The sequence below is a fragment of the Tamandua tetradactyla genome, chromosome 18 (assembly GCF_023851605.1).
Source record: "Tamandua tetradactyla isolate mTamTet1 chromosome 18, mTamTet1.pri, whole genome shotgun sequence".
Classification (NCBI taxonomy): domain Eukaryota; kingdom Metazoa; phylum Chordata; class Mammalia; order Pilosa; family Myrmecophagidae; genus Tamandua; species Tamandua tetradactyla.
In genome coordinates this window covers 66370755-66656819 of record NC_135344.1, presented here as the reverse complement: position 1 = coordinate 66656819, position 286065 = coordinate 66370755, and the positions used below count along the sequence as shown (strand labels likewise).

The 286065-nt window shown below is 38.7% G+C and overlaps 3 protein-coding genes and 2 pseudogenes across 7 annotated transcripts; 2 read left to right on the top strand and 3 right to left on the bottom strand.

Moving 5' to 3' along the window:
- Positions 1–46857: 46857 nt before the first annotated feature.
- On the bottom strand, positions 46858–70522 carry LOC143662292 (myosin regulatory light chain 12B). Of its 2 annotated transcripts, none has more exons than XM_077135891.1 (4): positions 70224–70522; positions 58454–58652; positions 52961–53122; positions 46858–48083 (listed from the first exon to the last, which is right to left on the bottom strand). In XM_077135891.1, the coding sequence occupies exons 2-4, from the start codon at positions 58635–58637 to the stop codon at positions 47911–47913; spliced, it is 519 nt and encodes a 172-aa protein (XP_076992006.1). In that variant the 5' UTR covers positions 58638–58652; positions 70224–70522; the 3' UTR covers positions 46858–47910. The 2 variants fall into 2 exon arrangements, with proteins under 2 accessions (XP_076992006.1, XP_076992007.1); XM_077135892.1 differs by lacking the exon at positions 70224–70522 and adding an exon at positions 70070–70185.
- A 4699-nt stretch (positions 70523–75221) lies between these two features.
- On the bottom strand, positions 75222–83178 carry LOC143662291 (myosin regulatory light polypeptide 9). 2 transcript variants are annotated; one of them, XM_077135889.1, is made up of 4 exons: positions 83046–83178; positions 78040–78238; positions 77436–77597; positions 75222–75883 (listed from the first exon to the last, which is right to left on the bottom strand). In XM_077135889.1, the coding sequence occupies exons 2-4, from the start codon at positions 78221–78223 to the stop codon at positions 75711–75713; spliced, it is 519 nt and encodes a 172-aa protein (XP_076992004.1). In that variant the 5' UTR covers positions 78224–78238; positions 83046–83178; the 3' UTR covers positions 75222–75710. The 2 variants fall into 2 exon arrangements, with proteins under 2 accessions (XP_076992004.1, XP_076992005.1); XM_077135890.1 differs by lacking the exon at positions 83046–83178 and adding an exon at positions 79290–79418.
- A 304-nt stretch (positions 83179–83482) lies between these two features.
- LOC143662441 (eukaryotic translation initiation factor 2A pseudogene) lies at positions 83483–88971 on the top strand (annotated as a pseudogene).
- MYOM1 (myomesin 1) lies at positions 83539–273941 on the top strand. Of its 3 annotated transcripts, XM_077135886.1 has the most exons (39): positions 83539–83627; positions 95307–95402; positions 115140–115468; positions 148924–149064; positions 152513–152780; positions 153216–153373; positions 162241–162333; positions 165047–165135; positions 165248–165310; positions 170852–171016; positions 174548–174709; positions 193593–193734; positions 196341–196540; positions 198295–198351; positions 214284–214408; positions 217410–217593; positions 218160–218334; positions 220121–220242; positions 221452–221739; positions 223644–223840; positions 230969–231095; positions 233541–233725; positions 237312–237426; positions 245066–245222; positions 246808–246914; positions 247032–247076; positions 253193–253329; positions 255682–255826; positions 256544–256603; positions 256905–256972; positions 259657–259770; positions 260497–260584; positions 261999–262037; positions 262131–262236; positions 265429–265592; positions 268101–268137; positions 268360–268382; positions 270170–270225; positions 273160–273941. In XM_077135886.1, the coding sequence occupies exons 2-39, from the start codon at positions 95367–95369 to the stop codon at positions 273451–273453; spliced, it is 5061 nt and encodes a 1686-aa protein (XP_076992001.1). In that variant the 5' UTR covers positions 83539–83627; positions 95307–95366; the 3' UTR covers positions 273454–273941. The 3 variants fall into 3 exon arrangements, with proteins under 3 accessions (XP_076992001.1, XP_076992003.1, XP_076992002.1); XM_077135888.1 differs by lacking the exon at positions 221452–221739; XM_077135887.1 differs by lacking the exons at positions 83539–83627; positions 95307–95402 and adding an exon at positions 111654–111802.
- Positions 133667–135727, bottom strand: LOC143662769 (DDB1- and CUL4-associated factor 5 pseudogene; annotated as a pseudogene).
- Positions 273942–286065: the final 12124 nt, after the last annotated feature.

The following is a 286065-nucleotide window of genomic DNA, read 5'->3' as shown; positions in this document are numbered from 1 at the left end:
TTGCACTGCAGGCTGGAATGTGGAGTAGAAGCTGGAATTGACTCAGAAGTGGGGGTGGGGTGGGGCAGGGGCTTCCGCAGAGGAGGCCCTGCTCCAAAGGTGTGGTTTTCAACTCTCCCTGCTTGGTAGAATCACCTGGTGGGTTTTTACGAAATACTTACGCTAACCCCAGAGCAGTTAAGTTAGAATCTCTTTAGAAATGGTACGGTTTAGAAAAAAAAAACAACGTACGTGATTCTCATTTGCAACCAAGATTGAGAACCTCTGATCTAAAACCTGAAGGTTCCAAAAAGGGGGCGGGGTATGGTGCCAAGAGGGGGGAGGATTACCTTGAGAAAACCGGCAGGTGTCAGGTCATGGACAATGATAAAACACGTGCAAGTAGGTTGGGCTCTGCTCAGAGGACCACGCGCTCCTGACCAAGAAGGGGTTGCCTTCACGGAAATCGGAGGACCAGCAGCTATGGGTAGGCACTTAGTCTTTATTTATTGAACGAAGGAAATATCCAACAGCCTAGAATTTGTAAGTTAGGTGATTCTTTTTTTTTTTTAGAATCCTTGCCAGTTTCTCCGTTCTTCCAATCTCCTAATCCAAAATCTGCCGAGTTCTGTGCTAATAGCGCTCATTCAACAATACCCACCATTTTTCTTACTCTACAAAGACTCGAACCTCTATCCTTGCATGAGGCTAGCTACTTCCCGTTTAATTTCAGCAGTTCAGATTTCAAACTGAGTATCTAAGCAACTAATTTTCTCATTACGTTAACATTCCCCAAAGCGTGTAAGTCTTGTGGGTAATTTGAGGAAGCAGTTGGGCTATTGAAGTTCTTGGCAGACCTCTTGTCTGATGAATATTTTAGCTCCTTCAGCAGCCCTTCAAAATTGGCAGTTCCTCCTCTTAAGATTCATTTAAGCCCATGTGACAACTCGAAATCAAAATGTTGCCAGATACTGCTTTTGAAAAAATAACTTTGGTAGTACAGTACCAACAAATGGATTTTATCAACCATGAATGGAAACACAGCTGTTTTCTTCACTCATGGGAAAAATAAGAAACTAAAATTATAGGGTAACCTATTGACATGTGATTTAAATTCTTACCCTGGCTCTTCTAACGTCTAAATAAGTAATTATGTTTTATTGGGTGAAATTAAAGTATGTTGCGCTCCATGGTATAAAAATCAAAGGTTTTCGAATAGGGACCTCGTAATAACTTCCTGGAATAGTCAATACTGACAGATAAAAGAAGTGCCTGAAACTATTTAATTTAAAATTCCTTACTGGGTAAAGAGAAAAATCCATAAATCTCTGTAATTTACAGAATCTTTAGGCATTCTGTTTTTTTGTTTTTGTAACTTTACTAACTACTCCAATTCATACAAAAAAAGGAATATGTTCAAAATATAGTCTGTAAACCTACTGGAAAAAGCTCTCCTAATTTTCAATACTAGGTAGAAGATAAATTTGTGTAATTAGAAATAGTGTCTGGAAGGGAATAAACATAGATAAAAAATCATTCTTTTCTATGTATATGACATACTGAGCTATCTCCTAATTTTAGTTCAGTAAAAAAATTAGCTGTATAGTAAGAAACATTTTTTACATTTCCTAATTTATAAAATATTTATTTAAGATAGTCATCCATTCATTCATTCATTCATCTATTGAGGGCTTACTTGCTTTCAGGGACTATAAAACATGATTAAGTTACAATTCCATCTTGGATCACCTCAAAATTTAGTGGGAAGACAGACATGTAAATAATTGTAGGGCAGTACATTAGGACCATAAAAAAGATATTTACGAAGATCTACAAAATTAGTGGGGAGAGGGTAGTTAGTAATTGGATGGAAGTCGGCTTCAGTGGGCTTTTCAGAAAGGGGGTGATAGTTGAAGAATGGGAAGCCCCTATTTCTTGAGGGGTATCATGCACTTTTTTATGGCCATGTGCTGGTATCTTCCGAAATCCCTATCTTCAACCTTGACCTTTTCATTGGACTTCGGATTTGTAAATATAAATGCCTATTGAATAAATACATTTAGATGTCTCAAAGAAATCTGAGCATCTAAAATGAAACTAATTTTCCCCATCCGAAACCCATTTTTTCTCCATATTGCCTATCTTAGCATCACCATCCATTCAGTCACCCAAACTGCACACTGAAGAGTTATCTCTGTGGATAGTAACAAGCCTATGCACAATTTAGTGGCTTGACAATTTATTAATCTCTCCCACAATTCTCTAGGTTGACTAGGCTTAGGTGGGTGGTTCTTAGTGGTTTTGCTCAGGTAGTTAAAAGCAGATATTGGCTTGAGTCATCTGTACTCATCTCGCTCAGCTGAGCTGGACTCACAGGTTAGCGCACTCACATATTGGTAGGAGATGCTGGCTTTTAGCTGGAAGCTCGGCTGGGTTTGTCCGCCAGACCACCTCCATGTGGCTTGGAATTCGCACACTGTAGCAGTGGGTTCTCATTCCAAGTGACCCATCCTTAACTCCTGGCAACTGCCAATACGTTTTACATTTCTGTCTTTTTTTTTTTTTTTTTTTCCATTTCAGTAATGTTATATAAATGGTATATAATACATAACTCTTTGGGATTAGCTTTTTTCACTCACCTTAATTCTCTGGAAATTCATCAGGTTACTGTGTGTATGTCAGTAGTTCATTCCTTTTTATTGCTGAATAGTAGTCTGTGATATAGATATACCACAGTTTAACCATTTACCCATTGAAGGGCATCTGGGTTGTTTCCCAGATGTTTGGCTGTCACAGATAAAGCTGCTAGAAACATTCAAATACAGGTTTTTGATTAAACAAAATTTTTCATTTCTCTGGGATAAATATCCCAAGGTGCAATTGCAGGGTTGTACAGAAGATGCTTTTTTTTTTTTTTTAACTTTCCTAGTAGCTGTACCATTGCATTTTTTACTTCCTGAATAGCTGTACCATTTTACATACCTGTCAGCAAGGTATGAGTGATCCAGTTTCTCCACATCCTCTCTGACTTTGGTGTTGTCACAGTCTCTTAATTTTATCCATTTTATTAGGTATGTAGTGACATCTCATTTGTGATTTTAATTTGTGTTTCCCTAATAGCTAATGATGTTAAACATATTTTTGTGTGCTTATTTGCCATAAGTATTTCTTCTTTGGTGAAATGGCTCGATACCTTTCAAATTAGGTGGTGTTGCTATTTTTTTGGGTGTGTGGCTGAGTATTAAGTTCTTTATATGATCTAGATACTAGTCCTTTGCTGGATAGGTGGTTTATAAATATTTCCCCCCACTCTATAACTTGTCTTTTAATCCTCTTAAAAGCGTCTTGTACAAAGCAAAATTTTGATTTTGGTGAAGTTCAATTGATCAGATTTTCCTTTTATGGGTCGTGCTTTGGTTGCAAGTTTGAGAACTCTTTGCCTGAACCTGAAGAATTTCTCCTAGTTTTCTATTTATTATGTTAAAATCTGTGATGATTCATTTTGAGTTAATTTTTGTATAACTTTAAAAAGTATTCTGTATCGAGTTTAGCTCAAAGTTCATTTCCTTGGTCTATGGATTTCCCATTGTTCTATGTTATTTTTTTAAAACCTCTATCCACCCTTCCTCTATTGAATTGCTTTTTTACCTGTGTCAAAAATCACATGACTGTAATTGTGCAGATTTGTTTCTGGGTTCTCTGTTGTATTCCACTGATCTATGTCTCTTTTCCTGCACCAATACCACACGTTTCATAATTTCAGCTATGAAGCAAATCATGAAATGAAGTATATTGATTCCTCCCAATTTATTCTTCTTTTTCAGAATTATTTTAGTCATTCTATTTCCTTTGCCTTTCTATATGAGTTTTAGACTACTCTCTTCTATGGCTATAAAAATCTTGCTGGGATTTTGATAGGAACTATGTTTAACCTATATGTATATATTGGGGGAGAATTGACTATTGAGAATTCTAATCTATGAGCATGCTGTATATTTTCATTTATTTAGATCTTCTTTGATTTCTATCATCAGTATGATATAGCTTTCAGCATGAGTCCTATACATGTTTTCCTAGATTTATACAAATAGATTTTGTATATTTTGAGTGAATATAATGATATTATATTTTTATTTCAATGTCCATGTGTTTATTCACAGCATATAAAATACAATTGATTTTTGTGTATTTGTGTTCACACTGAACTCACTCAATACTCTAGGAGTTTTTTTTATTTTTGGTAGATTCTTTGGATTTTCTATGTAAACAATATATGCTCTTTACAAACAGGGACTATTTTAATTACTTAATTTCCCAATATAAATTCCTTTTATTTCTTTTCTTGCCCTATTGCACTTGCTAGGGCTTCTAACACAATGTTGAATAGGAAGAGTGAGAGTCAACATCCTTGCTTGTTCCCAGTCTTAATAGGGAAGCAATTCACAATTAAGTATGATGTTAAGTATAGCTTTTTTGTAGATGCCTTTTGTCAGGTTAAGGAAGTTTCCTTCTATTCCTAATTTTCTGAGGATATTTATCATCACTAGATTAGATTATTGTCAAATGCTTTTCTGTTTCCATTTACATATAATGTGTTTTTTTCTTCTTTGGACTATGAATATGATAGATTACATTGATATTTTCAAATATTGAATAAGCCTTGTTTCACTGGCCCACTTGGGCGTGATATATAATATTTGTATATATTGCTGGATTCTACAAGCTAATATTTTAAGGATTTTTGCATCAATATTCATGAGGGATAGCAATCTGCAGTTCTTCTTTTTTTTTCTATGGTCTTTGATTTTGGTATTAGGATAATGTTGGCTTGTAAAATGAACTGGAAAGGTATCCCTCTTTTTATATTTTCTGGAACAGATGGTTTAGAATTGGTGTTCATTCTTCTTTATCTGTTTGGCAGAATTCTCAGTGAAAATATCAGGACCTGGAGATCTCCCATTATTTTTTTTTGAGGAGTTTTAAAATTATGAATTCAATATCTGTAAGAGTTATACTATGTCATGGTCAGGTTCACGTGTCAACTTGGCCAGGTGGTGGTGCCTGGTTGTCTGGTCGGGCAAGCACTGGCCTATCTGTTGCTATGAGGACATTTCATGGACTTAAATCCTGACCACACTGACAGCATTGGCAACGCAAATGCAATCAGTTACGGGAAGAGTTCTGCAATGAATATGCTTAATCTAATCACCAGAAGGCTTTTAAAGAGGATTCAGAAGAGAAAATCTCTCTTTCTACTTTAGCCAGCCAGCCTCTCCTGAGAGTTTGTTGAGGACCTTCATTGGAGCTGCCAGCTTGTGGCCTGCCCTACAGACCTTGGACTGTACGTCCCCACAGTTACGTGAGACACTTTTATAAATTTTATATTTCCAGATATCTCCTGCTGATTCTGTTTCTCTAGAGAACCCTAGCTAATGCATAAGGCTACCCAAATTATTTTATTATGAGTGTATTGTGGTACTTTGTATTTTTCAGGGAGTCGATACATTTAATCTAATTTATCAAGTTTACATGAGCAGAGTTGTTTGTAGTATCTCTTATTATCCTTTAGATGTCTGAAATATCCCTCTTACCTTCCTAAAAATGGATAATTTGTGTCTTCTCTTTTTTTCTCTGTTAGTCAGCCTTGATAGAGGTTTTTCAATTTTATTGTTCTTTTCAAAGCACCGTATCTTAATTTCATTAATTTTCTGTTTTAAATTAATTTTCTCTTATTTTTTTTTGCTCTTACTCTTGGTATTTCTTTCCTTCTGCTTGCTTTTGAATTATTTTAGTCTTTTTCTAGTTTCTCTTCTTTTCTTTTCATCATGGGCAGGCTCCAGGAATCAAACCCGGGTCTGCAGCATAGCAGGCAGGAATTCTACCACTGAGCCACCATAGGGACTGTCCTTTTTCTAGGTTCTTAATCTTGGAAATTTAGATAATTGACTTGAGACTTTTCTCCTTTTGCATGTTCTTAGTATGACAAATTTCCATCTTAGCACTGCCTTACCTGTGTCCCACAAATTTTCATAGATTGTATTTTAATTTTCATTCAGCTCAATGTATTTTTGATGTTCCTTGAGTCTTTCTCTTGACCTGTCAATTATTTAAAAGTGTGTAGTTGAATTTCCAAGTGTTTTTGAGATTTTCCTTTTATCTTTTAATTATTGATTTCTAGTTTGACTCCACTGTGTCCAGAGAATACCTGCTGTACAATTACAGTTCTTTTAAATTTGTTGAGGTTATTTTTTTATGGTCCATTTTGGTATATTTCTTTTGGGCACTTGATTAGGTATTCTGCTGTTGTTGGGTGCAGTGGCTTGTAAATGTCGACTGGATTCTGTAGGCTGAACTGTTTTTCTGGAGTTGTTGAGTTCTTCAATGTCCTTGCTGATTCTTCGTCTAGTTGTTCTAGGAATTGTTGGAAAGTGGTGTTGAAGTCTCCAACTATAACTATCATTTTGTCTATTTAACATTTCAATTCTCTCAACCTCTGCTTCAGCTCATTTTGCTGCTCTGTTACTTGGTTCATGGGCATTTTAGGCTTGTTATAGCTTCTTCATGGATTGACCCTGTTAGCATATGTAATGTCCTCTCTATCTCTGATAATTTTATTTCTTCTGAAGTCAATTTTATCTGAAATTCATATAGCCACTACAGCTTTCATTTGATTAATATTTGCATGATATGTCTTTCTCCTTTTACTTTCAACTTACCTATATAATTTTATTTAAAGCAAGTTTCCCATGCACAGCAGAAAGTTTTCAATTCATTCTTCCAATCTCTGTCTTTTAACTGGTGTATTTAGAATATTTAGATTTAATGTAATTATTAAATCTGTCATTTTATTTTTTGTTCTCCTTGTTTTTTATTTCTTGAATTGTTTAGAAGTTGGGCTAATGATAAGGATATCATCTTTTATTTTTTAAATATTTTAAGTGAATTTTCTCTGTAATCCATGTTGCTTAATTCTTTGGATGGGGTAATAGAGAACCTCAGATTTTTTTAAATTTGAAATGAAGGTATTTAAAAAATAAAGTTTTACTTATCTAAAAGAAAACTTACAGGTTATCAGTTGATTCACATTGTCTGTCATGTAACTTCATATCATGTAGGTGAAAAAATTTGCTGAAAGGCTATAAGGGATGACCCCAGAATTAATGAAATTCTCCACATAGCTTTTTCCTTATCTCAGTGTCACTGGTGGATACAATAAGAGGATCTATTTGGTTAGCCATAAAAGTTGCCGTAGTCAGTGGTCCTGAGGTGAATTTTTAGATATTCTAAGGTCATACACTGGACCAATTCAATGTAATCCTGCTCAATCATGGGGCTGGCTTTCACACTCAGCTTGAATCTATAGATTTATGTCTTTTGTTGATTTTTGAAAGTTTTCAACCTTTTTCGAGTATTTTTTCAGTTCCGCCTTTTCTCTCCTTCCAGGACTCTGCCACAAATGTTAGAACTTTTGATAAAGCCCCACAGGTCCCTAAGGTTCTATATATTTTCCATTCAGTCTGTTTTCTTTCTGTTTTCAGTTTGGGTAATTTCAGTTGTTCTTCAGTATCTTCACATTCACTGATTCTTTGCTCTTTCCCCTCTGTTTTGATTTTCTTATGCTACAGGAATGTAATATACCAGAAATGGATTGGCTTTTACAAAGGAGATTTATTAGATTACAAATTTACAGTTCTAAGGCCATTTACCTATCCACATTAAGGCATGAATAAGAGGATACCTTCACTCAAGAAAGGCCGATTGTGTTCTGGGTCTATGGAGATGTGACCCACCCAATTGTTGGTGGTAACTTTTGATTAGGTGGTTTCCCTGGAGATGTGTCTCCATCCATTCAAGGTGGGGTCACTTACTGGTGCCCTCTAAGAGGGAACCATTTTGGAAAGAACTTTAGAGCCACTAGAACTAACAGAGCCAATAGAAAGGACAGCACCCCAGGAAGCCATTGCAGAAGGCTGGAGAGAATGCTATCAGATGTTGCCATGTGCCTTTCCAGCTGAGAGAGAAATCCCAAACATCATCGGCCTTCTTGAGCCAAGGTATCTTTTCCTGGATGCCTTAATTTGAATATTTTTTATATCTCCACCTTAATTGGGACATTTTCATGGTCTGAGAACTGTAAACTTGCAACTTAATAAATTCCCCTTTTAAAAGCAGTTATTTTTCTGGTATAACACATTCTAGCAGCTTATAAACTAGAACACCCTCTCAAAAAACTCCAGTAAGATGGTTAAGACCCACCTTGAATGGGTGGGGTCACATCTCCATGGAAACAACCTGTGCTGGTTTGGAAGGATGCATGTCCTCTAGAAAAGCCATGTTTTAATCTAAATCCCATTTCAAAAAGGCAGAATAGTCCTTATTCAATACTGTATATTTGAAACTGTAATCAGATCATCTCCATGGAGGTGTGATTTAATCAAGAGTGGTTGTTAAGCTGGATTAGGTGATGACATGTCTCTACCCAGTTGGGTGGGTTTTGATAAGTTTCTGGAGTTCTGTAAAAGAGGAAACATTTTGGAGAATGAAAGCAATTTAGAGAGAGCTGAACAGAACGACATAGCCACGAGAAGCAGAGTCCACCAGCCAGCAACCCTTGGAGATGAAGAAGGAAAATGTCTCCCAGAGAGCTTCATGAAACAGGAAGCCAGGAGAAGAAGCTAGTAGATGATGCAGTATTCATCACGTGCCCTTCCAGATGAGAGAGGAACCCTGACCGTGTTCACCATGTGCCTTTCCAGATGAGAGAGGAACCCTGACCGTGTTCACCACGTGCCTTTCCAGATGAGAGAGGAACCCTGACCGTGTTCACCACGTGCCTTTCCAGATGAGAGAGGAACCCTGACCGTGTTCACCACGTGCCTTTCCAGATGAGAGAGGAACCCTGACCGTGTTCACCACGTGCCTTTCCAGATGAGAGAGGAACCCTGACCGTGTTCACCAAGTGCCTTTCCAGATGAGAGAGAAACTCTGAGTGTGTTCACCACGTGCCTTCTCAATTGAAAGAGAAACCCTGAACTTCATCGGCCTTCTTGAACCAAGATATCTTTCCCTGGATGCCTTTGATTGGGCATTTGTATAGAATTGTTGTAACTGGGACATTTGCTTGGCCTTAGAACTGTAAACTAGCAACTTATTAAATTCCCCTCTTTAAAAGCCATTCCGTTTCTGGTATATTGCATTCTAGCAGCTAGCAAACTAGAACACAACCTAATTAAAAGGTCCCACCCAACAATAGGTGTGCCCCCACAAGACTGGATTAGAAGAACATGGCTCTTTTGGGATACATAATAGTTTCAAACCAGCATATCTTCCATTCTGATTTTGAGCCCATCCGTTGAGTTTTTTGCTTTGGTTATTTTATTTTCTGGTTTAAAATTTCCATTTGGTTCTTCTTTATCTCTTTTATTTCTTTACTGATACTTTCTAGTTCTTTGCTGAGACTTCCTGTTTTTCCTTTAAGTGTGTTCATAGTTGCCTACTGAAGCATTTTTTTGATAGTTGTTTAAAAATCTTTTTAGATAATTCTAACATATTTATCTTCTTAGGACTGGCATCTATTGGGGTTGTCTTTTTTTCATTCAAGTTGAGATTTTCTATCTTTTGTTATAATGAGTTATTTTTTCAATTGAAACTTGTACATTTGGGTGTTATGCTAAGAGACTCTGGGTCTTACTTAAACCTCCGTTTTGGCCTCCTGACCACTAGGTCGCCACTGATATCATTGTTGGGGAGGGGCAGAAGTGCCTTATTCCTCCTCTCTACTTGGCCTCTACTGATCCCATGGAGGACGGTGACTTGGCTACTGTTGGGCAAGTGGTGGAAGTCCTCCCTCTCCCCTCAGCCCTCTCTCACACCAGCCCTTGGAGTTGAGCTGTCTCATCGCAGTCTGGCAAGGATGGGAGTCTAAGCTCCCCATTCAGTCTTTTTTCCATGGTACTTGGGTGGAGTAGGCTGTTAGTGACTTAAAACTTTCCATTTTACTAGGCTGCCCCTTTCCTAGTCCTTTTGCTAGAGAAAGCAGGCTTTTGTTGAGACTTTTTTGGTCCATGCCTGTTGGTATTTCTGAATTGCCATCATCTTCAGCTCCAATTCTTGGCTGAAAGCAATTCTGAGGCACCTTGCTCCTTGAAGCTCAAAGTCCCTGCTCTGCCACTTCCTTTCCACTTTTCGGTCTCCTTACGTTTGGCTTTTATACAATGTCCAGAGTTTGTGGTTGCACTTAGTGGGAGAAGGAATGGGGGAAAGACTGTCTACTCCACAGTTCCTGAAATCACTATCCATCTCCCATGTTTTTCACATCCTTTTTAAGTGTTCTCTACATATTACATAGTTATGTAATTTCCATTTTGATTCTATTAGGTATCCTAAGAAGACCTTTTAAATTGACACATATGACCTTGCTCAACTTGTGGAATGATTTAGTCTTGAAACAAATTTTAAAATAATTCTGCTCTCCCCATCAACCCTTGGCTAACCCTGAACTTTTTACCTTTACTCTTAGCATCTCCCTCTTGTTCCTTTCTAGTTTTCCTCTCCTTCCTTCTTCTTTGCCTCCTCTTTCTTCTCTTTTACCTCTTCTTTTCTAAGTTTCATTGTGGTTGTTTTTAAAACCTTGTCTCTGCTCTCAGATACTCTTTAGAGTGCTTAAATGTCAAAGTACTTTCGTGAGTGAATTCTGGAGATTTGTCCATGGCAGATAGGTGCCTATTTTTATAGCTCAAAGAAAAGTTGAAAAATCTAGAGATTACTAGAATTCTCTTGTAGGAGCAGTGAAAGTTACTTATGTGAGATGATTTTTTTTTTTTTTTTTTTTTTTTTTTTTTTTTTAAAGGAAAGACAGAGAGAAGGAAGGAAGGATAGAAGGAAGGAAGGAAGAAAGGGAAACATTTTTCTTGTTTTATTGTATTTTTTGTTTTTCCGTTTTTTGTTACATGGGCTGGGGCCGGGAATCGAACCGAGGTCCTCCGGCATAGCAGGCAAGCACTTTGCCCGCTGAGCCACCGCGGCCCGCCCATTATGTGAGATGATTTTTAAAGCACCAAAGATTTTATTTCAGATGAACCCCAACCTAATGACTTTGAATTTATCACTTATTGTTGCTGTCATTTTTCCTTTTTGTAAATAGGCATGTTACTACCAACTGTGCCCATAGAAATTGAGAAGAAGCCAGATGTAAAATAGAACATTGTTGAGATTCACAATTACATTTCTGCCCGAATGAATACCAAGATAGATTATTACACTCTGCCCTCCTTGAAGAGTTAGCAGCTAGCTATTTGGACGAGCCCTTCTGGATCAGAGAGGACATCTACCATGAGTTAATGTGAGAAAACTATGCATGTTCTGCAAAGCATGAGCTGTTCTTTCTTTCAACATAGTTGATTTGGAAGCTGCCATATCACTCACTGTTCAAGTGAGAGGAGGACACACAGCCGGTGAGGTGGACACTTCGTGTTCACCTAAGTCAGTTAAATTATAGAAGCTGTGCCCATTAGAGAAAATTTTCATAAACTCAGTGAGGGACTGAAATATGATGCAAGTATAAGACATGTCTTGATATGCCTTCATAGTAGAAGCAAATGTGGTTAATCATTAAACTTCCAGAGTTATCAGAGAATAAACTGAACAGGCAGATAAATGCAAAACACCAAACAGTTAAAGATGAAAAGGACCGACTGCTCTGTTTGGCCAAGAACAAGGAAATACATTAAGATTGTGAATCTTACATCTTATTTCTGATTATAAAATCTAACCCCCTTGCCATATTTTTGTCTATACTTGACAAGAAAAATATAAAAGATTGATAATGCCCTGTGTTGGCAAGGATGGGAGGATAAATTGGCAAACTTTTTGAAGGATAACGTTATATTCTTCCAAAATTTAAAATACACTTATCATTTGATCCAGTAATTTTACTATTAAAAATTTATCTTATGGACTGTATTTGCAAAAGAATGCATACTTGTAGAGAGATATTCATTATGGCATTATTTATAATACAAGATTCTAGAAATAATCCCAACTTCTACTTATAGGAAACAGATTAATTAAATTATCGTGTATAATTAAATAACATGCTAATTTTTAAAAATGAGGTAAATTTGTGTATATTTACCTGAAGAGACTACAAGATATGTATTAAGTGTGTTGGGGTGGGGGTCAGGTGGGAGAAGCAAAATATAGAAGTGTTTAGTATGATGTCATTTGTGTAATAAACTTCTGAAAGGGTATATATACTTATAAGCTGATAAATGCATAAAGGTTATTGGGAGATCAGTTAATATTGACAAAAATTGTATTTGAGGAAGGGGTTTAGAAGTTAGTGGAGAAGGAGACTTTATTTTACTCTTTTCTGTACTGTTTGAATTTTTTTCTTACCAGGTACCTTTCTTTAGGCACCTCTCCTATGGGGACAAGTGACTGTCTAATATAACCATTCAAACTCTGTAAAATTCAAATTTTATAGTCTCATAATTTTAGAGGTGATACCTATTATCTCATCAGATAATCGAGGGCCAGAACGTTCTGGTAACTTGGGTAAGGTGACTCAGTGCTGGTGACAAGGCCAGGGTGAGAAGCCATATCCTCCGAACCCTGGGCAAGCACTGACCATTTTCCCACACTGCCTTGATTTTGTCATCTCTGGAAGATGGCTCTTAAGGTACCTGTAACTGCCGTTAATTTAGATTCCATTGTTTAAGTAGCCATTTCCTGAAAAACATCCTACATCACATGTATTAAACAATGATCTTGTAGGTTATCATATTGATTTCCTTTAATAATTCTGAAGTGGACTAAATGCACCAAAACAAATAGTTCCCTCCAAACCAGAGTCACTGTTGCTGGCCAGAGACCCATCTGGCTCATCTGCAACTGGACATACCCAGCTTGCTGGTCTACCATTGCGCTTACCGGACATAGCGTGTGAGCGGTCAGATGGCACATGTTACAGCAAAGGAACTAGAAATGCTATTTAGATCTCTTGATACTGTTTGAGGTCAAACCTTCACTAATTTTAAAATTACTTTTTGTTGGGGTATAACTTAAATTCAGCAATGCACACATGCCATAAATGTTCAGCTCCATGATTGCCCCCTCTCCCGTTGTAACTACCACCCTGAACAGGCACCCAAAAGAGTCCCTCCTGCCACCTCCCAGTCAACAGCCCACAAAGATTACCACTGTTTCTGCTTCTAGCCCTAAAGATTAGTTTTCAAGCCTTCACTATTTCAAAAAATGTAGCTAACGCTATGGGGTCGTGGAACGAATAAGGGAAAGGGGGTAATAGTATTTTAATTTATCCTGTTAAAAAAAAATCTCTTATCTTTTGACATACCTTGCTTGTTCACTGTGTACTTTGAAAAAAATTTATTGTGCAAAAGATCTTACATTTAATACATAGTTTTAACGGAGAATATTTCTATTTCTCCTTTTATGGTTTATTTGTGCTTGAGCTTTTGGCATGCTCTAGAGATCAGAGCAAATTTAATGAGGAAATAGGAAAAGTTTACAAAAGGACCCTGGTGTTTTTTTTTTTTTAAGTCTGAAATTCTATTTTTCGTACCTGTGATATTTCTCACTGGTTTTACTCAGGATCAATGCCTAGTTCTACAGAAGCTGAAAGTATGGATCATCATCAAGGAAAAATGTTTACCCTTAGAGCAGATGTTCTCAGAAATGTGTATAACATTTAAGAATATACATATTGACATTTTTTTTTTTTTTTTTTTTTTAAAGAAAGAAAGACAGAGAAGGAAGGAAGGATGGAAGGAAGGAAGGGAGGAAGAAAGGGAAACATCTTTTAAACATTTTCTTATTTTATTATATTTTGTTTGTTTGTTTGTTTTTTACATGGGCTGGGGCCGGGAATCGAACCGGGGTCCTCCGGCATGGCAGGCAAGCACTCTTGCCCGCTGAGCCACCGCGGCCCGCCCATATTGACATTTTATTGCTTCTTTTTAACAATGAAGGAAAATGCAATAAGGCTGTAGAGTTTGAGGAATGGAGACTTTTTGGGGAAAGCAGGTTCTGAAATGGATATTGTTTATAAAATTTGGGATAATTATTTTGGAGCCTCAAAGCACCAACTTAAAGGATGCTGAAATTGGGTCCTCTTCCAAAGGGATCTTCTGGTTTCTAATGTTCATGGAAGAGGTGGTGTAGAGGAGGGAACAGGAACAGCTCGATAATGGTTAGGTTCTGGTGTCAACTTGGCCAGATGATGGTGCCCAGTTGGCTGGTGGGGCAAGTACTGGGATAATCATTACAGCAAGGATATTTTGTGGCTGGTTGGTAAACCAGAAGGCTGCTTTCTTAAATCATAGTCAGTTGATTGCAGCTGTGGCTGATTATATCTATGATCAATTAAGGGTGTGTCTCCCACAAATGAGAAAATCCAACCAGTTGGATTTGCACCAATGGGCTGGAGATTTTTAAGGGGAAAGAGAGAATTTTCCCTGCTGCTACTGCCAGCCTGCCTCTTCTGTGAAGTTGGTGAAGACCCTTCATCAGAACTGCGAGACCCACAGCCTGCCCTTCTCAAATGGGATTCTTGCATCCCTACTGTTGCATGAGACACTTATAAATCTTATATTTACAGATATCTCCTGTTGGTTCTGTTTTCTTCAGAGAACCCTGACTAATACAAGGTCCTAATGGAATAGATAGCCCCACCCAGAGGTTCAGCATCCTGCCAATGGCTGATGTCACGTGACCTGTCCACCACATATCCCTTTATAGGCATAGGGAGTGAGAAAACTCCTACTCTCAACTCCCTTTCAGCTGTGCTGAACTAAGCTAAGAAATCACATTCTGGAGGTTGGAGATGCATTTGGCAGAGACAGCCATGCCCCCTGCAGACAGTTGCATTTAAAATCAGACAGGTGGGACTCAGTAGAACAGCTTCCAAAGCTAGCAAAACAATTTGATATAAACTTAATACAGAGCTGAAGCAAGTGGTAAAGATCAAATTGACTAATGGGTGGGTATACATCTATAAAGTCAATCTCAGGTAGAAGTCTAAAATGTGTTTATGCAAAAATGATCATTGATATTTATTGCAAAATTTGATCCCCCAGCATTCAATACTCTTTAGAATACTCTTTTCAGATCCTTTCTGATGTTGTTTAACGACAAATACCAACATTCCCATAGTGGTAAAAGAAAATCAGAACAGTTAAAGATAAAATCTAGGGCTGATGCACACTAGTATTTTGTTCTAGAAATGAGAATTAGGGTACAAGAGAGGCTGACACTGCCATGCTGCAGTCCTTTTCATCCCAGCACCGTGGGCTGACTTGGAGTCCATGTGGCAGAGCTCTCCCCCTCCCACTTCTGTTCTCACAGATGGTTGACCTCTCCCCCAACTCAAGATTTGCCGACTGCTCAGATTAGTCATTGCTTTTCATGCAAAGATTTCTGTCCTATCCAATTTCATGTAAGTTGGGATTTCTGTGCTTGGGATAAAACAAAGACTCCAAGTCATCTCTCAAGGCCATGACAGACATTTAAATGAAGACCAGAATCACCAGTATGTTTCCTTGAAATGTACCTTTGCTGGAAAAAGAAGAAAAAAGGAAAGAGAAAAATCTCTGCTCACGTGTACACATCCAAAGGATAGATATAAAGTGGACGTTTTTCATCATCCAAGAAAAAGCAGCTACCAAAAAAGAGGTCATATTCTGATAAATTTGCTGGCCTAATTGACAATGGCATATTTTGTCTCCATCTAGGGATCTATGAAGACAGCTTTGGCATAAGATGAAAATCTGGTGAAACTAGCTCCCAGAATCTCCCCTAAAATTAAATGAGGTAAAGCAAAAGTAAGTAAGAAACACAGAAGAAGCTGTATTTGAAGCCCTTCTTTCCTGCTGTACACTTCACTTATCTTTTCTTTCCTCCAGCTGAAGAGGAGGGCCTGGCTGCCGGGGAGGGGATCGGCAGGGGAAAAGGTAAAGAGGGGAAAAAGGCCCACATTTTTCTTGGTCAGAAACAAAGGCTCCCTAGTTCTGCCCTAAATTGGAGAACAACAGAATCTAAGAGTCAATATCCTCACCAATCAAGTTTAATGAATTTTGGTGTGAGACTTTTAACCCAATTATAGCAGAAAAAGCAATGCCCAGGTCTATAGGTCGGGAAAACCTCCCTCTCCACCCCCCATCTCTGTAGAGAGTGATAGCCGTGTCCATGGGCTATTCTTCCTTCTTCCTCGGTTAGAAAAGAAAAATCCTCAAATTTTTATTGGGCATAAGGCCACCCAGAATAAAATTATATCTCCAAGTCACTCTTGCAGCCAGGATACCACATATGTCTTAAGATCTGGACAATGAGATGTGAGATGAGGCAATGTGTAACACTTGTAGGAAGGTCCTTCGAGAGTGACCATTCCCATCTCCTCTTCTTTTCTCTTTTCTCCTGGCTAGAGCTAGAGGGACCATGATTACCATATAGTGAACTTGAATTTGTGCAGAGCAGGGCCTCTGTGGTCTACTGGAGCTTCTATGAGAGAAAGAAATACACTTCCTCCTGATTTAGGCCACTTTGACTTTGAATCTTCCATGTCTATATTAGTTCCCCAGGGCTGCCATCACAAATTTCCACAAACTGGGTGGCATCCTATTCACAAGCACCAAGACTTGGGACTTTAACATGTGTTTCCCAGGATACAATTCAAACCATACCAATCTCTTACAGATGAGTCTGATCCAAACAGATGCTCCCTTCTGCTTGTCCTGGGAGGGAGCTAGAACACAGAAAACAGTCTCAAACCGAATTTCCAAGAGAACAAGTCTCAGCTGGATGTGATAAAGATAATAAAATACACACTATATCTGTGAAAATAAAATCCAGATAGAACTCCACTATTCAATAATAAGGTGGAAAGAAAGATTGCATGGAAATGATGCATAACTACTGTGACATTTGATTGATGCAGAAAAGGCATTTGACAAAATTCAACATCCTTTCTTGTTGAAAACACTTCAAAGGATAGGAATACAAGGGAACTTCCTCAACATAATAAAGGGAGTATATGAAAAACCCACAGTTAACATCATCCTCAATGGGGAAAAAGTGAAAACTTTCTCCCTAAGATCAGGAACAAGACAAGGATGTCCACTATCACCATTGTTATTCAACATTGTGTTGGAAGTTCTAGCCAGAGCAATTAGACAAGAAAAAGAAATACAAGGCATCCAAACTGGAAAGCAAGAAGTAAAACTCTCACAGTTTGCAGATGATATGATACTATGTGTTGAAAACCCTGAAAGATCCACAGCAAAACTAGTGGGGCTAATAAGTGAGTACAGCAAAGTGGCAGGTTACGAGATCAACACTCAAAAATCTGTGGTGTTTCTATACACTAGTAATGAACAATTTGAAGGGGAAATCAAGAAAAAAATTCCATTTACGATTGCAAGCAAAAGAATAAAATATTTAGAAATAAATTTAACTGAAGATACAAAAGACCTATACAAAGAAAACTACAAGAAATTGTCAAAAGAAATCACAGAAGACCTACATAAATGGAAGGGCAAATGGTGTTCATGGATTGGAAGACTAAATATAGTTAAGATGTCAGTTCTACCTATGTCTATGAAATGACATTAGCAGATGAACTTGGAGAATTTCAGTTGGTAACAGAGACCTTCAGGAGATAGAAATAGGGAAGATATTGGATAATTGGAGCTGAAGAGATACAGATTGTGCAACAGGACTGATTGTAAAAATTCAGAAATGGATAGCACAATACTACCTAACTGTTAATACAATAATGTTAGAGCAATGAATGAAGCTGAATGTGAGAATGATAGAGGGAGGAGGCCTGGGGGTACAAATGAAATCAAAAGGAAAGATAGATAATAAAGACCAATATGGTATAATCTAGGAATGCCTAGAGTGTGTAATGATAGTGACTAAATATGCAAATTTAAAAATATTTCTGCATGAGGAAGAACAAAGGAATGTCAATAATGCAGGGTGTTGAAAATAGGTGGTAATTAATATTTTAAAACTTTACTGTATGTGTGAGACCAGCAAAAGATGTTTATTTGGTATGAAGTTTATATTTTGACTAGTGCATTTCCTAATATAATTTATGTGGACAGCTTAATCGAACACCACAGTACTTGGAACCTTGCATAGGGCTGAGATTTTGTAGGTTTGTCCAGAGTGATGCCCAAATAAATCCCAGAGCAATTTGAACAGTGAATAGGGAAGTATTTGCAGAGTCCCCTAGGGGGAATGATAAGAAAGGGGGAAAATTCAACTTCCCCAAGTGGAGGATTCTTGATATTCTCACAGGCAGTGGGGACAGCCAGAGCAATAGGCCGAGTCTCCAATCTTGGGGTTTGTTCGTATGAAACTTAATCCCGCAAAGGATAGGCTAAGCCTACTTAAAATTAGGCCTAAGAGTCATCTCCAAGAGAAGCTCTTCTGTTGCTCAGATGTGGCCTCTCTCTCTCGGCCGACACAGCAAGCAAACTCACTGCCTTCCCCCTCTCTATGTGGTACATGACTCCCAGGGGTATGGACCTTCCTGGCAACGTCGGACAGAAATCCTAGAATGAGCTGGAACTCAGCATCAAGGAATTGAGAAAATCTTCTCCACCAAAAGGGGGAAGACTGAAATGAGACAAAATAAAGTGTCAATGGCTGAGAGATTCCAGAGTCGAGAGGTTATCCTGGAAATTATTCTTAGGCATTAAATAGATATCACCTATTTAGTTAAGGTGTAATGGAGAGGCTGGAGGGAACCGCCTGAAAATGTGGAGCTGTGCTCGGGTAGCCATGTTTCTTGAAGATAATTCTATGATGATATGGCTGTCACAGTGTAACTGTGTGGTTGTGAGAGCCTTGTGGCTGATGCTCCTTTTGTCTACCTTATCGATGGACAAGTAAAACATACAGATTAAAAATAAAGAAATAATAGGGGAAACAAATGTTAAAATAAATTTAGTAGATTGAAATGCTGGTGATCAGTGAAGGAGAGGGGTAAGGGCCATGGCATGTATGAATTTTTTTTTGTTTTCTGAATTGTTGCAGATGTTCTAAGAAATGATCATGATGATGAATATACAACTATGTGATGGTAGTGTATTATTGATTATATAACAAGAATGGAATGATCATATGATAAGAATGTTTGTGTTTGTATGTGGTTATGTATCATAAATAAAAAATAAATTAACTAAAAAAAATATATATATATTTTAATAATAAAGACAATCGTAATATTTGATACTAAAAAAACCCTGCTATGACAGGAAAAGATTAAAAATATATCTGGAGGGTGGGTCATGGTGGCTCAGCAGGCAGAGTTCTTGTCTGCCATGTCAGAGACCCAGGTTCAATTCCAAGTGCCTGCATGCAAAAAATATATATATATTTAATATGTAAATATATATATATACTAAAATATATATATAAATACATATATATATATTTTTTGCATGCAGGCACATATATATATATATGGAAAGAAACACCTTAAAAACTCAAAGAAAAATGCATACAACAAATGCTTTGTAATATATAGAGGAAAAATTTAGAAGTATATAAAAATCAGTGAAATAGGAAATCAAAGGTGAGATAATACAGCAGAAGGCTAAGATTGCAGTGCTAAGTAAAAAATATTAAATGGCACAATGCATTATTAGAAAAATTAGTTAGAAACAGCAAAGAATGGAACATACATGACTGAAAGCTAAATAACATGAAGAAAAGGACTACAAAAGTTATGAAGAATGCAAAAGGAAGCAAAAGCTATTTAAACAGTCTTAAGAAAGATATAGAAGGTAAATCTGACATCAGGGTGACTGGTTTTCTGCCTCCAGATAACACAATAAATAGAAACAATCTTCAGAGTTGTCAAGAAGAAAATTTTATTGAAATGATTAAAGAAATACTTGTATATTTTGCAAGGGCTGCTGTGTTCTAAGACAAACTGCTTAAGAATGACCAACACTGGTAAATTTCCTAAATTTTAAAATGAAGAAAGAATTCTCAAAGCTTCTAGATCCACTCCCTCAAAAAAGAAATGACCTACAAAAGGGAAAAATGGAACCAGCATCCGATTATTCCACCTCAGCAACCAATGCCAAATGACAGCAGAAGTCTACAAAATTCTGAAGTTAGAAAGAATTATATTAGGTAATGGTAAACCTAATGAATTGGCTTTAAGTATAAAGATAACGAACATTTTGCACATGTATGAAATCAAGGAATATAAAACTCATGAACTGTTGATTTAAAAAAAGAACTCTTTGATGATGAAATGAAGCTAACACAGAAATGAATCAAAGCGCAGAAGTTACGTAAGCAGAAACATGGAGTTAAAATCTAGAGTATAGATTACCAGGAGATAGAATGAGGGTGGTGAATGCTCAATTTGTGGAGAATTTTTAGTAGAATTGATTGTAAATGTTTGGAAATGGATAGATGGTGGTAGCACATTATTATAAGTGTAATTAACACCCTGAATTAAGGGGGTGATTAGAGTTGTGTATGTCATTAGAAGAAAAGCAATAGGGTAAAGCATGGGACTGTATAACACAATGAACCTTGTTATGACTGCTTAATAATACAGATATAAGAATGTTCTTTCATGGTATATAACAAATGCAAATAACTATTACGTGGTGTTAATAATGGGGTGGTATATGGGGAAAAAATACACCTAATGCAAACTATGGACTGTAGTTAACAGTAACATTGTAATATTCTTTCATCAGTTGTAATGGTAGCACAGCAATGCTAAGTGTCTATAGTAGGAATATAAGGGTTATGGGATTTTTCTTTTTGGAGCAGTGAAAATGTTCTCAGATTGATTGTGGTGATGAAAGCATGACTGTGTGATTATACCAACAGCCTTTGATTATACACTTTGCATGGATTGTAGGGTGTGTGAATAAAACTTTAAATATATATATATATGTGTATATATGTGTATATATATATATACATATGTAATGAAAAAAAATACAGGAGTGTGGAATAGGGTTCTCAAGGGGTGGTCCCTGGACTAGCAGCATCAGTAGCACCTGGGAACTTGTCAGAAATGCACTTAGGTGGGCAAACACCTCAGAACTCCTGAGTCAGAAACTCTGGGGGCAGGGGCCAGCAATCTGGGTTAACAAGCTCTTCAGGTATTTTTGATGCTCGCCAAATTTTGAGAATGGCTGGAATGGAGAATCTGCATTAAAAGACCTGGTAGTAGACACTGAAATAAGTCTAAGCAATGGGGGTGAAATTATGTTAAAGAAGATGAAACTTATTAAAAGAGATGCTATAAAAAGATATGTAACTCACAAAAATTATGAGATAGATGTGTAAGGAAGTCTCAGTGTGATAATTCTTTATCCTTCATAATGCAGTATCAACAGACATTGTCTAAATTTTATCACTAAAGAAATAGCCTGTTATATAAATCCATTAAAGGTAACTACTGGAAGACCTTAAAGTGGACAGGATAGCCCCCCCCACCCCCCGCTGCCCAAAAAAAAGTACACACTTAAAGCAAAGGGAACAGACATCAAGTATCCTTGTTCTTAGAAATCTACATGGAAGTCTTACATGTTCACGGAGCATGACGTACACAACCTACTCTGTGTGATTAAAACATAGGCAATTTCATGATGGATGACAGATGGGTAGATAGATAGAATGAGATGGCAAATGTGGGACCGTGTTAAAAGTTGGTGGATCTGGATATCTGGGGGAGGGAGTATGTTGGCATTCTTTGTATGCGTTTTCCATTATTTTTGCAAATGTCCTGTAAGTTGGAAGTTATTTCAAAATAAAGGGTTAAAAGTCAATGACAACAGGATGGGCCACGGTGGCTCAGCAGGTAAGAATGCTTGCCTGCCATGCCCGAGGACCTGGGTTCGATTCCCGGTGCCTGCCCATATTAAAAAAAAAAAAAAAAAAGTCAATGACAACAAAAATAGGTGGCAAGGTAGATAGCAATACAACAGGGATAGAGGATTGGAGGGATGTGTACAAAGAGAAGCCAATTCCCAGAAACAGGCAGGATGGGAGAAGGCCTCCAGGATAGCTTCAGGTCTACAGAAAAGATGCCCACAGCAGGACAGGACCAGGGTGAGTCAGGGGTGTGTGTGGCACTGTAGTCAGGACACTTGAGTCCTAGCACCACCTGGGTGATCTTGGGCGAATCATTTGCTCTAACTAAACCTGGGCCTCACCTACAGCTGGAGAAGGCAGGACCTGCATGTTCGACATAGTGGGCTTCACAGGGAAATTTGAAATAGTATGACCAGTTTTGAATATATAAAAACTTAAAATTTGGATATAATTTAAGATAGTATCAACAAAGTTAAAGGACAAATGAAGAGCAAAAAATGAGAAACCATGGATATGTCCATCAAAAGGGAAATGGTTAAGAAAGAAAAAAACAAGAATGGTATGGTCACCTTTAGAAAATGCTTATAAGAAAACGGGCCTAGATTGTAAGGTTTTAGAGCAGACACATTAAGTCTGGAGTGGTGATTATTATTTCTGGATTTTGAGAGACTGTTTTATACATGTAACCTGGTATTTAGAGGTAAGAACGAAGCCAAACAAGTTGGGATTAAAGTAATTCGGAAAGTAGGGGTAAGAAAGACAGTGTCTGTATTTTAGAAACACACATACTCTTTGATACATTGACAGAAAGCTTTATTTGGTCTTGAACTGAAATTTTCTGTACTATATAGCTCATTTGAACAATTGAAACACAGGGAGCACAGAATAAGAAAGAAATCTTTTAATCCTGTATAGATTATTGTAATGCCTGGATACATCCTAGAGTATATTAAGTAGGTAATCAAAAAGTATTGGCAAAGTCCTCTGAGAATGGGAGAAAGAATATGGAACTATTAAGCCTTACTATCAGGAGATCCCTGATACTGTGTCAAACTTTAGGGACACCCAAATCAATAGGTTATGCCCTTGATCATGAGGCTTACTCTTGTGAAGCTTGTGTAGGTAGCAGAGAAGCTTAGACTACCTATAGGCATGCCTAAGAGTTACTTCTGGAGGACCACTTTTGTTGCTCAGATGTAGCCTCACTCTCTCTAAGGCCAGCTCTGCAAGTGAAACCATTGCCCTCCCTCTACGTGGGTCATGACATCCAGGGGTGAAAGTCTCCCTGGTGACATGGGAAATGACTCCCAGGGATGAGTCCAGATCTGACCGTGGGATCAACAATTCCATCCGGGCTAAAAGGGGGAAAATAAGTGTAATTAATAAAGTTTCAGTGGCAGAGAGAGTTCAAATACAGTTGAGAGGCTATTCTGGAGGTTGCTCTTATGCAAGCTTTAGGTAGACCTTGCTACCTATCAACCTGCCAACCCTCAACCAGGACCATTTCAGCCAATCCTAAAGAACACCTAGGGCAATATATAAGATTCCACAAGGGTTCCAGGCACTAGAGTAACTTTCCAGAAACCTACAACCTCCAGATGGGTCCCTGGACCAGAGAAGTCCTGAAACCTAGCCCGGCCTCTCCAGAACATCAGATAGTTCCATCTCCCTACCCCATATTAGTGACAGATCCTTCCAATATCAAAAATTTCAAATGGCCATAGCCCAAACACCCCTAAAGAGAGGGATGTAAAGATCAAAGGTGATCGTGGATTTACACAGAGAAGATAGGATTTAACAAATGAATATGAATGCTGAATCATTAAATTGATATCTCTTTTAGTCTCCAGTATTTTAGAGCAGCTAGAAGTGACCCATGTCAAAGTCTGAAATATGTTCTACAACTAATTGTGGTGCTGTGCTTTGAAATTTATAGCTTTTTTGTATATATGTTATTTTTCACACACAAAAAAGGAGGAAAAAGTCGATTGTGATGATAAAAAAAAATATTTAAGCCCTCTAGTCTCTTAATCCTGGAGCCTCTAGAAGGAAAAATCTGAGAGGATGGTGTAGTAGCCCATGACAAACTCTGGGATCTGTCCTGTAACTACTTGTTGAAGAGTGCTTTGAAAACTGTTGCTTTTTTCTTTCTTTGTTTTGTATATATGTTATACTATACAATGAAAAGAGTTAAAAATGAAAAACAAAATGAGGGAGATGAAATGTAGAAGGACCAGCCCTTCCAGAATATCAACTAGTTCCATCCCCCTATCCCATATTATTGACAGCCCCTTCCAACATGAAAAAGTTAGAATGGGCATAGCCCAAATACCCCTAAAGAGTGGGAGAAAGATCAAAGGTGATGGTGGAGTTATACAGAGAAGGTGGGTTTAACAAATGAATATGATTGCTGAATCATTATACTGATTTTTTTTAGCCTCCAGTAGTATCTTAGAGCAGCTAGAAATAAAAACTTAAAATTGTGGAGCTATAATCCATAACAAACTCTGAAACCTGTTCTATAGCTAATTGTTACCATGTACTGTGAAATTTATTGCTTTTATGTATATATGTTTGAAGGGAAGGAGGAGTATAACAAAGAAGACAGGATTTAGCAAATGAGTGTGATTGCTGAATCATTATATTGATATTTCTGTTGGTCTCCAGTGTCTTGGAGTAGCTAGAAGAAAAAATGAAAAATCGTGAAACTGTAACTCATACCAAACCTAGAAATCTGTTTTATAACTACTTGTTAAAACGTACCTGGGAATTTATTGCTTTTTTGTATATATGTTATATTTCACATTTTAAAAATAGCGGGGGGCGGGGAATGGTTAAACAAATTATGGTATGGGACAGACACTGGAGTCCTGCAGCAGCCAAAAGATTGCTGAGATGGAACTATCATCAATATGCAGATGAATTAGATAGAAAGATGCACAGCAGTGTGTGTAACGTTAAAAAAAGAAAAAGAAAAACTGTATATTTGTTTATATCAGTTTAGAACACTTCTGGATCAAAAAACAAGAAGCTGGTAGCATGGGTTGTCTTCAGAGAGGGGAACTGGTTGGCTGGAGGACACAAGGCGGAAGGAAGACTTGTTACAGGATACTCTTTTGAACCTTTTGAATTTCAGATGCTATGAATGTATTACCTCTGAAATCAATGATTGAAAAAAAAAGTCAAACCAAAGTTATACTCTGGGGGTGGCTCTTAGGCATAATTATAAGTAGGCTTAGGTAGTTCAGTGGTGGAATTCTCACCTTCCATGCAGGAGACCCAGGTTCAATTCTTGGACTGTGTACCCGAAAAAATAAAACAAGGTCAAATGATAGACTGGAAAATAAACAAGCAAAGCAGGTGACGAACCAGATTTGGCCTGAGGGTGGTAAACTGGGGATCCCTGTCCTGGGATTATTGATCATTCGCAAGACTGAGAATGCCAGAACTGGTGTTGAAATTGGCCTTTGACTATCCAGTCTTCCACTGGCAAACATGAAGCCAACTAGCAGATTTTGGCAGAATACCGAGACTGCACTAAATGGCAGAGCTTCCATAATCTGTGTCAGTGTAAGCACTGCAAAGTTTTTGGAAGGATATACCAATGATTATCTTGTTTACTTCAGGAGAGAGGAGGGGGCTTGGGTGGGGAGGCTTTTACTCTTCGTTTTATCCCTCTGGCATTCTGAATTCTTTTACCATGCTCATTTATTCTTTTTAGACGAAATCAAAGAACGTTTCCCCACTGCATAGCTTGGGATCTGTAGAATCAGAAAGTTTGCTCTTTTGTATCAAATTATATTTGCCGTTGTGGTATTCTGATTAACAGACCTTCTGAAATTCCCTTAGGATGATAAAATGTACCCCCTCTTTTTTGTTGTTTTTGTTTTTCACTCAAGAAAATGACCTTTATTTTTTTTAATTTATTTTTTGTTATCAAACCAAAACAACATACAAACATGAATATTCTTAACATACAAATGTTCCATGCATAGTGTATAATCAATAACTCACAAAATGCACCCCCTTTTTTTAAAAAAATATTTTACTTGAGATATCTTCACACATCATACAGTCCATCCAAAGTGTACGATCAGTGGCTCACAGTATCATCTCATAGTTGTGTATTCATCACCATGATCATTTTAGAACATTTGCATCATTCCAGAAAAAGAAATAAAAAAAAAACCCATATATCTCATACCACTTATCCCTCCCTCTCACTGACCACTAATATTGCAATCTACCCAATTTTTATACCACTTATACTCCACCCATTTATTTATATATTTATTTATTGTCCTTAATATTATAATTTTTTTTTACTCATCTACCATACCCTGGATAAAGGGAGCATCACAATCACACCCTCACATTGTAAAAGTTATATAGTTATACAATTGTCTTCAAGAATCAAGGCTACTGGAATACAGCTCAGCGGTTTCAAGTACTTCCCTCTAGCCACTCTAATACACCATAAACTCAAAAGGGATATCTGTATAATGCATAAGAATAACCCCCAGGATAACTTCTTGAATCGGTTTGAAATCTCTCGGTCATTAAAACTTTATTTTGTCTCATTTCTCTTTTCCCCCTTTTGCTCAAGATGACTTTCTCAATCCCATGATGCTGGGTCCCTGTTCATACCTGGGAGTCATATCCCACAGAGGGGGAAGGGCAGTGAGTTTACCTGCAAAGTTGGCTTCAAGAGAGAGGCCATATCTGAGCAACCAAAGTGTTCTCTGGGGGTTACTCTTAGGCATAATTACAAGTAGGCTTAGCTTCTCCTTTGTAGGAATATGTCCATAGGGGCAAGCCCCAAGACTGAGGGCTTGGCCTATTAAATTGCTTGTCCCCACTGCTTGTGAGACTATCAGGAATTCCCCAGGTGGGAAAGTTTATTATTTCCTCCTTTCTCCCCATCCCTTCCTAGCTTTGCAATAATTCTTTATTCTCTGCCCAAATTTCTCTGGGATGTATCAGGACACCACACTGACCTGTAAAAACCAACAAGGTCTCATTTCCTTTTCAAGATGCCATGTAATTAAGGCATCTGAATAAACTGACCATACAAGTTAAATTAGATAGTGTACTAGCAGAAATATAAATTTTGCACTGTTCTAGTTTGCTAGCTTTCAGAATGCAATATACTAAAAACAGGACAGCTTTTTTAAAGGGGAATTTAATAAGTTGCTAGTGTACAGTTCTAAGGCTGAGAAAATGTCCCAATTAAACATGTCTGTAGAAATGTCCAATCACAGATATCCAGGGCAAGGTACCTTCTCTGTTCTTTCTGAATCTCCTTCATTCTCCAAAATGTTTCCTCTTTTTAGGAACTCAGAAACTAATCAAGACCCAACCAAATGGGTGGAAACACATTTCTCCCAATCCAGATTAACAACTACTCTTGATTGGGTTACATCTCCAGGGAGATGATCTAATTACAGATTCAAACATACAGTTTTGAATAGGGATTATTCTGCCTTTAGGAAATGGGATTTAGATTGAAACATGACTTTTCTAGGGGACATGCATCCTTTCAAACTAGCATATTCTACCCTCTGGACCCTAAAAAAGACATGTGTTCCCCATATACAGAATACATTAATTTCATAACAATATCAGAAATCCTTAAACCATTCCAGTAGCAATACACATGAAATACAAAGTTAGAAACATACAAACTCCTATCAAAATTAGTTACAGTTATATTCTGTTCTAAGGCAAAAATATCCTCTGTTTCTGGACCTCTAAAAACTCAAAACGAGTTATTTGCTGCCAACATACAAAGGAGGAACAGTCGCGGGATGCATATACCCATTTCCATAGGGAGGAAGGAACACAGGGGTCACTGGATGCACGCAGTTTTGAAAACCCGCAGGGCAAAGTCCATCAGATTTTGGAGTCTGAGAGTCATTTATCCTCCGGGATTTAGAAAGTGGCAGTCCCACCCTTTCCAAGGGCCTACACAGAGGTCTGCCTCTCTCCAAATGCAACCTTGGGAGACTTTGGGGAGACTACCTTTTTTCTCGGCTCCACCCTCTCCAAGCATCGGGGCCACACCGGGCTCTCTGCCATCTCTGGGGCACACACTCAACCCCTCCATGTGGTGGCAGCCAGGCTCTCCCCAAACCCCAAGGAATGTGCTTCACTCTCTCCAACATCTGAGGCGGCATGACTCTTCCACTGCAACAAGGTGGGAGGCCCATCCTCTGCCTTCGGGGCAAACTCACCCTCTCCATGGGCTTGGGTGGGTCCGCTCTCCTGGCCCAAGGCTTCTTGACTTCAGACCGCAGCCTCCATGGTTTTGCCTCTGAAATTATTTTCCCTCCAATGTGTCCCTTCTCTGAACCCCTCAGTCCAGACCAGCAGCAGCTCTGTTTATACAGGTCCCACAGCACTCTCATTGGCTTTCTATGCAGTAGCCTTGGATCATGCCCATCAGACATAAGGAGTTTCCACAAATCCTCCCTGGATAACTCCATGTCCAAGTCTGGCTTTCTCTGAAGTGGCTGGCTGGTTCCACATTTGGTTAAATCCTCACTTTTCTCTGGGGTCTCCCTTCCTGGAAGCCCAGAATTTTCCAGAATATCAATTTCTAGTTTCTTTGTACCCAAGAGTTCAGTTCTCAGCTTATCTCTTTCCTATCACATTTTACTATAAGCTGCAAGGAGAAACCAGGCTGCACGTTCCACATTTAATTTGGAGATCGCTTCTGCTAAATATCCAAGTTCATGGCTTTTAAAATCTGCCTTCCAGCCAAACCACTAGTCAACATTGCGAAATTATCTGCCATTTTAAAACAATGATCGCCTTCCTTCCAGTCTGTAATGACACTCGTCTCATTTCTGTCTAGAGCCTAGTCAGAGATATCTTTAGAGTCCACATTTCTACCTAGATTCTCTTCAAAATATTCTAGGCCTTCTCTATCAAGCTCCTCACAACTCCTCCAGATTCTTCCCCTTATCCATTTAAAAAGCTGTTTCAACATGTTTGGTATTTGCAAACCGCAGCAGCGGCACCCCACTGTCTGGTACCAAAATCTGTTCTTGTTTGCTAGCTGCCGGAATGCAATATACCAGAAATGGAATGGCTTTTAAAACAGGGAATTTAATAAGTTGCTAGTGCACAGTTCTAAGGCCGAAAAAAATGTCCCAATTAAACAAGTCTATAGAAATGTCCAATCACAGACATCCAGGGAAAGATACTTTGATTCACGAAAGCCTATGAAGTTCAGGGTTTCTCTCTCAAGTGAGAAGGCACATGGCAAACCATGTCAGAGTTTCTCTCTTGGCTGGAAGGGCACATGGTGAGCACTGTATCATCTGCTAGCTTTCTCTCCTGGCTTCTGGTTTCATGAAGCAACCCGGGAGGTGTTTTCCTTCTTCATCTCCAAAGTGCTGGCTAGCGGACTCTCTGCTTCGTGGTGCTGCAGCATTCTCTGCTCTTTCTGAATCTCCTTCATTCTCCAAAATGTTTCCTCTTTTATAGGACTTCAGAAACTAATCAAGACCCACCCAAATGGGTGGAGACACATTTCCCCCAATTCAGTTTAACAACCACTCTTGATTGAGTTACATCTCCAGGGAGAGGATCTAATTACAGATTCAAACATACAGTATTGCATAGGGATTATTCTGCCTTTAGGAAATGGGATTTAGATTAAAATTTGGCTTTTCTAGGGGACATACATCTTTTCAAACCAGCACTTGCACTAACTGAACATCTCTCCCTTTGGTCTCACACAGAAGTTGAAGTTTTAAAAAATAGGCCATGTCATCCTTTACCCTGTATTCTGATTTGCCTTAGTCCTATCCAGATCAATTTCATACATATCTCTGGTTGAAATCTGATCATTTTTTCAACTTTTTTTTTTTTTTTTTAACATGGGCAGGCACTGGGAATTGAACCCGGGTCCTCTGGCATGGCAGGCAACCCTTCTTACCTGCTGAGCCACTGTGGCCCACCCACTTTTTCAACTTTTTAAGCAGTTGCTGTATGGAGTAATGCTGACTTTCACAGCCTCAGGGCTCTAACTCTGAGTCTCAGGTGTCACACAAATATCCGAAATTCCAGGGAATGACCAGATTATACACAAATAGCTCAGCGTCGCCGAATTTAGAAATAACAGTTACAACTCCAGAATAGAGGTGACTGCTGGAAGAGCTTACAATCTAGGACCCTTTACAATAGGCCCCGATCTGATAACCCATGCTCTCAACTTCAGTTCTCTGAGTTTATACATTATAGTTAGTCCATATGAGCGAGGCAAGATAATATTTGTCTTTTTGTTTCTGACATTTCATTCAGCATGCAGTCCTTAAGGTTCGTTCACCTAGTTGCATGCCTCACCACTTCCTTGCTCCTCGCAGTGGCTCAGAAGTCCACTGTATGTAAACCTCACAGTTTCCCCTTCCATTCCTCAGTTGATGTACCCTTAGGCCACCTCCATCTGTTGCAAATCGCAAACTCTGCCACAGTAAACACCAGTTGCACTTGCTCTTTTTTTTTTGCTCCCATTCTTATGTCAGGATAATTGGACTTAGTTGTCCCTGAACCAACTTTAGATGCAAATCCATGTGTTCACAAGGCTCTCATAGCCATAAATGATAATGATCATGTTGTTGCCGCAACACATTTTTACCAAAAATGACTCTGCCATTAGTGATAATATTGGGCTATCAGGGCAGAACATTTTTAAAACCATGGAGAGAGATTATTGATTAATAGATGTTGAGTATTTATAATGAGCCGGAGAATATGCTAAGTGATCTTCGTGGATTGTAGGAGTCAGAACCCACAGACATTCTCTGAGGTGGGTGTTCATGTGACCCCCATTTTGCAGATGATGACAATTGAGTATAATGGAGATGTTGATGCAACTTTGGGGATGTAAGGAATGCCGCTGAATTCTAAATCTGAACGTGGTTAAAAGGGAAATTTTTAGATTATTTATATGTCACTGAAATTCAAAAGAAATTTTAAAAAGAGGCTTAAAAAGGTTGAAAATGTTGCCCAAAGTGGCACAATAGTAATTCTGGGATTCAAGCTAAGCTGTCTTATTTGACTCAGTGATGGGGAGGATGGAGTAGATAATTCAGAAAACACTTCAAAAGGGCTTTGGAATGCATTCTATGACTTCTCAGCGTATAAGGAGGCAGGGCTGGGTGGGGAGGGGGATGGCAACGTCACTACCCCAAATCTTACAGGCTTAGGACATTGAAGAAAATGGGCATTCCATTTCCGACAAACTGTCCTTTGGGCTCAAGGGGAAAACAGCGCTTTTCAGAGCATCAGTACGATTTGTTCAGGTTTTAAAATGTATTGGTCTTAGCCTACATGCAAATCGAATAGTAACTGTAACTTAAAAAAATCAATCCAATTCTTCCTGTAACGTAAGTGTTCTACTGTAGTGGGTATATTACAGGGTTTCTCACCATGTCTAAGAATGCCAGTGACCACACACTCAGCAGCAGGTTGAACTTGGGCGAGGGCCAGATGTGAGAAAAGAAGCCACACACAAGCAGAATCAGAAGGAAGTGAGGAGTGCTGGAGCTGAGGACAGGGTGAACTGCAATCTTATCTGCACAGCAACGAAGCCACGTGTGCAGTTGGCCTGTGCAGCTGCAAAGGGGGAATAATGTCAACATTTGAATAAGGCGGTTCCCTCAAATCTTTGAAAGCCTGGGTTTGCCCTCTAAATGACCGAAGCCTAAAGTGAAGATAATATTCCCAACCACGCCAGCCATCAGCTGCAATGTTAGGGCTGTGTGAGAAAACCAGGCTAAATAGAGAGCCCAAGCTCAGGGGGCCCAGCAAGCTGTCACATTCTGTTTTTACTTTTTCTCTCTTTTTTGGTGACGTCTGACTTCATGGCTGAAAACAGAGTACTGAAACATATCATAAGTTATAAATTTTACTCCCATTTTTCTTGTTCCTGATCTAATTCCTTCATAGCCTGACTACTCTAAGTTTATCTAATTAATCCAAACATCCAACATAATTGGTGTGTGAATGGTGATTTGTATTTAAGTGTAATCATCATATTGTTCCCCAGTACTTAAATTGATTGGAGTTCTTATCCTCTGGACTTTAAATCCTCATCCTTTAAATTGGACTAACACATACCCAAGTGCCTAATGAGTGTGAAAATGCATCATAAGCCCCAGGCACTGTTAAACATGGGGCATCGGATGTAGTTCAGTGGCTTCTAGCCTGGCTCTGTATCAGAATCTCTGGTGGGTACCTGCTAAATACCACTCTTTCTCCAGAGATTCTGATTTGATGGGCCAGAAGAGGGGACTATTTTTAAGAAGCCCCCCATGTGCTTCTGGTAAGCAGGATTTTGGACTGGCTTTTGAGAATCCTATGTGCAGTTGACCTCTTGTGCTGATTTGAAATGATGTATGGACCCTAGAAAAGCCGGGTTTTAATCCTAATCCCATTCTGTAAAGGCAGCCATTTCTTCTAATCCCTATTCCATATCATATCTTTGAAACTGTAATTAGATCATCTCCCTGGAGATGTGATTTAATCAACAGTGGTTGTTAAGCTGGATTAGGTAGAGGCATGTCTCCACTCATTTGGGTGGGTCTTGATAAGTTTCTGAAGTCCTATAAAAGAGGAAACATTTTGGAGAATGGAGAGTCAGAGAGAGCAGAGAAGAACGACATAGCCATGAGAAGCAGAGAGCCCACAGGCCAGTGACCTTTGGAGATGAAGAAGGAAAACACCTCCTGGGAAGCTTCATGAAACAGGAAGCCAGAAGAAGCTAGAAGATGATGCTGTGTTTGCCATGTGCCCTTCCAGCCAAGACAGAAACTGACTGTGTTAGCCATGTGCCTTCTCACTTGATAGAGAAACCCTGAACTTCATCAGCCTTCTTGAACCAAGGTATCTTTCCCTGGGTGCCTTAAATTGGACATTTCTATAGACTTGTTTAATTGGGACATTTTCTCGGCCTTAGAACCGTAAACTAGCAAATTATTAAATTCCCCTTTTAAAGGCCATTCCGTTTCTTGTATATTGCATCCTGGCAGCTAGCAAACTAGAACATTCTCCATCCTCTGCCCACATTTACATCATCCTGCCCTTACTTTTCCTTCCCCTGCCCAAAGGGACTTCCTTTTACTCAAGTAAATCTTGTAGTAGCTTCTGTTCTTGTCTTCTAACCAATCTCAGCCTTCTTCCATGTTGTAACTTCCTCCCACTTCACAAATAATTCTCTCCTTTCCCTAAAAACTAGTCTTACTGAGTGCCAAATAAATTGGGCCCAAACTTTAAGTTAGAGGGATTAGGGAAAAGAGTTGGGAGGGCTACAAAGGTAAGAGTAGAAAACTTTCAAATTGTTTAAATACACATTTTTGAAGGGATGGTAAAAGTTATACAAGAGAAGATTGTTTTGCATATAATAGACTTTCACTCAATCCTGAACTAACCACCAACAGAGAAACATGGTGATGATGTTATGAGGATGTAATAATCAAAATCTAGAATATAGGAAACTAAAGTTTGTTACTCAAAGTGCGGTCCAGGGACTAGCAGCATCAGCTGCACCTGGAAACTTGTTAGAAATGCAGAATCTTGTACTGCATTCCAGATCTACACTTTAACAGATTTCCAGTGATTTGTGTACAGCATAAGGTTCACAAAGTACTACTCTCCTGGACAAGAAATTTAACTTCATCACATAAATTGCAAGGAATAAAAGAGAGAAGGGAATATATGGATTAAAAGCGATGGTAATATGTCGATGGAATGGAATGTGTGGGCCTTGGATCCCGATTTGAACAAATCATCTGCAAATTTAAAAAAAAATTTGAGACAATAGGGGAAATTTGAGCATATTCAATTTGATTGAATAGTAATATGTAATGATATTAAGGAGTCACTGTCAATTTTTTAAGATAGATTAATGTATTAGGATTATTAAAAATAAGGGCCCTTGTACTTAAGAGATATCTGCTTTAATATTTATGGACCAATATCAGGAATTTGCAAATTGAGAGGGTAAGAAGGGCAAGAGGTGAGGATGGAAAGGAAAATGGGAGGGGGTTATAGATGAAATGAGAATGATCATGAGTTGATTGTTGAAGCAGGTGATACCTACATGGGAGTTGATTATACTACTTTCTTTTCATTTGTATATATTTGAAAAATTTTCATAATATACCAGAAAAGCAGAACCACAAGGAGATATGTATAGATCTATATCTATCTACCTGGCACAGGGATTTCGGTTTACTGAGATGGCTGGAACTGTGTCTGTAGGACTGTTGTCTTCTCATCTGGCACGGGACCTTGAAATCCAGGGGGCATCGGGAAGGGAGGATGGGTGTAGAGTTCGGAAGACGAAGACCAGGTTGGAATCCAGGGGGACAGACTGAAACATGTGGCAGTTCACACTGCTTCTGGTTTCAGTTATGGAAGTAGACATACACCCGGCCCAGGAGTCAGAGAAGCTGGGGGAGGGTCCAGGGAAAGGTAGAGCGGGGGCACACCTGGCGGCTGCTAGCTCAGCAATGACGTGTGTGAGTTACAAAACAGCCTTTGTTTCCCATCTGCCTTCTACATCTCCCAGGAATCTCTCTCTCGTGCATCGTCATAACCAGAAACATGTAAGAAATGAAATTCTGGGAAATGTAGTTCAGCATAGTAAAGTTGGCAGTTACAAAGCCATCACAAAGCTACGAAGCCAAAAGTAAAAACATTCATAAATAAATAACTGGATAAATTGAAGCAGTGCCTGAAAGTGATTACAAGTCCAGTCACTTCACAAAGAAAACGGAGACATTTATGGTAAATGTTCATCTGCTACTAGAAACCTATTTGCATTGTCACCCACCATTCTTTCTCGTCTTTCTCTTTTCTGGTATAAGAGGATACAATCTCCCATCTCTTCACCCTGGGATTGGGACTCTATCCTTTCTTGCTCTCCCAAGGATTGTACTCCATTAATTAACTTCTCATGTCTATGGCTTAACATTCTTTTGTTCTGACTCTGTATCTTCAGATGATTAAAAAAAACAACAGCTCCTGATTCTATAATTCCCTCGAGCAGTAGTACTCTTTCCTTCTCCTTTCTATTGCAGCCAAGGTTTGAGATGGAAAGTCTGGTACTATTATCACTTCTGCAATGTGATTTTGCTGTATTAATTGAGACTATTGAGGTCTTCTATTAATAACCAGAGAAACAAACAAGTAGTACAATAGGTAAAACACAGAAAAAAATTGTTGAGGGATGATAGTAAATGTGTTAAGTTAGATACCTGCAAGACAGCTTAAACATAAACAGCATACACGGGGCATATGTTTGATAAACATAGATGACAAGGATGGAAAAACATAGGAGTGCTACTTGGAGATAGGAAGAGATGGAAGGACCAAAAGCAAACCGAAGATATTAATAAAGCACAGTTCATGTATCCTCAGAAGGACAGCTATGCCATCTTTAAATCAGCTCCCCACTGGTGACACCTTTCCTGGCCCCATGTGTCCTCTGCCTGAGACATGCAGCTAAATCCATAGCTCCTCTGTGGGTGTTTGGTGGGTGCCAGTTTTGCCAGGCACTCTTGTCCGTCCAGCTCTTTGGAAGATCAAGCGTGTGCTGGCACCAGGCTCCTTCCATCTGCTGAGTTCCCTTGCTCACCCTCAACTGTTTTGGTCCTTGAAACCACACCATTAGCCGGGAATGCTGATGTGGCAGAGAAAGAGGGAGGGCAGGAGGAGAGGGGTGGGGTGTGAAAATTGTACTTCATGGGATGTGGTGAGTGTGACTTTCCTCCCCGCCGCTCCCCCGACTCTCACCCTGTCGTCCATGTGACAACCTACCTCATTTCTTAAATCTCAAATCATCATACAATTTAAATGTATTCAATAAACCTTGAGTTTCAAGCATCTTAATTTGATCTCAGACTATTTTGTGACATCTCGGATAGACTGCCTGGGAGTGTACTTGGAGGTGGGTGACCCCCTTGCCCTCTTTTGCCCAGGATTTTCCCAGTTTTTCACAAAAAGTCCCGCATCCTGGGAGCCCTCTCAGCCCAGGCAAACAGGGACAGTTGGTCACCCTACTTGGAAGTTTCATGGCATCAAGTTCATTTCTCACTGCAGCAATCTCCTCACCTCGCCTTTACTTCTTTAGTGGTTATAATCTGACTTCAATGAACAGCACTTTAGCAAAAATGTTCTCACTAAGACCACCAGTTACTTCTAAATCATCAGATCACATGGACGCTTACATGGTTTTGCAGAAGTATTGGACATATTTATCACTTTTTCTTTCTTGAGGCTCTTTCCTTAGCTTCTACCAGACCTCTTATATAAATGTGGACCTCATGCAAGGCTTGAAAATGATCTAACTTTGCCAAAGTTGTCATCCAGGGCCAGTTTCACCTCTGCTTTCTCTGGGGTAGCTTCATCTATGGCTGGCTTTCCTCATGGTTGCAAGATGATTGGATCAGGTAGGGTCCAGCTAGGTAAACTGGAACTGTGCTAGGGATTTATCTTGGAGCATATAACACAAGGAATTGGTTCAACAGATATTGAATGGCTTGTGTAGGTCAGAATCCAGTGAGGAGGTGGAAAACTATAACAGTGGTTTTAATAGGGAGAGTTTAATATGCATAATCAGTAATAGAGGATTACCTATGGAGGGAAAGAGAACTCCAAAGAATTCAGGAGAAATACATGAGTAGCAGATACAGGGAGCTGTCGCTATCTCTAGAGCAGAGATGGTGCAGCCAAGGAGGGACATGCTTGGGATGGCCTCTCCCCCGACACTGAGGCTGAGGTCCAGACCCACTTGTTGGCACAGTTTGCTGAGGGGCTGCAGTGTGGGGATGGTGAGTGGGAAACCATCTGCTAGAGTACCAGTGACACCAGCTAGGAAGTCACTCACTAGGGTGCTGGTAAAACTGGCCAGGAAGCCGCCTGGGAGGTGCCAGTGAAATGTGCTAGAAGGTAAACCTCTCTGGGTGTCCTGCGTATTGCTAACTGCCACGTGCCACTGGAGCACAGAGGAAAAGGCATATAGGAACCAGGAGAACAAACACTTTCCTTCTAACCTGTCCCCCCAGAAACTTCTACCCACAAGGCATAACGTTATGCCAGCAGGCGCAGGAGAAGCGTTTACAGGGTTTGGTTCCAGCATCACAATACGGGACCAAGAAGGATGGATTGGGAACCTGAGGCAATGAATTGATTGTTGTCACAAGGATTCAAAAGGAACTTTGAGTTCCAAAAAAGGAACTCTGAGGTGGCACAGAGAATTGAACTAAGCCAGCAGACTAAAGGGAAGAGGGAGTGGGAGAGATCCCACGAGGCTCTGACCAGACTCTGACAAGGGGGGTGCTTCCTCCTGGTGTCTCTGCAGAGCTGGGACTTGTACTTCTGCTGCCCATTCGGTACCGGTGCCTGTTGGGGAGCAGGGGGCGCACAGTGAGGCTGGTTCTGGGCACGTGGACAGAAACTGGAAGCTGGAATCACTTGCCTCCAGTAGGGTGTTGAAACACTGTTGGGTGGCATGGATAGAAACAGCAAAGAGGTAGGAGCAATTCTCTTCTCTCTGTCCCAGCAGCTTGTGCTCCCTACTGCCCCAAATTGTCAGAACCTAACAGGGAACAGCTGAGAAAGGAGAAGTGTGGTTTGCGGAATCTTGGCCTGAGACCACAAAGCAGACTGGAGGGTGGGTTTGGACCTGAGAGACAATAGCTTGTTAACTAGCACAATAGTTGCCAGCCAGGTTTATGAGCTTCTCCATAGTTATTCAGAAAGAGAGAGAGAGAGGGTCTCTTCCCGACCCAACCAACACTAGCTTTGAACTGACATGTGTGATTTTCCTACGCTTGAACTAATCACTGAGACAGCAGGAATGAGTTTGCAAATTTAGGCCAAGTGAATTTACTCTGGAGCTGGGAATGAGGTCATTTTTCACCAAAACCACATGGCTGCTACCCACTGAGGAAGGGATGACATGGATGCTGGAGCAGGAACTAGTAATATCCGTTGAACCAGTTTTCCTGTTTATTCATTAATTCCTCAGCTATCCCTTCTTACATTTCCCAATGGTTCCTACTGCTTCTCACACCTTAAAATTTGGGTTTTTTTCAGGACACTTTTCACAGCTTGTTTCTTTTTGTACCTACACTATCATTTGGGATTCTCCAACTTCTTTTCTAAATCAACTCTCTCTTCTGAACTCTAGGTATTTATTTTTAGATGCCTAACAGACACTTTGACCCAGATGCTTGCCGAAGCACCTAAAATTTTAAAAGTCCCAAACTGCACTCTTCCTCCCCAAATCTTTCCTTCTGAACTCCCCATCTCCCGCCTCTGAACCTCCACCCACCCAGTTCCTCAAGCCAGGGGCCGGAGGGTCCCAGTCTCCTCCACACCCCCACATGTGTGCTCGTGGTGGTTCCTTTGGGGTTCCTGGAGCACTCACCAGCAGGGCAGTGTCCCACCACGTCAGGGCCTGAGGGCATCTGGGAAGGATATTATCTTTCCATCTGGGTGCACTGTCGCCCTTCACTCTCCATTCCACCTGGCTTCATCTCTCAGGTCCTTACTCCTGGCTAGGTTTAAATGCTTTGAACCAGTTACCTTGGTCTTGATCTGACATATGCTTGGATGTTGCCTTGTCATTGCTCCTGAGCAGCTTTTAGGTAGACCTGCCATGACATCCCAATTCCTATTTACCAGAAGGGGAAAATCATAGTCACCCATTCTCATCTTTTCTGGCAACCACTGCCTTACTTTGAGATCTCATCTTTTCTTGGCTATATGCTACAAGAGCTGCTTAGCTGGTCTCCTACAGAATATTCAAATATTACCCAGTACCCATTTCCCATCCCCAGGACATTCTCTCTCCTGTCCTCCATGTGCTTCATAAAGCACAGATCTTCGGTTGTGTCATTGTCCTTTCAGGTTCTTTAACGTCTAAAGCCTTTCATGCTCTGACTTCTCTGTCTTCTCATCCCACTTCCTATCTTGTCTCATATTTTATGCTTCAGCCATACTGAATAGCTTGCAGTTCCTAAATGTGTGATGTCATTTCGCATTTTGCATATGGCAAACTCTTTCTGAAATGCTCTGCCCTCTTCTCAGCACCCACCCTGTCCCCGTCAATCAGCAACAATGCACATTTCCTTCCTTCCAACCAACCCTACCTGGAAGATTCCTCTAGGCCCTTCGTCTCTCAGCCTGCTGGTCTCTTTGATCAGTGCCACCTCCTGTCTGGGTTGATGCCCTTCATAGATGCTCATATTACCCCATGCTTATGTCATGTTAATACCTATCAGACTATCACAATCATACATTTAAAAAAAAATAACGTATCCTTTCCCACTGGATTGTGAACTCCTTGAGATCATGCATCTGCAGAGCCCAACCCAGCCCTCGGTGTATAGTAGGCATCTCAGATTTGTTTGTTAAAAGAATAAATTAACAACCTGAGTAAGGTAAACAAAATTACAGTGTTGGCATTCTCTCCTGAAACCTGTCTATTTGTCCTGCGCTTTGTGCAAACAGGGAGGAAGGATGGTGCTTAAGAATCTGGATGGAATTGGAAAAAGATGTAGATTCAGGTTCCAGAAAACCAGGCACCCCTCTATTGACGGTGGCAAGGAATGTGCGGATGGCATAACCCCGGGGTGGGAATGGCCGGAAAGTTGCGCCTGCCCTGGCTGCCTGCAGAGGGAGTGGAGGGAGGGTCCTGCACAGTCTGGAGAATGGGCATTGATCCTGCTCCTTCGGGATCTTCCTGCAATCCATTCTTTTTATTCACTCCCCACTGTTGTAGCCTGGTTCCTTCTGGGACCAGGAGCCCCCCAGCAACGGGGAGGTAGCATCCAGGCCCAGCTACACAAAGGCCAAAGCCCTGCCCCAGCACTGCTCCCAGGAGCCGTTCGCTTACATGGGAACATGTGCTTGGCACTTAAAAGAGCTCTGGAGGAAAACCATAGTGTACAGACATGCCACATTAATCTCCCTGCAAACTGCGGTGACAAGTAGGATTTTATTTCTCTTAACCAAAGGGAGAAATTGCATTAGGGAACTGCTTCTAGACTTGCCCAGTCTCGTGGAATATGTTCTTTTGTTCTATGGGTCTCAACTGCTTAAATTGTTCATGGGAAGGGCAAGCACAAGTTCCAAAATATTAAAAAAAAAAAAAAAAAGGTTTGCAGTGGAATTAAGCCTCCCTCACACCCATGCCCTCCAGCTACCAAATTCCCAACTCAACAGCAGCCAGCTTCCTGTATGTCTTTGCAGAGATGTTTTGTACATTTTTGCCTGCGCAAGTGCACACACATGGAGAACACATGCATTATATAGGAATAGATTTCAAATATGAACTATAACTGGACTCTATTTTAAATTGCAGCCACATATTTCTATCTCCTGTCATCACTCCCAGCCTCTCAGACACGACAAAGCACAAAAGCTGGGGAGATGCCCTGGGTCTCGCCCGTTGACCAGCATCTCTTTGGCTGGTCAGGTGGTAGCCCATTTTGCCACCTATTGCCTACTTCTGATTTAGCCCGCATGCAAAGAAGGTAGAGCAATTCCTTTGTATTTCCTAAATCAAACACCTCTTTCTGAATAGAAGAAACATGTGCCGCAGAAGCATTTTCAAAATTGAGGTCTGTCTTGAACTATTCAGGCAGGGTGGCAGGGCGGTGAAGTGGCGGGAGAGGCAGCCATCTGGGGCCCAGGTGGTAAAAAAGAAAAATATCACCACAAAAACCTTATGCATAGGAAATCGGAGCTGCACCAAACAGAAGAGATAAGCAAGAATACTAACATTTTCAATCCTCATGGTTGTTGAGGGTATAGAAAAGGTTATTTTTCATCTCTTTAAAATGACTTTGTGTGCTTCCTCTTTGGAATAATTTGATTGCATTCATTTGTCTTCCGTTTTGCTGTAGTCACTCAGTTCTCAGAGGGTCCCGCCAACTTGAAGGGCCAACCTCGATCTGTACATCTTTCCAAGGGGCCCATCTGGGATGAGTGGTGGTTTTTCTTCAATCTTTCTCCCAGGAGTATTTGATGGACTTGCTTTTTTTGGTTTGTTTGTTTGATCTTGGGAATTTTTAATTTGCCTATTCTTTTTTTTAATAATTTTTTTATTGTATCATATAATATATATATACAAAGCAAAGAAAGGAAAAAGCAATAGTTTTTGAAGCAATCTTCAACAAGTAGTTACAGGACAGATCCCAGAGTTTGTCATGGGCTACCATGTCATCATCTCAGATTTTTGCTTCTAGCTGCTCCAGAACATAGAAGGCTAGAAGGAATACGTACCTTTTTATTATTGTAATCGCCTTTTTCTTCTTTTATGTGAAAAATAACATATACACAAAAGAGCAACGGATTTCAAAGCACAGTACAACAATTAGTTGTAGAATAGAGTTTGGATGGGCTACAATTCCACAATTATAGGATTTTACTTCTAGCTGCTCTAAGATACTGGAGACTAAGAGAAATATCAACTTAGTGATTCAGTAATCATGTTCGTTTGGTAAACCCTACCTTCTCTGTGTATCTCCACCATCACCTTTGATCTTTCTATCCCACTCTTTAGAGGTATTTGGGCTATGGCCATTCTAACTTTTTCATGTTGGAAGGGTCTGTCTCTAATATGGGGTAGGGAGATGGAACTATCTGATGTTCTGGAGAGGCTGGGCCCTCTAGATTTCAGGACTTTTCTGGTCCAGTGACCCATCTGGAAGTTGTAGGCTTCCTAGTTCATGGAACCTTTGTAGAATCATATATATTACCCTAGGTGTTCCTTAGCATTGGCTGGAATAGTTTTGGTTGGGGGTTGGCAAGTTATGGCAAGTAGCAATATTGATGGACTTGCTTTTTTTTTTTTTTTTTTTTTGCATGGGCAGGCACCGGGAATTGAACCTGAGTCTCCAGCATGGCAGGCACGAACTCTGCCACTGAGCCACTGTCGCACTGCTCAGTTTTCCCTATTATTAACACTTTGCATTTGTGTAATATCTTTGTTACAATCGATGAAACATTATTATGATTATACTATTTACTGTTCTCCACAACTTAGATTAGGATTTGCTGTGTTGTACAATCCTATGGTTTAAAAAAATTATTTTTTTCTACTAATGTCTATACAACTGAAAATTTCCTCTTTTAATCACATTCAAATATGTAATTCAGAGTATTAATTACATTCACAGCATTATGCTACCATCACCACCATCCATTACCAAAGCTTTTCCATTACCCTAGACAGAAACTCTACCAATTTAAGCAGTAACTGCCCATAACCTACCCCCACCCCACCCCCTGGTAACTTGTATTCTAGATTCTGACCCTATGAGTTTGCTTATTCTAATTGTTTCTTGTCAATGAGGACATACAATATGTGTCCTTTTGTGTCTGCCTTAATTCATGCAACATGATGTCTTCAAGTTTCATCCATGGTGTTACATGTATCATAACTTCCTTTTTTTTTTTTTTTTTTTTTACTTTTTAGTAACAGCTTTATTGAGATATAACTTGCACACAAACGATTCACCATTTTAAAGTGAACAGTTCGGTGGCTTTTAGTATAGTATATTCATGGCTAAACTTCATTCATTTTTACGACTCAATAATATTCCATTGGATGTATATACCACATCTTGTTTATCCAGTAATCTGTTGATGGACGGCTTGGGTTGCTTCCATCTTTTGACAATTGTGAATAATGCTGCTTTGAAACTTAGTGTGAAAATACTTGTTCGAGTCCCTGGAGTAAGGATTTTTTAAAAATCATTTAAGTATCTTGAGTGAGCTGTTAAGAATCAGCTGCAGTTCCAGCACAGCTCTGGTTAGAATTCTGGTAACAGGAGGGGAACTTAACATTTCCTAAGTGCATCCAGCATGCTGGACATTACATGTCCAGAGAGCAGAATCAGTGTTTTTTAAGCACCCCTAACACTCAGATATGACATATACTTCAATAAATTGGACCTAAATAAGTAGAACATTTACAAAAAGATGACATGAGAACATACAGGAAGCATAACCTAATATTAGCTAGTTATTTTCCCCTCAGATGATTAAAAAAATATGAGTAGACTCAAGTCTTTGGCTTCACTTTGCTTTGCTAGTTACCAGTTTCCGCAAGGAAATATGCATCACCATAACATTCATTCAGAATGAGTGTCTGAAAGGAAGCATTGTCCTCTGGGAAAAAAATCATCTGTGGTAGAAGTGACAAGGTTAAGTCAGCTTCCTGCAAGATGTGTTGAAACAGTATTTTATGTTTTAACACCCACTCACACACCACGAGATACTGCTAGTTCCCTTCTGCCCGAGTACTTCAGATCAACTTGGTTTTTGATTCCGATGGTATTTCCAAGAGCCAGGTAGAAACAGGCAACAGCACAATGAAGCAGTTGTCTTCCAGGTCATTTGTGTCGGGGCTGATCTTACTAAAGTTAGATTGTGGGACTTAAAAGAGGATATCACAGAAACAGTTCTCACCATTTTGGGGGTGGTAATATCTAACAGTCCGTATTTAGAGCATGATTTTATGAAGTATTTTCATACAGATTCACTGGCCAAGTGCCACAGTCTTCTCATCAGTAAATAGCAATGCAAATAATAATAAAGTCTTGCTCAAAATGACCCTAGAAGGTGGAGGACTATGATGGAGCTTACTTTCAACAAAGTCATGACTTCAGTGTGAAGGCAACCACACCTAGCTGAGATGCTGGCACTTCCCAGACATTCATTCATCTGTCAGAGAATGAATGAATGAATGAATGAATATAGCATTTGCCATTGCTATTTTTTAAAAAGACCTCTTGGAGTTTGCTCCCTACATTTTGGGTTTTGTGGAATAGTATCCATTTCACTGTTACAGGCTTCATCATCAATTGTCTGTTATTTAAGAAACAATGTTGACAAAGTTATAGTGGTATTGGGTAACTGCATACCAAGTTCTCATGTTCATTAAGAAACTGGTGACTGTAGTACTAAGAATAATAGTGCCACCTAGTGACATTTTTATTTTAGTTGTCTCTCAAATTGCATGTACGACATTCCCTGTTGTTACAAAGAGTCACCTCCTAGAGAGTATCGCAGAGAGTAACTGTGCATGTATTCTGTGCTTACCACTTTTCTGTCCAAGAAATCTTGACTCAAAATTTCAGTATGCGATAAACCTCACACACCCCCATTCAGATTTCCCAGCTAAAAGCATGATGTGTCTACAGTACTATTCACAACAGAATTTTCAACATGGCTTATGTTTCTATTTCAAGGACCATGTTTCTTATCTTTTGAAGACACATCAGTTTTGAGATGCAACATTGATCTAATAACTACTATTCAGGATAAACAAGCAATATTAGATAGACACATTGATTGTAAGACATCCTGATTTCAAATACATTAAAACGTAAAAAAACAAACAAAAAAAAGCATCTTAAATCAAGAAAATCATTGAAATATTTATATTTCTGTATTTTAAAATTGATTTTGTGCAAGTCTTTTATCGGAAAATATAATTAGATATATAAGTAAGTATAATTTCATTTTTTTGAGTGCTAATGACTTTCGTATATATTATATACAGTATATATAAATTCAAAGACCAGAAAAAAAATCCTGATTATTTAATTAGAAAATTAAAGTTTAATGAGAAACATCCTATCTTGGTCAAAAAGCTTGGAAGCTACACTGTCTTGTCATGTAAAGTTGAGCAAGTCAGGAAATTGCTGTAACTTGGTATTCTTACTTGTAAGCTGGGACAGTGATGTTCACCTTTCCCAGCTCCTGAAGTTTTTTTTTTTATTAATTAAAAAAAATTAACAAACAAACAAAACATTAAGATATCATTCCATTCTACATATATAATCAGTAATTCTTAATATCGTCACATAGTTGCATATTCATCATTTCTTAGAACATTTGCTTCAATTTAGAAAAAGAAATAAAAAGACAACAGAAAAAGAAATAAAATAACCCTTACCCCTCGCTTTCATTTATCACTAGCATTTCAAACTAAATTTATTTTAACATTTGTTCTCCCTATTATTTATTTTTATTCCATATGTTCTACTCTTCTGTTGATATGGTAGATAAAAGGAGCATCAGACACAAGGTTTTCACAATCACAGAGTCACATTGTGAAACCAGCTCCTGAAGTTTTGAGGATCAGACATGATAACCAATGCTTTTTGACACTGCTCTACAGTGGTAAGAAATTAGTGGTGTTATTTCCAATACCCAAATCTCTTGAAGTATACGTTCTGGAGCTAAACTGCCTCGGCTCAAATTTCAGCCCCACTGCTTACTGGTGGTGTGACTTTGGGAAGTAACTTCTCTACTCCTCTGTGCTTCATCCTTAGAAGAGGGAGAATAAAAATACCAGACTCAAAGGGCAGTAGGATAACATGCTTAGCACAAGTCAATGCACAGTGCATTTTAAACTTTGTAGACACACACACACACACACACACACACACACCCTCCTCCTGGGTATGGACAGCAGATCAACCGTCTCATTAGAAGAGCAACACGGTGCAGTTCTCAAAGAGAAAGATGTTAAGTGGACAAATTTTTCATCTTCACTACAATATTTATTGGGTACTGGAGAGGAACAAGGCCTCAGGTGCTTTACAGTCCTGAATTCCACAATGCTCATTATATGATAGATAATGTAAATGAAGAACAGAATGTGTCAGGTCAGCATAAAGCATTCAAGAAACAAATAAGTTATTTTCTTTATCTCAAAATCTTTCTTTTCAACTTTCAACTCTAGCTTTACGTAGACAATAACATTAAAATGGTTAAAATTATGCCAGAGAGACTGTCACAGTAGAGTGGGAGGGGAAGTAGGTGTGACAAGAAGAGGGATTTTGTTGGCCACTCCCATTGCTGGAGTCCAGGGCGCCCTCAGCTCTTGCCTGGATGACAGCAATAGCCTCCTAACTAGTCTGCTTGCCCCTCCATTCTACACACAGCAACAAGATTAACGAGTCGTTAAAAACATAAATCTCATTTTTCCCCTGTTCAACCCACTCAGGCCAGGCAACAAATCACATCCCTTTGATCATTCTCTTTGCTCTCACAGTGCTCCTGCCATACATGCCTTTGGAGAAACTCTTCCCTCTGACTGGAAAGCCTTACCACAATCTTCATAGGGTGACTTCCTGCTGTCATTCAGACCTCAGCAGAATACCACCTCTTCCAGGAAGCCTTCACAACTCTTCTCTCTGCCCAGTACTTCTCTGACATTCCTCATTGACTGTGTGTCTCATCACCTGGAATGCGAGACCTAGTAGGGCAGTGTCCTTGTCTGTCACACTCTCCGCTTATCCCCAACTCTAGAATGGTGTCTAGTGCATAATAAGAGATTGACAAAATATGGATTTAATGATGATCATGATTATCCTACTCTGTTTCTCCTTTTCTGTAAATGTACAATGATTCTCAAACTGGCTTTGTGACACTTTGTGATGACATTAATCTTATAAGTGGAAAAGGGAGGCAGCTTTGGAGTCTTGCACTTGTGGGACCTTGGCCAGGGGCTTCAGCTTTTTAAACTTCAGTAGGAATGACATCTGCCCTGTTTACCTCGTGGGCCATGGGAACTAATTAGATAATAAACGTAAAAGCTCTGATGAACTGTAAAGTACCTTAATAGACTAAGATCATTTTAAAGATGAAGGAAGCCCAGAAAAATTAAGTGATAGCAAATGAATATAGTGTTTGCCTACTGTACCAAGCTGTAAATGCATTGGTTTGAAGCTGATAAGATACAAAATACAGTTTAAGAGGAGGGATATGTATTGGACAGTATTTGAAAATCTTGCTTTTTTATGGGTCTTTTCCTTTTGTAGATTCTCTCTCCCACTTCCCATAATACTTGGCTTTGAGGATTTTAATGAGCTTATAGCAGCCTTGTCTAAACAGTTTTTCTGTCCTTCCCTACAGTCGACACTCCATGGAATGCCTTCAAACATCCAACCACTATAACAACAGTAGAAGCTATAATCTTTTATTTTCTCTTTTTCACCTGGAAAGAATTTTCTAAAATTCTGTTCAAATAATCAATTACACCAAGATTACTTAAAAGTTCAATTATGGCTACAGAATTATTTCATAATGTAGTAGAAATGCATGACACTTTTAAGAATTTGGGGCTTTTCAGAGACAGCATAGTGGTTACAGCATGATAAGCTCTGGAGTTACACAACTTCGGTTGAAATTCTGACTCTTTCATTCACTGACGTGACCAGTTAGTTACTCAAGCACTCTTAACTCAGTTTCCCCATTGGAAATATAGAACGAATAAAAATCTATTTCATAAGGTTGATAGGAGGATTCAATGCAAATAATATATATGCAATGCTTTACACAGTAAATTTCAATAGTTAACTACTCTTTTCTTCAGATTTTGCCTCTATTCCTTGAAATCTTGTATCAATAAAATGTTTAATGTTTTCTCTGATATATTCTATATTTATCATTCAGTAGTTCAAATATTTGACTTACTAGCAGTGTGGAAAAAAATAAAGGCATAACTAGTTTTTACTGCATAATATTAAATTGTACTTAAAAGTTCTGAAGAATACTGTCCATATATATGAAAAAATAAATTTTACCATGAAATTTGAATAGTATGAAGTTGAAACCCTGAAAAAAGAACTACTCTAAACTACCACTCATTGGTTTAACTTGCCATTATATTTCATTTGAGCCAGCATTATCTTTATTTTAAAATAGCATTTTTATTATATAAAAATGTAAAAATCCAGCAAAACCAGAAATATGGATATATTTTCCTGGGCTTTCACATTTGTTGATTTTTATTCACAATCTTTTTCAACACAATCTCTTTTTCATCCCCATTTCCAGTCTGATTATACAATTGCTAAGTGGTAGAAAGGTCTGGAATAAATACCTCAAAAGAAAAAAAGAAGACAGAGCTGTGAAGCTAAGTGCATGCAAAAGGTCCTATGAAGGTGGGGGGAAGTGTCTTGGAGATAAAACAGAGTAAGACAAATTAACTGGAAGGTTTTAGCTAAAGTTCTTTCAGTCATCCTTGTCCTTTGCTCCGTGTTTAAGGATGCGAGTGAACTCGATGTAGTTGAAGTTCCCCTTTTTGTCGATAGGTGCTTCTCTGTACAGCTCGTCCACTTCCTCATCTGTAAACCGATCCCCCATGGTGGTGAGCAGCTCTCTCAGGTAATCCTCCTGGATGGTGCCTGGAAAGCAACAGAAAGAAGGGAGTAGTGCATCCTCGCCCAGGACTTGAATAGTTCTTTTTTTTTGTATGCTTTATGGTGGGGTCATGATTCATTATTTTTCCACGTGAGTATCCCATTATTGCAGCACCATTTGTTGAATTTTTGTTAGTTTGTTTTTGTTGGTTTCTTTGTTTGGGAAGCGGATGGGCTGGGAATCTGAACCCTGGTCTCCTGCATGGCAGGCGAGAATTCTACTACTGAACTACTCTTGCACCCCCAATACTTCAAACTAAGTTAATCTTACAAAATATTTTAGAGTATTCATTTCTACATGAACAAAATAAATAAGCAAATTAAGGCAATATATAAATATATCGTTGTTTTCCAATTGCTTTTAGGGTCTTTTATTAATATTAGATTAAATCATTTTTAAAAGCTCAGTAATTAAGTGTTTACAAAATTAATCGGAAGCATATTTTCTAAAGGAGAAAAAGAAAAGCATGTATTTCATAGACATAAAGTTAAAAAAACAGCTAAATTATCATATAATGGGGCAAAATGATTCCACTTTAAATCCTTTACTTCTGACTAAAAAAAAAAAGTGTTGTATTTTAATAATTAGAAAATCCAAAACATCTATGATCCTTGGATCTTAAAATTCACTATTCATCATCGAACATTTATAGATAGCTTATTATATGCCAGGCTCTAAGAATATAATGTTGAACAAAACAGACATGGCACTTGATCTCATGAAGTTGATACACTACTACTTTCATTTCTGAGTATTTTCTTCCAGTCCTCATCCACATAGGTTTTTTGGTTGTATGCTGTATGCAGGGGTCAGATTTCATTCCTTTTCCACGTGAGTATCCTCTTATTGCAGCATCATTTGTTGAATTTTTGTTTGTTTTGTTTTTTGTTTGTTTGTTGTTTGGGAAGTGCATGGGCTGGGAATCGAACCTGCGTCTCCCACATGGCAGGTGAGAAAACTGTCACTGAACATACCGCCCCCCCATAGTTCTCTTTTTTACATAACTGAGTCATATCATACAAGTTTATATTCTGTCATTTTCATTTGAAATATCAGCCTTAAAAAAGTCCACAGCATTTTTAATAAAAAAAAACACCTTCTTATGATGAATATAAACAAAATATACAAGTATATAAAGTAAAAAGTGATAATTCCTCCAATTCTATTCTTGAATATAACTGACATTCATGGTGTGATATGTATCCTTTCAGATAAAGGCACTTTCCTAATTACAAAATGGATTTCCTAATTATGAAAGGCATGGTTTGTGCCCTGCTCATCTTCATACCCCTTCTGTTCAGCCCAGAGAAATGATCAATAAACACCCAGGGAACTCAACCATACGGTCTTCTATGGTGCAGAGGAACCGTAATTGTTAACATTTAGATTCTCTGAAAATCTTTCACATTTTTGTATACTTGGATTTTTCCATATTCTTTTATTTCCTTAGGAGGATTATCATTTAATTTAAAGCTTCTGTAGTGTCATATATGTGAGTGTGAGTGTGTGTGTGTGTGTGTGTAAACTATGTCTTTAAAAATCTTAAACGTATTATAGAAAACAAATAATTTTTTAAAAAATTACATAGATTTAAAAATTCTTTATTCCATATCTGAGTGATCTAAACTATACTCACTTCTTTATTATTTGAAGGAATTTGGAAATGTAATGTTTTTTTTCTGAAAAATTTTGTGTAAAGAAGGTGTCAGTTGATTTTTCAAGATGGTTTTTAAAGACTTCTTAAAAATTGAAAACTCATAGTGGATGGTAAATAGTGATTCTTGTTTTACCTGATATACAAATAAGTTAATGTTTTAAATAGATTTTATTTTATGAGCGTGAAGATACTTAGACTAAAACAAAAGTGTTTCCCCTCACTCCAAAATCACCGGGAGAGAGGATAATTTTAAGTATTTAGAAAGATTTCTCTATAAAATGAAAGATTAAGTTGAGTCAGCAAACAAAAGTCATTAGTTGGAGTAGGGCCAGGGGTAACAGCCTGTGTGCCAGGTGGACAGCTGATGAAATGGCCTCAACTGTCAGACTACAAGGCAGAATTGTTCAAAACTAGACCTGAAAATTTTGAAGACAAGGTGAAGACTTTATGTAACCCAGAGTTTACAAACAAGTCTGAAAGGCTATGATAGTTACAGCACACTTTAGTTAGCAATGCCATGTATACACACTCTTAGTGTATCATTTCTAATGCAATTTCTGTTTCACCAGATAAGCAATGGAAGTAAGCAACACAAATTGTACACAAATTTATTCTATTGGAATGTGACCTTTTCTTAATTATATTCCTAACATTTATTGATTACTAAAGAGGAGAAACAAACTCAGAAATGCTGAGTAACTTGTTCAAAGTGAAACAAGCATGAAAGGGTTAAGGGAAATGTACAGTCCTAGGCCTAACTTAAAACTCTAAGCCATCTTTCTAATATATTACTCTGCCTCTTGTAACAATTTAGAAGTCTAACAACCACCTGATGGGAACATAAAAGGATCTGGGTTCTAGATTCTGCTTAGCTACTAAAAACTAGCTACATGACTGTGGGCAAGTCATTCATATTCTCTGGGTCTACATGAACTCGATGGTTCCTTCTAGCTCCAAACGAGGACGGTGTTTTCTAAATGTGTTCCAAGAATTATTAGACTAAAGAGCTACTCCTCTAAAACCTCTTTCCTTGGTAAAAGAGTTTGGAAAATGCTCCCTCTTATATGCCCACTGGGGATTAATAGTGAAGTATTTTTCACAATTTAAATGCCTTAAGGGCTTAAGGAATTTCTGTTGAACTGTAGAAACCTTTTAAACCTTGCTAAACCCAGTGTCTCTCAAACTTATTTATCACAGAACTCTCTTTTCTAGCAAGGCCTATTACTACATACTGCCTTTGGTGGAAATATCTACAGGTAGAAATGTGGCTCCCAGCAAGTTTACAAGTACCTATCAATTACTGTTTATTACATAATAATTTAAAGGCCCAGAGAAAATGGAGGCACTGTTAACACTTCTATGGGCTGTCATTTTCCCTTTTATGAGAGAAAACCTGTTAAAATTTAGCTTCAGTGGAGAATAATGAATATTCAGAACAGCTATACCTAGAGACTGAATGAAGCAGATCACTCACGAATCATGAGGTTAAAAAAAGGAAATATTTTCAACTTTAAGTAACGGGTTCTCAGCTCTTTCTAGAGGCTGGAGACAGATGACTCTCCGGGTTCTCAGCTTCGTCATCAGTGAGTGAAGGAAGCCTAAATGATCTCTAAAGTTCCTTCTACCTTTAAGGTATTTTTTGAGGTTTTATATACAAGCACTTAAAAAAAAAAACAACCCAACTATTAGTCTATAAAATACCATAGGAAAAACAAGTATATACAAACATAAATTTTATTTATATTTTTATTAGAATTTTATTCCAAATGTCATTTGAAAAATACACAGCAAATTTAAATATGATTACTTGAATACTTTGGTATAGCTATCTTTTAAGTATGTTTTTGAGGATATTCATTCATCTAATAAATATTTCTTGGAGGTACACTATGTATCTTGCGCTTGGCATTCAGGTACTGTATGACGATTATGAGCTGCGCAGTGTGTCATTCCTGCATTCTTACTCGGGCCCTGTCACTTAGAAGTTACAGGAGTTGAGGGAATATGCTAGGCATTATGGGGTATAAATATTGTTCAACAAGAAGCCTCTGCTCTTTAGAAATGCCTAGAAAGGGAGATGAGATGTGCCTGAACATCAGCAAGGATAACATGAGTGGTATACGGGTAGGGGCTGAAGGTGTCCTCATCAGAGGAAAACTCACACAGGGAAGGGGTGGAGGAAGGCGGTGTTTATGAGGAGTGGTTGAAGAATTAATTGAGCACTCACAATATACCAGGCACTGTTCTCAGAGGCAGGAAAGCTTAGTGTTTGAGGACAGGCTCTGCCTGGAAATGCATCCTTGTTCCACCACTTATTAACCAGGTCTCTCTGTGCAACTAACTCAACATTTCCCCGCCCCTGTTTCCCTATTTGTAAAATGGAAACAATGGAGCCTGCTTTCCAGGTTTGCTTGAAGATGATATGAGATAATCCATGAAAAGTACTCTGCACACTGCTTGGCACAGATTAAGCACTCAGGGCATCTGAAGGAAGATAAGCAACACTGGGCACATTTCCTCAGGTCCTGCAACTTGTAAGTGGCAGGGCCCGAATAAGAACGCAGGAATGACACGCTGCATAGCTTGTAATCTTCATACAGCACCAGAATGCCAGAAGCATACGTGCACCGCAGGTGGGGGCAGTTCTGGTAGAGGTGATGGGAGAGCAGGAAGGAAGGGGCAAGGGCAGCTGAGGAGGGAATGCATGTGGCTGAGGAGAGGGATGATGGAGAAGAAGAAAGGAAATAAGGCTGAAGGAACAGAAGAAAATGAGAGGAATAAAAAAAGTGAATATTTAGGGTTTGCATACTTTTACAAAAGCAATTTCAAATGGATGCATTAAAATGAAAAAGTTTAAGGTTTTAATTTTTCATATTAGTTAACAATACTTTTTAGTGAGATTAAACAGTATCTTAAAGTAATTTTCATTGTTTAAGAAATACTATTAACAGATAATAATTCTCCCTTTGGCTTTCAGGAAGCTCAGAACCAAATTCAAAGAAGAATAATACAAATTGTGTAGCTTTCTGGCTTAATATTGGTGTTCTAGCTGTTCCCAGGTCATAATGTCCTACTGTAAATAAGTTTCTTTTTACTCATTTAGAAAATAACTAGATCTTACTAATTTTTTTTTCTCATTACTTAAAAAGTCCTTCATGTATTCTGTGGAATGAGGCTGGGCATATACCAACAAAAAGCACTCACCTGTTGCCTCTTCATCAAAGCAAGCAAAAGCGTTTCTGATGACATCCTCTGGGTCTGTGCCATTTAATTTCTCACCAAACATAGTGAGGAACATGGTAAAATTTATGGGACCTGGAGCCTCATTCATCATCGCTTCAAGGTATGCATCCGTTGGATTCTTCCCTATTCAGATGTTAACAACAAACAAATTTGAATAAGGAATTAGTTTGCTATTTTTATGTTTCCCAACATATTTTTACAAGTAACATACCATTTGAAACTTTCAATCGACTTGCATTAAGAACATTTTAAAAAGACAATTTTTAAAACTTAAAATATCTTTGATATATCACTGATACATTCTGTCACCTTTCACTTTGCTAATTCTCATTAAAAACGAAACAGAACAAATACATGAAACTATGAACCAGGCAATAACCTAGCATTACATCTTGAATGTTGTAACAAAACTGAAGTTCCACTACAGGGGAAGTCATTCAATAAAAGCTATAAAAAATATTCATATTTTTAATTGTGAAACATTTACCCATAGATTGGTTGTGCTTCAAAAATTTTATTTATAAGTTGGCCATTTAAGTTATAACTGTTAGGTTGGTTTAGAATTGGCTGCTTATTTCAGACAGGTTATATGATATTAGATTGCCAGACATATCCCAAAATTGTTTCCTCATGTCATCGAACTGTAATCTTATTTAGTAATGTTTGTAATGGGAAATTTTAATCTCAGTCCCAAATGAGAAACTTCTCATTCCCTCAGGTGAAGGAACGCCCCTGGCCCTTTCCTGGAGGGTGGGGGAAACCCTCTTGGACAGCAGGATGTGGTGGTAACCCTAAGGGCCTTCTCTTTGTCCAGGACACTGCAGGACCCTGGGGGGTGGGAATAGCAGTTCTGACTAAGAATCTGCAAACTGGGTTGGAATCCCAATTTTGACACTGGCTATGTCACCTGTAGTAGGTGGTAACTCTGTACGGTTTACTCTTTTATTTGCAAAGGGACTGGTTGAACCTGGTATCTGAGGTCCCTTCCAGCACTAAGCTTGTACAATTCCACATGAAAAGAACATCAATCAGTTAGACACTTATATCTAAGTAAGCATCTCAATATTTCATCCAACTAAGTAGTAGTGATAACCAGATTCAGATTATGGTTATGTAAATTTTAATCCTGGGAATTTGGGTGGAATTTGAAAACTCATGTTGGCATCTATTTTACTGCATTACAATCCTACCTCATCATATCTATTTAAGATATCAACAAAACATAAGCCCAAAACAAATCCCAAGATTGACTGAATAAGTGAAAGTAGCTAAATATATATACTTTCCTACCTTTGGATTTAACCTCACCCTTTGACAGCAGTTTTTTTGGGGGGGAGGGTAGGATGGCGGAGTATAACCCAAAAGTGTCATGAGAATCCTGGGATACGAAAAAGACACTGGGATTTAAAGTGATTTGGATGGGACCACAAACCTGTGCAGGTTTTGATTAGATTGTTTCCATGGAAATGTGACCCACCAATTCAAGGTGGGTTTTAATCCTTTACTGGAATCCTTTAAGAGAGCTCATGGAGAGAGAGAGAATTTAGAAAGAAAAACACCCCAGGAGAAGCCAGAAGGACCTACAGGGGCTGAGAGAGCCATTTTGAAACCAACCCAGGAGAGAAGAGCCAGCAGATATTGCCATGTGCCAGAGGAACCCTGGACACCCATCAGCCTGTCTTCACTGAATGTATCCTCTTGTTGATACCTTAGTCTGGACATTTTTATGGCCTTAACTATAAATTTATAACCTAATAAATCTTCTTTGAAAATGCCAGTCCATTTCTGGTATATCGCATTCCAGCAGCTTTAGCAAATCAAACAGAGTTGGGTACCAGAAGTGAGGTGCTGAGTTTATAAATACCAAACATGTTGGAATAGCTTTATAATGGATAAGGGAAGATTCTGGAAGAATTGTGAGGAGTTTGATTACAAAAGCCTATGCTTTAAAGAGACTGTTGGAAATAAGGAAGCTAAAGGTTCTTCCAATGAGGCCTTAAATAAAAATGATTAACGTGTGACTGCAAACTGGAAGAAAGCTGATTCTTGTTTTTAGTGGCAAAAAAAATGGTAAAACTGAATAACTTTTACCAGTTATCAAATAAATAATCAAATAAAGATTGAACACTCAAATATTTGTTGAATGGACAAGTGCTTGTAGAGTAAGAGGGCAACTTTGGGGTCTTCTGTTTTGGGGAACCCCTATACCTTTAAAGATATGTATTTACCTTTCATATCACCAAGTCAAATTGGATAACTTGAATGGTGTAGGATGCAAGGGAGAATTTAAAAGTGACAAACTGGGATACTTAGCTGAAGAGATTTTCAAGTTAGATGTGGAAAGTACGGCTAATTTCTTCATGCAGCTTATAGTGCAATACAAGAGGAAAGGGAGAAGCTGAGAACTGAACTCTTCGGTACAAAGAAACCAGAAACTGATAGTTTGGAAAATTCTGAGCTTTGGAAAGTGAGACCCCAGAAGACAGTACCACACGTGAAGATTTAATCAAACAGAATAGTCAGCCATTTCAGAAACAGCCAGGATTGGATATGCACTTATCCAGGAAGAATTTGTGGAAAGTCCTATTTCTTATGGTTGTGATTCCGGTATGAATGGAACCATGGCCAGTCTAGATGAAAAAGGACAGCAAAGGGACAGTTTCAAGGTAAAATTACTTCAAAGACAGAACTATGGAAGCTAAAGTCTGGAGCTAATAAATCTCGGGCTAGGAAAGCAGACTGACCATGCATGTAGAGAAGGTGAGTTTGCCCCAGAGGCAGAGGGTGAGCCTTCCGCCTCGATGTTCAGGAAGAGTTTTGTGCCCCAGGCCTCAGAGAGGGTGGAACACATTTCCTGGGGGTTGAAGAGAGCCTGGCCACCATCCCACTGTTCTGAAGAGGTTGAGTGAGTGCCCCAGAGGCGGCAGAGAGTCCAGGTGCTGCCACAATGCTTGGAGAGGGTGGACCCCAGAACAAGGTAGTCTCTCCAATGTTTGGATATGTTAAAACCCTCACCCCACTGTTTGGAGAAAGCAGGGCTGCTGTATAAACCCTTGGAGAGGGTGGGACTACTGCTCTCTCAAGCCCTGAGGAGAAAACATTCTATAAATGACTCTCAAACTTTTAAATCTTATAGAGTTTGCCTGGCAGGTTTTTGGAACTGTTTGGGAACTCTGATCCCTGTTTTTCTTCCAATTTCTCCCCATGGCAATGGGATGTTTAGCCTGTAACTGTCCCTCCATTGTATACTGGAAGCAGATAACTTGTTCTGAGTTTCACAGGTCTACAGCTAGAGGAGAATTTTATCTAAGGACAGACCATGCCTATAGCTGATTTTGATGAGACTTGGTACTGTTTTTGACTTTGCAGTATATTTGTACTGTTACTGAAATGGTTTAAGGTTTTTGTAATATTGTGATGGAATGAATGTATTTTGTATATGGAAAGAACAGGTCTTTTGGGGGTCCAGAGGATGGAATGCGCTGGTGTGAAACTGTTATGAACTCAGAAAACCCATGTTCTTTTATTCTAATCTTGTGGGGGCCGACCTTCTGTTGGGTGAGATCTTTTGGTTAGGTTGTTTCCATGGAGATGTAACCCACCCAGTTCAAGATGGGTCTTAATCATTTACTGGAATCCTTTAAGAGAACCTATGGAGAGAGAGAGTTTACAAAGAAAAATGCCCCAGAAGCCAGAAGAACCCACAGAAGCTGAGAGATTTTGAAACTAATCCAGGAGAGAAGAGCCAGCAGACATCCCCCTGTGCCTTCCCATGTGACAGAGGAACCCTGGACGCTGTTGGACTTTCTTCAGTGAAGGTATCCTCTGTTGATGCCTTAGTTTGTAAATTTTTATGGCCTTAGAACTATAAATTTGTATCTTAATAAAACCCCCTTGTAAAAGCCAACCTATTTCTGGTATATCATATTCCGGCAGCTTTAGCAAACTGAAATAATACCTATGGACCCATTCAAGGTATCCAATTTGACTTGGTGATATGAAAGGTAAATACATATCTTTAAAGGTATAGGGATTCCTCAAAACAGAAGACCCCAAAGTTGCCCTCTTAATCTACAAGCACTTGTCCGTTCAACAAATATTTGAGTGTCTACTATGATAGGATATGGGTTTGAGTGTTCAATCTTTAGAACAGAGCTAACTCCCTCAATTTTCTTCAGTAGCCTTCTTTGGTGATAACTTGTGCTAAAGAGTATACCTGGCCAGCAATTATTAATGTGAAAAACACCGGGAAAAAAATACATACAAATCAACAAATTAAATCAACATCTTGATTCTGTCTTCACAATGACTAAAGTAAATGCTACAAACTGCTAACAATAGGTGAATCTAGGTAAAGGATGTACTGGTGTTCATCACACCATGAGTTGCCCCTTCTTGCAAATTATCCAAGCAGGAATATAACCTGAGTACAGAGCCTAACTGTGGGCCATCTCTGAGCCACATCTCTGATCTGTCACAGCCATTATCATGGCCTATCAAGAACTAATCTGCATGTGATGATATTGTGAGCCATTTATTGTACATCATGTATGGAATGCTTGCATGTCAAGAATGTTTGTATGTTTATATGCTAAGTTTCTACAATAAAAATATTAAAAAACAAAAACAACTAATCTGCTTGCTACTTCTTTATTCCCAACTGTAAAATCAGTGCTGATTCTGAGTAGAAGATGCAGGGCCTTCTGAGTTACTCTCTCCCTCCCTTCTTTCTTTTTAAAATCAAAACAAACAACAACAAAAAAATCATACAAGGAATGCATATAATAATAAATTAACACCTGTGTACCAAAATAACAAATGGTAATTTGTGTGCTTTAAAAATCTCGTATCTTCATATTTTATTTTCTTTAATTATAAATGAAATTGTGGAATTTCCTTTATAAATGAATTCCTTGTATTCCCTTTTCCAGTAGTACTGTCATCCCTCCCCAGAGATCAGCATTATTACTCATTACTGTCACTTTTTTTTTTTCCCCGACACAGGCAGGCACCAGGAATCAAACCCAGGTTTTGGGCACAGCAGGAGAGAATTCTGCCACTGAGCCACCATCATATCATCCTACTGTCACTTCTTATCTATAATCTGTCCTCAAATTTTATCATTAACTTATACAATATTACTAACTATCCTTTTTGTTTAAAAATCTGTCATTTTGCTTCTTAGACATCTTCTTGCTCTCTACCTAAAATACCCATAGTATTTAGCTGATAGGAATGTAAGCCAACCTGTCTGTGGCATCAGGCAGCCCCATTTTCACAGGCTTATCCTATCTGATGATGGTCAAGCCCAAATATGGCACCTTTCACACCCAGAAATCTCTCAATAGGTCATTTGAGTCAACGAGAAGAATATCTGTACAGCATAAAAAAACATGATTCATAAAGAACTGAATTATTTTTGGGAAGTGGGCATATAAAGATATAAAAACCTACCCAGAGAAGCAAGCATATCGTGCAAATCTTCCTTGTCGATGAAACCATCTCTGTTCTGATCGATCATGTTGAAGGCCTCTTTGAACTCCTGAATCTGTGACTGGTCAAACATGGCAAACACATTGGATGTTGCGCGCTGAGGGCGCTTCTTGGTGGTCTTGGTCTTTGCCTTTTTGCTCGACATGGTGGCTGCTCAGTTCTTGTGTAAATTAGAAAGAACCATAAAGAAAAAAAAAACACATAACACTAAAGTTAGTAAAAATACCTTAATGTGGAATTATTTCAATTGGATAGGAATAAATACACATCTAAACTCTACTTTCAACATGACAATAAAACAGCTAAAAACACAGTTTCAAAAGAATTAAAAAAGAGAACAGAAATTAATGATGCACTTCCCCCCCCCAGATTTCATGGGACCAATTTTTATTAAGTGGGAGGTAATGTAAACACTTATAACAATATCTAGCATTTACTGAGTGCTTACTATGTGCCAAGCACTGATATGAAGAAACAGGGATCTCCATGGTCTGAAGTTGGCCCCTTACTCTTACAAGGATTGTTCCATTTAATCCTCACAACAATTCTATTCAGCAGGTATCTGTAGTATCTCCATTGACCATCAATGTAATGTAACTTCTTTGAGCCTCGGTCTTTTCATCAGTAAAACATGTTATATATTCAGTGCCAGGTAGGGGGTAAATGAGATAACTTATGCAAAGAGACTAGTATATAGTCATTGCATGGCACATATTCGAAAGGCTCTCATCGTCATAAAAACTTGTTCCTCAGTCTTACACCCCCTTCTAGTGATTTCCCATTTCCCTTGACAAAATTTTTAGAACAGCAGTCTGATACCCAACTGTCTCTACTTCCTCATCTTCCCAATCACTCCATGATTCTATATAATATGGAACTGGAGTGCCTCCAACATTCTACCAAAAGTCACCAATTTTAATGTCACATGGAATGGACACTTTTCATCTTTTTATTTGCAGTTTTAAATAATGCAAAAATATAACACAAAAATGCTATTGGCTTTGAAGTTAGGAAGTACTGAGTTAGAATTTCAGCCCCATCATTATAGCTATATAACCTCTGAAACCACAGACTCTGGAGTAATTTTCTAACAGCTTATTCAATCTTCTCAATTGCCCTAAGAAATAGGTACTACCTAGGTTTTTTTAAAAAAATCAATGGCCCTTGTATAGGAAAGAATTTAACCTTGCCCAAAGAGAGGTCTGGCTTTTGCCCTCCTCTTCAGGGAGGTCAACTCAAAACCCTCGGAATGTCCTGCCTGATAAGTGTCTTTGTTTCCCTGGGGGCCTTGGGCTATGCCAGAGTCTAACCCTGTGATTTAGGGTGGGAGCTTTGGGTTAGTTTCAGCTTGACCTGGAGACTGACCACATGGGCAGTCAACTATGTATGTGTGACAGGGCCCCCTAAAAAACCCTGGTCACCAAAACTCCAGAGAGCTCTCTGGTGGCAATACTGTGCACAGTACCAGACACCTTTATGGCGGGGAGTTAATGCTGCCCATGACTCCACAGGGAGAGGACAATGAAAAGCTCCACCTTAGGAACATTCTTGGACTCTGCCCCACACATCCCTTCTCTTGGCTGATTTTAATCTATAGCCCTTCACTGTAATAGGCTGTAATCACTAGTAAGCTTTCAGTGACTTCTGTGAGTTCTTTTTTTGTTAAACTTTTTTATTATATAGTATGACATATATAGAGAGCAAAGAAATAAAAAAGCAACAGTTTTCAAAGCACTCTTAAACATGTAGTTACAGGACAGATCCCAGTGTCTGTCATGGGCTAACATACGATCCTCTCAGATTTTTCCTTCTAGCTGCTCCAGGATATAGGAGGCCAGAAAGCTTAAATATTTATCACCACAATCGACTCTTTCTTTCTTTTTTGTGAAAAAATAACATATATATACAAAAAAGCAATAAATTTCAAAACACAGCACAATTAGTTGTAGAACAGATTTCAGAGTTTGACATGGGTTACAATTCCACAATTTTAGGTTTTTACCTCTAGCTGCTCTAAGATACTGAAGACTAAAACAGATATCTATTTAATGATTCGGCATTCATATTCATTTGTTAAATCCTATCTTCTCTGTACAACTCTACCATCACATTTGATCTTTCTATCTCTCTCTTTAGGGGTGTTTGGCCTATGGCCATTCTAAATTTTTCATGTTGGAAGGGTCTGCCACTAATATGGGGTAGGGAGATGGAATTATCTAATGTTCTGGAGAGGCTGGGTGCTCTAGGTTTCAGGACTTATCTGGACCAGAGACCCATCTAGAGGTTGTAGATTTCTGGAAAGTTAGTGCATGGAACCCTTGTGGAATCTTCTATATTACCCTAGGTGTTCTTTAGGATTGGCTGGAATGGTCCTGGTTGAGGTTTGATAGGTAGTAATGTCTAACTGAAGCTTGTGGAAGAGTAACCTCCAGAGTAGCCTCTCAACTATTTGAACTCTCTCTGCCACTGATACTTTCTCAGTTATACTTCTTTTCCCCTTTTTTGTTCAGGATGGAATTGCTGATCCCATGGAGCCAGGGAGACTTTCAACCCTGGATGTCATGTCCCACGTAGAGGGAAGACAATGATTTCACTTGCAGAGTTGGGCTTAGAGAGAGTGAGGCCACATCTGAGCAACAAAAGAGGTGACTTCTGTGAGTGCTTATGCTGAATTACTGAACTTGGGGTAGTCACAGGTACCTCTGTAGTTAGTGTCTGAGGTGAGGACAGTCTTACTGACTGGACCCTTATGCTGCAGCCCTAGAATATGAAACAGGTAATTGGCCAGGTCAGTAGCTGAGCAAGGAGATTTTGGACCTGGGTCTCTAGGATTTCTGGTCTTGGACATTTTAAAACCTACACTGGCTACTTCTTTCTTTTCAATCTAAAAACAAACAAACAAACAAAAAACCACCCTCACAGTGACTCAGCTTGTGTAGTGGTGTTATTTTGAAGTACACTGGTCTTAGGGTCATTACTATAACATTCATGAGTCCCTATCCAGGAGGGAACTCCTACCCCTCCTCAAATGCCTGTCCTCAATAAATGTTAATTTTCTTCTCTTTCCTGTTGCTTGTTATCTGACCTTAGTTATACTGAAGGTTTTTCACAGTGACAGAATGTGGCCCACTAACAAAGCCTCTATGTTTTAGTTTTTCTTCACATAACAAAACTGCTGGAGTAAGGCTTTTTCTTGAATAGAATTCTATGATTCTATTTCTTCAAGACATTATAGGTACGAAAGACAACTTAAGTCTGAGGGCAAGAATTACTTCTATCCCTCTGTATCAGCAAATTATGTTTGCAATAGAGTTATTTAGAAAAAATCCATAAAGAGTAAATCCTTATTAAAAAAAAAAATCAGTCAATTGTCTCAGGCTAATTCTATGCCCAAAAAAGATAATAGATTTAAAGTTTTTTGAAGCTTAGTCTGAGTGCTCCAAGAACACAATGCCAAACTGGGATTAAACAGGCAAGAATTTTATCAGGGGAAATGTCTGAGAGACAACATGGGAATTGCCATTGTCTGGATGTGCCAGACAATGAAGCACATATGAGCCCCAATGGAAGGAAGCAGGGAAGGAAGGTTGATGAACAAGAATCCAGAGCAATTCACTAGTTGCCCCTATGAAAGCATGTTATGGAACAGAGAGCTACTCCATGCAGTAACACAGTTATTTCTAAAAAAAGAAAGAAAAAAGGCAAAGCATTTTTTTTCTGTGTACTTAACTTAAAAAGTACACACTTGGCTTGTATATGTATATGGTACCTTTATATAAACTCCACATACATAACATATAAGCTGAAAAGTGAGGCAAACTTGTATCAAAACAATCAATCTGAAGGGAACTCTGGACCTAAAAGAAACTATCACCCTCTCTTTCTCACCTTTTGCGCTAAGTATCTTGGCTTTCTCCACTTGCTCACTTTTCCAACCCACCATAATTTGGCTTTCACTTCTTTACTGCAATTGCTTTCAAATCTCCAAACCCAGTCTAAATCTTCTTGGATTTTCTGCTGTATTTGACATATTTTGTCCTTCTTTCCTTCAGAAACTCAACAACTCTTGGCCTTTGTGCTCGGTAATAGAAGTGAACTGTTCCTGATAGAAAAGAGCACATGGTTTTCATCAGTGGCAGAGAAAGTTCAAATAGAGTCGAGAGGCTACTCTGGAGGTTGCTTTTCACAAGCTTCTGGCAGACCTTGCTACCTGTCATAACCTGCCAACCCCCAACCAGGACCATTCCAGCCAATCCTAAAGAACACCTAAGGCAAAATATAAGATTTCCACAAAGGGTTCCATGTACTAGTGTAACTTTTCAGAAACCTACAACCTCCAGATGGGTCCTTGGTTCTGATAAGTCCTGAAACCTAGAGGACCCAGGCTCTCCAGAACATCAGATAGTTCCATCTCCCTACCCCATATTAGTGACAGACCCTTCCAATATGAAAAAGTTAGAATGGCCATAGCACAATTACCCCTAAAGAGAGGGATGGTAAAATCAAAGGTGATGGTGGAATTATACAGAGAAGATAGGATTTAACAAATGAATATGAATGCTGAATCATTAAATTGATATCTCTTTAGTCTCTAGTATCTTAGAGCAGCTAGAGATAAAAACCTAAAATTGTGGAATTGTAACCCATGTCAAACTCTGAAATATGTTCTACCACCGATTGTGGTGTTGTGCTTTGAAATTTATTGCTTTTTTTGTATAAGTTATTTTTCACAAAAAAAGAAGGAAAAAAAGTAGATTGTGATGATAAAAAAAAAACATTTAAGCCTTCTAGCCTATTCTAGAGTGACTCTTTACAGCTTCAGCTCTAGTCATTCTCTGCCTTGCTCTTTACCTTCAGCAATACCAAAACTTCCCCAAGGCCTCATGCAGTTTCTTGCCTTGTTTCTGCTCTCTTTCCAGCTAAAAATGCCCCGACCCTCTCCTCTGCCTTAGAGAATTTAAGGTCTACACCATCTATCGAGTGATGTATGTGCTAGGCACTGGGCACATCATGTGCACTGAATTTAACACCTCTGCTCTACAAAGGAAGAAACTGAAAATCAGAGTTATTAAATGACTTACCCAAGGTATCCTAGTGGCAGAGCTATGATTCTAACTTGTTATTGGATAGTTCTACCTATGTATTTTTTATTTTGTACTAAATAAATGTCCCTTCCAATTATTCTGAGTTTAACATGAAATTCTTAAAAACCTTTCAGTGCTATCAAAATACAATGTAAGACCTATTTCTGAGCAGCTACTCTCCTCTAAGTTCAAATCCTAGGCCAAATGAATTTTTAGATAAATTCAAATGACCCTGGATAGATGGTGGTGAGTAGCACAATATTGTGAGTATAACTGACAGCATGCATTATATATGTGAATGTGGGGAAAAGGGGAAACTTTTGGTCATATATATATGTTAACTAGAATAAAAATTAAAAGAAAAAACATAGGACTGTACAATACAATGAATCCTATTGTAAACAATGTACCATAGTTAGTAGTACAATTATAAAAATATTCTCTCATAAATTATAACAAATGTACCTCACTAGTGCAAAGGTGTTAATAATAGGGTAGTATATGTGAACTCTGTATTTTATATATTTTATGCATGATATTTCTGAAACCTACAGCTTCTCTAATAAAAAATTAGCAATAATTAAAAAAAGAAAGACACTGGAGAAACCAATGTGCAGAAGAGAAGTGCATAATGTATGTGGGAAAAGAATCAAATGTGGATGGCACTATCTGGAATTGTGCAGTGTGGCAGCCCTGGTTTGGGTTTAGGTCAGGGGCAACATTTTCTATCAGTCATAGTCTTAGTTTTGAAACCTTAACCTAGGACTGTCAAATTATTAATGTCTGATCTACAAATGTTAATAAAAAAACAATAAATCTACCCTTAAAGTATAATTATATACAGAAAATATCCATATAGAATATATCACATAAGGTAATGAGTAATTCTCAAAACAGTAAGACTACTTCTCACTTCCTCTTAATAATTTTTATTTATAGTCAATGAAAAGATATGTGTAGTATTCCTAGAGGTTATAACAAGGGCAGGGATGTAGGAATTCTGGCATTATAAGTGGTTGTGGCAATCTATTTAGATGACAATCACATTAGAGAAGGAATTTTACCATCCTAATCATTTATAAGCAGAAATTGCCTGTGATCTTCGTCCAGTCAATATGGCTTTTTGGGAACCTGGGAAAGATGCCCATACAGCATAGTCTTTCAACTACTTGTGACCTCCTCGACCTTCCTTTGAGGATTCTTCCTTTAAGTGTCTGAAGTTAGGCAAGTGTTATCCCCATATGGCAAGGAAATATGGCTCTCATGTAGTCAACCTTCTGTTTTCATTTTTGGCTGCACATTAGAATCACCTTCGAAGCTTACAAAAACTGATGTCTGGACTTAGCCTAACTGACACTGAATAACTGGAGGTGGGGCCTAGGCAACTGTATTAAAAAAAAAAAGTTTCAGATGATTCCAATGCACAGTGAAGGTTGAGAACCACTTAGAATGTATTGCTTGTTTAGGCATTTAGTCCCCCTTAGTTTTTCAATGTTGGTCATTATGGTTTAATGGAGATGCTAGAGACCTGGATTCTACTTCCAATTCTGTCACTCATAAATTGTATACTCTTTCATCATTTTAGCTCTTCAGGGCCTCATTTTCCTCACCATAAAATAAAAAGGTTTGGAAGATCAGAAATCACAAATTGGCAGCTACCAAACTATATGCAGTCTGCATGGAGGTTTGTTTAGTTCCCCTAGAGATGACCTTTAAATTGCCTTTTTTTTTAAATTGAGTTTATTTGGAAAAAAAAACAAACTGAAGAGCTCACATAAAAACTTTTGAGATTTTAGACATCTTGAAAAACTGTAAGATAAGGCATCACTGGCTCAGTGTTCCCAAGTTCCTGTGGATAATGAGCATCCTTGAATAATCTCTACCACTCACTACAGCTCCCTGAGACAACTGGTATTAATTTATGTTCCCTGTGTGGCCCCTGAGAGCATCTGTGCCTGTTCCTTGGCAATGGTGGCAGCGAGACTCCAAGATGGCCCTCACTGAGTGTGCTTCCTTGTATTCATGCCCTTGTGCAGTTCCCTCCAACAGAAAAAGGGTTGGCCTGTGTAGCCAAAAGGATACCATGAATATAATGGCGTGTGACTTCTAAGGTTAGGTCATAAAAGCCATTGCAGCCCTGTGTTCTCTTTTTTGGATTGCTTGCTCTGAGGGAAGCCACCAGGTCTCGAGGACCTCACAAAGCCATACAGAGGGATACATGTCCCAGGGAGGGAACAGCCAGCACCAAATTGATAACCATGTTGAAGGCTGGTCCTCCTTCAGATGGCTGCAGCCTTAGGGACCTCTGGACTGCAACCTCATAAGACCCTGAGCCCAAACCACCTAGCTAAACTGCTCTGTAATACCTGCCCCTCAGAAACTCTTTGAAACTCTGTTTTTTTTTTTAGTCCTGACTTTTGGAGTAATTTGTAATTCAACAATAGAAAATGAATAATGCTACTCTATTTCCATGATCTACTGAACAATGCAGTAACTAATTTTAAACAATATTTAATGTTAAAATAGGGGCAATGCCTTCGTTTCAGAATTATAGCTAAAGAATTTTAGGATGAGGCCACGGTCAAGTTTGTATTGGACAGGGATTTTTCTGTTTCTAGCTAGAAAATTTTAACTCCTTCTACTCAATTTCAAATGTAGTATATTCGCCCCTTCCTCAATACTCCCATCACCACCATCCTTTTCTTCTGGCTGATACTCCTCTGTTGATTTGCTAGTTCTTCTTGGTTCCCAAATTGAGTTTCATTCAAAGCTCTATCCTTGAATGACTATGCTTTCTTAAAGTACTGGTTGCAAAACTCGTAGCATAAGTTACCACTCAAAAATGAAAGAAGGAGTGGTGGCCGGGCCAGAGTTGATTTCATGAGCAAAGGGATGATAAGGAATTCAGGTTTTAACGAAGCTACAATAGAAGGGTAGTAGAAAGGTCAGGGAGGGGTGGGGGTGGGGCAGGATGCTTAGGAGACATGGTTTAGCAGGGCAGATTTGTGGGCAGAAGCACAAACATGAAGCCCTGAGAGGTGATGAACTCATATACAAATAAAAGCAGAGAGCAGTTCTTAGGCTGAAACCAAAGATTCAATTTTCATTTTCACCAAGATCTATTAGTCTTGAGAAATTTCTCACGGATTCCCATGGTCATTACTATAGTCAGGACTAGTATTTGTTCTAATTGGTGGTGGTGGTGGTGGGGGAATGACTGGATACATGAGCAGCAGCTTAAAAACAGCAATTATTATGGCGGGCCGCGGTGGCTCAGCGGGCAAGAGTGCTTGCCTGCTATGCCGGAGGACCCCGGTTCGATTCCCGGCCCCAGCCCATGTAAAAAACAAACAAACAAACAAAATATAATAAAACAAGAAAATGTTTAAAGATGTTTCTCTTTCTTCCTCCCTTCCTTCCTTCTCTGTCTTTCCTTCCCTTCCTCCCTCTCTCTTTAAAAAAAAAAAAAAAAAAAACAGCAATTATAAAGAGAATTTAGTATACAGTCAAGCTAAAACACCCCCTGTTCTAGTTTGCTAGCTGCTGGAATGCAACACACCAGAGACGGATTGGTTTTTAATAAAAGGGGATTTATTTTGTTGGTTCTTCAGAGGAAAGGCAGCTAACTTTCCACTGAGGTTCTTTCTTACGTGGGAAGGCACAGGATGGTCTCTCTGGTCTTCTCTCCAGGCCCCTGGGTTCCAACAACTTTCCCCGGGGTGACTTCTTCCTGCATCTCCAAAGGCCTGGGCTGAGCTGTGAGTGCTGAGATGAGGAATGCCTAGCTGCTAGGTTGTGCTACATTGCATTCTCTCACTTAAGCACCAATTAAGTCAAATGTCACTCATTGCCGCAGACACGCCTCCTAGCCGACTGCAGATGTAATTAGCAACAGATGAGGTTCACGTACCATTGGCTTGTGTCCACAGCAACAGAACTAGGTATGTTCACCTGGCCAAGTTGACAACTGAATCTAACTAACACACCCCCCAAATTAACCTCACATACTTAATGATATGTAATTGTTTCTATACTGCATACTTAGGCAAATTAGTAATCAGTTCCATAAATGATTGTATCTAGTATTTCTTTCGCAGAGTCAAACTCAATTTTTACAGTTTTTCTCTTCTTAACACCAGTTAGGCATTTCCCATAGCAACTTACTATATACTCTCAATGCCATCATTTCTTTCTCAATTATGGGTTTTATCATCATCCCAGGTGGCAATAAATTTTCCAACCGCTAAACTCCCATATTTGACTGCAGTGAAATTTATATACAGTGAAATGTACAGACTTTAACAATGAGTTTTTGTAAATGTGTAACCTGTGTAATCACCACCACAGTCAAGTTATAAATGTTAATATCCCCTCCAGAAAGTCCCCTCAAAGACAATCAACTTTCTCATAGGCAACCATCGTTCAGACTTCCATCACCATAATTTTGTCTGACACTGAACGTCTTATAAATGGAATTATACAATCTGTACACTCATGTGACCTTCTTTCACTTAATATGTTTTTGAGATTTATCTATCTCGTTGTGGTGATTGGTTTCATTGTTTTTTTTAATGTCAAGCAATATGCTACCATCCCGCCATTCTATAAATACATTTTTTTGTAGCCAGGTGGAGTAGAGTGCCTTGCACATGGTAAGTACTCAAGAAATATTGTTGGAAAAATACATACACATGCTTCCTTCCCATCACAAACAGAATCACACAAATATATGCTCATTATAAGGTAAGTCTTTATAATGGATTTTGGGGATATAACTCCCAAAACAAGGCTATTCTCTAAAGCACTACCTATGGTTCAACATGAACTCCACTGGACTTGCTCTCTTCCCCAAGGGATCCTTTACAAAACTTACTAGCTACCTGTTGCTTTCTATGTGGGAGGAATAATACTGATAATGGGCAACATTTATTGAGTGCTAAATATGTGTCAGGCACTGGGCTAAGTATTTTACAGGCATTGACACATTTAATTCTCAAGACAACTTATAATATGAATACTGTTGTTAGTTCCATGAGAAAATCAGGGAAAAGAGAAAAAGCAATTGCCTACAGCCAAACAGCTAGAAAATGGTGGATCTTAGAGCTAGGATCTACTCTGCGTAGAGTTTATACCACTAGGCCCTAATATCTTGTATACAAGCAGTTGAAATTCTTTACCATGAAAATGAGGATAATTAGCTGGGGGTAACAAGCACTGATATCACACAGCTAATGTGCAGAAAGAGGCAGATCCTAATAAAAAATGCTGGCAAAGAGGATACAATAAAAATTGTCTTACGATATCTAAAACCCCAAGAGAGGGGGACAAAATAGCCCCATTCAGGGGCTCTAAGTAGTCTTATCTTTCCTAACCCCAGCAATCCCAACCCAGGGATCTGTCTGGTGAAGCTGCAGTTCATCCTGCCCAACATGTCTCAATATAGCATAAATGATTCAGCCATCAAAAAGTCGATTCACCAGAGTCTGAACAAGCAAAATCTGTGCAATCATTATTGAGGCTTACAGAGAAAATGGGTGGCCTGGTGTCCCTCAAGTGACCTTGGGAAAATCAGTTCACCTTTCTGGGTTTCAATTTCCTCAAATATAAACTGAAAGGGTTTCACAACATAATCTGTAAGGTGCTTTTGAGGTCTAAAATTCTTCTCTTACCACAAGACTATTCCAAATCCATCTTACACAAAGGCTGCTAAACTAATCCCCCAAACACCCCTTTATTCATATTAGTCCCTTAGTGAAGAATCCAGAATAAGTCCCTAAAGCCTCTTACATAACCTTCTATTTCTTGCCAAATTTTCAATACATCCATAGTGGGTAGGCCCTTACCTATCCTTATGAACAACAATTACTCATTAGAATTCTGTTCCATTCAGACTGGCCTCCCCACTCAGTCTCCTGTTCGTGAGACCCAATTCCCACCTTTGGAGCTTTTGCTGCTGTTACCTCCTCCCTCAGATCCAGCGGGAGAGACATATCCTCTAAATTCTCCTTCCTAGGTGAGACCTTCAGGAAGCCACGATCCTTTTTCAGGAAGTCTTTCCTAATGTCTATTATTTGTCCTTTTCTTCAATCAACACTTTAACATTTAAAGATTTAAGTGAACTAAATCTTTACAAGATGCCAAATACAGCGAAGGTTACAACTCTCAGGGAAATCAATGCATTTCAGCCTCTCTTTCCCACCATGCAGCCCGACACGGGTTCTCTGACAGTTTCCTCCGACACTTCACCCACGGCGAGAACCAAGCACCGTAGACTCTGGGGGCCCTCGAGGCAGTCAGCATCGTGCCGGGCGGCGCGGGGGTAGCACACGCGCACACCCGGGGACCCGACACGGCCAGCGGGACCTCCGCGGGGGCCCCGGGCGGCGCGAGGTGCGGCCGCGTGAAGTGTCCGGGCCACCACGCCCGCCTCATCCTGTCGCGACCTTCCACCCCGACTTCCCGAACCGATCCCTTCCCTCCACCCGGGCCCTACCTCCGCTCCCGGGCCGCAGGCGGGGTTGACGGGACCCAGCGCCGACCCTCCGGCACCGATAGGGTGGGCGTGTCCGCCGCGGGCTAGGCGGGGGCGCCGGGAGGGGGTCGCGGCCGCGGCGCGAGGAAGTCCGCGCGGCGCCGAGCGCACTCACCTGTTCCAGACTCCGGAACCAGGTTATCCTGCGTAAGATGACCGGCGGCGGCGACCGAGGGGAGTGCCCCGCACTTCCGGCCCCCGGCAGGGAGGGTAGGGGCGGGCCGGAAGTCGTAGTGGCTTCAACTCGGAGCAAGGGGGTCGCTGTTGCTTTTATCGTTGCGGACCGAGCGAAGCCCAGTGTGGCCCCACGAGGAACTGGACTACGTGGAGCGAGTCAACAGAGCGTGGGTTTTAGTTGCTGCTGATTTACTTTCTCCGGTCGGTGGCACCCAGTCCCCTCCTCCCTAGGGTCATCCCGGGGCTGGACTCCGCGGCCCTTCCGCGTTCCTGGGCCGGAGGGCGGGGCGCTGTTTAACCTGGACGGGCGGGGCGCGGGCTCTCGAATTTCGGGGGTCCGGGTGTGAAAGCCGCACACCTAGGATTGCCAGATTAAGCAAATAGAAGCACTGCTCGCCCTGTAAAGTGTGAATTTCGAATAATTTTCTAGGGTATGCCTAGAAAAATATGTAATATTTAGGAAGGGGAAAGGGCGGTGGTTGGCTGACTGCTTGCTAGGAAAATCCTTTCCTTTTTCTCACTCCAGCCCAGTCTGTAACCCTACTCCTCCTCCCTTCTTACCCTCAAATGGGAAGGTTTATAGGCCCTTATCAGGCCACTGCCGCAGCCTGTGACTGTTTCTTTCCCCGTTTCACCCACAGTTTTATTCCAATTATTTATTTGCTTCCCTTTGGATCATTAAAGAGATGACAGATTTACGTAGGCATATGCATAAATGTGCACACACATATGCGTATATACACATTTATTTGATACTCTTGGTCAAAACAGAAGAAACCAGGAAGCTACGTTACTAGTGTTTGGTTCTAGATATTGTTTGTAGCTATAATCTTCAGGATAGTTTCTGTCATCCCCGAATAACCTAAATGAATAGCACTATTTGGGATAATGGAAAAGAACCAACCTGACAGCAAACTTTTATTGATCACTTGTCATTGCCTAAGCATGTGCCAGATGCTGGAAATCATTCAAAGTCTCTTCTCTTAGGGAACTTGCATTCTAGAACTCTGATCAGTAATTCCGATTGTAGGAATTGTGTTTGTAACTAGTTCAAGCATATTGTAGCAGTTTTTAAACAGTAGCATTCATAAGAATAACCTGGAAAACTTTCAAACATATATTCTGATTTAGTAGTTTGGGGATGGGGTGATAATTTGTTATTTCTAATAAGCATCCAGGTTATGCTGAAGCTGTGGCCCCAAGTCCAGTTCATAACTGAGTACATATTAAGAGCAATTGCTGAGAAATCACACTTGGTTCTAAAATATTTACTTTCCTTTAACTCCAGTGTGCCCTTAGGGGTTCGATAGTTTACATATTTTCCCCCTCATTCATCACACGGTTTGACTTAAGGCCTTGACACAGCTTTTCCAAGTATGGTCTCTTACTATCCATAAACCTTCATCCTAGTCACCTTAGCTGAGTCACCCTGACTGTACTTTGGCCTCTATATTTGTTTCTGGAACAATGCTGTCCAATAGTCACTAATCACATGTAGCTATTTAAATTTAAATTAACTTTTAAAATTCACTTCCTCAGTGGTATTAGACAATTTTAAGTGCTCAACAACTACATGTGGCTGGTGTCCTTATTGGGCAGCACAGGACATTTCCATCATCACACAATGGAATGGACAGCATTCTTCTAAAAAATAATGCTAAGGTACACTTCTCTCTAAACTAAAAAAAAAAAAATGTAATATTTATTAATGAAAAACGATATCTAAATATCTAGCACTTAGGAAATTATTAGGGCATTTCTATGCCAAATATAAATGCAGTCATTAAGAAGAATGGTTCAAAGAAAAAGGTATTCAAAAACAACAAAAAAAGTAGCTATGCCAAAACATGAAAAATAATTTAAGAAATATTAAATTGAAAAAAATTGTATATTCATTACAACTATGAAATGGGTAAATTACGGAGAAAAGTCTAACTGCTGCTATCTGAGCAGACATGTAGGAAATCTAGAGTAGAGGATATAGAGACATGGTGTTGAAAGAGCAGGTGGGCATAGGTTAAGCAGCACTGGGAAAACTGGGCAGCATTTCAATGTGGAATTAGAGCCTCAGCAACTTCTTTAAGGCCAGCAAAGATAAAAACCAAGTTTCAAGGAAATCAAGAAATTGATTTCCTTAAATTGAAGTCCTCATTTAAGGAGGACTAAATGAGACACACAAAGCCTAGCATACTGGACTCACTACTCAAGAAATCTAAAACTTGTATATCTGCTAGGTGCCAGGAAAGCTGATAGGTATTTGTATGTTTATTCTTCTTAAATCCTAACAACCCTTTAACATAATAAAATCCTAGTCTGAAATAATTTACTACCCAACTATGGACCTTTCTCTTAACTTCAGCCTTTTACTTACTCTCCAACTACCACCAAAACGTGGTCTTTATTTTTCTAAGGATAATCCAACAACATGTGATCTCTTGGCCATGATTCATTTTGTTTCACTGTTTTCTTTTCACTCACCTTCTCTTCTGTCTACAAACACATGTAAATCTCTTTACTTCTAAAGACATGCCTTTTGATCTTGCTTTCCCTTAAACCTTCTCTTGACTGCCAAACTTCACACACACACCCCACACCGGTAAATAGAATAATAACTATTATTTGAATACCTACTATATGCCAGACCCCTTAATTTTGTGTTTCTGATTTTCACAAGGTTTTAAGGTACTGTCTCAGTTGCACAGGGGAGGAAACACTAAGAATGACTTGCCCAAGGACACACAGCTAGTCAGATAACTGAGGGAGAATTCAAGGTCAACCAAGTCTGGCTCCAAAACCCAGGCTGCTCTTAATCACAAAAATGCAGTTTCATACATGAACAGATGATGTTCCTATTAGGAACCAATAGCATTACTCCTCTTTTTCAAACAAATAGGTCAAGGAAGGTTTAATAACATACTTAAGGTTATAAAGCCATGATGTAGCAAAAATGGGACTTAGAGGCAGTCAACCTGACACCCAAATCCACACACTATCCACTATCCCATGTTGCAAGTGGCTTCTGCATTTAAAATTCTACCTAACAATCCAAGAGGTGGTTACTAATGATTTGCCAAATCTAGTGGCTTCATTTAAACTTTCCCCAACTTGATCTTTCTGTAATTTAGCACTACTATCCTCCTCACCCTTGAAATTATTCACTTGGTTTCCTTAGCTCTATTTACCACTCCAATCCCTCTTACCATCCTGTCTGATCCTTCTTACATCTTTCCTGGTATATTTCTCATAGTCCTCTCTCTTCATAATTTGTAGAAAACTGTCACCTTCCCTTTTCAGACTGTTTTTACTTGCCTCTGAGGTCGGTCTTTTCCTCTTTTTTCCCCATTAGCATTCATTGACTCCTACTCTGAGTCATAGGGAACTTGCGTGCAAATAAAATCTGGGCCCAGCAGTACAAATGACAAAAGCAGGGGTAAGGATGTTCTCCCCATTTGGCTAGTTTCATCAAAATTTTTGAAACAGTTTGTTTCAAATATGACTTCAAAATCCACTGTTCCTAATGAAAGCTGGTTCTTTGAGCAGTTTTCTGAAGGGGGAGAATTTTAATGGGAAGTGGGGAGAATTTTAGTACGTGAGACCATTTTCTTCTGTGGTGGAAGCAATATTATGACTGGTTCCTTGCTAAAATTAACTGTTGAGAAAGCAGAGGCAATCATTTTTCCTGTTGAAATGGAAATTCATTTCAACCGACAAGATTTAAGCACCATGGACTTAGCATGGAAAGAATACTTTAAGTATTCTTTAATCTGAAAATTCATTAGTACGTAAAAGGCAGATAATTAAGGCAGGTACTAAGATTCTAGTCTTGGAGGGGCAAGAGCAGTCATGTACTAGTTCTGTTACTCCTGTTCTATGAAGTTGGCCTCACCAGGTTAAAAGAACTAGCTGACCTATCCAGTTGTGAATGAAGGCTGGCTGCCCAGAAGGCATTCGGTAATTGTTGAATGAGATAATGGTTTTGTTCAAGGATATAGTCTTGTTAATAGTTGTATACAACTTCAAGTTATTAGAGTTATTAGAGTAGTTGCCAATTACTCATCTTAGGATAATTTTCAATCAACTTATTTTTTTCAGTGTCTCCAGATCTTTCCTAAATTCATAAATCTATTTTTTCAGTCAGGTTTTTGAAGTCCAAAGAGAAGAAAACTATCTACCACTCCCTGAATAACTCTGAAACAGTCCTGCATTTCTGCAAATAGCAGGTTATTTTTAGGATTGAAGTAATGACCTCACTTCCCCAGGCATGTGGCTTCAGCTGTTTTGTGGGCAGGTTAGGAATGTTCAAAATTCATATGTGGACTCATGGTCAATCTGCATAAACAAATACAGAATTTTAACAGGCGTTACTTGTTTAAGAAAAACTAAATGCAAAAAAAAAAAGTACTGTATTGTATTTCCAACACTTTGAATACCACATAAAAATCTCTCTTTTTAGAATTATTTCACAGAACCCTTGGGACCAGAATAGTTTTTTTGAATACCATATAAAAATCTCTCTTTTAAGAATTATTTCACAGAACCCTTGGGACCAGAATAGTTTTAAAAGTAGGACAAATTAAAATCACAATCAGTGGCTTGGTCTAATTTTAAATAACATGAAATGAAGTACAAAAGCTTAGAACAGATAACGGGGGGATGTTGACAGTTCTTTCAAATTAAAGGATTTAAAGCTACCCCAACTGTCATATACATGCAGATTCTTAAGAAAATTATTTAAAAGTGGAGTTCTTTGGGAGGAGGAGTGATGAATATAGAAGTAAAGGAGATAGGCTTTTAAGGAGCATTAGAAGAAATAAGGGAGAGGTGGCTGGCAACCAGATCATTTTCTAGATTTGTCTCACCTACCTTTCTTTGATAGATGCAATTAAAACTTAATAAAAAGCCAATTCAGGTAAATAAGAAGTTTTAAACAAGTAAGTATTTCATCATAAAGTTTAATCATTGTTTATAAAGAGCTAAATGAGTAACTTTCTCTGAGAAAATAGATTGTCTCTGTGTAGACTGCAGTTATTTTGGGGCATGGCCTGATAAGTTAAATTAACCTATTTTTCTAGGCTATGACAAAAAAAATTTAACATTTGGTGGAAATACTTGGGTCACAATGTTTATTTTTTTAAGTTTTTATTACCAAAAAAAAAAAGTAAAAATCCAGTAAATATGAAAATCTGAGAATATTTTCCTTAAGCTTTCATAAGGCAAAGATCTTTCTCCCAATTCCATTTTACTTCAACTTTAAAAAAGTTCCATTTCCAGTCTGATTATTGAGATGCATGTATCCCCAAATGGCTGAGAATAAATACAAGAGAGGCAAAAGCGGTAAAGCTAAGGGCATGCAACAGGCTCTTAGAGAAAGTCTCAGAAATACCCAATGGCAACAAAGAACGTTTGGCCAGAATTAGCAGTTCTTTCAGTCATCCTTGTCCTTTGCTCCGTGTTTAAGGATGCGAGTGAACTCGATGTAGTTGAAGTTCCCCTTTTTGTCGATAGGTGCTTCTCTGTACAGCTCGTCCACTTCCTCGTCTGTAAACCGATCCCCCATGGTGGTGAGTAGTTCTCTCAGGTAATCCTCCTGGATGGTGCCTAAAGAATAAAGAACTGGGGATCAGAATACATACGGCTCTGAGGAGTACCAATAAGGACTATCTATACTTGACTAAGGACACCAATATGTCAAGAACTATAAACATGCAGCTATATGAAATACAGGGTTTCCACAGACTTAAGCCAGTTGCCTAGAAAAATGCCCACTTAGAGCATTATTCTGCTCTATCTACCTCTCTCCATATTCATCGTCTGATAATAGGGGCCAAACCTGTCCCTAAACAATAGCAATACCGTTCTTTAAAATAGCACAAATGGTCACACCTATTCTATAAGCAAGTAACAGTTCTCTGACACACTAAAACCAATACCACACCATGAACACGAACAAGGTGCAGCAGCAGAAAGAATACTGGTATTCTGAGGTCCAGTTTTAACCAAGTTTTATTACTTCAGGCATTTCCTTTGACTTTGGTTTTCTCATTTGTAAAATGAGGTTTCTGATGTTCTTTACAAATCCACTTCAGATTTAATAACAAATATGGCCAGGCTGAGGATATGGAAAACCACAGAATGAATATTTGAACATCAACTATGTTGCTAAGCACTGGGGATAAGAAGTGTAAGCCAAAAGGTGTACTTTTTACTCTGTATTTTTGATATTGGGGTTCTCATAAAACCTGACTACATACCAGAACCATCCAGGAAGCTTAAAAAAAAATGTCCAGGTGCTCTGTCTGATTATTATCTGGACTGGTCTTTTTAAAAGGCTCCTTGAGTAATTCTAATATGCAACACTACACCAAGTGGTAAAAGACAGTCCAAGCACAATGATTTTGAAATTCATAAAAAAAGAAAAATCTATTTATTTGTGTAATTCTGTATAATAAAATTAAGCTAACATATACATTAACATTTTCTATAAAACAAGCTTGAAGTTCAAGGTCAGTTCACAATAGGAAGTCTAGATCTGTATTTTTTTGTTAATTTAACCCTAGATTAGAAACACTTTTTTCCTCAACTGCTAATAGAATGCTATATAGCTTGTAGAAATACACACACACGCAAATAAATCATCTACTATGTGCACAGGGCTGTGCACAGGGCTGTGGCAATGCTATAAGGGGGGCTTGTGGTTTTGTGGTTTCCCTGGCTTATTTACAAAGAGAAGTTAGATATCATTTAAACAATTTTACAACTGAGAGAGAATCCTGGTAAACATTCAGGATTTTACTGGTGTCACCAACTGCAATAGATCACACTTATTCCATGATTGCTCTACTGTAAGTTATTCATTCAACACCTATCAATGAGAGCCTAAATCTTGTGGACACAAACATTCTAGTGAAAGAGGAACATAATGTTCCCAAAGAGGTTTCAAATACAACCTACAGAGTTGTAAACTACTAAATATTTAAGAGCAGAGGCAGTGAAGTGAGTAACATGGTTAAGGAGAATTCTGTCCAAAAGATAATAGGTATGGTATAAACCTGAGGGTATTATATAATCATTTCATGTTATTGTACATTATAGTTATTTACCCTAACTAAAAATTAAACAACTTTGTAATTAAAGGTTATCTCTGACATACCAGTTGCTTCTTCATCAAAGCAAGCAAAAGCATTTCTGATGACATCTTCTGGGTCTGTTCCATTTAACTTTTCACCAAACATTGTGAGGAACATGGTAAAATTTATGGGACCTGGAGCTTCATTCATCATAGCATCCAGATACTCATCAGTTGGATTTTTCCCTAAATTAAAAAGGGGCATAATTTTAATTACAATACAAAGCTCAATAACTATTAATTATAGTAAACATTTTGACAAAATAGATTATCACATATACAGTCTGCTATCTGCATTCATGATGGAAAAAAAGTCTTCTTAATGCCTTGAGCCCTGAGCCTGCAGATTCTATGTCAGAAGGAATAATACTGCTTTAATAATCAAGATCGGTATTTTCAGTACATATTCACACATCCACATGGCTCTCAGGCCAATCCTGAGATAGGGCCAAGAATCTACGTAATTCAAGGACCACACCTTGGGAAACACTGCATTATACCCTATTTGAACATTAGTAGACTATAACATCATTAGGCTGGCTTCACAGAGCTTTAACGCTTATGAAATAAACACAAAAAGCAGTGCCTACATTCTGTCTAATATATACATATTAAAACTGTTCATTACCCAGGGAGGCAAGCATATCATGCAAATCTTCCTTGTCGATGAAACCATCTCTGTTCTGATCGATCATGTTGAAGGCCTCTTTGAACTCCTGAATCTGTGACTGGTCAAACATGGCAAACACATTGGATGTTGCGCGCTGAGGGCGCTTCTTGGTGGTCTTGGTTTTTGCTCTTTTGCTCGACATGGTGGCGGTTAAATCCTAATTAAGAAGGAAAATACAAAAACAAATTCAACATTTACAGTCCCTTAAATTTGAATCAAAACAATGACTACCAAAGGTAATTGGAACCAATCTTCCTGATGTGTTTGAGCTGCTTAGAGAGCAATGTTTCTAAAAACTATTCAGGACTGTTACTACTTGACAAAAATCTCCCAATTAATCAAAACCATTGCTCATAGAACCAGACTACTAAAGAGAAAAGCCAGACTCATGCCTTGAGTTCACTTACCCTTAGTAGTTGTAACATTTATAAATAGTCCGTCACTAACTTCAAATTCCAAATTATGGGTAACATTCATTCAAAGCTGTGTACTAACAAGATAACATATCCCCAGCACTGCTATATGCTCTAATAACACATAATAACCAAATCTACTAATTTAACAACATTAAAACAAACAAAACAAGAAACCAAAAAAACTAGGCACCCAGGGAAAACAGTGCCAGTTCTATATTTCAGCATTATGGGGATCTTCGGGAATACTAAACCTAGCCTAAGGAACAGTTCCATTCTATGGTGGACAGAAAGTAAAGAGGAAAAAGGATTGCTGAAGAAACAGGTCTTTATCTTCTGTATGGCTAAACATGGTTCCTCACTTTCAACTAATATTTCTTACTGTACTCTCACATCTGCAGTTACAGTAAAGAAAAATATTTGCTGAAAGGCTAGAAAACTCTGAAATTAATTCATCTGTAAATTTTATAGACATTTCCATTCTATTCAAACCAAATTCTTGCACAGAGCCAAGCTAAATCACTTGATGTGAAAGAAGTCATAGCACAACAGCCATTTAAAGCCATTTAGTTAAAAAAAACCAAACATTTTTTAGAAAACATCTTAAATATGGAAACTACCACTTGATCTGATAATCTAAATTTCTGTAAAATTTAAGTTAAAAAAAAAAAACCTAACAATACCTAAAATGAGAAGGTAATTTTCCTTTCAACACTCACAATCTCTAAAGTATTATAAAAAATTGGTTTGAAGTTAAAAAGCTAATAGTCATCAGACAGTAACATTTTACCGTACCATCCTTTGAGTTGAGGCGGAGATGGTAGTTTGCAAAACCTCTAACAAGCAAGAGTGAGGCACATGAGTTATATTCTTCCGGGCATGTCTAAAATAGGTACCACTGATTTCACTCTCTGACCAGGATAACAATTTTAAAACTTACGTTCTGAAAACATTTAGCTATGATGTAGCAAGACACTGTGCCCTTGCTCTAAAAATAAGTCTGTGGACTTCAAAGAATGAACTACTACCTAGATCTCAGCCCTACAAAGTTAAGCTTAAAATATAATGCTTCATATGACTTTAAAAATTATTTCTTACATTCTTCCCTGATTATACTATATTGCCCAGACAAAATTCAATTATGGAAATAATTAGAAAAGGTCTGCCTCAATTTTATTTGTTTATTTTAGCTAAGCCTGTTTCCAGATTTTAGTGAGAAATTCCACAAAGGGTAGTCATAGATTCCAGTCCATCCAATATAGCCGTCTTTGACTATGCACCAGAATATGTTGTTGGGAAGATGCATCCTATAGACCTCAGAAGTTACGCTATATATGCCTCCCTATATCCTAGTTTCCTTTAATTATTATTTAGGAGGCTGGCTTTCATGAACTTATCTAAACAATTCATGAATGCTTACTTTCATTCTGTTACATTTTTGGAGACAGTCAATCCCATTAGTACCTACGTAAACTATGTAGAGTTGTATTTTTTGCCCTCTATGCTAAATGTAGTTAAGAAAAATCTATGGAGTATATTATGCCCCCCATCTCTTAAATGTACTCAAGGACTTGTCAGATCTTTGCATATGAAAACATGTCTTTAAAAATGGTTTGGTTTTTTGGACAACACTGTCCCCCCTCAATGATGCAGAAATGTCAGTTATTTTAAGAACAAAGAAACAAGAATTATAGATCAAATGGATGACACAACTGTTCATGTACAAAATCTCCTATTACTAAATTTGGTGAGGGTCATCTAGATACCTTTGAAAAATGCTTAGTTTTGGTTGTAAAATAATATATAGTTTCAAATTTTGATATATTTCCTTTCAATCTATTTTATTCATGCATTCTTTGAATCTGTAAATATGTTACAAGTTTTTATGAAGTATGCAATTTTTTTGGTCAGCACTAAACGGTCTCAGAAATTTTCTTTAGCTTAACCTTTAGTGTGATCAATTCTTTACACTAAGGTGCATCAAATTTCAGTAGTATTGAAAACTTTATAAGAGTTAAGAATATAAGGCAGAGGGTCTATCTTTAAAGAGCTTAAAATATAGTTGAGGAAGCAACAATAAAGATAGGAGATGATTGGTTCAGCTTATGAAATAAGTGACATAGTTTTCATTCCAGAGGTATGATTCTGAAGTTAAAAACAATGTGTGACAGTAGTGAAAAATAATTTGTAAAGTGGTTCATGATTATCAAATACTGTCAGTTCAGAAAAGATTTGGGGGGGGGGGGGTGCGGGGAGAGGGTTGAGGGGAGACCTTGACTGAGGTTTTAGTCTCAATTCTACCAAAAACTGACAGTGTAACATTGAGCATATTACTACAAGTGCCTTTCCTTTTTCAAGAAGGTTGAATTCAGATCTACAAGTCTATCTCCCACCAAAAACTTAGACCTTTTCCGTGATAGGCAGTTCAGCTTCACAGGTGGTTGTTCCAAAATGAAGCTGTGGCTTATTTTTTCCTGCTAATAAACAATGGTGGATAAGGAGTCAAATAAGGAAGTGCTATGATTCCAAAGAGCAGACAATTTTTTATATCATTGTCCCCCTTTCTATGATTCTAATTTGCAGTCTCCAAACAAGTGACTCTAACTTTCATGCACAACTCTTATAAATTTAGAAAGCTCAGATAAAATAAAATTTAATTTCAAAATCAATTCTTTGATTCTTCATTTAGGAGGGGAAGAACACTACTGTAAACACCAGAGATTTAAGTTATGAGGATCCTTACTCATTCTAAGAATATATTTGAAGCATTTAGAGAAAGATGGCATGGAGGGCTTTTTTTTTGTCAGTAGGAATGAGGAGGGCTAGAATATTGAACACAAATAACTTGAGAGCTGGGAGACCTGAGCAGGCTTTTATGACATTTGAGGATTTCAGAGGCATGAAATTTAGGAAGCTCAGTGAAGGGTGGTCAAACAAGATTCAGTTTAGAGATCTAAAAGGGTACTAACTTTTTTTGTGTGTGTGGATTGCTGGCCAAGTGGATGAAAACAGTGAGCCCCTGGCACATTGAAGCCCTGAAAATCTTAAATCTTAATTTAGGTCAGGGGAGTGGGGTGCTGGTGGCAATGAATTTGTGATTTTATAGCTTGATGAGAAAGGAAGAGAATCATTAAGGGTTATGACAAAAGGAGGGTTAGGAATCCAAGTTTAAGGAAGATGTGAGACTAGACTGAGGGGAAGAAACAGAAGAAGACAGATTCAGAGGCTTTTCCACCACACCATGGGGAAACCAAAAGATTTTTTTCGAGTCTCTAGATACTATGTTTTCATTTATAACTAACAGAATCAAGACATACTTTTACACTAGATAGTTCTATGTAGAATTCTAGAGTCAACCAGTTATAAAGTGGAAATAAGTGTAAAATAATCTAGGGACTTTTTCTACAGAAACACACTTAAAGAGATATATTCAGGGAAATAGATTTTCTTTTATGAAAAATACCCATTAGAAAACATTGTATAGTATGATGGTACTTAGTTCATAAGTGCTAATAAAACTTACCATCTCATTTATTCAATGCACTTTTTTCCAAATTAAGTTGAGTTCATTTTTTGGTGCTAACCACAATTTGGAACGTTGCTTCCGTTCCAACTGAACTAAGTTTTCATTTTCCATGAAAACTTTCGGCTGAAGGTAGAATCAGTTCTTTAGGACTGCCACACCCAGAAAGTTGTTACCACTTGACAAAGGCTATTAGTTGTCAGGGTTGATTTCTCAATACTCACTCTTGAAAATAAAAAGCTATTATAGTTAAGTTTTGATAAAGGCTTTCTAAAACATTAAGCAAATACTAGTAATTTTAAAAAATACTTTCTTCAACTTTTGCACTTAAGTTAAAACCTCAACTGAATCTATACTTCCATTCCAAAGTTCTTCAAAGAACTGATCCATACTTATATATATCTATTCAATTATTCTGAAAGGAAACACTGGCGAACTGACTTAGCCCAAAGTCCCCACCCAAAAGGGACAAAGTATTGTATTTGAATTTCTCTCAAGCCGCAAACTGAACCTAAATTCCTCTTTGCCCAAACATCACTTAAAAATGTTCTAATTACAGAAGCGGATTCTGAGCTGAGAAAGATCATAGTTTGAGTTGGTTTTTCCTACTAAACGTTACTACACAGCTGCAACAACTGCTGCAGAGAGGAAAAGTGGGCTCGGGTTTTGCACAAACTCTCTTAAATCACACAAGTTTGCGATAGAAACTAAACACAGACCCAGAGTCAGCAACCAGGAGCTCGAGTTGCGCACGTCCGGCTGCCGCCCAAACTCAGGCGCCAGCAAGTGCCATATGTTAAGAGCTCCAAGTTTGGGCAAAAGAGCAAAGCTGGCGTCTGGACCACTTCCGGCCTCGGCCTTCTAACCCGGACCCGCCCAGGGACTCGAAAGCAGGGAACCGGCTGCTACACCTGCCCAGGTGCGCCCCGGGTGCGAGGTGCTCGCAGCTTGACACTGCCGCTCTCCCAGCCGCCCCGCGGAGGTGGGCCCGGCATGGTTTCACGTGCCGCCTCGCGAGCACCACTCACCCCACACGGCCAGAAGAATCCGAGTACTTCGCTGCCGCTACAACCAGCCTCACACCCCGAGAGCCGCTAAAACAGCAACACTTCCGCTCTCCCCGCCCCAAGCCGGAAGGAAGTCCATTATCATTTATCGGAAAAAATAGTGGGCTAACCTAATGGCTAGGCGAGAGGGAGGAAATAGCCACTGTGAGTGGGCACAATACTGACAGAGTAAATGAGAAGGCGGTATAAAGAGACATAGAGCAAAGAAGAAATGAGTAGTGCTGCGTGGATCTAATTACTAAGTTTCCGACTTTTCTGTGCCTGTTCTCGCAGTGGCAGGCTTTCCTTCCCCCCTTCCTGGTCGGCAGGATGGTTGAGTCTCCCTTGTGGGCGGGCCTCACCGCACATTCCTCGGCGCGGCAGGGGCGGGGCTGGTCAGCTCCGCTCCTTGTAGGGAAATGATCGAGGGGCCGCGCAGCTCACGTGACTCGGCCCTCGCCCCGCCCGCGAGGGTGGCCCGGGTGCTCGTGCGCCTGCGCGTGGCACGGACCAGGGAGTCCTGGACTCACCCAGCGGTTTGTCCCGCCCGCGAGAAGACCTTGTGTGAGTGTCTTCTCGCTATATCGTATTTTTCATGAAAAGTCCCGTCTCTTCCACATTGGAGGAAACATTGTGAATCCCAAGAGCTTTCTCCAAGCGGCCGCTTCACCTTGGGGCCCGGATGCACTGGTGTCTTCTCAGAAACGTTTGCTTTTATTTCCCAACTCGGACCTTGGGTCCGTCTAGGGAGACCGGCTGCGAGCCACAGGGTTTTCTAAATCTTGCTCTCCCTTTTCGCTGTGGTGATGGCTTGCGGCTGGTGAAAACAAGGATGAACGATTGGGCCTATTTTCTCTCAGCTCTCCTTGCCTGGGACAGCTTCGAACAGTGCGTCTGGTTAAGGGTTAGAGAGAAGGTCTTCCAGGCTTCCTTAGGACCCCCTTGGTCGTGTAACCGGGAGTTAAGAATTAAGTGATTATGATTAACGAATCGTTATATAGATGCGTTTCTTATTTTCTCATGCAGTGTAAAATAGCCAAAAGGAAATACCTGAAAATTACTGAACTGTAACCCAGCTGCCTTGATCTTTGAAAATGATTACATAACTTTCGTCTTGTGATGATAAAAACCTTACTCCCCTATCCTGTTTTAGAACTTCAGAGTCTTAGGATAACGAAGACAGCCCCTGATGATTATTAATGAAAGAACTTGAGTCAGCCCAGAATTAACCTTCCCCAATTCCTAAACTGTCTTAATAGAGAAAGCTGGGTATAGTCAATCTGTGCATGTTCAGTAGTTAGGTCATTTTAGCTGTGTCATCTCGAGCCATTACCCGCATTATCCTAAAACCGGCCCACCTTTTTGATAGTATAAGACTATCAGAATTATTGCAATTTGGGAGACAGATTTCTACCCCATAGGCTGTCCGTGCTCCTGTTTTACACTTAGCAGTAAACTCTTTCTTTGAAAGCCCAGTGTCATAGATTGGCTGTTAGGTGCATCCGCGGGAGAACCCTGCTTTGATGGGTAACAGTTGTACTCTGTATTCAGTACACTGAATACAACCCACCACTGAAGCTCCGTGTCCAGTGTGATGTGTGAACAGTTCCGAAGGGTGGGGTTATCCTGTGGTCCTTGCCTCAGAAGCCAGCTTCTCGGGTCAGTCACCTTCTGGAAAAGAAAGGCCTTACTCTAAAAGCTGCAGAATAATATACTAATAAGATACAGCTTCTTCCTTCAGGGAACTCAGGAGTGTTTCTTCTATTAACCTGGTACTTAGAAGAAAGTCCTTAGGGAAAAAAATTAACTACCCTGATTCTTGTAGGGACACTGAAACAAAGGCAGTTAGTTTGCCAAACTTCCTTGATAATAAGAATCACCTGGGGTTACTAGTCAAAAGTACAAATTTCTGGGCACCCCATCTTCTGAGTCTGAATCTTGAAGATTCAGAATCTTCAAGAGCACGGCCTGGGAAGCCGTTTCAGTGACTGCTATGAAAGGTGGGGACTCTGAGCTAGACAGTGCAGGGCCAGAGGCTAAGGCAGTGAGAGCACAGACTGCAGGCGGCCTTTGGTCTGGCTTGGGCAGCAGGGCTAGCACCCTGCAGTGCCCTTCACCTCCACAGAGTGGTGGTCTACACCGCAGACAGCACTATCCTCCCTGCAGCATCCTCTGGTTCAAAAAGAAGCTGTAGGTCTTACTGATGCAATGGACCCTTTAGTTTTCCCCTCAGCTTGAAATGGAGTGGCAATATATATTTTTCCTTCTGTAATAAGTCAGGTAACTGCCTTGTTTTCCTTCCACTCAATCAGTCGGCCGTATTAACCAGCAACTGCATTGCCAGGCACTATGATGGATGCTGTGGTAGTGGCTTATGCTTTTTTTTTGTTTTAAACTTTTAAAATTTTGTAATATATATCCAAAGCAAAGAAAGAAAAAAGCAATAGTTTTCAAAACACCCTTCAACAACGATAGAGTTTGTCATGGGCTGCCATACCATCATCTCAGATTTTTCCTTTTAGCTGCTCCAGAACATTGGAGGCTAGAAGGAATAAATATTTTTTTATCGTCACAATTGACTTTCCTTTTTTTGTAAAAAAAAATAATAATAACATATATACAAAAAAATCAATAAATTTCAAAACACAGCACAACAATTAGTTGTAGAACAGATTTCAGAGTTTGGTATGGGTTACAGTTCCACAATTTTAGGTTTTTACTTCTAGCTATTATAAGATACTGGAGACTAAAAGAAATATCAATTCAATGATTCAGCAATCATACGTTTCTTAAACCCTACCTTCTCTGTATAACTCCACCATCACCTGTGATCTTTCCTTCCTGCTCTTTAGGGGGTATTTGGGCTATGACCTTTCTAACTTTTTCATGTTGGAAGGGGCTGTCAGTAATGTGGGGTAGGGAGATGGAACTAGCTGATGTTCTGTAGAGTCTGGGCCCTAACTCCACCACCATCTTTGATCTTTCCTTCCCACTCTTTAGGGGCTATTTGGGCTATGGCCATTCTAACTTTTTCATGTTGGAAGGGGCTGTCAGTAATATGGAGTAGGGAGATGAAACTAGCTGATGTTCTGTAGAGGCTGGGCCCTTTAGGTTTCAGTACTTACCTTGTCCAAGGACCCATCTGGAGGTTGTAGATTTCTGGAAAGTTACCCTAGTGCACGGAACTTTTGTAGAATCTTATATATTGCCCTTGTTCTTTAGGATTAGCTGGAGTGGTTTTGGTTGGGGTGTGGGGGGTGGGTATGCTTTTTGAAAGAGAACATAGTTGCTACCCCTGAGAAGGGGGAGTAGAGAGGGTGCAGAGGCACAGGGGGTGCCAGGGAACAAACGTGGAACAGATAATTAGAGGACAATTAGTACTGCCTGTAGAAGAAGCATAAAGAAGCAAAAATAAACCTCTCCAGGGACTGTGGAAGGGCCTCCAGAGAACTATTGAAGAGCTGATTCTGGAAGTCAAGAGCAAAGGAGAGGAGAGAGGTTCCAGCAGAGAGAACAGCATGTCTGATTGTAGGGGATCAGAGGGCCTGGCTAATTGAAGATTAATAGGAATAGCGTGGTCCAGATTAATTTGTTTATTCCTTCCACAAATAAGTTATTGAATGCCTGACATAACACTGGGTTCCGGGTTGATATACTAAGGTTAGCAAGCCCGTGTGGAAAATTAGAATCTTAAAATGTTCTCCAATTTCCATCCAACATTATGGTATTCAATTTTAATGATTGGCTCTTCTGGGCCTTCTGATCCCCTGCTTCTCCATCTATCCTTCTCCTGACTGATCAGAAGGTGAATGCCTACCCCTCCCCCCCGCATATGTTTTATAGAAAGCACAGTGTTTCCAAGGGGATCTGGGAAAATTGCAAAGTCTCTACCTTGAGTAATGATGCGGACCTTGGTTGCCTGGGGCAACGGGAAAAAAAAAGTGAATATTATCCATGCCACTAACAAAGGACAGCTGTGTTCTTTTAACCTCCCAAAGGCAGTTTACCTTGAGTTCTTGCCAAAAATACTGTCCTGGCAGCGTGACAGCCTTTAAGCTCCCTCTAAAGATGGCACAGCTGGAAGACCCAACCTACAACTCTATGATGTGAAAACTAGGATATATCTGAAGTCTTTCAACCAGAAAAAAATGCAAAATTGGTGTGCATCCTAGTCAGAACATGAAACTATGTGTGCCCAAAATGTTAACAATGAAATTCCCTTCTTTGAAAATGACAACTTTAATACAATTGCAAATAAATTGCATTTGCAAAAAAATATGATTTTGTGTTATCACCTGGACCCCAACCGTACAAGGTGGCTATCTGTGGTCCAGGAAGTAAGGGTGACCTTCATTTGTTAGACTATATTAGTACCCCAACTGGTAGACCTCATGCAGCATTAGCCAACAAAAGTTTCTTTAAGGCTAATAAGGTTACAATGTCATGGAATAAAAAAGCTACTGCAGTGTTGGTAATAGCTAGTACAGATGTTGACAAGACACACTCTGTAGTATGGAAAATAAGCAAATGCTGCACTGCATTGCAACAAATGGAGAAAGTGCTGTAGTGCAATTACCAAAAAAATAGTCCCATTTATGAGGTAGTTTGGAACTCTAGTTCCCCTGAGTTTTGTGCTATTTGTGGCTTTATACTTGCCAAAGTGACAGTTTTTTTTTTTTTAATCTGAAATGTGAAACTATGTTTAATTTTGAAACTGGTCCTTGTAATGCAGACTTCTGTAACCTTCATGGACATATATCAGTACTAGCTGGATTTGGAAATCTGAGGGGGGCAAATGGAAGTGTAGGATGTTAAAAACTACAGACTTATTTCCAAACCAGTGGCCTTTGATTCTACATATTCTGCTGGTTGCCCAAATGGTGAGCATATTTTGACAAACGTGTGCTCCCAGGTTATGTGTTAATCAGATTTGGCATTATACTGGCTCTAACTTGTGCAATTCTTATGTGCCATCAAATGCAGACATTTGGCAAGTTTCGTGGCTTCCATTTTGGATGGAATATTTCCAGTAAAAATAAATAACTTACCAAACAGTTCCAAGTGAAATACCCAGTGAGGAACCTAAAGTCATAACAGTTTATAGACCCCAGCTTTAAGAAATGAACCAGTCATCTATTTTGAACTGCATAAGGATGAAACACCTTAGAATATGAAGCCTCAACCAGGAAATGCTAAGACATTATAAAAAACAGCCCTTAAAAATCAAAGGAAGCATGAAGCACGAAAGCTGCAAAGCAGGCAGCCAGAAGTGACAAAATACAGATTTGGCACTTATTCCTGTCCCATGGAGCATCCCATGAAAATTCTCTCAGTTAACTTCTGGAGACCCTGAGATAGACCAAAAAAAAAAATCCAGAACCTAAAGAAGAAACTGAGAGCATTTGAGCAACTGAAAGAAACAAGTAGCAACTGAAAAACAACAACAAAAAAATCAGCTGGCGAAAATTGAAAAAGAGAAGCTCTTCTGCAGAAGCTAAAAGATTGGAATTGGGTATTTAAAGATTCACAGAAAGCAAATGTTAACATTGGGATACAGAGAATATCCATGTGCTCGCGTTAATGCTTACCTGTAAGTTTTAACCATATATCCAAGATTCTGCATATACAGGAAAGTATTTAATGTCTGTTAAATTGAGTTTTCTTACCTGTTAAGAGATGATTTAGAAAAGACTCATGAATTTTTAAGCTTGATATATTGAAGATAAATGCCATTGTTTTTCAGTAGGGAAGAGTACTTACCACATGTGCTGGTTTGAAAGTATTTATGTACCCTAGAAAAGCCATGTTTTGATCCTAGTCTATTTTGTGGAGGCAGCTATTTCTTTGAGTCCCTATTCAGCACTATAGGTTGCATACTTGATTAGATTATCTCCACGGAGATGTTACTTGCCCAATTGTGGATTTTATCCTTGATTAGATGGAGGATCTTGATTAGTTTACTGGAATCCTTTAAAAGAGGAAGCATTTTAGAGAGTGACAAGAAAGCCATGAGAATGAGGAGAATCATGAGAACCCATGCAGCCAGATACCTTTGCAGATGAAGAAGGAAAATGCCTCAGAGGGAACTTCATGAAACAAGAAGCCTGGAGAGAAAGCTAGCAGATGTTGCCATATTTGCCACATGCCTTTCCAGTTGAGAGAGAAACCCTGAACTTCATCGGCCTTTGATGAGTGAAGGTAACCTCTTCTTGGTGCCTTAAATTGGACATTTCTATAGCCTTGCTTTAATTGGGACATTTTCATGGCCTTAGAACTGTAAACTTGCAACTGAATAAATTCTGCCTTTTAACAGCTATTCCATTTCTGTATATCGCATTCCAGCAGCTAGCAAACTAGAACACCATATAAATGAAGACATTTTGGATTTAAAATATTTTAATGACTGGACCCATCACTAAAGGCCTCTTTCTGATATCTCTATCCTCTGGATCCTATAAAAGAGCTTTGCCCTAAGATGCTAACCTTCATTTCACCTTTTCAGTAGAAGTTTGGAGACTTGGGTTCTGCTCCAAATCTCTTCTTTCTCCTACTGGGGTAAGTGGGGCAAGTTACTCAGTGGATCTGAGGTTCAGTTTTTTCATTAGGAAAGTGGGGGATAATGTATAGTCCTGTCTACCTTATGAGGTTTCCAAATTAGATGAGATTGTTTACATGAAGGGGTTTTGTTAAGTATAGAATAGTGGCTTTTAAACTTTTAACTGAAACACAGTAATAAATTTATATCACTAAGCAATACTTGACTTTCTAAGATGTGTTCTAATACTTTCTACTCAATTCTTTTCAGTTCTATGCTATTTAGCTTTTAAAACATGCCCCCAAGACCCACTAAATGGGAATTTATGATCCACAGTTCTCAACCTATAGTTGGTTTTACCCCTGAGGGGACATTTGGCAATTCCTGGAGAAATATCTGATTGTCATAGCTAATTGACTGCTGCTGCTATCTAGTGGGTAAAGACCAGGGATGTACTAACAACCCTGCGTGGCACAGAACAGGCCCCCATAGCAAAGCATTACTGAGCCCAAAATGTCAGTAGTGCTGGGGTTGAGAAACCCCTGTACTAATAGATTAGAGACTGGAGTGTACCGTAAGGAATTATTTTGGGGTACTATAATTTCTAAAAGAACACTATTTATTGTTATTGCCTTAGGAATGGGATTTTTTCCCCTCCTAAGATCAGATCTAAAGGGAGAAAGAAAAGAAACTGACAATTATTATGTGATTCTTATGTGCTGAACACTTCATTATTTAATTCTTACAATGTTGTGTGATAGGTTTAGGAAACTCAGATTAGGCAACTGAGGCTCTGATACTTTAGTGACTTGCTCAGGTTACATAAAAGGCAGTGAAAAAAGCCTTCAGTAACTGGCTACTTGTTCAAGTGCACATAACAAGTGGCTCAACTCAAAGCCTACACTTTATTTTACTATACTGTGCTATCTCTTTTTGTTCAAGGACAGAAACTCCTTACCCAAACAAGCAAACAGCAGAATGGATAGCTGGTATTTATCATCTCAATCAATGATTTTATGTTGGTCATTTGCAATTTTTGTCGGATGTAAATAACTTTTGAATGTTGAGAGACATAGCTTACATTCAGATTTTGCCTCCATAAATAGAATTCTGATTCTTTTTACATGAAATATAACAATTAGCATTTATCTGGGGAAACAGTAGGAGGAGCTCCTTTCTTTTAAATGAAGTAAAGATAATGTGCATCTGTATTGGAATTCATTTTACAGCACCAAAACTACAAATAGTGCTTTAAAAGTGTATCAGATTTTTATCTTAGGTAAAGAATTGCTTATTTTAAAGTTTTAATCAAAATTAATTTAAAATTCATTTTTATTAAAATTGAGTGATAAATAAATTATGTGGAATTGAATTAAGGATATTTGGGAAAACTTATTTCCATAGGAATAAATTTGAAAAAATAAATTAAATGGATACATGCTTACAAAATTTAAAATAGTAAATGTGATGCAATAAGAAAGAGGGTATGAGTAGAAATAAGAATTACCTACCTGAAAATTAATTGAAGAAATTCTGTTCCAGCTGTTGAAAGACAGATTCCTAATATCATAAACTGTCCTGAAATATATATATATTCTAACATAGCTGATACTGATAATAGTTTGATAATGAACGAATGTATTAAATAATGACCTCCACAAGCTCCTACCACCTGCTAGCATCTGTCCTCATATGTTGTCCTCGCCCTTCTCTCCTATTAACTAGAGAGTAAGTCTTCTTGCTCCTATGGAAAGACAGTGCCTCCATTTGCTCACTCATGTCACTACAACAGGTTTCCCCTCTCCTGTATCAGCAAGTTCTTCCTCTCTATTGGATTATTCCCATCAACAAATATGCTATAATGTATCCCATATGTGGTAGGCAGAATGATGGCCTCCCCAGAATGTCCATGTCCTATTTCCCGGAACCTGTGAGTAGGTTAGATTATGTGGCAAAGGGGAATTAAAGTTACAGATGAACTTAAGGTTGTTAATCAGCCCACCTTAAAATAGGAAAAGTAGCCTGCATTATCCAGATGGGCCCAATGAAATCACAAGTGTTCTTGGCAGTGGAAGAGGGAGGCAGATGGAGAGTAAGAGGGAGCTCTGACCATGGAGGAATGGTCACAGCAGTGCAATATTGTTGAACTTAAAAAAGGAGGAAGGGTTTATGAGCCAAACAACCTGGGGAGCCTGTATAATCTGGGAGAGACGAGGAAACAGACTCCCCTAGACCTGACAGAAGGAAAACAGCCCTGCTGATGCCTTGATTTTTGCCCTGTAAGACTAATTTCAGACTTGTAACCTCCAGGACTGTAAGATAATTAAATGTTGTTCTTTTAAGCCTCCATAGATGTGGTAACTTGTTACAGCAGCAGTAGGAAGTTAATATACCATATTACAAACACAACAACAAAAATCCCTCTTCTTGGCTTTTTTTCCCACTTCTTGACTTTTCTTCTCCAGCTATTGTCCTATTTCTTTGCTACTCTTTTTAAAACTCCTCAAAAGAGTCGCCTACCTGCACTGGTTCCAATTTCTCTCATAAATCCACTATAACAAATGGGGTAGGCCCCAGTAACCTCCATGTCATCATGGCCAATTCTCAGTCCTCAGCTTTTTACAGGGGGCCCACTCCCTCACCTTGGAAACACTTTCTTCCTAGGCTTGCAGGATACCAGGCTTCCATATGGCTACTCTTTCTTATGGCTACTCTTCAATCACCTTTGCCAATCCCTCCTAATTTTCCCAATCCCTGGGTATCCCCAGATTCAGTGCTTGAATCTTCCTCTCTTTTCTGTCCACACTCTTCCCTATCTGATCTCATCCACTCTCACAGCTGTCAATTGCTGAATATTCCCAAATGTATATTTCTAGCCAAGACCTCTGCCATGTATCCCAGACTCGTATATTGACACTCACTTGACATCCCTACCAGGAAATCAAATAGATATCTACACCTTAGCTCGTTCAAAATTGATCTCCTACACTAACCTCCAAAACCTGGTATTCCTGCTATCTTACCCATATAGGTGAACAGCAAGCCCATACTTTCAGTTGTTCAGGTCAAAAACCTGACTCATCTTTGCCACTTGTTTTTCTTTCATGCTCTTCATCAGCCTTTCAGTCAATACCAGTGGGGTTTTTTGGCTACTTAGTCATGAAAGTTCTTCCAGGCCTAGAAAAATAATTGGCACAAACCTATTGGCTAAAACCTTCAAAATACATCCTGAATTTGAGAACCACCCTGACTGTTACTCTTCTAATCCAAGCTATCCTTACCTGAAGCCTGGATTTTTCGCACTAGCCTTATAGTTGGTCTCCTTCCTTCCATGTTCTCCTAGTCTGTTCCCCACGTAACAGACAGAGTGAGCCTTTTAAAACACAAACCAGATCATGTTGTTCTGCTCAGTACCCTCCAATGGCTTCTGACGTCACTCAGAGTAAAATCCAAAAGCATTACAGTGGCCTACAAGGTCCTAAGAGATGAGGCTCTGGAAACTTCTCTGACCTTACCTCCTATTCCCTGCTCTCTCCAATCTGCTTAGCTCCTTGGTGTTTCTTGATGGGGTCAGGTATTTTTCCACCTCAAGACCTTTACTTTTGATGTTGCTTCTGATTCCAATCCTCTTTCTTCTAAAATTTTCATTGCTCACTCCCTCAACTCTCTCAAGTCTGCTCTCAAACATCACCATCTTAGGAAAGCCTTCTGTGATCGTTCTATTTAACACCTATCCTCCACTTCAGCATTACCTTTCCTTGCTTTATTTTTTCATTGTACCTATTGCCTTCTGTCACACTGTATGCTTTCCTTATTAATTTATTTTGCCTACCTCTCCCACTAAGTTTCACAAAGATAGGGGTTTTAGATCTGTTTTGTTTACTGAAGTGTCCCCAAAGTCTAGAAGGGCAATTAGCATTTTGTAGGCACTCAATAAATAAAAATACATTATGAATGAATGACTAGCTGGAAGGTAGAGTATGGGAAGAAATGATAGAAATATGAGGGCAAAGGGGTAAGCAGGGGCCATATAGTGAATGGCCTCTAAGTCATGTTTACAAAGGTCAGTGGGATGCCACTGGATTGTCTTAAGTGTGGGACTAATGTAATTAGAATTGTATTCATTTAAAATCTCTGATAATAATAAAGACCATGAGCAAGGAAGCCTAGAAAAAGAATTTTGGTTTCTGGCAGATGGTAATGACATTCACTAAAATAAAGAAGAGAAACAGTTTGGCAGGTGGGATGTGGTGATGTTAGGAAATGACAGTTACAGTTTTGGACATTCTGAGGAAGTAGATTAGAAGACAGTATTGAGACGGTCACCAAGACACAGCACAAAGAGACCAAAAGATGAACACCTAGAAGAGCTGTCAGGAGTTATGCAGGATATATTGAGATGATTCAATGTATATTTAATAGGAAACCTAGAACAAGATAAAAATGGGAATGATAAAAACATAAAAAGAAAATGACTGAGAGTTTTCCAGAATTGAATCTTCATTCAGATTGAATATGTACTCTGAATATCAAGCAGGAAAAACAAACATCGTTCTAAACCAAGTCACATTACAGTGAAACTTCAGGACATTAGGGTCAAAGGAAAATAGTAAGAGCTGCTATGGAGAAAAGACAGATTGCCTACAATGTAACAATAATTGGACAGGCAGCAGGCATTCATCCAGCAGCAATACATGCTGCAGGAGGTGCAGTAATGTCTTCACGGTGCTCTGAAAAGCACCATCCACTGTCACACAGTAAGGGTGTGGGCTCCACGCACAGCATACTCACAACTCTCCCCAAGGAATTCTTTTATTTATTTTTTAAAATATTTTTATTGATAAAAGTTAACAAACATACAAACATTCTTAACATACAAACATTCCATACATGGTGTACAACCAATGGCTCGCGATATCATCGCATACTTGTGTATTCATCACCATGATCATTTTTTGAACATTTACATTACTCCAGAGAAATAAATAAAAAAGAGCTCCAAGGAATTATTGATGCTTGTCTTGGGTATAAAGATTGATGTCCTTGCCACTTTTAATTCTCGAAGTGGATAATTAACTGTCACAAAATTGATTTTGCAATCTCGTAGTATGTCCCAAATAGATGTTCTGGCAGCTAGTGCTCTCAGTACTTGAAGACGAATGTCTTGTCACACTTAACATCTTATTATGCTGAAAAATATTGTATAACTTTGGATTGCTGTCTAGTTTTTCATGTATATTTGACTTGCTTCCCAACTCGCCTGTGAACATATTCAATACTAACTTGATATTAGCTAAGTAGATGTTCTTGTATATATACTTTTCACAACTATAACTATTATTATTGTTAATTGAACACTTGCTCTGAACCAGACACTCCGCTAAGTGATTTATCGATATCATCTCTCAGCCATTACTTTGCAAGTAGTTACTGTCACCTCCATTTTACAGACAAGGAACTGCCAGCTTAGTTCCCTAAATAACTCACCTAAGGTCATATCGTGGGTAAGAAGAGGCAGGAATCTAGTACAGGTGGATATGAATTCAAAACCCAAATTTTCAATCTCTATGATATATTAATTAGTGAAGCATTCTAATTATTGATGAAAATTGTCAATATTTTGGAATGGGAATATTTATCCAAAATGTTAATATTTGGAAGTGGGAATATTTATCCAAAATGTTGACTGACTTCTTTGTTCCTCCCAGGAGAAGAAACTCTGTGGTCTCTGGCTGACTTTTCAGCAATGCTTAATTCCACTGAAATTCATGCCTTGGAAAAAATATCTGCTTTGCCAAATATCTGTAAGTATATTATAACTTTTGATTCTGAGTATTCTTTCCCCTGGAAAAATAATGTAGATGAAATCAGCTTCCACGGGCAGTTTCCATTTCACATAAATCATTTAGCAGACACCCTGTTTTGCATTGCCCCATGGAGTGTGTTGAAGTCCAGGTCTGGTGGTGCTACCCAGCCATCCCTGAACGGCCCAAGAGCCCAGGGTTCCATGTGAAGGGGCCTCACCACAGTCAGTATTCTTCCATGTCTTACTGCATGCTCCAGAATCCACTGCTTGTCTCAGGAAGAGAAGAGAACACTGATAGGAAGATAGAGGTCTTTCCAAGAGTGCCTTATACCTGCTTGTATTCCTGGCACCCAGCACAGCACCAGACATGCCATGTGTGCTTAATACAATCTCAGATAAGGCAGTAAGCTTGGCTAGAAAGAAATAAGGGAGTAAATGATGTAAGTAGTCCTATGTTGAAATGCAAGCAGATGAATGTCACAAACTTGTGCATGGTCTGCTAGATCCAGAGTGAAAATTTTCTTGGGGCATAGGTAGTTGAGGGAATTGCATTAGTCATAGGCAGGTTAGAGCTTGTTTAAGTATATAGGCTTAATAAAAATTATTGTCCAAGGCATGGAAGAACAATGAATAAAATCTTTAATATTAACTATAAGCTCAGCCAATTCTTTCTATTTTATACTGTTTTTAACCAAAACAGATGTTAATTAAATGTTAATTAAATGTCTCAGATGTTAATTAAAAGTACTGTATACAATAGGTGAAATTTACATTTTATAAGTCAGCAAGAACAAAAATATGTGTGTGTGGATGTGTGTGTAAACTAACCTTAGGGCCCTTACTTAACATGACTTTAAAATATTATAAAGGAATAAAAGTCCAATCCTCCAAACCATATGGTATTAGGTTTAAAATCAGGAAACCTAGTCAAGGAATGAAAAATATTAATAGTAATTGATTCAGAACTATGGGGCTCAATATATGACTTTCCAAGTGCAATAAACAATGGTGAAAGAAATAGTTCTTTATGAAATACAGTTAGAAAATAAAATATTAAAATGGAGGAAAAACTTAGATTAATCTCTCAAAGCATGTACCACAAATTGTAGATGGGTTATAGTTACGCATGAAGTATAAAGCACAATAAATTGGATGAAATAGAATAGTGTAAATATCTTAGTGGGGAAGAGGAATATACACTTTTTAAATGGCTTTAATGATGGTTTAATTGTCATACAATGAACTACACATATTTTGGGTGTGCAATGTGGTAAGTTTTGACATATGGGCACACTTGTGAAGCTGCCACCACCAATTGGTGGTGGTGGTGAGTCACACCCATCGCCCCCAAAGTTTCCTGCAGCCCTTTGATAATCCCTCCCTCCCACTTCCTCCCACTTCTCCCCCTCCCACACCCTCAGGCGACTTCTAATCTGCTTTCTGTCACTATGGTTGGCAAGAATATACGTTTTTTGACTGGTGAAAAGCAGCTGATAAGATTGATGATTGATTACATTTTCTTTTTTTTTTCTCTTTTCAACTTTTTATTTTGAAATACTTTCAGAAGTGTTATAATAAAAATAATACAATGTTGGAGAGGATGTGGAGAAACTGGAATACTTATTCACTGTTGATGCAAATGTATAATGGTGCAGCCACTGTAGAAGACAGTTTGGCAATTCCTCAGAAAACTATTAAGTTGCCCTATGACCCAGCAATATCACTACTTGGTCTATACCAAGAAACACCGAGGGCAGTGACACAGACAGACATTTGTACACTAATTTTCACAGTGGCACTATTCACAATTGCCTAGAAATGGAAACCATTCAAGTGGCCATCAACAGATGAGTGGATAAACAAAATGTGATATATACATAATGATGGAATATTACATAGTGGTGTCCTGAAACATGTGACATCATGGATGAACCTTGAGGACATAATCGTTATGGACCAATGAAAATTGTCTAAAATTGAGAGTACTGCTGATTGTATAACCACACAAAGATACTGTAAGACATGGTTTGTTTATTTTGGATGCTATCCATGATGCCCAAATAGATGCAGGGAACCGAAGGATACAATGACCGAGAAGTACAATGGTGAATGGTGATATGTTTATATGATGGAATTTGGTACAAAAGGAGGGACATAGAGGGGCACATGATGAACTGAATAAACTTTGGGAACAAAGAACTGAGTAGAATGGGCCAGAAACAACCGAACAAATATGCTAAGGGCTCTCTGAGAAAATACTTATTTAAAAAAATTGAGAGCACGGATTTGTGGGCCCTTTTAGCAGCCACATTTGGCCTGAAGTTGTGGATGTGTTTCTAGATTCTGAGACACTGAACTATATGCGTATCAGCTGGTATTTTCCTGGAACTTTGAGTAGCTCTGTGACAGCTGGGTCCCAGAAATGGAGTGCAGATCTGAACATTAGTATGGCTATATATAATAACAGTTGAAATAACTGAGAAAGAGATCAGGACTCAATGGAGTTTAAAACAAAGACAGTCTGGTTGGGTCTAAGGCAAATTAGAATGCACAGTAAAAGATGATACTGTATGTATGCTAGACCAGCTACCTTATGAGATCAAAGGGAAAGAGGGTTATTACATCTGGAACCTAAGTTTTCTGTGACTTGTAGTCTGAATTAGCCTCCCTGGACAGCTCATTTAGATAGCCCAGATTTCTGGAGTCCAGAACAGGAGTGAGGCCTCTATGGCTTGGTGTAGTGGCAGGATACATCTCAGACTATGGTGGGCTGATAATTTAAACAGTATTGATAGAGTCCCTCGAGTATTTGAAGGAGAAAATAAATAAGTACGTATATATGGAACTATTAAACTCCCCCATCTGGGAAACCACAGGTGCCCTCCCAACCATTGGCAACTCCCAAGAAAATAGGCCAAGCCCTGGGTTTTGAGTCTTGCTGTTATAAAACTTCTTCCTGTAGGAGAGAAGCTAAGATTACCCATAAGAGGGCCTAAGAATTGCTTTCAGGAAGCCTCTTTGGTGCTCAGTTGTGGTCTCTTTCTCTCTTCCTCTAAGCCCCAAGGAAAATCATTACTCTCCCCCCTACATGGTCAAGCCATTCAGGAGTGAAAATCTCCCTTATGATGTGGGGCATGACTCCAAGAATGAGTCTGGCCCTGGAACCGTGGGATTGACAATACCTTCCTGACCAAAAAGGGGAAGTGAAATGTAATAAAATAAGGCATCAAAGGCCAAGAGAGATCAAATGGATTCAAGCAGCTGTTCTGGAGGCTGCTCTTATGCAAGGTTCAGTTAGATAATGTTAATTGCTGTGGTTTTCTAAATCCCAATCAACATCACTCCTGTTGACTCTTAAGAACACCTAGGGCTTGAACAGAGCCTTTATAATTGTTTCATGCACTAGGTTTGCCTTCCTGGAATCTATAATTCCTGGAGGATTCCAAGGTCAGATTAATCCTGAAACCTAGAGGGACCAGCTTCTCCAGGATTATCAATTACATTCCCCTATCCTTCAGTGTGGGCACTCCTTCTCAACATGAAAAAGTCAGAACAGGCATTCCCCAAAAATCCTTATCAATTGAAAGAAGGATTAAAGGAGAAGCAGGAAATGTAACAGAGAAAATGGGATTTGACAAACAAGTATGGCTGCTGATGCACTATGTCAATATTCTTTCTAGACTCCAGTGTTTTGGAGCAGCTAGAAGGAAAAATCTGAGATGATGGAATGGTAGCCCATGACAGACTCTGGGATCTGTTCTGTAACTACTTGTTGAAGTGTGCTTTGAAAATTATAGCTTTTTCTTTCTTTACTTTGTATATATAATTATACAATTAAAAAAGGTTTTAAATTAAAAAAAAAAGTACAAACCCCAGAGAACTCCAACATACCCCTATCCCCTCAGATAAACAGATCCATCAATTTTAACATTTTTGTCACATTTGACCTGCCATTCTGTCTTGTGTATCCATCTACCCTCTTTTCACCTATCTATCTCTATATAAGAGTCTATTTTCTGAATACTTGAGTGTAGATTATAAACATCATGTTCCTTGAGCACAATTCTGTCAGGTACATTTCCTAAGAATAAGGATGTTCATTTATGGGAATATCAAGTTTAAGAAATTTAGCATTTCTGTAAAGCTTACGGTCTCTATTCCAATTTTTCATATGCCCCAAGAATGTCCTATGATTCACTTTTATAAAAATAAAACGCACTGGGAAAAAGGGCAGTGTGATGGTGGCTTAGTGGCAGAATTCTCGCCTGCCATGCCAGAGACCTGGGTTCTATTCCCAGTGCCTGCCCATGCAAAAAAAAAAAAAAAGGCAATGGAAAAAAGCATTTTTTTCCTGCTTTTTTTAGTAGAAAAAAAAAAAGACTGGTTCTTTAGTTTTTCTCTCATGGGCCATATGGTGGTTCTCTGATTGCACCTCTACTTCTCCAAGCAGATCTGCTTTCTTTCTGTCTCCCAACTGCCTCTTTCTGCTTACCCTTAGTTTCTGGACCCTCATAATGTCAGCTTGTCATGGCTCTTCTGACTCTAAATCTATCTGTGGCATCTCTTGGTTCATCCTTTTGACTTTTGTTCTTCTATCAAGTGTATTGACACCCAGTATGTCCAAATTCAAATTCATAAGGGAGGAAGTGATTGGCTTGGCTTACCCTTCTGGTCCAGGACTTACACCATAGGCTACTGTCTAGAATATAAATCCAAGTTACCTTTGGAGCTGAAACTCTCCATCACATGTACACAGAGAGCAGGTGTCACATGGTATAGAACATCAGCTGGAGCTGTGAGCATGGCAGCTTTTCTCAAAAGGGATGGGAGCGGGGCAGGCACTGAGTGCTTCCCTGCCTGGTCAAGGAGAATGAAGCTTTAAGAACCAGATAGAATCATGTTCAAATCTCAAACTATTCACTATTCACTAACCATGTGACTTCAGATAAGTGATCTGACTGTTGACTTGTACTTTACTTTTCTCATTTGTGACTTGGAAATAATAGCCGTCTCTTAGTTTTTTTTTTTTAATAAATTAAAGATTATGTAAAAATATATAAAGCACTAACACAGTTATCTAGCACACAGTAAGTCTCAATGGTAGCTATCTTTTTTTTTTTTAATTTATTTTTTACATGGGCAGGCACCGGGAATCGAACCTGGGTCCTCTGGCATGGCAGGCAAGCATTCTTGCCTGCTGAGCCACTGTGGCCCACCCAATGGTAGCTTTCTCATTAAATGATTAATAATCATCTCAAGAAAAATAATCTCCAAGGACAAAGGTTAAAAAGCTCACAGAAGAGGAAAACCAAAAATAGTGAAACACTTAAGGAAACATTTAGCCTCACAAAGAATTTTAGAAAAAGTTATATGATATATCTGTGAAACTTGCAAAATAAATTAAAATTATACATTTCAATATTGGTGGGGTACTAAGGAAAGACTATACTGTGTTCATGTTTGGTCAGCGGTATTAAAGAGTAGCCTAAGTATTCCAAACAGCGATCTCATTAATCATGCCCTTCAGTTCATAGTCCCATTCTTGGAAAATTCTTCCCAAGGGAACAACTGAAAAGGAAAAGTCCTATTTCTACAAAATATGTGTATCTCTCTAATTCAGAGGCTTTCTTCATTTTATATAGAGACCTAAGGGATTATTTATCTTCTCTTACTGAACATTAGAATAATTTTTGGGCTTTTAAAAACAGTTGTGTCCCACTCCTGCAGAGTCTGATTTAATTGTTCTGGAATATGGCCTGAACCTGAGTATGTTTTAAAAGCTCCTCAGGTGATTCTAATGTGTTACCAATAAGAACCATTTTTCCAGCCCCAGTCCATCAGGGAAACTGTGAAAAACAGAGCCACGTGAGGTTAAAGTTTGCAACATACCAGAAATGGACTGGCTTTTAACAATGGGGATTTATTAGCTTACAAGTTACAGTTCTAAGGCCATGAAAATGTCCAAATTAAGCCGTCAAGAAGAAGATACCTCCTCTGAAGAAAGTCTGCTGGCAGTCTGACTCCTCTGTCACATGGGCAGGCACATGGCAGCATCCACTGGTCCTTCTCTCTTGGGTTTCATTGCTTCAGCTTCTGCTTCCCCATCTGTGGTTTTTTTTCTCTAAATTTCTCTGGGTGTTTCTCTGTGAGCTACTCTTAACTTCATGTTAGCTTCTTTGTGGCTTTTATCCTCTAATAAAGGACTCCAAAAGGAGGCTTAAGACCCACTTGAATGGGGTGCGTCACATCTCATTTGAACCTAATCAAAAGGCCCCACCTACCACAGGTCTGTACCAACAGGAATGGGTTTAAAGAACGTAATCTTTTCTGGGATACATACAAATTGAAACCACCACAGGTGGGTTGAAATGAAGCCACTCCTAATTCCTGTTCCTAACTTCCAGTCTTGGCAAAGAGCTGGAAATGTCCACCTGCCCAACATTAAAGACTAGGTAACAAATGATGGAATTGCTCCTGAAAGGATCTCCATGGCCTGGATGGAGGACAGAATGTGGTACGTAAACAGTACTGAGAACTGAGTGGGACATAGTGGGACATGATGTCTCCAACTGGGGCTATTGGGGTCCCCTGTGGTCAGGAGCACAGCTCTCCTTCCATGCTCTTCTCTCCTCACTGTGTGGCCAAGTCTCCACCTCTGTTGTGGAAAGTGGAGTCATCAGGGTCCAAGACTGTAGCCCAGATAGGCTGTTCATGCTACATGGTGATGAATCAGCAAGAGGACATTTTTTTAAAATTAATTTTTAAAAAAACATAACAACAAACAAAAACATTCTTAACATATGATCATTCTGTTCTACATATATAATCAGTTATTCACAATATCATTACTTAGTTGCATATTCATCATCATGATCATTTCTTAGAATATTTTTATCAATTCAGAAAAAGAAATAAAAAGACAACAGAAAAAAATTCATGTATACCATACCTCTTACCCCTCCCTTTCATTGATCACTAGCATTTCAATCTACTAAATTTAATTTAACATTTGTTCCCCTATTATTTATTTTTATTCTGTATGTTTTACTCATCTGTTGATAAGGTAGATAAAAGGAGCATCAGACACAAGGTTGTCACAATCACACAGTCACATTATGAAAGCAATATCATTATACAATCATCTTCAAGAAACATGGCTACTGGAACACAGCTCTGCATTTTCAGGTAGTTCCCTACCTGAAGCCATTTTTGAGGATAAATAGTTCTTTTGCTCCCTACTCCATTGTTCTTTTCACCAGAGTTCCTTTTCCTTAAGTTGGGAGTAACCCCATCCTTTCTGTAATAGTTAATTTTCTGTGTCAACTCATCTAGGTTATGATGTCCAATTGTTTGGTCAAACACTGGTCAGGTGTTACTGTGGGGGTATTTCATAGATGGAATTAACATCTACAAGGAGTTGCTTCAAGTTAAGATTATCCTCAACAATGTGAGTGGGTCTCATGCCATCTGAGGGTTTCAAGAATCAGAAGAAATTCTGCTATGAGACTATACTGTCCACTCCTCCCTGGTCTTCTAGCCTCTGACCTGCCATAGGAAATTCAGACTTCACAGCCCCCACAATCATGTGAGCTAATACCTTATCACAAATCTCTGGGCTGCATGGCAGGCTGGATGGAACTTGGGATTAACTACAAGCAAACATGAGGGAACTTTCTGATATAGTAGAAAGGTTTTAAAACCAGTTTTAGTGATAATTGTGTAACTGTCTAAATTTACTAAAAAGCAAATGTTTTACTCTTAAAATGGACAATTTCATTTAATGTAAATTAAATGGTTAAAAAGAAATTCAAAATAAATTGAAGCTAGAGACTCACATCTGCTGATCTTTAGTCTGGGTGTCACTAAAAAAAAAAAAGAAAAGAAGAAGAAAAAACTGTGTAAAAATAACACATGTTCATTGTGGGGAGGCAATTCTTCATTAGTCTCTTGTATTTCTCTGCCTCTCACAAAGGGCACTGGCTGCCCTTTGTTCCGGAGTACGTTTTCAGAGACATTTGTCTAGTGAATAGTCTTTGACCATCTGAATATTGTCTCCTCTGGAGCCATGGACAGGCATGCTTAATGCTCATTGTAAGATATTTGGGTCCTCTAAACTCTCCTGTAAGGGAACCCACTGTGTGTGCAGGTGCCCCCTGGTCCTCTTCATGTTGCCTTGAAGAAGTTGGGGGTTAGTGAATGAGTGAAGAATATTCTGATACTCTTATTACTGCTGTAAGCAATAAAGCCTTTGCCTCTGACTCAAGAGTTTCATAGCTTCTGCCAGCATCCATGAAACCTTAGCAGGGTACCTTGTTAGCTTACAAATAGGGTAAAATTTCTGCCTCTTCCCAGTTCTTGACATTAATTGTTTTAAAAAAATCAAGCAGTAAAGTAAAATAGAAACAAGAAAGAAAAAAAATAAAAGAAAACATCCACTTTGGAAGTCAGCATCATCACCAGTGGATCAGCATTATTTGAGTCATTTATTTATGAGTAGGCAGATAGAAAAATAGATAGCAATAATGTTAGAAAATGGGCTTTGGGACCTGTTTCCGATACTCACCTAAGACTCCCTTGGCTGGACTGTAGGTGCTCGTAGGCCTCTAGGCTTAGAAACTTGGCCAACATCCAGAATGCATCTATTCCCCAAAGTATATGCAGGTTAAGAAGTGCTTGCAGGAGTTTCAAGGTACTTACTCTCCTCCCCTCATTTGGCCTGTTGATCCTTGACCACTCTGACCCCTAGTTCTTATTTGTATTCACTTCTTTTTCCTAGGGTCTTCTTGCTGGATGAATTTGTTGTCTGTCTCTTCTTTGACATTCCATTCAGGTTTTTCTAGACCACTAGCGTAGGTTTTGTTTAACAGAGCAGAATTTTTCAGTTCTTGTTTTCTTGTTTCTTGCCCTGCCTGTATGGTGCCTTTTCCCCCCTACCCTTAGGAGGGTCTACTTAGGTAGTATAGACCCCAGCCAGATTTTCCCAGACCAAACTGGCCTCCTATCAGGAGGAAAGAGTCACCTGTGTCAGTTTTCCCTGAGGGTGAGACCCAGCAGGTTGAAAGACTTTCCTGTGTGGTCTCTGGACTCTCTTTTTCTTATCCTGCCCAGGATGTGGCGTTTGTCTGCCTGCAGGTCCCACCGGCAAAAGATGATGCAGTACCTTTAACTTTAGCAGACTCTCGCCAGGTTCTGGGTGGGCTCGCAGCTGGTCCAGCTGGTCCAGACTGGGGTACGCTGTGTGTCCGGTCACTGACGTGGCCCCAGGAGCTGTTCTGTACTGTTCCTAGTTATTTAGTAGCTGTTCTGGAGGACAAACTAAATCCCACACCTTGCTAAGCCGCCATCTTGGCACCTCCCCCTAGTTCTTATTTGTGCCTATCTCTGAGTAGTCCTTAAGTCCTGGATAGTTTTCCTACACCACATTTTCCAGTTTTCTTCATTCAGCACTGAATGTTTGGGGCTGTGTATACCCCCAGAAAAACATGTTCTTAAACTTAATCCATTCTTGTGGTGTGAACTCATTGTAAGCAGGACTTTTGTTGAGGTTACTTCAGTTAAGATGTGGCCCAACTCAACCAGGATGTTTGTTAGTCCTATTACTGGAGTTCTTTATAAGCAGAATGAAATTCAGACACACAGAGAGAAAGCCACAGAGGGATCAGCCAGAAGCTGAAATTGGTGGAACCCAGAAAAGAAGAGAGAAGCCAGCACAGGCTGCCATGTGACAGAAAAGCCAAGGACCAAGGATCACAAACAGGCAGCCCCAGAATGCAACAGTCTTTGGGGAGAAAGCATTGCCTTGATGATGCCTTGACTTGGACTTCTCTTCTAGCTTCAAAGCCATTAGTTAATACATTTCTATTGTTTAAGCTGACCTGTTGCATGATACTTGCTTGAGCAGCAAAGGAAACAAAAACAAGCAGATATTTATTAAATGCACATGATGTGTCAGGAGCTGTGTTCGAAAGTATGAGTAGTTAGACAAAAGATTCAGCCCCTGCCCTCAAGTAACTCACAGTACAGAAAGAGACAGGTAATTTGAATATAGTATGTTAAATGTCCCATCCTAGAGAATTCAAGAAGTCTTCCAGAAGGAGATGATAATACAGACTTAAAGGAGCAGGAATTAATGAAGTGAAGGAATGGGCAGTGCTGGACAGGGGTGAGAGGAGAGCAGACTGGAAAGCAATCACTTGTGAAGGAACAGAGACATTAGAGAACTGGCACTGAAGGAAATACAAGGAGTTTCCTTGTGTTTGGAACTCAGAAGGCAAGAAAGGGCAGTGGAGAGGAGTTGAACAGCAGATTTATGCAGGGTCAAATGGTAAAGGCCCCTTACACAATGCCAACGAGGGCAACTAGTAAAGAAAGCAATGGGAGACTATCGAAGGTTTTTGGCAGGAGGGGACATGGACTCTGCTTGAGCACGTTCTTTCCCTTTCTGTAGCTACAGCCCTAATTCTGCTCCATAGCACTGGTTCCTGGTTGCTGCAACAATACTTGGTCTCACTCACTCTGAGCTTTCTCAGATGTAGTACAGCCTTAGTGCTGATGAATAAATTAATCACAATTTTCAATACGTCTTTGGCAAATCACATATATTGTATCTTTTAGGGTCAAAAATTTTACAGGTTTGTGAATTGGAATTTTGGTTCCACTTGTATTTCTACATCTGGTTACTAATGTCATTGAGTGAAAATACTGACTGGGCCACTCTTTTTCTCAAAATGCAAGCTTTTGAAATTTTATCATATTTCTGGAAGTTCAAATGCATCATTTACTGACAAGCATTAGGGAACAATGAAAGGAAAACACTTCAGTCCAAATCAAACAAAGAATCTAGCAGGCCACAGGAAGGTAAAAAAAAAAAAAATTGACCAGCCTTGGGTGCCTAGTTGGTTATTTGTTCTTTGGTCATGATGTTAATGTGCAGATGACGCTTCATTAACCAGAGTAATGGGCAAGAGGGGGCATGATGAGAGGAGAGTATGGATCAAGGTTAAATATAACCACAGTCAACTTCCATTATGCTGGGATATGTTAAAGGTGGTTAAGGTTCAAGTGGGACTAGGACATGCTTGATACTTGCGACTCTGATCGTTCATCCTGACTTCTGCCTTCCTTCATCCCCGGAAGGCATAGTCTAGGAAGAGGAGTTGACAAGCCTTGGTTCTTGTTTCTGAGGCCAAGTTCACCCCACCACCTCAGCATCAATGCAAACTTCAGTAGGAGCCACTTGCTATCCTCCTCTCCATCTCCTGGAAGGGAAGGGAGTCAGTGTCTTAGCCTCTGCCAATTACTCAACAGTCCTACGACCTGGCATACCTTAACCCCTAAGGGCTTCCCTCCCTTCTCTTCTGAACAGGGGAAGGGCATTTGAACAAGCAAGAAGGTTTTTGTACTGGGCTTGGTAACTGAAGAGAGAGAAAGAGAGAGGACACTTAGTAAAGGATAGGTCACTCCACATCTGAAGCCATGAGAGCAGCATGTCATAGAGAGCCAGGGCAGCCTTGGAACTGTGCCTGCTCATCCTGGTGGCCCAGCATCTAGCAGATGGGGATCTGAGTAGAGGATGGGGCCCTATTCCACCAGCTTTCCTGCCCTGTTGCACCCTCATCAGCTTGTCCTTTCCTAGTACCAGGCTTTTGCCTCAGCAATTCCTCCCCATTCCCAGCCTATGAGGGAACTCACATGGGACCCTCCCAGCCTGTAGGCCTGGTATAGAAACACTGACTACATTGGCTTAATTCTGCAACAGTTAGAACTAGACCTAATTTTAGATCTTTATCTGGTCATCTAGTATAGATCTAGTTCTTTTAATAACTAGATGAAATTTGGCTTCTGATAAGTCTTAGGCCCCTGTTTTTAACCTATTTCCATCATCACTTCTTTTCCCTTCCTCCACCCTACTCTAGTCATAACAAATCTCACACTCTGACTTGTCACACAAAGATTTAAAGAGTTGGCAACATGTTAAAATGTAACTTTTCTGGATTATTTTCAGCATAATAAGGAAAGTCATAAAATGACACTCTCAGGAGGGAGCATTTCAGACCTGAGCTAGCAGGTGGAAACAGACTTTATTTTATTTTGTTCCCTCTAATTCTGTTCTATGTGGGATGTTACTAATTAGTTTATGAGCAAGGTGAGAATAGAATGTTCACTTTTTTGGATTGATAGTACAGGTTGTTAGAGCTAGAAAGCATGTTAGAGACCATCTAGTCCAAACCCTTTATTTTATAGATGAGAAAATGGAGCGTCAGAGAGGCAAAGTGATTCATAGTCACTCAATGAACAACAGGAGCAGATGGCAAATGCCCAAACTAATTTTTTAATTAGACAACTCTGAGATAGGAAAGATACAATAAATTTATAACTTAAAAGAGTTCATTGAATAATTTATTTAAGCCTTTCCTTCTGTTGAAAGTATCTGTGTTAGGAAAACATTGCTTAGAATTTGAAAATACGTCTAAGAGAGTTAGGTTTGCTCCTTTAAGTTCTATCTTTTAAAGGAGAGGAGCTCATTTTGGTTTTGTTTTGGAGGCATAACAATGAATTATATCCTCCTTCTGTGCTATATTCATCGTTTCACTTATCATATTGTAGCAAAATTATATTAAATATTCTGTCCCCCTACCCCGACTAGTAATTACATAGTAATTACATTGAAGGCATGAATTAGTCACTGCTTTATGTAGAGCATAACACAGGGCACATTAGTAGGTGTTCAATAAAGGCTTTACATACTGAACTGAATAAATGTAGCTCTCTTTTTTGCCATATTACTGAGACATAAGGTTTTTTTGCTAACTGAGACCAGAGGCTTAAAAAAAAACCTTCTTGATATCAGTCGGAATATAGTTTTTATTTGTTTCACTTCTAGAGAATATTTATTTTCTCACGCATGCATGGATTGTTTTACTAGTAAGTACTTCCTCTTCTATAAAATAAAAACGAGCTGAAAATTATTAAGTGGCTAAATAAAATTTATATATTTATTTTGGCTTTTAAGATATACTATTGTTAAACTCATTACTTTCATATTTACAAGAGTATTAATATGCTTACAGTTAGTTTGAAGAAGGGATGAATCTATTTTAAAGCTACTTAAACAAACAACTATAATTTTGGAAGCAAATATTTCTGACGTTTCCAGATTTTTATAATTGTACACCTTTTAAAGTAATTTTGCATTAGATGCTTTTCTGGGACATTTGAAATTATTAGCTAATTAACATTCTATTAAATTTTCAGAATAAATATGCATCTATATAGGAACCATGATTAAATCACAATAATTGATTTGTATAACTCCAACTAAATTTGATTTTAGCTTTATTGTATGGTATACTATTATATACAATCTATTGCTCTAGAGAGTTACATTTAGGGTAAATATCCTATTAGAAAAGACTGACTCTAGATGGTGATACAGTAGAATGTTCAGTTAGAAGATGAGAGTGGATCTGACTTAATACTTCTTTGTCAAATCTTGTATTATTTGTTTGGAATTCATTCTTTGACTTTGACCTGGGGCCTTGGTGTCAATGAGTGAATGCCAATATTTACTTTTTTCCACAAATGTGTGTGTACTTTTCTTATTTTTCATCTTTAGCAGGGATCAAAGTTCAGTAAATATTTTAATGTATTGATACTTGTTGCCAATATAATGTCTTGTCTTGATCTAATAAATAGTTGTCTTTTACATAGGAAATAATGACAAAAGTCTTCCTCAGTAAGTTTTTTCTTTTACTGGACATTATTAGCAAATGGAGCTACCCATCTATGTATATCATCTATCTGTTTATACACACGCACACACATACGCACACACAAACACAAAGACGTAAACACAGTAGCTGAAGAGCAGCCTAGTATAATGTATGGGAGGTTGGGCTTCATGGATAACAGACCTGGATTTGAATCCCCTGCCACTTTCTAGTTATGTGACTTTAAGAATATTGGTCTCTTTAAATCTAAATTTCTAATTCTATAAAATGTTATGTCTGCATGATAATCAACTAAAACACTGGAAAGCAGCTAGCATTAATGCCTGGCATATATCAAATGGGCTTTAATATTGCTAGTCATGATGATTTATGCATTATTTTTATTTGTGTGCTCCTTCCTGATTCCAGAAAATTTGAAGCCATTTACCATGTTTTCTATAGAAATGGTTCACAGAGAACCATTGCAAACATGGATAAAACTCAGGAAGAGCACTTTCAAATCTACAGTCAAGTAACCTATACTGGATGGTTACAGTACGAATGAATGCTTTGGGGACAAAACTCTCCTTTGGATTCCAGACATCAGAAATGTTCATATATACACTAACAGGAGGTGTATCTAGGTAAAGAAATAACAATTAAATTTTACTGGAAAACTGTATTAGGAATAAGTGGAATACATTCTTCCTATAAACTTTGAGAAGCTCAGAAGCTGACTTTCTGTTATGCATAGAAATCTATTTGCACTTGGAAGCCCATTTCGAAATATCTCATCTCTTGTAACGATACAGAAAGCCTAATGAGAGTTCGTGGGCTTTGGAATCCAAACGTCTCTGAATGAACTTAAATCATTTAATAGCTCTGAGATCTTAGGCAAATGACTTCATCTTTCAAAGCCTCAGGTATATAATGGGGCTAAAGAGACCCACAGTTTTGGATATTGTGAGAAAGAAATAAGACCATGTATATAACATGCCTCTCATGATGTCTAGCACTGGATAAATCCTTAACAGTATTAATTGTAGTTATCATCTAGAAATTAATTATTAAGTATACCATAATAGTCTGTTCAATGTTTTGATAGATGCAAATATGCTATATTCAGTTGATGTAATATCACCATCAGAACATAAGGCCAATATATCAGAATAGCAACCTAGTCAATATTTAAAATCTGAAAGACAAGCTTTTAAATTATTACCAATAATAGTTGACATTTACCTAGTCTTTGCTATGTGGAAGCTCGTGGGTTAAGTGCTCTATCACATTTAATCACCATAACAACTCTTAACTTGGATATTATCCCCATTTTTTTTAGAAGAGGGAGGTGCACTGGTTTGAATCTGTTATGTACCCCAGAAAAGCCTATGTTCTTTTAATCCAATCTTTTGGGGGCAGACCTGTTGTTGGGTGGGACCTTTTGATTAAATTGTTTTCATGGAGATGTGACCTGCCCAATCAAGGTAGGTCTTAATCTCTTTTGCTGGAATCCTTTAAAGGGGAGACATTTTTGGAGAAAGATCAGAGCCAAGAGAAGCTAACGGAGAAAGAAAACGCCAGGAGAAACCAGAAGGACCCACAGGAGCTGAGGCAGCCATCTTGAAACCAACCCAGGAGAGAAGGGCCAGCAGATGTCACCATGAGGCTTCCTATGAGAGAGGAACCTGAATGCCATTGGCCTTTCTTCAGTGAAGCTATCCTTTTGTTGATGCCTTAGTTTGGACATTTTTATGACCTTGGAACTATAAATATGTAAACTATTAAATCTCCTTTGAAAAAGCTAGTCTACCTTTGGAATATTGCATTCCAGGAGCTTTAGCAAACTGAAACAGGAGGAAAAATAAACTGGTTGAAGCTACATGGCTATTCAGTATCATCAATGAGACTGGGTGCAGGTCTGGGCTGAACCATTGGATTATACAACTTCTTAAAGCTCAAAGGCTTTACTTAACGAATAAGGTATCATATATTCTAGCTTAAAGCTGTGGCCAACTCAGTAACTTTTCCGGAAGTGAGAGAAACCATGACTATATATCCTTAGGTCAGAATTGTACCATACGTATCTCATATCCTACTTGTTTTGCCTCTGGTTAACCTCAAGTTCTTTTTTCACTTGGATTTTTTTTTTTTTAATGTACACTACATGTGTACTGACAGCACACCCAGAACCATATCTTGGCATTAAAATTCCATGAAGTCCACTATGAGAATCAGATTACTACACTTATTTTTAGTTCTCAATAAACCACCCTTTCCTGTGATAAAGCAATATTGAAATATCCTGTGATAAAGTGATATTGAAAATAGCTCTTATAGCCAAATAAAATCTTGTGTTTGGTCTAATCATGCAAGACCCGTCGAATGGCATTGATTTAATTGCATTATTGAGAAGTTACCTGTCAGCGCTCTCTCTCCCTCTCCATTTTGTACTGCCCATCCCAATTGCTGCTATTTTTATCTGCCTGTTGGCCATAAAAGGCTGGCTGTGTGGCCCTGGCATTCCACTGCCTGACCACATGCATTATTTTTGAACTGGCCCCCAGGGTTCTAGCGTTAGCCCTGCCTCTTAGCCTTTTCCTGGATTCTGCCGAGGTGGAGTTTTCATTCTCTCATCCAGTTCCACAGCCACATCGGAACATTTCCACCATCATTACTCCTTTAGAAACTGGTAAGTGTGACACTGTGGCAGAAGAATGCACTTGATATTTCATATGCTTAACAGCACTGGGTTTGTGTTTCTTTCTGTCTTCTTAGCTCAGCCGTTTGTTTAAAGGGTGTTAGAATCGCGGAGGAACAGGAAAGTGAAGCTCCTGGGGGAAAAAAAATAGGAGTAGCAGGGAGCCAGATTTTGCTGGCCCAACTATTCCTTCTGATCATTGCATTCTTTTTTGAATTAAACTACTGTCTTGGAACTGTAAGGAGATAATATTTGTCTCATATTGAACTGTAAATGAGATTTAAGTACTTTTTCCCAGGTTACAGTTTAGTGATTTGGTTAAAATCTGGAATGGGCGAGGTGACAGCAAATCAGGGTGTTTTCATCCTTCCATATGCCTATCATACTCCCCAATTTTAAATTAGACTAGAGGTTAATTAGAGGTAAATTAACCCTGACGTCTCTAGTTGATCATTCACTGGTTTTGCTCAGACAGGGCAATGTGGATACGTGCAAGAGTACATGGTGATAACACCTGAAAGTGGGCACGTCATATTACAGAGGCAACATAAGGTTCTCATCTGTCGAATATTTTTTATTAGCTTTGACCTCTAATGCCTGTACAAAAGTTTCACATCAGTATCACCACTATGGGATTCGTGTACCATCTTTTCCTTCCAGCAAACCTTAGTTGTCATGGGCTGAGGATAATCCCTGCTCGATTTATGAGGAGAAGGGAGTGGCACCTTTGTTCCAGAGGTCAGAGCTGAGACAACCAACTCTGCTGACTTACAGTCACACTCTTTTTACTTGTACTACACTATCTGTGTGCTCAGAATATTAAGAATTATTAAAAATTAAAATCTTTGGAGACAATAAAAATAGAACAGAAAGTTGAATTGGGGCAAGAAATTTAAATGTTTTATTTTCTGAAAACAGCAGTATTTCAGATCATCTGGGCAATGAGTTTAACTTATAATACATAGAAAGGTAATCTTTATCTGATAATTGTTCAAATAACATTTTCTATGTTACAATGTAGAACGTATCATTAAAGAAATTTATCTAATATCTTTATGACTGCGAACATAATTCTATGTTAATATGTTCTAACTCTTGTATTTTATAAAAATTCATTGAATAATTATTTATTACAAATGGTAAGTATTCTATTTTACAGAAATAGCAATCTATTTAAAGGTTGAAACAAAGTTGTTTGCTAGTAGCTATTTTTTCCTCTTTAGAAATGCCATGGAGACTGATATCTTCCAGGAGCCTTCAGATAAATATTTCTGGAGTGAAGTTTGCTGGATTTTCTTCTCTAGGGAACATATGCTGACTTTTTAAACAGTTTCAATGAAAAGTAGTTTGAAACCTGACCAAAAAAATTAGCAAATTTAGAAGGAGCGATTCCTCATTTAGAATTGAAAACAAAGTTTGGAAAAAACCGATTACTTCAAAACTAATTTTACTTATAAAATTTAAAGATAGCATGCCAGAATATGCACAAAAGCATTAAACATTTTGGCAGCTTCTATAAAACTATTAATTCATCCCAGGTTGTCAAGGAGGCTGATATATACAGCCCCCTCCCACTCCCCGGCCCCCTCCTGCACTGGCACCCATATCTTTAACTTTCACTAGAACTATTAGCTCAACTTCACAATGTAAACTGCTACATGGATAATTCACTCTCTTGTCTCTCTGTGTGGGAAGACTAGAAGCCTTCATACTCTCAGTGGAGCAAATAATTTGTCTGGCTTAACACCATACCTTTTTGAAGTGTTTGTGAGATTTGAGAGGGCGTGTTTATATGACAATGTTAGCATACTCCAGCGTTCAGTCCTTGGACATCTTTTTCTGTGTATAATCATTCTTATCTATTTTCTTGGCTTTAAATGCCATTAATATGCTGTTGACTCCCAAATGTAGTTATCTATCCTGTACCTCTGTTCTGTAGTCCAAAATCCCACATCCAACTGCACACTTATTGTCTCCACTTGTATGTCTAGCAATCATCCCAAGTGTATAATTCTCCAACCAATCTCTTGTTCTTTTATCCTGAATAGATCCTTTTTCACACTCTTCCCTTCAAGGAGAATAGCATCTTCACTTTCCAATAACTCAGGCCCAAAACCTAGGCTCATCTCTCACTCCTCTCATTCGTTTACACCCAAATTCCGAATTTGAGATGACTTTACCTCCAAAACACATCGCTGGTGGGCCATGGTGGCTCAGCAGGCAGAGTTCTTGCCTGCCATGCCCAGAGATCCGGGTTCAATTTCCGGTGCCTCCCCATGCAGCAAACAAACAAACAAAACGTATTGCGAGTCTGATCACTTCTCATACTTCCACTGCTCCCGCTATCATCTCTAGCCTGGAGTACTGCAATGACCTTCTAACTGCTCTGCTCACTTCCACTTTTGTCCCTCAACAGTCTACTCTTTAGACATCAGCCTGTGTGATTCTTGGCCCAGAAGCTTCAAATGGCTGGTTTCTTGGCCCTTCCAGAGTAAAATCTTACAGTGGCCTGTTGGACCCTATGCTATCTGCTCCCTTCATGTACCTTACCTCTCTGACATCAACTCCTCTACCTTCCTCTGTCTCCTTTCCCCACTCCGCCTCAACCTCACTGATCTGTTTGCTCTACATGGAGTACAACAAGCATGCTCTGTTCATACCGCAGCGCCTTTGCACTGCTTTTTTGTTTGGAACATTCTTCCGCCATATAGTCTCAGCTCAGTGAAGCCATCCCTGAAGATGCCATTTAAAATGACATCCCATTCCTCCTTCTTGTTTTATTTTTCTGTATAGCTTTCAGCACATTCTAATATACCTTATAACTGACTTATTTTATCTGTTGTCCTGTGATAGAATACATGGTTATTCTTGCAAGGATTTTTGTTTGTTTTGTTCATTGCTGTGTTTCCTCTGGTAGAACAGTGCCTGGTAGGTGCTCAATAATTATTTGTTGAATGAAAAACACTGCCGGCTGTACCCAAACTCTCCATCATTGTATCTTCTCCCAGACAAAGCTCCCATCAAAATGAAATGTTAGAAAAATTAAAATAGGTGTTATGAAAGGTCTGAGGAAAAAGTACAGCTGGCAGGGTAGGGAAACTTTGTAAAGACTCCCCTAGACATAAGGAAAAAAGAAGGCACCATGACAGGAGAGGGCAAAGCTGGGCCACCAAGTGGGGGAATTCACTGAGTAACTGGTTAAGTTAAACTGGTTCTGTTCACCTTTTGGAAATGATACGTGTATTCATTTTTACATATTAGTTTAGATGACTTGTTCTAGGGAATTTGTTCCTTAACAGCTTACTCCACATTGCTTGCTTCCTCCTAGGTTGCCTGTTCTCTCCAGGGGCACACGATGTCTCTGTCTCTCTATCAGAAGCAATATGCGCGGAGCTCCCATGCCCAGGATCTGGGCACCACCACGAGCCAGTACCAGCAGGAGAAGCAGCGCTCGGCTGTCTACACCCACGGCTCTGCAGCCTACAGCAGCCGCTCCTCTGCTGCCCACCGCCAGGAATCCCAGGCCTTCATGCAGTCGTCCTCTGCCTCCTACCAGCATGGCTCCCAGGCTTACAGTTTTGGGGCTGCAGAGTATTCGCTAGGGTCTGAAGTCAGTCGGAAGGCAGCCTCAGCCTACGATTACGGCTATTCTCATAGGTATGTCAAAGCAGCCTCCCAGCCTTGGGGAAAAGACCCTTCAGCATCACTCTTTCCTTTCTTCTTCAATATGGCAGCCCTCTTTCCATTTGCCTTCTCTTTGTGTTTCACAGAGAGCGTCACAGTCGTACTGTGCAGTCTTGCTTGGATTGAACACTGTGGTATTTCTGGAAGTAGGGAAGTTTTGCCACAGGTGATGATAGCAGCAGGACAGCCAGAAAGGATTTCAATACTCCCAGCAGATTTCCTGGCTCCCATGATGTTTTCACTTAGATAAGTTGTGAGGATAGAATTTGAAATTCACAGGTCAGGAAACTACCTGACAGCAGAAATGTATTCTATTTTTGATGCTCTGGAAGCCAATACTTAAAATTTGGAGCTATTTTTCAAGCAGTAGACATTTTCTTTAGCTGGTGCATTTTATTAAAACATCGCCCTGTATCAGTCCAACTTAGAATACCAAGAACAAACCTGTATTCCATCTGAATTGGATTTATTGATCTACTGCAATGGCATATTAGTAGGACCATGGGGCATCTCACCAGAGTTTTGAAAAGAGAGAGTTATTGCAGGATTCTAGGAAGAGTGTGGCGTCTACCAAGTCAGCTCAGGACCTTGTTTCTTTGGAAACAAAGTTGAGATCACTTTGGAAAGTTGTGCCCAGAAAACCCTTATCTGAAGATCTGCTCTTGGGTTGGAGTTCCAGTCTGCTTCTCTGTGATTTTAGCCCTTTAAACAGGAGGGCCATATTTCATTCTCACTACCACAATTCCAAGCAGCATAGTTACCGATAGTCTTTGATTTTAGAGCAGAAAGTTTCTCATGGAGTCTGAGGCCTCTTAAGGAAGGAAGTTAAGACAGTGTGCCTGGGAAATGGGGGTTCCTGTTAACCCTGCAGTGGCTTGTGTCTGTAGATCCAGTCTGATGGGTGTTGGGCAGATACTTTTTCAGCTCAACCTAATTTTTTGTCTCAATATCCAGAATGAAATGTTAGTGTTTTGTACAAATTAAAAAAAAAAAAAACCACCTTGCGAGATAATCTGATTTCAATTAAGCTCTATCTATAGTCATCACAAATAATTGCTGACCTCCAAAAACTAAACATGTCTGGAAAATATTGTAAGTAATCACCTGCTGCCTCCAATCCTCCTCTCCAAAGTACTTGGCATGGGCGGCATTTTTTGGTTATAAACATAAATATAATTTTAAGTCTTCAGAATTTAAGTTGACAAAATATCTGCTTGGGCGACTGGAAAAAGCATTTACCTCTGGGAATTAAAGATGTTATTGAGAAAATAATTTGGTGTGTATGAATCGAAGTGAGGAAGGTTTCTGAAGATGGAGAAGTCCTAAACCCTTCTGGGGTTTGAGCAGCCTCCGCCTGCCACTTGCACTTTGTTAGCGCCTGTAGTGACCTCTTGGGAGCTGCTGCTATGCTCAGTAACAGCCGGCATCCACTGGGGTTTACCTGGAATGTGTGATGGCAACGCTCAGAAATTCCATAAGTGATACAGGATCACTTTGCAATCTCACTTTCCTGGGTCATTTTCTGCCATGGGATATTCATAGGGATCTCACGTTGGCTGCAAATATGGAAATATAGTCACTGAGGCAAATCCATTTCTTTTAGCACTTGTTTCCTATGATCTGGCTTCCAAAGAAACATTGGGAGGAATTAGCAGCATAGTAAATGACAGCATCATTTTGTTCTTCTGAAAAATGTTCCATAGGTATGTTTAAAACCTCATTTAGGAAAGCAGCTGTCTTGTAAGAGGGGAGTATTACATTTTAGATATCCATTTTCCTGGACTGTCTGTGCTGGGTCTAAAGAAGCTGAGTATTTCATCATCATGAAGTTGTTAATATAATTCCTCGTGTATTTATTTCTTTTCCTCGATGCCATAGAATCCCTAAAGAATTCAGTACATTTGCATTTTTAAATGGCCTTTAGTTCTTTAACACCTGTTGCTAAATTTTAAGTTAAAATTATTTCAATTTTATACAAATGCTACTTTTAAACATCAAGCATTAATAATGAGCACTTCTAATATTTTTCTCAGAATACATTTTCTTATGCAATCTTTGAAAGGCTTGGTTATTTTAGCTGTAAAGAGCCTCAGATAATAAGCTGAGAAATGAGACTATTTTTCCGTGCTCAAACTCACAGTTTATTCCTTCCTGCTATATATGTAGGTTGGTTGATTGGTAGGTATTAATAAAAATGACTTGCTACGTTTAAACAACTCAAACTTCTTTGTAGAAACAGATTGACCTAGAAACAAGAGGGGAAAGAAAATTGCAATGTTTTTCTTTTGTGTAATGCCACATAAAAGACAAAGAAAATCCAAACCAATCCTGGGGATATTTTTGTCTTTCTTTTTTTAGCCCCTGACCTAACAGGTGCAGATCATAGTCTTTGAACGTTTCCAAGCAGTTAATTCCCTTTGCTTGTATTTTAGCTTGTTCAGAATGGAACAAATGACAGTTTTTTTTTTGCTGCTAAATGATTTGTCTGTCTTTGGATTGTGAACAGCAGTGTTCTTTATTAAAACCCATAAGGTTGGAAATGAAAATCTGTGGAAGGTCAGCAACCTATGGGCTTGGTCTGTTTGTAACCTTTGCTTTATAGTTGGACGTCCAGTGTTAAAGTGGAAAGTATGGAGATTTGTATGTGCTCAGGGCTTGGCTGACCTCAGTGAGGCTTAGCAACAATGGCTTGTTCAGTGTCATTATGGTTGAAACACAGATCAGTTACTAGTTGGATTCTGAGCCGTGGGTTATAAAATAAATTCTCTGGAAGGCCTAGTCTAAATGCCTTTATTCTTGGTCACAATGAGAAAAAACATCTGAAGCAAGGAAAGTAGTTCAGAGAAAACAAAACTTGGAATGACAAGATGATTGTTTTGTGCTAGTAATCAACAAATACTGATCAGGGATTAAATAATCGGAGAACAACGTCGTACAACTGTTAGATAAGGGAAGGATTTAGAGGTGTCCCTCAACCCTCTGTGATAATGGTAGCCTTTCATTTGTCTGGCCATAAACAGATTATGCATTTTAGCATATAATGCAACTTAGCATCCTCTATCCATGGGAGGTTTACAACAACACTGAGATGTAGAAATTATCCTCAATTTACAAATTAGAAAACTGGAGACCAAAGAGCTTGAATGACTTTTCTTATTACACTAAGAAGTGGCAGAATAACAATTTGATCCCAAATCTTCCTCCCAGTCCTGTGCGCTTCCCTCAGCAACCCAATGCCAGTCATGGTCAGCAACTTCCCTGTACCACACTACCACCCAATTTTTCTTGAAGCATCAATGTGTCGTTTTGCTTTATGCTTCTGTTATTTGCCCTGCTCCTGATGATGCCACTGAGCACCAGGAAACCAAGTTTTAGAAACGTGTTCACTAGATGGAAGAGCATAAATTCTAAGAAAAAACAATCCAAAGGGGGTTAATAGGTGTGAAACCTGGAATGTCACAGACTCTTTACCTCACCATTTAAAACTTCACAGAAAGACTTACACGTCTCTAGAGGACATCGGGTTAGGGACGAGAACACTGAGATTCACAGTGACCTACCCAGGGTACTTTGACCAGCATGACATTGTACCTGTCAGCTGCTCTTAGGTCCCCTTGGGAGTTAATCAGACCATAACCCGATCTGTTGCCTGGATCATAACCTCTTTGGAAATTGCTAGAGTTTTCAAAGAGCATGCTGGTGTTCAAACCAATTCTAGTCCAACCAGAAGATGGCAATGCTAACGGCAGAGCTCATGAAATGCAGGAACCCCATCTTTTATTGGTAGGTCTAATTCCAGTGAAGACTGAGGATGACCTGAAACGTTGTTCTGTGACCCACCAAAATATGGTTTCCAAAGGTGATCCTAAGGAAATCTACTGCCTCTGGGCATTTTTGTGTCCTGACCCCAGCTATGGACATCTGATGAGTGTCCATTTCCTGCATATCCATTTCCAGGTGGTATAACATACTGCGTAAAGGATAGACTTTGGCTTAAAAAGACCTTACTTATGGGTAACATCTGGCAATACCCTGGTTTCAGACGTTCCATTGTGGGCCTGCTCTGAGCCAGGCACTGGAGTGGGTCCTGGGGATGGGGGAAAGAGTAGGTGGAGGGCACCTCAGCAAGGGAATGGATGGCACAGTTCCCATGTAGGCCCTTGGACAGAGTTTTTAATCTGAGTTAAATGTGGAAGCTGCAGCAAGGTCTTGTGCAGGGTAGAGTGACATGATCTAACCTAAGTTGTAAGGGGATCACTGCTGTGTGAACAGAGTGTAGGGGGCAAAACCAGGAGGAAGCCCCCAGTTAGGAGGCTGATGCAGACCAGGTACTAAGAGAGGCCCGAGTGAGCAGTGGTCAGATTTTTTTGATATATTAGTTATTGCTGGATTCTTAATTTCCTCAAGTTTTTCACAGAGTTCTTTAGCACCTACCACCATGGAGTTTTGTATACAGTGATTTTCTGTTTAAGGTGAATCTACTGAGACTCTCTTTAGATGGTAAAGTGATAGTCTCCACTTTAGTTTAAAAAGTATCTTGTTCTTTTTGTGTTTTTATAGTATTTAGTAAAAATAAACAGCAACAAAAGTCAGAGCTTGAAATAACCTAAGTTGTGTGGAGATTCAAGCCCTACTCTAGATTCAAGTGGCTGAATATGAATTGCAGAAAATTATTGAACCAATCGATTATTATGGGACATGAAGTTTGCATAGAAAGTTACTGATATATCAAGGTTTTGTATTCTTACTTTTCTTTTTCCTACAGAAATGGTCTTATAGCCTCATCTCTAAATAAAATTATAAGTTTTATATATAAATATAGAAAGAACACCATAGTTTCTGGGTAACAAAAATCAATATGACATCCTGGGCTGTGTCTTTCAGTATTTAAATATAAACAAAATGATGAGTCATGTTACTTCCTATATTGTGTGAGATCAGAGAAAAATCTATGAGGAAGGTAGAAGATCCAGAGTTACTTCTTTAAAAGGCAATTGATATGTGGCTTCTTTGAGGAGAGAGAACTAGGATTCTCACTCCTATTAATTCTGGTCTAATATAATTGGCAATTTATAGATTCATAGAACTGTGGAATGTTAAAGCAGAAAGAGAGCAAAAGCTTATGCAACTCAAGACCCTCCTCCACAAATAGAAAAACAGCCCCAGAAAGGTGCAGTTCACTCTTCACTTCCTGTGTTTTTACTGTACATTGAAAATATTATTTCCGGAGCTTTTGCAGGTCAATTTCAAGTTTAGATGATTCAAGAAACCTCCAGAATTACCTTAATCTTCCATAGGTAGGTGAATGATGCTGAGGGAAGGAAGACATGTTCTTCTGTAGAGGGGACTAGTGAATCAGCCAAAGGTGGAGGAAGGTCAGAGCGGTTCAGTCCTGAGACTCAGAGAGGGGTGTTAGCTCTGTCCCTCCAGAGCCTTTGCCCCTGCAGAGCCTGTTCCTTCCTGCTGGCTGTCGGTGGGATGTAACTGAGCTTCCCTGCAGAGATCCTTGAGCTCTGGAAGCCCTAGGGAACCATTGCAGCAGGTGTCACCTTTGCTGCAGCCATCCTTCTAGATGAAACAGGAGAAAGCAGGTGCATGTCAAATGAGGAAGGTAACTTTCAAGCAGAGTTTGATTGTCTGCAGTGCCACACTGACCACCCCCAAAGTGGAGCAGGGTGTGGATTTCTGGGCTGCTTTGGAAATTAGTTAAGATTGGCTTTAATAAAACCCCAGTCAATTTTCAATCCACAAGGAGACAACCTTGGATGCCATAAAGCATCTCCTGAAACCATTGTCAAGTGTCCTGCAGAATATAATTTCTAAGAAATATTGAGTAAGCCCTTCCACTCATGCTTAAAAATGGGCTGTAATCTATTCTGATTAAATTAATTTCTGAAATAGTCAGAAACAGATAAAACTGAAGGATGAATATAGGTAAAAACTGTAAAAGATGTAAACCCCTCAGTATGTGACACATCCCCCCTTTCTTCCCAGTTGGACACACAACTGTTCTAGGTTCTTGTTGAAAAGTAGTTCAGAGCCCCCTGCTATCTGCTTTTAGATCATGATTATATATTAGTTAGGGAAAGTTACTAAAAGGGAGAGTAAAATGTTACTCATCAGTGGGGAATTTAAATAATGGAAAATATGATTTTTTTTAAATTGTTATTTTTCTATTTATGCACTTAAAAAGGTAACTCAAAAATGAGCCATTACTATGGCATAATAGTGAAATGGAGAGAGAGAAAAAAGGAAAATGCAAGTTTAATACAAACATTGAAAGCCAAGAGATGATTATTTTATTTAATACCCCATGTCAGTAAACTCGAGGGGTAGTATAAGATCAAATTAACTTCATGCATGTATCTCATTAGAAGTTTTTCTGCAGAGTGTAGGAGCAAAGAGGACTCTTTCTAGCCTCCTACTTGTCCATTAAATTTAATGTTCTCCTGAAACCTCCAGAAGTGTCCAGATTGGAAAATAGGAAAATCAGAAGCTTCCATAGGGAATTGCTGAGGCCTATATGATGTCTTAATCAAAGGAGCATAGAAAGACGGTGCTTTAAAGCAAAATCAGATCCCAAATAACTTTTTTCACTAATGCACCAATGATGGCAGGGGGTGGAGGAATGTAATTGATAGAAAAGTAGAAATGAACACAGAGAATGCAAACTCTGAACTGCTTGCTCTGGACCCTCAAGGGGCTCATAAGATGAGAAAGATGAAACCTTCAATATTGGAGGCTAAATAAACAGCAAAACCAGCTCAGGGGAAGTATGTATCTCTAGAGGCTGAACTGTAATTAATTAAAACCAATGCTTTTCTTCTTCTCTGATAAACAGCTGAGCGTTTTGTGTATGGAACTATTCTTGGCTGTAAAAATATAAAGAGATACAATTTTATTTGTTAGAATAATGAAAATGGCCTTCGCTTTTTTCTTGGCACACAGTAAGGTCTAATGGGAACTACGGATACATCAGCAATAAGGATAGAGCTTTTATTTTTAAGCTTTTACACATACCACTCTGTCATCCTGGGATGTCCTTCCTACCTTTCAATACCCAGCTCTTCCCTAAAGAATTCCCAGCCAGAAATTCTCTCTCAAGCCTGTGAATTCAAATTTTGATTCCATCCATTCTTCTTTCATTGACACAATGTATTAAATGTGCCCGCTGGTTGCATTTACCCCCCTACTAGATTGCAAAATTCTCAGAAAACAAAAGTTTGTCAATTTACCTTCATATCTTGGCCCCACTCTAAGGCCAGGCGTAGTATTTTGCACATAGTGGATGCTCAATAAGTTTTTGTTGAGTAAATGAAATTGTTACAGAAAGTTAGCAAATACACCTGTGAAGATTTCAATAGTACCATAACATATAACACTCTCTGAAAAGGCTATTGTTCAATAACATTTGAAGCCAACTTTCTACTGTACTTCATAAAATATCACCTGTTCTAAAACATGTAAATCAAATTAGAGGGGCTAAGCAGAGCAGGCAACAAAGAAAAGAGTACAACTGGGTTTGAAAAAGGTCTATATGCTTTGCAGATATCTTCAATGATAGGTAGAGGAGGAGGGTGAGAAAAGAAGTGCAGAGAGGTCCCCCTCCGTGGGTGTTTTCAAGGAACCTTGTAATCACTAGAAGATTTTTCTCTACTGCTGGTCAGATCTACTTCCTCTCTGATTCTCTCCTGGGTGCCTAAAAATATCATTGATTTTTTTTTCTGATTATAAAAGTAATTCATGCTCTTTGTAGACAACGGTAAAGTTTAGACAGGGAACTAAAACCAAAATAGCACTAAAGACTGTATCCCAGGATATTATCTGCTTCTACTCCCTGCCCTCTTTCAAATCAAGATGACTTCTTTACACAGTCACAGGTCATCTGTATAGGACATTTTATCTTCCCTTTTCTACTCAAAATTATATTCTGAGCTTTTTTCCCCCATCTCAAAAATTGTAACGGTGCTATTATTATTGGTAGAATTCCTGTTGTGGGTCATTTAAAAAAATAGCTTATTTAAAAAAATGGTATTGACATCATTGAATATACATATTCAAATTCTTGAAGATAAAGTCACATCCAGAGATGAAGCCATGAAATATGCATGTAATTTACTATTTCAGTACTGAAATACTCTTAACTCTAATATCAAAAATTCTGTTGATTAGAGAAGGAGAAACAGAATATAGTGAACAGCAGAAAAGAGAATGAAATTATATACTCCAAAGAATCTTCAAACCTTTTTGCTAAAGAATCTCCAAAAAACAATTCTAAAAGCTGTTGAACATCATAACTAACAGTATGTAATCTCCAGTTTAAATAGTAACATTTAAAATTATAATTGTTAATTAATAGTGTTATATACCTATTAGTTGCCTAATTGATTCTGAGCCTAAGACGTTCTCTTGTTTGACCACTTTGGGGAAGTTCATAGGAACTTGAAGACATTTTGCTAAGGTCTGGACATTTAAATAACACAGTTTCCCCTCTTGCAATTCAAATAATTTAAATACCGTTAGATGACTTGAGGTAATTTCCTCAGTGTATACCACTAACTCAGCTGGGCTTAAGAAATGTTTACTGAGGGCCTCTTAGAGTATAGTCAATCCCTGCCATCAAAGAGTTTATGAGGGCGGGCCGCGGTGGCTCAGCGGGCAAAGTGCTTGCCTGCTATGCCGGAGGACCTCGGTTCGATTCCCGGCCCCAGCCCATGTAACGAAAACGGAGAAACAAAATACAATAAAACAAGAAAATGTTTAAAAGATGTTTCCCTTTCTTCCTCTCTTCCTTCCTTCTATCCTTCCTTCCTTCTCTCTGTCTTTCCTTTAAAAAAAAAAAAAAAAAAAAAAAAGAGTTTATGATTCAGTGAAAGGTAAAAAGCACATAGATACTTGAATTCAGTGAAATGTGGTAAATGCTTACAGAGAGGCAGAAGCAGGTACTCTTGGCCCAGCCCGAGACAGTGTCCAAATCTAAGGTAAAATTTGGGCAGATCTGCTTGTTGATGTTGTGCCCCAATCTGGACTCCATACTCACTTGATGCCAGGTGCTGGATGTTAATACTGTTGTGTTTGTACAGTGGTTGGTCCTTGACTGACTGGAAGCTCCTGAAGAACTGTTAAATAAAACTGATAACTGGGCTCTACTCTTGGAAGTTCTGAATTGGTTGGTCTGAACTGGACTGTGGACATTATTTTTTGTTTTTAAAAACACTTTATTCGGTGTCTGCCCATGCAAACAAACAAACAAAAGCACTTTATTATGAAAAATGTCAAACATACACAACAATGGGAAATACGGTATAATCAACCTCCATACACTGCTTCAGACATTATCAATATATTGCAAAACTTGGATTTTATAGATGAATACTCAAAATACCCAACTGTTGCTGTTTTCTTTCTTTCTTTTTTTCTTTATAGCTTTCTTTATCTTTCTTTCTGTATGTTTGCATACCCCTGGTTTTCTTCTTGGCATTCTCACACTTTCTCTGTTTCAGCCATGCACCATCACTCCATTAAAAATATATCACAGTAAGTAATTCATTCCATAAACATTTTTTGAGAACCAAGTGGAAGATGGACCTGTCTTTGGCATAATCATTTTGAGGTTCACCCATGTAGAAGCATGTATTAATAGTCTATTCCTTCTTATTATTGAATGATAATCCATTGAATGCATATGCCATACATTGCTTATTCATTCTCCAATTGATTAGCATTTAGATTGTTTCCAGTTTGGGGCTGTTATGTATAATACAGCTATGAACATTCACATCAAGTCTTTGTATGGACATATGTTTTCACTTCTTTTGAGTAGATACCTAGAAGTGGAATTGCTAGGTTGTATGCTCAGCTTATTTTTTAACTTTTTAAAGAAACTACCACCTTACTCATATGGACTAATTATAATGTACAAACTTGGAGAATTGAAGTCGAGAACATGGATTATCAGGTTGGGGCCTATTGTAAAGGGTTAGATTGTAGATTGTAGCTAGATTGTAAGCTCTTACAGCAGTCATATATATTCAGGAGTTGTAATTGTTATTTCTAAATTCTGAGATACTAAGCTATTTGAGTATAGCCTGGTCATTCCCTGACACTTCGGGGACGTATGTGTCACCTGAGGCTGTGAGTTAGAGCACTGAAGCTATGGAAGTTAGCATTACCCCATACAGCAACTGTTAAAAAGTTGAAAAAGTGAGTTTTTAGACTTCAACTAGAGATATGAATGAATCTGGTTTGGATAGGACCAAAGTTAATCAGAATACAGGGTAAAGGATGATGTGGTGCATATTTTAAAACTTCAACTTCTGTGTGAGACCAAAGGAAGGGATGTTTATTTGGTACAAAATTTATATTTTGGGTAGTGCATTATCTAATTTAAGTTATATGATCACTTTATTTGAACACCATCAGTACTTGGAATCTTGAATAGGTCATAAGATCCTGTTGGTTTGTACAGGTTAGTGTGATGCCCCAATATATTCCAGAGTAATCTGGGCAGAGAATAAAAAAGTATTTGCAAGGCGGGCCACGGTGGCTCAGCAGGTAATAGTGCTTGCCTGCCATGCCCAAGGACCTGGGTTCGTTTCCCGGTGCCTGCCCATGTTAAAAAAAAAATAAAAATAAGAAGAAAGTATTTGCAAAGTTCCCTTGGAGGGTTGGGGAGAAAGGAGAAAATATTCAACTTCCCCATCTGGGGAATGCCTGATATTCTCACAAGCAGTGGGGACTCAATAGGCTGAGCCCCCGATCTTGGGGTTTGCCCCTATGAAACTTATTCCTGCAAAGGAGAAGCTAAGCATACTTATAATTATACCTAAGAGTCATCCCCAGAGAACCTCTTTTGTTGTTCAGATGTGGCCCCTCTCTCTAAGTCAACTTGGTAAGTGAACTCATTGCCTTTCCCCACTACTTGGGCCATGACTCCCAGTGGTGTAAATCTCCCTGGCAACATTGGACAGAAATCCTGGGATGAGCTGGGACCCAACATCATGGGACTGAGAAAGCCTTCTTGATCAAAAGGGGGAAAAGAGAAATGACATAAAATAAAGTTTCAGTGGCTGAGAGATCTCAAACAGAGTCGAGATATTGTCCTAGATATTATTCTTATGTATTATATAGATATCCCTTTTTAGTGTATGGTGTATTGGAGTGGCTGGAGGGAAGCACCTGAAACTGTTGAGCTGTATTCCAGTAGCCTTGATTTTTGAAGATGATTGTATAATGATATTGCTTTCACAATATGACTGTGTGATTGTGAAAACCTTGTGTCTGATGCTCCTTTTATCTACCTTATTGACAGACAACTAAAACATATGGATTAAAAATAAATAAATAATAGGTGGAACAACAACAAAAAGAAACTACTAAACTGTTTTCAAAAGTGGGTGTACCGTTTAACACCTCCACAGCAGTGTATGAAGATTCCCGTTTATTCACATACTTCCCGACATTTGTTATCTATCTATTATTATAAACATTCTAGTGGATGTGTAATGGGGTCTCATTGTGGTTTAATTTGCGTGTACCTAATGAAAAATCATGTTGCCCATATTTTTATGTGATTATTAGCCATTTATATATCTTCTTTTGGTGAGATGTCTGTTCAAATCTTCTATTTTTAAAAAAACTTTTATTTTGAAATAATTTCAAACTTATAGGACAGTTGCAAAAAAATACAAATGCTATATTGAGAACTCCTACATACTGTACCCTATCCCTAGATACCCAGATCCACCAATTTTAATTTGCTCTTTCTTCTTTCATACTTTCCATTCTCTCCCTTTCCCTCCCTCTGTCTCTCCCTCCCTCCTCACCTTTCTCATTTTCTGAACATTTGAAAGCAGGTTGCACATATCATAACCCTTGAACACACAATATTTCCATGTATATTTCCTATGAACAAGAATATTTGCTTATGATCATGTGTGGTTATCAAATTCAAGAAATTTAACATTGATATAAAGCTTTTATTCTATATTCCATTTATTCTTACGTCCTCATAATGCCCTTTTGAGCTTTTTCTCCTCCGTTCTTAGATTCTATCCATTACCATGTTTTATATTTAGTTGTCATTATCTCCTTAGTTTCTCTTTATTTTTTCTTAAATTGTGGGAACATATATATATATATATATATATATATATATCACATAAATCTTCCTATTCCAGCCTCTCCCAAGCATGGAATTCAGTGGGATTAATCATATTCACAATGTCACAATACCTTACCCCCCACCCATTACTAGGACTTTCCTGTCATCACAAACAGAAGCCCTATACTTACTTCACATTAAGTACCCATAGCTGCCCCTCATCCCTGGTAACTTGTACTCTACTTTCTGTTTCTATGAGTTTGCATATTCTCTGATATTCTTTTTGTGTTTACTGTGGGGCTTAAATTTAATATCCAAAAACCTATATAGAGGGTGCAAGGGTAGTTCAGTGGTAGAATTCTCACCTGCCATGTGGGAGACCCAGATTCGATTCCTGGCCCATGCATTTCCCAAACAAGCAAGCAAGCAAACAAGCAAACAAAACCAAAAAATTCAACAAATGGTGCTACAATAAGGGGATACTCACATGGAAAAAGAATGAATGAAATGTGACCCCCGCCGTACAACATACAAAGAAAAAAAATAACCTATACAAGCTCGTTTGCAGTGGTACCAACTTAACTTCAGATGTATACATAAACTTCGTTCCTATACCCCTCTGACCCCCCACCTCCATGTAGTTCTTATTACAATTACACATTTATACATTATGAGTCCAAAACCATTGATTTATCATTATATTTTATGCATTTACTTTTTATATCTTGTAGGAAGTAAAACATGGAGTTAAAAATAAAAAATATATTAATTTTGGTGCTTATATTTATTCATGCCTTATCTTTACTGGAGATCTTTATTTATTCATGTGGCTTCAGTCAGTTCTCTGGTAGGTTTTCCTTTCAACCTGTAGAATTCCCTTTAATGTTTCTTGTAAGGCTGGTTTAGTGGTAACAAAATCCCTTAGCTTTTGTTTATATTGGAATGTCTTAATCCCTCCCTCATTTTTGAAAGAAAGTTTTGGCAGATACAGAATTTTTAGTTGGAAATTTTTTGCTTTCACCACTCTAAATATGTCTTCCCGCTGCCTTCTTGCTTCCCTGGTTTCTAATGAAAAGTTGCCATTTAACCTTATTGAGGCTCCCTTGTACGTGACATGTTGTTTCTCTCTTGCAGCTTTCAGAGTTCTGTCCTCATCTTTGGCATTCAATAGTTTATTATATGGTGCAGAGTAGGTCTATTTGGGTTTATCTTGTTTGGAGTTTGTTAAACATCTTGGATGTTATATTCATGTCTTTCATTAAATTTGGTAAGTTTCTAGCCATTATTTCTTTGAATATTCTCTCTGCCCCTTTCTTTCTTCACCTTCTGGGGCTCCTACAATGCATATATTGGTACACTTGATAGTGTCCCACAGGTTCTTCAAGTTCTGCTCAGTTTTATTCATTCATTCTTCTTTCTACTCCTCAGAATGGTTGACTTCAGTGGTCTTATCTTCAAATTCACAGATTCTTTCTTCTGCTAGCTCCAGGCTGCTTGTATCTAGCTATTTTATAACACCTTTCTTCGAATGGAAACAGACAAAGGTAAGTAAAAGAAGGTAAAAAAGAACACACTATTCCCAGTCTTTGCAGATTGATGTGTACAAGTGCTATCCATCAGAGTTTATCCATACAATGAGTTAAGAGAACAGCTCCAGGCCAAAGTATGGGGGCCTCCTCAGTCCTTCCTGCACATGCATCTTGTCTTGGATATGCTCATTTGACCATAGGAATCCCTACATTTATATGGTTCTAAATGTCCCTTTTTTTCTAGGAAATAGCTTCTTCATGGTCCTGTGCACTGCACTGTATGTTCTACAGCCAGTGAACCCTTACCCTGGCATCTACTTAACTGCTCTCCCACAGCATTCTGTAGGAAAGCTCAGTGAGTACCTTCTATATGCAAGGGAAGTTCTGAGACAACAAGTCCTTTCGTCCACCACCAGATAGATTTGGAACAGACATTCATGCTCCCAGTTTACACACAAGGATTACTTTGCCCCCTCTGGAACTGGAATCAGGGATCTGCATAGGGACAGTGGGTCAGCTCTGCATTGAGCCAGTATGCAGTGAGAGAGAGGTCAGCCAGAGTATCATAAGAACCTGCCATTTTTTTCTCTTTTTTTATTAATTAAAAAGAATTAAAACAAACAAAACATTAAGATATCATTCCATTCTACATATATAATCAGTAATTCTTAATATCATCACATAGTTGCATATTCATCATTTCTTAGAACCTTTGCATCGATTTAGAAAAAGAAATAAAAAGACAACAGAAATAAAAAAAAAATGATAACAGAGAGAAAAAAAAAAAGATTATACATATCATACCCCTTACCCCTCGCTTTCATTTACCACTAGCATTTCAAACTAAATCCATTTTAACATTTAGAACCTGCCATTTTTAAGTGGTCTTCTTGATTTGGTGCTTGCTCTGTTTCTGTAGTCCTTTTAACTGTTATCTGGAGCTTTGAGAAAGATGTTTTTGAGAGTTTTTTGCTGGTTGTTCAAAACTTCTGTGGGGGAACAGAGCTCTAAAGCTTCCCACTCTGTCATCTTGATTGGGACTTCTGCCCATCTTTTAATTACATTTTTTTTCTCCTTGTTATTGAGGTGTCAGAATTGTTTAAATATTTTAGATATGTTATTTATTAGATGTATATTTATAAGTATTTTCTCTCATTCTGTAGCTTGACTCTTCATTCTTTTAGCAATGTTTTTCAAAGACCAGAACTTTTGAATTTCAGTCAAGTTTAATAATTCATCGGTTTTTTTTCTTTGTAGATCATGGTATTATCTCTAAGAACTCTAACAAACATAACAGCTTGAACAATTTCTCTAATCTTTTCTCCTAAGAGTTTTATTTTTTAGCTCTTACAATTTAAACTATGATCCATTTTGAATTATTATTGTTTATATGTTGTGGGCAACATTCTAAATTCATCCTTTTACACATGAATATAAAGTTGTCCCAAAACCATTTGTTGAAAACACTGTCATTTCCCAATTAAAATCCTTTGACATGTTTGTCAAAAATCAAATGACCAGAAATGTAAGGGTTTATTTCTGGACTCTCAATTCTTTTCCATTGATCTATATGCCTGACCTTCCACCAATATTACATCTTAATTACTTTTGCTTTATGTTAAATTTGGATGTATGTACATCCTCAAACTTAGTTCTTCTTTCACATAATGTTTTTGGCTACTTAATTCACTCATATTTTTATATAAATTTTAGGATTAGCTTTTCCATTTCTACAAATAAAAAGCCTGCTGGAATTTTGATGAGGATAATGCTATACCTGTAGATCAGTTTTTCAGAATGCCATCTTAACAATGTTGATTCTTCCATGATCACTGAATGTTTATTATTTTTTAGGTCTTCTTTCACTTATCTTAAAATTTTGTAATTTTCAATATACAAGAGTTTCTTTGTTAAAGTTAGTCCTACGTATTTTATCCTCTTTAATACTATTGTGAGTGGAATTGTTTTCTAAATTTTATTTTTGGGTTGTTCATTGCTAGTATGTAGAAATATAAATGATCTTTGTGTTTTGACTTTGTGTCCTGTGACCTTGCAGAATTCAATAATTAGTACTAGCATTTTTTTGTGTGTGGACTCCTTAGGGTTTCCTATATATACATGATGTCTTCTGGAACTAAAGGTAGATTTCTTCCTTCCTTGTGTGTATGTGTGTATTTTTTTTCCTTTTTTACTCATTGCCCTAGCTAGAAATTCTGGTATGTTATTGAATAGAAGTGGCAAGAACAGGCATCATTGCCTTGTTACCAGTCTTAGGAGGAATGCATTCAGTCTTTTAACATTAACTATGATATTCACTGTAGGTTTTCCATAGATTGCTTTTATCAGGTTAAAATTTCTGTTTCTATTTTGTTGAGAGCTTATATCATGAATGAATGATGAATTTTGTTGTATGCTCTTCTACATCTGTTAAGGTGATAATATGGTTTTGTTCTTTATTAATACACCTCTTTATTAATGAGGTGTATTACATTAATAGAGTTTCAAATGTTAAACCAATCTTGCATTCCTGGATAAACTCCACTGGTTTATATATGCTTTATGTGTTCCTGAATTCAGTGTGCTAATATTTTGTGAAAGATTTCTATATTTATGTTCATTAGGGATATAGGTCTGTAGTTTTCTTTTATTTTAATATCTTTGTTTGCTTTGTTATCAGGTAATATGGGCCTCATTGAATAAGAAGTGTTTCCATCTCTGTTTTTTATTTTTTAAAGGATTAAAAAGGACCAATTTAATAAATTTTAGAAAATCAAATGTAAAATGTCTTGGGCTTATAAAGCCGTAATTTACAATTATCTGTGAATAATCAAAGACAAATCATAAAACCATTTTGATTACAAATCCGAACTAATTATAGTGTTGGTTACAGAATCACTTTCACATTATTCTAATAAGATTACAGTTGTTAGATTGTAAACATCCTCAATGCTACTCACACAGAAAACATCTCCTTCTTCCAGGAAATTGTTATCACACTCAAGTCACATCACACAGACCAGGCACATCTTTCATTTTGCAAAAACTCAGCAAGATGATATCTCCTTTGGCTTAGATATCTCCTTCCTTTCACAAATAGTCCCCTTTCCCCCAGTGCCTGAATCCCTCCAAATCTTCATCCTCCACAGACTGTCTCCCTGGGTCCCAGTTCCAGCAGATCAGGTCCTTCTCTAAAAGGGGGGTTCTCTAAAAGAGGGCTTTTCTAAAAGAGGGCTCCTCTGCCTCCTCACAGACCTTCTCTGTAAGAATCAGCCAAGTTCGAGATGTCTCCTGTTCTGCAGAACATCACAGCCTCTATCAATTGCAAGTCTGAGGGAAGATACCAGTCCTGTCAATTCTGACCAATGGTTTTGGGGTGACTAAAGTACCACCCACTCTTCTTCACTACACTTTTTCATTATCCCAACTATAAACATTCACTTTAGTAGTTTAAGCACAAAGCTCTTGAGAGCTGTCTTTTCCCTTTCTACAGTTTGGCTAAACTCCATTACAAGGGGCCAAGGAAGCACCTGCTAGCCCTTTGAGTGCCTCTTAGGAACTACCACCTAACTGGTTAAACTGTGTTATCAACTAGTTATATTTTATGGCCTCCAAACATTGTGTGTTGCAGTATTATTCAATTTACAAACATTGAAATTTATCAGGGATTTGATCTTACAGGACCAAGATCTTATAGTGCTAATCTCTCATTAGCATTAAACATGTTTTACTTTTAGTATGTTCATGTTAAATACTCAGTGAAGAAGTGCTACTGAGCGCAAACATGGAAGGTTTCTTTAAAAAAGCAACCCATGCTTCCCTCTCCAGTACAGTCAGTGGACAAGAGGCCTGTTTCTATTCTCCTCTCCATTCTTCCGGCAAACTAATCCACAACTCACTGGCAGCACAACTCTAATTTAGCAGATCCTCATCATCATCAAGATCAGAACACCTATGGCATGTCAGCAGGGTGAGATGGCAAAAACCGCCTATCCATAGATCCTTTCAAGGCAAAAAGTAAAAGAAAAGTCTTATGAGACAGCCGGGCAGAGAGGCTGGACTTAGGTGTGTCAGTGCACACACACACACACACACACACACACACACACACGCAAAAACAAGTCACATGTCTCAACAAGGATTTACTTTAACAAAACCTGGCACGGGTACGCTATCCTCAGCCCCCACTAGAAAGGAGTAACTTGGATTTTTTTCCCTTTGTTAAGATAGCACAAGCCAATGGCCAGCTAACCATTCAGACTCATCATTGAACAGAAGGGAGCAGCATCAGACACATCAGAGGTCCTGGATTTATGTGCCTTTAATTCTTTTTTTTAAATCCTTTCCTCTGTGTTTACTAAGCAGATTTGTTTTTTTGTAAACCTACTTTCTGTAGCTTTTCCCCCCTTTGTATTAACTCCTTCTCTGAGGAGGGATTTTATGAATCAGCATATTCCAAATCGACTCAGTGCCTTTTGAGGCCGCTATAGCCATGGACATTCCTGCTGCTGCCTGTGGCTGGAGGATCAGAGGGATCCTCTCTCATTCCAGCATTGGGGGGCTCACAGCCATTTCAGATCCACTGTTGTTAGTGTCCTGAGATGTGCCCTCTGGCACCTCTACCCAAGAGTGGCTGCTGTGCTCGAGGCCTGGGCCATTGTTGAAGTTTCTAGTAGAAGTCTCTTCTTTAAAAGCATCTCTGCTGAGGCTTTCAGGAGGCAGGTCCTGGTTCCTCTGGATCACAGCTCTGTTTAGGTAGGCTTCCTCACTGGAAGAAGGGGCTGGGTTGCCCTTGTGGTTGGTTTCTGCTCTCCTGGCATCTGCTTCCCCAGTCACTAGGGAGGTCCCTCCATCTTTATTATTTGAATAGATGATATAGAAGTAGCAGAGCCACTTGTAAGCTTTATAAATCTTTTGCTCAACGTACTCTATGTCAGCAGTTGAAGATGCCCAGCTTGGCTGAATCTCCAGAGTGGAAGTGTTCTGTTCAAGAGGGAAGTGGGGGAGAAGGAGAAGTCACCCACTTTGATCTGAGAGTAATCATAGTTGTCTTCTCCAGTATAGGTGTTGGTGGGCTTGGCTGGGGCACTGGGCTTTTCTTCTCATGGTACCTTCTGTTGGTGCCGCATGGCATTCTGCTGCTGGGTGGAAACTCAATGTTTGATATTCATTCAGCAATTCCTCATCTTCTGAGCTGCTGGAGCAGGTGGACTCATCTTCAGGGCTGGGTGATCACAGCCAGGAGAGGAGATCAATGACTAGTTCAACCTTGCAGGTATTTTCTTCAGAATTAAACTCACTGGAAAGGACCAGGAGGTACTTGTCCTGGTGGCACCACAGAGCAGACAGGCACTGCTGGCAAGAGGCTGCATCCTTGCATGTGGGTGGTAGTGGAGTTGATGTCACTGTGTTTTTGGTGGTGACCCTCAGGAGCCCCGGGTGGAAGGCATTTCAGCAGACTCACCTGCTGTGGGGGTATGGAGCAGGGCAGTGAGGATGAGGATTCTGAATTGGTGTAGCCCAAATGCTTGCTCATACCAGTGTACAGCTGGAGGCTGGTACAGGGTGTCTGAGGACACTGTCTGAGTCAGATTTCCAACCCTTGATCTCATGGCGCACCAAGATCATCATCTGGGGGTTTTCCTGGACAGATTGGTTGGCATAGTCATGTGACAGGCCACTCACACTATTCAGCACCAGGCTTGTATACTCTTCATGGGTATAGAGGCAGCGAGAATCATCCTCAATCTGACTGTCGAGGTCTCCAGTACATCCTGGTTGCTTATATGGACTCCACATCTTAATAATCCTTTCTAGACCAGAAGAACAGATCATATAGGTATGGATATTAAATCAAATTGATGCTCTTTTGGCAGTATGACTCCCCTACCAAGGCCACCTCTTTCTGAATCTGCAGGAATTCTCCATATGTAAAGGTTGAAATCGTCAGTGCATGAAAGGATGTGTTTGTCACGATGTCCTGCAAAACAGTAGCTTTTTATGGTGCAAGACCTAAAATAGCCCTGAATGTTAAAGGAACACAGGCAGGTGGGAGTGGTTGTCATCCATACAGTGGGCAGGTGACACCTCAGGACCAGAAGCTGGGTCCACTGCTATTGAATCGCACACTCATGGTGCTTTGGAGGGACAGGTTGCCACCATAGGGTAGGAGAAAACTCCGAGATTTTTTAATATTCCAGAGTCCCACTCCTTCCTTTGAATTGGCTAGGGCCAGCAACCTGGGCTCCAGAGGATTTAAGCATGACTCTATGAAAGGTTGATGGATAGTTTGCCAGGTAGAAAGGCTCTCCATGAGAGATTCCCACATGTCCCAAATGAGAATCTGGCTATCATCTGAGGAGCTAGCATAATGTTGTCATTCACCAGGCTCACTGACAAGCTATACATCACATCTTCATGGACAGACACATCCAGTGTCTTATTGCTTTCAACATCATGGAGAATAAGTTTCTCGTCATTTTCTCCCGTGAATACTTTGGTGTTCCCACTCTTAAAAGCCAGACAAAAGATATTGGAATGATGTTCTTCTTTCAACTGTATGAATTTGACTCTGGAGTGGATGGCTTGTTCCATGTGCCATAGTAGAACCCAATGATCATCTTCTCCTCATGCTGCTTCCACACCAGCTCTCCTCTTCATGCTGGAACTGCCCCTCCTTCAGCCTTATGCACAAATGCTTCATCCCTCCACCTAGCCCTCCCCCTGTGCTGCAATCTGGATGCTCCTCTGTTTGTTTTTTAAGGAATTTTGTATGATGTTTATTGAAATAATTGGTGTCATTTTTCTTTTGAAATATTTGACAGAATTAATCAGTTAAGCCATTTAGATGACTTCATGGAGGGAAGATTTAAATTACTAAATCAATTTATTTACTTGATATTGAGCTAGCTGTTCAGATTTTCTGTCCCTTCTTGAGTCAATTTGAATCTTTCTAGGAATTTGTCCATTTCATCTAAATTGTCTAATTTGTTGCCATAAAGTTTCTAATATTCTCTTGTGCACCTTTTAATTTCTGTAGGATTGGTAGCAATGGCTCCTTTTGCATTCTTGATTTGATAATTTCTCTCTTTCTCTCTCTCTGTTCATGGTCAGTCCAAAGTGTTGTCAATTCTGTTGGTCTTTGCAATGAAGCAGTTTCTGTATCATTTATTTTATCTGTTGTTTTTCCATTTTCTGTGTCATTGATTTCTGCTCTATATCCCATAAATTTTGTTATGTGTGTTTTCATTTTCATGCAGGTAAAAATATTTTCTTATTTTTCTTGTGATTTCTTTTTTTGACCCATGGATTACTTAGAAATGTTTTTAAATTTCTTGATATTTGAGGATTTTCTCAATTTCTGTTGTTCATTCTTATTTAATTCTGTCAGGAAACATATTTTTTATGATTTTAATCCTTTTAACTTGATTGAGATTGTTTTATGGCCTAGCATGTAATCTATTCTGGAGAATATTGGAAAGAAAGAATACTTTGCAGTCATTGGTTGGTGTGTTCTAGAAATGTCAGGTCAAATTGGCTGATAGTATTATTCAAGTTTCCTATATCCTTGCTGATTTTTTGTCTATTTTATCAATTATTCAGAGTGGAATATTGAAGTCTCTAACTATTAATTTTCAGTTATCAATTTCTCCTTTCAATGTTGTTATTTTTTGGTTCGGGTATTTTGGATTTCTTTTGTTAGATGCATGTCTTTGTTTGTCAGGACTGCTATGACCAGTGCCACAAGCTGTTGGCTTAAACAACAGCAATTATTGGCTCACAGTTTGTAGGCTAGAAGTCCAGAATCAAAGTTTTAGTAGGCTGTGCCGTCTCCAAATTCTGTAGCATTGCTGGCAAGCAATCTTTCCTCCATCACATGGTGATCTGTCTCTTTCTGTTTCCTCTTGTAATTTGTATTTCTGTATCCAAATTTCCTTTGCTTGTAAGTATTCCAGTCATACTGCATTAAGGCTTACCCTGATTCAGTTTGGCCTTATCTTGATAGGATCTTTAAAGATCCTATTTACAAATGGGTTCATACCCACAGGACTGACTGTTAGGACTTGAACACATCTTTGTGGGGAACATTATTCAATCTCCCACCATGCATATACATTTATAATTGTTTTATTTTCCAGAGGAATTGACCCTCATTTCATTAAAAAATGTTCCTCTTTGTCTCCAGTAATGTTTCTTGACTTCAGCACCTTATAGTTGCTATATACATGGTATTTATTTTTCATCCTTATACTTATTCCATATGTGTCTTTGAATCTAAAGTGTGTCTCCTGTAGCAGTAAAGAGTTGAATTATGATAATCTCTGCCTGTTCCTTAGAGTTTTAGTTCATTCACATTTAATGAAATTAATGATACAGTTCAATTTATGTCTGCCACTGAATTTTTTTCTGTGTATATCAGGCATTGTTTTTGTTCTTTTTTCCCCTCTTTATTGCACTGTTTTTTACTAAACAGATATTTTAGTGCAGTATTTTAATTCCTTTATTTCTTTACTGTATATTTTTCTTAGTAATTATTCTAGGAATTAATTACACATTTTAATTTATCACTATTAAGTTTAGTTTAATACTAAATTCAAATAAAATATAGAAACTTAGCTCCAACATGGCTCCATTTCCTCTCCATTCCTTTGTACAATTGTAATGTATATTACAACTCTGTATGTTATAAACCCAACAATGCACTGTGCTAAGTATTTCTTACATGATATTTTGCCTTTTAAAGAATTAAGAGAATATATATCTATATATCTATATCTTCTTTCACCCAGTTATTTATCTTTACTGATGCTTTTCATTTCTTTCTGTGAATTCAAGTTACTTTACAGTGTCATTTCCTTCCAATTTGAGGCATTTCTTGTAAGACTCACCTGCTAACCTGCTAGCAGTGACTTATCTGTCTTTGGGAAAGTGTTTATTTCACCTTCAGTTTTGAGGGATAGTTTTACTAGAGACAGAATTTTTATTGAAATTTTTTTCCAGACAGTTCAATATGTCATACTAATGATTTGGGGTATATATTGTTTCTGATGAAAAGTCAGCCATTAATGATATTATTGCATCTCTGATTGTGATGAATCATTTTTTTCTTGCTACTTTTAAGATTTCTTCCAGACTTTGGTCTTTAGCAGTTTGATTATGATATGTCTGTGTGTAAGTCTCTTTGTGTTTATCCTACTTGGATTTGTTGAGCATCTTCAATCTTCAGATAAATACTTTTCATCAAATTTGGGATATTTTAGGCCATTGTTTATTCGAGAATATTTTCTTGCTCTTTATCTCTCCCCTGTTTTTCTGGCACTGCCGTTATTCATTTATTGATGTGTTTGAGGCTGCCCCACAGGTCTCTGAGGCTGTTATAATTTTTCTTCTTTACTGTTTCTCTTGGTTCTTCAGGTTGGGTAATTTTTCCTGATCTGTTTTCAAGTTAACTGATACTTCTGTCTAAAACTTGCTGTTATATTGCTCTAGTAAATTTCTGCTTAAGTTATTGTACTTTTAAATTACAGACTATCCATTTGATTCTATTTTATAATTTCTATTTCTTTGTTGACATTCTGTAGCTGTGTAGTTATTGTCATAGTACTTTCCTTTAATTCTTTAAAATGGTTTCCTTTAATCTTTGAACATATTTATAATTATTGCTTTGAAGTCTTTTTCTGTTAAATCCCCCACTGGGACCCACTCAGACACTTTCATTACTACTTTTTTTTTCTATTGGTAACACTCTTAATTTGTGGCATGTCTCATAATTTCTTTTTGAAAATTGGCCTTTTAAATAATATACTGTAGGAATTCTGGATTCTGAATTTCCTTCCAGGGGTGTTATAACTACATTTTTGTTTTTGTTTCTGTTTAATAACTTGCTGGGATACATATTTGTTTATCTGCACTGTCTTGCTACATATGTCTCTGCTCAGCTTTTTTTTTTTTATTCAATTCTTGTTTTCATTTTTAGACCTGAATTCCCAGGGATCACACTGCATAGATTAATGAACAACCAGTGATTGGTCAGAAGTTGTGGCTAAACATCTCAAGCCATTAAAGTTTCCACACTCCAGCACTGGATCTGTGTGTGTGATGTGGAGTGCATTTAAAGTTCAGATGGTTTTTAAGTATGTCTCAGCGTTGCTTACTTCTAGGCAATCCTGCCTCTCCTCTGCATGTGAGCACAGGCTCATAATCAGCCAATGATATGTGGCTAGCTTAAGCCAGGTCTATTTCCTCCTGCCCAGGTGTGTGGAGGGCTTACGAATGTCTCCTATGACTGTCTTATTTCCCAGATTTTCCTCTTAAATTTTTGACTGGTCTATCTGTCTGTTGCTTGTCCCAACCATGGTGGCAACCTTAGGCTAGCTGAACTGATATTCTTCCACATAGGTTGCTGCTGTTATTGACAATGCCCCTGGAAGTGGTTTTTTTCATGCTCTGTTCCAAATCAGGTCAGCTCTCTCTTGCAGCAAACCTGCTCGTTTCCTGGCTTTTTCCACCCTATAAGGACTGTGCTAGTTTGAAAATGTGTACCCAGAAAAGCTATGTCCTTTAATCTTGATTCGGTATTGTAGGGTGGAAACTCTTCTGATTAGATTATCTCCACAGAGATGTGACACTCCCAGTTGTGGGTGTGACCGTTTGGTTAGATAATCTCCAAATTGTGGGTATGCCTCTTTGGTTAGATGGAGATGTGACTCCCATTCAAGATGGGTCTTGATTAATTTACTGGAGTCCTTTAAAAAGGGAAACATTTTGAAGAAACCTCAGATGCAGGTGCTTGATGAACAGTTACTTCAGAGCTGACAGACAACAGATATTTGGAGATGTTTGGAGTGCCAACAGAGTGAATGGATGCCTAGACAGAGGCAGAGCCCAGCAGACATTGCCATGTGGCTTCTCATGAGAGGCTAAGCCAGCCATAATTGAGAGTTGTGTCTCGGAGTAACTAAGTGAAGGCCCACAGAAAGAGAGGAAACTACTGACATCAGAACCTGGAAGCAACGGAAACAGGAACAGGAACAGCAGAAACCAGCCACATGCCTTCCCAGCTGACAGAGGTGCTCCATAAGGCATCTGCTTTTCAAGAACAACATGTATGAACATTCCATACTTGGTGTGCAACCAATGGCTCGCAATATCATCATCATGTAGTTGCATATTCATCACCATGATCATTTCTCAGAACATTTACATCACTCCAGCAAAAGAAATAAAAAGAAAAAACTCATACATACCATGCCTCTTTTCTCTCCCTCTCATTGACCACTAGTATTTCCCTCTACTCAATTTATTTTAACATTTGTTCCCCCTATTGTTTATTCATTTCTAATCCATATTTTCCACTCATCTGTCCATACCGTAGATAAAAGGAGCATCAGAACAAGGTTTTCACAATCATAAAATCACTTTGCAAAAGCTATATCATTATACAATCATCTTAAAGAAACATGGCTACCAGAACACAGATCTATAGTTTGAAGCATTTCCCTCTAGCCTCTCTAATACAGCGTAAACTAAAAAAGAGGTTATCTATATAATGTGTAAAAATAACCTCCAGGATATCCTCTCAACTCTATTTGAAATCTCTCAGCCACTACCACTTTATTTTGTCTCATTTTTCTCTTCCCCCTTTCAGTCAAGAAGGTTTTCTCAATCCCTTGATAGTGAGTCCCAGCTCATTCTAGGATTTCTGTCCCACATTGCCAGGGAGGTTTTAACACCTAGGAGTTGTTGTCCCATGTAGAGATGGGGAGGGCAGTGAGTTTGCTTGCTATGTTGGCTGAGAGAGAGAGGCCACATCTGAGCAACAAAAGAGGTTCTCTGGGAGGTGACTCTTAGGCCTTATTTTAAGTAGGCTTAGCCTATCCTTTGCGGAGATAAGTTTCATATGAACAAACCTCAAGATTGAGGGTTCAGGATCATGTCTGTTTAAGGAGAAGAGCTGCCGAACTATTCACTGCACCATGTGGAAGTCCTACCTTTGCATTGATCATTCGTAAAAGCTCTTCAGCTGATTCTGATGTGAGGCCAGAGTTGGGAATCTTTTAGCCTGGGGTATGATGACAGGAGGAGTTATTAAGCAGTGTCAGGCACTGGGTGTGGTCCTGTGGATACAAAGATGCTGAGACCATCCCTCCCCTTGAGAAGTCACAGGCAGTAGGAAAGACAGAGAGGAAAACCAATAACTTCATTTTTTCATTTATTTGCACATTATTTATTTTTATTTCAACATTTAAAATATTCACAGGTAGGGAGTATTATAAGCATTGACATCTCCATGGAAGATGTACTGAACAAATCATACAGACATTCCACATTAAAGAATTATATTTTGTGAATATGTAAATGTATATCCCTAGAATTTATCTGGAAAAACACTATTTAAAAAAATAACTTGAGCAATAACTTCATTTTAACTATGCATATATAGGGATGGTAATTCTGACTTTGGGAGCACAGTTAGTAAAGACAGTGCCCACAGTGCATCATTTTTCTGAAACATACTGATAGACTTGCCAGAAAATAATATGGCCAATACTCCATTTTCCTTAAAATAAGTATGAATATGTTTACTTCTCCTGGGAAACCTGGGACAATTTCCCCAAATTACATGGTGATTATAAACATACTTTTAAGGAACCAGCATTTTACTTTAAGTTTAATGAATTTTTTAATGCTTTAATGTCAACTAGACTGTGATGATTTCTTAACCAGTTTATAAGAATAAATTCAGGAATAGCAAATCAAAGTTGGAGTCCTTAGAGACAGTGTGACAGGGTGTTATGCTCTCCAAAGTGGGGGGTCCATGAAAGCAAACCATAGAAGTATAGAAAGAAAATATTGGTACTTCTTTTTTTTAATATTGAATTTCATCTTTGCAATTTTTCTATGTATTGAATGTTTCATAGTGAGAATTTTGATACTGAGAAGTATATGCGTAGAACTTAGAAACAAATAAGAATATGAACATACTGGGTATGCTCCTGATTTTTTTTGATCAAGACCACTCAAATCACAAAAGTTGGAAACCACTGGTGTGGAAAGAACACTAATATGATAATTAAGAAGAAATGGGTGGTACTCCCCATTCGATTGCCTACTAGCTGTGTGAACTTGGGCATGTTGTCACCCGCTGTTCCTCGGTTTCTGCATCTATAAAATGAGGGGTCTACCAAAGATACCCATGACATCTCTTCCAGCTCTGGGATGCTACAAGTGGTTTCACTCTTGCTTTTCTGATTATGCATTATTATAACATTGTGAGTGCAGTGGATTGTATTTTTTCAGTTCTCTATTTGAATTGAATGTGGCTGTAAGCCTATGTGCTGGTTTGAAGCTATTGTGTACCCCCAAAAAAGCCAAGTTCTTTAATCCTCATTTAATCAATATTTAATTGATTTAATTAATTTAATCCTTTAATCAATATTGCTGGGTGGGATACTTTTTTATTGTTTCCATGGAGATGTGACCCGCCCAGTTGTGGATGGAAACCTTTGATTAGATGGTTTCCATGGAGATGTGTCTGTCACCCATTCAAGGTGGGGTTGCTTACTGGAGCCATTTAAGAGGGAACCATTTTGGAAAACACTTTAGAGCCACCAAAACCGACAGAGCCAACAGAACAGATAGAGCCCTGGAGAAGCCATTGAAGAAGCCTGGAGAGGAAGCTAGCAGACATCACTATGTGCCTTTCTATCTGAAAGAGAAACCCTGAACATCATTGGCATTCTTGAACCAAGGTGTTTTCCCTGGATGCCTTAATTTGGGCATTTTTATAGCCTTGCCTTAATTGAGACATTTTCACAGCCTTAGAACTGTAAACTTGCAACTTTAATAAATTCCCCCACCCACCCACCCTTTAAAAGCTGTTCCAGTTCTGGCATATTGCATTCTGGAAGCTTGCAAACTAGAACAGCCTATTTCTGAGAGCCTGAATTATGTCCAGATAGTGCTTTCTGTACCTGGCTACATCCCTTCTCTGTGGTGCTGCAGGCCACAAATGTCATGAAATCTCATACTCCAGGATTCTTCTTTCATATCTGCTGATCAAAGATGTATCAACAGAGGGCATAGCCCAGTTAGGAACGGAGTAAATAAGGATATACCCACACATAGTCACATATGTATGGATGCACACATGCACACACAAAGCAATCCATATCTAGTGCTTAATTTTATTAGTGTCTTTGTAAGTAGAAACTTAGAGGGTTCTAAGACTTAAATTGAGTACATAAAGAACATTGGGTATAGTTTTAATCATTTAAAGCTCCATGTAAATCTATACATATCAAATGTAGTATCCACTCAGAAACTGAGCTATTGGAAAGATGATTCTTTTCAAAATTCAGATACAACTGAAAGCCCATTTTTAGCTCTTTAATTTAATTTAAAAGAAATTAAAAATATTATCTATTTGGTTTAACTCTTCTAAAAATAGAATTCAACTTTTAAATTCTATACAGTAAGATGTTAAACATCAATGTTAATATATCATAAAAATAGACCATTGATGGTTTTTCTTGAAATAATTAGTTATATTAGTTATTATTATTTTTTGTCCATTGTGTCATTGATACATATACCCCCTTACTTTTTTTTTTTTTTTTGCATGGGCAAGCATCGGAAATTGAACCCATGTCTCCAGCATGGCAGGCAAGAACTTTTCCTGCTGAACCACCATGCCTCACCCTACCCTCTTACTTTTTTTGTTTAATTTTTTATTGCAGTTAACAAATACAGAGCACATTTTTTTCTCCATTTAAACCACATTCAGGTGTACAATTCAGTGGTAATAATTATCTTCACAATATTGTACTTCCATCACCAACATTTATTACCCTTTCTTTTTTAACTCTCAGACAGAAACTCCTCATCTAGTAAGTCATAATTCCCTCAGTTAACTTTGATTATTGCATAATCAGTACCTTAAAAACTTGTCTTCATCTGATTTAGCTTTCTTTGCTTTTTGATAAGTGACTTAACATTTCTAAATCAGCTTGTTGGCATAATATTTATTTTTATTGAGATATATTATATATTCATATTCTGTATAATCCAAAGTGTACAATCAGTGGTTCACAGTATTATCATATAGCTGTGCATTCATCATCACAATCTGTGTTTGAACATTTTCATTACTCCCCCCCAAAATTTTTTAATAAAAATAAAAAGGAACACTCAATACATTCCATACCCACTATCTCCTCTATTGTTTATTTTTTGTCTTTTTTTTTACTTATTCATCTGTCCATGCACTGGATAAAGGGAATGTCAGTTCCGAGTTTTCACAATCACACAGATATACCTTAAAAACTCTGTTGTTATACAATCACCTTCAAGAATTAAGGCAATTGGATTACAGGTCAACAGTTTCAAGTCTTCCTCTGGCTACTCCAGTACACCAAACATCAGAAAGAAATATCGATACATTGCATGAGAATAACCTCCAGGATGACCTTCGACTCTTTGAAATTTCTCAGCCACTGAAACTTTATTTTGTTTAATTTCTCTTCCCCTTTATGTGGTCAAGAAGGCTTTCTCACTCCTACATTGCCAGGGGTCTAGGCTCATTCCTGGGAGTCATGTCCCATGTGGTGAGAAGAGCAGTGAGTTCACCTGCCAGGTTGGCTTGGAGAGAGGGGCCACATCTAAGTAACAGAAAACGTTCTCTGGGGGTGACTCTGAGGCATAATTACAAGTAGGCTTAGCTTCTCCTCTGCAGGAATAAGTGTCATAAGGGCCAGTCCCAAGATTGAGGGCCTGGCCCATCAAATCGGCAGTCCCCAATGCTTACAAGAATATCAGGTCTTCACCCGGTGGGGAAATTTAATATTTCTACATTTCCCCCAGTCCCTGAGAGGGGCGGATCACACCAATCTGTACAAATCAACATGTTGGCATATTTAACATCATGATATTTTTACTTTAGTAAAGATAATCCTTCACACTTTTTTATTAGACTTTAAACTCTACAGAATATGAGAAAGAAAGAGACCCTAGGTTTTCTGAAATATATGATAAATAACATCATTTTGCTTTTATGGAAGTTTTTCATTCCAAACGAAATATCAAATGGAAACTGATGTAGTATCATGAATCTTTACCATAAAGTTTAGTTATTAAAAATCACATGCTGTGATTCACCTGTGGATGATGTAATAGTCACATTCTGGCATTCTTTATAGTAATTTCATTATTTTAGAAGATTTGTTTTTAAAGGAAAAAATGGCAGAAAAAGGAACAACACAACAAAAAAGAATGACTAATAGCTGGTTTTCTTTTTTTTTTTAAACATTTTTTATTGTTAAGTATAGCATATATAAAAACAAAAGAAAAAGCAATGGTTTTCAAAATACGCTTCAACAAGTAGATACAGAACAGAATTCAGAGTTGGTTATGGCTTATCATTCCATTATTTCAGATTTTTCCTTCTAGCTTCTCCAAAACACTGGAGGCTAGAAGAAACTTTTTTTTTCTTTTTTGTAAAAAATAACATTGTTCTCATGCTAGCTGCTAGAATGTGACATACCGGAAACAGGATGGCTTTTAAAGGGGGAATTTATTAATTTACAAGTTTACAGTTCTAAGGCCATAAAGATGTCCAAATTAAAGCAAGTTCAATCTGAGGCATCCAGAAAGAGATACCTTGGTTCAAGAAGGCCAATGACATTCAGGGTTTCTCTCTCGACTGGAAAGGCACATGGCAAACATGGCAATTTCTGTTAGCTTTCTCTCCAGGCTTCTTGTTTCATGAAACTCCCCTGGGGGCATTTTCCTTCTTCATCTCCTAAGGTCTCTAGCTGCCTGAACTCTAATGCTTTTTTCCAAAATGGCCCCCTCTTAAAGGACTCCAGTAAGCAACCCCACCTTGAATGGGTGGAGACACATCTTCATGGAACCCATCTAATCAAAAGTTACCACCCACAGTTGGGTGGGTCACATCTCCATGGATAATCAAAAAGCCCCTACCCAGCAATATTGTATAAGAATTAAAGGACATGGCTTTTTGCGGGGTACACCATAGATCCAAACCGGCACAAACATAAATACAATAAAAGCAATAACTTTCAAAGCACATCGCAACAATTAGTTGTAGAACAGATTTCAGAGTTTGGTATGGGTTACAATACCACCATTTTAGGTTTTTACTTCTAGCTGCTCTAAGATACTAAAGACTAAAAGAAATATCAGTATAATGATTCAGCACTCATACTCATTTGTTAAACCCTACCTTCTCTGTATAACTTCACCATCACCTTTGCTCTTTCTCCCACTCCTTAGGAGTATTTGGACTAAGCCCATTCTAACTTTTGCATGTTGAAAGGGGCTCTCAATAATGTGGGATGGGGGATGGAACTAGCTGATGTTCTGTAGAGACTGGCCTCTTTGCATTTGAGGACTTCTGTGGTCCAGGGACCCATCTTGAGGTTTTATGTTTCTGGAATGTTACCCCCCTGCATGGAACCTTTGTAGAATCGTATATACCACCAGTCATAGATGTTTTGATATGAATACAGATTGAAAAATATGAGCTTGTGAAACTGTGACTGTAGACAACTAGAATGATAGCAAAGAGAAAAGAGCAAATACAGAGAAACTGAGGAATTAGAAATATAAATGTTCTATGGTAGAAAAAATATGAAACTCTTAACCTCCATAATTAATTTAAATTTGCATGGTAATGGAGCACAGGTGGGAAGGGAAATACACTTTAAACTTAGACCTGTAAAGCACAGCATGTACTCTGTGACCTGCTGGGGATATAGAATACAATCATTTTGCTACTGCCTAGAATAGCCAGCCAGGAACAAATTTCGCTAGGGCTTCCAGTTGGTAACCAATCCACAAGCTTGAATTCAAAGTTCTAACCTTTAGTTTTAATGCTGATCACAGAATAAAAGCTAGATATTCACCCTGCAGAAGGGAGGGGAAAATTAATATGCAAGGGGAATTTGTTATTTACATTGCTAGGACTCCAACCAGGCCATTAAAGGCAGTCTCCTTACCTGGTTCCCTATACCACAGCCATGGTCAATGATGCTTCCTTGAAGCACTGACCGTTTGTGCAATGCTTGTTTAGGTGCTCTTATATTATTATATATCCATTTTATAATATTTTATGTATGGCCCGTCTTCCTCTATTGATGTAGGTAATCCCCTTTGCTTTCCCATATGATTTTCAAAAATTAAGAAATGGTCAAAGTTTGAATGGCATGAAATTTCCTGTTTCACCTGGGCTGATTTCTTTTTCTATGTTGCACAATTCACATTCTTTGTTTTCTCAACTTATTTCTACAGCAGGAGCTTTAAATATATATATTAAAGTTTTAATTTCAGAATAGCTTTAGATTTAACCAAAAAAGTTTAAAGTCTAGCACAGCGAGTTCCTGTACAGCCCACACCCAGTTTCCCCGATTGTTGGCATCTTTTGGTGCAGGGATTTTGAACCCAGAGTTGTCAGATGGCTTTCCATGAGTGCCTGAATCCCTGAAATTATACAAAATTGTATGTTTGTATGAAAAAGCATTTAAAGTCAAGAAATTTAGATTAAGACTTTGCTTTTAACTCTATTTTGGTTTGTTAAAGCTGCTGGAATGCAATATACCAGAAATGTATTGGCTTTTTCAAAGAGGATTTATTTGGTTACAGATTTACAGTGCTAAGGCCATAAAAGTATCTAAAGTAAAGCAGCAACAGAACAGAAGGGTACCTTCACTGAAGAAAGACCAGTGGCATCTGGGTTACTCTGTCACATGGGAAGGTACATGGCGATGTCTGCTGGCCCTCCTTTCCAGAGTTGGTTTCAGAATGTCTGTGTAAGATCCTGTGGGTCCTTCTGAATTCTCCTGGGGCATTTTCTTTCTGAGCTTTCTCCCTCCGTGGGTTCTCTTAAACGACTCTAGTAAAGGATTAAGATCCACCTTGCATGGGTAGAGTCACATCTCCATGAAACAGCCTAATCGAAAGGACGCACCCAACAATATGGCTGCCTCCACAATACTGGATTATAAGAACATAGCTTTTCTGGGGTCATAACAGTTCCAAACCAGCTCAAGCTTTGTCAGCCTTTGTTCTCTAGGTGTTCTCTCTGCTCTTGTGTTTTCTGTCCCACTAGTAAGTCTTCTGATATTATTGGAACATTATCTCATGGTATGTACAACATACATGTATGTACAACAGAACTAGCCAAAGAGTTCTTTATCTAACACCTGTAGTTCTGTGGCTCTCCTAACCATCTGTGTTCACATAAAGTACTTTAATTCTCTTGTTTGATATAAGCCCATTGTTCCTTCAAATGGAGGAGTCTATTTACAGTACATAATGTGTCTCAAAGTGTGAAACTAGGGTTTATGCATCAGAATCATGGGGCTCCCTTTTAAATATGCAGAATCTTGGACCTCTATCCATAAAACTCTGCATTCTTAATAATCCCGTGAAGGGATCTGGATATATAACCTATCAACACCATTTATATAGACTGCTGGGAGTTTGAACTTTAGTTTAGGAACCAGGGATATTCGAACTGTTCTGAAAAAGCAGTGTTATTTTCTCTTAAAACTTGGGGACAAAAAAAAGTCATGAAATGTTTATAGACCTATTTTTTTTTTATGCCTGCATAGAGTGCATTATCTGAGGTCTTTCTGACACCACTTTAATTCTAGACAGAGAAGACAGTTGTAACTTTAGGGATCAGGATTCTGGGAAACCTTTTTCAAGTTGCAACCTCATTTTCAATATTTAAAATTCATTATTTTTGTTTTTGTCTGAAGTTAGGGGTTTTATTTTAGACTTACAGATTCCAGTCTGGAGTTAGAAGATTATTCATCCAAGTTAAGCTCCAAGCAAAAGAGAGCCAAGCAGAGCCTTCTATCTGGAGAGGAGAAGGAGAACCTGCCAAGCGACTACATGGTGCCCATTCTCTCAGGACGGTGGGTGTGCTTATGCCTCTGTTTTTGACTAGTGGAAAGTGGGGTTAAATGTGCTGGACTCTGTGCTACTGACTTTAGGTTGAGGAAACTTGGAGCCCTGAACTGAGAGAGACGTGTTGGTTAGGAAAAGGGATCCTGCCAGAAATCTCTCTCATCACGTAGAAAGGCCACAGCATTGCAAAAGAGATTAGACACTTAATCCTACTTATGTAACCAGGTGAAATTGGAAGTAGAGCTCTCAGATGCTAGTGATTGAAAATTACACACAGTTACTATAGATAGAGGAGAAAGAAAGATTCCAAACTGTAAAATGTTGGGTGAACTGAAAAATAGCAACTGATATGTTTAGGTAGATGGGAAATATCTTGGTTGCCAATGTGCTTTTAATTATTATTCATTAAGAAGAAAAAATCTTCTATGTCACAACAAAGTAAAAGAATTGCTTCATAATCTGATTGCCTACCTTATTTTTGCTTAAGGGAAAATAGATCACTATTTATTTTGAGGCAAACTTCAAATGAAAGAATCACTGCATTACAGATCTATGTGATGCCAGTTTTCTCTGTTTGTGATATAGACGTTTGTTCTTGAATGCTAATGGTACTGAAAGGAATGTTGAAAGGAAACTTGTCAGAGACACCACGATTGAAGTTTAATAGGAGCTTTCTGGTCCCACCTGATTTTTTTCCTTTGAATGGAGAATTATTCTCATAGTCAAGAAGATGCTCAAAATGAGCTTATTTTCTCATACTGTTAGAAAGTGCCATGGAAAAGTAGATCCTGACTGAGAGTCACTAGGAAATAATGTGGTGATTTTTGGTGACCTATTTCTTTTGGGCCATATGTTTCTTTCTGTTGCTCTCTGATGGCTCCTTGTAGAATTGTTTCAGAAGCTAGTGTCATAACTGCTCTGAGACCAATTTAAGGAGGTAAAGGTAAAGAATATTCTGTTGTTATCTTTTTATTTGCTATGTTTGAAATCTCTGATTTTTTAAAATAAACTCTCCAGAAAAACTTTGTATTTCTAAGCACAATGGCCCAAATCTATACTCTTCACCAGCTTAGTTTAATATACATTCACATTCGCCTCTTATGGGAGATGGCAAGGCTAGAGAAGGAAAATATTACTTTTTTCTGCTCTTTTCCCCACTGTTAAAAAATGTTATGTAAATACCCCATCAATTTAGCATTTGCTTAAATGTCTCTTCCCTTGTGGGGCATGAAATGAGACTTCTTCCTCTCCCTGTTTTTCTCTCTGCCCATCAAACCATGTTGTCTCTTTCAGGCTAGTCTCAAGAACTGATTATTCACAAAATAACCTCTGATAAAAGAAAAGGTGAATAAAATTGGATCTCTTAGGTTTTATTTACAGATACTTATTTTTTTATGGATCAAATCTTAATTGTTCCATTACTGTGTTGAAAATAACACTCCACAATGCTATTGACAATATTAACAATCTAAAAAGATGAGAAAGAAACTAACATTGCTAGCAATAGGTTTTGAGTCAAAACCATCAAAGATAGAATATTAGGGAGGTTTTAATTTATTTTTAGTTTGTAGTAATACCTTTTGTCAACATGTTTATGTCATGGTCTTGCCCTTTTGCTCAGATTATAGAAGAGTTATTACTGTCATCCACTTATATTTACTTAAAGGAGAATAGCCCTTTACAGATAAAAGATTATCTCTTGTCGAAAAAAAAAAAAAAAGGAGAATAGCCCTGCTATCCTGGGTCAAGCAAATATTTTTAAAAAGTATATTCAAGTTCTTATGTGAAATCATTACAGTGTTTTTGAGGTTCAGTTTATTTGTAAATGAAAAAGACAAGGAGGCTACGAATCTATCCTTTCCTCTAGAGTTATGCCAACTTGTCTACAATTAGAAGTAATATGATCTTAGACTTAATCTCTTAATTATGGTTGTCATAGCTCAGGGCAACACTAACATTGAATATGATTAATTTTTATACACATTGAATCATAGTCCAAAGCTCATATCAAATCACTCTCTACTTGTATTTTGACCTCTATGGAGAATCCCAGACAAATTCTCATGATGATTTGTTTTGTTCTCTTATTAATAATTCATTCATTTCCTATCTCATTCAAAACAGTAAAAGATTATCTTCCATCTTCCTTTTTTTTTTTACTAAATTAAATAGTGGGCATCTTACTGACTTTGTCAGCATTTCCTTATTAATATTTGAAGAAATAGAGAAAAGGAGAAAGAGAATTCACTCACTAAGTTTAAGAAGAAACAAAGCTGAATGAACTTGTTGATCAACTTTTCTAGTAACATTCCATGAGAAATTCCAAACTTGGGGGAAATGCTTTATCCTATTCCTCAGGTGGCAGGAGTTTGCAAATATAATAGCAATATTAGCTTAAATTTTGAAATAATCATTCTCTAAAGAAAGCAATTGTTCAATTTTGCTTTAAGAGTTCTGAGGAGACTCAGAATTTCAAGAGACTCTTCAGTATAATCAGTACACTCCCTTACTGAGATAATTAATGCAGGGTTTGCAGCAAAGGTATAGGATGAGATGAAAAATAATCCAAATATTTTTAACAACATTAACAGACCACAACACAAATTCTATCATAAATTACTACTTTAGGGGACACTTTTGAATATCTCCTCCTACCTTCCATGTGCCATCATCATCAGTTATGAATAAAAACAAGTCACTTTTGTAAATGTCACCACTTTGATTGTGAGTTTAACCATTTCTTTTTCTTAGGATTATGTGTAAGCACAAATGAATTTTTCCATATTGAGTATACACATATAGCATATATGCACACATATAACGCACACAACCTTTGTTATTCTAAAAAGAAACACTGAAGGTGTGTAAGGATCTCATATAAATTTAGGATTTCTTTTTATATGCAACAGCTCTGAGCAAAGACTTTCATCGGTTGGGTTATTGCATACAGGTCAAGCTCATAGTCATAGATCAGTAGCTCAGGCTTAAAGCGCACTAACTGTATCTCATTTTACAATATAATCTTTTCTGGAAAGGTAATCATAACTTTAATCTTTCTTGTAAACTAAATCATATTTAAATGCATTAAGCAAACCAGCACAATGACCTTGGACAAATTCTCTGAACCATAGATTTTAGATTTCTCTGTTACCATAGATCTAAAATAGAAATGAGATATATGACCTCATAGGGGTATTAGACTATTAAACAAGGTAACATCCAAAAACAGTACGTGTCATTTTTGTCATTATCATCATTGTCGTCATTTGTTAGGTGAAGATAGCTATTGAGCTATTGTAATGTGAAGCGCTAACTCTCCCGATTTGTCAAGATTTTCTAGGTCAGGTTTTCTTTGGACAAAGGCCTCTGCTTGAATTCTGCTATTTTGAATTTAGTAATATTAGGCAACCATATCACTGCCATCCACCATGTCTTTATTTTGCTGTTATGTTTTAGCCAAGTGCATGTTGCTGGAACTACAGATACAGAAGAAGAAAGAATTAAGGAAGCTGCTGCATATATAGCCCAGAAGAATCGTCTTGCTAGTGTTGAAGAAATGGCAACATCCAAACAGTCCGCGATATCCAAACAATCTAAAGCGTCCAAACACTCTGTGACATCCAAACGGTCCACGTCCACTCTTCAACAGGAGGAAACGTTCGAGAAGAAGTCGAGGAAGGTTGCAATTCGAGAAAAGGCAGAACGTTTGTCGCTGAGAAAAACAGTTAAGAAAAGACAATCTAATATAACTTACAAAAGTGAGATGCATGTAACAAGTCCTATATAAGCTGTGATGATATAGATCTTTTTGTTTTAAATCAAGAAATAGGTGGTGTTAGAGAAAAACAAGCAAAAGAAAATGTGAAAAGATGTTAAAATGTATAGGCCAAAGAAAGGCAAACCTAATAGTTTTAAGTTCCTGGAGTACGATTTAAAGAACCTTAAGAGATCCACCTTAGGGAAGTAAAATATGTTGCTCAACCTGAGAATGTTAAAAGTTAAATAAACAGAACTGGTTAAAAAGGGGGAATGGAGAGGAGGAAGGAATGCATTTTATCGAAACACAAAAATAAGGCTCTGTATGGAAAAAATAATAATTTGGGGTTGCACTTGTTTTACTTTGATTTAGTCGTGTTTTTGATATGTTTTATTTTTTCAGTTGGAAGAAACCCAGGCGTTTCAAAGAAAGTTAAATGAAGACCATCTTCTTCATGCCCCTGACTTTGTCATCAAACCTCGATCCCACACTGTGTGGGAGAAAGAGAATGTCAAGTTGTACTGCTCTGTGTCAGGATGGCCAGAACCTCGCCTCACCTGGTATGTTATCTGAATCAAAACGGCTCACAATATAGCTCACACAAAGTTAATTTTGCCACTAGCATACATGGGCGAGATTATCACTGCTTAAGAGTCAATGGAGGCATTTTACAAGGTTGTATGGATTTTCAGTATAGTGTAAAAAAGATACTGAGATGAATATTTTATGCATGGAAAGTAAGAATGGCATTGAACCTATTAGGATGCATTATGGAACATAATAATCCTATTATATAAATGCGTCTATATCTTATGTAAGTATTGAACTTTATCCAAAGTATTTAAATACAAAGAAGGTAACTCCTCTGACCGTAAATAGTGAATAAAAATTTGCTTCCACCAGTGAACTTTACAATATAAGTAGCATTTTGTGACCAGGAGCAATGCTGCCTTTTTAAAAAATAACTGAAAACCCAGAAGGCTCCCATCTCCTGATATGAGCTGAGGCCTCAATGTGCTTTTTGAAGCCAAACAAAAGAGCGTCATTGGATGGCAGATAATTCCCAACTTGGGACCCCAAGAAATTTTCTTTCCATAATGGATAAAAATCCCCTTTCTCCTGCCATCATACATTCTTTTGCAATTGCAAGTGACTTTGTGATCCCTGAATTCAGAATGTCCTGTCATGTATCATGAACGTCTATTTCAGGATGTTCAAGGTGATTGAGCTAGTTGAAAGAGGCACTGATCATTTTATTCTCTAAACCAAGTGTTTTACATGCCCCTTATGCTCAAGAGAAGAGGTAAATGCATTCTCTGTCACAGAATAAGGAGTACGTAAAATGACACCATCACCTACAGGGCCCGTTCATTGTCTTCCCTTCTCTTGTGTTATTTCTACTGTTGGTCAGACTCTGGCTAGCACTAAAATGGTGGTAGATGACAAGATAGGCTCATTTAATCACCTAAGGTTATTCTTAAGAAGCTCGTGTTGCTTTTTTAAAAATTCAGCTGTGATATCAATCTGCCTTTGATAATTTTGTATTTACTTATAACTTTTCTGTGTATAAACTCTTTTCGGGATTCTTGAGTGCGAAAACCAAAGCTGGCTTTGAATTATCAAGGCCAATAATTTATAGTAAAGAAAGATGAGAAATATAGGAACATATTTCAATGAAAATGAAGTTTTTAGAAGTCAGTTTACAAGCAGTAAAATATAAAAGAATGTTATGACAAGTTAGGAATCAATTGGCCTTCGCTCTACTCTTGGCTAGAGAGAGTTTCACAATTTGGCCTATTATAGGGACATTTCTCCTTGAAAAACAGACTACTTCCTCATTAAAAAAAAGCCCAAATTTTCCTATAGAAATCCATGGAGAAGAACAAATTTTCTGCTGTAAGAAATACTGTTTCATCAGTAAAAATTCCTCTTCTTTCTTGGATTAAAATATCCTAATAAAAATGAGTAACTGGGGGAGCGAGCGCAAGGGTAGTCCAGTGGTAGAATTCGCACCTGCCTTGTGGGCAACCTGGGTTCAATTCCCAGTCCGTGCACTTCCCCCTAAAAAAACAAACAAGCAAAACAAACAAAAGCAAACAAAAAATTTCAACAAATGGTGCTGTAATAACCGGATATCACATGGAAAAAATAATGAAAAGTGACCCCACCATACAGCATAGGAAAAAAAAAGAATACTTGAATTCTTAGTCAAGTAGACATGTTTATTACACAGTGCTCTGTCTTTGTTTTCCTGATTTTTAAAAATTAGAGCTAAAGATGATTTTCAAAAGAAAAAATAATCTCTGGGAGATAAAAAGAAATTTCTTAATTATTTATTTATTCTCTCAAATACACAGCAACGAGAATGAAAACCTGGATACATACCATTTATGTGATGTCCAGGCAGAATGATATGACTTTAGCAAAGCAGAGCTCAACCTTGGAGATTCAAATCCTTACATTGCATTTTTGGCCTGTAAAAGGAGTGATTGAAAACCAAATTGATAAAAGACTCCCTAGAAAAATATGAGGTGATCAAGCTGTCAACACAGACCTCCAGTAAAATTCAAAAATAGAAATCCAGTCAATTTTCAGTTATCCTCACTAAAGAGGCTAAGAATAGTACAATTGACTCCAAATCTTTCCCATGTGGCTTTGAAATATTTATTTTACTTACATGTGAATATAAATGTAGTTTTTGGCCTCAGAGCTCATTTCAAACAAAAGCGAAGGCGCAAGGACAAAATTTGTCTCAGCAAAGATTGGGAGACCAGTCTTTTGCTGGAACAACACTTCTTTAGGTCCTGGCCCCTTTAGTGTTTGCAGAAGGCCCCTCACCCTCAGTCTGCTCCCAGGCACCAATTGTACCAACTCCATTCTGTCTCGAAGATTTTCCCAGCAGGGACGGGTCAGAGCATTTCACAGAAAGTACGGCCACTGTGCAAGCTGAGTGAAAAAGGAATAGTAAAACCAAGGAACCGTGGGGCAGCTAAGAAAATAGTCAGCCATACTTCTGAGAGCAAGAATCAGATCATCACTAGCAGATAACTGAAAATTGGCCATGGCAATAAACAAGGTCAGATCCAAGTTTTGTGGGGCATGACACTACAGTTTTGGGGAGCACATTTTATAAAAATTCTTTATAAAAAAGGAATTTGAAATTAGTAATATTAATTAGGCATTGGACCATGCAGGGATCCATGCTGGAGAAGGCCCTGGAACCTAAGCTTCCTTAGCTTCAAGGTAAATCCACTTCCGGTGATAGACTTTTGCATGGGAATATATATCTTCCTGGGCAAATTGCTCATGGATTTCTTACCTCATTCTGCAACACTGGTAGGAGCATGCAATCTCTAGTAAGCATCCTGCCTGAATCCATGAGCAGGGAGCCCACAACTCAAGTAAGAACCAAGGTTGCTGGTGATGACTTTGGTGACATTTGCGCCTTTTTGGTATCCTACTGCAGCTTCCTATGCCTGACACAGTGCCAGTATGAGAGAATTTTGGGTGTCTTCTTCCTGAATAGGAGGTTAATTAAAGGAATGAGTCCTGATGAAGTCTCACTCAATTGTGCTGCCTTCACTTCTAGCACTTAAGTCCTTGGCCATGTCTTTCAAAGGCAGGTGAGCCTGGGGCCATAGACCTCCCTGAGAGCCCTTCCCAAACAGGGTTTGATACCACTTTTCTACTAGGCATCCTCAGGTCACTGAAGTCCCTAAGGTCTAACGAATGATACAAGCCCACAGTACCTGCTCCTCACCAATCCTGCATCGCTGACCAAATCTATCTGAACGGAACTCAGGGTTTACTCTGAGAGTACTGAGGGGCTGAGCACACATCATTCATTAAGGCCAGGTGCAGAGACAGCGGAGGCCCAGAGATCTACTCCCCAATACAGGAGGGCTGAAGGAAGCCTTGTGAGTTGGGTTCAGCAGAAGACTCAGTGGCAGAGGGGACTACTGCAGGCCCACAGTAAAGGTGGCCATCTGGAAGGGGGCCTTGTCAACAGATAAGGAAAAAACACGTAAGCAGTGGGAAAGTTTTTTGAATTGATAGATTTTATTTATATAATGTCTTAGGTAATAGGCTATATTTTGGTTTAAAATGGAAGGAGAAAAGAAGTTATGTTGGCATTTGTTTTATTTACATTTTGAAAGTCCAGGAGGATAAGTAAGCGTCTAAGAAAAGCGGTTACCTTGGGGGATAGCAAGGAGATAAGTACAAGCAAGGAGGTAGTTCACTATGGACCCTGTAATCTGGTTCTTGAACCACAAGAGTGTATTACCTAGTTAAAAAAATTTTTTTGTATGTTGTAGGGTGGGAGTCACATTTCATTCTTTTTCCATGTGACTATCCCATTATTGCAGCACTATTTGTTGATTTTCGGGGTGGGGGTGGCATGGGGAAGTGCATGGGCCAGGAATAGAACCCAGGTCTCCTGCATGGCAGGAGAACATTCTACCACTGAATTACCCTTGACCCCAATTTTTAAAATTATATAAAATGGAAGAAAAGAAACAAGCTTCTTTTGAAAAGAAGGAGAGAACTATGTTAATTTTATACTTTTTTGAAAGAGCAGAATTTTCTCGCATTTCTGGACTGAAGCCTCAGTCAGTTCTCATAGTGTAAATCTTGGTTGCAGTCTGCAGACAGATTTGTGCAAACTCACTGGAATGAAGTGTGGTGTTAATATTAGTGAGCAGTGTCAACTCGTTCATGTTTTCAACACACGTTTTCAGATCAACATATTGACTACTGGCTAGATCCTCAAACAAGGAGTTCAAAATACGTGTTTTGAATTCTTTATATCGACCCTAAAATCAGTGTCAAATAAATACTTAAAGCAATTTGTCATTAAGTTTTATAATAATTCAAAACCCAACAAAGAAAAGTATATGAAAGAATCTGGTGATTTGGAAAAGTCTTATTCTATTTTTTGCAATTTATGAAAATTTCTAAATTCCGTAATAGATTCATATGGGTTGAATTTATTTACAAGATTAGATTCACAGTATATTTTAATCTAGCAATGACTATTCAAAGAGGAAAACAGCCTATATTTTAAATGAGTAACAAAAATTAGTTATAATTTATAATTATTTCCCAACCTGAGAATTTGGGGTTTTATTTTAGATTTTTCTTGTTTTCCTAATTGCAAAATCTGTCTTAATGTGATAGATTTTTCTCACATAATTGGTTTTTAAAGTGGATAATAGTGAATTATTCAAAGCATAAGGTTGGATTCTAAGCAGCAATCACATTTGGAGTAGGAACCCATATGTTAAAGTTAAAAATCATTTTGGCATGCATTATTTGTTGATAGAAAAAAAATTAATGCCAAGCCTTTTGCTTGATCCTACTTTACACTGCCAAAGAGCTTTCATCATACCCCTGTGTTATCAAAATTAGCCCAATATCCAAACTGACATTTGTATGGGAAATTAAGTGTATGTTTTATACACATAAATGAAAAGTCACTGAGTGGCAGAATGCCATTCTCAAAATACTTGTGGTATAAAGAAAGCTCATGAATTAATACAGTTCATAGAGTGTGCTTGAAAATGATAAAGAAAATGGCATACATCTGAGTATTTACAAGCATTTAAGAAATGTCTGACAATTAATCCCTGGGATTAGTTGATGACTGGCCAGTATGGGATTACATTTTCTAGAAATAGTAAGTATATACAGGCCCCAAATCTTTCTTTTCTTCACTGACTTAATACTGAAAATAGCCAATCTAAAGTGACTCCAAATCTAAATGCATCATTACAAATTCCTTGAAGAATGTCATTGACTCACTTATGGACTCGCTCTTTGTCTAGTGCTCTATAAGAAGAGTACCTTGCTTTGACATCTGGAGTTCCAGAGGAAACACCATAAGCGGCTCAGTGAGAGTGGTGTGTGCTGTGTGTGTGTATGTGCAGGTGCAGCTTAACCTAATTTAATTTGTCACTTGATTGCATTGGAAGTGTTATGGATGTTTAGGTGGGGAAAGGCATCCAGGGGCCAAGTCACAGAGTACTGGAAAGCCATGAGGGTGAATTGACACTGGGAGCTGCAAAATACTGCTTTAACTCAAACTTTATAGAGATCTGAACAATATTTTTGGTCAGATGCCAAATTGCGTGTCACTCAGTTGTTTGGTCAAGAAGCACATGCCACAGCCTTTGGTGTTGCATTTCTCTTCTGCTAACAGGAACTGCTAAAAACACTCCAGAACTTGGAAGAACTGGCCAAGAGGGAGCTTCTTGAGTCAAGTGTGAAATTACCTAAACCAGCTCAACAGAATGTGTTGATTAACAGGTTCAACCCCATCATTCATCAAAACAAGTCATGTTAGAAATTAGATTACTTCTTAGAGGCCCCCTCCTTTATGCAGGCCACTATTTACTGATCAGATAGTGCTGCCTGGAGTCCTGGGCTGAGAAGCTGTCTTAGGACCTTCTGGGCTAACAGGTAACCACTTCATGGTCAGTGAGCAGTGTCTTCTGTGGGGAGGAAGAAGGTTGTCCTGCTTTACCTGCTGCACATTTGTTAAGCTTACATCTGAGGGAGTGGAGATCCCAAAGAGTCTCAACTTACTTTATTCTCCTTTATTTATTTAAAATCATCCATATCATAAAGTATATGTTTGTCAGAACTCTATTCCTTCAGTCAAAAAAGTATGAAGTTACCGTTTAACTGTTGCATAGTGCAGTAATTCAGCTTGATTCAGTTTGGGCAGTGCAAGGGTAGTTCAGCAGTAGAATATTCAATTCAATTTAACAAGGACGACATGCCTAACATTTGCCCAAGACTCTTGTACTTTCTTGGGAGTGGGAATAAAAGTGGGTATGGATAAGACAGAATCTCTATCTTCAAGGCAGCTAAGTAGAAAAGATAGAAATCCAACCATGATTTGATAAATGTCATAATCTAGCAATTTGAACCACCATTGATACAGAAATGCAGGAACAGTTAATATTGTGTAGGATTTCGGGGAAGGATTTATTATTTTGTGTGTGTGTGTGAGTTTCTCATTTTTTTAAATTGTAAAATATGTATACAAAAAAGCAATAAATTTCCAAGTACATTTTAACTAGTAGTAATTGAACAGATTTTGAAGTTTGGTATGGGTTACAGTTCCATGATTTTTTTTGTTTTTTCTTCTAGCTGCTCCAAGACACTGGAGACCAACAGAAATATCAGTATAATGATTCACACTCATTTGTTAAATCCTATCTTCTCTGTTATACTCCTCCTTCTCTTTAAATAACGTATATACATAAAAGCAATAAATTTCAAAATACATTGCAACAATCAGTTGTAGAACAGATTTCAGAGTTTGGTATGGGTTACAATTCCACAATTTTAGGTTTTTATTTCTAGCTGCTCTTAGGTACTAAAGGCTAAAAGAAATATCAGCATAATGATTTAGTACTCATACTCATGTGTTAAACCCAACCTTCTCTGTACAACTCCATCATCACCTTTGACTTTTCTCCCACTCCTTAAGGGTATTTGGGCTATGCCCCTTTTAACTTTTTCAGGTTAGAAGGGGCTGCCAATAATATGGAATAGGAATATGGAACTAGTTGATGTTTTGGAAGGGCTGGCCTCATGAAGGGATTTATTGAAGAAGTAGCTTTTGAGCTGACTGTCAAGGATCAGTTGGAATTTTGTTAGGTGGAGAAAAGGAGAGATGCGTTAAAAGAAGTTAAGAAAATGAACATGTTTTAGGGCCATAGGGCGTGTGTGTGTCATTTGGGGAGAGGAAGGAACTGCATGAAGATAAAACTGAAACTGGAAAGAAAATTTGATATCAAATTAGAGAGGGTCTTACTAAATTTCTTAGTTATTATCCTGAAAATAATGGAAACCACTGAAAGATTTTATGCATGGCAGTGACATCGTCAGTATAAAATCAGCAGTTGCATTAAAGGGGAAGGGATCCTTGAAATCATCTCCTTTGGAGGTCAGGAAAACAAGCGCACAGGGTTGAGCTGACTTCTAGACCCGTCCAGCTCTCAGCAGTAGCACCTGAAACAAGAGCTCGACAACTTCTCTCTCAGTATTTGTATTTCTTATTCACATTCTCTCTGTCCTGTTTTCTCTCTCTTTCTACCACTTTTCCTGCCCGCAACAGCTTTTTATAATAATTTCCAAATGTCAGAAGGAATAAAATGCAGTGAAACAAAGAGCATTCAGGAAAATGGAAGCATTCCATGTATCAGGAGCCAGACTGCCCAGGTTCAAATCCCGCTTCTACTATTCCTAGATGGGGACCTTGGGCAAGTCATTGAACTATCCATGCCTTAGTTTCTAACATCATCTGGAGAAGGATGTGAAGAATAGCCCTACTAGTTGTTGTGAGGATTGAATTTGTTCATCTGTATGTGAAGCTCTAGAATGTCGCTTGCCTCCTGCCCAGTGCTCTGTCTGTCATGATTATCAGTGTGATTTTTCTTATCTGTGCATATTAAATAGGGGGTCTGAAAGGGAAAGAAGGGAAATCCAGCTCCCATTGGGGCCCCAAAAAAGACAAAATAGAAGCCTCATCATGGAGCCGCTGGCTATTGAAAGTATCGCTGAAGGGATGATGACTCCAGGCTATGGAGACAGATGGAAGCACCGGTCTTGTGGACGGGCTTCCATGTGACAGGAACTGAGCAATCAGGAAAAGGGAATCTTTCAGCTTTTATTTGCCAGAAGTTTTATTTTGTGATATATATTATATAGCCCTTCCAAGGCAAGCACCAGTTTTGTTTATAACATAGAATAAAACCCTTAAATACAATAACCTTTCAATTAATTGACATTCTTTTTAGCAACAACCCAGAACATCAGCAGGAAAATGTTTTGCCTTGATCCTATATAGCCAGCCAACAAGGAGACCTGCAGACCAAAGGCTTCCTCTCTGTCATGCCAACTAAGTAACAGCTGTCGTGAATTTTTGTAGACAGCACACACCCGCATAACCAGCATTAACCGTACCCAAGAAGCCTCCTAGTGTCCCCTTGTTCCCAGGAGAAATCACTATCCTGATTCCTGGCAATCTGAATTAGTCTTTTCTGTTCTTCTATTTCATATAAATGCAATCATTATTCTATGACTTTTTTTGCAACTTTTTTTCCTCACTCAACATTATATACATTAAATTCATCTGAATTGTTGCGAGTGACCAACTTTAAATGTGATTTTTATGAAGTAAGAGAAAGCATGTTCATCAAGAAAACACTTTAGTTTATTCATGGTGCATTTTATTTAATTTACTGTAAATTTGCTTTCATTGAACAGATGCTACAGCTAGCATCAGTGCTATATTCTGGTTTATTATAGTGCAGAAGGTTTTCCTGCAAGAACAAGAATTAGATGTGTGTGCATGTATTTGTACATAAAGTTATTTGCACTTCAGCTTACTTCATTCTGTTTCCTTGTCCTACAGGTATAAAAACCAGGTGCCAATAAATGTCCATGCAAACCCAGGAAAGTATATTATTGAAAGTCGATATGGAATGCATACTCTGGAGATTAACGCGTAAGTGAACATCCACATCCGGGCTTGTTGCCTGATGGTGGTTTAAGGAAGTACCTTGCAGCTCTGGTGAGCGGGGTGCCTCCTGTCCTCTTCTTCCTGGCACAGTGTAATGGGAAGGAGGGACTCCCACGTACATTTCTTCTCTTGGGGACATACCTCAGCAGGATCTACATGACTCATACTTATCAAGCCCACATTTCCCCCCAAGTGGTTTTATATTTGCGTGTGGTCAAAGCTGATGAGAAAACTTTAACTTGCATCTTTTTTAAAAACATTTTTTTTTTTAATGCATTTTTTTTTTATTAATTAAAAAAAGAATTAACAAAACAATTAGAAATCATTCCAATCTACATGTACAATCAGTAATTCTTAATAACATCACATAGTTGCATATTCATCATTTCTTAGTACATTTGCATCGATTTAGAAAAAGAAATAAAAAGACAACAGAATAAGAATTAAAAACATTTTTATTGTGAAATATAACATATATACAAAGAAAATAAAGTAAAAGCAACAATTTTCAAAGTACACTTCAACAATAGTCATAGAACAGATTTCAGAGTTTGTTATGGGTTCCTATTCCACTATTTCAGATTTTTCCTTCTAGCTGCTCGAAATACTGGAGGCTAGAAGAAATATCTGTTGATGTGGTGATTCAGCAGTCACACTCATTTGTTAAATCCTATTTTCTGTGTTATAACTCCTCCCTCTCCTTTGATCTTCTTACAATCTATAGGGATCTTTTAGCAATACGGGGTCTGACCTTTTCATGTTGAGAAGGGTGACAATACTAAAAGTGAGGAGGGTGTAATTAGTTAATAACCTTGGAGAGGCTGGTCCCTCTGGGTTTCAGGATTTATCTGACCTTGGAACCCTCTGGAAATTATAGGTTCCAGAAAAGCGAATTATGTCATGAAAATTTTATAGAGTCTCAGTTTGAGCCCTAGGTGTTCTTAAGAATTAACAGAAGTGTTGTTGGTTGAGCTTTAGCAAGCAATGGCAATTAGCACTGTCTAACTGAAGCTTGCATAAAAGTGGCCTCCAGAATAGCCTTTTGGCTCTATTTGATCTCTCTTAGCCACTGATGCCTTGTTTTATTACATCTCTTTTCCCCCTTCAGAATAAATAAAACATTGCAAGTTCTGGGTTAACTTGCACCTTTTTATTCTTTTCTATATTTGAGTTTTTCTTAGACATTGGTAAGAAAATCCGTTCCAAAAATAGGCATCATCTTCCCTTTTTCTTTTGGAGTTCCAAATCAGCATCATCATCATACTCATTTATTTTTAATAAATACAAGTCATGGAGATTGGGGTGGGTTGTACTGAAGAACCTGGGGTTGGAGAAATTGCTCTTTCCCTCAGCTCAACCATAACTATGGGAAATTGACTATGTGTGCTATGAACCTTTTCAGGTAAACCAGGACCACACATTGGCTAGAGTAAAACGCAAACCAAAATTTGGAAGCAGAAGCTACATCAAATTTTCAGAGACCTAAAAAGTTTATAATGTCTCCAAAGATGGTTTTGAAATCCAAACCTAGTTTTATGGATGAAAACGGCTGAACAAGTTCCCAGTGTTTTCTGTTCAGATAAAACCATGAAATGCTGAGATGTTAACATAAAACTTACGTAATTCCCATCTCCCGAGGTTTGTAGTCTTCTTCCCAGAGGGCTGTGGGACTTCAAAGCAAACCCTGGGGCTGTGTGGCGCCCACTAAGCACTGACCTGACCTAAAGTCACATCCCTATCTGTGAGTTAGTGGTTCCACTAGGACAGCAGGGCGCTGTGTGGTTGCTTTCCTCACCCATAGTTATGAAAAAGGCAACTAGATTGACCTTACTGGTGTTCTCTTATCCATAAAATTTCAAAAAGAAATAAGTTTGTACTACTGAAACCCAACCCTAAGGAACGATGCAGAACACAGGGCACTGGTATCATGAGCGACAAAACAACCTCCTTTGAAATCTTAGCCTCTTCATCTCCCTGTGTGATCATTTCTCCCTAATTACATTATTAAAGGCATACTAATTTCCAGCATTATAGCTTTGAGGCACTTCCAAATGGCTGCCCTTTTGTTGTGTTGTGGGCTAAAGCTTCAAATATGGCCTGAGCCTTAGTAGAATTGAGGTGTAAATAGCTTAGGCACTGAGGCTTGAATGAGGAACCTGGTTAGACTCACGTGGATCAGGTGTATGGGCAGGGCAGGCATAGGGGCGGGGACTAGGGATGTCTCTACAGAGAGACTGATGCTTTCCACTCTCTGGTGCCCTGTTGTCCCAGAACTGAAATCTATCACTGAGGGCAGGACATCTAGCATGCCTGGCGTCATTATCTGCTACAAAGACAGATGCCTGGACATACAACTTTAGACAAGTTTATAGCAACACTATTCCCTCTATTTATGTGCTTTGCAGCCTGTTGACATCTTGGCATTCTTTGAAATGAACCCTGGCGGGGTTCACAGTGGACCACAGCTACTCCTTTTTTATTCTGTGCTGCTGCCTGAAAATGCAGTGGATCATTTGGACTGTATAAAATCTCATAATTAGCTAGATCGGAGGGAATATCAAGGATTCCAAAGAACGCTTTGTTAGACACTGATCTGCCATGTACGATGTTAGCTAGGAGTTGCTTGAGATTATAGCTATTAATTAGAAGGAGTGTCACTATGATGGGAATTTATTGCCACAATGTTTTTTTTTTTCAGATGTGATTTTGAAGACACAGCTCAGTACCGGGCCTCTGTGATGAATGTCAAAGGAGAGCTTTCAGCATATGCTTCTATTGTGGTAAAGAGTAGGTTTGCTGGATTTGTTTTTCCAATGTGCATTTAAATTTTTTTCCACGTTGTCAAAAAAAACCATAATAAATCATGAAAATTTCTTATGCACTGAATTTTCTTTTCTAGGATATAAAGGAGAGTTTGATGAGACTGGCTTCCATGCTAGGGCTACCACCATGCCCCTTAGCTGTAAGTTTAAAAATATATTTGCTGAATTTCCTTTCTATTTAAAATGCAGCATAATAAGTTATTCTATAATGCTGAAATAAATGCATTATATATGTGTGTATATATATAAAACATATATATGCTTGTATGCATACAATAGGTATCTGTGGTTAGTTTTATTTTTTTAAGAGTTTTTATTATTTTCTTTTTGAATCTAGTTGCTTGACTCTAGTTCTTATAAAAGCCTAGTTGTAATGGAATAAAAATGGCAAATGTGTCTAAGGCTTTCTGGGTTAGTCTGAAAAATATCGTTATACACACCTGGGCAGAATGATTTATACACATACACATACACACACTCATGTGCCTGGACTGTTTCAGAACATTCTTACTCATCCGTAAGGCTGAGGCCCCTCCATCCCAGCACCCATCAGGCTGGACACTGTTGACTGTTATATGTCAGTGTCTCCTGCTGGCCCATGAGCCACTTGAAGGCAAGGCTGGGCTTTTTATCTCTAAACCCTGGTATCTAGCACAGAATGGATATTCAGTAGAGAATGAATGAATAATAAATATATCAGTTTATGAAGTGCAATTTTAAAAAGTGAAATCTGAATGTAGTTAGATAATGAACTGCTTTTAAAAGATCCAGCCAGTGGTAATTTGTGAATTTCAATAATTTTATCTATATTAGAACTTCTCATGGGTAGCAATAAAAGTAAAATCCTTACATTTATTTAATAATTAGAAGCTTACAATGGTCATACTGAAAAAGGTGGTCAAATCTTAACTTCTTATTTCTGAAACATTAAAAAATAAATGCTAGTTTTGAAAATGGTTGATGAAGATACACTTTTATGAATAAATTGTTCACCTAACTGCTTAGTTAGATGCCTATAGATAGTCTACCCTTTCAACTTTATGGAGTGATTCCTAATTATAATATTCGAAGTTACAATCATTGATACCATTTTCATGGAGGTGAAGGGGTGATGGGTGGGAGCAAGGGGGGAGCCCATCCAAAATTATGTCCTTCTCCTATCATTTGGTTTATACTGAGATAGAATAGATGGATATTCTGAGACTGTGACCTATCTCTCGGTGTCCCCAAGCTGCCCTAGTGATCCTTTCACAATCATCTGAAGGTGTCTTGCTTATTCCCACTATCATGTCATCCTCCATGTTTTCTCATAAAACAGAAGGCTCTTATTTATTCACCCAGCTAGTCTTTATCATGCACTTACTATATGCTAAGGCACTGTTCTAGATACTGAAAAATATCATGGACATTTATTGATCAGTTGTGCTAGGCATTGTACTTCAAAATTTTGTATATGCATTGATTCTTTGAATCTTTCCAAAAAGCTTATGGAATAGGTGCCATTTTAATCTCCACTATGCAGATAAGGAAACACTTAGGGTAAATAATGGAACAAGGACACACACAGTGGTAGAGTGGGGGCTTGTAATCTGCTCTTTTTGATGCCCATATTTTCAACCAGGGATTGGTAGATATTTTCTGTAAGGGACTAGACAGTAATATTTTAGCCTTTGCAAGCCAATTGGTCTCTCATAACTACTCAACTCTGCCATTGTAGCACAAAAAATGTCACAGACAATAAATGTATGAGTATGTGGTCCAAAAAAATCTTTACTTATGAACACTGAAATGTGCATTCACTGTGATTTTCACATGCCACAAAATATTCTTCTTCTTTTGATTTTTTAAGCATTTAAAGAGTATACTATGAACAACTGTATACCAACAGATTAGATACACTATATGTAATGGACAAATTTCTAGAAACATATAAACTACCAAAACTGACTCAAAAAGAAATACAAAATCTGAATAGGCCTGTAACAAGTAAAGAGATAGAATCTGTGATTAAAAGCCTCCCAAGAAAATAAAGTCCAGGGCCATGTAGCTTCACCAGCAGATTCTACCAAACATTTAACAAATAATTAATATAAATTCTTCACAAACTCTTCCAAAACATAGAAGAGGAGGGGACACTTCTCAAATCATTCGGTGAGGCCAGTATTATCCTGATAGAAAAACTAGATAAGGACATTATAAAAGAAGACTACAGGCCAATTTCTCTTATGAATATGGGTGCAAAACATAGCAAACTGAATCCAGCAACATATGAAAAGAATTATATACCATGACCAAGTGAAACATAGCAAACTGAATCCAGCAACATATGAAAAGGATTATATACCATGACCAAGTGAGTTATTCTAGGAATGCAAGATTAGTTGAATATTTGAAAATCATTTAATATATCATATTACATTAAAAAAATCAAAACTACGTGATCATCTTACTAGATGTAGAAGAAGATTTTGATGAGCTCTAACACCATTTCATGATAAAAATACTCAAGTAACTAGGAATAGAAGGGAATTTCTTCAAATTGATATGGGACATTTGTAAAAAACCCACAGCTTGCATCATATTAATGATGAAAATCTGGATACTTTCCCTCCATCCAGAACAAGACAAAGATGTCTGTTCTCACCATTTCTAGTCAACATTGTCTACACTATCAGGCAAGAAAATAAAAGGAAACCAGATTGGAAAGGAAGAAGTAAAACTATCTCTCTTCATGTATCTCATGACTTGGTATGTAGAAAATCCTAAGGAATACTTTTAAAAACCATTAGAACTAATAAACAAGATCAGCAAGGCTTCAGGAGCCATATAGAAAACATATTCAAGAGAATTATAGAAAAATCAATTGTAGTTCTATACACTTTCAATGAGCAATCTGAAAATTAAATTGAAAGAACAATTCCACTTATGGGAGCATTTAAAAGAACAAAATGTTCAAGAATAAATTTAACCAAAAAACTGTAAATCTGGTGCACTGGAAAGTACAAAACATTGTTAAAAGAAAATAAAGATCTCAATAAATGGGAAGATGCCCCATGTTCATGAACTTGAAGACTTAATATTGTTAAGATGCCATAATCCCCAAATTGATCTACAGATTCAGTTCAAGCCACATAAAAATTCCAGCTGCTTTTTTTTCCCAGAAATTCCTAAAATTCCTATAGATATTCAAGAGACCTGAATGGCCAAAACCAGTCTTTTAAAAGGAAGATCAAGATTGGAGGACTTCTCGATTTAAAAAATGTCTACTTAGCTGTAGTAATCAAGACAGTGTAGTACTGGTATAAGGATAGACATATAAATCTATGGAACAGAATTGGGAATTCAGAAATAAACCCATATACCTATTATGGTCAATTGATTTTTGAGAGCCTGCCAAGACCATTCAATGGGAAAAGAAAAGTCTTTTCAAGAAATGATAGATAATCACATGGAAAAGAATTAATTTTGGACCCCCATCTCACACCTCATACAAGAATTAACTCAAAATGGATCAAGGACCAAAATGAAAGAGGTAAAACTTTAAAATGCTTAGAAGAAAACATACAGCTACATCTTCATGACCTCGTATTTGGCAATGCGTTCTTAGATATGACACCCAAAGCAAAAGCAACAAAAGAAAAATAGGTAAACTTAGACTTTTATGTTCAAAGCACACAATAAAGAAAGTGAAAAGACAACCTACATAACAGGAGAAAATATTTGCAAATCGTTTATCTGTAAGATATTGTGTCTAGAATACTCTGCAACTCATCAATAAAAACATAACTCAATTTAAAAATGGGCAAAGGATCTGAATAGATATTTCTCCAAGGAAGATATACAAATGTCCAATAAGCACATGAAGAGATGCTCAACGTCATTAGTGAGAGAAATGTATAGTTTTTGCAGAGAAATGCAAATCAAAACTACAATGATATACCACTCCACAATCAGGATGATGGCTAGAATCAAAACGTCAGATAACAAATGCTGTTGAGGATATGGAGAAATCAGAACCCTTCATACACTGCTAGCAGCAATGTAAATGGGTACAGCTACTTTGGAACACGGTCTGGCAGTTCTTCCAATGATTAAATATAAAGTTACCATATGAACCAGCAACTCCACTCCTAGGCACATACCCAACAGAAATTAAAGTTTTCCCAGGATGGAAGGTACATGTGGTAAGAGTAAAGAAGTCACAAGGGAATCAAGGGAATGGCATTTTGTCCTTTGGTTATTAAAGCTGGGGTGGGTTCCTACGGAAACCCAAAACCACCTGAGAAAGTCCAGACCAATCCAGGTGTACTGAGAACTTCAAAATTAGTGTTTGCTTGGTAGGTGGTCTACTTGCATTCTAGTTGGGTGTGGTACTTCCAGGCTACTACAGAGCCTCCCTGTAATCCTCACTGCTTCTCCTTCAGACAGGATTGGAACCAGCCCCACCTCCTATTTCCCTACGAGATATGGTCAAGTTTTCTGTTTTTAGCCTCAGTGGCATATCATAGAGATGGGGGAGATGGGACATGTGCTTCAAATAGAAGTTACTTCACTATTGGTTTGTGATTGCCTCAGAAGACAGAAATAAAGGCAGTGCAATGTATGGGTTGAGAGCACAGGCTGTGCAAATTCTGGCCCCATGGAAAGAATGTGGGCAGTTATTTAGCCTCTCTATGCTTCGGTTTTTCATCTATAAAATAGGAATAATAATAGTACTCAACTGACAGAGTTATTGTGAGGCTTAAGTTAATAGATACTTAAAACTGGAACAGTACTGGGCACAAGTTGAGCTCAATAAATGTTAGCCTGTGTTTCAAGTTAGTGCTCAGAGGTCCTAGGAGCAGAGATAAAGTGTAAGATAGGGCCTACGTTTTCTTGTTGGGTAGTTGTGGGTTTGAATTTCCATTTCCCACATGCTGCCTGTGAACCCCTGGCATTAGCAGTATACTGCCTTTGTTAACTTCCATATCCCCATCTGGAAGGAGGGAAAAATAAGAACTAAGCCATGGAATTGTTGCAAAGTTTAGATGACAGGTCAAATGTAAAGTGCCTGGCATGAATAACCTGTCAAGGAATAGTCATTAGTTTCCTGAACCTTTCCTTTGAGAAAAGAGAAAATAAAATCTGGGAAAACTTAGGATATAGGTATTTACTCAGTCTATAAATGTGATATTTCTGAGAAAAAAAATTTAACTTATACTCTTTTCACACTTCAGTTTTTTTCCCATTGACATTTTTCATATTTTTACCCAGATCATTAAAGGAAGTGAAGTAACTTACTGAAAAACTCTATTTTTAATGTGTAATTGATATGGCTATTTTGTCCCAAGAGTACAAGCAGTAGAGGTTAAATTGACTCAGAATCTAAAATTTAAAAAGAGCTAAATGTGGTATTAATGTGTATTTTATTTAGAACATTAAACCTGACCATTTAAGTTCCATTCATTGTAATAATAATAGAACTAAGCATTTAGCTTCTCAGACCAATGAAGCAAGAATCTCCATACAAATGGTATATGTCTATGTACTACATACTTCTGGTATAGAACTTAATTGTTAGCCAAATAAAAAATTTGACCCGTCTTTGTCGTGACTGCTGTCTGCATGTGCTTATTAAAATGCTCTGTGTCTCTTTGGTGACAAAAAAATAAATTACAACCATTTGTTTCTGTTCTATCCAGTTGCTGTTACTCCTTATGGTTATGCATCCAAGTTTGAAATCCACTTTGATGACAAGTTCGATGTGTCTTTTGGGAGAGAGGGCGAGACGATGAGTCTCGGCTGCCGTGTAGTTATCACTCCCGAAATTAAACATTTCCAGCCAGAGATCCAGTGGTACAGAAATGGTGAGTCTGTCATGCATTCTCACGTTACTTCATGTTGGTGGAAGGCTGCAGACCAGGTTGCTGGGCTCAGCACCGGAGCGGAAATATCCATCAGATTGCAGATCTCCTTATCAGAGTTGCTATAGTCAGGAAGCTGGGGTGGGTAATCTATTTTATGTTGTTGTTTTAAGTTTTTACATACATATTATAGTAGCAAATCTTTCATGATGTATTTATGGAAATTACGTTTTCTTCTCACAAAGTAATATGTGGAAAAGATTATAAAAAATGTGTATTCATTTTGTAAGGTAGTTTTATGTGGCAAAATGCCCTTCCTCATAGAAATTGTATGAGGTTTTTTTTTTAAAGAAATTTATGAAACAATAAAGTCCTGATTTTTCAATTAATCAGTAGAGTAAATTAATAGGGAATTCTGACCTTTTTTGCTTTAATGTATTCTAGTCCCTTTATAATTTTGAAATTTTCTCACAGGCATATTCTCCTTACAAAGTATATGCAGCTATACTGATATCCCTTAAGGATGCAACAGGAGAAAAGTTAGATTTTTTTTTAGGTCATATTATATCTGAGGCTGGTAGAACAGGAAAGAAATTCTTCCATTGTTATTTCCTCTAACTCTACCTTAAAATCACAGTTTAGTCTTACTTTGTTTCAAAAGGACCTAGCCATGATACTTTGGTGTGAGGAAGAAACAAGGATTTAATTTTCCTTCACATATCATGTAAGTTTAAAGCCTATTTAAATTCTAGGTAATGTTCGGTTCAGAAAAAATCAAATCAAACAAAAAACTTATCAAAATGAATTGATTAGTTGAAACACTGAACTTAAATAATGGGACCTCTAAAATAGTATCATAAATTTTAGCTCTAAATAGGCTGAGTTTCTATACTGTATTATCTCATCCAATAGATGAAGAAATTGAATGTGTCCATAGAGAATCGGGATTGCCCAAAATCACACAACAAAACTCTGACAGAGTAGACCTCATATCCTCTTGTTGTAGCTCTGAGCTCAGTGCACTTTTCTCTAACCTGTGCCTCCTTTAATATAGCTTAGACTTTAAATCTAAGAAGAGGGAGACAAAAAAAAAAAAAAAACCTTGCTTCGCAGAGTTTTTTTATATGAAAGTATAGAGAAAACCTATACTTTCTCCAATCCTTCCATTGTTATTTCCTCTGATTCTATGTCCTTTTAGATCTAGATGGTGAAAAAAGCATTGTTATTTGAGGAATTGAACTTCCCTCTAGGTCCATATTTAACTGCAAGTCCCATGCAAGTGCCTAGCTGATAGAGGATATCTACTAGAATGAGTGATGACTAGACTTGAGGCTCTCATTGTTTCTTTTAATTTATCTTAAAAGTCTAGAGAGGATTATATTTTAAAGCTCTTAAAAACTGTAAAATTCCATATGTGTGGGCGGGCCACGGTGGCTCAGCAGGTAAGAATGCTTGCCTGCCAAGCCCAAGGACCTGGGTTCGATTCCTGGTGCCTGCCCATGTTAAAAAAAAAAAAATTCCATATGCGTTTAGCTCTTCTATGTATTATTCATAAGGTTATTGAATAATTATTTATAATTTTTTAATAAAATAAACTTCAGAAAAATAATAAGAATAGTGGTAAAATTTTGTGGACTTTCCTGTAAGGTGCTTTATGATAGCTCAAGCTTCATTTTGTTTATGAAAAAAAAAAACAATAACAAAACTAAGGCCCAGAGAAGTTAAGTAACTTGCTCAAAGTTGCATAATTAGTTAATGGAAGAAATGGAACTGACACATGGACCCCTTCCAGGGCTGACTTTATGAGCATGAAACGGTATTATACATACCCCAGGACCACTCTCAAGAGGGCCCCATGCTTGGTTTAATGCTCTCTGTCACCATCTGGAAATTCTTAATAATGATATCTTTGAACCTATGTTCTGAGTCTGATGGGATAATGGAGCAATGCGCATGAGCAGAGGAGAACCCCAGGTGACAGCTTGGACACACAAAGGCTCAGACCCACAAGCAGGGTAGGCAGCGTGCTCACCCAGCAGTTGGCCTGGCCTTCAGGTGTGTGTAGGGATACCTGGGCCATCTGTGGCACCATGGTTTCCCAAGGCGATGGCCGGGGTCCATACCTGGGCCCAGATGGAAGTGGGAATTGTGACAGCAGCAACAGGGGTGGCAGTAGCCACCACCGCGTAGGAGACGAGGGGCTCTACATGGGAGCGGCACTGGGATCCTCAGTGGGAGGCCAGCCTTACCTGTACATCCCAAGAAGTCATCTCTGTGGCATCTGCACAGAACTACTCCACTGACCTGAGTGCCAGATCAAGAACTGCTGGAGATCAGGCAGTAAGCTGTCAGTAAAATATCACAGGATAAAAGCGTACATGCAAATATTGCAATAAAGCACATAAGGGAGTTATTAGAATTCTTTAGAGAATTTAGAATCTCTGTTTGGGAGACTGCTACAACCTTGCAAAGTAAATATCTACAGGCTTAGGAATAGAAATAAAAGGTAAAGAGTGTCACATCTGATGGAAAAGAACGCTATTTTCAAATGAAACCCTGGATGAATCAATTATTAACAGGAAGACAATTTTAAAATTAAGTTTTACTTGTAATTGAAAATACAGTGCCTGGAATGCATAAACAGGCATTTGAATTACATACCATTCATAAACCACTCTCAGTTTCTTGTATAGTCTCCACAAGTTGCAGTACATGTCAGAGGAAACAAAATGCAATTGTATAAATTTGCATTTAAGATTAAATTCAGGCTTACATGACACTGATTTGTATGAAGAGATAAATCTTTTTAGAAAAGTTCTTCCCCAAGAACACTAAATACCCACAAGTACTAAAATCTGTATTTTGAAATAGTTTATTGGAAAGTTATCCCAATGTTGTCAGAGACTGTGTAATACTCTTGACTCAGGTATTAGTTGCATCAGCAGAAAAATTCTAAAAATAAGCTTATCAAAAATTATTTGCAACCTTGCATTTGCAAAAAAAAGCTGATATCATTTTCAATTATATCAATTTAAAACACATTTGCTAAAAGTATAAATTTTGATAACCTAGTAAACAAATTTTCAGAAAAGTAAGCCAAAAATATCTTATCAATCAAGACATCATGTTAATAAACTATTTTATTATAAATAAATAATGATGCCAAAATATTATTTTGTAATTAGTTTTACTTTTCTTGTGCTTTATATATAATAATATGTGTTTAAAGGGAAAAGCTTTATGTTTTATAACTTTACCTGCACCCTTTTCTCTGCTTTTTGAGCAAGAGGGCTTGCAATTTTATTTTGCACTGGGCCCTGCAAATTATATATATGGCCCTGATCCCTGCACTCTGGGCTAGTCCTTTTACCAATATAAGCCTGATAGAATGGCTCAAAGCCCCTAGGGCTTCCTCTCATAGTCAAATAGTTAATACAGAAAAGGAAAAAAGAGAGTTAAATGGAGGGGAGAGAGGAAGTCAGGTGGAAGGGAGGGAAAAATCCGTTAGTTTACTTTTTATTTTTAAATTTCTAGGGGTGCCTGTTTCCCCATCAAAGTGGGTGAAAACACATTGGAGTGGAGAGCGGGCAACACTGACATTTTCTCATCTCAACAAAGAAGATGAAGGCCTCTATACAATCCGTGTACGCATGGGAGAATACTATGACCAATACAGCGCTTACGTCTTTGTTCGAGGTAAGACACAGCAAAAAGCAGAACACCCAAGAGTAGTTAAATCGTTGAGCCTAAGGCAATATATCCAAACATGCTTTTGTGTAATGATGAAAAAGCCATTTGAAAATTCTTCCAGATATATGGCATAGGAATATTAATTCCCAATAAAATTAGACCTAGAGTAAGAGGTAATCCTTGAAGACGCAATCCAAAAGTGGCTTATTTGCAGATCATGCTACTGTCTCTAGTCTCAAGACTTCCCTCATCTTCAGATGCTAAATCCAAACCATAAGAAAGGCCATCTCAGTTTACAGAAGCTGTGATGAAAGAGAGAAGTGAAACAATGATAGAGGTCGTCCGATGCCTAACTCAGGATTTTATTTAGGGTGTGGGCTAAGCTGTTGTAACAAAAACAAAAAGAACAACAACAAGATGTTTATTTCTCTTTTATGTCTATCACTCGAGAGGTAGGGGGTGGTCCACATGATTCTGCTCTTTGCCGTCACCCAGAGTCCCTGCCTTGTCCATGTTGTTTGTTCTCTTGTCTCCTCTACTCCTGTCCTGTCCCCATCCCAGCCTATGGGAAGGGCAAGGAAGGGAGTGGACGGGGAGATGCTGAGTTGACACATCACTTTGGCTTCTCCCCACGGTGAACACTTAGCCCCATAGGCACACATCACAGCCAGGGCAGCTAGGATGTGTGGGCTCTCCTGGGCAGCCAGGTCCCTTCTAGAGCCCAGGGCTTCTAGTACTAAAAGGAAATAGAGAAGAATGGGTGCTGGGGGACAGTAGCAGCCTATGCCACACCAGTATTGAGCAATAGCAAATTATCATTGAATTCTGCCGTGTACTAGCAACCAATAAAGATAGGTGAATATCTAGAACATCTAGAAAAATGTTCCAGCCTTTCTCCTACACAGAAGCAATACGAAAGAAGTCAGATATGGCTAGAGGAAGAGATGTGCCTCCTTCTGGGTATATTGCAGAGAAAACTGACACAAGAGAGCTCACAGCAAGAAAGTTTGTTTAGCCAACCCACCTGGACAAAACTGGCTAGATAGGGCTGTGTGAACAAAGTCTTTGCGTCTGGCCTCAGTTGTCTTCACGGACTCAGAGAGTATCTGCATCTATTAAAAAAACAAACAAACAGTTCTGCCTTGGTGCTTCTTTTGTGGACTTTTTCTGGGACCTCTGACATAGTCCAGGGTTTCCTTAGTACCGTTATAATAAATAATAATTTATCACCCACACCGGAATTGTGGCTCTCTGCCAGATTGGGGCCAGACTTGACATTAGTTACCACAGGCAGGGAAAAATTTGAAATTTACACACAAGCCAGTTTTCAAATCCACAAAATTAGGAAATAGAAACAATTTCTATTTCCAACTGTCCAACTACCCAATAATTGGTGGATGGATAGACAAAAGGATATCCATCCATACACTAGAATTGTATTTAGCAACAAAAAGAAAATGACTAATATGCGTCACAACATGAACGAACCTCAAAACCATACACTCAGTAAAAGAAAACAGGAATTAAACAATCACATATTAAATGTTCAGAGATTCATTTGATGTGAGAGAATTGAAAAAAATTGGAAAAATAAATTTCAGTCACTGAATTGTGAATTGAACTTTGAGAAAAAGGTTTCATGTTTAAAAGATGATTTAACATGATTTTTAAAGTTGTTTTTTAAAAAAACATCTTTAGTCAAGTATAATTTACATGCCCTAACACTCATCCATGTTAAGTGTAGAATTCAGTTCGTTTCTAGCATATTTTACTATATTTAGCATATTTACAGAGCTGTGCAACCATCACCCACTACCCAGTTTTAGAGCATTTCCATCACTTCAAAGAGGTTTCTCAGATCCAGTCCCCACTCCCATCCCCACCAGTCCCCCAGGCAACAACTAACCTGCTTTCTATCTCTAGGAATCTCTGAACATTTAATATGTGATTGTTTAATTCCTGTTTTCTTTTACCGAGTGTATGGTTTTGAGGTTCGTTCATGTTGTGACGCATATTAGTCATTTTCTTTTTGTTGCTGAATACAATTCCAGTATATGGATGGACATCATTTTGTCTATCCATCCACCAATTATTGGCCAGTTGGACTGTTTCCACTCTTTGGCTATTGGGAATAAAGCTGCTATGAACATTCATTTCATATTCAAGGGCATACATTTTTATACCTCTTGAGTGCTTTATGCTAAATTTATGTTTAACTTTTTAAGAAACTGCTAAACTGGTTTAAGTGATATTTTATATGTTTTTTTTTATTAATTAACGGAAAAAAGAAATTAACCCAACATTTAGAAATCATACCATTCTACGTATGCAATCGTAATTCTTAACATCATCACATAGATGCATGATCATCGTTTCTTAGTACATTTGCATCGGTTTAGAAGAACTAGCAACACAACCGAAAAAGATATAGAATGTTAATATAGAGAAAAAAATAAAAGTAATAATAGTAAGAACAAAACAAAACAAAACAAAACAAAACTAAAACCTATAGCTAGGATGCAGCTTCATTCAGTGTTTTAACATGATTACTTTACAATTAGGTATTATTGTGCTGTCCATTTTTGAGTTTTTGTATCTAGTCCTGTTGTGCAGTCTGTATCCCATCAGCTCCAATTACCCATTATCTTACCCTGTTTCTAACTCCTGCTGAACTCTGTTACCAATGACACATTCCAAGTTTATTCTCGAATGTCGATTCACATCATTGGGACCATACAGTATTTGTCTTTTAGTTTTTGGCTGGACTCAACAGCATAATGTTCTCTAGGTCCATCCATGTTATTATATGCTTCATAAGTTTATCCTGTCTTAAAGCTGCATAATATTCCATCGTATGTATATACCACAGTTTGTTTAGCCACTCGTCTGTTGATGGACATTTTGGCTGTTTCCATCTCTTTGCAATTGTAAATAACGCTGCTATAAACATTGGTGTGCAAATGTCCGTTTGAGTTTTTGCCCTTAATTCCTTTGAGTAGATTCCCAGCAATGGTATTGCTGGGTCGTATGGCAATTCTATATTCAGCTTTTTGAGGAACCGCCAAACTGCCTTCCACAGTGGTTGCCCCATTTGACATTCCCACCAACAGTGAATAAGTGTGCCTCTTTCTCCACATCCTCTCCAGCACTTGTCATTTTCTGTTTTTTTGATAATGGCCATTCTGGTGGGTGTGAGATGATATCTCATTGTGGTTTTGATTTGCATTTCTCTAATGGCCAGGGACATTGAGCATCTCTTCATGTGCCTTTTGGCCATTTGTATTTCCTCCTCTGAGAGGTGTCTATTCAAGTCTTTTTCCCATTTTGTAATTGGATTGGCTGTCTTTTTGTTGTTGAGTTGGACAATCTCTTTATAAATTCTGGATACTAGACCTTTATCTGATATGTCGTTTCCAAATATTGTTTCCCATTGTGTAGGCTGTCTTTCTACTTTCTTGATGAAGTTCTTTGATGCACAAAAGTGTTTAATTTTGAGGAGTTCCCATTTATTTATTTCCTTCTTCAGTGCTCTTGCTTTAGGTTTAAGGTCCATAAAACTGCCTCCAATTGTAAGATTCATAAGATATCTCCCTACATTTTCCTCTAACTGTTTTATGGTCTTAGACCTAATGTTTAGATCTTTGATCCATTTTGAGTTAACTTTTGTGTAGGGTGTGAGATATGGGTCTTCTTTCATTCTTTTGCATATGGATATAAAGTTCTCTAAGCACCATTTATTGAAGAGACTGTTCTGTCCCAGGTGAGTTGGCTTGACTGCCTTATCAAAGATCAAATGTCCATAGATGAGAGGGTCTATATCTGAGCACTCTATTCAATTCCATTGGTCGATATATCTATCTTTATGCCAATACCATGCTGTTTTGACCACTGTGGCTTCATAATATGCCTTAAAGTCAGGCAGTGCAAGACCTCCAGCTTCGTTTTTTTTCCTCAAGATGTTTTTAGCAATTCGGGGCACCCTGCCCTTCCAGATAAATTTGCTTATTGGTTTTTCTATTTCTGAAAAATAAGTTGTTGGGATTTTGATTGGTATTGCATTGAATCTGTAAATCAATTTAGGTAGGATTGACATCTTAACTATATTTAGTCTTCCAATCCATGAACACGGTATGCCCTTCCATCTATTTAGGTCTTCTGTGATTTCTTTTAGCAGTTTTTTGTAGTTTTCTTTATATAGGTTTTTTGTCTCTTTAGTTAAATTTATTCCTAGGTATTTTATTCTTTTAGTTGCAATTGTAAATGGGATTCGTTTCTTGATTTCCTCCTCCGCTTGTTCATTGCTAGTGTATAGAAATGCTACAGATTTTTGAATGTTGATCTTGTATCCTGCTACTTTGCTGTACTCATTTATTAGCTCTAGTAGTTTTGTTGTGAATTTTTCCGGGTTTTCGATGTATAGTATCATATCGTCTGCAAACAGTGATAGTTTTACTTCTTCCTTTCCAATTTTGATGCCTTATATTTCTTTTTCTTTTCTAATTGCTCTGGCTAGAACCTCCAACACAATGTTGAATAATAGTGGTGATAGTGGACATCCTTGTCTTGTTCCTGATCTTAGGGGGAAAGTTTTCAATTTTTCCCCATTGAGGATGATATTAGCTGTGGGTTTTTCATATATTCCCTCTATCATTTTAAGGAAGTTCCCTTGTATTCCTATCCTTTGAAGTGTTTTCAACAGGAAAGGATGTTGAATCTTGTCAAATGCCTTCTCTGCATCAATTGAGATGATCATGTGATTTTTCTGCTTTGATTTGTTGATATGGTGTATTACATTAATTGATTTTCTTATGTTGAACCATCCTTGCATACCTGGGATGAATCCTACTTGGTCATGATGTATAATTCTTTTAATGTGCTGTTGGATACGATTTGCTAGAATTTTATTGAGGATTTTTGCATCTATATTCATTAGGGAGATTGGCCTGTAGTTTTCTTTTTTTGTAATATCTTTGCCTGGTTTTGGTATGAGGGTGATGTTGGCTTCATAGAATAAATTAGGTAGTTTTCCCTCCGCTTTGATTTTTTTGAAGAGTTTGAGGAGAGTTGGTACTAATTCTTTCTGGAATGTTTGATAGAATTCACATGTAAAGCCGTCTGGTCCTGGACTTTTCTTTTTAGGAAGCTTTTGAATGACTGATTCAATTTCTTTACTTGTGATTGGTTTGTTGAGGTCATCTATGTCTTCTTGAGTCAAAGTTGGTTGTTCATGTCTTTCCAGGAACGCGTCCATTTCCTCTAAATTGTTGTATTTATTAGCGTAAAGTTGTTCATAGTATCCTGTTATTACTTCCTTTATTTCTGTGAGGTCGGTAGTTATGTCTCCTCTTCCATTTCTGATCTTATTTATTTGCATCCTCTCTCTTCTTCTTTTTGTCAATCTTGCTAAGGGCCCATCAATCTTATTGATTTTCTCATAGAACCAACTTCTGGCCTTATTGATTTTCTCTATTGTTTTCGTGTTTTCAATTTCATTTATTTCTGCTCTAATCTTTGTTATTTCTTTCCTTTTGCCTGCTTTGGGATTAGTTTGCTGTTCTTTCTCCAGTTCTTCCAAGTGGACAGTTAGTTCCTGCATTTTTGCCTTTTCTTCTTTTCTGATATAGGCATTTAGGGCAATAAATTTTCCTCTTAGCACTGCCTTTGCTGCGTCCCATAAGTTTTGATATGTTGTGTTTTCATTTTCATTCGCCTCGAGGTATTTGCTAATTTCTCTAGCAATTTCTTCTTTGACCCACTCGTTGTTTAGGAGTGTGTTGTTGAGCCTCCACGTATTTGTGAATTTTCTGGCACTCCGCCTATTATTGATTTCCAACTTCATTCCTTTATGATCCAAGAAAGTGTTGTGTATGATTTCCATCTTTTTAAATTTGTTAAGACTTGCTTTGTGACCCAGCATATGGTCTATCTTTGAGAATGATCCATGAGCACTTGAGAAAAAGGTGTATCCTACTGTTGTGGGATGTAATGTCCTATAAATGTCTGTTAAGTCTAGCTCATTTATAGTAATATTCAGATTCTCTATTTCTTTATTGATCCTCTGTCTAGATGTTCTGTCCATTGATGAGAGTGGTGAATTGAAGTCTCCAACTATTATGGTATATGAGTCTATTTCCCTTTTCAGTGTTTGCAGTGTATTCCTCACGTATTTTGGGGCATTCTGGTTCGGTGCGTAAATATTTATGATTGTTATGTCTTCTTGTTTAATTGTTCCTTTTCTTAATAGATAGTGTCCTTCTTTGTCTCTTTTAACTGTTTTACATTTGAAGTCTAATTTGTTGGATATTAGTATAGCCACTCCTGCTCTTTTCTGGTTGTTATTTGCATGAAATATCTTTTCCCAACCTTTCACTTTCAACCTATGTTTATCTTTGGGTCTAAGATGTGTTTCCTGTAGACAGCATATAGAAGGATCCTGTTTTTTAATCCATTCTGCCAATCCATGTCTTTTGATTGGGGAATTCAGTCCATTAACATTTAGTGTTATTACTGTTTGAATGATATTTTCCTCTAACATTTTACCTTTTGTATTATATATATCATATCTGATTTTCCTTCTTTCTACACTCTTCTCCATACCGCTCTCTTCTGTCTTTTTGTATCTGACTCTAATGCTCCCTTTAGTATTTCTTGCAGAGCTGGTCTCTTGGTCACAAATTCTCTCAGTGACTTTTTGTCTGAGAATGTTTTAATTTCTCCCTCATTTTTGAAGGATAATTTTGCTGGATATAGGAGTCTTGGTTGGCAGTTTTTCTCTTTTAGTAATTTAAATATATCATCCCACTGTCTTCTAGCTTCCATGGTTTCTGCTGAGAAATCTACACATAGTCTTATTGGGTTTCCCTTGTATGTAATGGATTGTTTTTCTCTTGCTGCTTTCAAGATCCTCTCTTTCTCTTTGACCTCTGACATTCTAACTAGTAAGTGTCTTGGAGAACGCCTATTTGGGTCTAATCTCTTTGGGGTGCGCTGCACTTCTTGGATCTGTAATTTTAGGTCTTTCATAAGAGTTGGGAAATTTTCAGTGATAATTTCTTCCATTAGTTTTTCTCCTCCTTTTCCCTTCTCTTCTCCTTCTGGGACACCCACAACACGTATATTTGTGCGCTTCATATTGTCCTTGAATTCCCTGATACCCTGTTCAAATTTTTCCATTCTTTTCCCGATAGTTTCTGTTTCTTTTTGGAATTCAGATGTTCCATCCTCCAAATCACTAATTCTATCTTCTGTCTCTTTCAATCTATCATTATAGGTATCCATTGTTTTTTCCATCTTTTCTACTTTATCCTTCACTTCCATAAGTTCTGTGATTTGTTTTTTCAGTTTTTCTATTTCTTCTTTATGTTCAGCCCATGTCCTCCCTCAATTTATCGATTTCATTTTTGAAGAGGTTTTCCATTTCTGTTCGTATATTCAGCATTAGTTGTCTCAGCTCTTGTATCTCATTTGAACTATTGGTTTGTTCCTTTGACTGGGCCATATTCTCAATCTTCTGAGCGTTGACCGTTATCTTCTGCTGCTGCCGTCTGGGCATTCAGTCAGATTTCCCTGGGTGTCGGACCCAACAAGGTTGAAAGATTTTTCTGTGAAATCTCTGGGTTCTGTTTTTCTTATCCTGCCCAGTAGGTGGCGCTCGTGGCACACGTTTGTCTCACGTGTTTGGAAGGGATCCCCCCGGGCACCGATCTCCGCGGCCTGGGGATTTCCGATCCAATTCTCTCTGTTGGTTCGGGGGGCCGCGCGTGGTGGGGGCGTCAGCTGCCGCGGCTTGAGGGGACCCTGTGGCTGGTGGCCGGGGAATTCGCCACCGGACCAAGAAGTCGCCCGCGGGGGAGGGGCGTCGGTCACTGGCCGCCGTGGCCTGTGGAATTCCCCACCGGACCAGGAAGCCGCCCGCGGGGGAGGGCCACCGCAGCTTGGGTAGCCCTCTGATCCGAGACTTGTAGCCAGACCAGGAAGTCGCCCGCAAAAGAGGGGCGCCAGCCGCCTCGGGTTGGGAAACTTGCCTCTCCGAGACTCTCAGCCGGCCCGGGAAGGAGGGAGGGAGGAGCTCCTGCCGCCACAGCTGCCGCTGCTCGGGAAATCGCGCGCCGCTCGGGGATCTCACCGCAGCCGAGTCTCGCAGTCAGACTAGCCAGTCCAGACTGGGGTACGCTGTGTGTCCATTCCCTGTCGTGGCCCCGGGAGCTGTTCTGCACTGTTTCAGTTCACCTAGTAGTTGCTTTGGAGGAGAAACTAAGACGCACGTACCTTACTAAGCCGCCATCTTGGCCCCGCCCCGATATTTTATATGTTTTATACATTTTTTGTATCTATTTAGTTCTTTGAGGCCATTTTAATGCATTTTTCAGAGTTCTGGTATTTTTGCTGTTTAGAAAATAGCTTCTGAGCCAGAATGATGAGTGTATAAAGCACCATATGTCCTCAGAAACACATTCCAGAATGCACACATTTGGACAGGATCTTATTACATAGGTAATATGTGTTCATTGTTAAAAACAGATAATATAAATAAGCAAAAAAGAAGGAAAATAAAGGAAAAGATATCCATAATTGTACCTTTCAGAGTTATCCAATTCATTTTGGATATTATAACAAAAATAACAAAAAAATTATCATTTTGCTATAAATTCTTCTAGATTTTTATATATTCTTTCTTTCTCTCTTTCTTCACTCTGTCTCTCTCTCACTCTTTCACTCACACATATGCACATATGGGGAGGGAGAGAATGATAAACGATAAAGTGATAAAGTTTGGGATAGAATGGCACGAAAGAATTACAAATGACAAATAAATATATGAACTTTTCTTTTTTTACTAATAATCAAAGCAGTGTAGATTGAAATGAGTTACAGAGATTTTAAAACTTCACTGGGATAAAGGAATGGAGTGACAGACACTCCTACCCTGCTGGTGAGTGTAAGTTGGTTCAACTTTTCACAGAATGTTTTGCCAATGTGTATGTATTGAAAGTGCACATTTTTGACAATTCTAGTTTTAGGAATGTAACTTATTTGGACAAATAGGAAAAAATTGTGTTAGGAAATACAGGGAGAAATATAGATATCCACCAATATGAGTTGTTAGAAAAATTATGATAAATGCTACCTTGAAAACTCATGATGTATGCTCATATTTACTGATATGGAAATGTGTCGAGAAAAAGCACTTTACATGAAAATATGTAGCACTGCTCCATTTTATTTAAAAATTAATTGTGTTTAAGTTTATAAATATAGAAAAAAAATCTAGAATAACATAGGTCATTATGTTAGCAGTAGTTATCTCTGAGTGATGGAATTAAAAAGGAATTTCAATTTATTACACTTTTCATTATGTAATATTTTACAAGCATGCATTCCTTTTATAATGAAGATAAGCAATAGAATTATTACATTTTGAAAACAGGCTAATGTTTGACTCAGTCAAACCTCTGAAAAGTTCAGCTGTTTGGCGGAGGGTGGGATAGGGCAGGATAGAGACTTGGAAGAGAATAAATTCCACAGCACACACACTGAGTGGTGGCAGCTGTATGCCAAATACCATGACAACAAATGTCCAATGCCTGTGTCACTTACCCTTCACTTAGTTTGCTTTGCAGCTATGCTCTTGTCATTTCAACTATATTTTGTTCTCCCAACTCTATTGCTTCTTTAAAGAAAGATGATCCTTATTCTTTAAGTTTTGCCTTTAACACCTAATACACAGTAGACACCTAATACCTTGGATGAATGAATAAATGAATGAGTGAATGAATGCTTGAGTAACCTGAGAGATTGGCAAGCCCACTCCATGAATGCATATTCCAAGTAATTTTATAAAGATGTTGAAAAATAGCTCCCTGTATACCTCCTGCCTACTGGGCTGTATTTTGGCATATCCCTGCTTTTGTACTTGGATATAATGGAGGTTCAGCTAACTAAATGCCACTCTATCAATGCAGGTGCTGACTGTTGATTGTTACATTATAGATCCTCTGCAAAAGGCATGCCTGGGGATTGCCAGTTGTGCCACTTACTTGCAGCTGAGCAGCTTTCTAGCAATGCCTCTTCAGCCACATGGACAAGTTAGCTTTAGCATCTCTACCACAAGGCTACTTCTGCTCTACCTTATCCAACAGCATCACTTCTTCTCTGTCCAGTGCTCTCAAAGCCTATTTGCTTTCCACCCCAAATGCTCCAGTTTCCCATTGTGTGGCATGCGGGGGACCTGCATTAGGTTTTAGTCACAATAATTTAGTTACATTCTCCTATAGGGTTTATGCAGAGGGTATTTGCTTGCTGATTCATTAGGCAAGAAACAATGTTCAAAACCAAAGTGATTCGAGCTCTTCAAAGGTAATGCAAGCCTGTTGAGTTCTTCAGAAGCATACAGATATTTCTGCCATGTTATCAAGATTTTAGTAACTCATTAAGAGCTATAGAAGTCTAGATCATAAAAAGGAAAGTCAACAAGATTGCTTATCCTTGGGCATGTGGCTCCTACACTCTCAGCCTCTTCTTTTAACTCCATTAATGAAGGGGTAGAGGGTCAAATGCCAGGAGGGATCGGCAAGTGTGGGCCCTCCTTCAGTGACTCTGGCTTTTGTCTTAATAGTTCTCAGTTAGAGGTTACAAACAGAGTCTTTTCAGTCCCTTTTTCTCCTCCTAAAGACATCCGTGATTGACTAATTTAGCTGTGCCTGAGGACACGCAGCTGTGGGGGTCCCCCCCCTTGTCCCACCCCCACCATTAGAAGATGCTATTTCATAAACAGTCACTGTCCTCTGTTTCTTGTATAGTCCTGGAATTTTACTAACTTCAGTTACACTAGCTCAGATGTGGGAATTGCATCAGACTTTCCTTCGAAATTATCTTCAGTTTGGAAACAAATGTTTGCTTTAAACAAATGTTTTCCTCTCTTTTCCAAAATGGTAGAGCTGGGTATTGATAAGGGCAGAGCTCCAAGGTTCTTTTTCTCTTGTGTACATGACTAGAAGGTAAGAAAAGGGACAGCTTGCTCCCTTTTGGAGATTTTATTATTTCTGAGTTAGTGACGTTGCCATCTAACATGTAATTTTCTTTTAGAACATTTTGTGCAGGGAAGGGCCAAGAGGCAAAGGTCATGGGTCACTTTCAGAGCCCTTTCAGTTTTCTTTTTTTTTTTTTTTTGAATTAAAAAAAAATTACAAGAAGCACAAACATTCCCAACACATACACTCAGCAATTCACAATATCATCACATAGTTGCATATTCATCATCATGATTATTTACCACACATTTGCATCAATTCAGAAAAAGACATAAAAAGACAGCAGGAAAATAAAACTAAAAATAGAAAAAAAAAATTTTACATGCCATACCCCTTACCCCTCGCTTTCATTGATCACTAGCATTTCAAACTAAATTTATTTTAACATTTGTTCCCCCTATTATTTATTTTTATTCCATATATTCTACTCCTATGTTAACAAGGTAGATAAAAGGAGCATCAGACACAAGGTTTTCACAATCACACAGTCACATCGTGGAAGCTATATCATTATACAGTCATCATCAAGAAACATGGCTACTGGAACACAGCTCTACATTTTCAGGCAGTTCCCTCCAGCCTCTCCACTACATCTTGAACAACAAGGTGATATCTACTTAACGCATAAGAATAACCTCCAGGATAACCTCTCGACTCTGTTTGGAATCTCTCAGCCATTGACACTTTGTCTCATTTTACTCTTCCCCTTTTTGGTTGAGAAGTTTCTCTCAATCCCTTGATGTTAATTCTCAGCTCATTCTAGGGTTTTTCTCAGTCCCTTGATGCTGAGTCTCAGCTCATTCCAGGATCTCTGTCCCACGTTGCCAGGAAGGTCCACACCCCTGGGAGTCATGTCCCATGCAGAGAGGGGGAGGGTGGTGAGACTGCTCGTCGTGTTGGTTGGAGAGAGGGGCCACATCTGAGCAACAAAAGAGGCTCTCTTGTGGGTGACTCTTGGGCCTAAATTTTAAGTAGACTTGACCTATCCTTTGTGGGGTTGAGTTTCATGTGAACAAACCCCAAGCCTGGGGGCTCAGCCTATAGCTTTGGTTGTCCACACTGCTTGTGAGAATATCAAGAATTCAACTTGGGGAAGTTGAATTTCTCCCCACTCTCACCATTCCCCGAAGGGGGCTTTGCAAATACTTTTACAGTCACTGATCAGATCATTCTGGGATTCATTGGGGGATCACTCTGGACAAACCAACAAAATCTCATGTGCTACCTGAGATTCCAAGTACTTATGACATTCAATCAAACTATCTACATGAGTTATATTAGGAAATGCACTAGTCAAAATCTAAATTTTGTAACAAATAAACAGTTTTTGTTTTAGTCTCACACATAATGTGACATTTTAAAGTATTAATTATCATCTATTTTCAGCACCCTGCAATAATGACATTCCTTTGTTCTTCCTCATGCCAAAACATTTTTAAAATTTGTTCATTGTACATTTCACTATTATTATACACTCTAGGCATTCCTAAATTATACCATCTCGATCTTTAACATCTATCTTTCTTTCTGATTTTATTTATGTTCCCAGCCCTCCTCCCTCTATCATTACACATGCAGCTTCATTCAGTGTTTTAACATAATTGCATTACAGTTAGGTAGTATTGTGCTGTCCATTTTTGAGTTTTTGTATCCAGTCCTGTTGCACAGTCTATATCCCTTCAGCTCCAATTACCCACTATCTTACCCTATTTCTATCTCCTAATGGTCTCTGTTACCAACGACATATTCCAAGTTTATTCACTAATGTCAGTTCATATCAGTGAGACCATACAGTATTTGTCCTTTTGTTTCTGGCTAATCACAGTCAGCATAATGTCCTTAAGGTTCATTCATGTTGTTACATACTTCATAAGTTTATTCAGTCTTAAAGCTGCATAATATTCCATCGTATGTATATACCACAGTTTGTTTAGCCACTCGTCTGTTAATGGACATTTTGGCTGTTTCCATCTCCTTGCAATTGTAAATAATGCTGCTATAAACACTGGTGTGCAAATGTCCATTTGTGTCTTTGCCCTTAAGTCCTCTGAGTAGATACCTAGCAATGGTATTGCTGGGTCATATGGCAATTCTATATTCAGCTTTTTGAGGAACCGCCAACTGCCTTCCACAGTGGTTGCACCATTTGACATTCCCACCAACAGTGAATAAGTGTGCCTCTTTCTCCACATCCTCTCCAGCACTTGTCATTTTCTGTTTTTTTGATAATGGCCATTCTGGTGGGTGTGAGATGATATCTCATTGTGGTTTTGATTTGCATTTCTCTGATGGCCAGGGACATTGAGTATCTCTTCATGTGCATTTTGGCCATTTGTATTTCCTCTTCTGAGAAGTATCTGTTCAAGTCTTTTTCCCATTTTGTAATTGGATTGGCTGTCTTTTTGTTGTTGAGTTGAACAATCTCTTTATAAATTCTGGATACTAGATCTTTATCTGATATGTCATTTCCAAATATTGTTTCCCATTGTGTAGGCTGTCTTTTTACTTTCTTGAAGTTCTTTGATGCACAAAAGTGTTTAATTTTGAGGAGTTCCCATTTCTTTCTTTCTTTCTTCAGTGATCTTGCTTTAGGTGTAAGGTCCATAAAACCACCTCCAATTATAAGATTCATAAGATATCTCCCAAGATTTTCCTCTAACTGTTTTATGGTCTTAGACCTAATGTTTAGATCTTTGATCCATTTTGAGTTAACTTTTGTATAGGGTATGAGATACGGGTCTTCTTTCATTCGTTTGCATATGGATATCCAGTTCTCTAGGCACCATTTATTGAAGAGACTGTTCTGTCCCAGGTGAGTTGGCTTGACTGCCTTATCAAAGATCAAAAGTCCTTAGACGAGAGGGTCTGTATCTGTGCACTCTATTCAATTCCATTGGTCAATATATCTATCTTTATGCCAGTACCATGCTGTTTTGACCACTGTGGCTTCATAGTATGCCTTAAAGTCAGGCAGCGTGAGACCTCCAGCTTCGTTTTTTTTCCTCAAGATACTTTTAGCAATTCGGGGCACCTGCCCTTCCAGAGAAATTTGCTTATTGGTTTTTCTATTTCTGAAAAGTAAGTTGTTGGGATTTTGATTGGTATTGCGTTGAATTTGTAAATCAATTTAGGTAGAATTGAAATCTTAACTATATTTAGTCTTCCAATCCATGAACACGGTATGCCCTTCCATCTATTTAGGTCTTCTGTGATTTCTTTTAACAGTTTCTTGTAGTTTTCTTTGTATAGGTCTTTTGTCTCTTTAGTTAAATTTATTCCTAAGTATTTTATTCTTTTAGTTGCAGTTGTAAATGGAATTCGTTTCTTGATTTTCCCCTCAGCTTGTTCATTACTAGTGTATAGAAACACTACAGATTTTTTAATGTTGATCTCGTAACCTGCCACTTTGCTGTACTTGTTTATTAGCTGTAGTAGTTTTGCTGTGGATTTTTCAGGGTTTTCGACATATAGTATCATATCATCTGCAAACAGTAATAGTTTTACTTTTTCCTTTCCAATTTTGATGCCTTGTATTTCCTTTTCTTGCCTAATTGCTCTGGCTAGAACTAAAACACGATGTTGAATAACAGTGGTGATAGTGGACATCCTTGTCTTGTTCCTGATCTTAGGGGGAAAGTTTTCAATTTTTCCCCATTGAGGATGATATTAGCTGTGGGTTTTTCATATATTCCCTCTATCATTTTAAGGAAGTTCCCTTGTATTCCTATCCTTTGAAGTGTTTTCAGCAGGAAAGGATGTTGAATCTTGTCAAATGCCTTCTCTGCATCAATTGAGATGATCATGTAATTTTTCTGCTTTGATTTGTTGATATGGTGTATTACATTAATTGATTTTCTTATGTTGAACCATCCTTACATACCTAGGATGAATCCTACTTGGTCATGATGGATAATTCTTTTAATGTGTGCTGGATTCGATTTGCTAGAATTTTGTTGAGGAATTTTGCATCTATATTCATTAGAGAGATTGGTCTGTAGTTTTCTTTTTTTGTAATATCTTTGCCTGGTTTTGGTATGAGGGTGATGTTGGCTTCATAGAATGAATTAGGTAACTTTCCCTCTACTTCAATTTTTTTGAAGAGTTTGAGCAGGGTTGGTACTAATTCTTTCTGGAATGTTTGGTAGAATTCATATGTGAAGCCATCTGGTCCTAGACTTTTCTTTTGGGGAAGCTTTTTAATGACTGATTCAATTTCTTTACTTGTGATTGGTTTGTTGAGGTCATCTGTTTCTTCCTGAGTCAAAGTTGGTTGTTCATGCCTTTCTAGGAAGTTGTCCATTTCATCTACATTGTTGTATTTATTTGCATTAAGTTGTTCATAGTATCCTGTTATTACCTCCTTTATTTCTGTGGGGTCAGTGGTTATGTCTCCTCTTCCATTTCTGATCTTATTTATTTGCATCCTCTCTCTTCTTCTTTTTGTCAATCTTGCTAAGGGTACATCAATCTTATTGATTTTCTCATAGAACCAACTTCTGGTCTTATTGATTTTCTCTATTGTTTTCATGTTCTCAATTTCATTTATTTCTGCTCTAATCTTTGTTATTTCTTTCCTTTTGCTTGCATTGGGGTTAGTTTGCTGTTCTTTCTCCAGTTCTTCCAAGTGGACAGTTAATTCCTGTATTTTTACCCTTTCTTCTTTTTTGATATAGGCATTTAGGGCAATAAATTTCCCTCTTAGAACTGCCTTTGCTGCATCCCATAAGTTTTGGTATGTTGTGTTTTCATTTTCATTCGCCTCGAGATATTTACTGATTTCTCTTGTAATTTCTTCCTTGACCCACTGGTTGTTTAAGAGTGTGTTGTTAAGCCTCCACATATTTGTGAATTTTCTGGTGCTTTGCCTATTATTGATTTCCAACTTCATTCCCTTATGATCTGAGAAAGTGTTGTGTATGATTTCAATCTTTTTAAATTTGTTGAAACTTGCTTTGTGACCCAGCATATGGTCTATCTTTGAGAATGATCCATGAGCACTTGAGAAAAAGGTGTATCCTGCTGTTGTAGGGTGTAATGTCCTATAAATGTCTGTTAAGTCTAGCTCATTTATTGTAATATTCAAATTCTCTGTTTCTCTATTGATCCTCTGTCTAGATGTTCTGTCCATTGATGAGAATGGGGAATTGAAGTCTCGAACTATTATGGTAGATGTGTCTATTTCCCTTTTCAGTGTTTGCAGTGTTTGCCTCATGTATTTTGGGGCATTCTGGTTCGGTGCGTAAATATTTATGATTGTAATGTCTTCATGTTGAATTGTTCCTTTTATTAGTACATAGTATCCTTCTTTGTCTCTTTTAACTGTTTTACATTTGAAGTCTAATTTGTTGGATATTAGTATAGCTACTCCTGCTCTTTTCTGGTTGTTATTTGCATGAAATATCTTTTCCCAACCTTTCACTTTCAACCTATGTTTATCTTTGGGTCTAAGATGTGTTTCCTGTAGACAGCATATAGAAGGATCCTGTTTTTTAATCCATTCTGGCAGTCTATGTCTTTTGATTGGGGAGTTCAATCCATTAACATTTAGTGTTATTACTGTTTGGATAATATTTTCCTCTAACATTTTGCCTTTTGTATTATATATATATCATATCTGACTTTCCTTCTTTCTACACTCTTCTCCATACCTCTCTCTTCTGTCTTTTCGTATCTGACTCTAGTGCCCCCTTTAGTATTTCTTGCAGAGCTGGTCTCTTGGTCACAAATTCTCTCAGTGATTTTTTGTCTGAGAACGTTTTAATTTCTCCCTCATTTTTGAAGGACAATTTTGCTGGATATAGGAGTCTTGGTTGGCAGTTTTTCTCTTTTAGTAATTTAAATATATCATCCCACTGTCGTCTCGCCTCCATGGTTTCTGCTGAGAGATCTATACATAGTCTTATTTGGTTTCCCTTGTATGTGATGGATTGCTTTTCTCTTGCTTCTTTCAAGATCCTCTCTTTCTCTTTGGCCTCTGACATTCTGACTAGTATTGTCTTGGAGACCGTCTATTTGGATCTATTCTCTTTGGGGTGCGCTGCACTTCTTGGATCTGTAATTTTAGGTCTTTCGTAAGAGTTGGGAAATTTTCAGTGATAATTTCTTCCATTAGTTTTTCTCCTCCTTTTCCCTTCTCTTCTCCTTCCGGTACCCCCACCCACGTATATTTGTGCGCTTCATATTATCATTCAGTTCCCTGAGTCCCTGCTCATATTTTTCCGTTTTTTTCCCTATAGTTTCTGTGTCTTGTTGGATTTCAGATGTTCCATCCCCCAGTTCACTAATCCTAACCTCTGTCTCTTGAAATCTACCATTGTAGGTTTCCATTGTTTTTTTCCATCTCTTCTACTGTATTTTTCATCCCCATAAGTTCCGTGATTTGTTTTTTCAGACATTCCATTTCTTCTTTTTGTTCGTTCCTTGCCTTCTTCATATCCTCCCTCAATTCACTGATTTGGTTTTTGATGAGGTTTTCCATGTCTGTTCGTATATTCTGAATTAGTTGTTTCAGCTCTTCTATCTCGTTTGAACTATTGGTTTGTTCCTTTGACTGGGCCACATCTTCGATTTTCCTGGTGTGATCTGTTATTTTTTGCTGGCGTCTAGACATTTAATTACCTTTATTAGTTTATTCTGGTGATTGCTTTCACTTCTCTTACCTAGGGTTTTCTTGCTAGATGAATTTGTCATCCATCTGTTCTTTGACCTTCAATTCAACTTTTTCTGGATCTCTAGCTTAGGTTTTGTTTAACAGAGGATAATTTTTCAGTTCTTGTTTTCTTGTTTCTTGCCCTGCTTGTATAGTACCTTTTCCCTCCCCACCCTTAGGAGGGTCTACGTAGGTATTATAGACTCGAGCCAGGTTTTTCCTGGACTATACTGGCCTCCTATCTGGGGCAAGGAGTCACCTGCGTCAGTTTTCCCTGAGGGTGAGACCCAGCGGTTAAAAGACTTCCCTGTAAAGTCTCTGGGCTCTGTTTTTCTTATCCTGCCCAGTATGTGGTGCATCTGCCTGCGGGTCGCACCAGCAAAAGATGTTGTTGCACTTTTAACTTTGGCAGACTCTCCCTGCTGGGGGCGTGGTGGAGACAGAGGAGAGGTTGTAGGCTGGTTTTAATGGCTTCAAATTGCCAAGCCCTGGGGTCTGAATTCCTTGAGGGAGGGATTCCACCTGAGTTGGGCTTCACCCTTCTCCTGGGGAAGGCACAGGTGGGAGACAGCCCTGAAAGCAGCCCGTTTCTGCCTATGCCTGGGGCAGTTGCAGCCTGAGAAGTCCTGCTGCTGAATCCAGAGGCTGCCAAGTCTCCGTAGAGGCACAGCCACTAAAAGCCTCCATTTCCTCCCCTTTCCTCTTTTTCCATGAGCCCAATGAGCGACCTCTGCCTTGACCAGGTTTAGAGTCTCTTTCCTTTCCCTCTGGGAAGCCACCTGTGGGGAAGGGGTGCTGGGCGCCGGCCACCACGGCTTGGGGAACTCACAGGTTTGGGGAGGCTTGCAGCTGGTCCAGCTGGTCCCGACTGGGGCACACTGTGTGTCCGGTCACTGACATGGCTCCGGGAGCTGTTCGGTACTGTTTCTGGTTATTTAGTAGTTGTTCTGGAGGACGAACTAAAACACACACATTGCTAAGCTGCCATCTTGGCATTCATTCTCCTTTCTCTTCTGAGTTCAGGCTCCCTTTCAGTTTTCTAACATAAGTTCTTCCTCCTGAAGATGAAAAGCACACATTGCTGTGTTGGGAAGCAAATTACAAGATTGATGCTTGCTCCCTGGGGTCCAAAGATGTAGCCAAGGTGGCAGAATGGTAAAATGGGCATTTAAGTGCTGAGAGTATAATGGATCCTTCTATATCTACGCAGATGCGGATGCAGAGATTGCAGGAGCTCCAGCTTCTCCCCTGGATGTAACGTGCTTGGATGCCAACAAGGACTATATCATCATCACTTGGAAACAGCCAGCTGTAGATGGAGGGAGTCCTATTCTGGGATATTTCATCGATAAGTTAGTGCTTAGTCTAACGTCATTTAAAGTTTACGTTATTTGGTCATGGAGATGCATGGTTGATTTTCCCCAATTCCCGTCATTTCTAGGTGAAATGTCTCTTTTTCTGGTCCCCCTTTCTCACTCTCCACTAGGGAAAAATAATATGTGTTACTAGGATGCAAAGTGTATTAAACCCAATATGTGTGCCAGTGAGTAAAATATACATCCATTACTGAAGCCTGTGGGCTCAATACTGTCCAGAGAAACATTTATAAGAAATTATATAGTATTTAACCATATACCACATGCTGCCTCATTATCTTATTATCTGGTAATGATGAACTTTGAAGATTTAGATAGGGTCTTTTTTATACTTACAGTTTCTGCTTTATTGGTCTTTGGCAGATTTCCAAGATGTCTGCAGACTTAGATCAGAAAGTCAGGGGCAATCAGTACCTTTTGTTCTTCTCTTTCCTTAGTCATAGCAAAAATCACCATATTATGGCTACACATTTACCATATGCATGGCACTTTTCTGAATGTGTCACATGTGTCAACCACTTGATCCTCGTAAATGCCCTGTATGGTAGGTACTGGTATGATGTGTAGGAAATGAGGCCCTGTGCTAGTGAGTAAAGCTGGACTTGACCTCATCCCAGTTGGGCTCTGGGACCTGAGCACTAACTATTGCACAATGACACTCAGAACCCCCTTCCACTCTGTCTTCCCAGCCCAGAGCAGCTCCTCACTGAAGACCAGTTGTGGGCTGCTGCTCATGTTCTCCGTGAACAGAGCCCTCCTTTCTCGGTTGCTTGGTCAAGAACAGGCTCTGGATTACATTCCTAAAAGGTTATATTACCTTTATATTCAGTCAGGGCAAGCCATGCTCCAGAGCATGAAACATGGCCATGGCCCTGGGCACTAGAGTCTTAGGAGTCACTTTGGAAACTTAATTGGCCTTCTTGGCCTAAGCTCTTGGTCTGACTCCATTGACTGTAACAGGCTCTCGCAGATAAAGAACACGTGGGAGGAGATGAGTAGCTCTCCTAAGACCACCCACGTAGAAGAACTATAATTCAAATACCTGCCTGGCTCTGAATTTGTACTCTTCCTGCTCCAAAATGCTATGGGAGTCTTGGAACAGTGGTTCACCACCTTTCTTCTGATTCTCCAGTATAATTGGGTCACTGAGACAGTATCTGGACAAACAGGGAGAGCCTGGCAGGATCTCTGGAGAGGGGTTATTTGAAAACCCTTCCCAGCCCTCTCACTTCTGCTCCCACGCCCTTACCACAGCAGTTCCAGAATTTCTACAAAGGAAAGATTTAGGGGAAAGCAGCAGAGATAGGGTGCAGCCAGATTAATGATATTTTACATAAGGTTGAGAAAAATGTCTGTTGTCTATATCAAAGAACCAAGGGTAATGGCAAGGAAGGAAAGTTAAAGCCCCCACATCACTGCCTTTGCACTGCCACTGGCAGCCCCTCCCTTAAAACAATGACTTGGGAATCATTCATCTTGGACACAGAAACATGTTGAGGAACTGCTAGAAAGTAAAAGCTCCTAAAATATGGCAGCCATTTCATAATCCCAAAGCTGACTAAGTCAATCACTTGTTGAACCCCAAAGCCCAACGGAGCAGACCAATAGCATGACACCAGCTGTCATCTTTGGCTCCCAAGGAGTGACGTGCTCCAGCCCCAGGTACCAACTGCTGTAAAGGCACTCAGAAGTGAGAGAATCAGAGGATCCAAGTATCTAATCTTTTCCCCCTGCCAGACCCAGAAATCTCTCTGTCTCAGTCTCTCTATCTCTCTGTCTCAGTCTCTCTCTCAAAATTTCCTGTTTTAACTACTTTCAAGTGTACAGTTCAGCAATATTAATTGTATTCAAAGTGTTGTGCTTCTACATGTCATCACCTCTAGCAGAAACTCTTCACCCATTGAGTAATAATTCCCCCTTCCCTCCCCACTGTCTCCCCATCCCTGGTGACCTGTAATCTAAGATCTGTCCCTAAAAAATTTGCTTACTCTATGTTACATTTCATCTCTCAAGAAACAAATAACTTCCAATACCCTCCTTGCCCTTACACCCTTAAGGGATGTAGTGACTGTCAAGTGAGAAAATGTGGTGAGTTACTTCCAAACTGTAGTAAAAGTAGATGCCTTTTAAGATGTCAAATTTCCCATGGACGGTTCCATTTTAAAGATAAAATGCATGAGGAAGATGAAAGTAGGAATCACTAATTGTGGAATTGAAAATATTTGTAGAAAACTGGGGGTCATACCCATAAGTCTTTCAAATGAAGAGGTTGTAGATATCTGCCTGCTTCTTTTTTCCCCCCAAAACTTCTCTGCTTAGCACATAGACCCCTCAGCTGCCTGCATTTTATAAGGTTAAAGAATATATGTATGTTCAGAAAAATCTGAGATTTCTTTCTTCTTGTAAGGTAGACACATTGCAGATAAGTGGAATTGAGTGCCTGCAGTTAATAACTAGTGAACCACTCTTGAGATGGATGTTTTATAGAGAGATTTAAAGCAGATGGGTCATTTTAGTTTTGGAGCTATTCATTTAGCTATTCTCACTTTAATATCTTTTCCCAATAACTCTCTTTGCTTTAGATGTGAGGTGGGCACAGATAGATGGTCTCAATGCAATGACATACCTGTGAAGTTTGCTCGTTTTCCAGTCACTGGATTGATAGAAGGCCGCTCCTATATATTCCGAGTACGAGCTGTGAATAAAACTGGAATAGGTCTACCATCTCGAGTTTCTGAGCCCGTGGCTGCCCTGGATCCAGCTGAAAAAGCCAGGCTTAAAAGTAAGCATTATTATGGATCTTCCTTGAACCTTTGAAAAAAAATTTCCAAGCGACTTCATTGAAATGTTATTCCTCCCTGTTCCACTAGAGGGAGGAGAGAGTAAGAAATCCTAGGGGGGAACACACACACACACACACACACACACACACACACACACACACAAATACATTTTCTTAAAGACATTCTTTTATTTTTTGATTCAGAAAATGTTGTCTTGTTAAGATCAGTTCCAGGCCTTGTGTGTGAAATTAAATATGAAAATCTACAGACTTGAGGGCATTTTTGTCCATTTTATTAGTGCGTTCCAAATATAATATTCTTTCTGTTTCGAGGTGAATTTCTTAATCTTGAAGTAGGATATTAGACAGTAATATCTCAGCCTAGTGAGTTCCTTTATATAAAAGGAAAGCAGACTTATAACATTATATCTAATTTGTAATTAAGTTTCAAGATTTGGCAGTCACAATTATTTTTTCATATGTTTAATCCCCAAATCAATGTCACAACCATGGTCCATGAATTCTGCCCTGCATTTGTTTCATGGCAACCCATGTCACAACTCTAATAACAGGGACCATTAAAAGACATTAAAAGAATTTTTGGAAATTAGCACTTAAGTCTACACCAGATCTCTCCATCTCGGCATATTGACATTTGGGGCCAGAGAAGTCTTTGTTTGGAGAGTGGAAAGGGACTGTCCTATGCATTGGATGATGCTCATCCACATCCTTGGCCTCTACCACTAGATCCCAGTGGCATCCCACCCAAGTTGTGACAATCAAAAATGTCTGCAGACATTACCTAATGTCCCCTGAATTGAATGTCTTATAATTCAAATCCCCCTAGTTGAAGCTTAGTGATCTATGCCATTTTCACAGTGTTGTTCTTTGCCTTAAGCATGTGTAGAAGCCCCGTGAAAATCTAAGTGAAATAATCCTTTATTTTCCCTGAAGACTTTGCCTAATTAGCTTCCTTGATTGCACTCGTCACTTTTCACCCAGCATGCTCCCTCTTTTCTAAATTTGCAAATTCTATCTCAAACTTTCTCTTACTCCTCTATTTACAGATTCCAATAAAAATAATATCTGTTTGAATGAAAAAAAAACTATCTTATTTATCACCTTTCTATTTTTGCTCAAGCTCTGGTGAAACGCCCTTGATTAAAGCAAGAGTTCAACTGTTCCCTCTTTTTGATGTCTATAGGACCACAGAAATGAATTCCCTCTTTAACGATATACTGCCCATCTCATTCATTTTCCTCACTCAACATCCAAATGGATTTCCTTTGTCAATAACATTTTTCCTAATGTAATGGGAAAAGATAGCTTTTGCTGAGCTTTACTGCAGGATTGCATCCCTCTCCTCTTTCATCCTCATTATGATTGCTCCAGAAATATTCCTCCTAAAATAGAGTATGTCTTTGGAAGGGCCTAGAAAATCCACGTTTCAGGAGCCCCATCCTGAGAAGTGAGTGTGCACAGGATATTTTTGTTGGTTGCATAAGTACAATTCCAGAGCAAGTCGATTTAGACAGTGCAGGCAAATAACCTGGCCATCCCAGATTGTGAGTCCCCATGGGACAGAGGCCAGGCCTGCCCAGCACCACACCCATGCTCAGTAAGATACATTGAGCAAATATACACATAAACCAGTAACAAACCCACTTGTGACTGATCTGGCTGGTTTATCAGTACAGTTGAAACAGCTACACTGGTTGTGACTGTTTGCTATTTTTATATTTTTCGCTGCTCAGGTCGCCCTTCAGCACCCTGGACTGGACAGATCATTGTCACAGAAGAAGAACCTACAGGTAAAATCTATGATTTCCCCAGACACCTTTTTTTTTTTGGCTTAGACAACAGGAATTTACTATTTTACAGTTTTGGAGGCTAGAAATCCAAAATCAATGTGTCAGCAGGCCCTGCTTTCACCAGATTCTGTAGCATTTTGGTGTTGGTTGGCTGGCAATCCATAACTCAGTCTGCCCCCATCACATGACTGTCCCCAGACACTATTGCCAATGTCTTGGCTATACTTGAGCTGCCGGGGAGAGGGTACAGTATATAGTATATTTGGTAAGAGCATTCTAAATCAAAGGAATGGTAGATATCATGAAGTAACTTGTATTGTCCTAGATTCACATTATTTTACCACTTTATTGAGGTATTGTTGTCACATAATAAATTGCATGTATGTAAAGTATAAAATTTGCTAAAGTTCACGTGTATACACCCATGAAACCCTTGCCATGATCAAAATAATGAGCATATCCATCTTTCTTAAAATTTCCTCATGCCCCTTTGTAGTCCCTTCTACTCTTCTCCCTTCGCCATTTCTAGGCTATGACCTACTTTTTCTGTCACTATACATTAATTTGCATGCTTTAGGATTAGATAAATGGAATCATGCAGTATGTACATATCTTTCGATCTAGTCTGTTTCACCCAGTTGTGCTGGGTGAATAAAAATAATTGTTTATTTTGAGATTCATCCATGTCAATTCCAGGTCATTTCAATTTATTTATCCATTCAGTATTGAAAGCTTCTATGAACTTTTGTGTTAAGTGTTTGTATGGATGTACGTTTTCATTTCTCTTGGATAAATATGTAGGAAGGGAATGGAGAGGTCACATGATAGGTATATGTCTAATTTTTTAAGGAAATTGCCACACTATTTTTCAAAATGCTTATGCCATTTTATATGCCCCCCCCCCCCAGCAGTATGTGACAGTTTCAGTTGCACAATATACTCACCAGCACATGGTGTGGTTAGTCTTTTTTTTTTAAGTTTTTTTAATTGTGTAATATAACATATATATAAGCAAAGAAAGAGATAGGCAATAGTTTTCAAAGCACGCTTCAACAGGTAGTTACAGAACAGATCCCAGAATTTGTCATGGGCTACCGTTCCATCATTTCAGATTTTTCCTTCTACTTCCTCCAAAACACTGGGAGGCTAGAAGGAATATTAATATAGTGATTCAGCAGCCATACTTGTTTGTTAAATCCCATTTTCTCTTTTATACCTCCTCCTTCTCCTTTAATCGTTCCCCTAATCTGTTGGGATCTTTGGGGAATGCCTGTTCTGACTTCTTTATGTTAAGAAGGAGTGTCCACACTGAAGGATAGGGGAATGTAATTAATTGATAATCCTGGAGTTGCTGGTCCCTCTGGGTTTCATCATTTATCTGACCTGGGAAGCCTCTAGGAACTGTACGCTCCAGGAAGGCAAACCTAGTACCTAAAACCTTTATAGAGTCTCAGTTCGAGATCTAGGTGTTAAGAGTTAACAGGAGTGAAGCTGATTGGGGTTTAGCAAACCATGGCAATTAGCACTGTCTAACTGAAGCTTGCATTAAAACAGCCTCCAGAACAGGGAGATCTTGGCTACTAATGCCTTATTTTATTACGCTTCTTCTCCCCCTTTTGGATAGCAAGGCATTGTCAATCCCAAGGTGCCAAGGCCAGACTCATCCCCAGGAATTATGCCCCATGTTGTCATGGAGATTTTCACTCCTGAATGGCTTGTGCCATGTAGGGGGGAAGGCAACTATTTTCCTTGCAGAATTAGGCTTAGAGAGAGAAAGAGACCACATATGAGCCACAGAGAGGCTCGTTGGAAGCAACGCTGAGGTAGTATTAGCTTCTCCCCTACAGAGATAAGTTCCATAAGGGCAAAGCTTCAAAATCCAGAGCTTGGCCTATTTTCTTGGGAGTCCCCAATGGTTGAGAAGGTACCTGGGATTTCCCAGACGGAAGAGTTTAATAGTTCCATATATATATATTTCCCCCCCACCTCAGATCCTCAACTGACTCTACCAATACTTTTTTAATTATCAGCCCACCATAGTCTAAAGATGTATCCTGACACTACACCGAGCCATAGAGAATTACAAGGCCTCATTCCCATTCTCAACTCTAAAAGTCTGGGCTATCTAAATGATCTATCTAGTGAAGCTGATTCAGACTGTGTGTTACAGAAAAATATAGGTTCTAGGCTTAACAAACCTCTCTGCCTTTGATTTCCTACAGCAGCTGAAGGTGTAGAGTACAAATAATCCTTTACCCTGTATTCTAATTTACCTTAGACCAGGCCAAATTGGCTTCATTTTAAACACAAATTGAGGGTTGATCGCTTTCTCTGTTACTTCTCTGTTATTATATATAGCTATGCTGATTTTCAGGTCTGCAGTACTCCATCTTGGACTCAGGTGTCACAGAGCTACTTACAGTTCCAGGGAAATACCAGCTGCTGCACATATAGCTTAGTGTCTCAGAATCCAGAAATACATCCATAATTTTGGAACAAATGTGCCTGCTATAAGGGCACACAATCCAGGCTCTCATTTTTTCTACAAGTATTTTGTGAGAGAGACCTTAGCATATTTGTTCATTTCTTCCTGGCTCATTCTGCACAGCCCATTGTCCCCAAGGTTTATTCAGTTTGTCCTGTGCCCCTCATTGTCTCTCCTTTTTGTAGCCACACCAGATGCCAGCATATAAATGTATCACTGTTCGCCACCGTACTCTTCTGTCATTGTATACTTCAGCTACCTCCATCTATTGAGCTTCCTGTATGAAGAAACAGTTGAAGTTTATTTTTATATATATATAAAGCTATCTGTTCCAGCAATATTTGTTGGAAAAATTTATTCTTTCCTTATTGAATTACCTTGTCACCTTTGTAAAAATCCATTAATTGTTTATTATGCATCTATTTCTGGAATCTCTATTGTTTCTTACAGATCAGCACCACTTTATACCAACACCACTCTGTCTTGATTTTTTATTTTATACATTTTGTTTCATTTTGCTTTTTTAAGTGTTGTAATCTTATCTCAGGTAGCATAAATCCTCTAATCTTGTTCTTTTCCCAAAGTGTTTTGACTATTGTAAGTGTTTGCATTTCCATATAAGTTTAGAAGTCAGCTTGTCAGTGTCTACCAAAAAACAAACAAACAAACAGAAAACTTACTTGGATTTTAATTGAGATGCTCTAAACTCTAAGACGTGATTGGAGGCAAATTGACATCTTAACACCATCGAATCTTCCAATTCATAAACACAGTGTATTTCTCTATTTATTAAGATTTTCTTTCATTCCTCTCAGCAATGTTTAATAGTCTCAGTGTATGTATTTGTATATTTTCGTCAGACTTACCCTTAAGGATTTCATATTTTTGATGTCGTAAATAGTATTTTAAATTTCAATTTCATTTTTGATGCTAGTGTATAGAAATACATTTTTTTTGTTTATTGATCTTGTATTCTGCAATCCTGCTGAACTAAGTTATTAATTCCAGCAGTTTTTCTACATTCCTTAGATTTTCTACCTACAGGATCATGTCACCTGTGAGTATATGAACTTTTTTTCCTTTCCAATCTGGGTGCCTTATTTCTTTTTTCTTCCTTTATTGCACTGGCTAGAACCTCTAGTGCAATGCTGAATAGAAGTGGTAAGACTGGACATCTTTGCCTTTTCCTGATCTCAGGAGGAAAACATTCAGTCTTCACCATTAAGTTGTTAGATGTAGGGTTTTTTCAGACATCCTTTATCAGACTGAGGAAGGTCTATTCTTGTCCCAATTTGCTGAGAGTTTGTATAAGAAATAGATGCCAGATTTTGTCAAATGATCTTTCTGGAGATGGACTTCCAGGAAGATGGCTGAATAGACTAGTTTGAGCTTAGCCCTGTTCTATGGAAAAGTTAGAGAAGGAACAGGAGGGTGACTGAGGTGGCAATTTGGGAGTGCGGCTGACCTGGGAGAGCCTTCTGCACATGTGCGGCAACCCTGGTTGCAGAGGCCAAAGAACTGAGAGGCAGAAAACTGGAGCTCGGTGCAGAGGCACAGAGCCCACAGACAGGAGCCTGGGACTAGGAAGTAAGCCAGACCTTGTTCCTTGGGTGCACTACCCTCACCAGTGCAGCCCCATGGCTGGTGACTCACCCTGCACCCTTCTAACCTGAACCCCATCATCCACTCCTGTTCCCCTATTCCAGGTGCCCCCACTCCACCAGCTCCCAGTGCACATACCTGCCCCACACCCCAACCCCAAGTGCAGTCCAACGCACCTCTCCTGCACCCCTCCCAACCACTACTTCTCTTCTCCCTATTCCCTGCAGGTTGTTGCCAGCACATAAAGGCTGCAGGCACTAACCTCCATACCCAGGCTACCACCACCCACCTTCCCACCACCCATAGTGTTGCACAACCTCACTCCGCCCCGCCTGAGCTCTGTGCATCCATTTACAGCACTCCAGGCCCACACATGCACACAGGCCACCAGTCACATCCCCAGGCTCTTGGTACTGCACTTTATAGCAGTCTTAGAACCGTGTATATGCATGGGCCTCAGCCACACTTCACAGCTCTGAAAAAGTGACCTGCACAGCCGGGTCACATCTGCCCCCAATCCACAAAGGCATAACGCTGACCTACTGCCACAGCTCTGTGCATGTGCACAAAGGGCCATATGCCTTACACCAGCGCACACCAGGGTTACATCCTGCAGACCAGTGCACCTGCACAGCTACATCCTCCCTGGCCATAGGGCACCTGGGTTTACACACATCAGCATAACATCCCCAACCTGTGCCTATACCTGCCCTGAAACAAATCACCACACTGAGTGCCCACCCCATGCCCTGCTCCCTGCTATACAACCATCCCACAAACACAAGGCCTTAAACTACTGAAAGAAATCAACTCCCAAGGTAAATAAATCAAGATATTTATATGCCGCGAAGACAGCGGAAGATCACTAAGCATATCACAATGCAGACAGATATAGCCCTGCCTAATGACCAAATTAAAACACTAGAGGAGACACAGACACTGGAACAACTAATCAAAGATGCTCATATGACTCTACTTAATAAAATAAGTGGGATAGCAAATGATATAAAGGAGATCAAGAAGACATTAGAAGAGCATAAAGAGGAATTTGTAAGAATAAATAGAAAAATAGCAGATATCACAGAGATTAAAGACTCTGTTGACCAAATAAAAAACAAACTAGAGGCACACAACACCAGATTAGAAAAGACAGAAGAAAGAATAAGTGATATAGAGGGCAGGGTAATTGACTTTGAAGAATGAAAACAGCAAATGGCAAAAAAGATGGAAAAATTTGAACGGGATGTCAGGGAAATGATGGACAAAACAAAGTGCACAAATATAAGAATCACTGGTGTCCCAGAAGGAGAAGAGAGCAGTGAAGAACTGGGAAGAGTAGCTGAGGCTATAATGGGGGAAAACTTATCAACCCTCATAAAGGACATAAATATACAAGTCAAAGAAGCCCAAAGAACTCAAAACAGAATAAATCCAAATAGGCCTTCCCCAAGGCACATAGTAATCAGTCTGTCAAATGTTGAAGAGAAGCAGAAAATCCTGAAAGCAGCAAGAGAAAAACAATCTACTACATACAAGGGAACCCAAATAAGACTGAGTTTGGACTATTCAACTAGCACCCTGGAGGTGAGAAGGCAGTGGTATGATATATTCAAGATCCTGAAAGAGAAAGACTTCCAGCCAAGAATTCTGTACTTAGCCAAATTGTCCTTTAAAATCAAGGGAGAGATTAAAGTTTTCACCAACAAAGAAGTCCTGAAAGAATTTGTCAACAACAGACCGGCCCTACAAGAAATACTAAAAGGAGTTCTGCCAGCTGAAAAAAGACAAGAGAGGGAGGTCCAGAGGAAGGCACAGAATTGAAGAGTACCACTAAGGGTAATTTAAAGAATACAAAGATAAAGGGGGAAAAGAATATATAGATCTGAAAAAATAAAAAGGTAAGATAATGGAATCAAGAAACACATTTTCAGTAATAACTTCAAATGTTAACAGACTAAATTTACCATTTAAAAGATACAGATTGGCAGAATGGATTAAGAAACATAATCTAGCTATATGGTGCTTACAAGAGACTCATCGTAGACACAAGGATACAAATAGATTGAAAATGAAAGGATGGAAGAAGATTTTCCATGCAAGTTATAACCAAAAGAAAGCAGGAGTAGCTATACTAATATCAGACAAAATAGACTTTAAATGTAAAGACATACTAAGAGACAAAGAAGGACACTATATACTAATTAAAGGGTCAATTCACCAAAAAGATATAACAATTATACATGTTTATGCTCCCAATCAAGGACCTCCAAAGTACATGAGACAGACACTGGCAATACTGAAGGGAGTGATAGATGTTTCAACAATAATAGTAGGAGACTTCAATACACCACTCTCCTCTATAGATAGAACAACAAGACAGAAGATCAACAAGGAAATAGAGAAGTTAAATAACTTGATAAATGAATTAGACCTAACAGATATATATAGGTCATTGCACCCCAAAGCACAAATTTATACATTCTTCTCTAGTGCTCATGGAACATTCTCCAGGATAGAGCATATGCTGGGGCACAAAACAGGTCTTTATAAATTTAAAAATACTGAAATTATTGAGAACACTTTCTCTGGTCACAGTGGGATGAAGCTGGATCTCAATAACCACCAAAGAACAAGAACATTCATGAATATATGGAGATTAAATAACACACTCTTAAACAACCAGTGCATCAAAGAAGAAATTGCTAGAGAAATCACTAGCTATCTGGAGATGAATGAAAATGAGAATACAACTTATCAGAACTTATGGGATGTAGCAAAGACTGTACTGAGACGGAAATTTATTGCCCTAAATGCCTGTATTAAAAAACAAGAAAGAGCTAAAGTCAAGGACTTAACAGCAAACCTGCAAGAACTTGAGAAAGAACAGCAAACTAACCCCAAAGCAAATAGGAGAAGAGAAATAACAAAGATTAAAGCAAAGATAAATGAATGGGAGAACAAAAGAACAATAGAAAGAATCAATAAAACCAAAAGTTGGTTCTTTGAGAAAATCAATAAAATTGATGGGCCACTAGCCAGACTGACAAAGAAAAAAAGAGAGAGGATGCAAATAAACAAAATCAGAAATGAGAAGGGGTGTGTTACACAGACCCTGAAGAAATAAAAGAAATCATAAGAGGATGCTATGAACAACTATACTCCAACAAACTAGACAACTTAGATGAAATGGACAAATTCCTGGAGACCCAGAAACAAGCTACACTAACTCAGGAAGAAATAGAAGATCTCAACAAATCAATCACAAGTAAAGAGATTCAATCGGTCATCAAAAATCTTACTACAGAGAAAAACCCAGGGCCAGATGGCATCACGGGGGAACTTTATTAAACATTCCAGAAAGAACTAATGCCAATCCTGCTCAAACTTTTCCAAAAAAAATTGAGGAAAAAGGAATTCTACCTAACTCATTTTATGAAGCTAATATTTTAATACCAAAACTGTGAAATGATGCTGTAAGAAAGGAAAACTACAGGCCAATCTCCCTAATGAATATGGATGCAAAAATTCTCAAAAAAAATTAGCAAATCAAATCTAAAGCACATTAAAAGAATTATACAGCATGACCAAGTGGGGTTTACACCAGGAATGCAAGGATGGTTCAATACAAGAAAAACAATTAATGTAATACAACAAATTAACAAATCAAAAGGGAAAATCACATGATCATCTCGATTGATGCTGAAAAAGCATAGACAAAGTTCAGCATCCTTTTCTAATAAAACACTCCAAAAGATAGGAATCAAAGGTAACTACCTCAATATGATAAAGGTAATATATGAAAAACCAATAGCCAGCATCGTACTCAATGGAGAGAGTCTGAAAGCTTTCCCCTTAAGATCAGTTGCAAGATAAGGATGCCCACTGCCACCACTATTATTCAACATTGTGCTAGAAATTCTAGCTGAAGCAGTCAGGCAGGACAAAGAAATAAAAGGCATCCAAATTGGAAAGGAAGAAGTAAAATTTTATTATTTGCAGATGATATGATACTACATTTGGGAGATCCTGAGAAATCTACAGCAAAGTTACTTGAGCTAATAAACAAATTCAGCAAAGTGGCGGGATATAAAATTAATGTGCAAAAATCAGTAGCATTTCTATACACAAAGACCTTACTGAGGAGTCAGTTAAGGGAAAAACTCCATTCAAAATAGCAATTAAAATAATTAAATACTTAGGAATGAACTTAACTAGGGACGTAAATGACTTGTGCACAGAAAACTTCATAACATTGCAAAAGAAATCAAAGGAGATCTAAATAGGTGGGAAAACATTCCCTGCTCGTGGATAGGATGGCTAAATATAGTTTAAAATGTCATTTCTCCCCACATTGATCTACAGATTCAACATAGTGCCAAATCAACATTCCAACAACCTACTTTGAAGATTTGGAAAAGCTAACTACCAAATTCATCTGGAGGGGAAAGAGACTCCGCATAGCTAAAAGCATCCTAAAAAAGAAGAAAAAGTGGGAGGATTAACACTCCCTGACTTTAAAACCTATTACAAAGCTACAGTGGTCAAAACAGCATGGTACTGGTACAAAGACAGAAGCATTGACCAATGGAATTGAATTGAGAATGCAAAAATAGACCACCAAATCTATGGTCAACTGATTTTTGACAAGGCCCCCAAATCCTCTGAACTGAGACAAAATAGTCTTTTCAATAATTTCAATAATGGAAGAATAGCCAAGAGAATGAAAGAGGACCCCTATCTTATACCCTATACAAAAACTAATTCAAAGTGGATCAGCCACCTCAATATATGAACGAGCACCACAAACTCTGGAAGAAAATGTAGGGAAACATCTTCAAGACCTAGTAATAGGAGGTAGCTTCCTAAACTTTACACCCAAAGCACAAGCAACAAAAGAAAAAATAGATACATGGGAACTCCTCAAAGTCAAATGCTTCTGCACCTCAAAAGACTTTGTCAAAAAGGTGAAGGAGGCAGCCAACTCAATGGGAGAAAATATTTGGGAATCACATATTGGACAAAGGTTTGATTTCCTGTATATACAAAGAAATCATACAATTCATTTGCATACTGCTTTTCATAGCAGCATTTTTCACAATCACTAAAAGATTGAAACATACCAAATGCCCAACAGATGACTGCATCAACAAAATGTGGTAAATACATATAATGGAATATTATACAGCAGTAAGACAAAATGACATCCTTAAGCACATGACAAGATGGATGAGCCTTGAGAACATAATACTGAGGGAAATTAACCAGGCACAAAAGGATAGATTCTGTACAATTCCACTTTTGTGATCAGCATAAAGATATAATCAGAGGCTTATAATACAGAATATAGGGGACTTAGAGATACATAGAAACTAGGGATGAGTGAACCATTAGCTAATGAGGTTGAACTCCAATGTAAGGGAATAGATAGGAGTGAAGATGATTCTTTAGTGGTCTAGAAGTAATATTACATATTGAAGATGAACAAGATTGAAACAGGTTTTATAGACCTACGTGTCCCACTGAATCACACTAGAAATATGAATTAGTTCTCGTAAGAATTACTTCAATGATATGATGCTTGTATAAAGTGTGTTTAGGTCCAAGGTCCAGGGGAAAACTGCTATGGCATGCTGTGAGCTATGTTCAAAAGGAAACCATCAGCACTGCCACAGCAACAGGAGAGGTAAATAATGGGAGGAGGGACAAGAGCTAAGAGGAGGTTTAGATATCTTATTTGGTAAGGGTGTATTTATTGGTTTTCTTTCTCTTGGGAAAAGGGAAATTATCTAAAATTGAGAATGTTGATGGACTGTGGACTTTGGGTCCTCTACATGATGCCCGGTGAATGCAGGTGGCTGAAGGATGCACTGATGGAGAAGTAGATTAGCGAACAATGGGGTATACTTATGAACGAAAGTTGTGCTGCTACAAAAAGGAACAAAGTTGTGAGGCATGCAATGATGTGAATGGACATGTGGGACATTTGGTGAGACAAAATAAGCCAGAAACAAAAGAACAACAATGGTATGGTCACTTTAGAAAATGCTTATAAGAAAACAGGGGCCTAGATTACAAGCTTTTAGAGCAGACACATTAAGTCCAGAGTGGTGATTAATATTTCTGGATTTTGAGAGGCTGTTTTATATATATAACCTGATATTTAGAGATAAGAATGAAGCCGAACAGGTTGAGGTTAAAGTAATTCAGAGCATAGGGGTAAGGAAGACAATGTCTGTATTTTAGGACTTTAGTTACTTTCAACTAATTCTGTCATGTGTCCTTTCTGGCTTGTTTATATTGATGACTCTTCTCATTATGGGTTTTACTTTCTTGTTTCCTTGCATACTTGGTAATCTTTTATTGGATGCCAGATGTTTTGAATTTTATATTGTTGGATGTTAGATATTTTTGTATATATATAATATTCTTTTTTTTCATTTAAAATGTATTCTTCCCCATGATCATTTTTTAAGAACATTTCATCACTCTAGAAAAAGAAATAATAAAAAAGGAAAAACTCATACATACCATACACCCTACCCCTCCCTCTCATTGGCCAATAGTATTTCCATCTACCCAATTTATTTTTCTCCTTATCCCCCTATTTACCTTTTATCCATCTATTTTCTCCATTTATTTTCTCATCTGTCCATACCCTGGAAAACAGGAGCATGAGACACAAGATTTTCACAATCACACAGTCACATTGAAAAATTATATCTTTATATGATCATCTTCAAGAATTAAGGCTACTGGAACACAGCTCAACAGTTTCAGGTACTTCCAGCCACTCCAATACGCCACAAACTAAACAGGGATATCTATATAATGCATAAGAATAACCTCCGGGATAACCTCTCGACTCTGTTTGAAATCTCTCGGCCACTGAAACTTTATTTTGTCTCATTTCTCTCTTTCCCTTTTTGGTCAAGAAGGCTTTCTCAATCCCATCCCATGATGCCAAGTCCTGGCTCATCCTGGGAGGTCTGTCCCATGATACCAGGGAGATTTGCACCCCTGGGAGTCATGTCCCATGTAGTGGGGGAGAGCAGTGAGTTCACCTGCTGAATTGGCTTAGAGAGCAAAGCCACATCTGAGCAACAGAAGAGGTTCTCTGGGTGACTCTTAGGCCTAATTTTTTTCTTAACTTTTTTATTGTATAGTATAGCATATATACAAAGCAAAGAAATAAAAAGCAATAGTTTTCAAGCACTCTTCAACAAGTTACAGGTTACAGGTTACAGGACTGATCCCATAGTTTGTCATGGGCTACCATATGATCCTCTCATATTTTTCCTTCTAGCTGCTCAAGAACATAGGAGGCTAGAGGGCTTAAATATTTTTTTGTCATCATAATTGACTTTTTTTCCCGTTCTTCTTTTGTGAAAAATAACATATAGACAAAAAAAAGTGATAAAATTCAAAGCACAGCATCACAGTTGGTTGGAGAACATATTTCAGAGTTTGACATGGGTTACAATTTCACAATTTTAGGGTTTTACTTTTGGCTGATCTAAAATACTGGAGACTAAAAGAGGTATTGGTTTAATGATTCAGCATTCATATTCATTTGTTAAATCCTATCTTCTTTGTATAACTCCACCATCACCTTTGATCTTTCCATACCTTTTTTTAGGGGTGTTTGGGCTATGGCCATTCTGAATTTTTCATATTGGAAGGGTCTGTCACTAATATGGGGTAGGGAAATGGAACTATCTGATGTTCTGGAGAGGCTAGTTTAGGTTTCAGGAGTTAAGTGGACCAGGGACCCATCTGGAGGTTGTAGGTTTCTGGAAAGTTACTCTAGTGCCTGGATCCCTTGTGGAATCTTATATATTTCCCTAGAGTTCTTGAGGATTGGCTGGAATGGTTCTGGTTGGGGGTTGGCAGGCTATGATAGGTAGCAAGATCTAACTGAAGCTTGCATAAGAGCAACACCCAGAGTAGCCTCTCTACTGTATTTGAACTCTCTCTGCCACTGATACTTTATTAATTATACTTATTTTCCCCCTTTTGGTCAGGATGGAATTGTTGATCCCACGGTGCCAGATCTGGATTCATCCCTGGGAGTCTTCTCACATGTCGTCTTAGGCCTAATTTTAAGTAGACTTAACCTGTCCTTATAGGAATAAGCTTCATTGGGGCAAACCCCAAGACAAAGAATAGAAATATTCTTGACCTCTGTACTTACATTAATTGGAAACTGTTTGATCCTTTGAAGGCTTACCTTTTGTTAGATTGGATTGGAGCAGGCTTTAGTCTGGAGTAATTTGTCTGTGCTAAGAAGGCAATACTTTTCCAAGTATTCTACCTCTGATGCCCCATGAATCAGGAGATTTTTTACTCTAGCTGGTGGAAGCATGAACTATCCCAGGCCCTATGAGAGCTTTAAGGAATGTTCCCTCTAATTCTTTTGTGTGGTTCTTCCCTCAACCTCAGGTAGTTTCTTCACATGCATGTTAATACTCACTTGAGAGCTCCAGAGGGACCACCTGCAGATCTCTGGGGCCACCTCCTCTGTACTGTCCTTTCCTCCCGTGCTCAGCTCTGTGAGCTCTGTGGCCTTCACCCTCATCAAACTTCCAACTTCTTCTCCTCAACTCGGGGAGACCACCGGCTTCCATCTGGGTTCCCTCTTCCAGAGCTGTGGCCTAGAAACTTTCCCCAGATCGTGAACAGAGGCAATGGTAGGGCTCACTTAATATTTCCTGCTCTCAGGGATAACTTTCCTTTGCTCACTGATGTCCAGTGTCTGGAAACAGTTGTTTTCGTTTATTTTGCTTGGTTTTAGTTGTTTGATGCAGGAGGGTAACTCTAATTTCAAGAACTATGAAGGATCTAAAATTGTACCCTATCTTTATGCTATTCAGTTAGCATGTTGCAGTCTCATAGATGCTGGCAAAGGACATGAGATTCCTGGGTCTAAAGCTGAGGACCTGAATACTCACAGCACAACAGGCAGCACCAGCTTCATGCTTCCGTTGGTCCCCAAGTCCTATAGGGTAATGTGGAGTCACCTAGGAGGATGCTGCACACACAATGGGTTTGTGCCACAGCTCAGAAACCATGAGTTTGGGAAGCTCCCAGTCTTAGAAGGGGTTGATTACAGACCTGCCTCATCTTTCTCTGGATAAAGACATTATCTTCATTATCCTGGTCAGGAAACAAATCTGCTCTCTGGCATGGAGGATATACTTTCTTTATATTCCAAGGTTGTTTGCTGTACAAACATCCTTCAAAAGACAGTCTGGAAAAAGCTGATATAACATGTGCAGAAACCCCGTGGAACATTGTCTCTCAACACCAGAACTGTTACTCTGTCTTGGCCAGAAGCAGAAGTTGAGATTCATGTTTTAAATTGCTTTTGAAAATTATGACCCCACCCCTCTTTGTAAAGATAGAAATGATAATTTTTGTCATTGCTACTTTTTCAGGATCAATAGGGAAATTAAAATTTTCTAGCAGAGCAAGTAAAATTGTGGTTTTGCAGTCTTCCGATCTTTCCTACTAGAGTCCCTTTCCACTCTCCTTTAGGCTTCTCTGCCCCCCTGCTTGTTCATTCTTTCTATGGTATTTACCTAGGGCCTGCTAAGAATTCATGAGAGTATATAATGGGACCTGCAATACTAATAAAGGACTCCTGATGACTTAAAGTCTTCAAGACACAAAGAGAAAAAGATGCAAAAGTGCAATCATAGATATATCCTATTTGATTTGGTAGGGGGCAACTTGCCTTGCCGACTTCTACAAATGATATTCCTGGTTTCATGATTTCATATGTATTAGAGTCAAAGAAAAGATACAAAATAGTTTTTTTTTTTCAAGTTTCAATTCCACAAACATCTATTGAACATCTAAATGCAAGGCATTGTACTAATTCCTGCAGGATGTAAAGTTAAATAAGACTTAGTCCCTTTTCATAACCAGAATACATGATTTGAAGGTTAATAGTAGAGTTACAAAGGACTGTATCATAGGCAGGGAATCATTGACTGGGCAACGCTAGGAACACGGGAGATGCAATTGTGGAAGAAAGAGTGAGTAGGTTCTGAAAAGTAATATAGTGTGGGATGGCTTGGCCTTGGGATGGGTGTAAGAGAATAATAATCTATAAAATTGGAGGAAGAGGCAGAATGGGGGTAGGCCAAGGGCTTTGAAAATTAAAAGCAGAGTGTACCTTTACTCTAGGTTGGGATGACACTGTAGTGCAGCTGTTTTGCTGTAGAATGAATTATTAGGCCAGTGTTTCAGCTTCTTAAAATAACTATTTGCTAACTGATATATTACACACGAAAAGTGTTTCCACTTAAGTAGAAATGTAATCAATATGAGTTCTGGAGTCTTGAGTTCTGGTCTAGCAAATATGGATCAAATCCTGCATAGTGCTATATACACGGGTGTTCTAGTTTGCTAGCTGCCAGAATGCAACACACCAGAGACGGATTGGCTTTTAATAAAAGAGGATTTATTTTGTTGGTTCTTCAGAGGAAAGGCAGCTAACTTTCCACTGAGGTTCTTTCTTACGTGGAAAGTACAGGATGGTCTCTGCTGGTCTTCTCTCCAGGCCCCTGGGTTCCAACAACTTTCCCCGGGGTGACTTCTTTCTGCATCTGCAAAGGCCTGGGCTGAGCTGCTAGTGCTTAGATGAGAAATGCTGAGCTGCTTAGGCTGTGCTACCTTGCGTTCTCTCATTTAAGCACCAGCCAATTAAGTCAAGCATCACTCATTGCAGCAGACACGCCTCCTAGCTGACTGCAGAAGTAATTAGCAACAAATGAGTTTCACGTACCATTGGCTTATGTCTGCAGCAACAAGACTAGGTATGCTCACCTGGCCAAGTTGACAACTAAATCTAACTAACATAACGGGGGATGGAGAAATAAATAAAACATTTGGCTAAAGTTTCACTATTAATCCATAAAAGTGAAATTGTAATACTTGTCCTATCTTCATCACCAGGTGATTTTTTAAAAAAAATTTCTTGTTTTGAAATAATTTCACTTACACCAGATGATATTTTTATCTTATTAAAAAGAAGGACCCAGATCCTGGCAGCCTCTAGACATCTACAGTTTATAGCCAAATGAATCTACACAGGGAGGGTTTACCCTCCTTCAAAGATGAGAACAACATATGGCACTGAAGTCCCAAAGTCTCATTGGAGTTGGGTTACGGTTATAGTAAGACTGGTCTCCTCAGGAAGGGAGCAAGGGATCTGGAAATACATAAAAATCTAAACTAACTGTGAAGTAATTGGCTTAAGGCTGGACAGACAGAATGGAAATATACCCTCCACTAAAAACTGAAGGAAATACCATGGGAGTCAAGAGAATCCACTGGAGGTCCCAGTACCAAAAAGAGAATGACAAATTTCTGATCCATCCAGAAAGCTTTTTAAATGTTTTTCCACTAAGATGGGAATAAATCCATGAGATATTGCCGGATAGTCCCACATTGCTTCACCATACCTGGTAGAGCTCAACACAGAAGTCAAAATACACTGCCTATGACACTTTCTAGACTTCAGCATTCTCTTCGCTGGGTCCTTTAGCATGTGAACACACACTGCCCAATGCTAATGACCTCAGTTGTAAACTCCTTAAAGAAAAGAACAGTGTCCCCAGTTCCTTAGCACTGTGCTCTAAGTGCTCAATGGCATTCGAATGAATGAATCAATCAATCAGTGGCATTTTAGGGAGGATTTTAGAAACAAGGTACTTCTTTACATTATAGAGCAATAATGAACTGTTTCTACAGTAGCAGAGAAGAAGCTTGTGACTCTCTGTGTGTGCTGGGCTATCCAGAATGCGTGCCCCTCATTTTCCCTTCCTTCCTGTTTTTTCAGAGGGCGTTGTCCCTGGGCCCCCCACAGACCTCTCTGTAACAGAGGCCACCCGGAGCTATGTGGTGCTAAGCTGGAAACCCCCCAGTCAGCGTGGCCATGAAGGCATTATGTACTTTGTGGAAAAGGTAAGACTCGGGGATCAACATTTAACTCATGACACTTTCCAAACATTTCTTTAAATAAGTAGGGTTAAATTTCCAGGGGTGAGGGTTGTCCTGAATTCTTATCAATTGAGCTTTCTCTAGAGAAAAATGCATATCATACCAAACTTTACCTCAGCGTTCAAGGGGGTTGTGGATCCCTGAGACTTACCCAAAAACTCCTTAAGTGGCCCACAGACCCTTGAATGATAACCCCCAAAGGAAGGGAAATGTTCCTGAAACTCTAAATTGCCCCTGACTGCAGTGTTTTCTAGAGAATTTCTCTTATCCCTTGCTCAGGTGATACTTCTCATTTCTTCTACCATTTGTCCTTCCCAGTAGAGAATGAGCACCAATAATTGTAGAGGGTCTGAAATGTGAAGTTACAGTACTTGAAAACAGCCGGGACAGTTGGGGAGCACAAGTCCTCATGTTGCCATGTGCTTAGCTGGTGCTACTCTGAGTACAGGTTAGGATGGGGGTTGGGAAGTATAAAACAACGTGAAGTAGAGGCTGTTTCTTTTCTTCAAACATCTGACAATTATATTGTCGATTAGAACATTAGAGAGGGCAGCGTACAACAAAGAACTAAAATGTGCAGAATGATCAAGAGTTATATGTAATTCTGTCATCTATGTGGATTTGATGGGGGTTCAGTTAAGTATTTATGGCCAGCAAATGGAGAAAAGCCAAGACCCTGGACAAATATAAGTTGGGGGGAGTGGTGGGGGTGGGGCCTGACCATGCTGCAAGCGCAGAGAGAGCTAAAGTACATTTGTTAAGAAACTTTTGATTAGAATGTGATTGAAAAAATGAAACAAAAATGTTTATCTGATCTTACATGTAAGAAAATTTACCTTTTTACTGGCAACTATATACCCTATTTTTTAGGATAGCAAATGAGCCATGTTTGTACATTTTTGTATAATTTTTAAAAATAAAATTTTATGACAGCATGATAAGGTATACTTTATATTTTACTTTCATAGGAAAATTAGAGGGTTTTTTTTTTTGCAAAAATATTATGGCGCTCAATTGATTTTCCTAAAGGTCCGTTTCTTTTATCCTCAATGCTGTTGTGATGTTTCAATTTCAGAATACCTGTTAGGTCACCTCCCTGGCAGTTGCCTTAAGAGCATAGCTTTCACAGGTGTACAGGGGCATGCAAACATCAGAAAATGAGGTAACATAAAATTGATATGTGCTTTATTTTCATAGACTTTTAATTATTTAAATTTGAAGGCTCTTGAAAAGATTATCCTGGAGCTAAAAATGCTAGGGTCTTTGACTTCTTTTTCTTAAATACTTTTCTTCAATATGGACATTTAATTCATATCTTTGAAGTGATTTCCTCACTTTCTTATTACCCATAGCAAATTGGTAAAAATAAATGTGTCATCTCTCCAACATGCAGCATGGAGGACATCTTCCAAGAGAGTGTGGTTTTACCCAAATAATATAAAAAAATTTATATTTCTCTTAATTGCTATATTTTCTAGATATTAGCTTCAAATAAAAGTAACAAATAGCATTCTAAACTTTCTCCTTTTTTTTTTTTTTTTAAATATAGGGCAAGAATAGAATCATAGATAAATGTTCCCTTCCTGGTGTGTTTATTACACACCCCACTGAATCTCTTTGAAATGCTCCACAGGAAGAGATTTCTGACTAACTTCAGTGACAGTAATTACCATCTTTCCTCTGCTAATCATATAGGAACAACTAACCACTGAGGCCATTTCTTCAGTGAGTCAACTTCGGCTTCTGTTGAACATTTCCTCTGTTCGCATAAACTAATTTTTCCGTGAAAGCCTGTAACTTCCCTAGACCTAAATATATACATGTCTGCGGTTAAAAATTTAAATATTCTTCCTCCAGCACACCTATTGGTATGGGCTTTATTGTCTCCCACTTCAAGCTGATGAAAATTATGCCTAGTGACATACTGGCATACATTTGCAAAAATGTATCATCCTTAACAGCTGATCAACCTGTCATAAGATTTGGATTTCTGGAAAATGTTAAAACGGTAAAAAAAAAAAAAAAAAAAAAGGTCCTGTAGCAAACTCAGGCAAGGAAGTGAATTTCTGCTGTTGCTGATTTTGGGCAGAATTGACAGTTAGAATAGGAGGGAGAATGGATTACTGAAGACTTCTGCTTCTCTTCCTGTATTCTCTGTGAAAGCTGAAATACATACCACACCCTGCATTCAAGGATTTCAAGGTCACTCTAGGTCATTCTAATTCTAAGCAAACTTCTCCAGTCTCTTTAAATAGTCTTCTCCATTGTTTATTCTAAAATTTGGGCAAGAAAAAAAGAGCACCTTTATCTTTCACTGAGAAAAAAAATTGTTATTTATCTGCTGTGTGCCAAATAGTACTAGGCTCTGGGTCATAGCAGCGAAAAGGACAACTACCTGAACTCATGGACAGAGACAAAAACCAATTTAATTTCAAGGAATGATAAGTGTTTGGACTAAAAATAAAGCAGGCTAAAGGACCGAGAGTGATGGGAAAGAAGTGAAGAGCTCTTCTAGATTGGCTCTGGGGAAAGAGCGGCCAAAGAGGGCCTTTCTGTGGAGCACAGACTCAAAGCATGCTAGGAGACATTAAATAACAGTTATAGCAGTATGATTTATAACAATGTAATTAAGATGTAAATATCTAACATGTATTAAGTTTAATTACCTACCCTAAAAATTAGAGAAGTGACTGACCCTGAACTATCCTCAAAGTAAATGAAGGCCTTTTGCAAGTAGGCCCACGGTCCTACTTAGTTAATGTCCAAAACCATAAAGCCACATTGCATCTTCACAATCCCGGGAACGTCATAAACTTCATCCCCCATTTCCCTCCATCTCTTCTTGGGTCCAAATCGTGCACCAGGCACCAGTTTGCTGGCAGATGAATGAAACTGCCAGGCGCCTGGCCTCAGGCACACGTTTATATAGCTGTGCCTTCAACGGGGCTCCCTGTTCTGGCCGCAGTGTGATGCAGGCACGGAAAACTGGCAGCGGGTGAACACGGAGCTGCCCCTGAAGTCACCTCGCTTCGCGCTGTTCGACCTGGTGGAAGGAAAGTCCTACCGCTTCCGCGTGCGCTGCTCCAACTCGGCCGGCGTGGGGGAGCCCTCGGAGGCCACGGGCGTGACGGTGGTCGGGGACAAGCTGGGTGAGTGTGGCCAGCCAGGCGGCTGTGGCCATATTTTACTTCCATCCAAGAGAAAATCCCGAGCCAAGATTGGAATCTGTATCTGTATCTGCACGCCCGTACTACTGTGTAGTTGGTAATTAGCAATACTACTAATATACCAATTAGAATATATGCACATATATAGAAAGATACATATATGGAGAGCGAGAGAGAGAAGAAGAAATAATGGCATCCTGCTTTCATCTTATCAATTTAAATACTTGACTTATACCTTAAACAAGAATGGCGCTACTTTTGCTTATGAAAAGTAAGGTGCTCCAGAAGCTTCAGTAGCATTGCTAATGTGTTTTTTTCTAGAGTTGATTTGTGGGTCCGTGGATATTTATTTAGTTTCTCCTTCTGCCCCCAAACTAATGTATTTCTTCTGCATGCTTTCTACTTTATCAAATACACTGTAAAAGGAAGCAACCATGTATTTGACGTGGTTATTTGTGTAAAGTTTTTGTGTGCATGTGCATGCGTAGGTAATAATAATGAATTTTAAGGCCACCCTGAGTTTTATCACTGCTTTCTCCTTTTCTCAGATATCCCCAAGGCTCCTGGCAAAATCATACCAAGCAGAAACACAGACACCTCGGTGGTGGTTTCTTGGGAGGAATCCAAAGATGCTGAAGAGCTGGTCGGGTACTACATAGAGTCGAGCGTGGTGGGCTCTGGCCACTGGGAGCCCTGCAACAACAACCCCGTGAAGGGTGCACGGTAACGCGAGTGTGTGTGCGGGAGAATGCTGGGGCCTGAGAGACCCAGAGGAAGGCAGGGGAATGGGTGCCTGCTCCTGTGTAGCAGCACAGACACCCAAAGGAGGGAGGCTTTTAAACTCTTAATACATTTAATATCCAACTGGGTTTAAAATTGACTGTGTCTGCATGCAATACATTTGATAAAAAGTTTACTTGTGATGTTAAATACTTAGCGACATGTAATACCAGTTATAGTAAAAGTTCATATGAAGGCTCTTTTCTGATTTTTTTTCCGTCCTGTTATTTCTTCCTTTCCTCCCAGCCCCCATTCTGATCTTTAACACCCAGTGCGATGCTAGACAAATTGCCCACACATTTCAGATGGACAGAGAAAAAAGGATCAATGTTTGACAGATTCTGAACATCAGCACAAACCCTGTGCTAAGGAGGCATATGCATCACCCAAACAAGGACATTCCGAATATTTTTGCTGCCTCTTTATATCGGTTTCTCCTGTGGAAAGGGTTATTTTTTTCTTGCTTTCAAATATTTTATCAACTGGCTTTGCAAGCTGATGGTGAAATCAGGCCTGCACCCAAGCTCTGAGCCTTCCCCTTTGCTTTAAGATCAATCTGAGATAGTGTCTCCCCCAAAATTTTCTCATAGGCTTTTTATCCAACTGTTGATTTAGGGGCACTTCTAAGTCTGAGGGCCCCAGCAGGATGAATTGTTTTTGCAGAATGTGGGAGAGAAGACAGGCACAGTGATGGAGGCAATATGCTTTGCAAGGGATTCACTTAGCCTGTTTCTGCATTTCAGTTTTACTCTGAGTTCTCCACCATTTTCCTGGCACTGTTTTGTAACATTGATGGAGGGGAGGCAGAGCCTGCCTTTCCACAAATACAGCGTAATAGGCTCTAGGATGGGCACTAATTTTTTTTCATCTTTGTACCTACAATGTATTGCCCAGCACCTGGATCTCAGAAGTGCTCAATAAATATTTGCTAAACTGGTCTCACCTAATGGACTGAAGAATTGCCTAGATTACAGCTGCCTTTTAAAAATATTTGAATGTGCTAATAGTAATAGAGTTATTAGTGGACATGGGTTTTCTCTGCTTGCAGTCCTTAGGATGGGATAAAATATCACCATGGTTCGTGCAACAGCTATTGATAGCCATCAGAGCTGTTAAAGACTCAGGTTCTTTTATGTGTGAAACTGCCCAGGGACTCACAGCTCATTATTGGTTCCTTAAATCTAAATGATAATTCTGGAATTTATCTTTCACCTTATTTTTAGATTCCGGTGTAATTTCTCAAGTAATTGTGCCTTCCCTGGCATGCAGGGAGACAGGGACTAGTTCTCTGTGAAATAGCCAGATGTTCCATGCCTTACAGCCATAAAAATATAACTAAAATAGCCATTAATAATATTATTAACGTTAGCAGTTATTAAGTGCCTCCTAAATACCAGCTGCTGTCATGCTACTTTGTATACTTCACAGCTGACCTTTATAAAAAAATTATTAGATTGGGCATTATTATCCCCATTTTACTGCTGAGCACCCAGAGGCTCAGAATGGATAAAGAACTTACATAAAACCAGGACTCTTCATTTGTTTGACAGAGTAATTTTAAAAAAGCACTTTAGTCCCCTCCTCGTCCAAATCTCTGTGGTTACATGGATTTCTCTACATCTTTTTATTTCTTTAAAAATAAGAATAGTTTTCTTAATGCTAGATTGTTCAGTTAAACTAATAATCGTGTTCCCTAGAAAAATCTTTAAAAGCTTTTTTTCCCTTCTAGATTCACTTGTCATGGATTAACAACTGGTCAGAATTATATTTTCCGAGTCAGAGCAGTTAATGCAGCTGGACTTAGTGAATATTCACAGGATTCAGAAGCTATTGAAGTAAAAGCTGCTGTTGGTAAGTTTCTTATCCATCACTCTGTAGGGAAAAAAAATTGCAAATTGCAAAGTTATAAATTCAGATACCTTCCTCTCCAAAAACTGTTTAAAGCTTCTAATGTTGCTCAAAGATTCCATCCTGAAAAGATCCTTTTCTCTAAGTCTAGGTGGCATCTAACCCTCCATAGCTGTCATTTTGCAGATCTTCATCACTTATCCAGTTTCTGTGCACCTGTAGCCTTTCCATCCTCACAAGTCCAAGTGTCCTCAGATATTTCCCATGAACCCTTGCGTGAGACTCCATTCTGACTTCATGCTCATCCTGGAAATACGGAGGGCCATGGATTCCATAAAGTGGTGTCTCATCATTAACATGCATCATCGTGTCCCTAAAGAACCATCTTCTCTGGGACACAGCGTGGCTTGTTTTCACTAACAGCACATTAACACGCTTTTTACAAATGCCTTTAAAATTCATGCAGGGCACATATGGTTGCTTAATCCTATGTTTCACCTCTGCTTGCAAAGTAGTCAACAGAATAAAACCAGTAACAGTAACTATATGTATGTGCTTGCTGTGCCTCCCAGTCTCAGACAGGAGGTAAGGGGTCCAGGTGGTTCAGAGAAATTAAAGCAAAATCTGTGATATAGTAGCACATGTTTAAAGAGAAGGATCATTTAGTATCAATTGTTAACATCCGATGTTACTTTTTAATATTCTTTCTAAAATGGACAATAGTGAACATGTTTCTTTGAGGTTGGGAGGTACAGACCATTACTATTGCTGAAATGCAAATACTTCTAACTTCATTAATCAGGATCATTAATATTATGTTCCTTGTGTACTTTGTGGGCTTTTTTTTCATTCTGTTGTGTCATAGGGGTTATATCTCTCAGGAAGTGTCTGGGACTTGCTTTTTCTTGTGTGTACTAAAAACTTTTTGGTTTCTGCAAATCAAAACTATTCCTGTCCTATCTGTGGTTTTTGTTGTCATCATTCTCATTTCTTCTTTTTCTCGAATATGGAGAAGTTGAGATGTTCCTTGATGTAAATTATGTGAGATATATATTTTTCCACATTTCTTGCAAATCAAAGTGATTTCTATTAAAACATTATTGTTTTTGTTCTGTTTGCAGTCCTGCTGTTTTTCTCTTTGTTCGACTAAATAGGAGTAATTTATACTGCACCCAGGCTCAAAGTCTTTTTGTTGTTATCTGGCGATTATAGGGGGAGGAGTGTCTCCAGATGTGTGGCCTGAACTGAGTGACTCACCGGGTGGACTAACAGACTTCGGGGGAGGCATGCATGAAGCCTCTGGGCCGACATTTAAGAAAGATGCTTTGCTTGGTAGCAAACCTAACAAATCTTCGCTACCCAGTAGCTCTCACAAACTGGGCAAAACAGAAGTGAGTAAAGTAAGTGAAACAGTTCAGGAAGAGCTTACCCCATCAGCAGAGAAAGCAGAACTTAAGAGGGAAAGTCAGTCTGGCCCTCTGAAACAGCAGAAGGACCTAGGTGAGAGTTGAACGAGTAAAACTGTTCCATCCGTCTCCATCAGTGTCTTCACTCCTCGCTGTGAGATCACTCCCTCCCATCTGTGTTCATTTTCATCCATGTTAATTTTTGATTTCATGTGTTTTCAGCTGTCCATTTGAAATACTTGTGTTTAATGAGCTATCAAAGTAATTGTATGTAGGTTTTGTGTTTACCCATTATTCATTTATGTTTAATGACAGTAGAACTTTTAAAGTAATTTGGGTATAGAAACCTTTTCGGTTTATCAAGGCAGACGTCTCTGGACTCATTTTGCCTAGAAAATTGGAGACGAAGGCAGAAAGGACTTGATTTTCATTGCCTCTTCGAGGTCCTTTGAAACATTTGTGTTCAAAACATGCATAGGAAAAATGGACTTCACAAAGAAATGAAATTTTACCAGGATTGTAATTATTAATGTCTGTGGTTTATCCTCAAGTCTTCAAGTCATCCTTTATATTTAATTTAAATAAATATAGGTAACATGATCTCTTTGAGTTGCCATGAAGGGTTTGACAGAAAATTAAAATCATATATAGCTAGCCTATGATGCACAGTCCTCATTACCAGAACCAATTTACTTAAGATTATTTATCAGTAAGCTAAGAGTTATCTGACTAGGATATTTGGTGCTTGTGTCATTTATTCTAGCAGCAATGTTTTTCTTATAAAATAAAATGAAATTATGACCTTCCTATGCTGACAAATTATAAAATGCCTCACGTCCATCTCCTATTTTTACCTCATCCCCAGCTTCTGTAATGTCTTTATTATGTTGACACATTTATTTGTCCCTTCAACTCAAGGTGAGATAGGATATTAATTTAGGAGTTCACGGTGAACATAGATCTGAAAGAGAAAGAGAGAGGGGCCAGGGGAGTGGGAGGGAGATTTTTTTATGTTAAAATTAAGGAGGTGAGGGATGGAGAAGAGAAACAAAGTATGTTTCATTTTAAAACACTACATTGTTCTGAGAATCTTTTTGAATAAGAATCATATAGTTTCTATACCTCTTATGATCGAAATAAATATTCAGAAAAGTATTTTTGATGTTATTGCACATCTAGATGGATTTCTGTCTAACACCTGCCCTGCTTCATCTAAAACTATAATTTCAGTAGTTGAGTGGAAAGTTGATCAGCAAAGTCACTTTAAATGAAGGAAGACTTTATAAATATTCTCCAGATATTTTTCTGGCTAGGCACTAAAAAGCATGATGAGAGTTGTTTACTATTTTGTGCTATATGAACAATATTCCAAGAAATTGTAAATAATGCTACGAAAATTTCATTATATACTAAGAAAAAGCCACATGGCAGACCATGCCTGCCTTTAAAAGTGGTTTCTTAAAGGCAGTCTTTAGCTGTACTCCAGAATAAGATTTTTCCTGTGTGCAGATGGAATTTGCATAGTTGTAAGGCCTTAAAAAGGTTAGCATTTTACCTTCAGTGAAATGCTAACTACCTGGGAATATGGAAATTCAAAATGAGCAAATTGATGTAAAAATTTATATACGTATTCCATTTTCCTCAGGGAGCAAATGAAAAGAAAACTACATAAGGAAATAATAAAAAAAAGTGCCTTGGGAGAAATTTTTTGTTTTTGTGGAAGACAGAATCATTTCTTCACATTATTGTACCATTTTGCTGTTAATATTTCAAAACTAATTTTTCCCTAGGGGACAGATTATTTTTACCTTTGGAATAGTAATTGCTGTGCACATTTTTTAGTATTTCTCCATTTTTTGGTCATATGCCAGATCAAGGGCTCACATTTTAGTTTTACAGGGCAAGGTCTGTTGCCCTCATGAATGACCCCCACTGAACAAGTTTAACATACGTAGAATTATAAATGCATCTACTCATGAGCTCTTCATATTGCAACAGCGGCACCATCTCCACCCTATGATATCACTTGTCTTGAAAGTTTTCGTGACTCAATGGTTCTTGGATGGAAGCAACCAGATAAGACAGGAGGGGCTGACATTACGGGCTATTACGTGAACTATCGTGAAGTCATTGACGGGGTGCCTGGAAAATGGAGAGAGGCCAACATTAAGGCTGTCAGCGACCAGGCATACAAGGTAAAGGATGTTGTGACTTTTTTGGGTTGTGTGTCAAAGATATGTGCTCACACACACACCCTCCCTGCCCCCCAACCAATTCATTCCTCCAGGGGCCATTGTCTGGAATGATGGGACTTTTTGTGAAAGACATACCGAAGGAAACACCAGACAGGGTCTGTGTCTTCTGAGTCATGCATACAAACATCAAAATTTCTTAGAACATGAACTATGAAATGTATACTTCCTGTGAACATGAGTGTTTCTTGTAAAACTTCCAAAATATCTGTAGCTAATATACTCCTAGCTTCAAGAGTCCCAGGACCCAAATATCCTGAGTTTTTGACTTTCATTATAATGTCCAAATTGCAGAGGATGAAGGAATGTGGGCTTGATGGTCAGACTCAGCTGTTGTGAAATGCCCCACCTGTGAACTGTCCCCTGAGACATGCTGTGATGGCCATACAGGATGCACATAAGGTTCCCTTCTACACGTCAGCGTCCACTGCTCAGCCCACCTCAACACACCTAAGCAGTCTGTGTCCCCAGAGCTGATGGCTCCCACATTGAAGTATCATGGGCAGGTCCGAGCTTCCATCTTACAAGGCTCACAGACCCCATTCCATAAGGGCAAGAGAAGGCAAGGCCAGGAAGCGTCCCCCAATTCAATGCAACAAGTTTCTAATTTCACAATTAAAATTTATAAAATATTGCACATATGGAAAGTGCAGAAAACAAAATTATTTCTAAGAATTTTGCATGTCGATGCATAAAGCTATAGCTCATTCTTTTTCATTACTTTAAAGAATTCCGTTAGATGACTATGTTAGTTTGCCCGGTCTGCTGTAATGAAATATCAGGGATTAGTTGGCCTAAATGGCAGGAATTTATTAGCTTGCAGTTTTAGAGGCTAGCAGCCCAAAACCAAGGTATCAGCAGGTCATACTTTCTCTGGAGTCTGTAGCATTCTGGTGGTAGCTTGCCAGCTGCCCTCCATCCCATGGTAATATCTCCATCTTTTGCCTTCTTCTGTCTACTGCAGTGTCCAAATTTCCATTGCCTATAAGGATTCTAGTAATACCGATTAATGTCAACCTTGATTCATTTTGCCTTTTTCCTTAGTAGGCTCATTTACAAATGTGTTCACACCCACAGGACTGGAGGTTAGGATGTGAAAATGTCTTTGCAGGGGACACGATCCAACCCACAACAAATGGCCATAGCACAGTTTACTTTTCCTTCAAGTACCAATTTATATTTGGGCATTTTTGCAATTTTAGCAGCTGCAAGCAGTATAACTGTATGTTTTTTGTACATGTCTCCTGGCACACATGTGTACTAGTTTCTCTAAGTTTTACCTAAAGGTAGAATCACTGGTCATAGAGTTTATCTTCAAATTTACTAGATGATTCTTACACTGTTTTCTAAAGAGCAGGGGAATTCCCTTTGCTCTACATTCTTGCTGACATTTGGTATATTCACACATTTCTAGTGTGGACATCTTTTCCTAGGTGTATAATCCAATTTGATATCCTTTTATCAATTTTTGCCTGTTTTTCTAATGGGTATTTAAATTGATTGGTGAAATTCTTTATATGCTTTGAATATAAATCTTTTGTGGCTTTATAAGCTGCATATATCTTCTACTCAATGACTTTCATCTTTTCCTCTCTTTATGGTGATTATGTTAATTTTAATGTCATCAAAGTTGTCGAATTTACTGTAGTCAGAGTTATCAACTATTTGCTTTGTCATTAGTGATTTTTGCACCTTTTTAAAGAAATATTTTCTCCATTCCAAAGTCATGAAGATGTTTTACTGGATTATATTCTACAAAACTTTAAAGTTTTGCTGCTTACATTTAAGTCATTAATTCACCTTTAAATTTTGTGTATGATGGAAGGATACTTAAAGTTCATTTTTCCATGTTTTGATACCTACAGTTGTCCTAGCATTATCTGTTGAAAAATTTGTCCTTTTCCCACTATTTTGCTAGGCTAGCCTTATTCATGTTCGACTGCACTTATATGTACATGTCTGCTTCTGTGTGCTATGTTCTTTTCCATTGGTCTATTTGTTCACCATAGAAAAATATAATTGTTTTTATATATTAATTTTGCATATAGTTGTTATATGTAGTTTTTTGTTAAACTTGCTTATAGATTAATGTTATTTAGAAGTTCTTTTGAATCTTCTATATATGTATAATCTCTATATATGTAATTACTCTATATAATCATATGTGCCAATAATGAAAATTTATTTCCTTTCCAAATTTTATATCTTTTTTTAAATTTTCTTATCTTACTTTTTGCCTAGAATTTATAGTACAATGTTGAATAAGAAGTGTTGATGGTGGTCATTCTGGAATTGAACCCTATCTTAAAGGGAAAGCTTTCAGTTTTTCATCCTTAAGTATTATGTTTGCCTTCGATGTTTGACTATGCCTATTATCAGCTAAAGGAAGTTTCCTTCTATTCCTAGCTCGTTAGGAGTTCATTAAAATTATCAAATATATTTTCCAAAACTATTGAGATGATCATGATTTTTTTCCTTTAATTTTTTCTCTCCTATAATTTTAATATGGGAAATTATAGGAATTGTCTAATGTTAAAACAACCTTGCATTCTTGGGATAAACCCAGCTTGGACATAAAGTGTAGCTTTTTTATATATTCCTGGATTGTGTTCACTGTTATTTTTGTTTAAGATGTTTGCTTTTATGTTCATGAGTATGATCGTCCTTCCATTTTTCCTTTCTGTACCGTCTTTCTCAGGTATTGGTGTCAAATTTTTTCTAGTCTCAGGAAATGAATTGGAATATGTTTCTTCTTCTCCTCTCTAGGAGAGTTTGTGTATTTTTTTCTTTAGGTTGTTTGGTAGAACTCTCTGGTGAAACTATCTGGAATTTTTTCTGTGGGAAAATTTTTGACTAATGAATACATTTTTTGTGTGTCATTTTAAGCTTACTTTATGTCACTTTGGGGAAGTTATTTTTAAAGAAATGTGCACATCTCATCTATACTTTATGTTGGCGTACAGTTTTCCATAATTTCCTTTTACAATATTTATGATGATGCCTCCATTTTTTATTACTGACAATAGCTATTTGTATCCCTTTTATTGTTTTTTATCTTTTAATGGAATAGCTTTTTTTTTTTTTTAACATGGGCAGGCACCGGGAACTGAACCCAGGTCTCCAGCATGGCAGGTGACAACTCTGTCACTGAGTCACCGTTGCTTGCCCTGTGTCCCTTTTATTCTTAATTGTTCCTGCCAGAAATTTCACAATTATATTTTTGTGAAAGCCAACATTTTGGCATTGCTCAAAAGCTTTTCTATCTTATTAATTCATATTCTTATCTTTTCCCTTCCTTCTGCCTTTGTACAATTTATTTTACTGTTCTTTTTCTGACTTCTTGGAGTATATACTTAGGTCATTAATCTTTTTACTCAGTTGTTTTAAACCCTGTAAATGCATCTTTAAATACTACTTTAGCAGCATCCTGTAAGTTTATATATATATATTTTTTTCACTTCAAAATAATTTACAATTACAATAAGAATTATTTTTTTACACACAGGTATGTTAGAAGTGTAGTTCTTAATTCCTAATTCACATTAAAAAAAACTATTTCTTGCTTAATTACTTCATGGTAAGAGAACATACTCTGTGTGATTTCAATCCTAGGCAATTTGTAGAGAGTTGATTTGTGACCCAGAATATGGTCTATATTGTATAAATGCTCTTTGTATTCTTGAAAAGAATGCATGTTTTGCAGTTGTTGAGTACAGAGTTCTATCTATGACCCTTAGGAGGTATTTGTATTCCTATTTTTAGTATCTTCTTTATTGTAACTAATTTTTCGTCAGTTTCTTCTATTGAATACAAAAGGAAATATGTTTATAATGTCCCGTAATGATTATTTGTTCATTTCTGCTTATAGTTGTATAAGCTTTTGATATGTATACGTATGCATATTTATATACATACACCTTTATCTAAGTATAATTTATAACCACATTTACCCATTTAAAATGTTGCTTTATATGTATTTTGAAGTGATATTATTAGATACATTCAAAATGACACTCTTTACTGGTAATACGTTCTGCCTTAAAGTCTACATTTATGTTTTTAATATAGCTACATCTGTTTTCTCCTGGTTGGTGTTTACATGGTATATCATTCTATCCTTTAACTTTTAATATTGCTATGACTTTATGTCTCATAGATAGTACATAGTTGGGTTTATTTGTATGTTTTACTGCCTAACAGTCTTTTTCATATAACTGGTGCATTTAATGTTATTACCAATTACTTTTTAAAAAAAACTAATCACCTTGGGTGCACGAATGGTTCAGTGGTAGAATGCTCACCTTTCATGCTGGAGACCTGGGTTCGATTCTTGGACCATGCAACCCCCCTCCAAAAAAAAAGAAAAAAAAAGTAATCATCTTATTTTATGCCTTCTGTTTGTTCTGCCCATTTTATTTCTTTTATTTTTATGTTTGGGGTGCCTGGTCCGGGAAGCAAACCCATTTTATTTTTATTTTTCGTTTTTCTGCCCTTTTTTTTTTTTTTTTTTTTTTACTACTTTTGATATATTTTTTTATCATTCCATTTTTTCCCCTACCTTATCTTGATAACTATAGCTTCTGGAGTTTTGTTTATTTGTATTTTTTGTTCAGTTTTGGTGTTTACTCTAGAGGTTGCAGCCAACAAACTTAACAGAGTCTAAATTTATTCCATTGTTTTATTCTCTTGTCAGAAACATAAGGACCATAGAATACTTTAACCCATTCACCTCTTCCCAACTTGTATGTTTTAGCTTGTGTGTGTGTATGTGTTAATTCCATCTCTTTCTACCCAAAAGGCATTGTTATTGTTTTAGAGAGTCAATATTTGATTATATTTATATTTACATAGTTACCGCTTTATTTGCTTTTAATTCCTCATGTTTGACTTTCCATCTGAGATTACTTTCCTTTTTCTTAAAGTAAGTATTTAAGAATGTCCTTTAGTGGGGATCTTCGAAGAGTAAACTCTCTTATATTTTTTCAAATCTGAAAGTTTCTTTTTTTTTTTTCTCATTCTCCAAAAGCATTTTTCTGGGTTTAACCTACTATAATAGTAGTTGTTATGGGTTGATAGGGTTGTTACAGATGGAATTTGGCAAGTTAAAATGTGGTCAGACTGGACTCTTCATCCTTTGGGACTGGTGTCCTTATAAGAAGAGGAGATTTGGACCCAGACAGAAAGACATGGGAGAATTTCCTGTGATTCCTGAGGCAGAGGATGCCATGGATTGCTGGCAAGCAGAAGAGTCATGCAACAGATTCTGCCCCACAGACTTAGAAGGAAGCATGGCTCTGCCAACACCTTAATTTCAGATTTCTGGCCTCTACAGCTGTGAGATCATCAATTTCTGTTGTTTTAAGCCACCCAATTTGTGGTGCTTTGTTCCAGCAACCCTAGAATTCTAAGACAGTAGGTATTTTCTTTCAGCCCCTTTCAGTCCTTTGAAACTATAATTCTACTGTCTTCTGGCTCGTTCTTGTGGTCGACACTTCAGTTCTCAGTCTGTTTCCTCATTTGAGAGTAGTTTATTTTGTTTTGTATTTTTCCCCTGAGCAACTTTTAGATTTTTCACTTTGTCTTGGGCTTGCTGTAGTTAATTATGTGTTTAGGTATAGGTTTTTTTCAAAAAATTATCTGCCTGGAATTTGGGGTGTTGGAAGATTTTTGAATCTGTGAGTTGGATCTTTCTGGAAGCTCTTTCTGGAAAATCCTTAGCCATTCTCTTCTAAAATATTGTCACTGCCCTAATTCAACATGTGTTTGACAGTTCTCACTTTGTCTTTCATGGCTGCTAGTCACTCGTCTCCTTCCAGCCTTTCTATCTTTCCTGCACTGGGGTCACACTATCAGTGTCCCAAAGCAGCCCTGGTACCAGACTAAAGCACTTTTAGATTCTAGTTCTCTACATCACAGACTCCCTGAATTAAAAGCAATTTTCCTTTTTAGAAGGGATATTTGTGTGCATGTGTTTAATCAAAAAAGATGCTTATATTATTCTGTCACTTTAACACAGACATTATATTCTACTTCTGCTCCAAATAATTGGCAAGACGAATGCTCTTGAAGATAAACTTATTATTTCCTGATCAAGTCTCACGTAGACTGGATCATAGATATACATTATTTTGTCTTGACTGAAATCCTAAGTAGATAGACTTTGTTAACTCAGGTGCTTCTACCAGCACTTCCATCTATTGAGCATTTGTAATATGCAACAGATTGTTAACATTCCATGACTTTTTTTTCAGATAAACATATTTCCCGCATTTCTATTTTGCACATGCCTTCACATCTATTATTTTGTCACGTACTTTAACCTCACAAGAACCCAATTCCAACCAAGGGATATAAAAAACATTAGTTCACCCAGTCAAGAGCAGAAACAGTATAAGAATTTGAACGAGAATTCCTGGTTTAGAACTCGTTTAATTTTCATCGATTAGTTTTTTCTTGCTGCATAATAACTTACCAATAACTTAGTGACTTGAATCAACCCTCATTTATTATCTCCCAATATCCGTGGGTCAGGTGTCTGGGCACAGCATAGCTGGGTCCTCAGCTTGGGGTCTCACAGGCCTGCAGTGAAGGCGTTGGCCTGGCTGCATTCTTGTCTGGAACTTGGGGTCCTCTTCCAGGCATTCAGGTTGTTGGCAGAATTCAGTTCCTTGCATCCGCCACCCTTCTTGGTGAGCAGTTCCCAGTATGGCCATTTGCTTCTTCAAGGCTGACAGGAAAGTGTTTCTCTTCAGAAAGGGCCCAGACCATCTTTTAAGAGTTTTTACCAAAGTCTGGTCTACCTAGGATAATCTCTATCTGATTAGGGACCTCAATTATCCCTTCTTCTTTGCCACTTATGTTATGCGTTCATAGGGCTGATATTCCAATACCTTCACCACATTCTTTTGGCTACAAGGAAGTCACAGGTTTCACCTGTGTTCAAGGGGAACAGATTATAAAAGCTACAACTCTTTGGGACTCTCCCTAGTGTGTTTTCCACACTGGAGGTAAATAAATGTTGAATGCCTACAACAAAACAAACCAACTATATGTGATATTGTCAATGTGCAGATTAGCAACTTGAAGGAGAACATGGTGTATCAGTTCCAAGTGGCAGCCATGAACATCGCTGGGCTGGGTGTCCCCTCTGCAGCAAGCAAGCCCTTCAAATGCGAAGAGTGGACAATTGCGGTGCCAGGTAAACCTTGGAAGCCCTGTCTCAGCACTGGGATTGGAGTTTAGGTAGTATATAAACACCTTTTAAGGGGAAGGAGATCTCTTGGCCCCTAATGTTTACCTAAAATATTTTAAAGATAATATTAAATAATAGGTATATAATTTCCTTATGCTTATATTCCAAATAAATCCTATAGTTAAACCTCTGGTTCTTGTAGGATAGAAAGACACACCCAATTTGAGTGCCAAGTGATTTAAAAGGAATTCTGATCTTGACTTGTGCTTCTGAAGTCCTCTTCAGGACATTCCATTCGTATCCCACAGCAAAACTTCTCAAAAGCTTTGTTCTACATTTCCTAGTTCCCATGCATTCTCCTGTTGCTCATTTATCAACGCCCCCAGATTTCTACCTCCAGACCCAGCTGATATGGCTTCTCTTCCTTATTATCTCCCTACCACTCCCTCTCCTCCACTTCTTCATTATGTTAAATTGATGGATTTAACATGCCAGCCTTAGACTTGTCCTGCCCTCTCTCCTCTTTTTTCTCTAGTCCTTTCTCTCCTTACATGCATTATCCAATTTTCCATCACAAGAAAGATTCTGGGATCTTGCTGGCCAATATTCTCCTTTGGAAGTGGCCATAGGGGATAGTTGGGTAGGAAAGAAAATAGGGAAATACCTACCTGTGCTTATAACTCTTATACAGCAAAAAAGGGAACAAACAGAAAAACAAATACAAATTTACTAAACCATGAATATTCAAACTAGGAACATTAATGTATTTGGGGGTGATTTTATTTTACTTTCAATGGACTGACTTTAGAGACACAAGAATTTTGAGTGCATGAGATGACATTTTCCCCACGTGGATTTGACAGGCACATATTTAACACCAGCCTGGTTACAGCATTAAGACCCCAGGCCACAGACAACAGCCCTACTCTCAACCCCACCTTCTTCTTCCATTTGAAACCCTAGTGCCCTTGAAGAATCCTTATGTTACCTCCACTTTGTGACCACCCATCAGCATCACCACATTGAGTATAAATAAAAAAAGTATGAGAGAAACCTAGAAGTTCAAGTGCTCACTCAACTTCAGCAAATACGAAGAGACAAACAAAGCCTTTCTATGTACCTCCTCAAAGCCGGTTGATATTTCTTAAGTTCTCTCTGCCACCTATGCAAAAGTGGACCTATTTTCAAATTCATGCAATTCCTGAATAAAACTTAAAATGCAAGTGACTATTGACCAAGAACCTATCCCTTCTCTGTGAAGGAGAAGTGTCGATGCCTATTTGGATGCCTCACTGGGGTCTGAGGTTGACATCAGATGATGGTCATAAAAACCCTTTGCAGAAACAGGACATGCCAAACAAGTACAAGATATTGGTGTTATCATTAAACCTATTTCCCCACAAGAAGTCTGGGAACACAGGATGACTCATAGTTGTAACTGTTATGCCAAGTTCAAGGGCCAAATAAATATTGAACCAACCTTTGCAAAATGTCAGAGAATAGCATGCTAGAGTCTGTGTGTGTGGTTGACTTTCAGTTCAGGATGAGTCACTTCAGGTGACTTTAGTTGGTTAGTTAACAATCAGTTGTAATTAAAAGAAAAAAAAAAGAAGAAGGAAGGAAGGAAAAATTCAAGTAAGCATGCCACCTGCCAAGCAGCTGGTAATCATGCATGTAGTTATTAGGACTTGCCCAAGAGTGCGAAGAGCTTACATGCAGGGTGCAGATTCTGATTTCTTAAGAGGTTTATCAAGTTACTCAGCTTCTCTGAGCTTTTTGTTAATTGTGTTAAGGATGAATGAGATAAATGAGAGTAAAGTACCTGACAGTACTTAGACTTGGAGCCCAATAGGATAGATTACATTTATTCAGTGAAAGTTCTTTGTAAACCATAAGCTGCCATTTGTTTTTACCCATAATGGGATATATACTTTAGGGGAAAATTTTCCTCTTATTGAGAGAGATTTTGCAATATATTCTTTCTTCCTTTGTAAGAAATATTACTGTCTGTATATATGCCTTCAAATAGAGTTTCTTTTTTCTTACTAATTTGAGGTTTGGGGAATTTTTAAATTATCATCCCAAAATAATCTGAAACCGCATCTGCAACTAAATTAAAATGCTCTGATAAAAGGTGACTAATGTAGCTATGAGAACAGCCTAAAGAAAAGTTTTAATCCAGACACAGGAAGGCACCTGGAGTTGTCATTAACCACCTGATGCCCAGGGATGTAAAAGACTGATGTAGAGCAGTTGTTGAAATTTGACATGAAAGAAACCACAGAAATACTGATTTCCTTGGGTATGGGATTTTAAAAAGACTGAAAAAAAAAAAAAAAGAACACTAGCATTAGATTCGACTTTAAAGCCTTAAATGTGGCTGTGACATTCTACATATTCGATTTTTCTTATCTGCACCATGGTTTCTAATCATTGGTTTCTCTCTCTCAGGACCACCACAGAACCTCAAGTACAGTGAAGTCAGGAAGACCTCGCTGGTTCTCCACTGGAAGCCTCCTGCCCACTCTGGGCGGACTCCAGTGACTGGATACTTTGTGGACATGAAGGAGGCTGGAGCCAAAGATGACCAATGGCGAGGACTTAATGAGGCAGCCATCAAAAACATGTACCTAAAAGTAAGAAGATGCACAGAGGCTTAGAAAGGAAAATGCTCTGCAAATAACTTGACCTTTAAAGTTAGCAAGACAAAACTGAACATCTCTGCTTTGTTCTGTTTCATATATTGGGCTTTTGAGAACATTCCATCTGGTGGTAGTTGAGGTTGGGGGCAGTTTCTGATGCATCAAGTCAATGTGGTGTTTTTAAACTGAATTCCTTAGCTCACTTTGAAAAATATCCACCCTCTCCCTCTTCTCTTTTTTTCCTCCTTGCCTCAACTTATCCACCTCACATTTTTGTTACTCACAGTCTTAACATATTACTGATTACTATCCCACAAAGATGTCTTTCTTGCTCCTACTGCTAAACTTTTTTTGTTTGAAGGAGCTTTATAATTTGAGGGTGGTATTGTTAAGAGATGTCACACAAGTAAGCCTTTAACTGCTAGTTCAAGTGATTCGTGTCTTGTCTGACCTCACTTGTTCCCTTAGGTTTGTGCTAAGTGAGCTCTCGGAGATTAATGAAGAGGGTTTGCTCAACTCTTGACTTTAACCTCACCTTTATTCACATCATTTCCCTGCACATTCCTCTAGAGTTTTCCAACTGAACCAGTTCCAAACTCTATCTACTGAACATAGTTCTGTCATGCCACAGAATCTCTAGTGTGTACCAAATGGAAATCATGTTTTCTCCAGTTGTTAGCAGGGGCAGCTGGAGACCCCCAAGTCCACAGTAGGGTCTCTGAAACTGGGGCAAATATCCCATTTCTTATTACTTAGAATTTAGAGTGACTTCACCACAGTCAGAGAGAAAGCTCTGCACTACATTCTTTGTATAGCCCTGTCTACTGGCAGAACAGGCCACTGCCTGTAGAGAGGGCCTTGGAAAATGTTCAGAGTGTATGTGGTCTGAAAGTTCTCTCCCACCCACCTGCAACTGTGAATTGAGGGCTCTATGGTCTGCCAGCCGTCTCTGGGATTACGACATCTACAGTCTATATAAAAATTGTAAATATACCCTTCAGGAGAGAAGACTCCTAGTATGACATTAACTCAAATTAGCTATGCCAGTCACCTCTCCAGCCCCCTTTCAAAGCCCTGAGGAAATAGGAAAGGTCACATTTTATGAAGGAGAGAAAAGGTCAAGGCAGGACGAGGGCATGGGATGCTATTCGTCTGTCCTGATGAATCAAGAGGCCTCTAGAATCAGAGAATCCCCCAAAGAACAGTGTGTAATAAAGGTTCGAAACATCCTGAATGGTAGCAGTGTCTGTGGCCCGGATGAAGATTTCCAAATGCTCTGTCAGCCAAGGCCCAGGATCCCAAGAGCCTGAGGCTGGACCAGACTCAGAGGAAGCAGAACGGCAATGAGAACCCAGACAAAGGAGACCCATAAAAATGGTCAAAGGCCTTGGCCAGACAAATCATTCACAGGAAAGACAAAGCAAAACAGAGTTTAAGCATACACATTTTGGAATATATTCATTCTTCCTGATGTTTTATATTCAGAAAATTTTCAAGCCTATACTAAAGATTTTTTTATATCATTAAAAATTTTTAAATGTCTAGTCTGATAAACTTAAGTGGGGACAGTAGATACAGCTCCACTAATGGGGGAATTTAGCCTCCTTTAGCCAGAGCCAGACACATCTACATTCATTTCAACACCAAGCATCTAGACTTTCCTAGAAGGAGTTAAAAGTGTGGTACTTTTAACCTGAGGATTTAACCACACATAGCTCAAACTTCCTAAGCTTTCTTTTTTCCTCAGCTTTCTTTTTTGTTGGTAATTACAACCTGGGGGTGGTAATGTGGTAAGAAGAGAGTATGTAATTGGAAGGTGTAGAGTATATAGATGGAGAAGGCAAGAGAAACTAGTTTTACAGAAACTATAGGGAAGGAAAAAAAACTCCAAGGAAAGGAAAATAGGTGGACATCATTATGTGTTTCTAGTACTGTTGCAGTCAGTGGTCATTGCCCCTGTGACCAGACCCTAGAACATGGATACGCTTCCTTTGTCCTTTTGCAAAAAACTGACTCACAGCCACATGTTCCCTAAGAGTTAGGTGCAGATGTGACAGTCCCCTAGTAGTTGGTCTATTTTTATCGCAACAAGGAATGTGTCTCTTCCTTTCTGTGAATCCACAGTCCTTGGCATTATTTCTTAACATAGAATTTAAATACATCAAACCCTATGCATTTCTCCTGTGCCTAAATTCAAGTCCATTTACAGATTAAAATCCATTTCAGATGGGCTCCAATGAAAGGTATCATTCCATGGATAGTGACATTCTACTGATGTAAACACAATACAGTTAAATAATTAAATTAAAAAATCTAACAATTGAATACCTGATTCCATTTAATATATGGTCACGAATGCTTCATTGAATAAATGTGTTCTAGCATTTTTATTTGAATCACGTACACAGGTAGTCAGTCCATCTCTAATCACAATCTTGTGGAGAAAATTGTGCTCTCTATATGCAATAAATTCCATCTTGAGATACAACATAGCTTTTTAAAGTCACATTTTTAAGAGAAAAAGATAATTTTGAAAAAAGATTGAGTATAAAAATAGTAATAATTAAACATAGAATTATCATATGATCCAGCAATTTTCCTGGATATATACCCCAAATAATTAAAAACAGGGTCTTGAACAGATACATGTACACCACTGTTCATAACAACATTACTTCTAGTAGCCAAAAAGTGGAAACTACCTAAGTGCCCATCAACAGATAAACAGATAAACAAAATATGATAAATCACATAATGAATATTACTCAGACGTAAAAAGCGATGAAGTTCTGATGCATGCAACGACATAGATGAACCCTAAAGACATCACATCATATTGAGTAAAACAAGCCAGAAACAAAAGCACAAGTATTGCATAATCTCACTGATAAGAAATAATTAGGATAACAAATCCATAGAGTCAGAAACTAGAACACAGGCTACCAAGGGGCCAGGGTGAAGGTAGAAAATTTAGAACTTAGAATACATTCTGATGATTCACAAATTATTTAAATTCATAATTATGTTAATTGCTCATGTATTTAATGAGAAATAGCGACATTAAATTTACAGAGACAGTTTTAGTTTGTTTTTCTTCTGGTGCTTTAACATACTTTTGAACAAATGGAAAGTGTCAGTGATTGGTACTTTTAAGTCCCTTCTCTGTCCAAGAAGTTTAACTGAAATCATGCTTGGAATGTATCAAAACTGTCAAGGTTTGCTATACATTATTGTGAGCACTTTTAGTTTGTCCTTTTGACCAAAAAAATTAGGTGAAAAACTTATTTAAAGCATACCTATATTCATCTTTTGTTTCTGATGTTGCCGGCCATTAAATAATTTTTTAAAAAGAGAACATTGGACTTTGAATAGATATCTGCTATCTACTAATCTACTTCCAGATGGCCCAGAGAGAAGAGATTCTAGAGCTAAAATCATATGCCTGGTCTTTTCTGGAATTGGGCCTAGAATTCAAGTGCTGGGCTCTCTCAGCTGTACAGCTAACTCGTTCATACAGAGGAAGAGCTCTTCTGTTTCAGTGTCCTAACATGCCCATGGCTTCCGTGCTTGCTTCTCGCAGGTGCATGGTCTCAAGGAGGGTGCCAGCTACGTGTTCCGCGTTAGAGCTGTCAACCAGGTAGGCGTCGGGAAGCCGTCCGACCTTGCTGGACCTGTTGTGGCCGAAACCCGTCCAGGTATGCCTTTCCTGCAGTAAAGTTCCCCCCGCCTGTATGAGATACCAAATAACCTGTATAAGATACCATATAACTTTCTACGCTTTTCCTGAGTTCTAACATCATCAATTAATGCTGTCTGAATACTGAGAAACACGACCTTAGACACAATAATCATGTATTTCTGCTTCACAGGCGCCTCAGTACAGGAATGAGCCAGGCTTGAACATGGTCCAGGGGCTGTTCTGGTTTATATCTTTTAACAGGGAAGTTCTTGATCAAATTACCCTTCCTGGATCAACTGTTGTAAACATATAGTCCTGGGACATTCTTCCTATTATTGCCAAACAGAATAGTTTCCCAAGCATCAGGGAAGCTGGAACAGCCCAGTTAGCAACACAATCCTTAAACAAAAGTAGGATTTATGTCATGGCAGCTATTAAGTTAAACCAGGGGTCTGTGAGGGGTCAGGTAGTAAATATAGTTGGGTTTACAGCCATATGGGCCCTGTCAGCTTCACAGCTCTGCCATGGCAGGATGAAAGCAGCTACAGACAAGACATACGTTAATAAGCATTGCTGTGTTCCTGCAATACTTGATTGTACGTGTTGAAATTTGAGTTTTATTTAATTTCCACATCTTGATACATTAATTTTCTTTTGATTTTTTTTCAATTGCTTAAAAATATATAAACCATTCTTAGCTTGTGGGGCATACAAAAACTGGTAATGGGCCAGATCTGACCCATGGGTCATAATTTGCTGACCCGTAGGTTAAACTAACAGCTGTCCTAACTCAATGGCTTATAGAGGGTGTCCTGCAGAAGTAGCCCTCACTTCCCAGTTCTAAGAGATGCTATGATTGGCCTAGGGAAGGCGGCCTTTCCCTTTGTTATGAGAACAAACTTCACTGTGTTCACATCATTCCATAATAATTCTTATACCATTCAGTCTTTATCATTGTCAAAGCTATCATATATTTCAGTTCATTAAAGTTATATAAAAGATACCTCTGGCAAGGAATGAGGACAAGAAAAAATACTAACCCATTATTTTAAGTTTATATTCATCTTAGTCCGAGCACTTTCACTTTAATGTCTCTCTTCCAAATTGAAAATAAGCAGAGAGCTGATTTCATGCAGTATTTGCTTTTCTGATGAGAAAAGAACATAAGCATAGAAAACTCTGCTTTCAATACAAATTACTAAAAAATGTATATAAAAATGTACACTTTGAGGAGATATTTACCCCATCCATCCTGTTTTCACAATGAGTGTCACACTACATGTAACTATCCTTTGTAAAAAAAAAAAAACTCACAGAAGAATAGAAAAATCTAGGAATCTGTATGCCATTTTAAAGGCAACACATGAAGACACCAAGGCATGTATCCTATAGAAACCAGATCTTTCCATTCCCAAATGTGGCAAACGAAAGGTACCAAAGGACATGCAAATGGGCCCAGGTACAATGTCTACCTTTGTAAAAACATTTAGATGATTGTAAAAGTAAACTCTTAATCTATTATTCACTAGTAAGTCAAAAGCATCCTTTTATGCTTTTAGTAGTGGGTCCCAAATCCAATTGACTAAAGATAGCTTAAATCAGTTTCTTACTTTCTCATCAGTAGCCTCAGATTGGCAGATGGCTAGGCATGACATTACCAGCCCCATTGCTTTGAAACTTTCATGCCAGAAGCTCTGCTGGAAAGCTCCTAAGAGAGAATTTTGTTTCACTGATTTGGAATTAGACACCAAAAACCTTTTTGTGTGTGTGTGTGGTGTGGGCACCTCATTCCTGGAAAACAACTACAAAGCAACAGTTACAGACATCTATACACTAAGCAGCACCATGTCATCCCATTTTGGAAACACCTCTTTCATCCTAAGGAAGAATCCTGGGATGCACAAAATAAAAATGCCTCCCCACGAAGGAGTGCCAAAACCCCAGAGCAAGATTTGGATTTGTTCCACATGCAACATGCACATACATTCTTACAACATGCATTTCCTGAGCACCTGCTGTGTGTCAGGTGCTATGGGGGCACTAGGAGTAGAGTGTGAGTGAGAGTGCTAAGGTCACTGCATAGAGGACTTACATCCTAGTGGCACGCCAGGGTCATGGCACAGCATCTGATAGATGAGAGCTCTGATGATGTTCATAAAGCAATTCCCATAGCTGAAGAGGGTGTAGTGTACTAGGTAGTCATGTTTGTAAGTCCCTGGTAAACTTGTCTATAGCCTAAAATAGTCTGTTTTTATTTATTTTGCTGAATTTTTACCCAGGCATATATTTTATGTTAGAATGGAGGGAAGGGGGTTGCATTTGATCATTTTCAAGATTTGAAACTTGAAATTTGGATTGGTGTTTCAGACTAACAGCTTCTTTGGAAAGCATTTTTTACAACTTCAAATGGAAAATGAAGCTTATCATGTAACAGCAAACCACAAAAACATCTAACAAGATACCTCACTTGTAATTTGACTTCCAGTGAAAAGCTAACTAATCCAGCCAACCAGTAGGAACTTTGGTCTCACTTTGAGGTAAAAAAAAAAAAAAAAAAGTGCTAGAAGACGTAGGACAGCTACCACTGCAAATCTAATTGTGCTGGTAATGGGGACCAGAGAATGAAAAGTGTATCATGCTTTCTCAAGAACTATATTAGCTAGAAAAGCCTACAAAAGAAATGAAATGAAGAATGTTTAGTGTTAGCTCTATTAGTACATAAAGGGACACTTCTGTTTGTGATATTTGATATTTCTAAAATGGTATCTGTGGTTGATTGCCTCAGACCTGAGATGCAGGTGGAGGCAAGGTGAGCCCGATCAGACCAGAGACATAGCAGAGACCTGCCAAGATATGGCAGGTGATCTGGAGGTCAGCACATAGCAGTTGGCATGGGCTGCAGGTATTCTTAGCAGAGAAGCAAAACAGTACTCAGGAGAATTCAGTGAAGGGCTGCATCTCAGAGGTCAGGGCTTGGTTGGTCACGGCAGCAAGGCAGGCTAGAAGAACACAGTGGCACTGAGAATGATCTGGGATTGAGTTGACAACATACTAAACCAAGGGCTTGTTAAAATCCCAGTTTCTAGAGAATAAACTTGGAATATGTCATTGGTAACAGAGACCATCAGGAGTTAGAAACAGGGTAAGATAATGCGTAATTGGAACTGAAGGGATACAGACTGTGCAACAGGACTAGATACAAAAACTCGAAAATGGACAGCACAATAATACCTAATTGTAATGTAATTATGTTAAAACACCGAATGAAGCTGCATCTGAGCTATAGTTTTTTTGTTTGTTTGTTTTATATATTTTTTTGTATTTTTTATTTTTATTTTTTCTCTATATTATCATTTTATTTCTTTTTCTGTTGTCTTGCTATTTCTTTTTCTAAATCGATGCAAATGTACTAAGAAATGATGATCATACATCTATGTGATGATATTAAGAATTACTGATTGCATATGTAGAATGGAATGATTTCTAAATGTTGTGTTAGTTAATTTTTTTTAATTAATTAAAAAAAAATCCCAGTTTCTAAAAAATTGGCTGGTCCCAGAATCTGGTAAGGATGAGATTCAGTGTGTGCTCAGTGATTAAGTAGTGCAACCTTGAAGGATTCTGAAGCAGGAAGCAAGGCTGACTATTAAAGGTGAGCTCAACTGACTGATTTAGAAAACTGTGCTTGTATGTCTTTTGCCCATTAGAGCTGTTGTTCTCAACCCTTTATTAGAATCATTCCAAGGACTTTTTGAAAATACTGATATCCAGATGCTACTCTAGACCAATTAAATCAGACTCTGTAGGGGTGAGCCTCGGCCATAGTTTTGTGTGTTGTTTGTTTTTTAGCTCCCTGGGTTAGTCTAGTGTGAAGCCATGGTTGAGAATTGTGTCATTAGACTGTGGGCTCTTTCAGAATAGGAACTGAATCTTTTTATTTTCTCCCCATATGCTGAGAACCTAGCATAGTATCTGGTAAAAAGTAAGCATCTGGTATCTGGTATAGAATAGGTATTTAATAAATACTTAGTAAATAAGAAAGTAATGAATGACTACCATATTTTGGCTATTGAGTGTGGCTCTGTTTTGTGGCCATAGCGTACACACTTAACCTTAGGTGTCTTGTGATGTGAGGCCCAGGAGCTGGGAGAAGCATTGATGGAAGCCACAATGCAGACCCCAGGATGGCAGGTCCACCAGCAGTCCTCACCTTCAACAAAGGGCCACTCGGTATTGCGTGTGATGCATCACTTTAACTCACTTCTACCTGCTTCTATTCTGTCCCACCTTCCAATATTTTAAATACATCATGCACGCACACACTCACACACACACACCATGGATAAGGACAAATGATGAAAGCTTATAACAAGTGATATACTAATGCTGATGTAAAAGACGTTGAATGAGAAAGGCATTCTCATATTGAATTATGAAATATACAGGAAAATGAACGGTTGCTGTGATTTTATTTTGACTTTTTTTGGGGAAGGAGAGGAGTAGAGTAGTGGAAATTTCCAAATAGTTCCCTTTAGCCCTAGACCACACTTTAACCAATCCACATACTGGGGCTCTTAGGAGGTGAGGAGTCATTTGCCCAGTACCAGGAAACATCTTTGTTTCAGCTGTTGAGTTTTCCTGCTTCCTCTCGTCATTCTTCTTGTTCTAGTGTGCTTGCTGATAGTAGCTTCTTACTTCCCTCTCTTTTCTGAGTTTAATTTACTGAGGGAAACGAACCAATTAAGGCTTGTAAGAATGATCTTAAACTAAATATAAATAGACTCCAAGGGGACGGTCTATGAAGTCTTCAGCAAATAGTGCCCAGGAATTAGTTTGCGAACTTTATAGCATCAGTACTGGCTCTTGGAGACTTGTTTTCCTTCTTGGTTTGGGGCAAGGTTCCAGATCGGTGACGTATTACAGTACAAAGGTTACCCATTTATCGAAACACAGGCTAAGCTGATTAAATCTTTATCTTCTTTCAGTTTTATGACTCCTTTATAGCGAAGTCAAATCTTGCACTTTAGTAAAAGCAGGAATCTTAACCTAAACAATATTTTTTCTGTCAAAATGGATTCATATTCGAATATAGTAAATAAGCATAAGGGTGATTCACTTCCTTTTAAAAAGGGATTATAGATAAGACAATGAGTGATTAATATGAGCAGTTTGTCATACCTCTACAATAGATATTATGTAAACTTTAATGAAAAGTTTAGTTAACATCCATCACTTCTTTCCTTTTCATAACAATGCATAGATACAGGAAATTTTCAATTTGTATTCTCTGTGACTCAACCATGCTGTACATTATAACATGATCTAAACCTCAGCAAGCTTAAGTGTTAGTCTTTTCTTAAGTTTTAATAAGAACATTTATTTGATGTTCATTATACAACACAGGTTGGCTGAGGATTAATTTTATTTCTATTTTCAGAAATAAAGCATGATTTAGAACTTTCAATGAAATAGACATAGCCCTTTAAAGGTAACATGTTAGCAACACTGAATTATATATTTGAATGATTTAAAGGAAAATGTCAGATCATATATATGTTACTAAATAACTTTTTCTTTAATCCATGAGGCTGTATAACATAAACAGTGAACCCTAGAGTAAACCATAGACTGTAGATAAGAGTACAGTTATAAAAATATGCTTTCATCATTTGTAACAAACGTACCACACAAATGCAAAGTGTTAATAATTATGGTATATTGCTATGTTCAAGAAGCACAACTTATTCCAAACAGAATTAATCCTAATAGACCTATTTCAAGATACATACTGATCAGAATGTCAAATGCCAAAGAAGAAGAGAAAATCATGAGAGAAGCAAGAGAAAAGTGATTCGGCACATACAAGGGAACCCCAAATAGACTAAGTGTTGATTCCTTCTCAAACCATGGAAGCAAGAAGGCGGTGGTATGAGATTTCAAAGTACTGAAAGAGAAAAACTATAAGCCAAGAATTCTTTCTTTGATAAAATTCTCCTTCAAAAATAAGGGAGGGTGGATCACCATGGCTCAGCAGGCAGACTTCTCGCCTGCCATGCCAGAGACCCGGGTTCGATTCCCAGTGCCTGCCCATGCAAAAAAAAAAAAAAAAAGGAGAATTAAAAATTTTTACAGATAAACAGAAACTGGGAGAGTTCATCAACAAGAGACCTACCCTACAAGAAATACTAAGGGGAGTTCTGCAGGCTGAAAAGAAAAGACAGGAGAGAGAGAGAGAGAGAGAGACTTGGAGGAAAGTATAGAAGTGAAAATTATCAGTAAGGGTAAGTAAGAGGGTAAAAAGAGAGACCAAAAAAAAAAAATAGTTGAAATAAGTACTGCATTTACAGTGATGATATTAATGGATTAAACCTTCCAATCAAAAGACAAAGATTGGCAGAAGTTTTTAAAAGTATGATCCAACTATGCTGTCTACAGGAGACTTACCTTAGACCCAAAAATACAAATAGGTTGAAAGTGAAAGGATGGAAAAAGATATTCCACACAAACAGTAACCAAAAAAGAGCTGGAGTAGCTATGCTAATATCAGACACAATAGCCTTTAAATGCAAAGCTGTTATAAGAGACAAAGAAGGACACTATTAATAAAAGGGGCAAATCACCAAGAAGAAATAACAATCATAAATATTGATGTACCTAAACAAAATGCCCCAAAAGACGTAAGGCAAAAAAAACTGGCAAAACTGAAGGAATAAATAGACATCTCTACAATAATAGTTGGAGACTTCAATAGATTGCTCTCATCAATAGATAGAACATCAATAAGGAAACAGAGAGCTTGAATAATATGATGAATGAACTAGACCTAACAGAGGTATATAGAACACTGCACCCAAAAACCACAGGATTATACATTCTTTTCAAATGCTCATTCATTGTTCTCCAGGGTAGATCACATCTTTAGAATAACAAAACAAGCCTGAATAAATTTTTAAAAAAGAGTGAATTATACAAAGCATTCCCTCTGAACATAAGGGAATGAAGCCAGAAATCAGTAACAAATGGAGAACAGGAAAATTCATGAATCTATGGAAGCTTAACAACACAGTCTTAAACAGTAAATGGTTCTCAGAAGAAACTGCAAGGGGAAATAGTAAATATCTCAAGACAAATGAAGATGAGAACACAGCATATCAAAACTCAAGGGACGCAGCAAAGGCAGTGCTGAGAGGGAAACATATAGCCCTAAAGGCCTACATTTAAAAAAGAAGAAAAAGCTAAAATCAAAGGCCTAACTGCACACTTGGAAGAATGAGAAAAAGAACAGTAAACTAGTCACTAAACAAGCAGAAGGAAAGAAATAACAAAGATTAACACAGAAATAAATGAAATTGAGAATAAAAAAAAAATAGGGAGCTCATCTTTAGCCCTGAACAAATAGTACCGTGCATGGTGACGGCTTTCCACAAGGAATGTGGCATGTTCCCTTAAATCCCATGGTGAAGTGTAAAACTTGAGCTATAGAACTGGGCTGCCCATCTGCTTTTCCTTTGCCCAGGCTCATGACCCTGCCTTAAGGTGAAAGGATAGAGTCTGAGAGTAAAGAGTTCTTTCTTGGCTGATTTCTACCAGAAAGTATTAGTAGCCTCGGTTTTTTGTTTATTTATTTTAATTTTTTTTTTTTTTTAACATTTTAGGAACCAAAGAGGTTGTTGTAAATGTGGATGACGATGGAGTCGTTTCATTGAACTTTGAATGTGATAAGATGTCTCCAAATTCCAAGTTCACCTGGTCCAAAGATTATGTACCCACTGAGGATTCGCCGCGATTAGAAGCTGAAAGTAAAGGCAACAAGTACGTATAGTAACAATAAGTTTCTCTTCATTTAGGAGCTTGCAGTAAGGGCTTTGCTTTCTATTTTAATTACTTGAAATAAGCATATGATATTACAAATATTTAATATCTGGTATTATAAGAAGTGATAACTTAAAATAGTGATCCTCCTAGAGTGCTTTTCACATTAGTCTGTTTAAAATGCTTTCTCATGTATTATCTCATCTGTGATGTTAGAAAAGCTTTGATGGACATAAATGTCATCTTTAAAGATGATGCTAATTAATTCTAAGGAATATTGAAATCTTAAAGTGATGGGGAGGATGCTTATACAGGTAGGGTTTGGGGAACAGAAGGAAGAAAGTGCTATTTGCTGATTCAAGTCATGGTAAACTAGGTGGATGAAGTATAATCTCTTCTGTTTTTTCACCATCTGTTTTAAGTGACACAGTAATACTCAGGCAAGAACTCCATATGGGACACACAGTGGATGAGGCTAAGTCCCAGCTTTATTAGCAGCTAGCTTGGGCAAGCTATTAAGTGTCCATGAACTTCAGATTTCCTTTTCTGTGAAATGGGGGAGAAGGAGAGAGAATTAATTTTATGATCTTTCAGCAACAAGAGTCCAAGTTTTTTTAAACTTTATACCTTGTTTATCAAGCTTTATGCTTTTCTAGTGCTGACCATATTTAATTCTATTTGCTAAAGCAAAGTATTTTTAAATATCTTTTCTATTACAATGAAACACAGTGTATCTCAGAAATAAAAGAAAATATAGCAATTTAGTTGGAGAATAAAAAAGAACTACTGAAGGTAATTAAAAGACATTTTTTCTGTCATTATGCTGTCAAGTCCTTGAAGTAAAACACATATTAGGTCAAAGAAAAGACAGTCAAAGTACAAATGTTTCTTCTATTTTGTGCATGGAAGAAATGTGCATGAGTCCAACATTTAAACATTTGACTGGTCTTAGACATTGACTAGCAATATGACCCACCAAAATTAGAAAGCGCAATGAACTGGACTGCTCAGCCATTCATTTATTTTTTCCACACATATTTACTAGGCACATATTACATGCCAGACAAGGCGCTGGATGCTGGGATACAACAGTAAATGAACCAGACCCTGTCCCTACAGGCATAGATATTATGCACTGGGGAGAAGGTAGATAAAGGAACAGGCACTATCATGCAGTATGATAAGTTGAGTAAAGGGACTTAGGAGAAGCATCCAGACTTACAATAGCACATTCTGCCCTATAGGTAAAAAAATTTCAGAGTCCCCAGCAAGGGATGAGCAGCTAAACATCTTTATGTGAGATTTGTATTTTGATATGCAGCATCAGGAGTTGGGTTCAGGGGTTTGTTGCAATTTTCTCCCCTTCCCCATCAATGTTCCCCCTTGGGAGGAGATCCAGGAAAGTCTTTCCAGACCTTTAATTCAAGACATCAAGGTTGAGTAGGCTTTAGCTCAGCAAGGGAGAGAGAAATAAGTGTTCCAAACAGAGAGTGTGGCTTATGTAACTGCCTAGAGAGAGTGAGTAGAAGACAAATTCCCAGATCTTACCCTGCTTCATTGCTAATAAAAGTATTCTGCTCTGAAGGACAAAAATGACCTTTAAAGACCTTGGGACAGAAGACCTGGGCATTTACACTTGCGATGTATCCGACACTGATGGAATAGCTTCAAGCTACTTAATAGATGAGGAAGGTAAGTTTAAAATGAACTCATTAACAAGCATAATGCTGCCTTCTTTCTCAATTATTCTCCAGAACAAAGTGACTTTTATTAGTTTAAGGTATAATTGTTCTCTTTTCCTCCCTACAGAGTTGAAACGTTTACTTGCTCTCAGTGAGGAACATAAATTCCCAAGTAAGTGTCCAAAATACAGTCAGAGAGCTTAACAGTTTTATTAAGTGGCAATTTCTGGAATAGGTTGGATGACAACTCTGAAGGTATTGAATGAAGAGGCTGTTGAGAACATATAATAAAAAAACTATCTTTGTTTGCACGGGCTGCTGTAACAAACACCACATACTAGTTGGCTTAAAGGACAGAGGTTTATTTTCTCCCAGTTTTGAATGCTCTAAGTCCAAAATTAAGGTGTCAGCAAGATTTTACTCTCTCCCAAGTCTGTAGCATTCTGATGATGGCTTGCCAGCAATCCAGAACTCAGTTTTTGGCTCTGTCACTTGGCCATCTCCTTCCCCCTCTGTCCCCTGCTGACTGTCTGCATTTCCTCTGCTAGTTAGACTGCAGTCATATTGTGTAAGGCTCGCCCTGATTCACTTTGACCTCATGTGAACTAATAGGATGCGGATGATCCTATTGACAGATGAGTTCACACCCACAGTATGGGTGGTTAGGGCTTGACCATGTCTTTGTGGGGGACACAATTCAATCTGTAGCAAGAACACACATTGGTAGTGACAGATATACTTTCTAGAAGTGCTAGTCTTTAATTTCCTTGCCATTTGTTCTAGTTTGCTAGCTGCCGGAATCCAATATACCAGAAATGGGATGGCTTTTAAAAGGGGGAATTTAATAAGTTGCTAGTTTACAGTTCTATGGCTGAGAAAATGTCCCAATTAAAACAAATCTATAGAAATATCTAATCTAAGGCATCCAGGGAAAGATACCTTGGTTCAAGAAGGCTGATGATGTTCAACATTTCTCTCTCAGCTGGAAGGGCACGTGGCGAACATGGCAGCATCTGCTGCTTTCTCATGACTCTACAAAAGGGACTGTCTCCAAAATGTTTCCTCTTTTAAAGGATTCCAATAAGCAACTCCGCCTTTCAAAGGTTGGAGACACACCTCCATGAAAATCATCTAATCAAAAGTTACCACACACAATTGGGTGGGTCACATCTCCATGGAAACAGTAAAAACCCTCCCACCCAGTGATATTGAATGAGGATTAAAGGACATGGCTTTTCTCGGGTCCACCACAGATTCAAACTGGCACACCATTATTCTACAGAGATACAAAGGATACTAACATAGAAAATATATCCCATGCTCTGTTACCTAGATGTAACATCCGAGAATTAAGTTCTTCATTTTCTGTCTACATAGTTTGGAATCACATATTTAGATTCTGGGTATATTCATTTGTAGGTCTTTTTGGCAAACTAGTCTCTTCCAAAGTAATTTAATGTTGATTAACAGAAAAAGGCATATCTCTAAATACAGTCAACTTGAAGATACTAACTACCATTTTAAGCTCCTGGAAAATAAGGTAATGATACCTTGGTCAGAAAAAGAATCCCACTGATCTTTCCAGCAAACCCTTCAATACAGCACCTTCTATATAAAAGATTCAGTTCCACAGCTGACACCTAAGAGAACAAGAAGGAAGTGTGAAATGACACTCCGAAGGTTCCACTGGCCTGATAGGATTTCTGGTCATTAGTACTTCTTGGCCAAAGGCATGAAACATCCAGAAAGTAACACCTTGGAGTTTGAATAATAAAAATAGAAAATAACAGCATGCATTCATGCTTAGAAAATAAGGAATTTTTTTCACGCTTGAATACTTAGAATATAGCTCTTTCACTTAATACACGACTTTCAGGAATCCAGGAAACCATGTTCCTACTCCAGGTAAAACTTTGCGTATTTACAATGTGCCTTTTTCTAGGGAAAGGGTTCATTGCTTTCACTAAATTCTCAGTAGAGGCTGTGATTTAAAAACGAACAAGCAAAAACTCTGCTCTAGTACCAACCACCTGCCTTCTTTTATGTTTCAAAAGAATGACTTATTTAGTCATGGGGCTGAGCATTGGTGAGTAATGACTTCTGCTGCAATGTCCCTAAACTACCTTTGTTCAGCAGAGCAGTAGGGTGGAGTGTCATATGTGGTTTGAATTGAGGATGCAGACTTCTGAATTCTAAGGGACAATCTGCTACATGGCATTAGGCAAGCCATTTCTCTCCTCTGTATGTTGTTTTACCACAAAACTAGATAAGTAATACCAGGAATTGTGGGGTTTTTTGTTTTTGTTTTTGTTTTTGTTTTGTTTTGTTTTGCTTTTGTGTGTGTGTGTGTGTGTGTGTGCATGGTCCAGAAATCGAACTTGGGTCTCCCATGTGGAAGGCGAGCATTCTAGCACTGAACTACTAATGCATCCTACAGACGGCATGCTGAAAGTTAATGTACAGGCTGTATAGTGGTGGAGATTTGGCCTGCACTCTCTTTGAACTGTACTTTTGATTTATTCTGCAGACCGGGGCAACTCATTTCCATTTCCCTGGGCCTCAGTTTGTTTTTCAGGCATGGCTGTTGTACTGGTTGATAATACCAACCACAGAGAGATTCTACAGTAGTACATAAATATGGCATTGGCTGAGCTTTGAATGCTTCAGGAAAGAAAGTAAATATTAATTTAAATTGAACAGTCATCCTAGAAGCACTACTGCTAGGAGCAGAAAAGCCATCTGCAAGCCAGAGAGCCACTGTGCTGATCACAGTCTAAGCTCATACTGTGGGGCACACCCATTGATGTTTGAACATTGGTGGAAATGGAGAGAAACGACAGCATCTATTAAGTTAGTTAGTCAGACAATAAAACACTGATTACGTGTCCAGGCAGTGGATGGCCCAAACAACATTTACATTTAGCTTTAAGGATGGAGATGAGAAGAGAGGAGGTGTCAGTGTGACGCTGAGCTGCTCAGTCTGGCCTGGAGGTCAGTGGTCATAGAGAGCTGGAGATGAAATTAATGAAAACATTATCATTGCCCAATGTCACAGCCATCTACTCTGGGATATTTTATTTCACAGAAGCGTACGGACTCTAATTATTGGCTCTTAGAGAGAAGGCAGCAGCAAGCTCAGGCAACCTTCTATTAGAGACCAGTATGACATTTTGGTAGGCAGAGAGAGAGAATCTGAAGATGTGTTTAAAACTCTGGAATGAAATCTCCAAACCTAAGGGAATTTTTATCAGCCCTTTAAAGCAGCATTTTAATATTACAGCTCCAGGGCTTTTCCTGGCCCTACCACTATTATATTTATCAGGTAACCACATGAATATTTTCAGTGATCTTATCACAGGGTCAAAGTAGCCTATCAAACTTCCCAATTTATTCCCACTTCCTCTTCTGTGTCAGTGTTGAATATGATTAAGCCATTTTCTTGAGATTTTGTAAGGTTTTAATCTGGCCTCATTTACTTACAGAATGTACTAAAGACTATGGTGTTCCTTTATCCTTTTGCATGGTAAATTGTCCTGTTTTAAGCTGTTTTCAAAAATATTTTGAGCACCGCTAAACATATGCCTTCACCCTACAAATAACAGATATTTTGCTAGAGAAAACTAACTGCTAGAAAAAAGAACCTAAGGAAATTGAGGGCTAAGAAAAAGAAAAAACTGAAAGTATATAAAGCCAAAAGTATAAAATAATCTAGTCTGTTTTTCCAGCATCATGGAGAGGCAGCTTATTTGGGTGTGTGTGTGCGTGTGTGTGTGTGTGTGTGTGTGTGTGTGTGGCATCAATAAGTCAAAGCTTCTTTGGGGGGTAGGGGTCGGGGGGAGGTGTACTTGGTATTATCAATGTCCTGCATAATATTACTTTGTTTGTAGACACTGGTTATTACCGTTTGTATACCTGTACTGCATATGTGCTCATATATACAAGTACATTAACCTAAACATAGATATACTGATGCTTTTGTAGGTGTCAATATATTATATTTTATAATTGGTGGTTGTAAGGGATTGTTGATTTAACTGGAGGAGGAAAGAGGAATCAAAGTTTATAGAATACTTATTATGTGCCAGTCTCTTTGTAGGGTGCTTGGACAGAGTATATCAATTACATGCCACCATGACCTTAAAAGGGTTGGTACTAAGGTAATTTGATTTTAGAGATGAAGGAAGTGAGGGCCAGAGAAGTTAAGTTACTAGACCAGACTCACACAGCTGGGCTTTGGGTTGGGCCTTGGGTTGGACCCCAGTGGCTTGACCGCAGGACCTATGCCCCACTTACCACATAGGTGGTCTCTACACATGCACCTGCCTCAGTTGCCTCCATGCCCTCCTTGGTATCCTTATGGCCAGCCCTCCCCAGATGACATTCTTATAACTTGGGGAGGACAGTGGACATGAAGGAAGGGGGAGTCTCTCAAGAGTGTACCCCCATCTATTGTCAACCTGGGCCTCTTTTCCAGGCCAATAGCCCCCACACCTCACAAGGTAACTGTATTGCTCATACATTAGATTCCCTACAATCAGGTCTCTAGACTTTCTTAGAAGAGATTCTACTTTCCACTTCTGTCAAGACTGACTTGTAGCAAGCATGAGGATCCTATAGGGAGAAAGCTTAGCCTCCCTCCCCTCATGCTTGGGTCTTCCCTTATCCACTTTGCTTGGAAATGATGCACACACTGGAAAATCATGAGCATCCTTCAGGGTACACAAGCCAGTATCGTGGGGTACACAGAAGGGAAGAAATGACCCTAACCGGGAAGGGAGGAGACTGTGATTCTATCTCAGCTCTGCTATCCAAATATGTTACTAAACCTCCCTTAGCAGCAAAATTAGGGAAGGACCTTTCTTGAGCACTGGTCATTATCCACTGTATCTGAGTCAACTCTGTTCCTGTTTTCATTCTTCTTACCAGCCTTGCAAGGTAGGTATTTCCCATTTTAGCAGGCAAAGTAAATAGGGTTCAAGAAGGAGGCTAGCTCTCCAAGACCATAGGATGACTTCAAGGCCATCTTCTGTCCACCATGGTACAGCCCTACACGTGATATCCGGTCTCCTTTCAGAATCTAGAGCTGAATTTTACAATGACTGTGGAGTCACAAAAATGAAAGGCATCCACTAAAGCTTGAAAAAGATGGTGAGGATAAATGCAAAGAATTTACACTTGATAAAAATTTGGGAGGCTTGTCATTTAAAAATGTAGCAGACGCTAATATTTTCAGATTGGTTTAACAACGATTTAGAGAAAACAGACTGATGATTTCCCCTAAAGGAAGTATACTAAGCCATGCTTTTCCTCAAAATATGCCCTGAAGTCACCTCTGATACAGAAACTTTGGTTGAAGGAGCCATTCTTCTTCAAACAGAGAACATTTGCAAATTACAAGAAATTTAAAAACTAGTTTTGAGAGATGTCAGCCAACTTACGACACTTCAGTGGACTCCAATGGCTGATGTAATATAGGTATAAATCAAAAGTACTATATGGTTACTTCACCCTCTAGGTAAAACAATTTTATTATAGCTTCTCAATGACTCAGTTGCCTCTGAAAAAAAAATGTGCCTGGCCTTCGAACTAAAATGAACTGGTTTATGATGGGATAGATAGGGTTCAAATGATAAGCTGGTTGATCTTATATTAGTCAAAATTAATTCTTAAAAAAAAGCACTTGAAAGTACCCCCTCTCCCAAAGTGAATTAAATTTAACTTCTTTCCAAATATTTAGAAGCAGTTAAGATAATGAAACATATAATGTTGGCACTGGAAAATATCATGCCTAATTTGGACAACTAGTTCAATTCCACTCATTTATAAATGAGCTAAGTGAGACTCAGAGACATGAAGGGACCTGTCCAATTGTACCCAGTTTGTCAGTAGCAGAATTTGGACTTGACACAACTCTCCTGGTATCAACTCAGAACCCTTTTCATCATACATTATTGCCTCTAAATAAACCTAATTGAAGTCTACAGCCGAGAGGCATAGAATGTTAGTTAGAAGGACCCTGAGAGGGAAGTTTGTCTTCCTCATTCTTACCGTTGAGGTAGCTATGGCTTTGGAAAGGTGAGAGACTTGCTCCCAGGGACAGTGCCAGGAATAGAACCCACGTTTTCTGTCCCCCAACCTGAGTCTCTCTCTCTACCTGTTCTCATTGCCCTTTAACTATGCAAGAAACAAGGGGTTATGTTTCCATTTCCACTGAGAATTTTTTGTTGGAAAGTCTGTATTAATACAATTGATTATCAACATAATTACAATTTTTATTTTTTTCTGTAGCTGTCCCAATTAAATCTGCATTGGCAGTTGAAATTTTGGAGAAAGGGCAGGTCCGGTTTTGGATGCAGGCTGAGAAGCTGTCCGGCACCACCAAAGTCAACTTTGTATTTAATGAAAAGGAAATTTTTGAAGGGCCGGTAGGTTTTGCGCTTTTTAGAATCTTTAATGCATTCTCATGGCATACCCTGGGGGAGCTCTGTTGAAATCTGGAAAAGTTGTTGTGAAAGCCCTTGGGCAGAGTAGTGGGGGGAGTTTAGATCATTTTCACATGTGAAAAACGTGGAGGGAAAAATACAGATTGATTCTAACATTTTATCCAAACTGGGAACTTCTGGATGTGAAATGGGGCACGGCTAGTAATTTTGTCAGGACAACAGTCGTGCTCCAAAATTGGCCTCAGGCACACCGAGAAGTGTGTTCACCTAGGAAAATGGAACTGCTCTCCTGAGAAGGCAAAGGAGCCAATGCAATACCCTTCCCGGAAGTAACATATGCACATCATCTACCCTGGCAGAGATTTAATACTTTATATAGAAGAAATGGCCTTTATTGTTCCAATGGCTCAAAGAAAAATGCTTTCCTGTTCAAGAATACAATACGTCCTTATTAAAGAAAAAAAAAAGCAGAAAAGAAAAATCACACATTCTTATAACTTTTTGAAATACCCTTTGGTATATACTTTTTGGTCTTTTCCCTATACTTTGATGTCTGTCTGTGTTTTACTTACATAGGTGATTGTATATATGCCTCTTTTTTTTTTTTTTTTACTATTTTTCTCTGCTTTTAATGTAGACATAGTCTTTATAGAGAGAGTTCTGTCCTCTGAGCTTTGTGCATCCTCCCTACTGTAGAGCAGGATGGGCTCAGTGCCCAGGGAGCTGAATGCCTTGGGTTCAGTGACCCTGGCACTCACTCATGCTGTCACAGGGGCAAATGAGAAATGGAAAGCACAGGGGAGATGTGGCATGTGGCCATGATTAGCAACCCAACCTCCTTTCATTGAGATATAATTTTAGAACATTTGAGAATTTGTTAGTGAAGGAGAGAATGATCCACATAAAAGGAAGAGTAGGCAGCATGTTCCTTTCAACTCATGTAGTAGCTGTGTCTAGAGCCACTAAAAGTGACTCATATCCACGGGGACCCATGTCTCCTTCTACAATTACCACCTGGCCCATGGAGAGGAAGGAAGAACAGTGCTGACCTCACTCTTTGCTGTGACAGCCATTAAGGAAACACTGAGAGATGAGCATGTATAGATGGACTCCACTGTGTATTCATGCATACACACACACACACACACACACACACACACACACACACTCATACTGTCCTTGAGCTCCTTGTTGTCATGGCTGTTGGTTCTAATCATGCTATTTCATTGAATGAAAATTCCTTTCTTACTGTCTACGGTAGGATTCTCTAATAGAAGAGTCTGAAATACAGACTCTCACTCAGGTGATTTATTGGAAGAAACTCTTTGGACGAGGGAGTGAGGGAAGCAGGAGAGGGTGGGGAAAGCTAAGCAGTAGTCTGGGCTCAGTTGCCGATCAGCTTCCCGCAGGCGTGGCTCTGGAGCATGACTTGTACCATAGAGTTGGCCAAGCCTGAGCCTTCATTCTGTGATATTTTATCGCAAGACGTCATTAGTTGAAAGCTATTACAGAATTTGTGTGTGTGTGCACACAGACTAAGATTTATGTTTATGGGGAAAAAAGTCACTTAAACAAAGTAATAAAATAAGCAGTCTTGGAGAGCAATTTCAGTTCATTAAGAGTAAATGAGGGAGGGATAAGGGGTAGGGGGTGTATGAGTTTTTTCTTTTTATTTCTTTTTCTGAAGCAATGTAAATGTTCTAAAAATGATCATGGTGATGAATACACAACTATGTGATGATGTGAGCCGTTGATTATATACTATATATGGACTGTATGTATATGAAGATTTCTCAATAAAAATATTTTTTAATAAAAGTACAAATGAATTTTGAATGTTATAAAAGCATCTTTTATTTGCAGATTAACCCAACAGATATTTATTGATTGTTCACTATCTGCCATACATGTGCTAGATGTTCATGGAAATGCTACAGGAATGAGACCAGACACTTCCTCTTGGTGCCTATAGGTTTATATTATTCTACTAATTAAACTAATATCGTCTGGAAGGTGAAATGGCATCCTAAAAAGAAACTCTGGACTACATTTTGTGACTTGGAGTAGCAAAACTTATATTGAAGGAATTAAACTTCAGATTTTTAACAATTCAGTCTAGTCATCCTCTAACCAAATACTCTGTATGAGCTCATATATTCCACGTGATATTTTTCTTTTCCTGGATACAATAATTTGAAGACTTACTAATTAAGGAAAATGTCATCAAGAAATTTTATTAAATTTATAATCCTTTGGAGTTTATTTCATCAGACTTATTGTCATCAAAATAAGATATCTACCTCACTACTTTTTCTATCTTTTCTTATATTGAAGAAATATAAGATGCATATTGACCGAAACACTGGCATAATTGAGATGTTCATGGAAAAGCTACAGGATGAGGATGAGGGAACATATACTTTCCAGCTACAAGATGGAAAAGCAACTGGCCATTCTACTCTTGTTCTCATTGGAGATGGTGAGAATTCTCTGGAATATTATTATATGGAAGACTTTGCTGCTCACATCAATGCACATACCCCATGGTACAAAAGTGGCCATTGACAGGTAGCAGGAATTCCTTCTTAACTGAATTCCAATATTGAAAAAATAATTTTCAGTCGATACTTCAAATCGTAAAGGATCCCAAATTTATCCCTGGTCCATGGGCAGAACAGCACTTAAACTTTCTCATATATAAATAAGTACTTATTGCACATTCTCCAGTAACGAAGATTGTAATTCTATATTTTGAAAACAAACTATGACACTGTTTTATAATGCCTACTTACTTTATATTACTTTAATTTAAAATGAGAGAAAAATGCAAAAGTAAGGCATGCGGAATCTATTTCTCATGCATTACGACTAGGTTATAGTAAGTCGGCTGCCACCCCCCACTGTGGAAACCACGAAGATTTAAAATGGGACATTTAGCAGAGTAATGCAGCAGCTGTCCAAATCTCTGCATTGGCAACATCTGATTCTGTTTCACTATTTCCTAGCTCTACGACCCTTGGCAAGTTACTTAATCTTTCTAAACCCTTTTCATCATCTAAAAAGATCTAAAACCAGTAGGAGTGACCCAATGTCAGAGTGTTATAATCATGTATTTCAGTTGCTTAGCACAGTGTCTGGCTATATGCATTTATACTGCTCAGCTCAATTTCATACTTTCTTGTTTTTCAATTCCTAGTTTATAAAAAGCTCCAGAAAGAAGCTGAATTCCAGAGGCAAGAATGGATCAGGAAGCAAGGTAAAAAAAAAGAGGCAGAGGGTAAAGAGAAAAACTTCAACTTTTAAATGAAACATTCCAAGATTATTTCCGTAACAAGTTAAAATGCATATAATTGCTTATGATGATAATGTCTGATAAATTTAAAACATTGGAAAATATTTATATATTAAACACATGTCCATTTAAAATATTTCAAAACTAAATATAGAAATTTTTAAATTTGACTTCAAATGTAATTCACCTGAGAATTTAAGGATGAACTTTGGTTCTGTATTCCTGATTCATAGAGTGATTGCTGATGTCATTACAAATTTTGTAGGTCCACATTTTGCTGAATATTTGAGCTGGGAAGTGACTGGTGAATGTAATGTACTCTTGAAATGCAAGGTAAGTGGTAGATAAATATTTAGTAATTTGATTCAAAGGGTTTAAAGATAAAATAGAATGTACAGAAGACAAAGATCAATGTTTTATCTCCTCTATTTGAACCAATAAGCTAAGAGAAGCATCGTTGCTGTTGAATGAATGTTGCTAGAACCATTGGTTGGTAAGAAAAATTTAAAATGAAACTACATAAAAAAATATGGAAAGACAAGATGGCCATTCTCATTTGTTACCTTATTTCCATGTTTGTAAGGAAACAGTCTTTCACTAATTATTACTCGCAGAAGAAATCTCGGATTGTCTGTTTTGAGCCCAGTCTGCATTCTAAGTGGTGTATCTACTCCAGAATCATTCCAGCTACAATTTTTGCCACCGTGGAAGTTTAGCATCTTCCTATCTAATTACTATGCCAGCACAATAGTTTCTTTGAGTGTCGGCCAGCTGGGCTACTGGTTTTGAAACCACCACGCTGCTTTGGGTGGGGAAGCTTAGGACAGCATTTGCAGCTCAAAACCAATTATCTCACTAGGTCTTTGGAAAATTTTAGGGAAAAAATTCTGCACAAAATGCTAAACTATTTTGTACTTTAGCATATCATGTTTTAGATAAGGAATTGCTGGATGAGGTTGGAGTCGGGGGAGATGATGATCGGAAGTGACTCAAAAACAGAAGCATGGTGTTTGACACTCAGTTGTCATTATAAAAGCTGGAATCCATGTGCCCCAGTCTCTGCTCAGTCTTACAACTTCAAAGAAGCAGCATTCTACCTCAAATATATCCAGAAAATCCACTCTAGGTGTTAGTCTCTTAGGAAACCACTGAAAATGGGCGTACAATCTTACAACATTAAACACCTGTTCAGCCATCTCAGGCTCAGTTTTTCTCACAGCCTGATAATGCCTTAGAAGAGAATCTTTCTCAAGTGGCAGCTAAAACCCTTACCCATTCTCTTGCCCTGCTCACTGCTATGCCGTTCCCCATTCATGGTCTCCTCCTCACCACTCAGCTCTATAAAGCACCCCTTTCCTGGAAACCCACCCACCGTCCCTCATCTGCACTTTCTGCTGTACTAGCCCGCTGGGAAGTCAGGTCTGGAATCCTGACCCCATGGTCTTCAGGAGAGTCAGCCTGTACCCAGACTCTGAACAACCAAGGGGAGCCGAGAAACACGCTATGAGTATTCATACATTATTCGTGTGTGCTGTTCCAATGCCTGTAATGTCCTCCTCCTTTCAGCCTCTGTGACCAAATCCCTTCTCAAGCCCTGGCTCAATGTCACCTCCTGTTTGGCCTTCCTCTTCCTAGTTTCGTAGCTCTGTTTCATTATTACAGCAATTTGCATATTGCCTAATAGTTCATTGAGCTAAACTTTTTAAACTCACAAGACATTCATGGCTCCAATGGCCACAGGAACCCCAGCCTGCCGCTTTCCCCTCCTGCAGAAGATGGTACTGGAGGCCACATCGGGAGCTCTTCCCTCGGCACCCCCAGATGACAAGAACCCCATTGGGCAAGTGCATGTAGCGCCATGTATCCAACACCTCCTGTAACAATGCAGTAAAGAACTTCCAGGGTCCCCACAAAGGATACACTCAGATGACAAGAATCAGTGCACTCAGGGAAGCCCAAAATTGGGCAGTCCATTCCTAGTCCCTCCTGGTTCAGATACAGCTTCCCAGTCAGAGGTCCTTTTATCATAAGCAATGCTTCCTAGCAACATAATTACTTTCTGCAATTTGGGAACAACTTTATAGGATCATAAAAAATGGTTGTATGTACTGGCCTCACTATACAGTGAAAGAACCGGAGCTGGTTCTTCTTGTGTTGATTGATTAGCTAAAAATTTTTAACATTTTAAGACTTGCATATCCTTGTTTATAAGATTAAGCATTTCTTCTGTTTGTTTTGTGGTTGTATTTCTTCTTTGGGGGAGTCATATGCATTTGAGGGAGTCATATGCACATTTCCTAATTATTCAATGGGGTCTTTCAAACTGTTTTCTTGATTTGTATGCAGTCATTACTTTTTCATACAAATTTAAGTATGTAAAGAAATACATGAATATATTCTCTTTTGTAAAAAATTCAAACATTTCAGAAAAAGCTTAAGAACTCTTTAACCAAATGGGTTCTTATTTTAGTCCACTTGGAATTTGTGATACAATGTACAGATGCTTACATCTAAATGTGTTTCCTCAAAATGACTGAGCAATGAATTTATTAAGGCATACTTCTCTTTCGTATTCATCTGCAATGCTTCATTTAACTTTTGTTAAATTTGTAGATGTAAATTGGGCTTATTTATTCTGTTTCTTTGATGTAGCTATTTCTTTTTATGACAGACTATCTTTTAATTTGATGGGATTTGTCCTCTGTTGGTGTTCACATTTTGATTTTGATTTAAGTGTGTATGTCGATATGCATGTATTTAAATATTTTTGCTTGTCTACTAGACTGATTTCAGAGTCAGTTTTTACTGCTGTGAAATAGGCTATTGATTTGACTTTATTCATTTGTACTCACTTCATTCTAAACTCTCAGTTAAAATAGCTTTCAGTTGATTCCTTTAGAAATTAATCTCCAAGTTCAGTGCTTTTTCTTCTGTACTTTACTGCACAAAGAACGATTTTATTTCAGAGACTATCATTTGCTTTATTCAAGAAGGATAATTATGTTTTTTCCTTCTAGGTGGCAAATATTAAAAAGGAAACTTATATTATATGGTACAAAGATGAGAGGGAGATATCAGTGGATGAAAAGCATGACTTTAAGGATGGCATTTGTACCCTGCTTATAACAGAGGTAGGTGATCATAAATGGGAGATGAAGTTTAGTTTCTGTACCCTCCACTCTTCCAAAAGCTGTAGGCTAAATTCAGTGTTCTTTTCATGCTCAGGGGGTTTATAATGCTTACTTCTCCCTGTTCCAGAGGTCCCCCCACCAACATTACCCAAAAGAATAAGTTGTAGAAACACAAAAGGATTCTCTCACCCTGTGATCTGTCACATCTGTAGCCCATATTTGCTGGATACCACAACTCTTGCCTTTCTGAGCTACTTTTTCATATATGGGTGGGTGGCAAGGCAATTAGTTGGATCCTTTTGTTGTGTACATTTAAACCTCATGATAACATGATCCCTAAAGATACAGAGACAATCAGATGTAGCATTGATTTAAGTACAGATTTTTATGTTCTTTTTGCCTAAAAGAGCACAGCTATCAAATATATGTGATCCTTAGTTTTTGATAAACGAACACAGAGTAAAAGTTGAGGACTTTAAGTGACAAATCAGTTGTAACTTTAGGGTACTTTTTCAGGACTTCCAGCTGATCAAATTACTGTGGATAGATTCATCTGTGAATGGTACAAGCACCTCACATGGCTAAATGGTTGTTCAATATATGTTTTGATGGCAAATCCATACATCATAGGGCCTTAAAAATGCGAACACCGTATTCTGAGACTGTGATAAGTTGCAATGTGATTCTATTCCCCCCCTCCCCGCCCCCTGCCCCTCACCCCCTCAGTTTTCCAAGAAAGACGCTGGGATTTATGAAGTTATCCTGAAAGACGACCGAGGAAAAGACAAGAGCAGATTGAAGCTTGTGGATGAAGGTCAGTTCACCAACTGCTGAGGTTCATTTTGTACATTCTAAATGCAGGCGAGCAGAATTACAATTGGGGCTTGGCTGGCGTTCAAAGTCAGGCTGATTTTTTTGTCCACAGACTTGGTTTTAATTGGAATTCCAGCAGAGTGGACTACTGTTTCATTGAAAAATATTTCACTTTCAGTCTTTCTAGAAGTCAGAAGTGTACTTTCGATCCTCAGAGTCCATATAGGGATCTGTTTTCAATTTAAATCGTCCTTTCTGTTTCAACTCAGTAAAAATATTCTAGAGTCTAAAACTGTGAGAAGCATGTAACAAAATAGTCCATTCTTAAAAAGTGGTAAGAAAGATTTATATGTGAAGTTCTCAGTTTCACAGTTATTAGCAGAGCAAGAAAGCATTTTCCATTTTTCTGAGACTGCTAAAGGACAAATATATCATGATAATGAAAACCTGTGCCCTCTCTCCCAATACTAAATTTCCAGTTTTGTTCCTGAACTGAAGCATATTGCTAACAAACAGTAAAAAGCATTATTAGACCAGGAAGACCAGGGAATATAGATGGTTACTTCATTGTGAATTGATGACACAGATAAGAGAACTTCTTCAAACCAAGGTTTCCTAGGACTCAATAGGAAAGAGAATCCTTAAGCCAAGAAGCATCCTGGAAGTCTCACTGTGGCTCTTTTCCTAGAATATAAATATGGTGATATCAGTCTAAGGGGGAAATATAAAAATAGGCTGGGGTCTTTTAAAACTTGACAAGATTGAGTTATTTCCTGAAACAGCATGTCTTAGTTCCCTTGGCTATCAAGCAAATACCAATGCAATGGTTCGGCTTAAACAATGAAAATTTATTCCCTCATGGTTTGAGGGTGGGAAAAAGTCCAAATCAAGGTGTCATCAAGACGATGCTCTCTTCCCAACGACCTTGGCTTTCTGGGACTGGCTGCCAGCTGTTTTTGGTCCTTAGCTTCTCCCATGGCAGTGCACATGGCAGCATTTTCTGGTCTCTCTCTTCTCTTCTGGGTTTGTTGTTGTTCAGCTTCTCGCTTTCTCTGGCTTTCCCTCATTCTGTCTGAATTTCATTCTGCTTATAAAGGACTCCAGTGATAGGATTAAGTCCTCTCCTGATTGGGCTGGGTCGCATATTAATGGAAGTAGCCCCATGGAAAAATCTACTTTACAGTGGGTTCTCACCCACAGGAATGGATTAGATTTAAGAGCATGCTTTTCTGGGGTACTTACAGCTCCAAACCACCACACAGCACTTCTAATCAGTAGCCAACAAATTCACCTTGCAGCCGATACACTTCGCAGACAAGGAAATTTCAAGGGCCCAGTGCTAACTAAAAATGAGATTTTGAGTTTATATTGAGTATTTTTATGCTAAAACTTTTTCTATGGCTCTCTATCAACAGCCTTTAAAGAACTGATGTCTGAAGTATGTAGACAAATAGGTAAGTTTATATTTTCTCATTACAACAATGCTTCCTTATTCTCCGGCCAGGATGGACTTAAGTGGTGCATGAAATAATGTTTTCTGCTTTTAGCTTTGTCTGCCACAGACCTGAAAATCCAGAGCACTGCAGAGGGCATTCGGCTGTACTCTTTCGTTACTTACTACCTGGATGACTTAAAAGTCAGCTGGTCCCATAAGTAAGTAAATGGTAACTTGCTTGCTGGAGAAATTCTTTCTGCACTGGGGGAAAAGTGTAGAAAAGGTCCTTCTGTTCTTTGGAGCAAGAAGTCCCTGACCCTGTTGGCTTCTCAGGTCCTGACATTGAGGAACATAGGAAAGAAATAACGAATCCACCCCTTTCCCCTAACATGTCAATTGTGAGGCCAGGCGTGGCCACAGTAAACCTTTCTTTGTAATCTGAGAACCAGCGTAATGCATAGCCCACTTTACAACATACCCTCCACCGCCAGACAGAGTCGTCCTAGGCTGTCTCTGCTTTTCCAGGCATCCAGAACCAGAGTTCTGTTCCCTTCTTTCTACATAAGGTTAGCACGTGTTGTGATCTGCAACAAAACTGAAGTGATGTGTACTAAGAGGCATTACAATTCCTGATATATGAGTTAAGCCATTCACCAAAGAAGTCTAATCCAAAGTAGAACCCACATCTTTCTTTTACAGCAGTTGGCCTAGTTCAGCATTAACGCGTTTCTTGTCCACCCTCAGAGGACGTTGGAGGTTCTAAGATGACTTTGGGGATATAGATTTGGACTGGGTTGAGCCTAAAAATCTGTTCTGATTCCAAGGCTACATTTGTAGGGTTATAGAGGGATTCCATTCACAGTCACCCCTGAGATTCTGAGAGCTACAAAGCTTTTTAAGTCAGCTGTCCTTAGCCTTCATATATCCTGAAATTTCCTGAGCTGAAAGATAATAGAAGCCTGGCATAGATAATCTGGTGGAGGTAGAGCCACCTTCAGTCCAGACTTGGGATGCAGGTGGACACTCATTCCAAACTGCAAAATATCCTCAAAGCCCTGTTGACGGAAAGGCCATCATGGCATCCCCAGGAGGATGCAGGAAATGCTTATTATGTCTAACATTTAGTGGGCATTTGCTATAGGCCAATGCACTATGCTGCTCCAAGAGGAAGGAATCATCCCACTAGATGTATGAGTTCGTTCAGTAGTCACGACTCTGCAAGGTAGGTACTACCTCACCTTAGTGAGAAAGAAGCTCAGGCTTGGGAGGTGATCTGCCCAAGGTCACACACCTGAGTGGTGGGCCCAGGGCTGAATGCAGGCCACCTGTCCCCACAGCCTGGACATACTGTGTCTCTCTACTCTCTGTGTGCAGGTGCATTGAAAATCTCAATTGACCATTTTACTCAGCTGTCCAAAAAAGGCAATCCTTTGTGTTTTCTTTAAAACTGCTTGACTGTTGGGTAGAACAGTGCTTTCTTTATTATTTATTTCCTGAGTTCCAAGAATGAGAAATAAAATTCCAGCATAGAACGCATACCCTTGTCCTGTTTCTTTCTGATTACATTTTAAGAAAGTGCAAGTTAGATCAAATTCTAGGAAATCCCTCTGTGACCTCTAGCACATTCTGAAATAGTCTAAAGAATAGGAGAAGATGAATTAGTTGAGTCATCAATCAAAAAACTTTATATCAGCTCTAAACAAAAACATTTTAGGGTGCATGGGTAGTTCAGTGGGAGACCTGGGTTCAATTCCCGAACCATGCACCCACCCCACCCCTGAAAAAAAACATTTTAACTCAATGTTTTTTGAGGAAATTGATAACTTCTTAAGTTATTTGGTCTAGTCAACCAAATGAGTTCTGTGTGCCTATGGGATTCAGGAATTGAAGGATTGTCTTCACTTTTTTCATGTAGGTATGTGGTATAATGGAAAAAACTTTGAAATGGGTTTTAGTCTTGATTTTGCTCCTAACTTTCCACATTACTGTATACAGGCAACTTAATTTCTAAGTCCCAGTTTCCTCTCATGTGAAATAGGAGTAGTAAGAACTAGTTTACCTTAAAATATGGGTGGATCCAATGTGCTAATGAAATGATGGTGCTTTATAATCATGAAGCTCTTACAAATGTAACATACATATGTATGTTTGAGGGCAAAGAATTAAAACAGATTTATTATAGCAAAACAGAGAACTTGCTGTCCTGTCTAACACTCTATGGCATAAGTATTGCTCAGAATAAATTCTATAGGGGATAGATGGGTTCCTTTACCTCGCATTTTTTGGTATTTTAATTTTTAATATCTTTTAAAGAATATACTGCTATAAGAAACATGATAGATATTTATTTGAAATCTAGAATTTTTTTTGGTGGAGAATTTTGTTTTCCTGTTTTTTCCCCCTTATAATTTTATCAAGAGGAGGCTTTAACATACCCTGTTTTTTTAAGTTTATTTTGTTAATTCCAACTACAAACATAATAAAATTGTTTTAGAAAATACATTTATGTTACAGATTAGAAAAAATACATAAGATCATCTATAGTTTTACTAGCCGTAGTAAGAACATTTGAGGGTATTTCCTTCCAGTCTTTTTTCTGTGCATTATTGTGACTATAATAATGTTGTTTTGTGCTGCTTTTTTTCTTATTTCCTCACATTTTTACACACTATTCATAAAGTTTCTTTTAGCATAATTAAGAGCACATCTACCTATCTTCTTATTTCATCTATGACAGTATATTTCTAGACCATCAGATCACAAAGCCAAAGTTTTATTTCTCATTTATTCTCTTATAGAGAATACAATGTGTGCTCTTGACCTGCTTATAGAATACTGAGAAACTCATGTCCAGGGACAGTGCATGTGCCTCATTCATTTTGGCAGCAACTCTGCTTCTCATTTACTCTTGACCCTATTTTCTAAAGCACATTTACAGATGTTTTAAATAGCCTTGTAACAATGCTTGTAACTAGATGTCCAGCACAGACTAAACTCCTTAAGTATGTTTTTTGACCAGCATGTAAAAATATCATTAATAGCCAAAGTCATCTGCATGAAGTATGCAGTAAAAAATGCATAGTTTGACCTTTTAGTTTGAAAGATTTCCTCAGTCCTACCAACAAACCCAAATCAAAACAGGGTAATACCACTCAGAAGTAGCGATGTTGCTATCTGTTCTGGGGAATTAAATGTTCAGACTATCTGAGCCTTCACCCTCCCTGCCTGGGCCTTGGAATCCAAATTCTGTGCTCAGGGCCAATAATTTCGATGAAGCAGAGGAGCAATATATGGGAGTCCCATGTTATTTGAAAGTCTGTAAAACCTTGTGGTAAGACCTTCAAGAAAAAACTAAGGATCAGCTCTGGATGAAGGCAAACACTAATGATGTTTTCTTTGACTCTTAACAGTGGAACTGCTGTTAAGTACACAGACAGAGTCAAGAGTGGAGTCACTGGGGAGCAGATTTGGTTACAAATCAATGAGCCCACTCCCAACGACAAAGGCAAGTATGTAATGGAGCTCTTCGATGGCAAAACCACACACCAGAAGATGGTGGATCTTTCTGGACAAGGTAAGCAGAAATTCTGTAGGGTGGACCTTATTGTAAAGTTGTGGGCCCTTAAAAAATTAAAAAGAAAAAGACAGCTGTAAAAAGAGGACATTGCGCTTGAGTACTGAAAGGTCAGTGCTGATTTTATAAAGCAGATTTGATTCAGCACTGGTGGCAGAAGCCAGCAGCTGGAGAATCAGTGAAAAGTAGTACAGACATGAGCATGCTCTGCTCTTTTAGGAAGATGCCCATGAAGATGAGTGGGTTGATTTGCTATCCCAGAAGGAAGGATGGACACTTGGAAAAGTGTATTTTTATAGTGAGTGAAATTTGAACATTCTCATAGAGTCCAAGAAATGAGCAGCTGGAAGGGTGGCAGGTGTGAGTGAGGAGGGTCATGGGTGAGTCAGAGTTCTGAAGAGCAGGAAGGCTCGACATCAAGAGCACATGTGAGGACTTGGCAAGAAGCAGGGATGCATCTTCAGAAACTAGAGGGAAGTGAGTGGGAAGCCACAGAGGCAGATATTGAGGAGAACAGAGGGAAGTTGAAGAAATTGGGTCCTAATGGCCCGCTACTTCTTGGTCATCTGCTGGAAGGGGGTAGGGGGTATTTCTGGAGAGAGTAGGGAAAAAGAGAAAAAAGGAATGAGAGGTAAATGGGCAAAAAGTTTCTATGTCAGAACAAAGTCGAAAGGTGTTGCACGGTATTAATGTTTAAAATATCACACACACACACACACACACAGCATACCACTTCTGTCCTCCCATGGGACCATCCTCTTCATCGTATTCTTTCCTAGAGAAATAAAAGAGTCTATATTACATTATCTGGGTAGGCTGTAGGACACTTTCTTCCACTTCTTAATATATTAAAATGCAATCTATGCAGTCACAGTTGTTGTTTTGTATGCTTGTGGTGAGGGTCACATTTCATTCTTTTTCCATGTGACTATTGCTTTATTGCGGCACCATATTGAATTTCTCTTGGGGTGAGGGGTTGCATGGGCTGGGAATCGAGCCTGGATCTCCTGCATGGCAGGTGAGAATTCTGCCACTGAACTACCCTTGCACCCCCAATCACTCAATTTCTTAAATCCTCAGAGAGAACCAAATATATTCATAATATATTCCTTTAGAGAGCAGCATTTTAGCCTTGGATTTAGTTGTTTGAGCCTCAGCCCACACACTCCTTCTAACTGGACAGACTCATTAAAGGATCTCTGTGGTAAATGGGAGTCATCTTCTCCCGGGGAGCACAACATTCCTGGGATGTGCCTGAGTCACATCCATCCCATGATAGGGAATTTCTTCTGCAGTCCATCTGAACACTTGGAACACAATAGTAAAAGGGAAACAATGAGTGGGTGTGTACATTTAAATTTTTTTTAAAAATCATTGTTACTCTGGTTTACCAGAAGCTTATTTAACTACACCTCTCCTGCATCCACCTGAGGTAAGAGGCTCGGGGTTGTCTTGTCATGTTGCGACCACCATGAAGCCATCTCTTTCTCAGTATGGGGCGGGGTGGGTGGAGAAAAGCACTGAACACTTAACCTAGTTTAGCACTACTAGTCCATCTCCTCATTTTACAGATGAGGAAAAAAAAAAAAAAAAACCAGAGAGTTTAAGCCTGACTTAATAGTTAATTTTCTCATCTGTAAAATGAGGGGAAGAGGGAAGAGGGTAGGGGTGGGGTGGGGGAATGGGTTGACTAGTACTAAGTATTTTCTAGATTTAAAGTCTTAGTGTCCCTGAGGGTACACGGGTAGTTCAGTGGTTAGAATGCCCTCCTTTCATGTGGGAGACCTGGGTTCGATTCCCAAACTATGCACCCCCCTCAAAAAAATATATTAGGGTCCCTAGACCCCAGACAAATTTAAAGATGAGGTGAGCACAGTTTCCAAATGAAGCTGCCATTTTGCTTGAAGTTTTCAGTTAAAGCAACTAATTCTGCAAGCTAAACAAAAACAAATTTTTAGAACCATGTAGTTCTTGTTTCCTTTTCATTTATCACATCTTCATCATGGCATAAAACATTGCTTCAGGCAAGTGTTGGCACACACTGTGATTACAGTAGCTCATTATATTCTTTTACCCAAATATCCAGGCCAGACGAAATAACAGGAAAACATAACTGTCTAGCTAGGACGCTGTGACGTCTGGAATAACTTAATAAGAAAAAGGCTTTTTTGATGGTCAGGATGCTTATTAGACAACCAACTTTTATTTGAAACAGGCTTTTATTCCCATTTACTCTCTAGTGGAGATAATCTCGACCTTTCAGTTGGAAAATTTGAAGGTTTCTCGCTGGCTTAAATATATTTAAAACCAAGGAGTTCGTATTTTCTACCTAGAAAGTACTTGCTTCTCTTGCTAATACATTAATTTGCAGAGTGAACACATAGGCACAGTCATATTCAAAGTAGGTTTGGACTGATGACAATTAACTCGTGTTATGAATTTTAATTGGCCTCTGTGTGTTGCTGATTCTGTGTGAGAGAATTCTAACTTTTCTGTTTTCTTTTGAAGCATATGACGAAGCCTTTGCAGAATTCCAGAGGTTAAAGTAAGTCTTGTTCCTAGTGAATGCCATTTAAGTGTACGAATTTCTCTGACACCTTCTCTAGGTGTCAGAAAGGGTTGTTCTTTTATTTCGGCAAGTGAAGTAAAAAGAACACTTCCCATTGTTAGATTGAGCAGCAAAATGTTTCTGAAGCAATAAAATATGATCAAGGTTAGCTTCTTTGAATTAGCACTAATGTAAAATTCTTTGTTTTTTCAACCACAGGCAAGCTGCTATTGCAGAGAAAAGTAAGTACATCCCTTTCATAACTTTCAATTTGCTGTCATGACTGCAAGATGAAGAGTGAAAGTGTCTTTCTTTTTTCTTATTTTTTTAAATCTTAGGTGCTCTACATATGTTTTCATTTTAGTTCCTTAAGTAGGAATGTCTGAAAAGAAGGTTTCAGGTTACACTGTAAGAATGTCCTACAGCTGTTGATTTCAGCTCCCACCCAGACATTCTGATAAAGCTCTTGGCTGGCCGTCACACCATAGACTGTTAATCACTCGCAGGCACAGTGTAGCAGAGAATTCTACATACATTAAAGAAAAGAAAAATCAAGAAGCGTTGTAGACTTGACGTCGGGTAAATCACGGTAACTTTTCCCACAACAGATACTCCCACGTGTTCCCAAGAATGCTGGAAAGATAAACCCAAATCAGGCTTTTAGTACTTTCACTGAGCTAGACCCAGTCTGAGTGAAGAAACACCAAACTGTCAAGCCTGAGCACCCAGAGGCATACTCACTTCTAATTTCCACATCTCTTCATTCCATTGGCTGTTTGTTTCAGTGTCATAGGATCTCAATGTTTTAAGATCCCAGGAGTCACTGGCTACTCTCTCATAATGATTTGGTTTCTTCCTTAACATGGGAACCAGAGTTTGAACGTCATTGTGGAGCAGGAGGGCAGCATCTACTGTCCTGCATGCACTGTGTCCCCCGCTCCTGCAAGCCCCGGCCCAGCCAAGTCCACAGCCAGCTGACAGCCTCTTTCCAAATTCTAGAACTTGTGTGAGCAAGAAACTGATGGTCAAGTCCAAGAATTCTTTCCTGAGATCTTAGATTAGAGCTGCAAGAGTCCTCAGAAGTCCTCTAGCTCAGTGTTTTTTAACTTTTATACACCACAAAACACTTCATTCAAATACAATCGTCTGCAGAGATCCCATATATTAAATAGGTAAAAGCAAAGTTACTTTTAATTGAAGTTGGGGTGTGGTCCCCTGACTCAGCGTCTTCTCATAGGAGTCCCATGAATGCTATTGAGCAGAGTTTGGGGACAAAGTCCACAGATCTAAGGCAGCCCTTCATTTGACAGATAAAGGGGCAGAGGTCCTCCCTGCAACCCTCCAAGGGAATTGTCAAGAGGACAGGGACTCAGATTACAGGCTCAGCTGGCACGTAGAGTACTGGGCTCAGCAGTGGACACCTTCAGATCTCATTCAAAGCCATGCCCTGACTCGGTGGAGAAGAGTATCAGAGAAGCAAGCATGAAGGATAGCAAATGAGCTGAAGCAGGCCTAAAAATGAGAGGGTAGTGGCCACTGAGTGAGCACTGGAAAGAAGGCCTTTGGGTGACTTTCAGAAAGGTGCCCTCCTAAAGAGGCTGAGGTTAGTCAGGGGTGTAAGGCCTGGACTTCAGCTCCCCCTCTCCCGCCTTGTCCCCTGGTTACCGTACAGCCGTACATAGATGCTGTAACAGCACCACCCAGAACTACCAAGGTCCTGTAAACCTGCTGCTGTAGTAGAAGATGAAGGGGAGCTGTGTGGCAAGGGCTTAAAAAACCCCCAAATCTGCAGGAGCCTCCAGGTCTCCCTGGCAAATGGCTCTTTGACTATGAAACCTTTATAATCATAGGGCAATACATCAAAGAGGCCAAACGGGGCTTCGACCCTGTCCACAGAGATCTGCTGTGCCTCCCCAAGCCCCAAGGAGAGGGAGCCTAGATTAGAAAATTAGGTACCCTGGGGTGGTCGTGGGATGGTGTTACTGACCCTCTTCATTTCAGGATTAATCAGAAATGCCCTTGCTTGCAGATCGTGCCCGGGTGCTGGGCGGTCTCCCAGACGTGGTCACCATCCAGGAGGGCAAGGTGAGTATGGGGCACTCCTGCTGTGCTTCTTCCGCTTCTTCCCTCCAGGATTGGGTTCCAGGGTCCCAGCTTTGTCCCTTCCTTTGACATCGCACCATCTTCATCTTATACCATGGCTGTTTATCTTTTGACTTGAGGATAGCCAAATAACAAGGTTAAAAATACGGTCAGTTTTCTGATCATCTGGAGCTTCGTGGGCCAAGCATCAGAGTTTTCCCACTCTGCACATTTGTGTCTTGTGGACGTATATGGACTACTAATTATCTTTCCAGTGTTAGCATTTAAAATTACAGAAAGCTAAAAATGTTTGATCATAATTACATGACGAATAGAATTGAAACAAACTCTTAACCCCTAGTGGAAAATGGACTGTATTGTTCCATGCCTCATCTTTGAAGAGAAACATCCTGCTCAGTGTGCTTCAGCAGGCTGTGTTTCTCCTGAAAACTGATTCCTTTCTGCTTTTTTTTTTTTTTTTTTTTAACATGGGCAGACACCAGGAATCGAACCTGGGTCCCTGGCATGGCAGGCAAGAGCTCTGCCTGCTGAGCCACCGTGGCCCACCCTCTGCTTAGATTTTAAACTGGGATTTCCTGGTTCCATAATAATCTCTCTGAAAGACAATGAATGCAATTTCTAACCTAGGTTTACTTTTTTCATCCCCATATTTTGTTAAAATGAGTTTAATAGACCACTCATAGGGTTATGGATAAATGCAGTGGAAAAGAGCCTTTTCCCACTGCAAAAGGGTAATGAAGGAATGCAATGGGTAAGTGAAATTGGGTAATGAAGCAAGACATATTCAAATGCTTTAATGAGAGGTAGCTGCCATTTTTTCACGGGTGAAAAATATGACCACGGTTAGCCATAAGGTCAACCTTTGCAGGGTTGTTTTTAAGTCCATTTTCCAGTATCCAACTCATTGGCTCATAGGGAGAAGCAAGACAGGATATATGCAAAAGCACTTTGGAAACTCTAACTCACGCCTAAATTATGGATAATGGCTTTCCATGATGCCAGAGATGTTTGGGGGTGTTTTGTTTGGTTTTATTAAAAGTTTTAATCTCTAAGTAATCACAATTCCTGATACCATATACCTGAGCTGCTTGAGTGAGATTGATGGCCATAGTTTGACTTTTTTTTTCCTGAAATGTATTATGGAATGATTTGATAAGAAATGCCAATTAATTATGGGAGGAAAACAAATGTCTTAATCTACCCAATTTTAAATGACACTTCTACAAAGAAGTTAACAAGTGATCCCATAAGGCACTTCAGAAGAATATTCAGAAGGATATCCTTTTCCCAGCATACTGTGAGCCCTACTTCTTTTCCCTATAGTTTCTAGATTTGGATTAGAAAAAAATACAATAATGGAATTTAAAATGTGAAGTAAATTCAACATTTTTAGCTGCCAGGGAAAAGCAAAATTAAAACCACAAAGCAGTATCATGACACATCTATCGGAGTGGCCAAAATAAAATATAGTAACAACAACAAATGCAGAGAGATTGAATCACTCATACATTGCTGGTGGATTTGTCAAATCAAATGGTACAGCCAGGGTGGAAAACAGTTTGGCAGTTTCTTAAAAAAAAGAAGAAGAAGAAAGAAAGAAACATGCAGTTTTCATATGGACCAGCAATTACTCTTCTGAGCATTAACCCAGAGAAATGAAAACTTTTGTTCATTCCAAAACCTACCCATGCAGCTGCTTTATTCATAATAGCTCAAAATGGAAACAGCCCGGATGTCTCTCAGCGGGCAGCTCCATTCCACGGAAACCACTTAGCAATAAAAAGGAACCAACTATTGATACTTAACAACAACTTGGAAGAATCTCCTAGGAATTATGCTGAGTGAAAAAAGGCAATCCCAAAAGGTTACATATAGTCGGATCCCATTTATATAACATTTCAAAAGGGTAGAATTTTAGAAATGGAGAACGGATTAGCAGTTGCCAGGGGTTAGACATAGAGAAGGGAAATTGGGGGGAGGAAAGTGGGCGCAGCCACAAAAGGGCATCTCGAGGGGTCCTTGCTGTGAGGACAGTGTTCTGAATCTTGCTGTGGTGATGGGCACACAAACCTACACAACTGATAAAAATTTTTTAGAATTAAGCACACATACGCAAAAATGGATGAAAGTGGGGAAATCTAATAAGATGAGTGGATTATGTCATTGGCTGTGTTATTATACTATAGTTTTGCCAAAGGGACCATTGAGGAAAACTAGGAAAAGTCTACACAGTGTCTCTCTATTATTTCTTAAACTGCACATGAATCTATAATTATTTCAATGGAATTGTTAATTAAAAAGTATGGCAAATAAAACCGTAGGCCTAACTATTGGTCTTTTAGAAGAAGAGGGCTTCAGCCGAGGTGGGAGTATTTTCTTAAGGAATACATTTTGATAGAGCACCTTTGCAACTGCAGCAGATGGGGTGGGGTGCAGGGAGAGAAGGAAAATGAGGAAGATGGAATTTGAAAGTCTGGTACCTTATCTGCAGCAGCTGCTGCGATTCTGCTGCCAGGCTGTGTGATGCAGATGAAAAGCAAAAGGGAGCAGGTGATGATCAGGGGGCAACGAGATTTCTCTACCGAGACAAGAGTCCAAAATGCCACTGAGAGCAAAAGGCCTCGTGTTTATAAAGGAGAAAGTGGAGAAGGGGAAAGAAATAAATTCCTCCATATACTTTTGATGAGTATTTCAGAAACCAGATGGGCCCGGCCCCAAGAAACCTATTCAAATTAGATTTCAATTTTAACTCACATGGGTGCATGAAAGTAACAAGGGTCACATAAAACCATGCTCTGGGATGTTTTTACTCCTCCTCCCTCTGAGCCTACCGGACCACCAGGAAGATTCTGGAAAGTGGATCCGTATTGTCTGATCTCTCCCCTTTCCCCCCCCACCCCCACCCCCATCCCGCAGGCCCTCAACCTCACCTGCAACGTGTGGGGCGACCCTGCCCCGGAGGTCTCCTGGTTGAAGAACGAGAAGCTTCTGGCCTCCAGCGATCACTGCAGCCTCAAGTTCGAAGCAGGGAAGATAGCCTACTTCAGCGTCACTGGGGTGAGCGCGGCCGACTCGGGCAAATACAGCCTGGTTGTGAAGAACAAGTTCGGCACTGAGACCAGCGACTTCACCGTCAGCGTGTTCATCCCCGAGGACGAGGCACCGAGGGCCGAGTCAGAGGCCCAGAAAGGAAATAAGAGGTCCAAGTGACCGTAGGTGGCCGGGTGTGCGCGAGGAGGCCTAGGCTGGCCACGGCCAAGCGAAGGCTTGTGCTGGCTGCTCCTTATTTTCCTGCTGGCTTCGGGGTGGGAGAAGTTGTCTCATCTTTTACTCATGTAAAAAGAGCACCAACTAAAGACATTTGAATAGTTTTTCTCTATCTGCAAATTATGGGTTAAGAGAATGCCATTGGTAGTACATATAATGGGAGATGGTTTTAAGGGGAAAAACCAGAAGAAAGCTGGAGGAATGTTGAACATGTCAGAGAGTGGGAGAAGGTGTGGGGAGCAGGTTTGGCTTTGGCTAGGCTTGTTCCAGGAAATGCTCGTGGATTGCTGCTCTACAAGGAGACAGGTCCTTAAGCCAACCGGTATATTTTGTGTGTTGCGATGAAATTGATGTGCATTTCTGTTGGCAGTCTTGTTATTGGAAACCTCCTCAGTGTTAATAAACAGTTGGCACACCTTTCCTCTTCGCCACTCATGTGTGCATGTGTGTATTTTAATTTTGAACAAAAAGAGCATCCCAGAACCAGAGGAAGTATTGACTTATTAATGATGAATCATAGCGTAAAGGAAACCCGTTTTCCCTTAGTAAATAGGAATATAGTGTAAATAGACATGATGGAGGTGAACACTTTAGGATTAAGTGCAAACCCTAAAGTTGTGTACAACATTCATATGTGACTTATTATCTCATAGCAATAATTTTTTCATAACAATATATATGACATTTATACTTATTGGTAAGCTGCTTTCGATGCAAAAGTTAAAAATGCTGAAGAGGTAAGTTTGCCAATGCAACGTGCATAGAAGTCTTTGCCTTGCTTTTTTGTTTCTTGAAATCTACAACCCTTTCCTTTCATTCTAATTTTCTCTTGTTTCAATCAGGAAGAGAATGATTCCTTTAGAAGTAAGGAGCCAAATTCACAGCCTTCTAAGAACCACTTTCCCAAAGTAGATAATAGTATTTTTCAAACCCCTCTCTCAGGGTTATCTGGGAAGTCTCCAGATTGTTTCTCTCTCAGTCTTGGATATGAAGTAGATTCTGACTCAACAGAGATTTATTAAGCTCTAATCAGCAATTGTGGACATTCAACCTGTTGTCTTCTCAAATTCTATGCATAGGTTTATGATGGTAACTTCTACAATAACCAATTTACAATCTTGATAAAGTCCCTACCCTTGTGAGTCAGTGATGGCTTTAATTTTTTTGTTTGTTTTAATGTTGAAGTCAGAAATAAAAGTTTGAAAGATTTTCTAGTTGGCCTGTGAAATTGCATGCTGAGAACAAGTTACCGCATGTAATTTCTCATGTTTCTGGGCTCAAAGGGAGTTTTGGCTTGTGATCAGCAGAGGCTGCTTTACACATTGGGGAAGATGTGGTGTGAGGAAGGTCTGCAGATACTCAAACTCTTTGACACTGGTCATCTGACTATATACACTAACTAGCTTATCCTACCCTTTCAGTGAGAAATAAGCCCACAAAAAGGAAGGAGGGGAGGAAGGGATAAAATTTTCAAGGGGCACCAAAACATTTGTCTATTTGCAAAACCAGAACAGTCATTTCCTGGACAATGGTGGGCCCACTAGAAACAAAGCAATATAATATTAATCCAGTCTGACTCTTTACACATAAAGAATAAATATACAGTGTATAAGAGGTTTATATGTAGCCCCAGCAGGATTATATGTAGTAGGGCTGCTGTGAAATTGAGCAGGAATTCCTGTAGTGCAGTACCAGCTAAAAGCAGTTTCATTGCCCACCAGTTTGGAGGTAACAGATACTGAGAACAACATGTAGTAACACTAAACAGGTATCCACATACATTTACCCTTGAAAATGCACAATGTGACAAATAAAAGCAGAAGCACGATAGCACTTTGTCTGCCATGCATCTTCTTTTGCTTGAATTTGCACAAGCCTGTTCTCCAGAGGTGGTCTTCAGCCTCCCCCCCTTGCACCCCTGTGCTGCAAGGGGCTTCTACTTCTGCCCACTAAGGTTTACTGTTACGGGAATTGTCCTTTCGTCGTAAACAACTAAGAGCCAGGGACGGGCTCTCTCAGCAGATCCTGAGCCAAGTCACATGCTGGGCACTCCGCCTACGTCCACTAATGCAGGTCAGCAACTGCCTGCCTTCACGGTCCTGGGATTCAAACTGAAGTTATAAATAACACAACACCACGCTTGGGGCTCTTCTTTTCAGGATGTTACTGGGAGCAGTTATCTTGCCAGAGTAATGCAAATGCTGTAGTCCAGTGTGCAGGAGGGGAGAGGAGCTTTGTGCCCTTCTGCAAAAACAAGCCCACCCACCCCAAAAATCCACCCAAGTATCTTTTATTTTAAGAGTTAGCTTTGTCAGTAGCTAGGATGACAGTGCTGCTCCTGGGACATGGGTTGTGGGAGTTGGGTTTAGAAGAGTCCTTTAGTGAGTCTGTAGTGAAGGGCTCAGGGGAAAGGCTGGCTCTTAGTGTTTTGCTCCTCAGTTGCATGGCCTCTACTACATCTCACTCAGTACTTCTTGCAGCACATTTTCCGATTTAAATTCCTTCGGGTTAAAGCAGGAGCTTCATAGCACAAATCGGATAAGTCATCTGAGGTCAGTTAAGGTTCCAAGGTGTGAAATTGCAAGCACTGCCCATCTGTAGCTCACCTCACAGTGAATTTGAGGCCCTTACACCCAAAGTAATTGAGTGTAATATGCCAAGTAAATGTAATAAGATTGTGTGGGTGTCTGGTGCAAGGCTAAGGCCACAGTTGCAATAAAAGACACTGAAGAGTGCGCAGTTTAAGTTCAGAAAGCTGCCAGCTGTCAGTCCTGCCCTCCCCACAGTGCTGTGAGAGGGGACAGGCCCACTGAGCTGCTTTAGGAGGCTCTGCTCTCCTCCCCCTACCCCGCCACCCCACAAGTTCACACACACACTCACACTCCCCCATGGAAATGGTGAAGAGAGTTCTTCTCCTTCCTCCTTCTAAGGGTGGGGTGTTTGGAGGGGACATGCACGCTCTCTTCTTTACAAAGTCAAGGATGGGAAATGGTCTCTCTGACTGTTGCTGGTTCACTTGGCCAACCTAGAACCTGACACTGCTTTTGTGACATTGAACTTGGGGTAGGAGTGAGATAAATGAGTTCCCTGAGGCTCAAGTGGACCCTGTGGAGGAGGCTGGCCTTAAACAGATTTGCAGTTCTCCCTCCCCTCTGCAAGAGGGCTACCTCTGGACCGGTGGTCCCAGCGGAAAGGGCTGTAGAGTGAACATTTTAGGGAAGTCATGGAAAGAGGAGGACAAGCAGGGGCAGACCTCCCTTCCCAGCAGTCTGCAGTGAGAGCTCCCATAAGACTCTCTAAAGAACCCCTAGTGCACCCCCTCATAGGTCCCCAGAGCAGAGTCCTCAGTGTGGAAAGGGGAAGAAAGGAGGGGTGTGAGATGTAACCTGCCACCTCATCTGCCCCCTTCCAGGCCACTAGAGCCCAGACAGGGGAAGACAAGGACATTGAATCAGATGAAAATGAAATTTCAGCACAGAGTGTTCTGAATTCTGAAATTGTGTAGGGGGAAAAAACCTGTACAGTCACTAAGATCCCTGACATACAGCTGAGAGAAAATGATGGAAAACAGCCGGTGACAGTGAATGACAGAAAACGTTTTTGCTTCCATAGCTCTATAAGCTGACTTCTCAATAAAATGGTTACAAAGATTATTTCAGCCAATATCATGATCAAACTAAATCAATTATTTCATGATTTAGTAGCTTAGGTAAAAAGCCTCTATTTCTACAAGGGAAAATATAACTGAAACTATAGATCCATTAATTCACAATGCTGAAGGTATTTTCTAACATAAGAATTTGTGAGTTTGTGACCTGCTAAATGTGAGCAATTAGAGCACAGATGAGCATGTTGATGCACAGAAAAAGACTATTGGAGTTTAATTTTATAAATTTAGTATTTAATATATTGAAGTGACAAATTTAAGAACCTGGATCTTCCTAACTCTTTGAACTTCAGCTTTAAACTCTTGTTTTCCTATTTAAGAAATGATTTGAAGGGTGCATTTATAGCATAACTGAATTCCTTTCAAACTGTATTTATAAATGAATATATTTGCTTTCTTAAGTACTGCTATTATCTGACAGCAAACAAAAACTTTCCAAGAACTTAAATGACTTTACTAAACTAGTGTATAATAGATGGAAACTCTTGGGTCCTCAAGTGTTCTCATATTGCATATTAACTTGGTAAGATTTCCATACAAAATCACAACCAATTAAATATCTTATAATCACAAGGCTTAGCTTTAAAGGACCAGATTATTTAAAATATTACCGGTACATAAAAATCAAATATGTAAAGACTCCACAATACAAAAATTCTAATTTTACTTAGCTATAGGCCATAGGGCCTGAGATTGAGATTTTAATATCCATGCTAGAACAAGAGAAGTGGACTCAGATTGTTCAAGTTGGGAAGTGGCATCAAAATCCCTACACAAAGCTGGTGTGCGCTAAGAATCACCTAGCTAAAAAAATATATCACATGGGGAAGCTATACAGAAACTTACTGTCTATGTGGAGGTGTTGCTGGATGGGGAGAAAAAAAAGGATTCCTCAAGGCAGTACAACTTGTGGTTGAAATGTGTGGCATCACATGGTGTAGGAATCCTAAATCAGTCATTCTCATGAAAATAGTAAATGACCCAAGAGAATCAAATGTAAAATAATGCTACAGGAGACTTCTATTTCTTCCCAACAAAATGTACTATTATGGTAATTATCCTCCCATCATAAACAATATAAAAAATGAGTGAAAAATGTGGGGGTAAAAAAACTGATTTTGTACATTGGATGACAGACAATTCAGGGCTGTGATCCCTGAGGGAAGGAGGGAAAGTGATGAGAGACCTATGATTGCTCCTGCTAATTTGCCAGATGAAGTTTTCAAACTGCAGTTCAGCCAGGGGATCCCAAACTGATCTGTGAGTCTTGTCGAGGAGATGCAGATTAACGTTTAAGAAGGCTGATGTTTCCATTTGCTAAAGCTGTTGGAATGCAATATATCAGAAATGGACTGGCTTTTACAAAGGGGATTTATTAAGCTACAATTTTACAGTTCTAAGGGTGTGAAAACATCCAAATTAAGGCATCCAGACAAAGATACCTTGACTTTGAAGTAAAGTCTCTGGCATCAGGAACACCTCTGTCAGCTGGAAAGGCACATGGCTGGCATCTACTGGTTTTTGTTCCCAGTTCACTGCTTTCAGCTTCTGATTCCTGTGACTTCCTCTCTAAGCATCTGTAAGTCCTCATTTAACTTCTCTGAGACAACCTCTGGATTTCATCTCTTAGTTTAGCGCCTCCAAATGTCTGTGTCTTGGTTTCATCTCTGTGCTCTCTCTGTTTTCTACCTTTTAAATTCTTCATAGAGGACTCCAGTAAAAGAATTAAGATCCATCTTGAATTGGGTGGGTCCCCTCTCCATGGAAACAATTTAAATAGAAGGTACCACCCACTACTGGGTGGGCCACATCTCCATGGAAACAACCTACTCAAAAGGTCCCTTCCACAATGGGTCTGCACCCACAAGATTAGATTAGAAGAACATGGCTTTTCTGGGGTCCATGACACTTTCAAACCTACACAGCTGAGGAGACTAGAATGTGTGGGAAAGTGTACTAGAGAGACAGGCGTTGCAAGTGTGGAGAGCTGCAGGGGGATCTCTGGCTGAGCACTACACTGTGCACACATGGGGAAAAAGCCCCTGGAAAGCAGTAAGCCAAACTATTTCCAGAGATTGCGTGGGGCTGTGGACAGTCCTCATTCCCACCAGCCTCAGTGAAAAGGCTTTGTAATACGTGGAGTATTGAACAGAGCCCTCAGAAGTTTCTCACTGTAGTAGTGCAATTACTACTAATTAAATTAGCCCTAGACTTGAAGTTGCTCTGGGTCCACTCTAACAAAGCTGAAATACAGACCACAAAAGGATCAGATATCTGCAGTAGCTTAATGATGTATCAGAACAAAGTACAACACACTTTAAATGAATGCATTATTTAATAGGGTAAAAATCACAATGGCTAGCATCCAATGAAAAACTAGCAGGCATTCAAAGAAGCAGGCAAATAATCCGGAGAAAATACATTAATTAAAAAAAAAATGACAGAGAAGCAGAGAAGGATCTTAAAATATCTATTATAACTATATTCCATATGCTCCAGAAGCCAGAGGAAAGATTGAATATGTTAAGTACACGCACAGAAACATACCAAGGCACATCATAATGAAATTGCTGGAAAACATTGACAATGAGAAAATCTTAAGAGGGAAAAAAAGACAAATTACATTCAAAAAAATAGAAGTGAGAATAATACAGGTAATGAAGGAAAAAAAAAAAAAAACCACCGACCTAAAATTCTATAACAACTAAAAATATCATTTAAAAAATGAGGGCACATGAGTGATTCAGTGGTAGAATGTTCACATTCCATGTGGGAGACCCGGGTTCGATTCCCAGAGCATGCACCTAAAAAAAAAAAAAAAAATTAAGGCAAAATGAAGACATTTTCTGACCCCCTACAGCTGAGAGAAGCACCATCAGCGTATCTGCACTATAAGAAATACTAAAGGAAGTTCTTCAGTCAGAGGGAAAATAATACCAAGCAGAATATCAACAGAGAATAAAGAGTGGCAGATCTGGTAAACTTGTGGATAAATATGAAATGCATTTTTCTATTGTCATCTCTTCTTGCTTGTGACACCGCTGTGCCAGAGGCATGCTGGACCAGCCTCCCAGCAGAGTCTGCACTCTTCTCTGTCTCCACCTTGGCCAGCAGGCCCTCAGGCCTCCGTGCTTGATGTGCAGAGCCCACCCCATCAGTGGATCTGCATGGGGACAGGGCCTCTCCCACTGATGCCACTTTCCAGCCCTTCCTCCCTGCAGTCTCAGGATTCCCAACTCTGCCTGCGGCTGGACAACTTAGGAGGCTCTTTCGTCTCACAGTGGAGATGATGCCCAGGTGAGAAAGGAGGTAAGATGGACAGGATTTGGGTGTGGATTGGAGATCGAAGGAGAGGAGATTGCCCAGGAGGACTTATCTGCCTACAGGCTGGAACCATGGGGTGGGTGGCTGTGTCCCCTGAGTAGGGAGCAGAGCGAGGCAGAAGGAGCGGTAACATCATGGCAAAATCACAGGTTTATTAAAAACTTGAGATCAGACATTATTGCTCTCAAAAGAAGTCAGCCCTAAGAAGCCCTGACTGCAAGAGAAGGAAGGAATATGAGATGTGTGGCCAGAAAGCAATGAAAGATGATGTTTAAATGATTACTGGGGTTGAATCCTAAGAACAAATATAAGAGAAAATGTTTTGAGGAGAAGTACTGAGAAATCTGAATGCAGAGCTGATTCTTATAATGTACCTGCAAAAAAAACCCTCTCAACTTGTGGTGCATTCATAAATCTACATTAAGACAGCAAATCCAAAGATTTGAGGAATTAAAGTCCCATTCTCTCAGACCTAGGGCAGAGAATTTTCTTTAGGCTTGGGCAGTTATAGTAACACTTCCCTGTATTGTGTAGCACGTGTGATACAAACGAACATTGTATTATTAGTACAGATATGGCACAAACGGATATTGTATTATTAGCACAAACGGTATGTTCTGATTGTTTATAAGTATTCACTGCTATCAACAGGGAAAATGATTCATGGATTAAGGGTACCACAACACAGTTTCAAAAAAATTAATTATGTTCTGCTCTGTGGCCCTACATAGCCGATTCACAGCAAGATATGTAAAGGAAATACACAGATTTTTATGGAAGATTACAAGCTTAATACACAATGGCCATCACATCATGTCTTCAAATATTTGAATTTTGATCTCTACCTCGGGGCTTTAGAAATTATGTGCAAAAAGTCTTACATGTTTTTTATTGTTTCAGAAGAATGGACAGATATATGTAAAATAAAATCTCAAGCTCTTAAAATCTGCATGATAAGTTCCAAAGTGACTGACCTCATAGTTATTAACCTCAAAGTGATTTTTTTTTTTTGCACTGTGACTTTTACCTACTTTGTAGTGTAGCAACAAGAGGGTTTTTAATACTGGTCATGAAGCTCACAAGCATGAGTTGGGTACTCAGAGACAGCATGTCCTCTTCCCCTCCACGTTTAAGGACAAATATTTACCTTCTGAAAAAGGGATAGAACAATATACAATTACATTTCATTTCAAATACTTTGGAAACAAAATAGGCCCTGCTCTGAGTAAATGCTTAAAGTAGAGCTCCCTCCCCCAGCCTTGAGCTTCTCTAGGCCCCTCCTCACCCTCTCTTGCCCTCTCAGAGCACGTGAAGGGCACACTCCACAGGGTGAGACTTCAGCCTGAGAGCTCATGATGTCACCCAAAGCCACCTTCTGTGCTTGCCAAGAGCTAGTCCTAAGCCAGGAGAAAGGTGCCATGGTAGAAGTCATATCACTGGAACAAATGCAGGTCTCCTTCCTAAGACCAGGAGATGTTCCTGAGAATCACTTAGTGTTTTATTCCATTGATGAATGGAATCAATTAATGAAGGGCTGCTCTTCGTTTTCTGAGCATATGCCCTGAGTGCCTGGTAGCTGACCATGAAAAGCCTCTCCATACCAGTCTACATGCCAGCTGCAGCGTATATATAGTAACTGCAGACCAGTTCCATCCCCTTCTCTTTCTTTTTACAGCTTAATATTCCTAAGCAGAGAGAGAGAGCTAATCAGGTATCAGGACCCTTGTGCCGGTTTGAATCTGTGGTGGACCCCAGAAAAGCCATGTGCTTTAATACTCATTCAACATTGCTGGGTTGGAGCTTTTTGATTATCCGTGGAGATGTGACCCACCCAATTGTGGGTGGTAACTTTTGATTAGATGGTTTCCAGGGAAATGTGTCTCCACCCATTCAAGGTGGGGTTGCTTACTGGAGCCCTTTAAGAGAGAACCATTTTGGAAAAAACTTTAGAGCTTCCAGAACCCATGCAGCCAGAGACCTTTGGAGATGAAGGAGGAAAACGCCCACGGGGAAGCACCGTGAAACAAGTAGCCAGGAGAGAAAGCTAGCAGACTTGGCCATGTGCCTTTCCAGCTGAGAGAGAAACCCTGAACTTTATCAGCCTTTTCTGAGTGAAGGTAACCTCTTATTGGTGCCTTAATTTGGACATTTTCACAGACTTAGAACTATAAACTTGCAATTTAATCAATTCCCCCTTTTTAAAAGCTGTTCTGTTCAATATCACATTCCGGCAGCTAGCAAACTAGAACAACCCCCTTGGCTCACAGACCTCTGTCAATATTAGCAACTCCACTCACAATCTCCCCACACCTCCCAGGACCCCTTTCACCAGAATTTCAAATGAGACGTGGCTCTTCCTTACACACCCTGAATCAGGAGCCACAGGGACAGGAAGAGTTTTGTGTTTCGCGGAAAAGAAAACTGTGCAGAGGGAAAAGAGAAGCAACTTGCTGCCAGAGCAGAATTGAGAAATCCAAGACCCTCCTCTCAGAGGAAAGTTTCTGCAGTGTTGAAATAAAGAGGAGGAAACGATGAACAAAAACTGAAAGACAAGGCAACTAGCTATATGCTCTACTAATAAAGTCACAGGATAGCATTTCTTCTGTCCATTCATTCATTTGGTTTAGCACCTGGTCCGTGCCGGGACCCGTTTCCCACAGGCCCCTTGGCACCACACACAGGCTAAACCACAGTGGAAGAAGGCCACGGGTCTCTAAACTTCCTGCGTTCTAGCCAAGTTTGTGTCCAATGTGAATGGAAAATCCCCAACAGCTTTCACTTGTGAGCGGGCACTCCCGGAAGTAATGTCATTTAACTGGCAAGAAGAGCTGTTTTCTTACTTCTTATCGGGACGGGTAGGGCAGATGAGAGCTGCCCCGGGTGTGTGGGGCACTGGGGGTGAACAGAAAAGAGGAGAAGGGGCAGAAAATATTTATTGGCTCCTAGCATAAAACTCCTATCTATTCAGAAGTTTAGATTGTTGGGCTTGAACTTTTTTATTGGATTTTTTTTCTCAGTTGTACATTTCCTGAGACTTTTAATAGTTTTGTTTCTTATCTAGGCTACATTATGGGGTTAACCTAAAAAATGTTTGAGTGTTTCTAGTACTGTATTTAAAAAGGTTGTTGCCTTAAAATGTGAAACCAGAGAAATTAAAGGCTGTAAATAAAAATATAATGATAAACAATTTTAGCTAAAGTCATAGAAAAAAATGATTTGTATTTTAAAATATAGTGATGCTAAAATCACTTCATCTTTATTAAATAAAGACATTTTGATGTCCCTAGTTCTACTAGAATCTGAGTCAATGACATTTAAACAATTGTCTTGAAATTGAGCCAGATTCATATCCTGCTTAATGTGGATTCAGTCAATTTGCCTTGTTTCCAGCTCTACTTGGCAACACAAAACTAAAGTAATAGGAAAAGTTTACCAACTTTTTCTATTTATTTATCAATAAAATTCTGAACACTTACTGAATATTTTCAGATAAAAAATTTAAACCAAAATAAGTCAAAAGAATAGGGGAAGTTAAAATAAAACATATTACTTGAAACATTTATTATAGTTGTATTTTATTATCATTGTACATTTGTTTATTATATCGAGGTATAGGTGAGTATTATTGTTATATTACAGTTGTATTATGTTGTATTATATTTGTGTATTATAGAGATATAAACTTGATAAAGATTGCTGGACTTTAGCTCTCAAAAAAACTTCATCAGGACTTAAAATAGTAAGACATTTGGAGCTGCTCCTCTCTTCTAGGGTCGCTGCACTTACAGAGATGCAGTGTGTCCTTTGTCAACACAGGATGTTTGTTACAAAGACGTCATTCAAAATAAGAGTCAGAATGTGGGACTGCCTTAAAAGTGAAATGGGAATAAAAAACATTCAGAAAGTTTTCTTCTTTAAGTATTGTATATGGGATTTGGCAAGTTTTTTCATAATGAAAAAGTGCTAACCCAATTCACTTCTGTTGTAGCACTCTTTTTTTTTTTTGAGGGGGGGGCAGAGGTGCAGTGTGGTGCGTGGCCTGTAATTGAACCCAGCACTCCTGCATGGTAGGCAAGCATTCTAGGTAGGCAAGCATTCTACGACTCTGTTGTTGCACTCTTGCATGAGGCGTTGAGAATGCCACATCATTAGAACATGTTATTCTAACTTGCTAAAGAGAGACTCTATCTCTCTGCAGCCATTAATTGTGATGCTTTTTCTACTCCATGGAGCAGGGTTTTCAAGTGCTGAACTTGAGTAGCAGACCAAAAGTCTGCTAAGCGTGGAATATCTTAAAATTAGTCAACAACTGATCAGAGATTTGGGAAACTATCCCAACACATGACTTCAGGTGTAAAATATAGGTCAGTTTTGAGGTTATTGTTTCTCACTCATTTATTCACTCAACAAATATTTATTGAGCAAAGCACTGATGTGATACAAAGATGAATCAGATGGAGAGTGCCCTGAGGATGCTTACTTCTAATTGCTACAATGCTGCATAAGTCAAGTAACAAACTGGTAAGGAAATATCATTGTCCAGATTCACAGGAAGGATACAGTACTTGCTCTATAGCGAGGTGAGAGTAAAGGAGAAGGTGGGATGGAGGATTCTGAAAGGGCTTTGTGAAAGTAGAAACATTTTACCTGAGCTTTAATAGGAACAAGTAGACTTTGGCCATTTTTGAGGCTGAGGGAAGCAGTAATTCTGTTATAAATCACCAAATACCACAAAGCCATCCCAGGGTGTGCTGCTTGGAAAGGATATATGTGCCCTAGAAAAGCCATGTTTTATTCCTAATCCCATTTTGTAAAGGCAGATGTTTCTTCTAATCCTTATTCAGCATTGTATGTGTGAAACTGTAATAGATCATCTCCCTGGAGATGTGATTTAATCAATAGTGGTTGTTAAACTGCATTAGGTAGAGGCGTGTCTCCACCCATTTGGGTGGGTCTTGATTAGTTTTTGAAATCCTATAAAAGAGGAAACATTTTGGAGAATGAAAGATTCAGAGAGAGCAGAGCAGAACAACATAGCCACGAGAAGCAGAGTCCACCAGCCAGCGACCTTTGGAGATGAAGAAGGAAAATGCCTCCCAGGGAGCTTCATGAAACAGAAAGCCAGGAAAAGAAGCTTGCAGATGACACTGTGTTCACCATATGCCCTTTCAGCTGAGAGAGGAATCCTGACTGTGTTCACCACGTGCCTTCTCACTTGAGAGAGAAACCCTGAATTTCATCGGCCTTCTTGAACCAAGACATCTTTCCCTGGATGCCTTTGATTGGTATCTAAGTCTATAGACTTGTTGTAATTGGGACATTTTCTTGGCCTCAGAACTGTAAACTAGCAATTTATTTAGTTCCCCTTTTTAAATGTTTCTGCATGAGGAAGGACAAAGGAATGTCAATAATGCAGGGTGTTAAAAATAGATGGTAATTAATATTTTAAAACTTTAACGTATGTGTGAGATAAGCAAAAAACGTTTATTTCGTACAAAATTTATATTTTGACTAATGCATTCCCTAATATAACTTATGTGGACAGCTTAATCAAACACCATAGT

Coding starts and splice junctions, on each gene's coding strand:
- LOC143662292 (XM_077135891.1), bottom strand. CDS start 58,637: ATGTCGAGCAAAAAGGCAAAGACCAAGACCACCAAGAAGCGCCCTCAG. Junction 53,123..58,453: donor CGATATGCTTGCTTCTCTGG/GTAGGTTTTTAT, acceptor ACATCTGAATAG/GGAAGAATCCAACGGATGCA. Junction 48,084..52,960: donor CTTTGATGAAGAGGCAACAG/GTGAGTGCTTTT, acceptor GTTGCTTTCCAG/GCACCATCCAGGAGGATTAC.
- LOC143662291 (XM_077135890.1), bottom strand. Junction 77,598..78,039: donor TGATATGCTTGCCTCCCTGG/GTAATGAACAGT, acceptor TTTTTAATTTAG/GGAAAAATCCAACTGATGAG. Junction 75,884..77,435: donor CTTTGATGAAGAAGCAACTG/GTATGTCAGAGA, acceptor TTTATTCTTTAG/GCACCATCCAGGAGGATTAC.
- MYOM1 (XM_077135886.1), top strand. CDS start 95,367: ATGCCTTGGAAAAAATATCTGCTTTGCCAAATATCT. Junction 253,330..255,681: donor AGGAAATTTTTGAAGGGCCG/GTAGGTTTTGCG, acceptor CTTATATTGAAG/AAATATAAGATGCATATTGA. Junction 262,038..262,130: donor TGAAGTATGTAGACAAATAG/GTAAGTTTATAT, acceptor TTCTGCTTTTAG/CTTTGTCTGCCACAGACCTG.